At 53.4% G+C, this 276,829-nt stretch overlaps 11 protein-coding genes across 20 annotated transcripts in view; 8 read left to right on the forward strand and 3 right to left on the reverse strand.

The window, feature by feature from the left end:
* The first annotated feature begins 3,259 nt into the window (after positions 1 to 3,259).
* On the forward strand, positions 3,260 to 7,301 carry Ccl22 (C-C motif chemokine ligand 22). Its single transcript, XM_076839377.1, has 3 exons — positions 3,260 to 3,341; positions 4,180 to 4,303; positions 6,963 to 7,301. Exons 1-3 carry the CDS (start codon positions 3,269 to 3,271, stop codon positions 7,045 to 7,047), a joined length of 282 nt encoding a protein of 93 aa, XP_076695492.1. The 5' UTR covers positions 3,260 to 3,268; the 3' UTR covers positions 7,048 to 7,301.
* Positions 7,302 to 14,801: 7,500 nt separating this feature from the next.
* Positions 14,802 to 25,470, forward strand: Cx3cl1 (C-X3-C motif chemokine ligand 1). Of its 2 annotated transcripts, XM_076838427.2 has the most exons (4): positions 14,802 to 15,003; positions 18,868 to 18,903; positions 20,829 to 20,949; positions 22,779 to 25,470. In XM_076838427.2, the coding sequence occupies exons 1-4, from the start codon at positions 14,934 to 14,936 to the stop codon at positions 23,767 to 23,769; spliced, it is 1,218 nt and encodes a 405-aa protein (XP_076694542.2). In that variant the 5' UTR covers positions 14,802 to 14,933; the 3' UTR covers positions 23,770 to 25,470. The 2 variants fall into 2 exon arrangements, with proteins under 2 accessions (XP_076694542.2, XP_076694543.2); XM_076838428.2 differs by lacking the exon at positions 18,868 to 18,903.
* A 20,137-nt stretch (positions 25,471 to 45,607) lies between these two features.
* On the forward strand, positions 45,608 to 46,787 carry Ccl17 (C-C motif chemokine ligand 17). The gene is made up of 3 exons (XM_076837562.2): positions 45,608 to 45,677; positions 46,183 to 46,300; positions 46,667 to 46,787. Exons 1-3 carry the CDS (start codon positions 45,608 to 45,610, stop codon positions 46,785 to 46,787), a joined length of 309 nt encoding a protein of 102 aa, XP_076693677.2.
* A 10,111-nt stretch (positions 46,788 to 56,898) lies between these two features.
* Ciapin1 (cytokine induced apoptosis inhibitor 1) lies at positions 56,899 to 72,838 on the reverse strand. 4 transcript variants are annotated; one of them, XM_076839658.2, is made up of 9 exons: positions 72,735 to 72,838; positions 66,923 to 67,105; positions 66,320 to 66,472; positions 65,341 to 65,417; positions 63,404 to 63,569; positions 61,648 to 61,721; positions 60,469 to 60,584; positions 57,969 to 58,050; positions 56,899 to 57,103 (listed from the first exon to the last, which is right to left on the reverse strand). In XM_076839658.2, the coding sequence occupies exons 2-9, from the start codon at positions 67,077 to 67,079 to the stop codon at positions 56,993 to 56,995; spliced, it is 936 nt and encodes a 311-aa protein (XP_076695773.2). In that variant the 5' UTR covers positions 67,080 to 67,105; positions 72,735 to 72,838; the 3' UTR covers positions 56,899 to 56,992. The 4 variants fall into 4 exon arrangements, with proteins under 4 accessions (XP_076695773.2, XP_076695775.2, XP_076695774.2 ...); XM_076839660.2 differs by having other exon boundaries at positions 66,923 to 67,108; positions 72,735 to 72,828; XM_076839659.2 differs by lacking the exon at positions 72,735 to 72,838 and adding an exon at positions 72,629 to 72,728.
* A 27-nt stretch (positions 72,839 to 72,865) lies between these two features.
* Coq9 (coenzyme Q9) lies at positions 72,866 to 87,647 on the forward strand. Its single transcript, XM_076839657.2, has 9 exons — positions 72,866 to 72,975; positions 74,537 to 74,705; positions 76,052 to 76,187; positions 82,886 to 83,028; positions 83,308 to 83,392; positions 84,777 to 84,881; positions 86,127 to 86,282; positions 86,603 to 86,656; positions 86,951 to 87,647. Exons 1-9 carry the CDS (start codon positions 72,900 to 72,902, stop codon positions 86,984 to 86,986), a joined length of 960 nt encoding a protein of 319 aa, XP_076695772.1. The 5' UTR covers positions 72,866 to 72,899; the 3' UTR covers positions 86,987 to 87,647.
* A 1,756-nt stretch (positions 87,648 to 89,403) lies between these two features.
* On the forward strand, positions 89,404 to 98,574 carry Polr2c (RNA polymerase II subunit C). Its single transcript, XM_076838350.2, has 9 exons — positions 89,404 to 89,552; positions 89,712 to 89,761; positions 91,921 to 91,989; positions 92,323 to 92,375; positions 95,833 to 95,961; positions 96,365 to 96,416; positions 96,634 to 96,802; positions 96,936 to 97,010; positions 97,581 to 98,574. Exons 1-9 carry the CDS (start codon positions 89,467 to 89,469, stop codon positions 97,723 to 97,725), a joined length of 828 nt encoding a protein of 275 aa, XP_076694465.1. The 5' UTR covers positions 89,404 to 89,466; the 3' UTR covers positions 97,726 to 98,574.
* A 353-nt stretch (positions 98,575 to 98,927) lies between these two features.
* Dok4 (docking protein 4) lies at positions 98,928 to 110,848 on the reverse strand. Of its 2 annotated transcripts, XM_076838349.2 has the most exons (9): positions 110,710 to 110,848; positions 105,543 to 105,801; positions 102,188 to 102,295; positions 101,910 to 102,024; positions 101,543 to 101,662; positions 101,264 to 101,453; positions 100,444 to 100,582; positions 100,100 to 100,223; positions 98,928 to 100,015 (listed from the first exon to the last, which is right to left on the reverse strand). In XM_076838349.2, exons 2-9 carry the CDS (start codon positions 105,606 to 105,608, stop codon positions 99,897 to 99,899), a joined length of 981 nt encoding a protein of 326 aa, XP_076694464.1. In that variant the 5' UTR covers positions 105,609 to 105,801; positions 110,710 to 110,848; the 3' UTR covers positions 98,928 to 99,896. The 2 variants fall into 2 exon arrangements, with proteins under 2 accessions (XP_076694464.1, XP_076694462.1); XM_076838347.2 differs by having other exon boundaries at positions 98,928 to 100,223.
* A 23,082-nt stretch (positions 110,849 to 133,930) lies between these two features.
* Ccdc102a (coiled-coil domain containing 102A) lies at positions 133,931 to 151,414 on the reverse strand. Of its 2 annotated transcripts, none has more exons than XM_076838845.2 (9): positions 151,331 to 151,414; positions 144,250 to 144,982; positions 142,326 to 142,552; positions 141,501 to 141,609; positions 139,649 to 139,765; positions 139,145 to 139,354; positions 137,209 to 137,379; positions 136,340 to 136,443; positions 133,931 to 134,392 (listed from the first exon to the last, which is right to left on the reverse strand). In XM_076838845.2, exons 2-9 carry the CDS (start codon positions 144,838 to 144,840, stop codon positions 134,263 to 134,265), a joined length of 1,659 nt encoding a protein of 552 aa, XP_076694960.2. In that variant the 5' UTR covers positions 144,841 to 144,982; positions 151,331 to 151,414; the 3' UTR covers positions 133,931 to 134,262. The 2 variants fall into 2 exon arrangements, with proteins under 2 accessions (XP_076694960.2, XP_076694961.2); XM_076838846.2 differs by lacking the exon at positions 151,331 to 151,414 and adding an exon at positions 151,244 to 151,317.
* Positions 151,415 to 156,932: 5,518 nt separating this feature from the next.
* Adgrg5 (adhesion G protein-coupled receptor G5) lies at positions 156,933 to 184,364 on the forward strand. Its single transcript, XM_076839181.2, has 13 exons — positions 156,933 to 156,958; positions 157,037 to 157,089; positions 174,815 to 174,914; positions 175,113 to 175,188; positions 175,950 to 176,106; positions 176,653 to 176,790; positions 177,521 to 177,637; positions 178,866 to 179,018; positions 179,718 to 179,839; positions 180,014 to 180,282; positions 182,094 to 182,211; positions 183,685 to 183,962; positions 184,264 to 184,364. Exons 3-13 carry the CDS (start codon positions 174,851 to 174,853, stop codon positions 184,362 to 184,364), a joined length of 1,593 nt encoding a protein of 530 aa, XP_076695296.2. The 5' UTR covers positions 156,933 to 156,958; positions 157,037 to 157,089; positions 174,815 to 174,850.
* A 40,682-nt stretch (positions 184,365 to 225,046) lies between these two features.
* On the forward strand, positions 225,047 to 255,891 carry Adgrg1 (adhesion G protein-coupled receptor G1). 3 transcript variants are annotated; one of them, XM_076837432.1, is made up of 14 exons: positions 225,047 to 225,448; positions 244,027 to 244,112; positions 244,851 to 245,273; positions 246,130 to 246,262; positions 246,733 to 246,880; positions 247,321 to 247,452; positions 247,713 to 247,829; positions 247,964 to 248,009; positions 248,313 to 248,416; positions 249,479 to 249,594; positions 250,512 to 250,780; positions 251,682 to 251,790; positions 252,550 to 252,818; positions 254,482 to 255,891. In XM_076837432.1, the coding sequence occupies exons 2-14, from the start codon at positions 244,058 to 244,060 to the stop codon at positions 254,610 to 254,612; spliced, it is 2,052 nt and encodes a 683-aa protein (XP_076693547.1). In that variant the 5' UTR covers positions 225,047 to 225,448; positions 244,027 to 244,057; the 3' UTR covers positions 254,613 to 255,891. The 3 variants fall into 3 exon arrangements, with proteins under 3 accessions (XP_076693547.1, XP_076693549.1, XP_076693548.1); XM_076837433.2 differs by lacking the exon at positions 225,047 to 225,448 and adding an exon at positions 237,214 to 237,619; XM_076837434.1 differs by lacking the exon at positions 247,321 to 247,452.
* Positions 255,892 to 258,793: 2,902 nt separating this feature from the next.
* The window catches only part of Adgrg3 (adhesion G protein-coupled receptor G3), a 21,805-nt gene continuing 3,769 nt past the window's right edge, over positions 258,794 to 276,829 (forward strand). Inside the window, exons 1-9 of one of the 2 annotated variants that reach the window (XM_076838977.1) lie at positions 258,794 to 258,914; positions 262,681 to 262,825; positions 271,172 to 271,310; positions 272,998 to 273,144; positions 273,749 to 273,883; positions 274,391 to 274,430; positions 274,556 to 274,656; positions 274,771 to 274,883; positions 276,657 to 276,829. The exon at positions 276,657 to 276,829 is cut by the window's right edge and continues 108 nt beyond it. In XM_076838977.1, the coding sequence (XP_076695092.1) occupies positions 258,857 to 258,914; positions 262,681 to 262,825; positions 271,172 to 271,310; positions 272,998 to 273,144; positions 273,749 to 273,883; positions 274,391 to 274,430; positions 274,556 to 274,656; positions 274,771 to 274,883; positions 276,657 to 276,829 (1,051 nt within the window). In that variant the 5' untranslated portion in view covers positions 258,794 to 258,856. Of the gene's footprint in view, positions 258,915 to 262,671; positions 262,826 to 271,171; positions 271,311 to 272,997; positions 273,145 to 273,748; positions 273,884 to 274,390; positions 274,431 to 274,555; positions 274,657 to 274,770; positions 274,884 to 276,656 lie in introns of both variants that reach the window. The other variant, XM_076838976.1, reaches the window with a different exon arrangement.

The following is a 276,829-nucleotide window of genomic DNA, read 5'->3' on the forward strand; positions in this document are numbered from 1 at the left end:
GACATCATGACCTTCACCTCCAGATACTTCCTTCAAGGCCTATCTCCTAAGAATGGGACCTTTCTCCTGCAGCCCACGAAGTCTTCATGTACCCAGGGAGATCAACAACAAACCCTACTGTCACCCCACACCCAGTCTATATTCAGGTTTCCTCGGATGTTCTCTAAAGGTCTCTTATAGGTGTTTTTCAAAACTAGAAGTCCTGCCGGGTCCAGTGGTGCACACCTATAATTCCAGTGGACAGGGAGGCTGAGGCAGGAGGATCTCAGTTCAAAGCCACAGCAACGTAGCAAGGCCGTAAGCCACTTGGTGAGACCTTGTCTCTAAATAAAATACGAAAAAGGCTGGGCATGTGGCTCAGTGGTTCAGTGCCCCTGGGTTCAATCCCTGGTACCAAAAAACAAAAAAGCAAAAAACAAAGAACCTAGAATTCAACCCAAGTCCACATATTGCATTTGGCTGCTATGTCCCTTACGTCCCTAGAGACTGACACTAAATGTCCTGGCCACTTAACATTGTTTTTTAAATGGCATTATCTTCTTGCTGGCCCTGGGAAGTGGCCCTGCAGAGGTCTGAAGGCCCCTCTGTCTGATTGCTTCCTTATTGGGTCATTTATCTTCTTCTACTTCCTGTATTTCTTTTTGAAACTGGAAGTTAGTCCTGAGAGCATATACATATATTTTTTTAACTGAACATTATTAGTCCCAGTGGCTTGTCTGGATTTGGAGGGACACTTTATAGGTAAAACACACATAACATATGCTCACCATCGCAACTGTGCAACACAGAGACATGAAATATGCTCTCACAGTTGGCAGCCATCACCACAATCTGTCTCCAGAACTGAGACTCCGTCCCATCAGACACTAACTCCCAGTGCCCCTCCCCGATCCCACCACAGCCCCTGGCAACCACCCTCCCACCTTCTGGATTTATGGATGTGACCACTCTAGGGACTTGACCTCGTGGAATCAGACATTGTCCCTTTATGCCTAGGCTGGTGTAGTGCCCTTGGCCAAGAGCCCCCCAAGGCAGTGCTGTGCCCATCGTGTTGAGTCCTTTCAGGAGGCTCATGGCCCATCTGCCTGACCTGCCTCTCAGCCTCTCCCTCTGGCCACCCTGCTGGGCCAGCACTCTCCCCAGCCCATACCCCCACACCCACCCCGTCCCGGCCACCACAGGGCCTTTGCACTTGTGTTTTCTCCCTGGAAGGCTCCACCCTGTTTTCTGGGTCTTGGCTGGAACCTGGAACGTCACTCCATCCTGAGGCCTTCCCTGTCCACAGCTGCTGCCCGCAGCTGCTCCCCCTGGTCTGCCTGTTCTCCCCTTTCCTGTTGTCTTGGTGGCATTTATTACAGGGACATGCCCTGGTCTGGTATTATTTGCCTGTTGTCTGTCTCAGAGGCAAACGCCACATACGCAGGGAACTCTGCTTTCAATTCTTGGCAGCACACCGGGCACATAGTAGGTGCTTGTGTTAGTTCCTCCTCTCTGCTTTAACAAATCACCACAAACCACACGAGTGTATAACGGTGCGGCTCAGGAAGCTGACGTCTTAACTCTGTCTCATTGGACTACTCAAGGCCTGGCCAGGGCCATGCTTCCTGGTGGCTCTGGGTACCCTCAGATTCCTCACCCTCTCCAGCTCCTCCAGGTCCTGTTTGCCTGGCTCCACAGTCCTGCACCGTTTGGTCCCTGCCCTGTCACCCTGTGTCCTCTTCTGACTCTGGCCACTGCCCTCTCTTGGGATGACCCTGGGATTACCTGGTCACTTGAATGACCCAGGACATCTCCCCATTTTAAGATCTTCACTTAACCATACCTGCAAAGTCCTTTTCAGCACGTAAGGTGACACATTCACAGATCGAGGGTTTAGGATGTGGCTCTTTTTAGGGAGCCATTGCTCCACCCAGGGTTCAATGACCACTTGTGAAATGAAGGAACGGTCGAGTCGGGGATGGGTCCCCGGCCCACGGGATCCTGAGTCTTGAGGTGCAGGCCTGGCTCAGGCGCTGTGAGGCTGGGTCATTTCGGACAAGTCCTCTCTTGCTCCGAGCCCCAGTTTCTGAGCTCCACCTGAGCCCGGCCCTTGGAGGGGACAGGGGACAGGAAGAAAGGGGACACCAGCTCTTGGAGCACTTGGGGTTTGGCTTCTGAGGAACCTGAGAAAGACAGAACCTGGCCCAGCGGGCTGGGGTCACTGGGACAGTGGAACACCCTGAGGGGGCGGCTCACCAAGGAGGTGACATCTTCATCCGCTCCTGACGCATGACTTGGAGTCTGGGCGGTGGAGGAGTGGAAAGTGGAATCGCCTGGGGCAGGCTGCAGACCTCTTTGAGGAACTGTGAGGAGCATGGTGTGACCCGCAGGGCGGGAGGCCACGGGGGCAGGTCAGGAAAGGAGGCCTGGGCGGTCAGGCTAGGGGCCTGGCCCCCTCAAGTCCACGGGGAGCACAGCAGGGTTTGAAGCAGGGAGAGAGGTGTCAAGCTGCGTCTGGGTCACGCACTATGGCTGCTGCCGTGTGGGGAAGAGATGGAGGGGACGGTGTCCAAGACTGAGGTGGAGGTGACCTCGGTGGCGCAGGGGCTGTGGGGACGGGGATCGGGGGAGCTTGAGGAAGTAGAACCAGTGGTCATGGTGTCCGATGAGGAGGAGGGTGAGAAGGAGAACCAGCAAGGTGGGGGTGTGGAGATTCCTTAAAGACTCCTGAGTGGCCCACAGGCTCTAGGTGGCCCAGGTGGGGACTTAGTGTGAAGCCCCAGAAGGCTAGGAAGGGGACAGAGAGACCACCCCCAGGGGCTCATGGGCCACTCCCTTCCAAGAGAGGTGGGTGACGCGGGTCAAGCCCGAGATGGGCCTCAGCTCCGGGAGAAGGCTTATCACGTCACCCGCTGAGGGACACAGGTCGGGGAGGCACCTCCCCACCCCCTCCTGGGGGACCAGCCCCCCAGACCTGCAGGGACAAGGCCCCTCGGCAAGCAGACCCCGGGAAGGAGGGGCCCTGGTGGCCTGGCTCAAGGGGGATTTTGTAAATCTCTGGAGGCCCAAAGTTGGACGGGGTGGGGGTCCCCCCGAGTGGTTCCCCGCCACAGAATCTCCTGGGGAGGAAGTGAGGACTTCTCCTTTCCAGATCTGAATGTCACAGGCTCTGGGCTCACGGGTGACTAAGAGGTGTCTGAGCCTGGTGGGTGGAGGGATGGTTTAAATACCAGGCCCTCCTGTCCCCTGGTGACGGCAGACGCCTGAGCCGGCACTCACAGCACCGAGCATGGCCAGCCTGCAGGCCCCGCTCCTGGGGGCCCTCATCCTCCTCTCTGTGGCTCTTCAGGCAACGGATGCAGGTGAGACTGGGGAGCAGGAGGGTTCCCCACAGAGGCCAGCCCAGGCCCCGCTCCTGGAGAGGGCACCGCGCTGAGGGCAGAAGAGCCCAGCCCGCTGTTGGCCCTCTGGCTTTGGGTTGGTCGTCGGGCTCTCCTGGGCCTCGGTTTACACAGCTGTTAAATGGGTGATCCAAAGGCTTGGCCTCTAGAGCTGTCTCCGCGAGGTTGGGGGGTTGGGGTGGACAAGACCCAGGGATCCCCCGTCCCTGGAACACAGGGCCCCTGGGGTGTGGAGGCAGAGCCCCCGAGGGCCTGACCTGAGTAGGAAAAGGCAGAGCGGGGACAGCTGGGAAAGTGGGTCCTGTTCCCACACCCCAGTTTCTCTGGCACCTGCCCTCAAAATGGGGGTCCGGGCTTCCTTCACCACACATGGACTCCCTGCTCTGGGTCAGGTAGAGTCAGACAGCCACCACGTCACTGCTCACAGTGCTGAGCGTCCCCAGAGCTTCCCCAGCACAGAAGGCCCAACCCACTTGTCAGCCAAAGCTGCTGCTCACCCCGAGTAGCAAGTCCCAGGTTCCTTCTGGCTCGGAGTGGCTGAGACCCACCGGGAAGCTGGGGCTCTTGTTTCCGCTCAGCAGCTCTCATCCCACCCCCTGAGCTACCCCCTCCAGAGTGTAGGTACGGGCCCCTCATGGCTTCTCAGAGGCTAGGGTTTTTGAAGGCCTAGAATCTTCTGGACACCATCCTTCCACATGAGCGCAGAATCTCTTCCCTGGAGGGGCCTGGGCCAGGGGCTGGGGCCCAGGGTGACTTCTCTGTGCTCCACCTTGCTCACCCCTGGGCACCCCTCTCCCAGGCCCCTATGGCGCCAACGTGGAAGACAGCATCTGCTGCCGGGACTACATCCGCCTCCCGCTGCCCCAGCGTCTGGTGAAGAGTTTCTACTGGACCTCAGACTCCTGCCGCAGGCCGGGTGTCGTGTGAGTAGGGAGCCGGGCCACAGGGCCTTGGAGGGGATAGCCCTGGGGGCCCAGACGTAAGTGGGTGGGCGGACTCAGGGCTGGAGGAATGCAGCCGGGCCTCTGGATGCCAGTTGGAAGAGTTGGCTGGAAGAGATGGCTCACCCCAGGTTGGCATGTTCCAAAAACAAAAATAATGTGATCATTCGACAGATATTATAGAACATTGTGCTATGCATGCCAGGGTCTGAGGATGCACGGGGTGCCGCCCGGGCATGGCCATGGCAGTGTGGGCAGTAGGCAGCTACCGGCTGATAGCTCTAGAGAACAGTCCTGGGCACAGGTGGCCGATGGCTTGGAGCCGCTCCCATCAGAAGCGTCCCGGTCTCCCCAGGCCTCTGGGAGCTATTCGAGATCAGAACAACAACAGTAAGAGCTAGCCCTTGTGAAGAGCTTCCCATACCCGGCCTTCCTGAGCTGGCCCATGTCAACTCCCTCGGTCCTCACAGCGTTCATTCCAGAGGCTTCCATTGTTCCCATTTTCCGGATGGAGAGGCAGGCTCCTAGAGGGAAGGTCCAGCTCCAGTGTGCTAGGACCCCGGGGCCTTGTGCTGCCTTTCTCCTGAGAGTCCTGTTCTCTGCTCTTGGCTGCCTTTCCCTGGGCCCCCACCTGCCTGGGAGACCCCTGTTTCAGTGGTAGACCCCCTGACGGCTTCCCGCTCCCCAGGTCTGTGGCCTCCACATCACACACACGGTCGAGCTGGGCTAGGGGCTCAGGACTCCTTTGGGCTCCATCACCAGCCCCCTCCCATCTTTCTCCTCCCCACTGCTGATTGCAGCTCTTAGAGGGGTCGCAGGTGGGGACAATGAAGGCCGGAGCAGGAAGCCTTCCCAGGGCTTCACATTCCCCTTCCGAGCCTCGGTTGCCTTCAGTACAGGGGAAGGAATGACCTGTGTCGATCGAACACATATGGACTCGTGTATCCTGGAACCCACCCGGGGCCGCAGGCACTCCCTCCCTTTCCGGGGGTGAAGAGATGGCACAAAGGAGCTAAGTGGCCCCTTGAGCATCACAGGGCACAGTGACAGCCTGTGGGAGGTGTAAAGCTCATTGCCTGGCATATAGTAGGTGCTCAGTAAAAGATGGCACACAGGTGATCCTTGGGCTCTGAGCCAGCTGGGGCTCTAGAGAGAATGTGGCTTGACAAATGGGGAGATGGAGGCTCAGGGAGGAGCCGGGTCTTGCTCACGGACCACAGTGGCAGGGCAGGCCGCCCATGGGGCCCAGGTGGGCATTGTTGCCTTCTTTAGTCTTGCTCTATGCAGTCGTCTGTGCAGCGGGGCAGGCCAGGGGGTGAGGGGACCAAGAGCTCCTGGGCCCGGAGGACAGGGTCTTGAGAGGCAGGAAGGGAATCCTGGGCAGGGGCATGGCTCCCACCACCAGCCAGCCATGAGCCCACCCCTGCGGATACCTGCTCGAGGGCCAGGGCCACGTGTTTGCTGCAGTGGGCAGGCAAGAGCCGAGGTCACACTTACTGTGTGATCCTGGGCCAGAGCCTCTCCTCCCCCAGCCTCTGGCCTCTCAGAGGGCCAGGGGAGTCCCAGCTTCACCATCATGGTGCAGGCAGTTGCTTTACCTCCGTAGACCTCAGTTTTTTGTTCCTTTCTTTTTCTTCTTCTTCTTCTTTTTTTTTTTTAATGGTACAGAGGATTGAACCCAAGGGTGCTTAACCACTGAGCCACATCCCCAGCCTTTTTAATTTTCTATTTTGAGGCAGGGTCTCACTAAGTTTCTTAGGGCCTTGCTAAGGAGCTAAGGCTGGCCTCAAACCTGTGATCCTCCTGCCTCAGCCTCCCAAGTCACTGGGATTATAGGCATGTGTCACTATGTCCAGTGACTTCAGTTTCTTCAGTTTCTGTAAAATGGGTTGAATAATAGGGCCTCAATGGGTTATTGTGAAAATTAAGAAAATCCGTGTAGGTGGGGGCACCTTGGCACACAGCTGTAAATCCCCCAGTGGCTCAGGAGGCTGAAACAGGAGGATCGTGAGTTCAAAGCCAGACTCAGCAACAGTGAGGCACTAAGCCACTCAGTGAGACCCTGTCTCTAATTAAAATACAAAATAGGGCTGGGGATGTGGCTTAGTGGCGGAGTGCCCCTGAGTTCAATCCCTGGTACCCCGCCCCTTGCCAAAAACAAAGAAAATCACTGTAAAAAGTTCATGCCAGCTCCTGGCATAACTATATAGCACCTACTATGTGCTGCATGCAGCATTTCAGTGTGTCATTTTTTTGAGTACTTGAGTTTGCATTAACTCATCAAATTTTCATCAACTTTACACTATGATTATCATCCCCATCTTACACCTGTGGAAACTGAGGCTCAGAGAAGTTAAGTGACTTGCTAACAAGTGGCCAGGCTAGAGCTGAACTCAGGGAGGCTGGCTCCAAAGTCCACCACCCAACCCTCTGGGGCTCTGGGGGGTGAAGCATGGCCTGACCAGGCAGTCAAGGCTGGGGACTGAGGAGCGGAGGATCCCGAAAGCCCTTCCTGCTCCCCTCCTCTTCTGCTTGAGAAATGTGGTTTGCATACAGTAGGTGGGCCATAAATGCTAAGGTCCTGGGGTATGTGCTGGATGCTAATGCTGCCACGCGTCTCCCTGGCATCTCCTCCCTCCAGCTTGCAAACCATCAGGGACCGGGAGATCTGTGCCAACCCCAAACTGCCCTGGGTGAAGAGGGTCATTCAGAAGCTACAAGAGTGAGAAGGTCCCGGATGACCACGGCCTTGGCTTTCCGAAGGCTCCGCGAGCCCTCCCTCTCCACCATCATGGCAGCTGCCAAACAGAAGCCTGTGCCAGCGACTCCGCATTCCCCGAGCTCCGTCCGGGCAGCTGTCCCCTCAGCCAGGCCAGCTTGTCACCTCTCCTCCCCTGGGGCAGTCTCTGCCCTGGCTCCTCGTGGCTTCCGAGCTCCTGGGCTGCTCCCAGCCTCCAGGTCTGCTGGTCCCCTCCAGCCTCATCCCCTCCCCTCCTGCACACTGAGCTGCAGCCTCCCGCCTCCCGTCCCAGCCCCTCATTTGTACCCCTGGGCAAGTCCCTCTGAGGCCTTGCTTGCCTCTGCAGGCCACGATGGAGTTTCATTCTGTGACTTTCCTGGTCCCCAACAGACTCAACCTCAGTCTGCTCGGGATCTGGGGCTGCCTGCTGTCCGGCCCTCTTGGTTAGGCCACGGTCCCCATCTGTGTTACTCTGTCTGCTGGCCTCTAGGCTCTGGGCCTGAATCCAAGAGTAGCAAGGGCCACGGGCTGAATCAACAAGAATAATGTCCCCCATCTTTCACCAAAAGGATGTAATCCTTCAACACAGACTCAGGTCACTAGAAAGGGGACAGCTGTGTCAAATGTGAATTCCCAAATTTGCCCAAATTCATCCCCCCCGGCCCACCTACTGTATGGGTCTTTTTTAAAAAAAATTCTTAGTTTTAATTTTAATTTTTTTTTTCTTCTTTTTTTGGCTCTGGGGATTGAACTAGGCAAGCGCTCTGCCGCTGAGGTGCCTGCCCAGCGCGGCTTGGGCTTCTTGCTCTTTTTCTTCCCTCAGACTTGGCGGCCCTCTGACATCCAGCACTCAGGCCCGAGCTCCACCCCACGCCACCTCCCGCCTCCTTCCCTAAATAGCTGATAACCCAATTCATGCTGTGGTGTCAACGGCTGCCTGACTTGGTATTATAAGCTCCAGTTATTTATATGTGAAAAGAATGTCACTACTTAAGAGGAAATGAAAGAATAGGGGGACTCCAGGAATTAGGTGGGAGGGGACAAGGTCCTGGCCTGCGAGGCGGCTGGCGTGGTGGGGCAGCTGTGGGGGGTTTACAGTGACGTGAAGCAGTCCGTCTGCAGGTGGTTGGGGCCAGGCTAAGAACCGGGACTCGGGACTTACCTGTGCCTCCCTGGGGACAGCAGTGTCCCCGGTGGTGGGAGTCCCTTCGGAGGGACTCAGTGGGGGATTGGAACTCTGTGACCCCTGAGGAGATGGGTGCCCCACTCCAGGCCTCACCTGAGGAGGGAGGAGGAGAAGAGCCGCCTCAGGGGGCTGTGGAGGGCTCAGGGTCAGCGTGCAGGGAGGGACGGATTGCCAGCCGCGTTGCTGCGTCTCTCAGGGCCTCTGTCCTTCCGGGAGCCCCGGTCATCCGCCTGCCACAGGCCCTGCTCACCTGCCTGCTGCCTGTGAGCAGAGCCCTCACCTGCCCTGGGGTCCTCTTCCTTGCTGCCCACCCCCCCTCCTGCTGCCCAGACTTTCTGGAAAATAAATCCTCTTAAATAGTGTTTGCTGTGGCTTTTGGTGTTTTCTGTTCCCGCAAGATGGTGCACGGAGTCCCCCTCTCTCCCCCTGGGAAGCCTTGACACTGAGATATAAGAGGACTTGCCAAGGTCCCCAGAGAGGGGAAACAGGGCTGAGGGGCAGCACTCAGGGGCCAAAAAGGAGGCCCAGACATTTCCCCAGAGCCCCACCCCCAGGCCCACACTGGGACCCGCTGTTAGGAGGATTTGAAGAGACCATTTATTAAGTCCCCAAGTCGAGAGACTGAAGCAGCATAGTCATTCAACCACCCAGCCTTAGCCTTCCTGACCGCAAGGGATGCTGGGAAACGGCCAGCTGTGTGTCCAGGAGGAGGAGGAAGTGGGTCTGGGGCTCACTGGGTGCTGGACTCCTTGGGGGTCCCTGGCTGTCCATGGACCTGGCCCTTCCCTGGAGCTCTGGATACAGCTCATCCACTCTGCTGAGACAACAAAGAAGGCCTTCTGCCCTTGGATGCCTTCATTATTTCCCGAGCATAAGCAGCGGTTCTGTGGACGTCTGACCACAAGTGTCCTCTGTCCCCACATCTGCCTCTCACAATGCAATTTCCAGGGCAGCAGCCCCAGACACCCAGAGCACTTGCCAGAAAGAAGCATCTGGAAGGGCACATATTGTGGATTCTGACAAATATAGGAACTCTCCCTAGCTGGGCAGCTGGAGCAAGGTGCTGTGCCCCTCTGAGTCTCAGTCTGTCTTGTCAACAAGGGACAGAAAAGTCTATGTCAGTTCATGTGACTGTCAGAATCCGATGAGACAGGAAGGCAAGGAGAGCCCAGTAACAAAGTGGGCGGAGGACTTGAATGGACCTTTCTCCAAAGAAGATACTCAGCAACTCAGTGAGACCCTGTCTCTAAATAAAATACAAAATAGGGCTGGGGATGGGGCTCCGTGGTCGGCTGCCCCTGAGTTCAATCCCCAGGACCAAAACAAACAAACAAATACATGAAAGGTACTCAATGCCACCAATCACTGGGAAATACAAATCAAACCACAATGACATACCACTGCACACCCATCAGGATGACTACTATCAAACCAACCAACAAAAAAGTTACTGTGGAGGCTGAGGCAGGAGGGTTCCAAAGTTTGAGACCAGCCTTTCAAAATCACAAAGGGCTGGGGATGTAGCTCAGTGGTCAAGGACTTGCCTATCACACCTGAGGTCCTAGGCGAACCCCAGCACTGCAAAAAAAAAAAAAAATGAAAGACCCAGACAGGAACAAGTGTTGGGGAAGGTGTTGAGAAATTGGCACTCTTTCATGCTGGTGGTGGGAAATAGAAAATGTTGCAGCTGCAGTTCTTTAAAAAATTTAAATAGAATTATATGATCCAGCAATTGCACTTCTGGGTAGGTCTACCAAAAAAAAAAAAAAAAAAAAAAAGAAAGAAAGAGAGAGCAGAGTGTCAAAGAGATATGTGAACATTCTGTTCATTTGCAGCACCCTTGGTAATAGTCCAAAAGTGTAAACAGCCGAGTGTCCATCAGCACATGAGCCAATAAACACAGGATGTATCCATCTAATGGAATACCACTGGGCCCCCAAAGGAGGGAAGTCTGATACATGTGACACCTGGATGAACCTGGAGGACATTACATTAAGTGAAATAAGCCAGTCACAAAATGACACGCGTTGTTTCTTTTGAAGGGGGTTTTTAGAGTAGTCACCATCCCAGAGGCAGAAGGTAGAACGGTGGCAACCTGGAGCAGCGGTGAGTGGGGGAGGTGAGCATGGGAGTCCGTGTTTAGTACGTTAGAGTCTCAGTTTGTAAAGGTGAAAAACGTCTGGAGGTGACATGTGGAGGCAGTAGTGCAACAGTGTGAAGCCACTCGCTGCCACCAAAGGGCACACTTACAATGGTTAGGATGGCTTGGATGCGCTCTTCCCAGCCCCTGGAGATGGTGGGCAGGGCCCCTGCCTTCTTTCTCCTTGGGCCCTGCAGGAGCACCCCGGGCTCCCCACCCTCCTCTCCACAGTCTGCTTCGGAGCTGGAGACCCCCCTCCTGTGTCACAGTCACAGCACCCGCTCTCTGGGGCACCAGATGGGGTCCCGACCACCTGCAGCCTGGCGATGTGTGTGCGCAGGGACAAATCCGCCGCCAACACCCCTGGCCCCTCCAGAAGAAGCCCCCTGCGGCAGCCTGGGGACGTCCACCTGTCCAGTTGTTACCCTGGTTACCCTCAGCTGGAAGCCTTCCCAGCCCCCCTTCTCTCAGCTCCAAGACCCTCCGCAGTCTGGGACAGCCGCGGGCCCCCCACAACTCCTTCTGGGAGCCAGTGGCGTCCGATTACTCCCAGGCCCCCAATGGGTCCACCTCGGTTAGGATTTTCTCTCTGTCAAGATCCTGCCTCTGTGCGCACCGCACTCCAGGCCCCAGCTCGTTTGCGACTCGCAGAGGAATCCTCCTCCCGCACCGGGCCCCAGCCACCCCTCAACCTCGGGGAGCCCCAGAACAGCGGCGCCACCTGCTCGCGGGCGCCCCCTGGGGGCACCACGCGGAGTGCGCCGCATTACTCCCGGTAGATTGTTGGCAGGACCATGTCTCCGGTGCCTGATCAGCCTGTAGATCTAACTTCTAGTTTACAGGAAATGCATAGGATAAAGGAACACATTAGATGACTCACGGGAAATAACGAGATGAATTAAGAATGAGAACATTTTTTTAAAAAGTGGTCTTGACTCTTCAAAAGGTCAACACCTATAATCCCAGTGGCTCTGGAGGCTGAGGCAGGAGGATGGCAAGTTCAAATGATCCTAAAGGATCCTTAGGGAAGCCCTAAGGAATTTAGTGAGAACCTGTCTCAAAATATAAAAAGGGCTGGGATGCGGCTCCGTCGTTGAGCGCCCCTTGATTCAATCCCCAGTACCAAAAGAACAACAATAACAATAACAATAAAAAAGATCATAAAAACGTGCAGGTGATCTAAAAAGAAATAATCATATGCAACACATGAATCTCAACTGGATCCTCATTCAAAAAATAAAAGCAAGAAGGGAAGGACGGAAGGAAGGAAGGGAAGATGAAGGAGGAAAGGAGAAGAAGGTATAAAATACACTTTCCAGCCCTCATGGTGGCACCTATCTGTAATCCTAGCAACTTGAGGAGGCTGGGACAGGAGGATTAAAATTCAAGGCCAGCCTTAGCAACTTAGCAAAACCTGGTCTTAAAATTTAAAAATAAATAAAGTAAATAAAACTGGGAATATAGCTCATTGGTAAAGTACCCTTGGATTCAATCACCAATCCAAAAAGAAAAGGAAAAAAAAAACTCTAAAACTATTCTAGTAGTAACTGGAGAAATTGGAATTTGAACTGGGTGTAAGATGACATCCACAAGTCATTGTTAATGTGAGGCGGAATAATAGCATCATGCCGTGTTTTTGTTCTAGGAGATTTGAGCTGACATATTTAGGGGCTCAGTATGGAGCAGTCATCCCATCCACTCTGCAGTAATTTAGCCAAAAAAATTAAATAAATAAATAAAGATGAAGCAGATATGGAAGAACCTCACCGTTGAGCCTCAGTGGTGGAAATACAAAAGTGCTTTGTACATTCCTTCCTGTGCATTGTTTGAAATTTTCCAAACCAGATGTTGATTGGATAAAGCTTAACCTCTGCTCAGTTTTGGATGGAAACGTCCCCTCTCTCTCTCCCTCCTTTCTTGTTCCCCTGCCCCAGCCCCACGGCCTTAGTGCTCCCGAGGCCTTCTTCCTCCCACTGTGCTGAGCCCTTGGGGACAAGGACTTCAGTGTTTTTATCTCTGGGTCCCCATCCCATGACAGTTCCCCACACTAACAGCAAACACTAACAGCTCCTGCAGTTTTGTGTCTCGGCACCTAAGGGATCTAAACCCACTTGGCCCTCACAGTGGGGCCGGAGGCAGGGAGGGCAGCCTCGGGGTCTTAAGCCCAAACCCCGGAACCAGCCAGCTGGGGCAAACCCAGACTCCTCCACTTCCTACTGATGATCTTTGGGAAGTGTCTTACCTTCAGCACATGCCTCAGTTTCCCTTCCACAAAATAGACTCTGAGAGCCATGTTTTTGCTTATACTTTGGGTTTGTTGGGATGATCACATAAAAACAGTTATTCTGGTGCTGGGCCTCAGACCTAGGCCTCATGCATGCTAGGCAAGCGCTGTACCACTGAGCAACACCCCAGTCTCGGGGAAAGCTCTTAAAATAGTGCCTGGCAGCCCAGTGAGGTGGCACACACCTGTCATCCCAGCGGCTGGGGAGGCTGAGACTGAAGTTCAAAGTCAGCCTCAGCAAGGGCAAGATGCTAAAGCAACTCAGGGAGACCCTGTCTCTAAATAAAATACAAAACAGGGCTGGGGATGGGGCTCAGTGGTCGAGTGCCCCTGAGTTCAATCCCCAGTACACACCCCGCCCCCAAAAAAAAGTGGCTGGCTTAGAGAACATGTGATTTGTCTGAATGGGGCAAGGTGCTGCGGCATCACACAGAAATAGCGCCCGGGCCTCAGCAGCTAATCGCAAAGCCCTCACTCTCTAACCACTCCTGTCTCCCCAGTGCTGGGGATCAAACCAAGGGCCCTGCAGGGCCTGCAAGTGCTGTATCACTGGGCTACCCCACCCCCAGCCTGGGGCCCACTCTGGGGCCAGAGGAACAAGGGCCTCTATTCCTGTCCTTTATGAGGTCGAATGCCTCCCCTTCTCTTTCCTCCCTCACTTCCTTCCACCTTCCTCACCGCCTTCTCCTTCTGCTTTCTCCTCCTTCCCCCATTCCTCCCCCTTCTCACCCTTCCTGCTCTCACATGGCAGAGCATCTCCGTTTTTATCACCTTCCCTGGGACCAGTTTCTCCAGCTATAAAATGAGGAGTTGGAAGGAGCGAAGGTGAAGTTCCTGGATCTCTTATCTGCAAGGCCTGGGGCAGGTTCTCTGGGCCCCAGTGGACATTTGACCTCTACCAAGGGGGCTCCCCCAATTAAGGAGTGTCCAGCCTCTCGGCCTCACACCCCAGAGTGTCCACCTGTGCCTGGGTGGAGGTGACTGAAGACAGAGCGAGTCTCCCTGGCCATGGAGCGAGCCGTGGTCACTCTGCCCAGCCCAACCTGGACCAGCCTGGGACACTGGCTCCTAGACAAACTGGCTTTCCCTGTGGCTGTCTGCCCAGAGAACCAGCTCCACACAATCCCCTGCGGCCTGAGGCTGGGCCAGGCTCCTACTGCCCTGCCTCCAGGGAAGGCTGCGCTGGGGTGGGCCTCAATCCCCTGCCTGCTGGTCCTGCCAGTTTCATGGAGAGACACCTACAAGTCCAGAGCCAGGAAGTCCAGCCCCCAGGGGACTAACCAGACTTACTCCAAGACCAGGACTAGAAGTCCCAAAGGAGGCAGAACCTCTCCAGGGCTCTGCTGCCGAGTCAAGGAGTCACCGGGCAGGGTTGACAGTGCATTTCCACAGACTGGCAGGCGACAGAGCAGGAGATGGGCCTGGATACAAAGCAAGAAAGGAGGCTGAGGAGCAGGAGGCAGGGAGGCCAGAGTCCTCTTCTCTGGCTCAGGCTGCCCCTGCACCTCTCGCCCCCTCTTCTCCCTGGCAGCCGGGGGTGCGGGGGTGGGTTCTCCACCCTGATGTTTTGTAGACCTGGATGTTTCTGCTGCTTCTCTGGACCTCAGCCTCCTCATCTGGCCATTTGAAGCGGGACTGGGTCATTCATTCAGCAAACACTGCATGGAGCACCTACTGTTTGCCTGACCCTGTGCTGAGCTCAGGAGACGACTGATGAGCCAGGTTCTCAGAGCTCAGAGTTTGGGGCTTGGGTTTGGAGGTTGGGGGCCCATCACCGTGTGGGAGGGATACCTCCCAGGCCAAAAGGGAGCAGGGGACACCCAGATGGGCTGCGTGACTCTCTGTCCTGCGATCCTTTCACTGATTGTCCAGTTAGGAAGGAGGACAAGGACCTGGGCTACCTCCCAGGGGAGGTGGCCTGTGCGCAGGGGAGGAGACACGCCCTTTGAGCCCGGCAGGCCGGGTCCAGTCGCTCGGTGCCAGGACAGGAGGACAGGCGGACAGGAGGACAGGAGGACAGCAGCAGCCAGGACCCTGCCGCCGCCCCTGGCCGCCTGTTCCCTGGCAACCTCGGAGGAATCCAGCCCCGGCTCCTTCCTCTCCCCTCCCACCGCCGCCTGCGGGGGCTGGGGGCGGAGGCAGCCGAGCCCCATTATAAAAAGCGACAGAGCTCCAGCGGCGAAGGGACAGCACTGAGCTCCTCCGACGCGTGGACGCAGCCGCCTGCCGTGGCCAGGGCCCAGATCCTCGCCAGCCTCCGCCATGGCTCCAACGCCTCTCGCCTGGCTGCTGAGCCTGGCCACACTCTGCCATCTGACCATCCTAGTGGCCGGTGAGTGGGGCCTGGCCTCGCCAGCGGGCCGGGGAGCCAGCCCCTGTTTGGCGCCAGGACTTGACCCCAGGACCCTTGGCCCCTGCCTGGGGAGGCCCAGGGGATGCGCGGGAGGGGGCTGGGCACCTCCCTGGCCGGGATGCAGGGCCTGCTCCTCCTTGGGGACAGATTTTCACCCTCCAGCGACTGTCCCTGCCTGGCCCTGTGAGCAATGTGGCTACCTCCAGCGGTGCGGGTGGCACAAGGGTTCCAGGTGTGGCTATGCCAGGAGGGTGGGGGCCGGGAGAAGCCAGAGGGGGCCCCTGTGGTGCAGGTGGGGGGCCCTGGCTGACAGTGGACTGGGTTTTCCCACTTAGGTTTAAAGTGTAACCTGCAGTCTGGTCCCAGACCAGGGTACAGGTAGGGCTGGCTCCTGCCCCAATGTCAAGGGCCCCAGGAGTAAGGGAACCAGGGCCAGTGAAGGTCAAGGTCACTGCTGCTCATGGATGGGCTGGTTGCTCTAGTGGTCTGTAGCAGGGTGGACACCCTCCAGATGGCCTCCTCCTCCAAGCACAGCTTGGATTATGCTGTCACCTCCAGTCCCTTGCTTTCTGGAGCCCAGGACCTGGTAGGACCAAGTGTAGCCCTCCTACCTGATGTGGGTAAGACAGAGGCCCAGAGAGGTTTGAAAACTGGCCCTTGGTGGACTGGAGAGGCCAAGACTATGGGACTTGATGCAGGAGCTCTGCGCTCACCACCTCTCTGGGCCACCTGTCCCCAGGTTGGCCTCCCAGCCTTCTGGCAGGTTAATGCTCAGAGAAGGGGAGAGTCTGCCTTAGGAAGAATGAGAGGGAACGCGAGAGTGAGAACCTGTGGCCTGGGTCCAGAATATCTCCATGGAGCAAACCTCACAGTGGGACAGGGGACAGGCGGGTGCGTGGGCAGGTAGGTGGGGGTGGTGGCAGCCTACAGCTGCGGCTTCCTGCTATCTGAGCTGGGCCTGGAAGCCTGAGGTGTTTGAGGACATTGAGCACTGGAAGGTGAGGAGTCAGGAAGAAGTTCCTTGGCTATCACTTTGCTGTGTGTCCTGTCTTCTTGTCTTGTCTTCTCTGGTCTTATCCACTGCACCTTTAAAAATAGCTATTGCCTCCTTGGTAACGAGGCTGCAGTATCTATGAGGATATTTTGGAGAGGGAAGAGGATTACTTTTACTCAACTGATGTAGGTAATTCAATGCTAGGATAGAAAGAGAACCCAGGGGCTCCTGAGGCTTAAAGACCAGCCGATTCCTGCCCTGATCTTGGTCACTGACGTCGCTGGGCATCCCTTCAGCCTTTCTGAGCCTCTCCTATAAGACGGGGCATTCAACCCAGCCCACCCTGGAGGTCCCCCAGCAGGGGACTCAGGATTCATGGTTGCTGCCTGGCTGGTGCAGGGCAGCTGCGTCAGTTCCCAAATGTGGGTCTGCAGGGCTGTCAGGCGGGGAGCTTCTGCGCTTTATATAACAAACCTGCAGATGCAAGTCGGAGCAGAGGATTTTTCTCACCAAGCACTGACGCATTCACTCCCACTCAAGTCCCGACAAGAAAGAGGAGAAAAAAATCTGTTTTAAGCAGCTATAGTCCTGCCCCCCTGCTTAGCGGTTGGGGGTAGAGGGGGTGGGCAGGGGAGGGTAAATTCAGAGTGTCAGATCCAGGTCCCTGTCAAACTTAAATAAAAATTCCTCTAGTTCTCTGCTGGTTCAGGTTTTTCTATGCCACGTACGAAGCACTTCCTTTGGCATTTCTACCTTTTATTGCACAAATGTGGATTGGATGCGGGTTAGGTGACAAGCACAGTTCTAGATGCTGGGACCACCTCAGTGAATGAAAGGGTCAAAAGTCCCAGCCCCAGGGTGCTGCAATGTAAGTGGACCGGACAGACGATATGCAAAATAAAAGGTTAAAAAAAATTAAAAACACTGTGATTTAAAAAAAAAAAAAAATAGGGGAGAGAAGAAGGTGCTGAAATGTTAAATAGGGAACTGCCCCTGAGCAGCAGCATTGGGAGTTTTGAGGAAGAGCCATAGGGGAGTGGGCCAGGGCAGTGGTCCTTCATCATGGTTTTGCACCTGAGATGAGGGGACATTTGGCAATTTCTGGAGACTTTTCTTTTTTTTTTTTTTCTTTTTGCTCCTGGAGATTGAACCCAGGGGAGCTCTATTGCTGAGTCACATCCCTCGACCTTTTTATGTTTTTATTTTCTGTTTTGAGACAGGGTCTCACTAAGTTGCTGAGGATGGCCTCAAACTTGATCCTCCTGCCTCTGCCTCCTAAGTCTCTGGGTGTGCACGGCTGTGCCCAACTTGGAGACACTTTTGGTTGTTCCAAAGGTCCCAGTGTTTGTGGTTCAGGGTGCTACTGAGGTTTAGTGGGCAGAGACCAGGGGTGCCGTGACATCCTAAGCTCACGGGATAGTCCTCCTCAACAAAGGATCATCTGCTCCCGAATATCAGTAGGGTCGCTGTTGAGAGACCCTGCTCTAATGGCAGAATGCTTCAGACCTTAAAAAAATTGCTCATGCTCACACCCTGCCTGTGAAGCTGTGGTTATCATGTCCATTTTACAGAGAAGGAAACTGAGGCTCTGAGAGACCCACGGAGGCCACACAGCTGAGCCAGGGCCCATGCCCTGTCTTCAGCACCTTGCCCAGGGACCCACACCGTGCCGCCTCAGAGGCCTCTTTGCAGCCTGGAGGGCTTCTTCCAGGGAGCCTCCCTGATCTCCTGCGGTTGGAAGTGGTCTCTCCTTCCTGTCAACCCCAGTATGTCTGTGGTATGTTCTGGAACATGGTGTTTCTACCAGGCGCCCATGGCAACCTAGAATACTGGGATGTCTGGGGGCTGAGTGGAAAATCAGCTCCCCACCGAGCAGCTGTGTGGCCTTGGGCAAGTGGTCTAACCTCTGGTTCTCAGCTTCTGCATCTGGAAAACGGGGATAGAATATTCCTTTGCAGGGATGTTAGGAATTAATGAGTGCAAATGTGTATGTGCTGCATATAGGGTCTGACACACAGTAGGTGCTCAACAACAACAACAACACACACACACACACACACACACACACACACAAATCCAACTGTTTTTGTTTTCTTGCGTGTGTCCATCAGCCTGGCAGCCTTCGGAGGGCGAGACTGGCCTTGTTTACCCCCTGTGCCTCCTAGCACCCAGCACAGGATCTAGGGAGGCCAAGGAACCAAACTTTGTGGTTAACTGGGTACATATGGTGATTTGGTGCTCAGTCCCAGCACCTGTGGGGAAAGAGCCTACCAGGTTCAGGAGAACAGGACCCAAGTCTTTGTATATCCTCAAAAAATTGGAGCAAGTGTTGGCTGCCTCTGGATGGGGAATGGAGGATGGAGGAATGGAGGAAGGATGCGTGAATGGCTGGGGAGGAGGATGGACCGCAGAAAGCAGGTGGGAGGGTGAGATGAAGGGAAGTTGAGCATGGACAGGTGGTAGGTGGGTGAGTGGGGGGCGGGCAGTTGGATGAATGGGGAATGAGGGGCAGGTAGATAGGTGGGTGGGGCTGAGCAGGAGATTGACAGGAGGGGGAAGATAGAGGGTGGGTGGATAGATAGAGGGTTGGGTGGGTGGGTGAGGGAGGGATGAGTGGGTGGCAGAGTGGCAGGGGGAGGGATGAGTGGATAGTAGGTGGGAACATAAAGAAGGATAGGTAGATGGAGACATCAGTTCATTCTGTGAATATTAATATTGAGTTCCCACCTTGGGCTTGATGCTGGGAAAAACTGTGACACCAAGACAGACAAGCTCCCTGCTGTCCTGATACTCACTGGACAGTTAGTAGGGGCTGGCTGGGTGACTGGTGGCATTATCTCTATTTGTAGAAACTTCAGCCCCCGGAAGTGAAAGGCCTCCCCCAGGTTAGTAACCAGCCATCCTGGTGGGACCGAATGTCCTGCCGGCCCCTGGCGGAGGGAGGGGGCTTGGGGGCAGAGTGTCTGTGTGGCTTTTCCTAGATGGAGGCCTCGGCGGCTTCCCCGTCCTGGATGTGGGGGCTCCCCTCCCACCTGCGGCCCTGCTTGTCTTGTGTCACTCAGGGACACGGTTTTTCTGGGGCTTCCCCAGGCGACACCTGCCACACCAGTTCAGGGGCTACTGCCTGCTCCCCTCAAGAGACCCTAAGAGGCTGCCGCTGAGTCATACTGAGGTCCCACTGGGGGAAAAGGAGGGTGACAATCTGCACGGTCACTTTCACATCCTGTCTCCTTGCAGAGTAGAGCAGCCCCTCCTGTCCGTCCCAGGAAGGGGCTGTTCCTGGAAGTGCTGCCCTTTGGTGACCCAGCCCAGAGCTGCAGGCTCTGCCTACCCTCCCGCAGGTGGCCTGGGCCAAGGCTAAGGGGAGTGATGGGGCGAGGAGGCAGCAGATTCTAGGAAGAGAGAGAGAGAGTGTGTGTGTGTGTGTATGTGTGTGTGTGTGTGTGTGTGGTGTGTGCATGTGCACGTCCACTGTGTGTAAGTGTGTGAGCAGGCCGTGTTTTGGTGGAACCGAGGGACCAGCCCTGAAGAGCTAGCTCAGATCAGGCCTGTCTCTCCACTCCACTGCCCTGGGAGGTTCTAGATGTTTGCAAAACTCTCCGGGGTCTTTGCTGCTGCTGGACATAACCTTGACCCAGATCTGAGACTCAAGCTCTTCCCCATTTTCACACCCATTTTCCCTGAGCTTCTACCAAACACACAAAATTCTGCTGGAGATTTTAGAAGAGTGGGAAAGGCAGAATGCAGTGCAGACAACTTCAATGTTTCTATCAGATGACTGGGTTTAGTTACCCCACCGCTCCTGGGGTTCCACTCTGGTTCCTCTTGCCACCCACCATCTGCACCCCTGCCCTCCCCATCTGCACCCCTGCCATGCCTGCCCTTCCAGCTCCTTCTCTCCCCCTTCCTCCTCTTGCTCCTGGGACTCCAGATGCCTCTTTTCTTCTCTAAAATTCATTCTGCAAACAAAGGGGCACCTCTTCAGCAGACTCCACCTTCTTAGAAGGCACCTGAAATCTGCATGTTTATAAAGTATATTATCTGGCGGGCGCGGTGGTGCACGCCTGTAATCCCAGCAGCTCAGGAGGCTGAGGAGGAAGATCCGAGTTCAAAGCCAGCCTCAGCAAGGGTGAGGCACCAGGCAACCCAGTGAGACAAGACCTTGTCTCTAAATAAAATACAAGATAGAGCTGGGGATGTGGCTCAGTGGTCCAGTGCCCCTGATTTCAACCCCCCTCTCAAAAAAATTACAAAGTTCTTTTTATCTGGCAAATAGCAAGTTTTTATTTTGGGTGTTTTTTCTTTTTTCTTTTCTTTTCTTTTTTTTTTTTTTTTTGAGCAGGGAGCTGTTAATACCAGGGATCGAACTCAGGGGCACTCAACACCTGAGCCATATCCCTAGTCCTAGTTTGTATATTATTTGTATATTATTTAGGGTCTCACTGAGTTGCTTAGCAGCTCTCTTTTGCTGAGGCTGGCTTTGAACTTGTGATCCTCCTGCCTCAGCCTTCCAGCTGCTGGGATTACAGGCATGCACGACCGCGCCTGGCTAGATAAAAAGAGCTTTGTAAACAAGAATTTACTTCCCCTAGCCCTTACCACAGCCTTAGCAGGTGGGCGCTACAGTTGTCCCTATGTGTCATGAAACTCAGGCCTAGTGACATCAGGAGGCAGGGGCTGAGTCCAGTGCCTTAGAAGCCAGCTCTGGGACGGGGTTCTGGCTTAGGCGGTGTGGCAGAGGCGGGCTGGCCTGGGGATGGGCAGCCAGAGGCCATGAGTAGTCCTGCTGACCCAGGCCTTGTTGACACAGGACAGCACCACGGTGTGACGAAATGCAACATCACGTGCAACACGATGACCCGACCAATCCCCGTGACTTTACTCATCGGCTATTGGAAGAACCCGGAGTCCTGCGGCAGGCGCGCTGTCGTGTAGGTACTCCCCTCACAACCCTCCCGCGTGGGTCCCGGGCCTCTGGGTGTCCCCATCCGCACCTGCGCACCTCACCCTGGGCTCCCACCAAAGGCCTCGGCAAATGCTCCCCTTGCTCCTGGGCTGCAGGCCACCTCAAGGACCTTAACATCTGGGCCACCTGACCAAGGTGGGGAATGGCTTCCTGAATGGCCCAGGGTGGCCAAGGGGCAGGGCTGTGGCTTGTGGCCTGCGGCAGCCACCCAGGGCTCATTCCTCCTGGGCTGCAGAGTGTAGTCCACAGCCCTCAACCTGCTGGGTCTTGAGGGAAGGAACGCGCGGCATCCTGACAGTGCACACTAGGCCCCAACGGACTGGGCGCAAGTCCTGCCCTCGCCTGGGACTGGCCTGGTGGCCTGGTCACACTGCTTAACCCCAACCCTTGGCTTCCTCATCAGTAAGATGAAGATGAAAGAGACAATGTAATTCATGGCTTGGCAGGATGCCTGGACCCCACAAGGATCATTATGGCCATTTGGTGGATGAGGGAACAGGGCCCTGCAGGACTTGGGAAGGGGTCAAGCTGAGCCGTTCTCTCCCTGGCCATCCTGGTCACTTACTGCCCCCCCCACAGTGCCCCTGTAGGTAACTGCCTAGCTGCTCAGCTCTGAGACCCTTCCACAGGGTTCTCTTTTGGGTCCTCAAGCAGCCTCAACCAGACTGCAGGCCAGGGACAGGAAATGGCCAGTAGCCATCTGTTGTCCAGGCTCTGCTCAAGGAAGTTCAGAGCTTCCTGCCCTCGGCCCTGCAGCTCCTGCGAGGCTCAAGGTGTGGCACATGCTCCTACCTGACCTCTCTGCCCGCTGGTCAAAGATCGCTTCTGCCAGATGCCCCCAAATAATTATTCCTGTTTTCTAGGTAAAGGGGAATTGGGGGGAGGGGAGCATGGTGAGGATCACCCCGGCTTCCTGGACTTCTCTGGCTTCTCAGAACACCAGGGCCAGGCTCATCTGAGCCTCAGTTTCCTCATCTGGAAAATGGGGATGATCCTGGCATCTGGGTTGCCAGCCAGGTAGGAAGGACACAGACCATGGCACAGAGCAAGAGCCCCAGGCTGCTCCACGCTTTAGACTCGGGGGTGGTCCAGCTGCACACAGTTTCAGAGGAAACTGCAGAGCTGGAAGACACTCAGGACCCCCACGGGCTCCCAGAAGGCCTTCAGCCTGAGCACACATGAGGAGCGGGAGGGGTCTGGTGGGTAGTGGCGGCCATGAAATGGGGGGAGAGGAGCAACAGGGCTTTGAGGCATGGGGTCTTGTCCAGAGTGAGAGTCCCCACCACGGAGCTTCCTTATCACACACCTGACTTCAAAAAATAGCGGTGACATTCCCTCCCAACCAGGGAGAGCCCCTGCCTCCAGAGTGACGGCAGGATCATTAGTGGGGGTTACATTTTCAGTTTTTCCTGACTTCCTACTCCGGGTACTTCTTTTACATAACTTTGGTTTTTGCTTTTTTAAAAAAGTTTTACCTTTTATTTTTTTAAAAACAATATAAGAAGTAGGGCCACCAACCTGGCCCCTTTTGCCTAGGACTTCCCTGGTTTAGAAAGAGAATGTCTTCCAACAGGATTTTTCTGGGGTCTGGGTCAGCCCCGCTCCTGCTGCTGGGCATTTCTGTCTCCAGGCTCCGGTGAGGTTTGGTGGGCCAGGGGCGTGAGCCCGGGGCCCTCGGGCTGGGGAGCCAGGATGGAGTCTGAGGGCCTGCTGGGCCCGGGCAGCGCCCACTCCCACCTCCCCGGCTCTCTTGGTCTCTGGGCATCACCGGGTCCCTGTCTTCCTCCCTTGTAGCTTGGAGACCAAAAGGCACAAGTATTTCTGTGCCGACCCAAAGGAGAAATGGGTCCAAGAAGCAATGAAGCATCTAAACCGCTCAGCTCAGACTCAAAGTGGCGGCACGTTTGAGAAGCAAATTGGCTCAGAGCCCACGATCACCCCAGCCACCACCGAGGGACAGTCCCGTCCTGCATTCTCTGAGCCTGAAGCCACAGGGGAAGGCAATAGTTTGGAGATGACGACTTCTTCTCAGGAGGCCCAGAGGTCCATGGGGACTTCCCCAAAGCTGCCAGTGGGGACGACGGACTCCTCAGGGTACAGGTCAACCCCGACGTCAAAGGCTCCGGAGGAAAGGCCTCCCGCTGGGCCAGGGAGCACTGAGCCGATCGGGACAGCTGTGGCCTCCACCACTGTTGCCCAGCAGAGCCAAACTGGGCCAGGCCTCCGGGTCATAAAGGCCCACTCTGAGGCCCACTCCACCCAGGTCCTCTCCACGGAGCCCCCCTCCACCCAGACCCCCGACATGTCATACCCAGCCCTCGAGGAGACCACCCTGTCTAAAGGCCAGCCCGCATCGGGCAAGGGACAGACCCCTAGTCCAGAGACCTCTCCAGGGCCTGAGGAGACGAGTCCTGTTTCAACACCCAGGGAGGCGTCCCCGGACTCGGGGCCTGGAAAGATGGCCCACGCTCCTGTGGTCCCTGTCTCTTCCGAAGGGACCCCTAGTCAGGAGCCAGTGGCTTCAGGCAGCTGGGCCCCCAAAACTAAGGAGCCCATCCATACCCAGAGTTTGAGGAGTAATACGCCTGGCCCCCAGGAAGCCACCCGAAGGCAGGCAGTGGGGCTGCTGGCCTTCCTCGGCCTCCTCTTCTGCCTGGGGGTGGCCATGTTCGCCTACCAAAGCCTCCAGGGCTGCCCCCGCAAGATGGCGGGAGAGATGGTGGAAGGCCTTCGCTATGTCCCCCGGAGTTGTGGCAGTAACTCCTATGTCCTGGTGCCAGTGTGAGCTGGCCACCTGCCCGTGTCCCGTTGTTTGATTCAGACAGCTGCCTGGGGACCCCCATCCTCCTTCCCACCCTCACCCCAGGGCCTGGCCTGAGCTGGGATGATGGAGCCTGGGAGGCGGGATCTCCTGGTGCAATCTGCTCGGCGCCCCCAGGTGTGGCCCCGGGAGGCCACCCTTGACCACTGTCAACCTACGAGGGACAGAAGGAGCGGCCTCCAACTCACCCAAACCCGAGAACCCTCCTCTGCTGCTGGCTGGTTAGAGGTTCCCTTGGACACAGTCCCAGCCCCCAGTGAACAATTATTTATTGAACGCCCAGCCCCCTCTGACCCTCCCTGTGAGGGCTGCCCTCCTCCCATCTCAAGATGAGTGACAGGCCAGGCCCTCGGTCCCCTCCCCAGACCTCTGTGTCTCTTGGTCCTGCTGCACTTGCCAGTCACCCCGGCCAGCTGCGGTGCTATCTCTCCCTGTCCCTTGTACAGAGCCCACCCCGCAACAGGGGCCGTGTCTTTCTTGCATGAGGCTCGTGTGGTGTCCCCAGACCTGCTCTGGAAGAAGCCCCTGGCACCGTGGGGAGGGAGCTGAGGTCATTTAGTGGCATGGATGTTTTTCCTCCTGGGTCTCCTCTGTGCAGTGAAGGAACTCTGAGTTGGCGGCTGGGGTCCACTCCACCCACCCGCCCACCCAGCAAAAGGAAGGGGGCATGGGGGTCCTGCCATGGCTGTACTGCTGACCCCCAGACTTCTGCGAGACCCTCTCCCCGGCCCCTCAATGCTGCCTGAGCCTCGTCCGCAGAGCACTTAGAGGGTCTCTGCCACTCCTGACTCCCGGGGGACCTGCAAAGGGCCATTTGATAGTTCAGGTCCTGTGCTGTGGGTCCTCAAGTGGGGGCTGGCCTGGGGGACCTGTGGGAACAGAGGAAGCCCCTCCTTGTCCAGGCTCTGCGCTGACAGGAGGACCCGTGTATGTTGGGGGACACGTCAGCCCCCACCCGCCCAAGAGGGGCCAAGCAGTCTGTGGAAGGTGCCAGGGAAAGTCCGGAGCGTTCTCTGGGTGTGGCCTGAGGGTGGGTGTGCAGGGTGGCTCCCTGTGGCCCACACCCCTGGCTCCCTCCCGCCTCCCTCTCTCCTGGAGAGCCCAGCTCCCTGGGCGCTGGCTGCAGGCAGGGCCAGGAATTCCCGCGAGGACCTCAGGAGTCCTGTGTTTAGCTCTGGAAGGGACTGTGCCCTGGGGGAGAGGGTGATTGTGGCCACAAAGTCCTGGGTCCCCTTTTGGACTGCTGGAGATCCTGTCAGGCCTGGAGGTGAGCTGTCCGGCTGGACCTGCAGACCTGGGCCTCTAGGGCCCCTGTGGCAGCTTACCCCTCCCTCTGGCTGTCCCCAAGACTGACCTTTGCTCTCTACTGAGGAGCCTCTGCAGGGCTGGGCTGCACCTGGTGGCTGCTCAGAGGAAGTCAACCCAGCTGGGCCCGCTGCCCTTCCCCCGGCTGTCAGGAGCCTGGCCCAGTGGGCCTCGCCCCTCAGGTGGGGACTCAGAGGGCAGGGCAGGGCGCACTCTGCGCTGGCTTCTTGTTGGGACATCCCTCCCGTGTAAGAAGGCTGCTGGACGAGGTCCCCTCGGCAGGACATGCACAGAGACACTCTGGGAAGGATCTTGAAGGAGTTGATTGATACTTTTGCTTTTCGACCCTCATTACCAATGTCTGTGCCATTTTGTATTTTATTAATAAAACTCAAAAGTCTTGTGAATCAAATAAGGGTGATTTCTCTGGGGCAGGCCCCAGGAGGGTGGAACAGGGACGGGCCTCGCCCTGTATGGGCCCTGGGAAGCCCCATCTCCAGCCTGCCTGGAGCAGGGGACAGGAACTTTTACAACTAGCAGGAGGGAGAAGGGGTGCTGGGGATGCAGCTTAGGAGGGCTGGGCTCTGGCCGGGTCTATTCTGCCAGCTGTGTGATGCTGGGCCAGCGTCTTTACCTCTCTGGGCCTGTTTAAAAGTGGATGTGAGGGCTGGGGTTGTGACTCGGTGGTGGAGCGCTTGCCTAGCATGCATGAGGCACTGGGTTCGATCCCCAGCACCATATTTAAAAAAAAAAAAAAAAAGGATGTGAGATGTCTTCTGTCTGGTAAGACTCAGAATCCTCTATGAAGCCCTACCCCAGGCCCCCTGAGCCACCACCCCAGGGACCCTGCTATCACCGTCAGTGACCCAGTGACTCATGAAGCAAACTGGGCCACGTTTTCCCCTTTACTACCTTGGTTTGTTCCTGATTAAAACAAAGATTAATGAGGGTTAGAACATCTCAAAGGACCTAGGAGTCCATGGATGTGACCCAAGTGTGAGCCTCCTAGTGGCCCCTCAGCTGCCCCAGGTCGAGTCCAGCCTGTTGGACTGGATTCTAAGAAGCACGTTTTTCCCACGGTGACAGGTTGGGAATTGGAATTTGCTTTGCAATCAACGGCTCATCATAGCTTCATTAGTTAATTAGATATCAGGACATCCTACCATTAATGACATTTTTGATTCAATGCCTCATGGTATTTTTAAAAACCAGAGGCAACATTTAAAAATCAGAAATGCACATGGGGACAGGACTCCCTTTCCTACATCTTCTCAGTGTCATAGAAGATCTGGCCTCACAGGCCCACACTCCCCCAGGGGGGCAGTGGGCAGGGGCTGCAGGTGGGGCAGGCCAGGGTGAGACCACCCCCTCTCCTCGGGTGCTTCAGTTACCACTGACTGTCTCTTTTCTCTTGTTGTTCTTATAGGATGATTTTCTCTGAACCCAAGTCTCCATCAAAAGTAGGTAGGTCAGCCGGGTGTGGTAGCTCATGCCTGTAATCCCAGCGACTGGGGAGGCTGAGGCAGGAGGATCGCGAGTTCAAAGCCAGCCTCAGCAAAAGTGAGGAGATAAGCAACTCAGTGAGACCCTGTCTCTAAATAAAATACAAAATAGGGCCGGGGATGTGGCTCAGTGGTCAAGTACCCCCGAGTTCAATCTCCAATATCTCTCCCCTCAAAAAAGTAGGTAAGTCAAGGAAAGCCAGACCACAATAGGCACCCAATTTCTTTGCTCTGACCTCCACATCTTACTACCTACCAAGCCCCGTGGAGGCTGGGTTTGCAGTTTCTGCAGGAATCTGTATTCGCTGCCCCTCCACCAGAGGCAGAGGCCAGTTTCCGCAATGGCAGTGCTGGGACTCTCCCCTCTAGGTGACGTGAGACCCTCCAACAGGCTCAGGAAGAGGCTGAGAGGGACAGACCTGAATTTGGGCTCAGAGCAGTTCCCCAGGGACCTGGCAGTATTTGTGCCATTTTCTTTTCTGTTTCAGTTCCAGAGTTCCAGGAAGCGATTCCCAGCGCTGGTCCCGCGTCGGGATGGGGCTGTTGTTGTATAATGTCATGTGCAATAACAATCGCTGTCACTGACTGACTGGGCCAGGTGCCAGGCAGTGTGCTAAGTTATCTATGTGCCCAAGGATGTGGGACTCCCTTAAGGTCACACAGCTTTTAAGCAGCTGAGCTGGGTACGACCCAAAGTCTTTTTCCAGAATTTGAATCTTAAGCGCTGTTTCTAAAAGTGTCACCGGCTGATTCTTAAAAGTAGAACCCTGTGGAATTCAGGCTCAGGAGCCGGAGTGGGGGGACCTGGGAACTGTCCCCCGGAGCTGCAGCCCCTGTTCTGCCCAGAATCACGCCCCACAACCTGGGCTCTCAGGTCCCTTGGTCGCTGCCCTTGGCCTCCTGCCCTTTCTGTTAGTTCCTCTTTGCTCTGCTCTGTCTTCTGTACATTCCCCAAAAGGGTGAGGCCAGGCAGAAAAACAGAAATGAACCGCTGGGAATTCCCAACTTCAGGCTAAACAACAAGGTCCTGGGGGATGGGGGGAGTGTGAGTGTGTGTGTGTGTGTGTGTGTGTGTGTGTGTGTGTGCGCGCCACTCTGCTCACATGCCCAGCTGCTCCTGCCTGTGGGAGGCAGAGCTCGGGGACCACCAGAGCCCCCTTGATTTCAGCTCAGTCATGTGCTTTCCTGATTCATCATGATTCAACTGCAGAAATTTAAGACAAGATCGAGTGCCAGGCTGGATTTCCTGAGCTGCCAGCAAAGTTCAATGGCTGGAACCCAAGAGCTTCCTCCTTCTTCTTGCCAAACTGGGGGTGGTACTGCCTCTGGACCCAGGAGAATTCTGGAACATCACGTGCTTTAGAAGAGATGCCTTCTCTCTCTCCTCTTCAGGGGGTCCTGTCATCCTCAGAAGACAGAGTAGAATTATTTGCAGTGAACATCTTGTTTTCTAACAATATAGGAGCAGAATATAACATGGGGCTCTTTGGCCGTGTGACTTTGGGCAAGTAACTTAACCTCTCGGGGCCCTGGTTTTCTCCTTTGTAAAAGGGAAATAATATTTCGTGTGTAAAGACATCATGAGACAATTGTCTAATGCCTAAGAAAAATGCCGTGCCCAGTGGGGCTCTCAGTAAATAGAATCTATGATTATGCAATAGATGTTTCCAAAGGACTTGAGATATTCTATTTCCTTTTTTTCTTTTCTTCTTTTCTTCTTTTGAGATGGGGTATCACTGTGTTGCCTGGACTCTTCTTGAACTCCTAGGCCATCCTCCTACCTCAGCCTCCTGAGTGGCCGGGATTACAAGCATACACCACCTACCAGGCTTGAAACATCTTATTTCTATCTGAGTTTGTTGCTAGGTACCCAAGCAAGGGTGTAGAATCACAGGATATCAAAAAAGAAGTGCAATCCTCCTGGTTTTCAGTAAAGTCAATGAAGAAATGTTACGAAATCCTTAAGCAGATAAGAGTAACTTGTGATGTGCCCCGTCTCCCCCCAACTAATACCTACTGGTCAAGTTGATACAACTTTTCTCCTCTCAATTGCATTTGAACTTGGCAAGGTCAAAACTCATGAATCACAGCTTAAATAAAACCAGATTAACAAGAGGACTTGGAACAAAAAAGGAAGTTAATAAGTTTTCTAGTCCTTGGAGTCTGGGATGGGCAGTCTCTGGTGTATATTGGCTCACTGTCCCTGGGCAAATGACCCAGCCACTCTTCCTGACCCCCTTGAAGTTGGTGAGGCCAAGTGACCAGTTCTGGTTAGGAACCTGGGAGTGGAACCAGTGTCTGACTTCTAATTGCTGGGAGCAGATTCAAGTGAGCCACTAGCACCTTGGGCACAGCACTTGGCCGGTCTCCAGAAAATGACTGGGTCCCAGGTTAGAGGTGACTTGGACCTCTGGCCATGAAAGAGCTGATCTATGTGGACATGTAGGGTGAGGAAAAAATAGGCTTCTGTAGTTTTAAGCCAGGGAGTGTTGGAGGTTACTCGTTACTGCAGCAGAACGCAGCCTGTCCTGACAGACACCACTATCAGGAAGAAAAAGTACGCCATCCTTCGACTAAGCTGGCTTCACTTGTCAGTCACTTCATGCTGCTATTAAAAGGCTTGGGGACATTGTCATCACTGAGGCAGATGCCCTCTCCACCCTTCAGCTTGCTCCCCTTAGTTCACCCTCTTTGCCCCTGAGGTGGATGTCCACTGAGGCTCCTGGCTGGCTCTGGGTTCACCTGAAACTCTCAGTGAGGGCAACTGAAAAGAAGGGTTTGGGGTTTTTCCGAAATACATTGGTGCTCAGGGTTCTAGTGGCCTGGGTCTGCTTCATGAGATGAAGAAATAACCAGGGAGCCGGGCGTGGTGGTGCACACCTGTAATCCCAGCGACCCTGGAGACTGAGGAGGGGGGATTGCAAGTTCGAGGCCAGCCTCAGTGATTTAGTGAGACCTGATCTCAAAATAAATTTAAAAGGGCTGGGGATGTAACTTAATGGTAGAGAGTGCCCCTGGGCTCAGCCCCTGGTACTGCAATAAGTAAATAAACAGGGAAAAGAAAACTGAAACCGGCGGTGTGGGGCACCACCTCTTTGCCAGGAAACCTGGTCAGCCATTCTTTTGAGTGTCTTGGGAGCCCAGAAAACAAACCAGAGCACTGTGGGCCGTGGGCACAGGTCTTGGGCCACCGGGCACTGTTCTGGGAGCCACCAAGGGCCTTCTGTGTCTGGGCCTCCAGAGGATTTGCACTGGCCAGCCGACCCCCATCCCCTGCCCACCCCCATCACCTGCCCCTCCCTCTGCCCCCCTCCCCTTCTGCCCCTCCTCCCCTCCCCCTCCTCTCCCACCCCCCTCCCCCAGTCCTGTGGCCACACATTCTGCTGTATCGTCTTCTCTCTGCCTGGATAATTCACCCACAGGTCACTGTCCCCCTGGCTACCTCCTACCCTCTTCTGGTCTCAGCTTGGATGCCACCTTCCCTGACTTCTTGGGTTCCCAGCTACGGGGACTTGCTGTCCCTGTGCAGAGACAGTCCGCACATGGCCCGCCATGCTCGATGGCCCTGCGGTATTTCTGGAAGGTTCTTGGGGGCAGGCAGCCTCTCCTGTGTTTCTGTCTGCCCAGGGGCCACCACAGGTCCTTGAAGGAGTGAAGGGGGAGGGGCCAGAGCCACCTCCCTCCCGTGGGTCAGGGGAGAGGCAGGTCCCCGCATACTCGGGGATTTGACAGACTGCCTCCAAGGGAGGAGCCAGACCGAAGGTGGTCTCCAGTGAAGAGGGGTCCAAGGCCCTCCTGCCCGCTCTGACCCTTCAGCCACCATCACATCCCGGTCAGGACAGGCCCCCTGAGACTGGAACAAGGCCCTGCTGTTCCCAATCTCCCCACAGGAGGGCGCAGCTGAGGGGGAGTCTCGCCGAGCTGGACTAAGCTGCCTCTGCCCTGGGCTCCTGCCCACCCCTGTCCCTGGTCCACCCACTGTGCGCCTGCGCCTCGGACCTGTTTCCAGGTGCTCACACGTTGTCATGACTACCATCAGACAGAGGTGCCATCCAGATGGCCCAGGGTCCTCTTCCTGGGCTTGGTGGCCAGGGAGGGTGGGGGCAGGAGCTAGCCACCTATTGCCAGAGGCATCAATGAGAACAAGACGTTGGCCTTCTGGTGAGGGTCACTGTCCCCATCACATCACTGTGAGCCTTTGCTTCTGTTACAGTTATTCTGTTTTTTCTTTTCTTTTTTGATACCACGGGTTTTACCCAGGGGTGCTTTACCACTGCCTCATCCCCAGCCCCTGCCCCCTTTTCTAAGTTTTTGACCTGGGTTTCACTAAATTGCTTAGGCTCTCACTAAGTTGCTCAAATACGATCCTCCTGCTTCAGCCTCCCGAGTTCCTGTGAATACAGGCATGTGCCAACACACCCAGCTGGTTTTTTGTTTTGTTTTGTATGGTGCTGAGGACTGAACCCAGGACCTTGCACATGGTAAGCAAGCACTCTACCAGCAAGCTACACCTCAGCCCTGCTGTGAGCTTTTGAGTGAATTTTATCATATAACTCCTGCCATAGTTCTAAGAGAAGCTCATATTCATAAGGGTTCTATTTGCCAGATGGAAGTACAAGGGCACAAAGAGGTTAAAGAACTTACTCAAAGTCACACAGCTAGTAAATGTATAAGCAGCAGGTGCTTTGATGGCAGAGATCTCAGTATTTTTTAGTTATTTGTGGTTTAGTTAGTATATGAACTACCACACCGTGATGCAAAGAAGGAAACACACTGGTGATTATCAACACAAATGACTCACAATGCTGCAAGTTTCCAAAAGAACAGGTACAATGTGATGGTGTTAATGTAAAGCTTAAAATGTGGGCTGGGGTTGTGGCTCAGTGGTAGAGTGCTTGCCTAGCATGCGTGAGGTCCTGAGTTTGATCCCTGCCACCACATAAAAATAAATAAAATAAAGGTATTGTGTCCACCTACAACTAAAAAAATATATATTGTAAAAAATACAGCTTAAAATGTGCATAAGCCATACCGTACCAGTAGCCTCTACATCGGAGCGTTTTGCATCCACAGAATCAAACAGCTGATATTCAGAAGAAAATTGATCTGCACTGAACAGAGGTGGTTCTGTTCCCCATGAAAAATGAACATTTTTCTCATCATTATTCCCTAAACAATAAGAGTCTAACAGCTATTGACTGCATTTACCTTGTGCTTAGTGTTACATGTAATCTAAGGTGACTTCGAGGACGTGCACAGATCCTATGTAAATACTACCTCCATCATTTTATAGAAGGGACTTGAGCTTCCGCGGAGTTTGGCATTCGAGGGACCTCCTGTAACCCCTCCTCTCCAGACATCGAGAAACAAACTCACGGTGTTTAGGGACATGCACATTAATTAGTAAAGTATGCAGCAGTGTGTGGGCTGGTGGCTGCTGGTTCCCCTTCCCCTCCTAGGCCACAGAGGACTCAGGAACCCCCGGGGACAGGAGTCGTGCATCTGTTAACCTAAGGGGCACTTGGGTGGGTCTTGAACCTGGGGTTCACCCAGACCCCGGTCCCTTTGATCAGTTTTACTTCTGACTCCCACTCCCTCCTGAGAACCCCACACACACAGTGATCACCCTGCAGTGACCCTCCGGGGCCTTTGCTGGGGTGAGACCCGGGTCCCTTCTCATTCACCCGTCACCACTTCCTGGAAGCACGTCCTTAATGAGCCCCGCAGACAGGATAGGAGGAGCGAGTCACCCTGCGCCAGCTGCGGGGGTTGGGGGGGTGGCAGGAGACCAGGTCACCAGGAGCAGGGGGGAGCCCGGGGGTGGAGGGCCATCCTCCCTAGGTAACCTGTAAACTCAGTGGGTCTCCAGTAGAAACTCCATGATATTCCTGGAGCTGGATCCCATAGTTTTAGTTTCATTTAAAAATAGCAGCAGCAGCAGCAGGGGTTGAGGGTGCTGGCTGCGCCCACGAGAGGCCGCAGGGCCCCTGGCAGCTGGCCTGGGTGGGGACCGGCCATGTGGAAGGAGGGCTAGGGCCCGTTCCGGCCTGGACCCAGCGGCTCTGAGACCAGCTTCTCTCCAGAAAGGGCTCTGGGCTCTTGCTTCCTGGCTCTGGGTCCCGCTCAGAAGTGGCCCCAGCCCCACTGGGGTGAGCCGACCCAGCAGGGACCGCTCAGGAGTCCCGTCTCCAGGCCCTGATGAGGGGCGACCCCTCTCCCTGCTGGTTTCCTGGCATGTGGGGCTGGACAGGATGACCCCCAGGACCTTACAGAAGCCAGCTGCAGTGGCCTCCTGGGGTCCGTGGTCCTCCTTCCCAGGCCCAGGGCTTCTGGCGCTGACCCTGGTGCTGAACGAGTGTCTCTTGGGAGCACAGAGAGGCCCAGAGCAGCAAGAGGAAGCCCCTGCCACCACGAGGCAGGTGGCCAGGCCGGGAACAGCTGGCTTCTGGCTTCTCAAAGGCCTCTGTCATGGTGGGGGGGGGGGTCGTGTGATGGTGACCTTGGGCTGTCCCAGGGCCATCAGGAAACCAATGACCTGCCTCTGAAAGAATAGGAGCAAGTGTCCCTTGGAAAGAGAGCTGGGCCCAGCCGTGGATGAAGGGATTGATTTGTGGTGCCCGAGGGGAGCCCAGAGTCCTGGGGCCCAGGCATCAGAGGGACAAGGAGACACGTCCACTCGTGTGAGAGAGACTCGGAGAGAAGGCCCCGGGAACAGCGCCAGCCAGCCACCGTTCGTTCAGATCACATGCCAGTACTGAGGACCTGCCGTGGGCCTGGGGACGTGCTCCCCTCTGTCCCATGGGACTTAGGTCTCAGTGGCCACAGATGGGAGACAGGTGGGAGACAGGCCACAAGCCATGACCTGAGAGGCAGGCGGTGACACCCACCTGGCAGTAAGTGACATTGAAACAAAGGTCTGAACGGGGCTCGGGAGGAAGCTGAGCAGGAGCCAGGGGAGAAGGCTCTAGATGGAGAGGGCAGTGCATGCCAACATCCTGCAAGGCCAGGGAGGGGGCCAGTGTGGGGAGAGAGCGGGGGACCTGGGAAAACACCAGGGAGGGTGCAGGCTTGTCCCCTGAGTGAATGCAGGGCCACAGGGACTCTCCAAGTTCAGGAGCCACAGCAACTCTGCCTGCTGTGCTGAGGACAGACCGCAGGGCGAGTGTGGAGGCAGGGAGGCTGAGGGAGGCTTCAGGGAGGCTTCAGGGAGGCTGAGGGAGTCTGAGGGAGGCTGCAGGGAGGCTGCAGGGAGGCTGAGGGAGGCTGCAGGGTGGCGGTGCAGGAACCCAGGGAGAGGCGGTGCTTCTGGGTATATCTAGAAAGCTGTGCCAGGAGCTCCCCGGCAGATGGGAAGTGGCGGTGAGAGGAAGAGGCATCTGGAGCCACCCAGGTTTCTGGCCCCAGTAACCGGAAGGAAGAGGCTGGCTGGGGACGGGGGTGGAGAGACGTGGGGGCCAGAGATCTCACTGATGGACGTGGCGCTTGGAGAGGCCTATTTGGCACCGTGAGTGGGCAGCTGGTGACACGAGTCTGGGTTGGAGAGAAACTGGGAAGTCACTGGCATAGAGATGACATTTAACGTCAGATGCAGGACCACGTGCCAGCCACAGCTCAGAGGCCAGGAGGCCAACAGAGCCTCCCAAGGTACCCACAGGAGAAGGACAAAATGCTCATTTTGCAGCTGTGGAAACCAAGACTCACCACCTGTTGATGACAGAGCCAGGTTCAAGACCAGGCTACCCCCAGCCAGGCAGTGTCACGGGGTGTCACAGATGGGATGTGGAGAGACTTAGGCTCAGGGAGCAGGTGATGATCCGGAAAAGAAGAGGCCAGGGGAGTGAGGAGTGGCGAATTAAGTCATAGAGAGGGACACACTTGTGCTCACAGAGGCCAAATGGGGGGCAGTGAGATGAGGGTGCAGAGGAACGATGGGCCAGACCCAGGGCACCGCGTGAGATTGGCCTGAAGAGTCTCAGCTGGACGGGGAAAAGAGCAGGGAGCCATTGATGGTTCTTGAGGAGGGCATCCCATGGTCAACCCGGCCCTGATGAAAGACCCCCCAGGTCTGAGCCTGCCCACTGGGGGGCGCCAGGAGAGACCAGAGAGGAGGAGACAGGCCAGTTGTAGAGACCGGTGGGAAGGGAGGGGGCGGAGCTGCTGGGGTGAGGAGGAGGTGAGCAGGCAGAGGGTCTCTGAGGCCACGTGGGGGCTGGAGGTGAGAATGAGTCAGGGCAAAACTCCAGAGTGGGTGCTGGGTGTGGGCGGGGCTGATGTCCCTCAACAGGAGAAGGGCAGCCGATTCCCCAGGGAACTTGCTCCTGGGGCTGGTGAACCAGGAAGGGGCAGGTTTCCACCCTCCTGTCCTGGTGCAGGAGCCAGAGCTGCAGGGCTGGGAGCCTGGGCAGGGGCCAGGGGAGCGGCCATTACCAGGGTATGTCTGGCTGGCCAATGGCCAGAGCTGAGGCCAGAGATTAAGGAAGTGTCCATCCAGAGGACAAAGGTCTGGGGTAGACGATGTCTAGGAGGGAGAGGGGCTGCTTGAGGCGAGATCAAAGTCTAGCACAGAATGTTGACCTTGCTTGTCCCCTTCCCGGCTGTGCCCTGGGACTCATTTTCAAACCATTCTGGTCGGTCACCAGTGTCCTCATCTGTAAGACTGTCACAAGGACAGTACGCCACTGCTCAGGACCCGGCCCAGCTCAGGCACATTCATGAGAAGCCGAGCCCCAGGGATCCCCGGGAAGAATCAGGTCCAAGCAAAGAGGAGTGTCGAGAAGGGACAGGGTCCCAGGGATGACGAGGACATTGACAGAACCAGTTGGAGACGAGGAACTTTCCAGGTGACCTCAGTGAATTCTCCCAGCCATGGCACGAGGGAGTGTCCGTCCTGGTGCCCATTTCACAGACAGGAAACGGCATCCTGGGCATCTGCTGTAACCACTGCCCCACACGGTCCTTCGTGAGAGTGGCCACAGGGGACTGAGAGGCCCAGAGAGGGTGGCTTCCCTGAGCAGCAGGAGCAGAAGCCGTGACACTAAGGACTCACAAGTGGGCAGAGAGGAAACGGGAGGGAGAAGTGCAGGCCGCACCAGGGAGAAGTGGGAGGAGGGTGTGGGGGAGTGTGGGGTCAAGGAGAGGTCTGCACCAGAGGAGAGGAGGACCCTGGGGTCAGCGGGAGGGGAGGGACCCAGGGGGAGACAGCAGATGGGGTGTGGCTGCGACAGGAGGCCCTTCTGGGATGAGGAGGCTCTGGGAGCAAGCAGGACTGGAGCACGTCTGTGATCCCAGGAACCCCGGAGGCTGAGGCAGGAGGATCGCAAGTCCAAGGCAGCCAGCCTGGGCAACCCAGCAAGGCCTTGTCCCAAAAAATAGAAAGGGCTGGGGATGTGGCTCAGTGGTTAAGCCCCTCTGGGTTCAACCCTAGTATCAAAGGGAAAAAAAAAAAGAAAGAAAAGAGAGAGAGAGAGAGAGAGAGAGAGAGAGAGAGAGAGAGAAACACTAAATATGTGCGGGACCATCCATCTGTCCACACATCTATGCATGCATCTTCCCTCCATCACCAACCATCAGCCCCTCCCCCCATAGTCCACCCACCCCTCCACCCACCCCTCCATCCACCCACATCCACGCACACACCACCTTTCCCTCATCTGTCCGTCTGTCCGTCCACTATTCATCCACATGTCCGTCCACTCTTTTACGCCCCCATCACTCATTCACCCACCCACCCACCATCCAACCACCGGCCTCTTCCTCTTTTCCCTGAGCATACTTTATGGAGACCTTCCAGGTGCTCAGCGCTGGAGGAAGGAGTTGGAGCCCAGCGGATGGAGGTCCGTGTTTCCAGGGTCCCAGTCTCTGCGGAGACCCGGGGAAGCCAGCCGTCACCGCACAGGGGAAGTCAGTGACCTCTGGGGACACAGACGAGGGTGGAGGTTGAAGGAAGGAAGTGGGGGGTCCGGGCTGGGATCTGAAGGAGGGTGGGAGAGACAGGAAGTGGAAGGGGGAGTGGAAGAGGGCGTCAGGGAATCAGGAACCAAGTAGGGCTGGGCCCTGCCGGGGCTGGGGGCGGGGGGGCGCCTAGCACCGTGAGGCCTGGGCTCCATCCTCAGCTCCACGTAAAAATGAACAAGCAAAGGAAAGACACTGTGTTTATCTACAGCTAAGAAAAGGGGGGCGGGTGGGAGGTGAGCTGAGGGTCACAGTCCCAGGAACCTGGGCTCCATCCTGAGGGTGACGGGAGGCGCTGAGGCATTGGAGAAGGGACAGCTTTGTTCTGGAAAGGACCGTGGAGCTGGGACCTAGTGTGGCCCACAGAGGGTGGAGGGGCGCCGAGGATGGCCAGGGGAGTTGGATCCAGGGTGGCGCCCAGGCTTGCTGGTTGAACATGGGCTCAGAGTGACAGTGATAGCCAGGGCAGCAACGACCCTCGGGCTTCTGACCTGAGAGCCAGGCAGGCCCCCAGCCGGAGTCATGGGGGAGTGCTTCAGCTCTGGGAAGGGGCCATATTTTGGGGTGAGAGGTGGAAACCACATGAGAACCACGGACCCAGGCCCCCCATCCCCACCCCACAGGGCGGAGCCACGGGTGCAGGTGGCTGGATCCTCACCCGGATGCTCAGGGCCCCGGGCAGCCCCTGCCCCTGCTGGAGCCTCACTGAGGCTGGCACCACCTGGGAAAGCACGGCCCACCCTGGCGCTCCTCTCTCGGCTGTCTAGCCCCGTGAGGGTGATGACCACCTGACCCCGGCCCGTGACTGACAGCACCCCTGACTCCGCCCCCAGGCGGCCTGGCTCCCAAGCCTGGAGAGACCCAGTGTGGGAGCAGGGACCCTTCCCGCCCCTCTTGCAGGGCCAAGGACCAGAATCCTGCAGGTGCGGCCAGTCTGCCCCAAGCTGGGGGGCAGCTAGTCTCACCCCCAGGGACTCCCTGGAGGCAGCAACCGTGGGGTGGGGACAGCAGGGTGGCAGAGCTCAGCCAGAGCTAGTGGGGACTGGGTCACCGTGGCCACCTTCCCACCCAGATCCCGCTCTCCCGCTCTGCTGCTGGCAGACCTGCGCCCTGCCTTCGCCCCGTCCTCCCTCCCCCTCTCCAGAGCACCCTCTCGGCTGCCCCTCCTCACAGCCCTGCCTCGCTGCCGCCGCCTCCTCTTGGCAGCCCCCAGCGGTTGCCCCAACGGCACCTCCAGATCCTGGAGTCCTCACAGCACGGCAACGGTCTCCCAAGGCCCTGCTCCCAGCACAGACTCCAGGGCGTCCCACCTGGAAGGTCCCTTGGAGTCCATTTCATGGCCTGGGAATGGAGGAGAGATAAGTCTGGTTAATCCCTGGGAAGGAAACCACCTTAGGACTGTCCCTGGGGGCTGGGGACATAGCTCACTTGGCAGAGTGCTTGCCTGGCATGCATAAGGCCCTGGGTTCCATCCTCAGCACCAAAAAATAAAAAAGAATGTCCCTGGGCTTTCTGTGTCCTGCATAAGGCCAGAAGGCCCTGCCCAGCCGTCTCACCTCTCCTTCCTTCAGTGTTCGGCACCTTCCCTCCTACTTGCCTTTGCCAAGCGGGGCCTCCTGTGAAAAACCTGCCCTCCCCTCTGGGTAGGAATCCCACCTACCAGGCCAGCCCACCAGCACCTCCTCCAGGCAGCCCTCCAAGATCTGCTGGCCAGAGCAACTTTCCACCCTGTGCCCTGGGGCTCTTATCTCACCTACATGTCCAGGAAGGGCCAGGCTTTGTGCCCCCCCACACACACACACACATGGTGAACCCCCCGAGGGCGGAGGCTATACGGGGTCCCTGCTGTCCCTCTGTCCTGTATGCGGCCCCAGGGTGCAGCTAGTGTGTGCTGGGTGTGCTGCTCTGCTCAGCTCCCAGCCAGGCAGCCTGCACCAGCCCAGAGCTAGTCTAGAACCTTCTGCTCCAGCTCCCATGACTGTTCCCTGGAAGGCCAGGGGAATTTGGGTCCTTCTGCAGAAAAGTCCTGAGTGTGCAGGAGGACAAAGGGGACACAGAAGCCACACAGGGAGTTTCCCCTGCAGGCCTCGGACTGCTTTGCTGCTAGTCATGCCACCGTAGTCACTTGCTGTTACTGGCATAGGACAGCATTTGGTGACCTCTGCAGCAGGACAAAAGTCACTGGGCAGAGGGCATGGTGAGCAACAAGGACCCAGAGGCACGGCCACCCCTGAGGGGTAGACCAGCGGGGACAGCTTCCTTGTGCTCCTCCTGAGACGCAGGCCTCCACTCCTTCCCCAGCCTCCCTGCCTCTCCCTGCTCCACAGGATGGGAAGCCATTGGGAGCTCCTCCTGTGCCATGGATGTTGCCCCCGCCCTCCCATGGGAAGTGCACCAGGCATGTGCACCCCAAGAACACCCCCTTCCTTGCCCTCCCCCCTGTTCCTGTGCAAATGGAAGCCCCTCACTGCTGTCCCCACTCAGCACAGGACGGAGGACCCAGCCAAGACAGGCTGTAGGGTAGGCAGGACTTCCCCCGGGCTGTGGCCTGGGGAGGGGGCACAGCAGCTGATGCGACTCCAAGGGAAGCAGAGAAATGCTGGTGTCAGGCTGGCCAAGGGAAGGCTCCCGTCCTTTCTGGACCTATTGTCTATCTGCCTCTGTGGGTGATTAAATGGAGACCCAAGCGGGCCTGTGAGCTGCCAGGGGTCACACTGCAAGGCTGTGGCAGGGGACGCTGCCCCAGGAGGTTCTGCCATGGGCAGGTACATCCCCTCCCCAGGAACTGCCCCAGGCCCAGCCTCCTGGCGTGCTCTGTGGGGTGCTGAGGAGGCCTGGCCTTGGTTGCCCTGGTGGACAGGGGACCGACTGGCATGCAGTAATGCTGTGGCCGAGGCTGTGCCCCAAGAGCTCTGCCTGGGGGTCCTGGAAATGCCAGGGCCTGCACTGGCTGGATCCTGACCAGGGTCCGGGGCAGACTCAGGGGGGCAGCTTTGTTTTGGGAGAGTATCGTCTCAGCACCCTGCATTCCACCCCATCCGAGGGCATCCCCGATCCCCAAAGCACACGTGTGGCCTGAATGGTAACCAAAGCCCAGCCGGACCCAGGCCTTCTGTGCTCAGCGGGAGGACAGCCTGGGGGAGGACAAAGCCGCTCCGGGCCTTTGGGTCTCAGGCCTCTCTCAGAGTCAGATGGAGCGTGGCTTCCGGCAGGGTGGCACCAGGGCCCTGTGCGTGCAGCCTGAGACCTCTCCTGGCCCTGAAGCTCTTCCACGGCCAGGGGAGGAGCCCCGCCCACTTGGCCTCTGCACTGGGCATGAAGGAATTGCCAACTTGCCTGGATTAAGAGATGCTAAGGTGAAGAGGCTTCTGGGTACGTCAGGGAGGGCATTTCTAGGAACGTCTCTGTGCATTGGGGAAAAGGCAGTGATCAGACCTGATTAGGGACTATTAGGCTCAGGCTCTGAATGGCTGTTAATTCTGGGAGACCCAGAATATGATGGTGGTCCTCCAGTAAAGGTAGGGGTCTTGGGGTTTGGGTGATCAATGGAGATTGGTCAAGGTCTGACTCACAGTAGAACCAGTGGGTCCCAAATTCATCCTGTGGTTACTTCCCCCATTCGGGATAGATACCCTTAGCACTTGGCAAACCCTCACCTAGGTTCCCTAAACCGAGTGAGGGCTATTATGGTGGAAAAGACAAATGGAAGCTTCTGGAGTTGCCAATACCTGGGAAAATAGTGAATCAAAAGCAGAAAGCAATACCACATCCCTGGCGGGGTTGCAGATTAGTGCCTCCATCCAGGGCAGGGGTGTGATCCCACCACATCCCCATTCAGCTCTCCTATTTGGTCTGTGCAGGAGACAGCCGGGAGGAATGGCGTGTCTCCAATCGCTGCTGCTGTACAAGATGTGGTTTCTTTGCTTGAGCAGATGAATCCATCTCCTCGTACCTGGTATGCAGCTGCGGATCTGGCGAGTGCTTTTTTTCTCCACCCCTGTGCCTAAGGAAGGTCAGAAGCAATTTGCTTTCAGGTGTCAAGGCCAGAATATACCTGCACGGTCCTTCCTCAGGGGTATGTCAGCTCTCCAGCCCTGGTCACAGCTTAGTTCATAGAGATCTCTTTTTTTGTGTGTGTGTGTGTGGGGGGGTACCAGGGATTGAACTCAGGGGCACTCCAACACTGAGCCCCATCCCCAACCCTATTTTCTATTTTATTTAGAGACAGGGACTCACTGAGTTGCTTAATGCCTCACTTTTGCTGAAGCTGGCTCTGAACTCGGGATCCTCCTGTCTCAGCCTCCTGAGCTGCTGGGATTACAGGTGTGCACAACCACGCCTGGTAGTTCACAGAGATCTTGATCACCATTCTCTTCCATGAGGTATCATGTGGGTCCTTTATGTGGATGACGTATATGGGTTAGACCTACTTAGCAAAAGGTAGCCACCACTCTGGACTTGCCAGTGAAGCATTTGTGTATTGGAGGATGGGAAACAAATCCCACTAGAATTCAAGGGTCTTCAACCTCAGTAAGATTTCTAGGAGGCCTGCAGTGTGCGACCTCCCTCCTAAGGCAGAGTTGCAGCATCTGGCCCCTCCTGCAGTCACGAGGAAGCAGGGTCCCTGGTGGGCCTATTTGGACTTTGGAGGCAGCATGGTCCTCGCTTGGGTGGGTCACTTTGGCCCCTCTACTGGGCGATTCCAAAAGCTGCTTGTTTCCAGTGTGGCCAGAGCAGGAGGGGGTTCTGTGACAGGCCCAGGCTGCCATGGAGACTGCTCTGCCCCTTGGGCCGTATAAGCTGCAGACCCAGTTGTGCTGGAGGTGTCGTGGCAGACAGGGACGCTGTCTGGAGCCTTTTGCAAGCCCCCGTAGGTGAATCACAGAGGAGACCACTGGGATTTGGGAGCAAGGTCCTGCCATCATCTGCAGACAACTACTCTCCCTTTGAGAAACAGCCCTTGACCTGAGACTGGGCCTTAGAGGAAACGAGCACTTGACCTTGGGCCACCAGGTTACTATGTGACCTGAGCTGCCCATCATGAACCAGGTGTTATTGGACCCACCAAGCCATGGAGTTGGACACGCAGGGCAGCAGTCCATCACCCAGTGGAAGGGGTACGGTCTTAGCTTTCTTACTCCTGTGACAAGAACAATTTTAGAGGAGGAAAGGTTCATTTAGGGGCTCACAGTTTCAGAGGTCTCAGTCCATAGACAGTCGGCTCCATCCCCCGGGGCTTAGGGTGAGACAGGACACCAAGGCTGAAGAGTGTGTGTGTGGGGGGAGCAGCTCATGTGATGATCAGAGAGCAGAAAGAGAGACTCCACTCTCCAGATCCAAAATAGATACCCCAGAGCCACCCCCAATGCCACCTCCTCCAGCCACCGCCCACCTCCTCCAGTCACCACTCAGTTATCCCATCAGGGGACTGAGTCACTGACGGGGCTAAGGCTCAAAACCCAATCATCTCACCTCTGAATGTTCTTGCCTTGTTTCACACACGAGCTTTAGGACGACACCTCACATCCAAACCATGTATGTGACAGGTACATACAGGATCAGGCCCCGGTGGGTCCCAAAGGCATGAACAGGCTGCACCAAGTGGCCCAGTGCCCATGGCTCCTACTCCTGCTACAATGCCTGTGTCCCCCAGCATGCGCCTGTGGCCTCCTGGGGTGTCCCTTATGATCAGTTGACAAAGAAGAGAAGGCTAGGTCTGGTTCACAGACAGGCACCCCCTGGAAGTGGACAGCTGCAGCACTACTGCCCCTTTCTGGGACGACCCTGTAGAACAGTCGTGGAGGGAAATCTTCACAATGGGCAGTTTTGCACAGTGAACCTGGTTGTACATTTTGCTTGGAAGGAAAAAGGATCAGATGTCAACTGTGTGCTGATTCAGGGCTGCAGTTTGGATACTGGCCAGGGACCTGGAAAGGTCATGATTGGAAAGTGGATGACATTTGGGGAAGAGGTATGTGCTGAGAACTTTATGAACGGACAAAGGATGTGAAGATATTTGTGTCCCATGTGAATACTCACCATAAGGTGACCTCAGCAGAGAAGGACTTTAATAATCAAGTGGTTAGGATGGCGGGTCTGTGGACAGCAGTCAACCTCTTCCCCGGCCACCCCTGACATGGCCCAATGGGCTCATGAACAAAGGGGTCACGGTGGCAGGGATGGTGGTTATGCCTGGGCTCAGCAGCATGGGCTTCCGCTCACCCAGGCTGACCTGGCTACAGCCCCTGCTGAGTGCCCACTTGCCTGCAGCCGAGGCTGACCCTCAGTCCCTGATGTGGCATCATTCTCTGGGGAGGTCAGCCAGCAACCCGGTGGCAGGTTGACTGTGTTGGACCACTTCTATCATAGAAGGGGCAGTGGTCTGTCCTTACTGGGACGGACGCTCGTTCTGGGTATAAATTTGCCTTCCCTATACGTAGTGCTTCCGCCCAAGCCACCATCCAGGGACTTCCAGAACGCCTCATCCACTGTCCTGGTATCCCGCCCAGCGTTGCTCCTGACCAAGGAACTCACTTCTCAGCCCAAGAAGTGAGGCAATGGCTCCTGCTCAGGGGATACACTGGTCTTCCCATGTCCCCATCATCCTGAAGCAGCTGATTTGGTAGAATGGCCTTCTTTTTTAATCTTTTTTTTTTTTTTTTTTTTTTTAATTGTTGATGTTTATTTATTTGTACGCAGTGCTGAGAATCGAACCCAGTGCCTCACGCATAGCTAGGCAATTGCTCTATCACTGAGCCACAACTCCAGCCCCCTGGACTGGCCTTTGAAGATGAAGTTACAGCGCCAGCCAGGTGGAGTGTCCTGCAGGGCTGCAGAGAGGTTCTCCCGAAGGCTGTGTATACTCTGCATCAGCGTCTGCTACAGAGTCCCGTCTCTCCCGTGGCTAGGATCACGGGTCCAGAAATCAAGGGGTGGCGATGGGAATGGGACCACTTCCCTCTATCCCTAGGGACCCACTAGCATCTGCTTACTGTCCCCGCAACAGTGTGCTCTGCTGGCCTGAAGCCTCAGTTCCAGAAGGAGGAATGCTTCTCCCAGGAGGCACCACAGGACTTCATTAAACCGAGAGTCAGACTCCCCCTGGCCACTTTGGGCTCCTCGTGCCTCAGAGTCAACAGGCTAAGAAAAGAGTTGTGGTGCTAGCGGGGGTGCAGGGGACTGATCCAGATGACCAAGGGGAGATGGACTACTACCACAGCAGAGGCCAGGAGGGGTGCTCCTGGAGTACAGGAGATCCCTGGCGTCCCCTGCTATTATCATGTCCTTTACCAAGGTCGGTGGGAAACCACAGCCACCCTCTGCAGGCAGGATGACTGACCAGGGAACCTCCAGGAACGAAGGCATGGGTCACACCTCCAGGTAAAGAAGCCAGACCTGCTGAGGTGCTTGCTGAAGGCCCAGGAAATACAGAGTGGGTGGTAGAAGATAGTGATAAATACCAACTACGGCCACGCCACCCGTCACAGAAGCAAGGGCCGTAAAGGTCATGCGTATTTCTTTCCCACTCTGTTAATAATGTTTGTGCACGTGTACACACGCATTCAGTAGACGTGTGACCGTCCCCTTTTATTCCTTCATCATGTAATGTAATATTGGTTGACTTAACTTCAGTACTCAAAATGATAGTACATCTACATTAGAGTATTTAAGTTGTGGGGTGTCAGAAAAGCATGCATTAGTCAAGAAAAAAAAATTTTCCCCTCCTGTTCTGGGGAAGGAACTAATGTATTTTTAGTTGTATGAAGAAAAGTTATGTCATTTTGGGTGGAATTATGGCCTTGCTGTTGTGTTTATTTGGAGATTAGATGTGATGTAAAGATGTGTGGGTGTCAAGTTGACAAGGGTTGGACTTGTGATGGTTAATCTTTGTCAACTTGATTGGATGAAGAGATAACTAAGACCAGTGGTTTGGGGAGGCTGAGGCAGGAGAATCATGAGTTTGAAGTCAACCTCAGCAACTTAGTGAGGCCTTAAGCAAACTAGAGAAACCCCATCTCTAAATAAAATATAAAAAAGGGCTGGGGATGTAATTCAGTGGTCAAATGTCCCTGGGTTCAATCCCTGGTACCAAAGAGAGACAGAGAGAAAGAGAGAAAGAGAGAGAGAGAGAGAGAGAGAGAGAGAAAGAGAGAGAGAGGCCTAAGTTTAGGAAGCTTCTAGACGTGTTGGTGAGTGTGTTTCTAGGAATGATTGGCATGTGGGACATCAAACTGAGGGACAGACCCTCCCTAAGTGTGGGCAGCACCGACCAACAGGTTGGGACCTTGAAGGAACAAATGTTAGAAGAACTAGGAAGCAGGAGCAGATGGAAGCTCTGTTCTTCTTGAGCAGGTGCTTGGTGGCTGCTGTGGTCACCTGAGGACTGCAGTCTCCAGCTCGCTCACCTTCCGAAGCAGACTCTGACCAGCGACCCCCCAGAGAGTTTCCAGGCCTTCGGTCCTGGACTCGGGCTGCATCCTTGGTCCCCCTGGTTCTGAGGCTCCAGGTCCTTCGACTGAGCAGCTGCTGCTCCCTCCAGCTCTCTAGCCTGTGGGCGGCCATTGTGGACTGTCCAGCTGCTGCCCATGTAAGCTCTTTTTATTCTCTTCTGAGTGTGCATATATACATACAGATGTATTTCTATGTCGATGGATCCTGTGGCTGTTCCTCTAGAAAGCCCATCTACCACCACCCGTGCAGACGGGGCAGGAGCAAGCCCAGCCTCTTGGCTCTGCTGATAGAGGAACCAAGAAATGTCCTCTTTGAAAGGAGAAGTGTGTCACTGCTGTGGCCCCCGGACACATGTACCCCACCTCTGTCCCATTTGAATGTCCATTCTCTGGAAAGCCACAAACATTCCAAGACTGGACTTCTACTGAATCATCTCCAATTCTTTGAATTACCCTGGTCTAGGAAGGGTGTGGAGGCAGGCGGCAGGAGGCGGGGCAAGACCCCCAAAGAGGTTAAATAGGTCACTTGCATGCTTGGCTCTCACCCAATCTCCCCTGAACAGGCACCAGACCTTCTCCTGGGCTCCTGGCACCATGTCGCCCCTGAAGACCCTGCTGCTGGCCGCCCTCCTCCTTGGGGCTTCTCTGCAGAGCATTCGTGCAGGTGAGAGCAGGGCACAGGTGGCCTGGGAAGGGGCAGGCATCTCAGCTGCAGTGGCCAGGAGGACTGGGCCAGGCTGTGCGTTACAGTGCAGAGAGGATCGTCCTCTAAGCTGTCTGCTTTATTAGTGGGTTTCATGTACAATGAGGGAAACAGCACAGAGACAGCAGAATTGTTTCCAAGAACACGAGAGGATATAAAATATTTTTATAATAATGATATCTTGCAAACTATAAAATATTCAGTTGGGAAAGCTGAAATAAAGGTCGCTAGGTAGAGACACACACAGGTGCACACAGAGATACACACAGATAAAGAGACACACACACATACCAGATCCCCCATGGCACACGAGAACTCACAGGTGCACACACATTAGGGACAAGGTGCCCCCGGACACACGAACATGGACCCAATCCAGACAGAGGCACGGGGACACGTGTACAGTCACCATGTGCAGACCCCCTGCCAGACCCTGGGGTCACCCTGGCTCCTGCTGTCTCCCTAGCTCGAGCCACCAATGTGGGCCGGGAGTGCTGCATGGAGTTCTTCAAGGGGGCCATTCCCATCAGAAAGCTGGTGACCTGGTACAGAACCTCAGCCGAGTGTCCCAAGGATGCCATTGTGTAAGTCCCCTCTGCCCACTGCTGCCCCTTGGACTGTGCATGGCGCTCCGGGGATGGCCAGGGAGCAGGGAGGAGAGGGCGGACCTTCCTCCCCTGGACCAGCAGCCTGCCCCAGGGGCAGGGGCACAGCCTGCCTGAGGGGCCAGTCAGTGCCCATGCCGGCCTTCCCTGTCCTGATCCTGAGCTGGTGGGGACAGCTGAGCCCCAGGCCCTTCCTCTGCTTCCCAGGCTCTAGGGGGTCTGGGCCCAGGTGGTCTGAGGGGTGGGCGCCAGGTCCTGCAGCCCTGGCTCCCCGGGAGGGCTGTGACCGAGGTGGGGTCCTGAGAGTGTGGACACCACTGAGCCTGAGGCTCCCCCTCCCTGCAGGCTTGTCACCACCCAGGGCAAGTCCATCTGTTCGGACCCCAAGGACAGGCACGTGAAGAAGGCAGTTAGACTCTTGCAGAGACTTGTGAAGTCACCTGGCCCCATCACCCAGAAGCCCTGATTTCCTCCGGACCATTTGGAGACTTCCAGTGTGGGAGTTCCCCACCCCAACCCGGAGCCCCGGGCCGTGGAGGCCTCACAAGGACAAAGGGGAGGAGCCAGCGGACCCTGGCCCCTTTGCTGGACTGAAGCCGCGGGCCTGAAAGCCCTGAATAAAGTCTCCTCCCCAGCCTGGGTCAGTGTCCTCGGTCCCCACCGCACAGCCCACACTTCCACTCCTGCCTTCACCGGGCGAGGGTCCTCAGAGGACCTCGGGCCCCGGCCTGTCCAGGTCACAAAGGGAAACGGAGGCGACGGGGGCGTGGCCGCTGCGGACCGAGCAGAGGCGAGGGGAGGACCTGGGAGGGCGGGGCGCGGGTGGCCGGGAGGACGGCCCCAGCCCCAGGCTGTCCCTCTTGTCTGCTGTCTGTGCCGGCAGGTGGGGGTCCTGGGCAGGCTCGGGGGGATTCTTTCCCATCTTCTGTGCCCCCGAGTCTCCCAGTCGCCCCCTCTAGCGGGCCGCTGTCTGGCCACACGCGGCGCTGAGCTGGGGCTTCTCCTTCCACCTGGGGTTCTTCTGCAAGTGCCGGGATCTCCCTGGCGCCAGGGGACGGGGAGGCCAGTTCCGGCAGCTCTGGCCTCGTCGCCCCCACGGCTCAGCCCCCGGCGCCCACTGCACCGCGGGCCCTGGGAGATCCCCACGGCCAGCGCCCTGCCTGCCCTCCCCGCTCAAACTGCAGCCCCAGCCCCTCCTCCTCCACTTCACTACCCTGCTCTCCAGTCCCCAGGCAGGCTGGCCCAGGGACCCACAGTTCCTCCCGACTCCAGCGGACCTCCCCCCCACTCAGCGCAGCCCAGCCCGAGTAGAGCCACTGCCCCAACCTCACGCCCGCTGGATCCCCTTCAGCTCCCAGGGGCTGCTGTGGCGCCGCCCCCTGGTGCAGGGTTGCTCTCCCAGTGATGCCCCTGTGTGCCTGTCAGTCTCAATTCCTGCATGACAGCAGGAGCAGGAGCCACTCTGGGAACCCACGTGTATTCTTAAGGATGAGATGGGCGCAGGAGCCTCTGGTCACCCCACCCCCAGGCCCCTCTGCCCAGGCCCAGCTCAAGGCTGGGACACCGTGGGTAGAAAGGTAAAGAGCTAGGGTCTCTGCATTCCAGTTCTACCACTCACCCAGCCAGCTTCTCTGTCAGGGACCTCGTGCGGGGACAGAAGCATTGAGTATTCCTCTCCCTAGGACAGGAGATGTTTGGCCCAGCTGCTATTGTTTTGTTTTTTTCCGTGTGTGTGTGTGTGTGTGTGTGTGTGTGTGTGTGTGTGTGTGTTGCTCCCTGCTGCCCCCTTGTGGCCACGGAATGGGGGAATAATCTAAAAAAGAGGGGAGGCAAGGAGGATCCCCTAAGTCAGCATGGAGGGCAAGACTGAGGCCTGGACCCCTGCAAGCCAGAGCCAGGATCTCAGCATTGCAAACTTTTCTCAAAAGAACCAAGGTTCTCAAACCCCCAAGGTGAACTCAGAGAGCTGCTGGAGGCTGTGGAGGGGGGGACCCTTGAAAGTGAGCGAGCAAGGCGTTGCTTCAAGGCCACTGGGCAGGGAAGAGGTGGTGGAGCCAGGACAGGCAGCAAAGTGCAGGGTTCCAATCCCAAGTGCTCAGTAGCAGTCTAGGGCATAAGGTGGGTGGGGTAAGATGCTACCTTGTTCCTCTGAGGCATTTTGAGGAACTGGGACTTGGTGACTCCCGTGGTTGGTGAGCAGAAGGGAGGGACTGGCAGGGACTCAGGAACAGTGAGGAAGGCACCGTCCCTCTCCTTCTGAAATCCAGCTCCCCTTCAGAGCTCAGTGCAGATGCCACCTTCTCCAGGAAGCCCTCCCTGGTCTCCTTGGTTGCCTCTGCCCCTCCCACTCTTCCAGCCCCCTTGTTTGATCTGTCTGATCTTGGCCACATGCTGCCCATCACCTTAGCAGCTTGGGAATTGGGTTCACCCAATAAGCTCAGGGCAGCAGGTATTTGGGTCAGTACGTGACTCGTTTGTAAGTGGGAGGGGTACTCTGTGCACAGTGGACGTTTGATTTATACATTTTCATCAACAGCACCTGGGTGAATTCCTCCAAGGGCACTAGTGGGGAAAGAGAAATTTCTCCCAGAGCCCTAACTACTTGGTTTGAAAGGTCCCACTGAGTAAGCGGTGGAAATTAAAATGCGTTGTTCCCTAGGCTCCCCACAGAGGGCGCTCCAGCCCCACAATAAAGTTGGGAGGTTAATGTCTGTGTGAGGTCCAGGCTCCTGCCTCAGGGCTGTCCCCAGGGGGACTTCTGATTGCAGCAGCACCAGGCCTGGGTGCCAGAGGTCAGTAGTTGGCCAGCTTTTCTCCCGAGGGAGCAGAAGAAAGGAAACCACCAAATGCACCGCCTGGGGTTAGCTGGATGCAGAGGAAGAGGGGGATAAGGTTTCCTGGTCTTATTGGGCCACTGACTTCAGAAGAGCCTAGAGCAGAGCCCAGAGCCCTGGGCAGGGGTGTGTTTTCTTAGAATCATTTGCCTACTTGGCATTAGTTCATCTGAGGTCACATGAATGGCTAAGGTGGTTCATACTGCCAGCTTTCATGGGTGTCCAAAATTATAGCCGGGCGCAGTTCCAGCTACTGCGGGGGCTGAAGCAGGATGATCACTTGAGCCCCGAGGTTCAAGGCCAGTCTGGCCAACATAGCAAGGGTATGCCTCAAAGAAAAAAAAATCATAAACCAACCAATCTTGACTCCAGACCCCCAATATGTCCTTTATCAAAGTTTCTTATCTCTAAGTCCCCCAGGCTAGGGATAGCCCATGGCCCAGGGCCCTCTGGATCCACTCACGCCCCCAGTCCTAAGCTCCTTCCAGCCCTGCCTTGCCTTCCCCCTGGAGACCCCACACAGGCAGCGGCCCAGACCTTCCTCTGGCTCCTGTGGCCTCCTGGCCAGACTCAGTGTGTCCCCGTGTGGCCCTGCGTGGTGAAGCATGCCCTCTTCTCTTGGAAAATGTACGTAATCAATTCTTCCCATGTTGGCCTTGTATTGACACCCAATTCCCTCATAGATCAACGTCCCACAGACTCATTTTAACCCAAGGGGTCAGGGCCCTGTTTCCAGTCCTTACCCTGCTCTGACTGGCCCAGGCACCTTCCCACATTGGCCTCCCTGCCTGGGACAATGAACTTGGACCTTCCTGGCCTGTTTAAGGTTGTGCCATCAAAGGGAATCAGTGCCCAGTAGGCTGCTCTTCTGCCTCTCACGTTACACTTAGGGGACCATGGCCTTGGGAACCCTGCAGTCCCCCCGCCACACCCTCCTCCAAAGCCACAGCAGTGGTAGCAGGATGGAACACTCAGCCAAACAAAGGGGCATGGGCCCTGAGAAGCCGCGAGGTGGCTGTGAGTGGGCACGGGGTTTACTCTTGGAGAGATGAAAACGTGGGGAAATAGAAGTATTGTCTGCACAACATTGTGAACGTGCTGAATGCCACTGAATTGTTCTTTTTAAATGGTTAGTTTTATGTGAATTTCAACTTTAAAAAAGGACACATTCGATAGAAGCTCTTACAGGTAGAGGTGTAAAAGAGGCTTGGATGTGACACCCGTTGGCTTCTGCATTCAGAGCTCTTCTGGGGGAGCAGACAACGGAAGGCCGCGGATGGAGGAGCCCCAGCTACACACTAGTGTCTTAAGAGAGATCTGGATCCAAACAGCAAATCCAGTGGCGTTTGTATCTGCATTTCTCTGGCATTGAAACTTTTCATCATTTAAAAGAAAAAATAAGTTTAAGGAATCCTAGAGGGAAAAAAGAGGAGGGGGTAGGCAGGAGGGGAAGGAAGAAGAGAAGAGGGGCTTCTGGGTCTCAGGAGCCCAGCAGAAGCCCAGTGAGGTTTCAGGCCATCACAGTCCTGCAGAGGTCAAGGCTGGTGCCGGGTAGTGGGTGGCCACAGGCATTGGGCACTGTGAGCACGGAAGGCTGTACCTGAGGTCACTAAGGGCTGAGAGGGGCTTCTGTCCCTGGAGGCAGCAGGACTCCAGGAGAGCTGTGCCCCATCCCACTGCAGCCCGTCTTCCTCGGCCACTGTGACCAAACAGCCAAGGATGCAAACAAAGTCTTTGGGGACAAAGAGGTTAGACAACAGGTACAAACCAGAAAATTATAGACTCATAAAAAACTTTTGTTCCACTCATTTATTGATAGTATCCCACCCTCTGAGTGAGGAGGGGATTTGAGAATTAATGAAGACTCTAGGGACACACACAGACCTCGGTTGCACAGGTCTCAGCCACTATAAATGACATGGAATAAAACTTTTTTTTTTAAGAGAGAGAGAATTTTTTAATATTTTTATATTTATTTTTTGGCAGACACAACATCTTTGTTTGAATGTGGTGCTGAGGATCGAACCTGGGCCACACGCATGCCAGGCGAGCGTGCTACCGCTTGAGCCACATCCCCAGCCCAGGAATAAAACTATTATGTTCAGCAGGGGACAAACACACTGTGCCACTTTTTCCTGCAAGCTATACAGCAACTCCTATTTCTGAAAAATTTTCTCAAATGGTCTTTAAATAATTACTCTGATACATTATTATTATTATTTTTTGTCTTCAGTGTCTAGTCATTTTCTCAACTGATCATTTTCCCTCTTTATTTACATTTCATTTTGGCTAATGTTCTTTCTTTTTTTTTTTTTTTTCTATTTCTTCAGTTCTTATTTTTCGTGATTTCCAAATCTTTTTTATATTTATTTTTTAATTGACACATAAAAATCCTGTGTGCTGATGGGGTATCATGGGGTGCGCTCCTACGTGTAATTTAGGTGTATTTTCTCTTCCTGTCTTCCTGTCTCTTCTCAGCACTGCCCGTTCTTCCCTGGTGATGTTTCCAACATAGGCCTCATGTTTGGGACTCATGTTTTTTCACTTCTTGACTCAGATCTGCTGGTTCATCCTCATCACACATCCTTCTGTCTTGCCATTTCCTTGAGCTCTTGTGTCTCTCCACCAAGTTTTATGTCTTTGTATAATGTCTACAAAACTTGGTCTTGCTGGGTGTGGTGGTGCACACCTGAAATCCCAGAAGCCCAGGAGGCTGAAGCAGGAGGATCTCAAGTTCAGAGCCAGCCTCAGCAATTTAGGGATGCCTGAGCAACTCTGTGAGATCTTGTCTCTAAATAAAATATAAAATGGGTTGGGGATGGGTTGGGGTTGTGGCTCAGTGGTAGAGTGCTTGCCTAGCACGTGTAAGGAACTGGGTTCAATCCTAAGCACCAAATAAAGGTATTGTGTCCATCTACAACTAAAAAAGAATTAAAAAAAAAAAAAAGGGCTCAGTGGTTAAGCACCCCTGGGTTCAATCTCTGGTACCAAAAAATGTATATATATTTCTTTTAAAGTTTTTTTTTTTTTTTTGGTCATAGTATTCATCTGCTTTTGTGTGGTGACGTTCTCTCTTGGTTTTCCTTTTATTTATTTATTTTGGTTTGGCGGTGCTGGGGATGGAACCTGGGCCTGGCACATGCTCAGCAAGTGCTCTACTATCTAAGGCTGAGTGACACCCCAGCCCCTCCCTTGGGGACTGTTGTCATTATTACCATGATCATGTGGTATCTTTACATGGATTCTGTGCTGGCTCCACTTTTTAAATACTCAATGGGATTATAACTGCACCAAATAGTCCCTGTAGGTTCATGTTGGGAGGCACGGGTCTTTGTTTTAGCTCATGGACATTTTCCTTAAAACTGAGTTGTATATTTTCCTATTTTTTTAAAATTAAGTTTTCTATAAATATAACATACAATGAAAAACCAGCCTCTACCTCAGAGCAAAGACTGTCCAAGGAAGGGACATGACCCTTGACCTTGGAAAGACCCACAGAGCACTCCTAGACACATTTCCACCCTGCTAAGTGGTTTATCTACAAATAACAGGAGAGATCTGTTATTTGGTGTCCCTGACTCAGTCAGGCTAGGTGGGGACCCATAGCAACCCCCTAGCAGTCACCAATCAGCATGAGACAGGGAAATACCTGGGATGCCAGATGAACCTCCCAGTAGTTTATGGTGTTGGGAAACCATGTAGTTCAGCACAAACACCCCTCTAGGCTTAAACCAATCAGTTCAAATGAATCCCCCTCTTGTAGTAACCAATCACCCCTACCCAACTTGTTCCCACCAGTGAATGTGCTAATCACGTTTTAGAGTTGTTATTTGATTTTCCCATGGTGTGTGATGATTTGCTAAGAGATGATATGATGTATGTGGGGGTCCCTGCCTTCTCCAAAGAATGTATAAAACTGCTGCAAACCCTGGGCTTGGGGCCTCTCAGCGTCACCAGTTGCCGTGTGCATGCAGAGGGAGGACCGAGCTAGCTCGAAATAAACACCTCTTTGCTGTTTACATCGATCTTGGTCTCTGGTGGTCTTTTGGGGGTCCCGAATTCGAGCATAACACATAATGTATGTGTAAGGCCAGCGCGGTGGCACATGCCTGCAATTCTAGCTAGTTGGGAGGCCTAGGAGGGAGGATCACATGTTCAAATTCAGCCTCAGTGACTCAGTGAGACCCTGTCTCAATATAAAAATTAAAAAAGGCTGGGGATGTAGCTCAGTGGCAGAGCACTGTTGGGTTTAATCCCCAGTACCACAAAAAACAAATAAGCAAACAGAACCCATAATCTGTGTGTAAGACATACAAGCCAATAACTAACATGGTCTACCACCCAGTTGAACAGAAGCGTCAAGGGCTGGGGTGCAGCTCAGGGGCAGGGCAAGTGCTTAGCACGTGTGAAGCCCTGGGCTCCCTCCCCAGCCCCAAACAAAACGAAGACCTTCCTGCTACTCGAAGGCCCATCTCCCTCCAGAACCAACTGAACCTTGTGTTTGCCTGTCTCCTTGAGCTTCCATTTTGTACTTGTGTGTGTTGTGCACGACTTATGAGTACGCCTGTGTCCCTGATGACCACTGCCGTGCCTTCAATGTTTTGACCTTCTCAATTTCATATACATGATAACGCAGTCCACACATATTTCTGTGCCCTGCTCTTGCTGCTCCATGTTCTGGGGCTTGCACACAGGTGTGCACAGCTGGAGCCCACCACCGCTAGAGTGTCCCATGTGGCCACAAAACCAAGCCATTTTCTTGTTAATATCTGCTTGGGGGACTGGGGTTGTGGCTCAACGGTAGAGTGCTTGCCTAGCACGTGCGAGGCCCTGGGTTCGATCCTCAGCACCACATAAAAATGAAAAGATAAAATAAAGGTATTGTGTACAATTAAAAAATAAATATAAAAAATATATCCACTTGGATTGTCCAGGTTCTTCTTATGAATATTGCTGCTGTGGATAGTTTTAGCTTATCTTCTGGTGCATGTGTGAAAGAATTTTTCTAGGGTGGCGGTTCTCAGCCCTGGATACACTTTATTTTTTAGTTGTAGTCGGACACAATACCTTTATTTTATTTATATATGGTGCTGAGAATCGAACCCAGGGCCTCGAATGTGCTAGGCGAGCGCTCTACCGCTGAACCACAACCCCAGCCCCCTGGAGGCACTTTAGAATCCCTGGGAAAGCTTTGCAAAAACACTGCTGCCTGTCGGCCCTGCTCCTAGAATCTAATGTGATTGATCTTTGGAAGGGAAACCCAGGCACAGGTGGTTTTGAAAACTACTCAGGTGGTTCCAATATGCAGCCAGCGACAAATGCCCAAGTGATCCCAACCAGCAGTGTGTTCCCACCTGGCCACAACCTCACCCCTCCCCGTTCCCAACAGAGGTGGGCAGCTGTAAGGCTGTCCCACTGTCCCCCAGGAGCTCCCCCTCTCCTCCAGCCCAACAGCCAAGGTGCTTCCAGCAGTGGGGATTCTCCCCTCTGCCCTGCTGGACGCCACCTACAACCAGGCGTAATCCTGCAACCCAAGGGCGCCTCACTGGAGCAGGTCTGCGATTCCCCTTTTCTTCCTCCACACTTCGAAGCCCTTTGGACCCCTGGCTGCCCCTCACCCTAAGGAAGACACAGCTCGCTCACCCTCGATGCCCATCCCACCTGCTGCTTTTGAATATTTCAGAAGGGGGACAGACAGAATTCTAAATGCACACCAGCAGATTCTGAGCCAGAGACTTTAAAGGGTCATCACCAGGTGATTGGTGGCAGCAGGTTACCCTTCTGGTCTGTTTCCTCAAATGCAAACGGATTAATTTGGTGATCATCTGAGACCACTTTTTGCCTTTAATATTGTGGGCTTGAAAAAGGTCAAAACCTGCCCTCAAAATTGTGGTCTTCCAAAGTCAGAGTCCCCTTCTCTGTCCCCTCACAGGGTAGAGCTGCAGCCAGGCTTCGAGGCCCAGATGTGCACTGTTCAAAGGCAAGGCCTCTCTGGTCACTCTTGGTCCCGGCTGAGCTGGCTCCCTGCTGGGCCCTGTGGACACGGGTCTCCCTGACAGATTTGCTCAACCCATCCTAAGTAGCTCTTTGGCTTAGGATCTTGTCCTCAACCGGGAGGTTGAGATGTCTGTCCGTTGTCTTGGCAACTGCAGCAAAAGCGACTAATGATGGCTCTGTAGCTTGATCAACACATCAATGTTAGTTTCTTGATGCTGTGTAAATAAATCATGACACGTAGCTGCTTAACACACCTGTTTATTATCTTCTTCTCATCCAACTTCTCCAGCATCAAACAAGCATCCGTTTTACTTTGCAGGGCTAGGGAGGAAACCAGGGCCTCGAGCATTGCAGGCAGGTGCTCTGCCACTGAGCTACCTCCCAGCCCTGTTCTCAGTCTGTCTGAGGTCCAGGCACAGAAGGCTGCTATCAGGGCATCGCAGGCTGTGCTCTCACCTGGAACTCCAGTTCCTCCAAAGGACCGAGTCCCCATTTTCATGAGGACTGTGTGCTCGGGACTTGTCTGCACCAGGAGTTTCTTGCCCCATGGGCCTCTCACACTGCCGTGCTGATCCCTACAAGGCGGGTAGGAAAGCTCTTCCTTCTCTAAGTTCTTTTAAAGGATCAACTGTGGGCAGGCTCATTCAGGATAATCTTCCTTTTCATTAAAATCATCAGGATTTTCAGTATCTCTGGAAAATCCTTTTACTTTTGCCACAGAACCTCACCTAATCCCAGAAGGGAGATTCTAGTGCATTCACAGGTCTTGCTCAAACTCAAGGTCACACAGGGCAGGGGCCAATGGTTGTCTCCAAACTCTGTCTCCCACAAAGGATTTGGAATCCAGCTAGAATTTAGTCACAGCCATAACTCCAGCAGTGTGGACCAGGGTCAGCAAAAGCAAGCTGAGAGAATCAACACTTTTGAAATCCACACAATCTCTTCAAATATTTGGCAAGATGGATTCCCAGATCTCTGTGGGTGGGTCATGAGGAGAATAAAGGGGTCTCTTGCTCAGAGACTTCAGTTGGTTTAGAGTGCTCTCCTACTTCTCTCCAAATTCTTACTAACCTCGACTCTTCCACAGTAGAGGAGAGAGGCTATACTATAGTACAGCACTGGCCCTATTTGTGGGGAGACACTAAGTTCCTCCAGAAAGACAGTTTCATGGTCCCTACTGACTGGATGTCTGTGACAGATATCACACACACGTACAGAGCCTCTCTTTACAATGGATACACAGAAGTATGCAAGTTTAATACCTATAGAGGAACAGAAATGACACGGGACACAGATGCAACACTAAAGTGAGGGGGCGGGAAGGGGTAGAGAGACATGGGATGGGATCACAGTAACCTGTGAGTGACTCCTTTGGTGTTGAGACATGAGACAGTTGACTCATCACTAAAAACTGCATATCAAGTAAACCACCAACTTGGGAAGACAGGTATGTGGCAGGGTAACTGAGCTTAGGACAGGGGCAGGCCTGGAGCTCGTCCCATAGCACAGACATTCAAGGATGTCTGGGCTCGAGAGTGTCTGGTCAGTGCTTCTGTAACACCAGGAGGGGCCTCTTCTGGGCATGCTCCCTTCTCCTAACACTAGATGAGGAAAGAGGCCCCCCCTGCAGGAAGCCAGGCCACCAAGCCTGGGTCTTTGCATACAAACAGCAGCACTATACACCACTGCACCCACAGCCAGCTTCCCTGTCTACAAGCACCCTCCCTGAAAAGAGATTTCCAACGGAGAGCCAGAGAGTCCAAGGAGGTGGGAGGAGCCACAGTGGTGGGATCTGAGGGACAAGAGGTGGTGGAGGAGCAGATGTGTCCCATGGGTCCTCCTAGGCATCGTGAAGATTGCCATCGCTCAGCAGCACCTGCTCGCCAGGTTTGAAGGCTGGCATCCCAAGGTAGGGGCAGTTGGCGCAGCGGAAAGCATCGCCCAGGTAGCACTGTCAGAAGAGAACAGGCAATCACGCAGGGGAACCCAAGAGCCAGCTCACCCCAGAGATGCGGGCCAGGAGGAGGGACTGGGTACATCTGCAGGTCCAGCTGGGACCCAAATACTAGTAATTTTTAAGATCTCTAGTTGCATGAAAAATAATAGCTAAGTTAAGTACACTTTCACAGGTCATGGCTATAGTTTTTTGTTTTTTTTTTGTACTAGGATTGAACACAGGGGTGCTCAACCACTGAGCCACATCCCCAGCCATTTTTATTTTTTATTTTGAGAGAGGATCTTGCTAAATTGTTTAGGGACTCTCTAAGTTGCTGAGGTTGGCTCTGAATTTATGATTCTCCTACCTCAGCCTCCTGAGTCGCTGGGATTACAGGTGTGCGCCACCAGGTCCAGTCACATGTCTATGTTCTAAGTAGTTCAAGTCACAGCCAAGCTCAGCCCTAGGGCTGAACAACATCAAGTCCCACTCTGAGTGGACTTGTAGAAAGAAAGGGGCCAAGCCGGGCCTGGAGGTGTACACCTATAACCCCAGTGACTTGGGAAGCTGAGGCAGAAAAATAAAAAATTAGAGGTCAGCCCCAGCAACTTAGTAAGACCTTATCTCAAATTTAAATAAATAAGAAAATAGGACTAAGGATGCCAAGTAAGAAGTGACCAGAGTCCTCCCCATGTGTGAGCATGTAGGGAGACAGCCTCTTCCCACAACCACTTAACACGCATGTCTTTCCATGCTGGCCCAGTACTAGAGCACTTGACAGGTGATCCTTTAGAGGTGGAGCCAGTCTGTGCTTAGTTTAGGGTGATGCCTGATACAACTGGGGGTTTTGCAAATGCTGAGTACCGATCCCGATATTTACGTTTCCACAGGCTGACTTGGGCTGGGCATTCTTCTGTTCCTGTAACTTCTCTTTTTCTAGTTCTTCTGCAAGGCCACAGGTGCTAGGGGAAAACAGTTGCTGATGAATGAGATATGCCACCACCCAGGAAGTCCAAATCCACAACAGTACCAAAATGTGCTCAAAGACTTTTCTCATTACCAGGGTTTCGACTCAAATGCCTGCAAGGTCAGGCAGACAGCAGCCACAGGCAGGGGGCTGCTGGGAGAGAGGTGGTGGGAAGCAGGAAGTGGGGAGCACCTGCTGCAGAGGGCACCACTGCTCAGCCTGCCCATCACGGTGCAAAGCAGATTCAGTGTTACTGCAATTTCCAAACCCAAGAACAAGAGGGAAAAAGTCTGGAGTTCTACTTCACTCTTAAGTGACAGCAACTTGCACACTTAAAGCAAAACATCACTGACAATTGAAAAAGCCTGCAGCCAACAGTCCAAGAGTTTCACCACCGTTCTATTCATTTGTAAAATACCAACACCAAGGCTTGCAGGTTCAGAAGATGCACTGAAGCAGGTACCCCAGTTTCACTTTCCTTCCGACCCCACCAAACTTCAGCAAAGACTAGAAAACTGGAAAGGAGACAAGTGTGATGCAGTTGGAAACCAAAGCAGAGAGGAAGAGGGCACTGCTGTGGCAGATCTGGCACTGCTCATCAGAGCCGGGGGTGGTGCCAAGAAGATCCTCCTGAGAGGGTTAAAAGGGGAAAGGTTCAAAGATAGGGTTTGACTGTTCCCCCAAAGGCCTGCCTGGCTTCCCTTCATAAAATTCACCTACAGGGGCTGGGGCTGGGGCTGGGGCTCAGTGGTAGAGCACTTGCCTGGCACGTGTGCGGTACTGGGTTCAATCCTCAGCACCACAAAGAAATAAATAAATAAAGATACTGTACTAACTACAATATATACAAAATCCACCTACAGGCTCAGAGCAGCCAGCTAGCTTTTGCCCACCATTTTTTAAAAAATATTTTTTTAGTTGTAAATGGACACAATATCTTTATTTATTTATCTTTTTACGTGGTGCTGATGTTCAAACCCAGTGCCCCATGCATGCGAGGCAAGTGCTCAACCACTGAGCCACAAACCCAGCCCCCTTGCCTGTCACTCTTAACCATGAAAAACCCAGGGATATTTTATCAGAATCATCTGAAGAAAGAAAACAACAAAACTAAATAAGAAAATAATTTTCAGCCCACATTTCTGTACCCAAATTACCAATCATCCAAGAGTAGGAAAAAGACATTTTCATACATACAAAGTCATAAGCAAAACTTACCTTCTAAGTAGGATTTCAAAAAAGTACTACAGAAGAATTCACTCCACTGACACGCGCACATGCGCGCACACACACACACACAAAACAAAATCAAAAAAGATGAAAGACGGGAGCAGGAGGGACTCCTCAGGACAGTGAAGTGGGAGGCCAGGATGTCAGCTCTCTGACAGTCACATGAAGACAGACACGCCAAAGGCTGCCATCCCCATGCTCCCTGCTACCATCACAGCGTTATGTGAATCTGAGGCCAGGCAGGCCAGCCGGGTTTCTGTCCCTGGCTTACTTCAAACATGCGCTGGTAACATTTAACTCCCTCCCGCCCCGCCACACACACACTCTGAGGCCCAGAACCACTGAGGACGCTCACCTCTGCTTTGACCCACTCCCGAAAGTAGAGCTTGGGCTGCAGCAAGCTTGCAGCAGCCTCCCCACCCCCATTATTAACTGCACCTCCTGAACCCTGCCCAATGCTCACCACACTGTGGCCTCAGTTCCCTTCAGTTCTCTCAGGACTCTTCCTCACTTCCAGAGGGGCTCTTCAAGATTTTTAAAGAGGCTGACACCAAATAATCCACGACCCAAGACCCTGTTCAGTTGACCTTCCCGGGAGGCCTCCATGTCATCTCAATAATGACCTGTCCTTTACAGTCAGAGTGGGCTTTCTACTCAGTTCTTTACAACAATATCACATGGAGATTCACACATAGGTGGTCAACTATCAAAAACCCCACATGCGGGGGCTGGGGTTATGGCTCAGTGGCAGAGGACTTGCCTAGCATGTGTGAGGCACTGGGTTCGATCCTTAGCACCACATAAAAATGAAACAAATAAAGGCACACCATCCATCTACAACTACAAAACAACAACAAAACCAAAAACCAGATGGGTAAATATGATCAAAGTGTTATATGCACATATGCCACAATGAAATCCACTGTTCTATACAATTAATTATGCCCTAATTAAAAAGCAGAAATGATTAACACAAACTCAGGAGAATAGTAACCTCTTGTGGGAAAGAAGATGCAGCTGAGGTAACAGTAAACATTTCTCTTCCTTAAACTGGGTGATCAATACATGGCTGTTCATTATTCTTTAAAAAGCACCTATTTAACACATGCCTTATACAATATGCATTTCACAGTAAGCATGTTTTAAACAGTATGACACTGTGACAACTTATTCCAGCACTTACCAGTTCTTACAAGCCTTCCTCTTTTTTCTTTCCCCACAAGAAGCAGCCCGTAGGGAAGCAGGATCTGGTTTTTTCAAATCTTCTGGATCCAGTAGCTCATCTGAGTCAATGAGATCCTGGAATGTTCAAAGCAATTAGTGACACTGACATGGTCTCTCTAATAAAAAGCTGAAGTGATCACAGGCTGTGAGAGCAAATGTGCACTGTTCACCCTGTCCTCGGGTTGGTCGTCATGCTCAACCAGACACACACTCAAGAGGCCAACTGTTCACAAAAATGCACTAGGATGTAAGGGAATTGGGAACTAATTACATGAGAAATTCCTGCAACACTACCAGCAATGCGTAGAGAATACGTGCACTTGAAGGAAGGGTGGGAGCAGGCAGGGCAGAGAGAAGGGTTACACTTAGTCTAGTGTAGGAAGAGCCACAGGAAAAAGGGAGTGAAATATTTTCCACATAAGTCCAAAGTCAAATGATTACACATGTATTGTGTAACTCTTTGTAAACAAGCACACAGTGGGTCTGCAAGTTCTATGAAGGCGTGAACTAGGACCCATGCTATCCATTACTTTAACTTTAATCATGGAAGCACAGAAATAAAGAACTTTATTATAGACAGAGCTGATCAACGTTTGCAAGGACTGTTTTTGGTGTTATTTTTTTGGTACTGGGGCCTGAACCCAGGAGTGCTCTACCACTGAGCTATATCCCTTGTCCTTTTGATTTTGAGATATGGTCTCAAGTTGTTGAGGCTGGTCTTGCAGCCTCCTGCCTCAGCCTCCTGAGTAGCTGGGATTATAGGCATGCAGCAGCAAAGTCAGCTTAAGGTATTGCTTTTAAGACAGTGAACATACAATGACTTGTCCAAAAGGGCCAATAAAAACATTTTAGCTCACAAACTCTTTTTTTGGTTTACACATGTTCACATAAGTGTATGATGTATCACATAAATGAGAATAAGAAAATCTGTGGGGAAAAGAGAGAGTAAAAAATAATTTAAAATGCCACCAACAGGGAGTGCCCTGAAATCAAAGACTCCAGTGACAGGCACAACCACAATGCTGGATTTTAAATACGTTCATACCTACAGGTCCAGAATGGTCTCTCCAAACTATAATTGTTTACACCAAAGTGGTGCCTGGAAGGAGGAGGCCAAGTGACCATAGTGCCAACTCACCATGCTTTCGTCCTCCATGTCATTGGCTGAGAGGGTCCAGAGCTTGGCAGTGGCAGGGTCCACAGCAGGTTTCACTGAATCCAACCAATAAAAGAAAAAGAGTTCCATAAACAGCAACAAACTACTCGTAGATGTAAGCACTTCCTTTTTTGGGTGAGGAAGGGGAGGCAGGGGACCAGGGATTGAACTCAGGGGCACTTGACCACTGAGCCACATCCCCAGCCCTATTTTGTATTTTATTTAGAGACAGGGTCTCACTGAGTAGCTGAGACTGGCCTTCAACTTGTGCTCCACCTGCCTCAGGCTCCTGAGTAACTGGGATTACAGGCATGTGCCTCTGTACCTGGCCACTCAAGTGCTTGCTATGGACTCTGTAGAGAACTACTGGACTCTTCTGAGAAGAGCGGAGTTTGGGTCCAGCTTGACCACTTATACAAGAGGCATGACCTTGGAAGCCATTTGTTTAGCACGTCCTTTGTTCCAGACACTACAACAACCCTTATATACATCAACTCAATTTTGCTCACAACCTTATGAGGTTTTTGTCATCCCAATTTTATACCTGTGAAAACAGATTTAGACTTAGGCCTGCTATATGAGGTCACAAATACAAATACATTGCTTCTCCTTTTTATCTTGGTTCCCACCCCTATAACATGGAGCTAAATGAGTTTCCTCTACCTATTTTGAGAATTAAATGAGAAATCTGTCAGACTTCATAAATAGCAAAACCTAACCTCACCTAAACCTGCTATTTAAGAAAATATGCACTAGAGCTATTGGTGGCAAGGTATCACAGTTGGCAGACACCCCTCACACCTCCTGATTCTCTGTCTAGGTCAGAAGAAGGCAAGAAAGGGCTGAGAGGGCTAAGGCCTGGGACTGAGTAGGGGGAAAATCTCAGAAAGGCTTTTAGGGCAAGCACACTCCCCAGGGATTGATGTTACAACGAGGTGCTCAGACTTTCCATCGTCTAATTGTGCCCACCCATTAGAACTATGAATCCAAAAGTCAGATTCCAAAGGATTTCCTAAGATTTAGACTAGACAGTCAAAAGTGTGCTACACGGATGTGCCAGTAAATACAGATCAAATTTTGTATTTCTCATAGCTGGGACAGAAACTCAGACATTGAAAATAATGACAGGGCTGGGTATGGTGACACATGCCAGCAACTTGGGAAGCTGAGGCAGGAAGATTACAAATTTAAGGCCAGCCTCAGCAATTTGGCAAAACACTCAGCAACTTAGAGACTCTTTCAAAATAAAAAAAGGCCTGAGATTGTAGCTCAGTGGTGAAGCACCCCTGGGTTCAATCCCCAGCACCAAAAAAAAAAAAAAAAAAAAGTTATTATAGGACCCTCAAAGTTAGAAAAGCTGACTTAACAGGCATACAAAAAAAGCTGTGGGAACAGAAACTGGGTATCATATCTCTATTGCTATTGCCATGAGGAGAAATAGCATACCCATATTTCTGGTTCCTAAAAAGACTTCACTGACTAGCTATGTGACTCCAACCTCCGGAATGAGGAAGCCTCAATGTCCTCTGTGCAGAAGGGGCTGAGCTAGACAATATTTATGTATTATATCAGGTCTGTATCCTGATACACCCAGAATAGAAATATTTGAGCATTCTGTGCTCTGGAAATGACAGAAATTAAAGGAATAATCTTCTAAAAATATTTAGATCGCTCACCCAATTTCTAACATGTTTCCCTGGCCCAGTCACACAGAAGAATGTCCCCAGGCCAGACTTACCCAAAGGAGACTTTTTGGTGGTAGAAAGTTTAAGCTGACTGGAAGAACCCACTTCAAAGTTTGGCTTTTTGCCTGTGATCTGAACAGAGAGCAGGCTCTCACTGCTGCAGCCCAGATGTTCCTGGATAGACTGCTTCTCCTCAGGGCTCAAGGACTCCCGCTGCAGCTGGAATTCAAGATATCAAAGGGATTAGTCCACACACTTTCTATCAAACGTTTTACTATGTTCATCCACACAGGGTTAAACACTCGTCCTGTGTATTAAGTATATAATAGCAGAAGGGAACATCAATCTTTTTTTTTTTTTTTTTTTGGTACTGAGAACTGAATCCAGAGGCTTTTAACCACTGAGCTACATTCCCAGACCTTTTTACTTATTTTTTATTTTGAGACTTGGTCTAAGTTGCTTAGGGCCTCAATAAGCTGATGAGGCTTACCTAGAACTTGTGATCCTCCTGCCTCAGCCTCTTGAGTGGTGGGGATTACAGGCATGGCCACTATGCCTAGCCTAACGTCCCTTTTCATGACACATTCAGGTTCACTGATCAGAACCCTAAACTATAGTTTTGTTGGCATGTTTGCTTTGAGAGTCTACCTTTGGAAAGTTTTAAAGTACTTATGAAAATTAGGTTCAAGGCATTATGCTAGTCTTTGTGTTTAATAATTATGATTACAAAGATGAATTAGACACGGTCCTGCTAAATAACAGAGAAGCCTATTCACGTGAAGATAGTAGAAATTTATATACTAAAAGAGAAAGGGGAGGGCTGGGGCTATAGCTCAGTGGTAGAGCGCCTGCCTCACACATGTGAGGCACTGGGTTCGATCCTCAGCAACACATAAAAATAAATAAATAAAGATATTGTGTCCATCTACAACTAAAAAAAAAAATATTAAAAAAAAAAAAAAAAAGAAGTAAAGAGGAAAGGAATCCTTTCTATATTCCTTGAGAAGTAGAGTAGATAGTAAAGGTAGGAAAAAACGGGCCAGGGTGCCAGCTCTAGGTCCACTAATTTTTGAATGGTTAAATTATAGTCCATCTGTGGCATGGAGTACTGTTACATCACTCACAAAAATAAGGGAAAATATACTAAGGTGAATAAGTGTCAAACATATTTAAAGATGGGAAAAATATAGTGACTAAACTACACTGACATACATCATTTACATAAAAAAGAAGTTTATGCATATGATAGTAAGTACAAAAGAGAAATTCTGAACAGATGCACAAAAATGCTTCCTCTGAGGAGGGAAGGAGTGTGAGCAATGTCTGGTATTTCACTTTCAAATTCCATATTTTTCAGTATAAACTGAATCTTTATGAACATTCATTATTTTAAAATCAAACACGGAAAATCTTAAAAGGAAAAATAAGCAAGAATGGCATAAACAATCTAAGACCTATAAGAAATCAGCTATAAGCTAGCACAGGATAACATTTACCTCTCCCACACCCAAGACAATGTTGGCATCAGAGAGGAGTGTGGAAATATAAACACCCCTGCTGCACAGGAACAGCTCTGCTGAGTGGTCTCAAACGTGATATTCCCTCAACTCTTACCAGCCTGACAGAGTGGTGGCAGGCTGTCTAGAAGACAGCGTTTCACCCAGGCCTAGGATTTGTGTCCACTGACAGATGGATCCGAAGCAGCAGGGCACCTTCTCTCCTCACCACACTGCTACCACCACCAAATAGTTCCTGGGTGACCAGAACAAGTGGTCCCCATGGGTCCTGCTGAGTCTCTTCAAAGAGCTCTGCTGCCTGCGGTTTCTCCTTTAGGCAGCACATATCTCCACCCATGGAAAGGCTGAACTCGTTTCCTCGTTCTCTGCAATACTGACCCCTCCCCTCCCCCTGATTATTCTAACAAGCAGGCTCAATGTGGCCACCCAAGGTTTAAATTCATAGCAAATAAGGTTGTCTACACAATGCATACCTCTTTTACTTCCACAAGACCAGAGAGAGTGAGAACTGAACACAGTTTAGATGCTGTCTTCACTTTGCTATCTTTATCTGCAAAGAGGAAATCCCCAGTTAATAGGTCAGAGCAGGAAAAATACTAGAGACTCTCCCTATGCAAGTCAGCAGGCCCAGCCCCAGAGTCCAAGGTGTACAGAGTGCAGTAACAGCATTTTAATTTGAAAATTCCTGTGGTTTTCAAAGTGCTCTTACCTATGCTCTTATGATTGTGTCTTATTACCTGTTTCTTGGAACACCTCCCTTCAGGGGATGTTGGACAATGAATGTTATAAACTGTAAAGTGCAGAGAAATAGAAGTATTCTCTCTGTAAAGTTCTGTCAGAAACACTATATTTAGTCATCCAGCAAAGAATGTCTGCTAGTTCCATAAAAGTAATGGATTCTTTTATACATTTCAAAATCCTTTCAATTCTATTATTTCATTTGAGTAAGTAAATCCTCACATTTTGATTGAAAGACCAGGGGAAAATGCTAAAAACTCAGCTACATAATTAAAGGTCTCTGACAGCTACGCCCCTGAGCAAAAAGGAGGTTTTTATTTCTTGGACACTGCCATTAATTTCACATGACTCAAATCTACCTCACCACTCTCAGACTTCCAGTTGTTATTCTAATAACTTTGTATTTTGAAATAACAACAATTATAATAAAATATACTTTTCCACACTACAGACATACCAAAGTTTGACCTTTCACCTGCTGAATGACCCATCCATTTGTAGGTGGTAGATAAGTTTCCTTCTGTTTTATTACCAACTGGGTCAGCCAAAGTTTGGAATTTCTTTGATCTATTTCCTCAGTTTTTATCAATAATTTATCCTTAACGAGTGCAACAGGAATACTGATCTCCAAAATGGCATCTTCTATTCAGAAAGACTTAGCAAGCTTGCCCACCAACCCGCACACTCTAGTTTTTCAAGTGAAGATTTCCTTACCTACAGCTGTCTCTACTGGTTCTTTCAGGAAAAGACATCCCCCAGGCCTAAGGATCCGGGCCATCTCAGCCAAAACCTCGGCACTGTGCAGAGTCACGCTTCCTGGGACTACACCTGACAAGATAACGTCAAAGCTGGATTCCTTGTGGGCAGCTGAAAAGAAGGAAGATAGTCAGTCATCACCTGAGACCCTGAAGCAGCCTCCCAACCCCTCCCAAGCCCCCACAGAAGCTCCGCCTCCTGCCCAGGCCAGTGAAACCCCACCCGTCTAGTGAGCACAATTAAACCACCATCACTAGCAAAGCAGGCATGAGGCTCTGCCTGCTCTCCTCCAGACACAGTACTTTCATATTCTTTCATGTGCTCAGAAAGTAAAAAGTTAAAAAAAAAAAAAAGTGGAACAGCTACTAAGGAAAAAGAACACATAAAAATCAACTATACTCCTAAGGCTACTACATATCTCAAGTGAAAAACAACAAGGTGATTGGCCACTACTTTCATGTACTACCCCATACAAAAAACTTGGATGTCACAGTACTGCAGACATGCAGCACTCCTGTGGAAACTCCCGGAAGCCCTAAAGTCAGCAGGCTACATACTTACACTGCAACAGCTGGCTCATGTTCTCCACCGACACTTGGCCTTTGTCACCAGTTAATACTTGAAGTTTATCCACCAGATCTTTCAGAGCCTCCACAGGGGATGACTTATCCCAGACCACTGCCACAGCCTGGCCAGCTGAGATCCCAAAATTGGCCATTCTTCCAGTGTTGACAGACCTAAAAGCTACTGGCCAAGAGAGAATCAGGACTGAGCAGAGACAGCAGTGCAATTTAACCCAAACGCCATTAGAATGGCAGCCTACTCCCAACCCACCCAGGAACACTGATATCATCAGAAAGCTTATTGTAGATTCTGGAGTTGAATAAATGAACCCATGGCCTCAAGGCTTCCTAATCCCTATATTCTCCAACAAGGCAGGAGGTGGGAACCCTGATGTGGCAGAGTCAAGAAAAGGGGATTAGATTCGAGTAAGAAGTTGGCAGCAGGAAGATTATTTCTTTTTTGAGATAACTCAGCAAGAAGAGACTATAAAACACAAAGGGCATTAATTAGGCAGAAGTGTGACTCAGCAAGGAAGGCAAATAAATGGAGATATAACTCAACTCAAGCTATTTTAGAAATAGCTTACTATTTCTAAAAAAGAGAATACACTAAATTTTACAAATTAAATATTGATATTTTCCTTTTCATCAAAGTATAAAAATTCAATTCATTCATATCTATAAAATCAATGGTATCAACTATGTCTTTAACATTTAATATAGCCAGACTATTCAAAACACTACATATATTATCTCAGCTGACCTCAGAACAGCCTTAAACTGATACTGTTGCCGAAAGCTCAGTCCTTGTCCCTGATGCCAATTCAATAACGAGGACATGGTTTTGAGAAAAAGGAAAAAGAATGTTTATTGCTTTGCTAGCAAAGGAGAAACACAGGGACTCCTGTCCTAGAAGCTGTGATTCTGCCCATCAGCAGGAACAGGGGGCTTTTAAAGAGGTGACTCAAAGGCTACATGCCAGTGTTCTCTGTCTGGAGTGTAATTCACTTGTTAATTTGGGAGACAGTCATTTCTGAGGTCTTCTGGTACCATCCCCAAAGTCTGGATTTCTTCATTTCTATGGTGAGTGTGTGCTCAAGGACAGATAACTGCCTGGGATGGGGGGAGAAAAATAATCCTATTTCCCCTGAGATTAGGGAGGAGCAGGGGAAAAGGAAGAGAAAGTAACACATCCATTTTTAAAAATAAGCTGCAGTGGCAGAGCAGCAGGGTTATATTCAAAGCATAAACTGGATCACTGTTACAATACTGCTATCATTTTAGAGAGAGGGAACTGAGGCAGGTGTCTATGTACAATTCACACAACCAGTAAGCATTAAAGTAAGGGCTGGAATTTCCTGTACTTTATGGAAATTTCTCTCCAAGGGTCAACTTTCTCCATTTGATATGCAGATAAGTATATACAGTGTTTACAGTGAAAATAGGTCAAGGGCTGAGTTGCTGCTTAGCTCCTCCTTACTTAAACATTAATGCCACTAAATTTGACTTAAAATAGCTCAAATAAATGAAACAGAATAGGTGGTAGAAGGTCAAGCATGGATTAATCTTATGTGGAACACTTCTGGCTTCTGCAGAAGTGGTTGACTCAGAGACAATTATGTCACCACGGACATTCTGGGGCTGAATTTAAGCCCTGTCCACTACACTATTCCTTCTTTAAAAATGTGTGCTTCAGGGGGCTGGAGTTGTAGCTTGGTGGTAGAGCACTTGCCTAGCATGTGTGAGGCCCTGGGTTCAATTCTCAGCACCACATATAAATAAATGAATAAAATAAAGGTCCATCAACATCTAAAAAATATATTTAAAAAATAAATAAATAAATAAAAGTGTGTACTTCAAATGATAGCCTCCTAGCCAAGCACAATGGCACATGCCTATAATCTCAGTAACTCTGGAGGCTGAGCACACAAGTTCAAGGCCAGCCTGTGTGATGTAGTGAGAATTTAAAATAAGAAATAAAAAAGGACCAGAAATGATAAAACACCCCTGGGTTCAATCCCCAGTACCAAGAAAAAAAAGAAAAAGGCATAAAAAACCCAACAGTGTCTACAAATCATGTTAACCAGAGTTCCTCCCTAAACACTATAGAGCTTTGATGTTATTACTCATTTCAGAAATGAGTTATTAAAGGTTTTAATTTCTAGAGCAAAATCAACACTACTTAGCCTTTTGGATTCAGGCCCTTCATAATCTGGCTCCACCATTCCAAAAGTTTTCGTTTTCTCTCTATTGTGCCTTTTATGGTGTTTTCATGTGAACACCAACCCTTTGTTATCCTGATCTGATTATAAACCCCAGTCAGTAAAAGGATCCCAAGTGTCAGACAGGCAGGATTCCTTAGTCATTTAATTTCAGCTTTTAAATCCCTAAAAAGAATACCAGAGAGAACTAAAACGTTAAAGCTTTTAATTGTCACATGATGTTGAAGAAGAGTTCTTGCAAAATCTTTATGGTAACTTAGGATCAGCTTCACACTTAAGAACCAGCCAGGGGCTGGGCATGGTGGCACACGCCTGTAATCCCAGCCACTTGGGAGGCAAGGGCTGGGAATGTGGCTCAGTGGTTAAGTACTCCTAGATTCAATTCTCAGTAACAACAACAACAACAACAAAAGAACCAGTAAGGGAGAGTGGTTGGGAGTGGTTGGGAATGAAGCTCAGTAATAGAGCATTTGCCTAGCATGTGCAAGGTCCAGATTTTGATTACTGGCAAAAACCAAAACAAGACAAAAAAAAAGAACCAGTCTGAGAAGACAAGAATACAAATTGCTGGGCAGTTAAGTTATAAGAAATATGGGCTGGGGATGTAGCTCAGTTGGTAGAGTGCTTGCTTTGCACGCACACAAGGTCCTGAGTTGGATCCCCAGCACCATAAAGAAAAAAAAAAAAAGAAAGAAAGAACCTGGGGTTCTATCTACACTGGGTCTTATCAGGCACATGGCCATGGGTAAGTTATTAGCCTTCCTGAGTTTATCTCTCATCAATAAAGAACAGTAACTTCTATTTTGCAAGGCTGCTATGGGAAATAAGGAAACAATATGTAAAGTTCTCACCAGGGTCTGGTATACAGAGTTCAATAAAATAATGTTTTAAGCTGGGCACTGCATGCCTGTAATCACAGTGGATCAAGAGGCTGAGGGAGAAGGATCGCAAGTTCAAAGCCAGCCTCAAAAACTTAGCGAGGCTGGGGATGTGGCTCAAGCGGTAGCGCGCTCGCCTGGCATGCGTGCGGCCCGGGTTCGATCCTCAGCACCACATACAAACAAAGATGTTGTGTCTGCCGAGAACTAAAAAAATAAATATTAAAAATTTCTCTCTCTCTCTCTTTCTTTAAAAAAAAAAAAAAAACAACTTAGCGAGGCCCTAAGCAATTCAGCAAGACTCTGTCTCTAAATAAAATATTAAAAAAGGGCTGGGAATGTGGCTAAGTGGTACCTGGGTCCAATCCCTGGTACCAAAAAAAAAAGAAAAAAGTTCTAAGTACCTTAGGCTCCCACTCCTGTGGCTAGTTCATTTGCCTTTGCTTTAGATAGTCCTATAAAACCTTTTTCTTCCTCCTTGGCCATGCTTGCTAGGACTCCTCAGGGAACTATGTGAAGCTTATTTTTCATGGTTAGTATGAGAGTTACACTTCATGATATCTTAGTACCCTTGTGGGACTGTCAGTAAGTTAGAAAAATGTAAATATCTTGCTTTCCATATCTCCCAAAACAGTCTTACAGCAAAAGGGGGATCATAAAAAACATTTACTAAATATTAACAAATAGGCATAGATCCTACTTTCAGTTGGTGTTTTCTGCATAAAATAGGAGACTGTGTTCTTTTATATATATCTAAAAACCAGAAGTGTGATACTTTTCCTCATAAGCTTTGTGTTACTGTTGTGAATTTATCTTTATATATGTAAAAAAAAAAAAAAAAAAAAAGATAAGGAAAAAAAATTCAGTCAACATACTTAGGAGCTGACTCAGGGCCCATTTCATAACTAAAGAAGTGGAATAGAAGTCATTGTCACATCATTGACCTTGCTTATTAGATACCTTTCCAAATGACTGCTGACACATACATCCAGGGCTTTACTAAAACAGCAGGAAATAAAAGCAAACGTCTGAGAACAAACTTGCTTATTTTTACACTATCCAAATCTTGAGGCGTTTGTACCCTCTTAAGAAGGATTACATGCCTGTAATCTCAGAGGCTAGAGAGGAGAAATCTCAAGCTCAAAACCAGCCTCAACAACTTGGTGAAGCCCTGAGGAATTCAGCGAGACCTGATCTCAAAAATAAAATATTAAAAAAGGGCTGGGGATGTGGCTCAGTGCTTAAATGCCCCTGGATTCAATCCCTAGCATGCATAAATAAATAAATAAAGCCAAAAAAAAAAAAAGGAAATAAAGAAAACAAAGCCCAGCAGAGCACAGGCCTACAGTCCCATCCACCTGGAGACTGAGGTAAATAGGATCACTTGCGTCTATTAGTTCTAGACCAGTCTGGGCAACATAGTGGGACCCACAGAGCAAAATATAAACAAAAAGAAACAAAGCCTCAGAGAGAGATCAGTATTCCTTTACCTAAATTTAGAGACATGGATCTAAAATTTGTAGAATTTTGGCCCAAGGGTCTCATCCCCTTCCCCCCATCACCCATGCAGGGGAGAGCAAGATATTTTGGGAAAAAAAAAAAAAAAAAACTAGTTGCTGAGTGTGTACATACAACTTTTTAAATTTGGGGGGTACTTTGGATTGAACCCAGTGGCCCTTTGCCACTGAGCTACAACCCGAATCCTTTAATTTTTGATAGAGGGCCTTGCTAAATTGCTGAGGCTGGTATGGAACTTGAGATTTCCTGCATCAACCTCCCCAGTCGCTGGGGTTACAGGCCTGTGCCAAGGGCCGTGCAAAACACAATTTAAGCAGATTTAAAAAAAAAAAAGATGGGTCTAATCTGCAAACACAAAATTTACATAATTGCATGCTCCTATAATTATCCCTAATCAAAAATCATTTACTTCTTCCTATTAGCCTACCCTTATGATTCCCCACTGAGGTGCACTGCATTTACATTTTTTAATGACAACACTGTGACCACCTCGAGCCATCAGGCCATTGCCTGGCCAGTTAGTAATTCCAGAAGCAACACAATCAACTGCTCCCAAACTTGCAGATCCTACAAGCCACCCTTGGCACTTGGTAAAGCAAGACTGCCGCCTAGACACCATAACAACTCTCGAGGACCAAGACTGGGGTGTTCTTTTAACAAGCATCCTAGAAGATTCGTCCTATCTGGCAAGTTTGAGGAAGATTCAATATCTTGGGAGGTTCAGACAAATCACAGGTTCAAATTTCATCTGTTGGCTTATGGAGCCCCAAGCTTTCGTGCTCCGCTGCCTGGCACCTTCAGAGACGCAAACTTCGGAGAACTGGGACCCAAGGTCACAACAGTTGGCTAAGAGGTAGAACCGGGTCTCAGACTCCGTCTCCCCGCCCGAGCTCAGGTCCTTCCCACCTCAGCGATCAGTGCCCGGGGGCGGCTGAGCGACAAACGAGACAACCCAGGAAGGACAGGGAGCCACAGCGTCAGGAGCCCACGCAAGTAGGTCCAGACCGGGCTCGGCCCCCTGCTTCCCAAGGCATAAGCCCGCCGCCGCCGGGGTTCTCCACGGGGCGGCCTTGGCTACATTCCTACCTAGGCACGAGGCTGGAAATAGGAAATGGGAGGATGTGGGTCATGGAGGTGGCGGGAGAGGCCGTTGGAGAATGTCGGGCGTTCAGGTTGCTCCGAGTGCGCTTACCTACAGCTAGGGTTGGCTTCAGGGCTCTCCGCGCTCGCCGGCTCCGGGTCTCGTGCTTCTCGCGAGAGGGGGAGGCTCCGCGGTGTCAAAAGGGCAGAGCGGCTGCGCAGCCGATCTGGCGTTTCCCTTTACGTCAAGTCGTCGGCGTGCGTGCCCGCTTCCAAGATGGCGGCGGCGGCAGCAGCGTCGGGTGTGCTGGGCAAGGCAGGCTGGAGGTTCCTACAGCTGCGGTGCCTGCCGGGTGAGGGAGCGGCCGAGCCCGGGAGCGGGGAAGAACTGGGATGGGGAGCGAGGCCGGCTTGGCCTGGGTGGGGGACGGAAGAGGCCGTCGTGGCGGCCCGCGAGCAAGGTGAGATGAAGGACATCGGCGCGGAGTCGCCGGCTTTTCGAGCTTGAACGGTCCGTTTGGCCGCTTCGGTCTCCAGTTTGCAGCTGTTAGGGGGCGAGCCCCGGGGCAGGGACTGTCACTCCCATTTCACGGAGTTGGCGGAGCCTCTGAGGGTTGAGTGTGTCCAGATCAGAGTCCAGATCCGCTCGTCTGTTGCAGAACTGTCAGCCGCGGACCCATTCCCAAGTCCATTGCCTTTGGTCCCAAGACAGGATCACTTGAGGGATAGTTGGACCGAGAGCGTCCAGTCTGTTGCTTTCTAAAAGTCAGTCATTTCCCCAGCACTTCGCTAATTCTGTGACATTCTCTTTACCACCTTTGCTGCTGTGTGCACAGTATTTTATTTCTACATCTGAGTATCCTAAAAATAGACCTTTACTTTATATCACTGTCATAAATGGAAAACTGATATCATTTGCCACAAATAGAACATAGTATGCATTGACCCATTAACATAAATATATAGCTAATGAAATATTCTTTGGCATTTCACCTAAAATTTTCTCATGAGCTGCAGTAATTCCCGACATATTTTGGGATCTTCCTCTTTTTCAAAGTTTTATGGATATTTCTGTTTATCCACTAAGATAGTTTATATATATATAAATGAGTGAGGGAGAGATACTGATTCTGTTTCTTTTGAATTCATTGTTCCCTGAATTCTATAGATTTTTTTAATGAGTGCTTTTTTGTCATTTTTATACAAAGTTCTAGTAATATGTTTAGTAAAAGTAATGCCTATGACCTACCCTTAAGATATTTATCCAAAAGAATTGAAAGTAGTATGTACAAAAAGGTTTGTACAAGTATATGCATGATCATTTAATCATAACAGTCAAAATTTGAATCATCCCAGGTATCCATCAACAAAACAATAGTGATGGGGGGGGGGGGTTGGTCTCTATTTCCCAGGCTGGCCTCAAACTGGTAATCCTCCTGCCCCAGCCTCCTTAGTGGCTAGAATTATGGACTTGTGCCATGCACCAGTGGCTTGATAGAATTTGCTAATGTAATAATACTAGGCAATAACAACCAAAAGATCTGTCAAAGATAAACAAAGCCAGACACTAATTAAAGGATTTGGGACAGATTTTAATCAATAACAACTTTGTAGAAAGGAAACTTTTGGAATCTGTGCAGTGAGGTGAAATAGTTTGCCATTACCACACAGCTGACAAATCAGATACAGGCCCAAAAGCCAGGTAGGATTTTCCTCCTGGCTCACTGTTTTTGCCAACACATCATGTCGCAAGGTTCCATTTTACCCAAGATTTTTGCGTGTGATCCAACACTTGGATAAGTGGTTGTCAAGGTGTCTCTGCCCTATATTTCCTCAACCCCATTCTTTTAGCACCTCTAGGTTTCAAAGGGTCTTCTGTGATGCAAGATCTTGACAGCCTAGTTTCTGTTTCAGTGTCCCGCTGCCGAACACTCCTGGTGCCACGTGCCTTCCATGCTTCAGCTTTGGGGTTCAGGTCTTCCGAGGAGCAGAAGCAGCAGCCTCCCCCATCTTTTTCTCAGCAGCATTCTGAGCCACCAGGGGCACAAAAACCCGATGTAGAGTCTCCTCGCATACCTCCCAGGTAGGCACCAGAACCCACCTGTCTGTGGCTGCCTTGCCTGCTTGGTTCTGTCTGTCCCTTCCTGGCTCAGGCTCCTGTCCATCCCCCTCCTCACCTTCTGTCAGCTGTCTTTGAAAAGAACCTATTGTTTTTATAAAGATGGTACCCGTGCAGTCTAAAACATCTGAACAGTACAGAGAAGTTGCAAAAATTACCTGAAACCCCACACAGAGATAACCCTGCTGACATTTTTGCCTTCAGGTATTTCTCTAAGCATGTTTCATAAATCTGTGTATATAATAAATGATTGATTACATTCTATATGCTATTCAGAATCTGTTTTTTCACTCCGCAGTAACTTTTTTTTTTTTGGTACTGGGGATTGAATCCCGAGGCACTTAAACACTGAGTCACATCTCCAGCCCTTTTTTAATATTTTATTTAGAGACCGGGTTTTTCTGAGTTGCTTAGGACCTCACTAAATTGCTGAGGCTGGCTTTGAACTCAACAATCCTCTTGCCTCAGCTTCCCAAGGTGCTGGGATTACAGGTGTGCGCCACCATGCCCAGCTCAACAGTACACTTTTAATAACCCCTCACGGTTTGTTTTAGTGATTGTATAACATTCCTGGAAGGAATGGTACAAAATCTATTTAATCTGTCCTAAATTGATGACTATTTAGGTTTCCTTCGGTTATATGAAAGATAATGTAATAAACTGTGTCAACTTTCCTTAAAGATGGGAGCACTGAGTCAAAAGAGATTTACATTTAAAGTCTTCTTATATATGTGGGGCCAAATTACCTTTCAAAAAGATAATAATGATTTACCTTTCCACTAGATTTGATTTTTCTTCCTAATCCTACCACTGAAAATCGAATGTTCCTCGATGTGAAGTTAGAGTGTTCTTCTTCATCTTTTTCTGGTTTCCTAATGAAAATCTTTTTCATTTCAATTCAACAAATATTTTTTGAGAATCTACCATGTGTCAGCCCTATGAATGATACACTATTGTCCCTACCTTTATGGGGGCATGGAGTTACAGTCTGCTGCAAATATTGGGAATGAAACTCTGAGCTCAGCGTGCTGAGGGCTGGAAACAGGGAAGCCCAGGGTGCTGTGGGAACGTTGCCTTCATGTCACGAGACCTCAGCTCACTTGGTCCCTTTTCTTTGGTTGTGTGGCAGGGGAAGGATGATGGGATTTTTACTGTGCTGGCAGTGCAACACTCATGCCAACAGAAGTGAATGTCCTGCCAGCTTGTGCTTAGAGGAGACCCAGAGCCTGTGGCTTCTGGTCAGGCCCATTTTGCACTCCAGGCGATAGAGAGTGAGATAAAGTGTGCTGGGCACTGTTCCCGCGTTTCAGGTACACCGACCAGAGCGGGGAGGAGGAGGAGGACCACGAGAGTGAGGAGCAGCTGCAGGACCGCATCCTGACGGCAGCCCTGGAGTTTGTGCCTGCCCATGGGTGGACCGCAGAAGCTATTGCCGAAGGAGCCCAGGTGTGTATAGGTGAGGGCAGGGCAGCCTGACCCATATCAGCCAGGAGGAGTCCCTCGAGGCGACAGAGGGCTTCATGCCCTCTACAGCCCAACTTGGAGCCTCTCACAGGTAAAGACTGTCTAGGTTTTTGGGTTTGTTTCCCAACAGGGTGGATACGGCTTTATTTTTAATTATAAAAAGAGTAGCAGGCTGGGCACATGCCTATAATCCCAAGTCTGAAGCCTGAGGCAGGAGGACTGCAAGTTTGATGTTAGCCTCAGCAATTTACCAAGGCTATAAGCAATGTAGGGAGACCCTGTCTCAAAATAAAAAATAAAAAGGGCTGGGGATTTTGTAGCTCAGTGGTAAAGCAACCCCTGGGTTCAATACCCAGGGATTGAACCAAAAAGGAAAAAAAAAAGAAATCATCCACCCAGAATTCAATCACAAAAATAATACGTGGCATTATGGTCTAAGGTAGCTGGCTAAGCAGGCATTATCTGTGATCAAAATTACCACATTTCACTGATTCTAAGATGCCATTGTTTGTAAGAAGCACCATTTTTAATGTATGAATAAAAAATAAAAATGCTGTTATTAAACTGACACAAAGTTATAATTTAGATCTGGAATGTCCCCCAAAGGCTTATGTGTTGAAGGCAGATCTGGGGCTTTTGGGGAGTGATTGGATCATGAAGGCTGGTTTCACCAATGAATTCATAATTAACAGGCTGTTGGGAGGTAATGGAGACTGGTGGAGGTGGGGCCTAATCGGAGGAAGGGGTCACTGATGGAATATGTTGTCCCTATGCCTTCCTCACTCTCTGCTTCCTGGCTGCCCAGAGGTGAGCAGCTTTCCTCTGCCATGCCCTTGGGCCATGATATTTCTGCCTTACTACAGGCCTAAAAGCCATGGAGCCAGCCAGTCATGCACGGAAACCTCTGAAACTAGGAGCCCAAATAAACCTGTCCTCCTTTAAGTTGTTATTCTCAGGTATTTTGTCACAGTAACAGGAAGCTGACTAACACATCATCAATTCTGTGATTCACACTGATTTTTTTTTATTAATAGAAAATATATGTGCATCTTAGAATTAATAAGATATGGTGTCAACCCCCAGGAGGGAACCACTGTGAAAACCAGATTTCTTTCAGTAGGTCTAACAGCATTTACTCATGCATTGAAATAGACTACCTCTAGTAGTCTATTTTTAGTTTAGGCCATGTGTGCAGAATCATCTGGCAAAGCCTGATACTATCCTATGCAGGGCCTCTTGGATGATGGGCAGGTTTGCTGCTTTACTTAGATCTGTTGTTTCTTGTCTTTCACTCTCTCAGAAGAGAACATTTGGTAATAGAAATCATGTAAGTAGAATTTGTAAACTCAGATTCCACCATATGCTCATTATGAGGCACTGAGTTGGATCCTCAAAACCACATAAAAATAAATTAACGAAATAAAGATATTGTTCCATGTATAACTAAAAAATATTTTAAAAATTACATGTAATGTTGAGATTCATTGCTGCATATCCATACATGCACATGATACAGTGATATAATTTGGCTAATGTCACTCCTTAGGATTTCCCCTTTTCCTTCCCCTCCTCTCCCTCTCTGGCCCTTTTCCTCTACTCTATTGGTCTCCCTTTGATTTTCAAGAAACACCCCCACACATACCTTTCTTTTCCTTTTTCCTAACTTCCTCATATGAGAGGAAATGTACAACCCTTGGCTTTCTCTTAACATAATATTCCCAACTTATATCCATTTTCTGCAAATGACATAATTTCATTCTTCCTTATGGCTGAATAAAACTCCATTGTGTGTGTGTGTGTGTGTGTGTGTGTGTGTGTATCACACTTTCTTTATCAATTCATCCATTGAGGGACACCTAGGCTGGTTCCATAGTTTGGCTGTTGTGAATTATGCTGCTGTAAACATGGGCATGCATGTATCACTATAGTGTGTTGACTTTAATTCTTCAGGATAAAGACCCGGGAGTGGTATAGCTGGGTCACATGCTGGTTTCTTGTGTGGTCTTTTAAGGAGCCTCCATACTGATTTCTAGATTGTACATTGTACTAATGTACAATCCCACCAGTGTAAAAGGATTCCTTTTTCTCTATATCCTCACCATTTATTATTGCTTGTATTCTTGATGACTGCCATTTTTACTGGAGATGAAGTCTCAGTGTAGTTTTGATTTGCATTTCCCTAATTGCTAATGATGTTAAACATTTTTTCATGTATTTTTGGCTATCTATAGTACTTCGTTTGAGAAGTGTCTAAGTTTATGTGCCAATTTATTAATTGGGTTATTTGTTTTGTTTTTATTATTTTTTTGATGTTGTTTTTTGAATTTTTAAAAATATTTTCAAAGTTGTCAATGGACTTTATTTTATTTATTTATATGTGGTGCTGAGAATCAAACCCAGTGCCTTACACATGCTAGGCAAGTGCTCTACCACCGAGCCCCAGCCCTAGCCCCTGGTTTTTGAATTCTTTATATATTCTGGATATTAATGCTCTGTCTGAAGAGTCACTAGCAGAGATTTTCTCCCATTCTGTAGATTCTTTCTTCACATTCTTGTTTCCTTTGCTGTGCAAAAGCTTTTTAATTTGATGCCATCGTATTTATTGATTCTTACTTTTAGGAGTCCTATTGAGAAAGCTATTGCCTGTGCCTATATTTTGGAGCTTTGAACCCGTGTTTTCTTCTGGGAGTTGCACAGTGTCTGGACTAATTCCTAGGTCTTTGATCCATTTTGAGTTGGCTTTTGTGTAGGGTGATTGATAAGGATCTAGTCTTATTCTTCTATGTATGGATAATCAGTTTCCCCAGCACCATTTGTTTAAAAAGCTGTCTTTCCTCCAACATGTTTTTGGCACCTTAATCAAGGATCAGATGACTGTAGGTGTGTGGGTTTATCTCTGTGTCTTTTATTCTGTCTCATTGGTCTGTGTGTCTGTTTTATGCCAATACCAAACAATTTTTGTTACAATAGCTCTGTAGTATAATTTGAAATCAAGTATGGCAATTTTGGTTTTGGATTTTTTTTCCCTAGTTCTATGAAGCATGTCATTAGTTCATTGTGAAAACTTTGAAAGGTACAAACAGATATAAAAAAAATTTTTTTTTTTTTTTAAAATAAAGCACCTGTGATCACACCAGAGAGCCTCTTTTCAGTATTTCAATGCCTGTTCTTTTTTGTTGTTGTGTTGTACTGGGGGTTGAACTCAGGGGCACTCAACCCCTGAGTCACATCCCCAGCCCTATTATTTTGTATTTTTATTTAGAGACAGGGTCTCACTGAGTTGCTTAGTGCCTTGCTGTTGCTGAGGCTGGCTTTGAACTCAAGATCCTCCTGCCTCAGCCTCAAGAGCCACTGGGATCATAGGCATGTGCCACTGTGCCCAGCTCAATGCCTATTCTTTCAATTTAAAAAAAAGAACTTTATTAATCATTATTTATTGAGCAAGTAGTGTGCATTAGGCACTCTATTAGGGACATGACAGTGGTCACAGTGGACAAAGTTTCTGTCTGTGGAGCTTCCAAGTTTGTGACATTAAGCAAATAGACACAGAGTAGACTTATGAAATATGACAAGTGCTGCCAAGAAGAGGTGCTATTGGGACCGCAGTTGAAGACTCTGAAAGGCTTTTTTGTTTATGAACAAGTAGACTTTCTCTGGTTTTGGAGGGGGATGGGGATGGATAAGTCCAGATAGGGAACTGCATGTGCAACGTGAGGAGAAGAACACTGCCGTAGAAGGGCCAGAGGAAACCAGCGTGGAGCGAAGGAGGGGCCTGGAGGAGTAGGACTGAGGAAGGCCCATGGGGGCCAGGTCAGGCGAGGCTTCAAGGTCGCATTAAGGAGCTTTTACTCTAAGAACAGCTCAAGATGTGAGGTCACATTGGCAATTCAGAACATCGCTGGGTAGAAATGGATTGGAGGCAGAGAGAATCAGTCCTTGGAGTCTGCAGCCAGTCATCCACAAGAGATGAAGTGACCCAGTTTAGAGCACTGGCAGTGAAGGGGAGACCAGTGGGTGGGTGTGGTGGTAGACTGGACATGGGAGGGAGCGACAGGATGGTGGTACCAGTGCTGTCATGCGTGGGTGCACGATGGTGTGGCTTCTGAGAGGAGAACCACTGGCAGGGGGCCAGGTTTGGGGAAGGACCATACAGTCTTGATCTTGTGCTAAGTGTGACAGGTCTTTTGTCTTTTGAGTTTGCTTCAGGCATGGCCAGCATGTGTATGTCATGATTAAATTGTGCAAGTGAATGAGATTACCCAAGGCAAGGGAGTAATGTGATGAGAGAGAGGACCATAGACCTTCAAGGAAATCTGACATGACAGAGGAGAGTGGGACAGAGCGAGCCGCTTAAGTACTGGTTAGAGTGCCCTGGCTGTGGGAGGCAGAGCAGGAGAGGGTAGACTGAGCAACAAAACTTTGGTTGCTTCAGTGGCAACTGTCACTGGGTGAAGACCTGGGTCAGAAACCAGCCGGGATGGTAGCAAGCATTTGGCCGGGCAGGGGGGTGGAGTGGAAGTTTGAGCCTGACTGGACCCCGCAGGAAGAGCACAGAAACAGGTAAGGGGGAAGGGAGAAGATGGGCAAAATCCAAAGCAGCAGACACCTCCAAGGCAAGGACTTGAGCTCTGGAAAACAGAAGGACTGAACATGTTAGTGCAGAGCTGGAAAAAACAGCTGCAGGCTTGGTTTCTAAAAGAATACTAAGGGGGTTCCCTGAGGATGGCCCCTGTTTTCTCTGTGAAGTAGGCGTAGCTGCATCTTAAACCTGAGGTGAGGAAAGGGTGGGAGGAGGCAGAGGTTTGAGGGTAGAGAAGGTTTAAAATAAAGTGATGGAATAAAGTAAAAGAAAGAAATGTAACAGGTCGTGTGGAAACAGCAGATTATAGTGAATATTCTAGGTAACTCTTCTGTGCATCTTCTTTTTTAGTGGCCGCAGAGTACCTACTGAATTTACTCGACTTCGGTTGTCAAACATTTGGGTATTTCCGATTTTTTAGTATTGTAAACTTATTTATACAACACAGTACATTTCTGATTAGTTTCCTTAGGACAAATTTCAGGTGGAGTTGCTTTTTCAGGGAATATATTGCTCAGAATTCAGTTAGGAAACCATAACTTGCCAGTTATTAGAATTTAATAGAAAGAGTTGTTAACTGGTATCAGTAACCAGGTAATGGAAAGGATAGAAAGAAGGGTCTCATGGAGGTGGCAGCCGCAGGAAGCAACTTCATCTGGCCGAGGAAACAAAAGGAAGAGTTGGAATTATTGAAATGAGGAGCTTGAAGGAGAGTTCCCACGTGGAAGGAATCTCGGGCCTCTGAGGAGGTGCTGCTTAGCTGGCACAGGTGTCTCTGTGCTTGGAGGGAGGGTCCTTGGGGGCTGCCACCTGAGTTGGGAGGGCAGGACGAGGATGTGGCTTGATGAAGCTTGTTCTGCACATGCTGGGAAACTGTACACCAGGCTCGGCCGTTGTGTTGCTGCTCCTGGAGGGAACTACTGCTTCCAGGCTGAAGGGCTTCCCTGGGGTGCTGCTCCTGGGAACCTCAAGCAACAGGAAGCAGACAAGAAATGTGTTTGCAGAGTGCCAGACCCACTGCAGGAGCCAGCAGGGATGTCACACGTGGCCCACGTTCACACCCTGTTGGAGACAGAGCAGCCTTGTGTGTCAGAGCTTCATGCTCTATGAAGAGTGGGTGACAGTAGTGCCCAGCTGATAGAGCTGCTGTGCAGGGGCAGAGACCACGTAATGTGCTCAGGGTGTCCCTGGCAGGTGGTGTGCATGAAGTCACCATCAGCATTGAGGCTGCTGTCAGACTGTCCTCTATGGAGTCTGTGCACTCCTCCAAAAGAGAGTGCTAACCCCTCCCAACAGTAGGAATTCATATTTAATATATTTGTGTTCTTTTCCTGCCATCTGTCCCTGCTGCTGTCAGTGTTCTGCTTTCAGTAGATGCTCAATTATTGCTGTAGATCAGGAATAACAAAATTTCTGTGGTTTTGTTAACTCCATGACAACTCATTATGAAAAAATTTGTTTTAAACCATTGACCGCTCCAATTTTCAGCAGATGCAGGGAATCAAAAGAGGAGTCAGGAAGGGAGGGATGAGTGCCCTTCCCAGACCCCCTGGTGGTATTAGGGCTCCAGGTTCAATGGCCAGACCAGAGCTGACTCTGACTCTGACTGACTTATGACCGACTTATAACTCTGACTGACTTAAGCTGGAGAGGATGTTTTGGCTCATTTTAATGCAGAATAGTCTGAAAGTAGCCCTAGCCAGTGTTCTTTTTGCTTTCCTCTCTGAGCTGCCTTCCCAGCAGGGGCCACCCATGCAAGAGTAAAGGTGGTGCAGCAGGTCAGCAGGAAGAGTACCTTCCCTCAGTACTAGGGAGAGTGCTACAGTGGGCCCGGGACCTGCATGTAGTGCTGTGCCCATCCCTATGCTGGTCAGTGAACTCTGGTCATCCAACATGTGCTTGGCACACACACCAAGGGGCTTGGTGGACAGAGGAGAGACGGGTGGTGGTGAGTTTCACCAAAATCACAGGAACCTGGGGTGAGGAATGTGGAGTCTCACTAAAGTCAAGGCCTTGCTTCTGGAAGAGGCATTAGAGATGCACAGGCGATGAGTGTCTGCCACACCTGCCCACCTCTCTGTGTTCTCTCTCCCCTCTGTAGTCTCTGGGTCTGTCCAGTGCAGCAGCCAGCATGTTTGGGAACGATGGCAGTGAGCTGATATTGCACTTTGTCACCCAATGCAACGCTCGGCTCGCCCACATACTAGAAGAGGAGCAGAAGCTGGTGCAGCTGGGCCAAGCAGAGTAAGTCCTTTGACTTTGTTGTTCAGAGTGGCAGCTAAAGATGGGGACTTGGGCCCTACCACCTGTCCCTGGAAGCCAGCCCAAGCAGAGCCAAAAGAGGGTAGCACCAACGGCCCTCTGCTTGGAGGGAACTGAAACCCAGCAGCGTGTCTCTGACAGCTTTAGCCAGGCCAGCATCAGGAGCTGGTGGGACCCTCCTCCCCAGGGCTGAATAAGCAGTGTAGTGCCAAGTTCCGGCCTCTGACCTGGAGACACACTGTTTTCTTTTCCCTCTTCCAGGAAGAGGAAGACAGACCAGTTCCTGAGGGACGCAGTGGAAACCAGACTGAGAATGCTGATCCCGTACATTGAGCACTGGCCCCGGGTACAGAGTCCACATCCAGGCCCCAGAGCACAATAATACTTAACATTCTCAGTGCCTTTCACTCAGAGGACTTGCATATTATTGAGAAGTTAGCTCACTAATCTCCATAAAGCCAGGAACGCTTACTACACTCAGTAAAGCTAGGTTCAAGCTTGGGAGTGCCCACAAGAGCGACTCTGAGCCGTTTCTCTCTCAGTCTTGGACATGTGAGTGGCCTAGATCACATCCTGGGGGCGGGGGGCCCAGCAGCTGAGTGAGCCACCAGGTCTTTGTGAGGAAGACCCCATGGAAGAGGTTAGGATAGTCAGGGATTTTTCAGCCATCTTCACTTTAATAATAGCCCTGTTGTGCTTAACATCTCAAGGACTGGAGCTTCTTGTCCAATTGCCAATGCTTGGGAAAGGGCTTTTGTCCCCTTTTCTGAAGTTTCCTTTTTCCTCTGTTTCAAAGCATGTCACAGTGTGAGCCATTCTCTGAGTTAAGAAAATGCAGTCAAAGTACCTTAGAAATGAGAGGGATTTAAACGTCCAGTATCCTCAGTCCAGCTGGAAGACTATTGAACGCGTAATTTCCGTCAGCCTTGTGAGCACCTATGGTGCTCCACCTCAAGCTGGGTGTGAAGGGGTCACAGCCTGGGGTCATCCCACCCCCTGCAGGTGAAGCTGTGGAAGTGCGTGGGCCTGTCCTCAGCTGCCTTCCAGATTGAGCACAGCTTTTCCTCCAGGGCTGCTTAGCTAAGAGAAAACTTCCCAGCCCATCCGGGACCTCTGTCATCAGACCACAGCCAGTGGGTTTTTAGAGTTGATAAAGAGGCAAGACCTTGTCCAGTTAGGCCAGGAGGAGCTGAAGTCTGCTAATGGCCAGGTCCCTGGTTTGTGCCATCACTGGTATAAGTTGAAGGGTTTTTGCTTTCAGGAGACCAAAGTCAGCTTGAGTTAAGCAGAAGAGCCGGGGAGGATTCCTGGTGATGCTGCCATGGGGCACTGAGGGCCGGATGTTGCTGGGCACTGGGGTCAGCCCGGCATGTCCTGGAAACCACCCCAAACTCTCCTGCTTTTTACCCTCGCTCCCCTCTTCTGCTGTAACTCTTTGTGACAGAATGAGGTCCCCTCTCCCATCCTTGCTCTCAGGACTCAGAGAGACCAGTCTAAACCCTTTGGCTGTTTGCATTCCCAATTACAAATATTAGGGATGGAGAATCTATTTTTGTCCAAGTTAGGACAAAAACATGCCCCAGGCTCCCAGCTTTAGTTAGGTTTGGTAACTGCCAGGAGTTCCCACTGCTGGATGGAGAGGGCAGATCTCAGAGAACCAGAGCTGGGCCGACCCCCTGTATATTCCGTAGCCGCCTGTGCAGTACCTATTCCTGTTACTCTCTCCTCAGGCCCTCAGCATCCTCCTGCTCCCTCACAACATCCCTCCCAGCCTGAGCCTGCTGACCAGCATGGTGGATGACATGTGGCATTATGCTGGGGACCAGTCTACTGACGTGAGTTTTCTGCAGGCCCACAGGACACTAGGAGAGGGTTGGGGAAAGCACTTCTTAAAAGTTGGTGAAATTTCTTTGATCACAAGTCTCCTCAGGGGGCCTGCAAGAGTCATTCCCATCTGAGGCATGAAGAGGATCCCTCAATAAGCCAGAGTGGGGTGTAGGTCATCTTCATTCAGGGACCAGCAGTCTAGTCACAAGCCAGTGCTTATTCCTTCCCAGGCACGGTGGTGGTGCAAGACCTCAGGAGGCCTTGGGATTGGGAGGCCCTTTATTAGTCATGCTCCCTCCCTCTCCTGAGATGTAGACTCTGCAGCAGAGTTCCTCAGCATCTGTCCTTGCTGAGACTGATTTTGTAAAAAGGAGGTGCCATGTAGACACCATTGCTTTAAAGAGAAACTCTCCCTGCTGCCCATCTTGACCTACTTTGCTAAGAGATCAATAATTCCTTTTAAAGAGGTACCAGGGAAGAATCTGACTTGTTAATGCTACTGTATTTCTGGTGGGAAATTAAAAAATCAAAGTACACCTTCATAAAATAAATTAAAATGTGATGGTACTTTGTGGAATCCAGAATGAGGAGGCCCACAGATCCTCCCACCACACTTATAACGAAGTGCTTTAATCAACATCTTCATGTGGGAATATACCACCAACAGAGAGGGTAGGAACATGAAATTAGAAAGCAAAGAAATTAAAGGAATAAAACACCAAGCAGCTGAGCTGGTCCTCTGGAGAGTGGTTTGCCAGGACCAACACAAGTCACCAGAGACCCGAATGCGCATCTTTCCCAGGTGTTGTAACCTGTCCCTGATCTTCCCCAGCCCTCACTGGACTGACAAACACACTAGGGTTTGATCATAACTGTCGGGTTGCAGAGCCTCCCCAGGACTCTAAGATGCCCTAGGACTTAGTCTTTTCCCCAGCAGTTCTAAATGGACTGGATGTAGTCAGATCACCTGAGATGTTTATTAGACATCCTGGCTCCTACCCCTTAATTCAGATTCACTGACTCAAAACTCTTAAGAGGTTGGGGCCAGGAGCTCACATTTTTAATCCCCCAGACAATTCTGATGTGCAGCCACATTGGGGACACTATTGTTGTCCAGAGGACCATGTGTATCTGTGAGGGAAAGAAGTCAGGAGAGAGTGCGGGAGTCAGCGAGGCCTTGGATAGGAATACCTTGACCGCCACAGCCCACAAAAGCAGTAGTGACTCTCTTTCCTGGGGGGGTTTCTCCGCAGTTTAACTGGTACACCCGCCGGGCCGTGCTGGCTGGCATCTACAACACAACAGAGCTGGTGATGATGCAGGACTCGTCCCCAGACTTCGAGGACACTTGGCGCTTCCTGGAAAACCGGATTAATGATGCAATGAACATGGGCCACACTGCCAAGCAGGTAATTGGGGACTAGCCGTTTAGGAACCTCTTCAAAGGGTGCATTCATTCTCCTTGGGCCACAGCTGGTCACCTGGCTGTTCTGCTCCTGCTCCCTCTGTGCCTCAGCTGACAGTCCCCAGGGCCTTCCCAGGGAGCCTGGCTGAGCAGCTCTCTTATACTAGCCCACCCTGAGGAGCTGTGCTTTGCCCATTTGTAACTGTGTTGTCCATAGACTCTTCCTCCAGTGCACAGTGCAGGGGGTCACAGGCTTCCTGATCAGTCCCATCTGTCCCACCTTTGAGTTCATGTTGGGGCTTAAGGGCCACTGACTCCTTCCAGGTGAAGTCCACTGGAGAGGCGCTGGTGCAGGGCCTCATGGGTGCAGCAGTGACGGTGAGTACAGCCCAGCGTATCCCATCGACCCCTCTGATACTTACGTGTCGCCCCACATGGCTTTGTAGTCTTAAGACTAAGAAGACTGGCAGCCCTAGTCTTGATCCCAAATGCCCCTTTTTACTTTTTACTGGCATCAAGAAACATCACTCCCCCCCCCACCCCACTCCCTGTGTGTGGCAAGAGCCCGTTTCAGAGCCAGGCCTGCCACCTGGAAAACGCCAGTCTTCCCCTCTGGAGTTCTGGAGGAGGGGAGGGAAGGACCTCACCACTCTGTTTCCATCCCTGTATCAGCTCAAGAACTTGACAGGTCTAAACCAGCGCCGGTGAAAGGAAGGGGTGAACCCTGAGTGCCTGGAAGAAAAGGAGCAGGTAGATTTAAAGGGTTTTAACAAGTAAGAAGTGCAACCCATGGGACAGGGTGTTACCAAGAACACGGGAGGACTCGAGTCACTACAGCAGCTACCTGGAAACCAGGGCACTTGGCGATACAGTTGTGACGTGGGATGTGGCCACGCTTCAGTTCCTGATCCCAGGCCTGGCCTCCTGATGCCTTTCTGCATTACAGCTGCGTGACTGGAAAACAAGACTCACCCAAGCTTTCAAGCCACAGAAACTCCACATGTCCCTGTCATGGTCTCCCAGTCACCTTGGTCCTGTCCTAGCCTTCCTAGGAAAGCTCTGTGGTGCTCCAAAGTCAGAGCCGAAGTCTAGAGCTACCACCAGGTGGCAGCTCAGCCCCAGTGTGACACAGGCACCAGTGACCCAGGTGTTCCTTTGCTGTCCTGAGAGAGGCTCCTGTGGGTCCATTCAGAAAGCTGCCTCACCTGAGACAGTGCCTGCTGGGTGATGGCTCTCAGCCTGGCCAGAAGTGTGATACAGTGTGTCACATTACACCAGGGGTGGCCAGTGGTGTCACCTTACACCAGCATGCATTGCAGCATTATTAGTGTATTTAGAATCTGTAAAAATATTAAATATGTTTGAAGCATTTTGCTGTTTTGAACTTTCCATGTAGACCACAATCAATATCCAAAACCCCTGCGGGAGACAGCAGTGTGGGGAAAAGGTTTGAGCCAAGCGGCCAGGAGACTTGAGTTTTTGTTGTGGTGCTGTTACCCACTGGATAACTAGGACCACTCCATGTCTCTGGGCCCAGGTCTTCCATCAGATAAATGAGGGTAACAGATGTCCCCCTAAACCACTTGCTGTCTTGGCTGCTCTTGTCTCACCACTTCAGTGATCATCTATAGCTCTCAGCCCAGTGCTCACCGGGCTCCTTTGCATCTCTGGTTGACTCTTGTCTCCTGCTTTGCTCTCTCCTGCCTGTGTCAGCCGAATATTGATGAGGATTTCAGGAGCTAATCAGATCTCAGATCTCTTCTCCTGGGCCTACCACTGTTTTTTTTTTTTTTTTTTTTTTCCTATACTTCTGATTCTTTGTGCCTTGTGACATCCTGTGAAGTTCCTGCAGAAGCTACCCCACATCGCATTTTCCCCTTTATCCTTCAGGGCATCCACCTCATCTTAGCAGATGGCTATAATTCATAATTCCCTGAGATGGCATGAGCTGTGGAGTAAGAGCCCCCTTGGTGCCCTTCCTCTAGGCTCAGGAAAAGGTGTTACTCTTTGCCATAGCAAACTTCTCTTTATTTTCTGATTGCTTTTCTGCTCCCTAGATGAAGCTCCTGCTGGGTTCTATTTAAGGGCCTCTCTTCTCTATGAGCAGCTGCCACTTTTAAGACCCGCTTAAACTCATCTCTAGTCTGTTTAGGGGCTTTGGTAATGGAGCACACACTCTGTGGAGCCCACCACCAGGCACTGGGGATGCAGAGATGAAGAGCTCTCACCCACTGTAACTACACAGAGGTGTAGATGATAAGCCCAGCATGGGGGTGCACACCTGTTATCTCAGTAGCTGGGGCAGGAGGATTGAAGTTCAAAGCCAGGCTTGGCAATTTAGTAAGACCCTATCACAAAAAATAAATAGGACTGGAAATGTTACTCAAAGAGTTCCCCTGCATTCAGTTCCCAGGACCACAAAGAAAAAAAAAAAAAACTAGATGCATCGTATCTTCCTGCTGTTTTCTGAAGTGCACGATCCCAACTTAAACGGCCAACAGGAAAGGGTATATGCCTCTCTTTCAAGCACACTTAGCTCAAGTATACACACATTGTGTTTCCATAGGTGTACCAAGCTTACTTTATTCATTTTAAAGCTTCATAATATTCTATGTGTGTCTATTTAACCAAGTCCCTCAAAAATTACTGTCTAGTGAATATTTTTGCCATTACAATACTGCCATGAACAACCCTGTACATATTTTTACAACTGCAAATTTTTCTGCAGTATGAATTCTTAGAAGTTTATTTTTTAAAAAAGTTGGTACTGGAGATTGAACCCAGGGTACCATTGAGCAACATATATCCCTAGCCGTTTTTATTTTTTATTTTGAGGTAGGTTCTCACCAAGTAGCTGAGGCTGGCCTCAAATTTTCAATCCTCCTGATTCAGCCTCCCAAGCCTCTGGGATTACAGGTGCTCGCCACCACCTCCAGCTAGTTCATTGTTGAGTCAAAAACATACTCAAGTTTTGCCACAATACCTTCCAGGATGGTTGAACCTGATGTATTTAGGAACAGATGGGGTTCAAAAACGCGGACCTGGGGCGGTTTCGGCCTCCGAGCAGGAGGTGGCGCTGCGTGCGAGCCTCGGCGAAAGGGGCAGAGGCCGCGCTGACCGACTTCCGGTGGCGGAGTTGGCGCAGGCGCGGCGCAGCTGTCGTGGGGGCCGGCTGGACGCGGGGCGCAATGCCGTACGCCAACCAGCCCACGGTGCGGATCACGGAGCTCACCGACGAGAACGTCAAGTTCATCATTGAGAACACGGACCTGGCGTAAGGCCGCGGAGGGGCGAGGCTGGCGGCTCTGGAGCGGGGGGAGGGAGGGACCTTCCTGAGCCGCCCGCTGCCAGGGCTTGCGCTTGGGAGCCTGCGCGCGGGGCCGGCCTGTCGCGGCAGCGGCACCCTCACGCCGCTCGGGGTTTTCTCCTTTAGAGTGGCCAATTCCATTCGGAGGGTCTTCATCGCCGAGGTGCCCATAATAGGTAAGCGACCCCCCTGGTTTCCAGAACCTCCATTCCCGCCCCCATTCCCTCCGCCCACCTGGGGCTCCCGCCTCCGGTCCTCGGGTGGGGCTGGCGTTGGGGGTGCTGAGAAGACGGCAGGGCTGGAGACTTGATCAGGCTTGTGCCCTTGATCCCGTGGTCACTGCTGGCCTTCCTGGCTCCCACGGGCCAGTTAGGTCCACCCTTACCAGGTGGGTGAGGAGCGTGCGCCGGCTTGGGTTCCAGTACTGTTTTCACTAACCGACTGTGCAAACCAGAGAAGGTAAGAGGGCAAGTTATTCCTCTTCCGCATGCTGCAGGTAGTCCTCATCTGCAACGTTCAGACACTGGTGCGCCTTACCGGCTTCTAGCAAGGATCAAGTGAGGTCATCTTTGCCATCACTGAGCGGGTAGATGCCTTTTCTAATGCTCTGTTCTTCCAGCTGCATATATAGAGCATGTAAGTGCCAGGCATGGTGCCAAGCACTGGAGGTGCAGAGCTGTGTGGAACAGCATTTCAGCCTTCTTGGAGCTCACAGTGAAGTTGCAGGGGGGAAAAATGAATCCTTACACAACAGTAGTGTAAGGTAGACTGTGATCAGGACAGGAGAAGCATAGCCACAGTGAAGCTGGCACTTAGTAGAGGGAAAACTTGTCTCTGGTTGGGGTCCAGCTACTCTGCTGCGAGTGTTTTATGCATTGACCATGCGTATGTAAAATTCTACAAGTAGATTTTAAGTGTCAGCTCAAAGAAAATGGGCCCAAAAAAGGAAATATGAGTCATAGCTGCTGCTTCAAGTGTTCAGGCTTGTAAGGAAATAAACAGATCAAATGATTATAGAACAAGAAAATTTTTAGTTCATCCACATCACCACTCCCAGTCAAGTTATCAGCTCAGCCTGGAGTGCTGGTCCTCCCCCTGCCTAATCCCTGCAGCCCCTGGGTGTGTTTCATCCTGAGTAAGGAGAGTTGTATTTCATGATGTACTTCTGGATCTAAATGCTGCTTTTCCCACAAATTTGGTTTTACGAACGACATTGAGCACCCACACTAGAAATGCAAAGGGTCTCAAGACCCTGCCTTGGGCATTTTCAAAGGTTGAAGTAGAGACAAGACATACACATGTCACAAGGTAACATGTGAGAGGTGACTTAAGGGAGCTCTGGTGGCTTGTGAAAGCAGTTCAAAGGGAGCAATTGATCATAGCTGTAATAGGAAGAGCAGAGAAGTCTTGGTTTTTAGACCAGGATTTTAATGTGTATGGAAGTGGGGGGCAGTAGAGGTAAAGACATTTCAGGGAATGGGGATGGGAGAGTAAAGAAGCAGAAAAGCTTGGGTCATGGTCCCTGCTTGGGTTGAGGAAGTGTAGCAGGACAGGCCCTCTTCTGACCTCTGTTACTAGTGTCCGTGCCCTAGTAACAGTTGGGCTGCAGTGCTGTTTTACTTCTTGACTTAATCATGTGCAGATGTATATGTGAGGACAGTTGTGTTTAAGTCAAGCTTGTTTGAGAGTACAGTCCTTCCTCATCCACCTCATTGTTGATAGGACTGTGCCTTACCCACTGAAGAAATTCAGTAAACATCTATCCATTGAGAGATAGTGAAGTTCTAAATTGGGTGATCTGGTCATTGTATCATAAAATGACATATGACCATAAGTCTGTTATTTCTGTGAAATTTCCCACATTTTAAGAAAATATTTTCAGTTGTAGATGGACACAATGCCTTTATTTTTATGTGGTGCTGAGTATCGAACCCAGTGCCTCACATGTGTGAGGCAAGTGCTTTACCACTGATACACAACCCCAGTCTATTTTCCATAATTTTTAAGTGCCCCAATAGTTTTTGGATTTGGTGTTGGCACAGGTTGGCTTCTCACAGAAATATTCAGCCAATGATATGTTCCCATTCCTTTTATATTCTTTAGGTGAGTGTCAACCCCCTGCATTATCACCTGGGCAGGGAGGTGGAGTATGGGGTGTGTAGTTCTTGTTAAAATGCAGATTCCTAGGTTCTGGGTGCTGTGGAATCAACCTCTGGCAGCCTGGCTTAGGAGTCTGCAATTTAGAAGCATCAGGTGATTTCTGAATCTTGAGCACACTGTTTGAATCTCTGGTGAAGTTGGTGACTTAACTAGTCTTTTTTTTTTTTTTTTTTAGCTATTGACTGGGTTCAGATTGATGCCAATTCTTCAGTCCTTCATGATGAGTTCATTGCTCACAGGCTTGGTGAGTGCTGGTGTTGGGAGGGTGAGGGGAGAGTACTATGCCTGGTGTCATAGGAGGAGCCCCTCAAGGGGAATTTAGGTTCTTGGGTTGGCGTTCCTGTTGGGTGTTTTTTTGTTTGTTTGTTTTCCCCAGAACTGGGGATTGAATTAGGGGGCTCTGTACCACTGAGCATACATTGCCCAGCCCTTTTCGAGACAGTGTCTTGCTAAGTTGCCCAGCTGGTCTAGAACTTGTGATCCTCCTCCCTCAGGCTCCTGAGTAGCTGGGCTATAGGAGTGTGCTACCATGTCCAGCTGTTGAGTCTTGTTTACAGTGCTTTTCTGTGTCTTACAGGACTAATTCCCCTCACTAGTGATGACATTGTGGACAAGCTGCAGTACTCCCGGGTAAGTGTGTAATGGGTTGACTGTGGAGTAGGGGAGAAGCTTCAGCTCTCGGAGGGATCTTTTCTGACCTCTTGCTTTTAGGTTGATATTTTAGAAAGACATGTGGAAATGTCATCTAAAGCTTGAAGTATGTCTAGGTTCTTGGTTCTGATGAAACTCAGATTGATGAGAGGTACCCAGGGCATGAGGTATCTTGTTAGCCACACAAGAGGGCGCATCCATCAGAATGTCCATTTATGCTTAACAGTGGGTTCCTTCCTTCCTTCTTTCCTTCCAAAGTGTGTCTTCCCAGGGTGGAGGCCTGGCAGCCTAAAGGGAGGCAGCAGAAAGTTGTGGTGAAGATAAGGAGTACAGAGGGAGTGGGAGCTGCCCAGAAGAGTAGCACCCGAGGCATTCACATAACTGGTGCCTGCCAGATCCATGTCTCCTCCTGTAGGTGATGCTGTTAACATGGCAGGGTAGGATCCCTGGCTCCAGGGTCAGGTTTGTTCTTTGATGATGTTATAAGGAAAAAGTGGGAGATTAGGTTTCCTCCATGTTTTTATGGGGCTGCATTAGATAACAGTCTGAGTATGCTTTCTTAGTGGCTTTGGTGATCCTTGAATCAGCTCATTCTCTGTTTCCAAGGGCAGGTGTTTGTGTTTTTGTTTTTGTTGTGGGTTTTTTTTTGGGGGGGGGGGTTCTTGTTTGTTTTTGTTGTAGTTAATTTGATACATCTTGTAACATGGTTTTTTTTAAGAGAGAGAGAGAGAGAATTTCAATGTTTATTTTTTAGTTTTCGGCAGACACAACATCTTTATTTGTATGTGGTGCTGAGGATCGAACCCGGGCCACACGCATGCCAGGCGAGCGCGCTACCGCTTGAGCCACGTCCCCAGCCCTGTAACATAGTTTTTAAAAAATATTTATTTTTTAGTTGTAGTTGGGCACAATATCTTTATTTTATTTATTTATTTTTATGTGGTGCTGAGGATCGAACTCAGGGCCTCACACGTGTTAGGTGAGCGATCTACCGCTGAGCCACAACCCCAGCCCCTAACATAATTTTTTTTTTTAAAGGAATATTGAAGCACACAGGAAAATATGAAGCTAATAACAAAGTGCACTTAACAACTTGCTTGTGTGTGTGTGTGTGTGTGTGAGAGAGAGAGAGAGAGAGAGAGACAGACAAACTGGACACAACTGAACACTGACCCCAGTGGCTCCTACGTGCTAGGCAAGGACTACCCCTAGCCAAGAATTTTGTTGTTGTTTTGTTGGAACTGGAAATTGATCCCAGGGGCACTTGACCACTGAGCCACATCCCCAGACTTTTTTATTTTTTATTTTGAGACAGGGTCTCACTAAGTTGCTTAGGCTCTCACTAAATTGCTGAGGCTGACCTCAAACTTGTGATCCTTCTACCTCAGCCTACCAAGTCGCTGGGATTACAGGGGTGCATCACCATGGCCTGGCAAGGCTTGTTTTTAAGAAATAAAACATGGATGTTGGTGGAGATAGTTGTACCATAATTACAAATAATTTGGCAATGTCTTGCATAAAGATATGCATGTCCTATGGCCTAGAAATTCCTTCCATTAAATTTTCTTCCAGTATTATATTTATTGAACAAAGATGGTATGGGTTTTTTTCAGCTCATCTTTTTCTAAAAATCTACAGAAAATTTGGGGAAAAAAATATTAAACATTCTTTTATCTTTTCTCTGTAGTTATCAGTTGTTAATAGTTTGCTACATTCACTTATTTTCATATCTGGTGTTATTTTTGATGAACTATTGGAAAGTAAGTTACAGACATCTGATCCATATCACCTAAATACTTTTCAGACACTTCTTTCTTTCTTTTTTTTTTTTTTGGTGGTGCTGGGGATTGAACCCAGGGCCTTGTACATGTGAGGCAAGCACTCTACCAACTGAGCTATGTCCCCAGCCCCTTCAGAAACTTTTTCTAAGAATGGTATTTTCTTATATAATTACCCCATTATTATGCCCAAGAAAATTAGCATTAGTTATATAATATTTATATATATAAAGTATATATTCATATTTTTCTAGCTATCCCCAAAATATTCTTTACTATTTGTATGTATATGTGGGTTGTGACATTGTCAAGATTTACTTGGGGGCTGGCATTGTGGCTCAGTGGTAGAGTGCTCACCTAGCATGTGTGAGGCACTGGGTTCGATCCTCAGCACCACATAAAAATAAAATAAAGATATTGTGTCTACCCAAAACTAAAAAATAAATATATATATATATAAAAGATTTACTTGGTTGGTAGAGCTTTTTAGTCTTTGCATTTGGTTATCTTAGCTCTATGGTCTTTTTTCCATCTCGAACAAACTCCTTTTTGGTATACTTTTATTTTTCAGGTTGAGTTCCTTTTCATATTTTATCTTCCTGAATATATTTTGATTCTTCCCTTTCACATCTTTAAGAGGGATCCAGTCCAAAGGTCTGAGTTGCCTTCCTGCCCCATCTGTATACAACTACAGAGTACCTAGATGAGAGCCCTAATTATTTCTTCTTCCTCATCATCTTGCAACATCAAAGTGTATTGGGTTTTTCTCACTGATGTGAGGGAGAGAATGGTTTTTGTGATTGTGTTCTCCTGAGTCTCTTCTTGCCCAGAGTTAAATTACTGCAGGAAGTCCCTAACATAGGAATGGGTGGTTTCAAGAGTGACTTATTTAAAGAATGGCAAAATATTGCTGAGCACAGTGGCACATGCCTGAAATCCCAGTGGCTCAGGAGGCTGAGGCAGGAGGATTGGGAGTTCAGAACCAGCCTCAGCAAAAGTAAGGTGCTAAGCAACCCAGTGAGCCCCTGTCTCTAAATAAAATACAAAATAGGGCCGAGGATGTGGCTCAGTAGTCGAGTGCCCCTGAGCTCAATTCCTGGGACCAAAAAAAAAAGTGTCAAAATATTGACATGTACAGGAACTGAGTGATAGTTACATGACATCAGTTTATTTTACTCACCTCTCTTTTTTGTGTATGCATGAAATGTCATGAGGTTCTTTAAAAATAGGTCAGTAGCTAAAACTTGAAAAGAGCTTTTTTCTTTTCTTCTTTGGCTTGTTATATTTTAAATGGTTTCATTCCCAAGCTGGTCTTCCTAGTCCATGGCAAGCTGAACCACTGCGCATGGAGCATCCTTTCCCTAACAGCCTTAGTCCTCTGAGGAAGGTACTCAGGCCAGAGGGCGGTTAGCAGTTTGTGTCCTAGTGGTGCCTGGCAGCGTGGGTGTGGAGGAAGCTGGTGTCAGTGTGCATGGATTGGCTGGAAAGTTGAGCAGCGGAGTGGAGTAGCAGATTGTCACAGCCCAGAAAGCCTGGAGACTGGTCAACCCATTATTTTTAGATGAAGAAATTTAAAGGCAGTGGATATTAGAAGCAGGGAGTCTGGTGGGGTTCACCGGCTCACCACACACGTATTCCTCCTTCTCTTACTACCTCAGGACTGCACGTGTGAGGAATTCTGCCCTGAGTGCTCTGTGGAGTTCACCCTGGACGTGAGGTGCAATGAAGACCAGACGCGGCACGTCACATCCCGAGACCTCATCTCCAACAGCCCCCGGGTCATTCCGGTCAGTACCTGAGCACATTTTCCCTCCCCAGGGTTTTGTTCTTGTGGTGGCTCCACGTGGGCCAGGTTGGAGTGGATCCTAGCGAGTCATTGACCTTCCTGTGCCCTGTCTTCTTTAACCTGATGCCTGGAAGTGCTGATTCTGGATTCTTAGGCAGAACAGGAATGGTGCCTTGTGCCCTGTCACCTGAGGAACCTGTAAAGGCCATGGGATTATTTTGACTAAACGGTATCACAGGAGCATAAAGTGGAGTGGAATCCCTGGGGGCACCTCTGCCACCACTTTCTCAGGTGTCATTTCCCTGCTTGACAGATTGTAGGCTGGAGGTGCTGGGAGATGGCTGCCAGAGGGGCACCTGGTGGGGGAGAGGCTAATAGATGCTTCTGTTTGGGCTCCAATGCAGGTGACATCCCGGAACCGAGATAATGACCCCAACGACTACGTGGAGCAGGATGGTAAGGGGCTGGAGGAGTGTGCAAGCATTTTCCTGAGCTGTCACCACATGGGCCAGAGGGGCAGGCCAGACGCAGCCTCTTGTGCCACCAGGTCTCCTTGTGACTTGGTTCAGTTTGTGTGTGTGTGTGTGTGTGTGTGTGTGTGTTGTCTTCTGATCACACTCCAGGCCAAATTTACCTCTCCTGGTCCTTGACTGACTCACATGTCTCCTTGCAGACATCCTCATCGTCAAGCTGAGAAAGGGCCAGGAGCTGAGGCTTCGAGCCTATGCCAAAAAGGGCTTTGGCAAGGAACATGCCAAGTGGAACCCCACTGCAGGGGTGGCTTTTGAATATGATCCCGACAATGCCCTGAGGCATACAGTGTACCCCAAGCCTGAGGAATGGTATGTTCCTTTCAGAAGTGAAGGTGGGCATTTAGGGCTAGAGCGGGGATGGACACAACTGCTAGTGAGCCAGAGAGGCTGTGAACGTCAAAGAGCAAAAGCAGCTGCCTTATTGACCTGTGTTTGACCTCAGGCCAAAGAGTGAATACTCAGAGCTGGATGAGGATGAGTCACAGGCTCCCTATGACCCCAATGGCAAGCCAGAAAGGTAAGACCCTGGTCCTTTCCAGGATGTGGGTACAGGCTGAGTTAGGCAGTCCTGCTCCCTCACATCATAGTTCCCATAGCTGAGGGAGGCCCCAGCTGCCCAATAGCCTGTGATATGTGCACATCCCAAGCCCTTTTTGGTAACCATGAGAAAGAGGAACTCTCCGCTGACCCAAGCTGTTCCTATTCTGCCTTGAGCTTCCAAAGAAAAGGCTGTGCAGGTCCAAGTTCCAGGCAGAAACTGGCCACAGTGCTACAGTGCAGAATATATGGGGCTGTAGCACAGATTCACTGCTTATTTGATTTTCCACTTTTTCTGCAGTGTAGAACATACATGGTTGTTTTGGGAGTCTCACAATGCATCTTGAAGTAACGTTAGCCTCCTTGAGGACCTGCAAAGAGTTTGGACCACTCTGCATAAGAGGTTTTAGATGAAGGGAGGTCAGCCAGTGCTAAAGTCAAGTTCCTTATGGGAACAAAGTCGAGACTCAGAGGAAGGGTAGTCCCTGGCCGAGATGGGGCGGGCTGGCCAGCCTGCATCCAGGGCTCTCACTGGATTCTTGCTTTTTAGGTTTTACTACAACGTGGAGTCCTGTGGTTCTCTGCGCCCTGAAACCATTGTTCTCTCAGCTCTCTCTGGATTAAAGAAGAAGCTGAGTGATTTACAGACTCAGTTAAGCCACGAGATCCAAAGTGATGTGCTGACCATAAACTAGCTTCAGCTCACCTACTTCAGCAAAAGTGGGGATTCCAGATAGTAATTGGGTTTCAGGTCTTTGACACCTTCTGGTTTGGGGTCTCTGGACTGCTATTCAAGCCTCCTGACAGGCTATCAGTGCCAGCCAGAGGAGGGCTGCAGATTACCAGGGATGCCACTGGAATTTAGGGTAGGACAGTTTTTACTAGACAGTTAGCATGCCTGGCCCTATTTGTTAAGGCCCAGTGGTATTCCCCAGCACCCAGAACATCCCTCCCATCCCATTTCCTAGCACCCCAGTAGGGGGCATACTGCTTCCCTCTGATAACCACTGAGCTGGACTCCTCCTGGTCATTGCAGCTCCTTAATACCCTTGCCATCCAACAAGAAGGGATTTTCACAGCTGGAGCTTAGGTTTTCGGTGTTAGGATTGAGTGCTAGAACCTTCATTTAGGCAGGTGATAAATGCTCCTGACCCTTTCCCCAGAGCCAGGCTACTGGCACCTCAAATTTCTGGGTGTTCCTAATTTGGAAAGTAATCCTTTAGGATAGACTCTGGCTGTCCCCTTCCTCCACAAATATACATGTTGTTTGAACGCCTTCCCCGCCAACAGCCTGATCCTTTTGCTTGGTGTGGGGGGGCCGCAGAAGCAAAGGCCCCTTCCACCTGTGTCATTTCTCCTTAATGAAGGTTCTGGCCCTGGCCCCTTAGCGCTGTCTTCAGGTAGGAGCCTACCCAAAGCAGTTAATGAGGCAGCCTGGAGAAAACCAGAGTTCAGTCTAGAAAGGAAGGGGTATTTATTGATTAACAGTAGTTGTCTTTTTTAAAACTTTTTATTTTTGGCAATAAAGAGCACAACATAATCTCCTTCATGCGTCATCGTGCCACTAGCTGAGCCAGCCAGCTTTACCACCAGACCCAGTCCTGTGGACCCCAGTTCCCGCTGCAGACTAGCTTACTCTGGGTGGTCATTCCCTGGGTCACATCAGAGCTGAGCTGGCTGTGCCACCTCCCTGTCTCTAGGGCTCCTTTGGGAGGGGTCCTCTTGCTTTAGCATTCTCCTGCCACAAACGTAATAGTGGTTATTTACAAGAAGGTCTGTTCCCACAAATCCGAACCCTAAAGTATTAAAAAACAATAAACAAAAACCACGCAACCAAAGGTTTGATGTGTTAGAAAGATAGCCCTTCTGCAACGGTAGTCAATAAATACCAGCACTAGAAAATCAATTGCTTTAATTGCATTTCAGCAGGGAGCCTCAGCACCATGTGGGGAAGAGAAATGGGGAGGTGGTGGTTTGAGTGCTCTGGCATAGGGTGGCCAAACCCATGGCAGAGGGTCTCCCTCTCCTGGGGCACTGTACCCCAGTCAATGAGAGGGCAGCAGGGGTGCTCCCCACAGCAGTCCTGCCGCAGCCGTCTAGCCTGGCCTGGCCTGGCCCTGGGGCAGAAACGGGCCCCAGCCATCCTCCACCTGGCTGAGGTAATAAGCACCCCTACCCTGAGGACCTCTTCTCATCCTGCTAAGCAGGAAGGAGCCTGTGCAGAAATTACATTTTAAAACCAGATTTTTCACCTGAGGCATCAACCAGATGTCACCTCTGCTTAAAACTCCAAGTGCAAGGCTGCTAAGTGGCATTCTGGAAGTTCGGATCCTTCCTGTGCCACTACAGGCCCAAAGGAACAGAGAAGCCACCTGCTGTCTTGGCCACTAGGCTGCTTGGGAGAAGTCAGCAAGCAATGCCAGCCTTGAGTTCTGATTGTCCCCCTCCTCTGGCCCTGGCAATTCAAGCAGGTCCTGGCAGCAGGAGGGCTGTACCACAAAGGACAGGCAAACAGCTGCCCTCATAATCTTTATAACAGCCTTGACCATGGCCTGGTCATGGGATTAAAAATGTATGTGTTGGCGGGAAGGGACAGGGGAAAAATCTTAATATAGAATATGTCATAAGCCATAAATATTAAAATCATCAACAGGATATAGTCCATGGTGGCTCCGGCCCCTCACATGCTCAGGCGGTGTGGCCAGCGCTTTGCCTTGGTCCAGCCTCACCCTCGGGGGCAGGGAGGGAACAGCTTGCTCCCTTTCTCCAGGTCTTGGCCAACAGCCTCTTGAGGCCATCCACTAGGCTGTAGTCTGTTCTGCAACAGGCAGCCCCCAACAGTCATTGGTGCCTGCCAGCCCTGCTGTCACTGGGAAGGGGTCTTTGCCTCGCTGCTGTCCCCCTGGTTGGGCTTTGGCTTTAGCAGGATGAATCTGTCGAGAAGGTCCGTTTCTGAGCTGGCCTGGGCTGCCCCGTACCCCTCACCTGTGGGTATAGAAACTGGCTCAGAACTCAGATCCAGGTCACAAGATATGCCCTCCATGGGGGTGGGACACGGAAGCAACTCACCGGCATAGCTGGAGGCTTCGGCTATGTTCTGGGAGCCAGTGATGTGGTGCCAGTAGGCACTGCGGGGCAGCATGGTAGTGGGTGTGCAGGGATACGAGTAGTGTTCAGTGCCCTTGTTCAGCAGCTGAGGGGCAGAGGGGTCCCTTCCGTCAGCTCTGCAGGAGTGGCTTGCTCTACTCCTGAGTAGCCATCCCAAGACCCTGCCTGTTGACTGTGCACACCCGGCTAGAGACTTGGCTGGCAGACCCCAGGCACTCAGGCCTGCCCACCCCTGCCCACCCCTGCCGGCAGCCTCCCCCGCTCCCAGCCTCCCCTGCACCCTGGGCTGATACCCACTGCCTCACCCTCACATTCTTCTCCATCTCCAGCAGGACCCGCTTGTGTTGCTCGGCGATGGCCAGGGTGGCACTGTGGACCCGCTGGTATATCTGCTCCCCCTCCTGTGTCTGAAAGGTGTAGAGCCCTTCCCCAGCGTCACACATCCTAAGGACACAGGTGGCAAGGTGGTGGAGACCCTGGGCTTTCTCAGGCTCTCCTACACGCCAGCAGTGGCTGCACCGGGCCCTCTGGGAAGCAGGGGGCTCTGCTCCCAGAGCCTGGCCACATAGCACACATGTGCCATTTTCTGTGTGCCAGTGGGAGGTCTAAATGCTTCACAGAATTAACCCATTCCGTTTCCCCACCACCACTCTCTGGTCTCCCCTCTCATTTTGTGTTTCCTTAAATGGTTTTTACAGATGAGGAAACTGAAGCATATAGAAGCTGAATAACAACCAAGATGATACATAGGATCATACAGAATGTTTTGGGTTCCAGTCTGGGGCTACTCCATCCTCACTATAATTTTATGAAGTTAGGTGCTTTTATTATCCCAGGAGACAGATGAGGAAGCCAGGACCCAAGTGCATGATCACAAGTGCGTGCCGGTGCCAGCACTGGATCTGAGCCCAGGCAGTTAGATCTCTGGTACAGTCTCGCCTGCCCTGCCTGCCCTGGGTGAGTTGCTTCTCTGAGCCTCAACTTCTTCATCTGCATAATGGGAAACCACATTCCCCATTGGATTGTTATGCTGATAAGTAAACGAAGCTCCTAGCACAGTGCCTGATGCAGAAGAGGTCTATCATGATGATGGTGGTGCAGGGTGGGGAGGCAAGAGGGTCCTACCGGCCAGCCTCGAAGGTAAAGCGTGTGGCATCCCGGCCATAGCGGCGCAACGAGCAGAGGGGCCACGAGACGAGCTTCACGCGGGGGTTGTGTGTGTCCCAGAGGTAGATGTTTTCGTGGGTGATCTGCAGCTTGCACTCGCCGTACACATCGAGGTTGGGGCAGGGCAACAGGAAGACGTTGAAGCGATCTGCAGCAGGAGAGGCAAGTGGCCTGGAGCTGCCAGGGGAGGTGCCTTCTGCCGCCCGCCCGCCCCCACCCCCCAGGGCCAGGGCTCACCTGTCTGCTCGCACTGCACCCCTGGGGCCAGGAGGTCAGGCTCTCCCAGACTGATGTCATTGAGCCGTGACCCCAGACACTCCACAGACAGTGTCTTGTACCATTCTTCTGCCTCCAGCTCTAGAGAAAATTGCACCTCTTCATGCTGCCAGCTCAGGGTCCCCAGCAGCCCACCCCATCCGCCTTGACCCTCAATTACCCCACCTTGCAAGGCAAGGAGGGCAAGGCCATGCCCCCTGTCTGCCTGCCTGTCCCTCAGACACCCCACACTGCCACACCCCCTCTCCTCCTCTTGGCCGAACCACTGACCACGACCAGTCCAGGGAGCCTAGAGGAGCCTAGAGGAGCCTGCGGCCTGGGACCTCACCTGAGTCGCAGGTGAAGGTGCGCGCGGAGTCGTCGGTGAATATGATGGCCACTGCCTGCCTCTTGGTCTCCTTGGGGAGCCGTGTGACACACTTCACATTGCTGATCTCTGTCACCTAGGATGGCATCCATAGGGACTTACCAGGCTGGAGCACCTCCCTCTGCTTCCCCACAGCACTCCCCCACCCCTGCCCCCACCACCTGGAGGATGTCCTTGGACCTCCCAACAGTAGGTCATCTCTGCTCACAGGAGCGGGGAGCTAGGCCCTGGCCCCTCACCTTGGGGCAGCCTCTGAGGCACACAGACTTCTCATCCGGATACTTCTCCAGCCGCTGGGGCCCCTTGCTGGAGGATTTCCGGAACACCAGCCAGCACCTCCGGTAGATCTGTGGGGAAGACCACAGGGATCAGGCCTCCCGGTCCCTCCACCAGCCAGTGCAGCTGCAGTTCCCCTCCCTGCTGCAGGGGGCAGTGCCACACCACCCTGCCTGCAGCCTCAGCCTGGAGAAAACCTGGACTGGTGTGACACCTCCCTGGGGAGAGGCTCCCTCCCCAAATCACAAAAACAGCCATTCTCTCCTGGCTCTGGAAGGCTGTTCCACCATTTACTATGAACACAGCTCTGAGCCGATGTGGGGGCCAGCATTTCCGAGTGGTTCCTGTTTCTACATTTTGTATTAGCGCTTCCCAGTTTCAGAGTCACTCCCGAGACAGTTCTATTACCCCCATTTTACAGGTGGGGAAAGTGAGGCACAACAAAGTCACATCTAGTAAATGGTGGTGCTGGTTGAAAGCAGGCTGTGGAGACCCAGAGCCTTCCATCGTAGCCACTGCACAGGCCATTGCTGCCAGGGCTCCAGCCACATGGTCTCCAAAGACAGGGAGACCCTGGTCAAATTGCCCTGGTCCTGTTCCGGGAGCCAGGCCAGGCTCTTGGTATTGGTGCCACCATTCTTGTCCGCAAAAGTTTTCCCTCACCCTCTTCTCATCCTGATACCAACCCTGGAATATAAGGAATCAGGGTTGCGTCTCTGCTCCCTCGGGGAACCAGAGGTCCCAGGAGGTGAAGGTGCAGAGCTAATCCAGTGGTGCCCCCCATCATGCTGCCTTCCCCACACGGCTTCCTCCCTGTCCCACCACTGCCAACGCCCTGTGTCCCACTCCCCCTAAATCCTCCAGAGCTTTAGAAACTCCTCCCAAGGGGTAGGAGAGGGGCTGACCATTCTCCAGGGTTAAAGGGACAAACTGACCTACCGGACACCTTAAGGGGTGACCACAGCCACCTACATGAGCTACTGAATGGACTCATCTTCCAGGGGCCCCTCCCCCATGGGATGGAGCTCTGCCTGGGACGCCTGCTCCTTCCAACAGGTCCAGAAGCCTGACAGGCCTGTTCCCCGGGCATCCCCGATGCCGCTCTCACCGGCAAACAGAAAGGACCCACAGGGTGCCCCAGTGCAAAGCAGGGGAGGCAGCGGGGGGCCTGGGCCACAAACCCAAGGCCCTGCCCCTTCCCTAGCCATAATCTGTCATGGGTGCAACAGGGACTTGGCAGGCAGGGTCACAGTGGGCCTAGGTAGTCCCCAGAAAGTGCCTAGAGCCCGGTCATTTCTGGCTCCTGCCCAGGACACTTGAAGGCATGAGTGCCCCTGCACGCTGACCCTGGCTCAGCCCCCGGCCCATCCACCTAGCACAGCACCCTGAGCACCTAGCTGCAGGGCTCCTTTAGGGTAGAAATTGTTTTATTCTAAGTATCCTCACTCAAATCCTGGTGCCTCCTTCCCAGAGCTGCTGAACGAGTGGACGACCACAGAAGGGACAGTGGCTGGACAGCGAGTGCATGCTGCTGGCCCTGATACACCCTACCAGGCTGGGTCCCACGCAGCCTGCAGCACCAGGGGCAGCAGCCTGAGGCCTGAGCACCCTGGTTGCCTGGTTACAGGATACACACTCACACCGCCCCAGGGAGCCTGACTCGAGAGCTCCTTCCCACTTCTCCCAGGCCTTTGATCAGCGCTTCAGAAGCACTCTGCACAGCTCTGCCGGGGAGGGAGGCCCGGCAGGTAGTGGGGTGGGCTCCCAGCCCCTCCAGCGTCTCCGCCTCACCTCTGCAGGCTGACACCGGGGGAGTGAGGCTCGGGTCTGCAGAGGGAAGCTGAATTCATGGAAAGGAGTGACCCAAACACCTGGCCACACCCCACTTCCCAGCCCCTCTCCCTGGCAGTGCCTACCTGTCCACTTGGGTTCCCAGGGCCCCTTCTGGAACAGGTCAGATACTGACCCCAAGTGGCCACCCTAAGGCCAGCACCTTCTGGGCAAGCTCTGCCCTAGACAGGCTTCAGCCCAGCTGGCCCCTGGGGACTGCGAGGTCCAGGCCACAGGAATGAGGAGTGGGTTTAAAGCTGGGTTCCACCTCCCTGGCCTCCCCACCCAGGCCTCAGCCTCTTTGTTCTGTGCTTGAAGTCAGTGACTGAATCCCTGTCTAGGGAGAGCACAGGGGTCCACGATGCCAGGGCTGTCCCCACCAGGCTGCGCTCGGAGTTGGGCTACAAATTCAAATCATGCCACCAGCTCTGCCCTGCAGGACCAAGGGCCCACCTGATGGCAGTGAGGACACTGGCCCAGCACGTAACACAGCCCTGAAAGGCCCACGAGAGGAAGAAGGGCTGCTACACCCCTCCCCAAGGCCATCTCTTCCCACCTGGTACCCAGGCTGGAAAGCGGGTGCCACATCCTTGGGCCCCTCCTCATCCTCGGCCCCACTCAGGCTGAACTGGGAGCCCTGGAGCTTCCTGGAGCCCTGGAGCTTCCTTCCCGAGTCCAGGCAATGGGGACGGGAAGGAGGAAAGGACCCGAGTCCTGAGGAGAACAGACTCAGTGACTGGGGTCACCAGGGCTTTCCTTCCTGCTGGGGAGGGGCAGCTGCCAGCCCCTTCACTGGAGGTGGGGAAGGGGAGCAAAGGCAGCTCTTGGACTCACCCAGATCATTCAGTGGGTCCCTGGGGGCCCTGCTCATGCCTTCTAGGGGATCTTCCCCAGCCGGGTCTCAAGGCTCCGGGGAACTGGTGCACATCCTCGAAGCCTCACCTTCCGCCCCTCCAAGCCCACCACCAACTCCTACCATAAGTTCTCAAGTACAGGCCAGGTAAGTGCCAGCTCTGCCCCTCGCTCTCCTGGCCCTGTTCCCCCAAAGCACTCTTCTTTCCAAACACTTCATTACCATCAGAAACACCCCGAAATGTACACATTCACAGGAGAAAAGCAGCGGGAGGCAAGGGAAGGGGTGCTCTAAGGAAAAGAGGCCCCCAGAGGTGGGAGGTGGGGGGCGAGGGGCAGGAGGAGCAGGGCCGAGGCAGCGGATCCGGCTCAGCCCTCCCTCCCGGCTCTGCTGCTGCGGCCCAACTTCAACAATAGCGGGAGCCGCCTGCCCACCGGCCACCACCGCTGCCCAGCGGCTGGGATGCCAGCCAACCGCGCCGGGGCGGGGGCTGCCGCGGGCCGAACTGGGTGGCACATGCCAGGCAGCCCGCGGAGAGAAGTCTCAAGACCACAAATGCACGATGCCCAGGCGGGCAGGCGGCGCACACGCACGCCATGCCTCCCGCCCGTCCCTGGCAGGGCCCGCGGGCTCACCCCCAGCTTTCGGCTCTTCATCTTCACATAGCCCTGCTTGACGATGTCGTTGAAATTGGTCGCCATGGCTGTCCCGCCGTCTCCGGGGTGCTAGGCCGGCCAAGGCAGGGGAGGGACGCCCAGGTGGCCTGGGTCTGGACTCCTCCAATCACCTGGGTCACCTGTTCAGAGGAGCCGGCGTGGCGTCCGTCTGTCGTCGGGCCGCTCCTCACCTCGCCCGCGTCAGCATTGTTCTAGCAGCTCCTGTGCCCGGCGCCTGCTGCAAACGCAGATGACAGCGAGATCAGAGACAGTGACATCTCTCTCCCCTCGCTGTCTCGCTCGCTCTCTTTTTTCCTTCCTCTTCCCACACTCCTCCCTCCCTCCCTCCCTCCGCCCTTCTTCCTTCCCTTCCCTCCCCACCCCAGGGCGACAGAACCATTCAGGAAAACCGAGGTGGAGGCAGCCCGAGAAAATGGTCCAGCCCAGTCCCTCCCTCGCGCGGGGCTGGCGGTTAACCCCTTCCTGGGCGGGCCGGCTCCTGCTCCCACCGAGGAGGAGGGCGGAGGAAGGGTGGCCACGAGCTCCCCCCAACCCGGGCTGGGACCAGGAGCTGGGTCCCTCCGTCCCCACAGCTCTCCAGCCACTGGCCCTCTCCCTGTTACAACTTTGAGGCAGACTTGGGGCAACTTGCCAGAACAAACCCCTTCCCCTGGCAGCTGAGCCCCAGGGACAGCGCGCCGGCTAGGGGGGGTAGTCCCAGGACAGGGCCCAGGGTCTGACGGCTGAGCAAAGCCCACACCCCGCTCCCTGGGGTTAAAGACAAGGGGCCTCGCAGACTCAACCCCTGCCCCACCCGTCCTCTACCTGACTCTCTCCAGCTGGGAGGAAAGCTGGGGAGCACCACCCAGGCCCCTCAGGTCGGCTCCAGGCCCCTGGACTTAGCGCTCCTCTGGGTCCTGCTTCCTGGGTAGGAGGGCAGAGTTCAGTGGGGCGGGCCCCCAGATAAGCCTGAGGAATGTGCCTGCCGGCTGGAGGTGGCCGCTGTGGGAGTAGATGTCTCACCCTGACCCTGAAACTGGGAAAACTGGGCCAATCTGTGAGGGTGGGGACTGGGTCTCAACAGGCCACTGGGTCTGGTGGGGCCAAACAGCGCCTCCATGTTCTGAGCATGGGCAGGAGTTAATTACAGGGAGACTAGCCTAGGTGCAGGGCAGAAGATAGAGTCTAGCAGATGCAGAAGCCAGTGTAGGCACCAAGCCGAGCTCAATATGGAACTGGAAACAAGGGTACCAGCAGGGTCACTTCAAATCAGGCAGATCAGTAGGTAACACAGACTCAGGGGGATCTTAGCAATGACTGTCTAACAGCCTCATTTTACAAATGGGAAAGAAACTTATCCAGAGAGGGTGAGCCATAGGACTAAGGTCACACAGTAAACCCAAGGAGTAGCCAGAAATGAATGAGAAGTTCCAGGATGGGAGATGGAGGCCAGCCTGGGGACAGATTACTGTCCTCTGGACAACTCTGGCTGCCTGCTACCACCTAAGCCTTCTGGGCCATGGAGCCTCAGGGACAGGGCTTGGCCAACCACGCGGCTTCCCATGTCTCCAGCATCACTAGGTGGAGGTGCAGTAGCATTTGGGGGATCAGCTTGGCCTCTGCCTGGATGGGGCCCTGAGGCAAGCATGCTGCTGGACCTGCGGCCACCAGGCCTTAATCAGTCTCCTGGAGGCCAATCTGTTGAGTCCCTAACAGGGAACAGATGGGACACCACAGTGAGCACACACAAACCAGGGGAGGGCCAGAGGGGTAACTATCCCCAGTTCCATGTGCCACTCTCAGCGACCCTCCTGTTCATTCAATTTGTCTGTCCCTCCCAAACCCAAGCCTTCCACTTTGCTCTTGGAAGGTCCGGTCCCCACTGGCCATGCCCAACCTGGGCTCTGGCAGTCAGAGAGAGGTTAGTTTTCCCAGCTCTGTCCCCACTGCCTGCCTCCTGGGCTGCCTTGTCACCAGAGCAAGCGCTGGCTCCATGGAGCTCCCAAGAGGACTAGCAGGCTGGACACCGCTGTGGTCCGGCGCCGAAGGCCCCTTCCCAAACACATCTATGAGAAACCACCTGGCCCCTGGGTAAATCCAAGGTGGCCAGCAGCCGGCACAGCCAGCAGTGCGAATCCAGCCAGCTGTGCAGTCTGGACAAGCCACTTAACTTCCCTGTGCCTCAGTTTCCCCATTGGTTAAAAAAGCACAAGCTACCTTGTTGAATGAGGCAAGGAATCCGGAAGACCCAATGCTCACTGCGGACCCAGAAAAACTGCCTTGGAAAACTCCCAGGGCTGCTGGTTCTGGTTTGCTTTTTCCTGAAAGCAGCTGCCCAGTCAGGGCTGGGCAGCCCCTGCAGCCAGCCTTCCACCTCCTGTCAGGCCTGTTCCCTCTGGTGCCATCAGCCATCTTCCCAGTGGCAGCAGGGAGGGACAGTGGCCCCACGCTCTCCGAGTGCTCCCGCTGTGTCTGGCACAGCCCTACACATGGCCCTGGACCCTAAGCTCTAGAATCAGCCCGCAGGGATAAACCAGGAAGCCTGGGGGCAACGTCCTGGCATCTGACTCCGGCCCCCAGTCACAGCAGCTCCTGGCCATACTCAGTCCCTAATGAGTTTGCAAAAGCAAGCCCCCACCTGTGACCCAAAATGGTATGGTACAGGGATGGGGAATGGCCAACAGGTGGACTCACAAATTTGACAGGCAATAAGGTCAAGGGGGGACCCAGACCCACCCCATTCCCTAGAGGGCCTGAACCATGGTGAGCAGGAAAGCGCCCCCACACTGACCCTGTAAAGCCCAGAGAGCATCCCAAGGCAGAGGGATGCAGAGAGCCTCTGCCCTGCCCAACCGTGGAGCCGCTGAGCCTCCAGCAAACTCCCAAGTCTGCAGCAGGGGACTGCCCACTACTGCAAGAGGATGTGAGGTCCTGGGCACTGGACCGGAGGCCTGGAAGCTCTGATCACCTAGAAGAGCTAAGTGAGTGTCCAGCAGCCCCCCTCACAGCCCCCGCTCCAGCAGCCCTGTCCCAGCCTCACATCAACCTGGCGGCTCCACCGGAGACAGTGCCTGGGCCAGGCCCCCACAGCTTTTCAGAAAGAGCCAGGTATGGTCCCTCTGCTCCCTGGGCAGGCAGGTCCCTGCCCACCTGCCCCATGGGGCAGCCACTCTGAGCACTCCCTCCCTGGATTCTGCCTGGAGGCTTTGGCTCCAGAACAAACGCTACTCGCTGAAGCTGGCAACCAATGACAGAGCAGGAGCAGATGCCCGCCTGGCTGGGCCTCTCCACCCGCCAGACAGATGGGATCTTATCAGAGCTTCAGGGACAGCCCTACCTGGACACCACCTCGCTGTCTGCCTGCCTCCACCCCACAGCAAAGATCCTATCAGAGGGCGGATTCTCTCCAGCACCAGGGACACTTCCCATTACCTGCTCGCCTGGCTCCTCATCCCCAGTGCTATTGTTATCAGGGCCCCGGGTACAGAGCCACCACCAAAACACTGCAGGTCCCATCCTAGGTGACATGGACACCAAATACCTAACTGGGCAAAGGGACATGTGAACAGCCATAGTATCCAGACCCTGAGCCCAGGAAAGTGGTGCTATGTCACTGCCATCTATCCTCTTCCAGTGTCCTACCACCCCTCAGCACACCAAACTCCTCCCCACACAGGCCCACTATACCTGCTGTTCCCTGCCTGTGACACTGTTCCCTCACAAGTTCTCAAGGTTCACTCCACTGCTTCATTCAGACTTCAGCTCAAAGGTCACCTCCTCCAGGAGGCCTTTCCTGACCACCCTGGCCAGAGGAGCCCTGCTAGTTAGCTCTCTCACGGCATCCAGTGTCACTGTGGGATTTCCTTGTTCCTTCATCTGTCTACTCCTCAGCCACAGAAAGACATCTAGGTTGGCAGCTCCCTGATGGACAGGCCTCTTCTGTCTAGTCAGAGCTCCAGCCCGGCTCCGAGGGCACTGCTGAGTGCTGAGAGAGAGGTGCTCAATATTTGGGGACTGAACAAACATTTCTCTCTAGGTTTTTCTTCCTCATCCTTCCACCACCACACATCTGGCTGCCAGCTCAGTTCCAAAAGCATGAGTGCCCTGAGGCCCAGTGCTGACCATCATGGGCAGCAGAGTTGTTAGAGGAGAGCCAGCAGGACTCAGGACCCAGTTTGGTTCAAAGCTGCCTCAGGGGACAGCGCTGCTGACGCTGTGTCCAGGTTTCACTGGGTGGCCCCACCTTGGCTGGGGTTGTTAGGTGAGGTCATGCCCAGCCTGCTGCCTTTCCGGGGAGTAACCAGCACCCAGGCATAGAAAGCAGCACTGGGTCAGAGGGCTTACAGCTTCTGGGACCCACCCCAGATGGGGGGCAGGAACCACCCGTCCTGGACCCAATTCCCCTGAAAGGGGTCACCTGAAGCCTAGTCCCTAACTGCTATTAGTGGAGTGTTCCAGAGTAGACTCTGGACCCTGCTCAGCACTATCAGACCCCATCCAGCCTGAGCCCTCCATTCAGTGCCCTGGCAACTGTCCTGCCCTGAACTATGAGGACACCGCATATAGACTGAGGTGCTCAACCTCAGCTCGTGCCCCTTTGCCATGACAGAAAGCATTTAACCGGAACCAAGGCCCGCGGGGAGAAGGCCCAGGATGTCAGGGGAGAAAGGGTCAAGGGCAGCAGGCAGTTGGCCATGAGTGTAAGCAACCGTAGGCACCCATCTTCAGGTGGGGGTGGGCAGCGGGGTCAGTGCGGGTAGAGCCACAGTCTCTTGGAATCTGGAGAAGTTGAGCAAGCAGGAGGCCATGGGGGGGCTGGGAGATGGGGTGGGGTGCCGGGAAGGGGGCTGGGAGGGCGCCAGGGGCCTGAGTTTCTCTGAAGAGGCGTGAGTGGGTGCAGGTGAGGTCAGATCCTGAGCTGGGCTTCCCGGAGCGGAGAGCTGGGGGTGGGGCAGTTCAGGGGTAGTTTTAGGGCCCACGAACTGGCCTGGGGCGCGCGTCTGAGACCCTCCCCCTCACGGAGTTGGAAGGCTCGGTGGGTTGGAGAGTCCGCAGGTTCCGGAGGGGCCGGGGAATGAGAGCTGCCGGGGGTCTCGCGGGTTCGGCGCGGCCTAGGTCCCCTCCCCGCCCCGCGCCCCCCATTTACCTGGGCGCCGAGGCCCGGGCCAGGGGCGCTGGCTCGGCGGGGCCACGGGACAGGCTCATGCCCGCGTCACGGCGCGGCCGGCGGGGGCGGCAGGCGGCGGCGCCGGGCTCCAGGCGGGGACCGCGAGGGAGGCGCGGCCGCAGACTCCGCTCGGCTGGGACTGGGCTGCGCGGCTCCTCCGCCGGGGCCCGCAGCGCCGCCCCGCCCCAAGCCCCGCCCCCGGCCCGCCCCCGCCGTATTCCTCCGAGTCGCGGGGCCTGCGCTTGCGCGGGGGCGCCCCAACCCTTCAGGGCGCCCTCGGAGCCCGGCTTTGCGCCACCAGGGAGCCCAGCTCACGTCGCCCTTCGGTCCCTGAAAGCTGAATTCCACATGAGCTCCCTGCCCCCCAAATCCCACCCTCCCCAACTTCTTCAGAAATCGCAGACGCGCCGCCCTTGCTCCCCTGTCTCCTCCCGGGGCCCTCCATAGCCCGGCCGCCTCCTTGTCCCAGTGACCTCCTCCACCCCTCCACTCGCCACCCCTGTCCTGCCTGGACCCCAAATCTCAGGCCTCAGCTGTGCCAGGTAGGGATAGGGACCTCTCCCCTCTCCGGGGTTTAAGTCTGTACCCAAACCAGCGGGTCTGGGAAGGTGGTCTCTGGACCAGAAGTTTCAACATGAAACTTGTAGAAATGCAAATTGCCCACCAGACTCCAGACCTAGGAAAAGAGTTTTGGGGGTGTTTCGGCCAGAAATCGATTTACCAGACCCAGAGGTGACTCTGTTGGAGGCTAACATTTGAGAAACCCTGCTTCAGACCATAAATACAAAACGAAGCAAGGCCACCTCTGAACCACGGAAACCTGAGAAATGAAGACACCTCCAATCTAACCAGTGCTCGGGATTCTCAGGGGGACAGGCTTAGTATCCCGAGGACAAGAACCCTAACACTTACCCATGGGGTCCATCCCTCTGCCTCTGAGACACCTGGGCTTGAGCCTTTCCCAGGAAACTTCCATGGGAGTCACTTCCTTCCCCCAGTATATGTCCCTGGATGGTCCCTGGTGCCTGTGACCAGTTAGGGAGCCCCTGGTTCTTTTCAGGAGCTCCAGCGGAGTCTTTCACCAGTTCCAGACTGACTGGTAAGGAAGTGGCCTCTGCAGTCCCTGCAGCCAAACTGACCTGAGCCTGACCTCCTGACCTGCTGGCCTGCTGAGCTCCCCGTGCATCTTCCAAACTTGACCCCACCTGCTTTGCTTCAAACTACAGCCCATAAAGCCCCCAGCACTCGATCCATCACTGCAAACTGCTTTCACCCCCAGCCACCTCTGAAGAGTGAAAATGAGTTTTCAAAGTAAAAAGGCTTCATTTCTAGAATGGAGTTCTCAAACCTCTCCACTTCAGCCCCAATCCATTCTGTCTGTCCTGTTGTCACCTAAATTTTTTTTTTCACCTAAATTTTAAAAATTAAACTTCTTATTTTGAAATATCTTTAGATTCACACACAGTTGTCAAATATAATACAGAGAGGTTCTGAGTTGTCTTTACTCAGTTCCCCCTAAAGGTAACCTCTTGCAAAACCACGGCACAATATAGTCAGGATAGGGAATATTGCATCCCAGGAAGACCCCCTCTTTTTCTCTCTCTCTCTCTTTTTTTTTTTTTTTTGTACTGGGGATTGAACACATGGGTGCTCAACCACTGAGCCACATCCCCAGCCCCTTTTTTATATTTTATTAGAGACGGGGTCTTGCTGAGTTGCTTAGGGCCTTGCTAAATTGCTGAGGCTGGCTTTGAACTCGCAATCCTGCTGCCTCAGCCTCCTGAGCCCCTGGGATTACAAAATGGGTATTTCCAGCTCTCACGTTGCTTTTTTATGCACACTCACTTCTCTTTCACTTCCACGCCTCTGTAACCCCAGCAACCACTAATTTGTTCTCCATTTCTATTCCTTGTTATTTTAAGGGCTGGGGTTGTGGCTCAGTGGTAGAGCACTCGCCTATCATGTGTGAGGCACTGGGTTCAATCAGCACCACATAAAAATAAAATAAAGATATTGTGTCCACCTAAAACTGAAAAACAAATTTTAAAAAAAGAATGTTTACAGTTGGAATCATTAATGTTATCTTTAGGGATTGGCTTTTTTTTTTTTTTTTTTCACTTAGTAATCTTTGGCTATTCATTCAAGTGTTTTTGCATAGAACAATAGTTTGTTCTTTTTATTGTTGTATAGTATTCCCTGATATGGAGGTACCACAGTTTATTCATGGAGCCGTTTAACATTATCTCCAGTTTTTGACTACAGTGAATACAACTGTTATGAACACTGCTTAGGTTAGTATGGGAACATGTATCTTCATCTCTCTGGAATAAATGCCTACATTTATAGTATAGTAAGTATGTCGCACATTTTTTGTTTGTTTGTTTTTGTTTTTTAACCTGCTACATTGTTTTCTAGAGTGTCTGTATCATTTTATATCACCAACAGCAGTGTAGGCATGACCCATTTTCTTCACTCCCCTTCAGCCTTTGGTGTAATTGCTACTTTTCTGTTTTTAAGCCATTCTGCTCATCGTGTAGGGATGTATCCCTGTGAGGTTTTTTTTGTTTTTGTTTTTGTTTGTTTGTTTGTTTGTTTGTTTTGTAGTTGTGGATGGACAGCCTTTATTTTGTTTATTTTTATATAGTGCTGAGGATTGAACCCAGTTCCTCACACACTTGAAGCAAGCACTCTGCCACTGAGCTACAGTCCCAGTCCTCACTGTGTGTGTGTGTGTGTGTGTGTGTGTGTTTTTAACTTGTATTTCCCTAATGGCTATGATATCGAACATCTTTTCATTGGGTGATTTGCAGTGTGTTTTCCTCAATGAAATGTTTCTTTATACTTTTTGTGAAAATTCCAGTTTGATCATTTGCTTTTCTTGCTGTTGAATTTTGAGAGTTCTTTATATATTGTAGATACTAATCCTTTTTTGGTTATGTGATTTGCAAATATTTCCTCCCGATCCATTGTTTGTGTACTTAACAGGGTCTTTCAAAAGCAAAAGCTTTAAGTTTTGGTGAAGTCCAAATGATCAGTTTTTTCCTTTCATGGATCATGCTTTGCGTGCTAAATCCACTATCTCTGGGGATTTTTTCTATGTTTTATTCTGAAAGTTATTTAACATTATGCTGTACATTTAAATCTGTGGAGTTTTACGTATTTATTTTTGTTTTGGTTTGTTTTTTTTTTTTGGGGGGGGGTGTTTCTCATAAATGTCCAATTGTTCTAGTACTATTTGTGGAAAAGGCTCTTTTTCTTCCATTTAATTGCTTTTCCAACTTTGTCAGAAGTCATCAGGCCCAAGCTGGGTGTGGTGGTGCATGCCTGTGATTCCAGTGACTCAGAAAGCTGAAGCAGCGGATCACAAGTTCAAAGCCAGCCTGAGCAACTTAGTGAGGCCCTGTCTCTAAATAAAAAATGAAAAGGGCTGAGGATGTGGCTCAGTGGCTAAGGGAACTGGGGTTCAATCCCTGATACAAACAACAATAACAAAACAAAACAAAACACAGCAGGACCTATTTAGGGGTTCTCTCTTCCGTTCCATTAATGTGTAGGGTCCTCTGCTAAAAATACACAGTGCTGATTATTAAAGCTATATGGTAAGTCATGAAATCAGATACACTGACTCTTCCCACTTTGTTAATTTTCAAAATTGCTTTAGCTCTTCTAATTCCTTTGGCTTTTCATATAAACTTCAGAATAGTCTTATTTATCTGTACAGAATATCTTTCTGGGATTCTGGTAGAAATTGCATTAAACCCGTTCGTCAGAACTGACCTTTCACTATGCTGTCTTGCAATCCAAGAACACACTAAGTCTCTCCCTCAATTTATATTGTCTTTGATTTTGTTCATCAGCAATTATGGGAGTTTTCAGAATGCAAGTCCTATTCACACTTGGTTAGATTTATATCTCAGTATTTTATTTAATGATTTTTGGCAATCTTAAACGGTACTCTATCTTTAATTTTGCTGCTTACGAGTTTTTGCTGTATAGAAGTAATTTCTTGTATATTTATCTTATATTTTGCAACATCTCCGAACTTCATTCTAGGAGTTTGGGGTTGGGGGGGGTGGAGCCTTCAAGATTTTCTACATGGAAAAATCATGGCGTCTGCACCCAGAGAAGTTTTATTTCTTCCTTTCCTGTCAGTATCTTTTATTGCCTATGGCTCTGGCTAGAACTTTCCAGCTCCTGTGTGCATAAGAGCGGTAGGAGAAGCTGACATCCTTGCAGTCAGGGTCCATCTGGGCTGACACGATGAGATCCCACAGATTGGGAGATTTATGAAGAACAGAAATGACTTCTCACAGATCTGGAGGTTGGGAAGTCCAAGATCACCACCCCCCCATATTCAGTTGTCTGCTGTGGGTTGTGCCCTCTCCTTCCAAGATGGCATCTTGTGCTGGGTCTCATGGCAGAGGAGACAGAGGCCGGAGAGGACCCAGTATACACAGGAAGCCTCTGCTCCAGGGCCTCAACTCATTCCCCAGGAAGGAGTCTCACAGCCTCCTCCCTTCCTAAAGGCACTACCTCTCACACTGCCACACTGGGCATTAAGTTCCAACGCTTGAGTTTTGAAGGGGACACAGTCAAGTCACAGTACTTACTGTGTTCCTGGTCTTAGGGGGAAAGCATTCCACTGCTCATCACTAAAAATAAGTGGTAGCTGTAGATTTTTAGAAGATGTGCTTTGCCAAATGGAGGAGGTTCTCTATTGGTTTGGAAGTTTCTCTCATAAATGGAAGTCCATGTCGTTAATGCCTTTTCTGTGTTGACTTGGTCATGCGGTTGTTGTCCTCCCCCCCTTCCTCCCCTCCCCCTCTTTTTTCTCCTCTCCTCTCCTTCTTTCCCCTTCCTCTCACCCTCCCACTCCCCCGCCTCCTTTGTCCTGTACTGGGGACTGAACCCAGAACCTCACCAGTGCTAGGCAAGCATTCTACTACCGAGCTACATCCCAGCTCTTTTCTTTTACTTTCCATATTTTTAGGGGGGGGCATATTGGAGATTGAACGCGGGGGCACTCGACCACTGAGCCACGTCCCCAGCCCTATTTTTGTTTTTTATTTAGAGACAGGGTCTCCCTGAGTTGCTTAGCGCCTCATTTGTGCTGAGGCTCCCGAGCCACTGGGATTATAGGTGTGTGTCACCGCACCCAGCTACTTTCCATATTTTTTATTAGTGCATTATAGTTGTGCCTAAAGGTGGGATTCATTGCTCCCTATTTGTCCACACACAATATATATCTACATAATTGGGTCGGCGGCATTCCTTGGTATTTCCCCTTCCCCTCTCCTCCTCCTGCCCCCTTGTCCCTTTCCTCTGATCTACCTTCAATTTTTGTGAGATCCCCACCCACCCACCTTGCTTTTGCTTTTTCCTCTCTAGCTTCTACATATGAGAGAAAACATACAACCTTGCCCCTCTGGGTTTGGTTTATTTTGCTTAACAGAATGTTTTCAAGTTCCATCCATTTTCCTGAAACTGCCATAATTTCATTTTCTTCATCCCACCCCCTGTCATTTTGAAACAGGATCTAAGCTGCCCAGGCTGGCCTCCAATTTGCAATCCTCCTGCCTCAGCCTCCTGGATAGCTGAGATTACAGGCGTGTGCCACCTGGCCCCACACCCAGCTTTTAACTTCAACTATTGAACTAGCTTGAAATAAACCTCCCTGAAATAAACCTCACTAGTCATGATGTTTAATTCTAATACAATATTTCTGAATTTATTCAGGATTTTCTGCATCTGTATCATGAGGGTTGTCAGGCAGTGAATTTTTCTTTTTCATTGTCTCTACCTGGTTTGGATATTTATCTTATATTTTGCAATCAAAAGATGGATTGAACAGTGCTCTCTTTCTCTCGCCTCTTTTTTCTGGAACAGATTGCGCAGAATTGGGGTTCGTTCTTCGAATGTTTGGTAGAATTCTCCAACAAAATATTTTGAGTCTGGAGATTTCTTTTTTGCATGTTTTAAAATTTTAAATTCAATTTCTTTAATAATTATTGGTCCACTCAAATGATCTGTCTCATGATGGAACTGTCCTAGCTCATGTATTGGGGAAAGTGGTCTTTTTGTGGATCTTTATTCTATTCATTTGTTTATACGTGGTGCTGAGGATCGAACCCAGCACTCACACGTGCCAGGCAAGCGCTCTGCCACGGAGCCCCAGCCCCAGCTGGATGTGCTGTGTTCTCTTATTATCCCCGTCTTAGATCTGCGTGGTCTGTGGTGACCTTCCCTGTTTCACTCCTGATACAGGCAATTTGTGTCCTCTCACCTTCTCTCTGTTCTCTGTCAGTCTTGCTGGAGGTTTGTCAATTTTATTGATTTTTTTCAAAGAACCAACTCTTTATTTCATTGATTTTCTCCATTTAAAAATAATTCATTGGCTTCTGCTCTTATCTTTGTTATTTCCTTCCTCTGCTGGCTTAGGGTTTATATTGCTCTTCTTTTTCTTGGCTCTAAAGGTGGGATCTTAGACTATGGATTTGAGGGTTTTTCTTTTTTGTAACATATGCACTTAGTGCAGTAAAATTCCCTTTCAGCACTGCATTCGGTGGATTCCACAAAATTTGATGTTTAACTTTTTTTTTTTTTCTTTTTCTTTTTCTCTCTCTCTTTTTTTTTTTTTTTTTTGTAATGGGGATGGAATCCACGGGTGCTCTACCACTGACTTCCATCTCTTTTTGTTTGTTTATTTATTTATTTTAATTTTGGACCAGGTCTTGCTAAATTACTGAGGCGGGCCTCAAGCTTTCAATCCTCCTGCCTTAGCCTCCCCAGCTGCTGGGATGACAGGCATGCGCCACCACACCTGAATTACCTTAATTTTTATTAGGTTAATGGTATCTTAAGATTTCCTTTGGTTCTCTCCTTTTTAATTCATTTAGAAGTGTACTGCTTAATTTCCAAGTATTTGGAGATTTTCCTGTTATATCTATATTGCCAATTTATAATTTGATTCCATTGTGCACAAAGAGAATACTCTATAAGATTTTGATTCTTTTAAATTTTTTGAAGTTTGCTTTATGGCCCAGGATATGGTATCTCTTGGTATATGTTCATGGGCAAATTTAGTGTATGTTCTGCTGTTTTAGGGTGGAATGTTCTATAAATATCAATTTGACCTTGTTGGCTGATTATTCCTTTTTGATTTTTTTTTTTAACCTAATTGTCCTATCAATAGTTGAGAGAGGAATGCTGATATCTCCAACTTTAAGTGTGGCTTGGTCCATTTCTCTTTCCAATACCATCAATTTTTATTTCACATATTTTATAGTTCTGTTGTTTGGTGCATATGCATCTTAGATTTTTTTTTAGATTAATCTTTTTTTAAATTATTTTTTACTAACCCTTTCTGTCTCTGGAAATTTTCTTTGCTCTGAAGCCTACTTCAGCTGATTTATTAATACCATCATTCCTGTTTTCCTTTGACTAGTGTTTACATGGTATCTCTTTTTCCATTCTTTAGTTTTCAACCTGCCTACGTGATTATATTTAAAATCTTGGAGAGGGGTATATAATTGCTTCATATTTTTAAATTAAATCTGCCACTCTACTATTTAGTTGGAGCATTTAGACTCTGCATTTAATGTAATTATTGGTAGTCTGGGACTTGACTTTGACATTTTATGTCTTTGTTTTCTGTTTGTTCTTTTTTTAATTTTATTTCTGTATTTTTCTTTTCCTGCCGACCTGGGAGATGTTGTTTTTTGTTTGTTTTTCTTTTTCTTTTCTTTCTTTTTTTTTTTTTTTTTTTTTTTTTTTTTTAGAATTCCATCTATTTTGATGCACCTATTTTGAGTGGTTTCGTGGTTGCTCTAGGTATTACATTATGACCATATAACATATTGTTGTCCACTGATGTGATCATTTTACCAGTTTGAGTGACATATAAAAATATTACCTACTGTTAGGTTCCTTTACTCTACCCAGTTTATACTATAATTGTGTTAAAATTTTCTCTATATATATTTACAACCACATCAGATGCTGTAACAATTTTCGTGTCAACTTTACAACACAACCTAAAAAACTCCAGGTAAGGAGGAAAGCCTGTGGTATGGACCGTGGTGCTTCCCACGTTCTTTCATGTTCCTGAGGATCCAAGTTTCCATCTTTCATTGTTAGTGTTTAGAGAATTTCCTGTAGTCATTTTTAAAAATTTATTTATTTTTTAGTTATAGGTGGACACAATATCTTTATTTTATTTTTATGTGGTTCTGAGGATTGAACCCAGTGCCTCACACATGCTAGGCAAGCACGCTACCTCTGAGTCACAACCCAGCCCCATAGACATTTTTTAAGGAAGGTAAATTGTCTTAATTTACCTTTCTCTTAAAATGTCTAGATCTGGTTTTCATTTCTGAAGAGCAGTGTCAGGGGGTTGAGGATTCCATGTTGACGGTTCTTTTGAAAAATAGTGTTCCATTTCCTTCCAGGCAGCATGGTTTCTGGTGAGAAATGTGCTGTCATTGGAACTGTGTTTCTCTCATCAGAAAAGTTTTTTTTATATTGTTATTTTTTTTCAAGGTTGCTTTCAACATATTTATCTTTATTTTCAGAAGTTTGATTATGATGTGTCTTAGAGGCTGTCTCTTTGGATGGTCCTCTTGGATGTTCTCTCCGATTCTTGAATTCATTGATGATCTTTACCATATTTATTTATTTATTTATTTATTTATTTAAAATATTTATTATCTTTTAGTTCTCGGCAGACACAACATCTTTGTTTGTATGTGGTGCTGGGGATCGAACCCGGGCAGCAAGCATGCCAGGCGAGCGCGCTACCGCTTGAGCCACATCCCCAGCCCTCTTTACCATATTTAGAAAAATCTCAGCAATTAATTCTTTGAGCACTCCCCCACCCTATCCCAATTCTTTTTTTTTGGGGGGGGTACTAGGGATTGAACTAAGGAGCACTTTGTCACTGAGCCACATCCCCAGACCTATTTTGTATTTCATCTAGAGATAGGGTCTTCTGAGTCACTGAGAGGCTTAGCCCCTCACTTTTGCTGAGGCTGGCTTTGAACTTGCAATTCTCCTGTCTCAGCCTCTCAAGCCACTGGGATTATAGGCACTTGCAACCACGCCCAGCTCCTCTCTCTCTCTCTCTCTCTCTCTCTCTCTCTCTCTCTCTCTCTCTCTCTTTCTCTCTACCAGGGATTGAATTCAGGGATGCTTACCATATCGCCAGCCTGTTTATTTTTAATCTTGAGACAGGGTCTTGTTAAGTTGCTCAGGGCCTCACTAAGTTGCTAATGCTGGCTTTGAACTTGAGATCCTCCTGCCTAGCCTCCCAAGTGCCTGGGATGACAGGCCTGTGCCATAGCCCTTGGCATCTTTCTTGCCTTTTTCAGGGACTCTAATGATACAAATATTTGATTTTTGTTATCCCATAAATCTCTGAGGTTCTGCTAATTTTGATTTTATTTTTTCATCCTATTTTCTCTCTTGCTCAGACTGGGCAATTCCTAGTGTTCTCTCTTTCAGCTCACTAATTGTTTCGTTTGTCCCCTCCCTACATTTTCCTACTGGAGATTTAATCCAGAAGTACTCTACCACTGAGGTCCATCCCCAGTTCTTTCTATTTTTAAATTTTGAGACAGGGTCTCACAAGTTGCCAAGGCTGGCCTTGAACTTGTGATCCTCCCACCTCAGGCTTTCGAGTCATTGGGATTCTAGGTGTGTGCCACTGAGCCCCTGTTTCCTTTATTCTGCTGTTTGAACCCATTCACTAAGTTTTTAAGTTCAATAATTGTGTTTTTTAGTTCTAAAATTTCCATTTGGGTGTTTTTGTATCTTCTGTTTCTTTGCTGAGACTATCCATTTTTCATTTGTTTCAAAGACATTCATAACTACCAACTGAAGCATTCTATGATGGCCATTTTAAATTCTTTGTCAGATAATATCTCTATCGCCTCGGTGTAGGAAATTATTGATAATCTATTTTAATTCAGTTTGAGATGTTTCTGACACTTGGTATGAGTGCTTTTTAAACCTTAAGACATTTTTGTATCATGTTATATGACCCTGGATCTTATTTAAGCCTCCTGTTCCCCTGCTCCCTTTGAGATGCTCCAGCAGTGCAAGGGGTGTAGCACTGGTGGAGACAGTAGTTGAAGGTAGAAGTTCAAGTTCAAGTTCTCCCCTTTGCCTCTGAGGACACCTTGGAGGAGGCTATTGCCTCTTCCCTTTGGGCAGGAGTAGTATTTCTAGCTCCTCATGTTGTTCACCACTGAGGTGACTGTGGGGCTAGCTTTGTTACCCCTTAGCTGCCATGACCTGCACGGCCATTAATTCAGAAACTGGTGAGGGGAGGTTCTATGGGGGATTGAGAAAAAACAAATGAACACATAGAGAGAAAGCTGGGTCCAGGTGGGAAACTGTTCCCTGATGGAGGAACAATGACCCAGAGCTAGCTCAGCACATTTATTATATAGGTTTTATCATCCAAAGCTTTGTTTGTGGGAAAGTTTCTGCACAGCAGGTAGACTGAAGGACACAGCACTGGTGAGACATCAGTGTGGATCTTGTTATGCTCAGAATTCTCTATCCCTGGAGCTAGTTCTGAGCTCTAGGTGCAGACACATGTACCTTGGTGCATTTGCACAGAGCCTTTTCAGGCTGGGCATCACCATAGCAACTGGGCAATCTTGATCTGCACTTTGCACAGGAAGTTCCCAGCACAAACACAGCCATGAGGCCAACAGAGATCATGATCCAAGCCACCGCTCTCCACACCAGGCTGTCTGAAAGTCTTGACTCTCCACTAGGTATCTTCTGACACCACCCCAGAGACAAAGGAGCAGAACATCTCAGGACTGCCAAGTCAGGTGGCTCTGCTGTCATTCAGAAGGAGAGCCTCATTATAAGCTGGTTGGAATGTGTGGCAGGGGTTATGACAGACTGGCCAGCATGGAAATCTAGGGTTCCCCGCTTAGCTTTGGCTGGTATGGGTACAGGTGGGACCACAGGGTTTTTTTTTTCCATATATATATATATATATATATATATATATATATATATTTTTTTTTTTTTTTTTTTTTTTTTTGTCAGAGTAGAGTAGTATTGTCTACAAATTTTCTCTGTTGCCAGCATGCCCCTTTCCTGATCTTTTGGCTAGAGATAGAGGCTTTGTTTGTTGTTTGTTATTTTTTGTGTGCATTGGCATTTCCAGATTGTGAGCTTTCTCACCTCCAGGTATGCAATAGATAAGGTGAAACAGAAACCCAGGAAGCTTACCACCGTGTGTTGCTCAGGTCCCATGTCCCCTAGCCAGCCAACCTTCTTCTCTCCAGTTCTCAGGGTCTTCTTGAATGAGTTTCACATGTAACCTCCAGCATTATTAGTGGCACTTCGTGGGAAGAAGAGGATAATACAGGCCTTCTGTCTTTTCCAAAAGCAGAACAGCCCATTCCCTTTATAAAAAAAAATCCATAAACACTATTTTTGCTCTGCCCTTGAATTAAGCAATTAATATCCATTAAACCACAGGTGTTATGGTGGTGGTTGTTGTTGAAGTATAATTGACCTGTAATAAACCTCGCATATTTAAAATATGCAATTTGATGGGTACACACCCACGAAACCACCAGCACCATCCAGAGAGTGAGCACATCCCTCCTCCCAGAGCTGCTCCCCCTCCTCATGTTCTCTGTCATCACTCCCTGTCCCTCCCTGCCAACCTCCAGACAGCCATTTGCTGTCTGCCTCTATATTTGAATTTGCATTTTTAAATGATCTTACAGAGGTAGCCATGCATCACTTAACAATGGAGATATGCTCTGAGAAATGCATCCTTCAGAGATTTTGTTATTGTGGGAGCATCATAGAGTTTACTTACACAAAATAAGATGGCTACAATCACACCAGGCAATAGCATCTTATTTATTTGTCTTTTTTTGTTTTTGTGGTGGTGCTGGGATTGAACCCAGGGCCTCATGCATGTCAAGTAAGCGCTTTACTACAGAGCTGCATCTCCAACCCCTAGGCAATATAGTCTTCTGGGACCACCACTGTAGATGGAATATCGGTTCGCACTGCATGACTGTATATACATCATATGGGACACAAGTCAGCAATAAAAGGATCCAACTCCCAACCAATGCAACAAAATCGATGAGTCTCAAAGGGATTATGACTAGTGGAAGTGAAAGAAGCCAGAGTATATACGGTACACTCCATACACACATATGCACGCATATATACAACGCATAGACAATCTGTCACAATATTTATATTTCATCTACATCACAATATTTTATTTTTATCTCCGTCTCTATCTATCACATTTTGACCTGGAACTGTTTCATTCATGTGCTACCTAAAATGACGAATTCTAAAACTACTACTATGAAAAACCTTCCCAATTCCCATCTCCACGTCTGCATTCGGCAGTTCTCCCGTGGGTGTTCATTCAATCCTGGGTGTGGGTTGAGGTGGAGGGGAGGGGAGGCCACTGGGAATTACTGGGAAAAGACTGAAATGGAGATGAGAGGTTGCATCCCAGCCACAACCTGCCGTCCTTCTATGAAGCCATTGGCAGGCCATGTCCCCTCTCGGAAACCCGGCGCCCTGGTGTTTAAAGTCATGGGGGTGGGGCCCGGGCTGCCCCTCGATCCACAGCTGCTGGCCCTCTCTGGCTGCATCGCTGATGAAGGAGGGCAGTGCTGGGGACTCAGCTCATGAGCGGGCTCCTGGGCCCCAGTGTCAGCCCAGCATTGACACTAGGCATGGGGTCGGGTTGGTCCCCAGCTGTGCTTGCTCTGCTCCATCCTCTGGCTCAAGGTTGCTGAGCTAAAAGCCTGCTGTCCTGGGGAGCTCACACGCCACCCCAGCCTCAGAGGCCCCTCTCGAGGTCCCCAGCCCTCGCAGGCAGACGATTCATTTTATGACATTTTCATTCCCCAGCCGACACTCGCTCTCGCTCAGGAGACCAGCTTTACCTCCTGCCTGAGCATCAGCAGAGCTTGCAGCCGCTCTGGGTGCTGGCTCCTGGCCCAACTCGGCTGAGAGGATGAGCTGGAGTGGCCGAGGCTGAGCAAGCGGGCTGCGTCCTCCTGGGCAGCATCTAGATAAGGCTGAGAGGTGCCACGGTGGCCCAGGCCCAGGCCCAGAGTGGCCTGAGGGTCTTCCCTTTCAGGCCTGCCCTTCCCTCCTCCCTGCCGGCTCTCCTGCCCTCCTCTGCTGGGAGGACCCTCCAGGCCCCACGTGCTGTCTGGGGAAACTGAGGCAACGGGTAGGAGACGAGGGAGAAGGTGAAGCCAGCTTCCTGAAGCTTCTAGAAATGGCCTTAGAAGTCAGGCTCTGGAGACCAGGAGGATGCTGGGCAGAGAAGAGCAATGCTCAAGAACTCGGGATCTGGGGCTGGGATGGGGCTCAGTGGCAGAGTGCCTGCCGAGCCTGTGCCAAGCTCCAGGTTCGAGTCCTTGTACCACTGAAACCAACCAACAGCCAGGCGCAGTGGCGCACACCTTACAATCCCAGCAGCTCGGGAGGCTGAGGCAGGAGGATTGTGAGTTCAAAGCCAGCCTCAGCAAAAGCGAGGTTCTAAGCAACTCAGTGAGACCCTGTCTCTAAATAAAACACAAAATAGGGCTGGGGATGTGGCTCAGGGGTCAAGTGCCCCTGAATTCAGTCCCCAGTACCCATCATCACCAAAAAAAAAAAAGAGATGCTTAGCAAGCGCTAGAGAGGCGCTAACCCCACTTGGCCACCCGACCAGGACATGCTCCTTGACAACAGCCAGGGGACAGGGAGACTGGCTTTCTGGAGTTCCACCTGGTGTGGGTTGAGACCGTTTTGTGGAGACCGACACCATTTTGTCCACCAATGTGGTGTGACATTGGGGACACTGTACTAGCTCACTGAACATCCCAGCAGCAATCCTCATTTCACAGGCAGAGAAACCGAGGACCCCGGAAATACAAGAGTCGCACCAGGAGTTGACCTGGTGACCATGGAGACCGTCAGGTCTCGGCCTCACCTGGAGGTTCAGGGGACCCGGTCCCTGTCACCCTCCACCCCCACCCCACAGAGCCTCCAGCAAGGTCCCCGCTGGCCCACTTGGGAAGAGGGACGACTTGGTGGAGCCGGACCTGGGGGATGAGATGTGGAGCCAGATGAGTCCCAGGATCCCAGGCGACATGGAGGCAGTCTTCAGACTGGTGAATTCTTTCCAAATGACGATGGTGAGAGGCTGGCGAGAGCTGGCCCCCAGCCGCACAGGGGCACTGACATCCGGGTCCCTTGACCAGTTAAGATGAGGCCCTGTCCTATCTCCCTCCTCCAGCTCGACAGTGACACAAACCAGTCTCTCCAGGAAACGTCACATCAAGGGGGACCTACGGGGGACCTACCGGAGGAGAAGCCGGTGGAGAGGAAGGAGATGGCCCCCCGACTCCCCTGCTTCCTCCCACGGAGGCCAGGCAGGGCAGACGTCAGCTGGGCTCAGGAGGGAGGCCTAGGAGGACATGCCGGTCCCACCTCCGAGCACAGGACTCTCTCTGGGCGCTTCCCCCCATGCTGCCCCCTGAGCGCACTGTGAGCCGCTGACAGCAGGTCCCACACGCTGTGCCCACCTGTGGGGAAGGGAGCCGAGAGCCTGGGCCCGCCCCTCCCCTCCCCTCACTGATTCATGGGTTCATTCAAAGATTCCGAGCACTTACTCTGTGCCAGGCGCTGGACACTGGGGACACAGTGGTCTATAAGAACAACACCTGCCCTTGAAGAGTTCATGGCCTAGTGAAGTGGCAGGCATTGATCCTGACACTCCACGGTTGCAGGCATAACTGTGAGATGGGCTGAGAGGAAGGGAAAGAGCTACATGGTGCTGGAGGAGGTATAAGGAGACCTAATGCGTCTGGGAGGACTGACTGAGGCAGTGACTCAAGGTGAGAGCAAAACAGCAGCGAGTTAAGCAGGCAGAGAGGGGAGGGAGGGTGGCCTGGGTTGAAGGGACTGCATGGGCAAAGGTCCTGTGGCAGAAGACAGTCTGGTCTGTAGAAACAGGGGAGGTCCACCTGGCAGAGCACAGAGGGAAGAGGGAAGCGTGGTGCTTGGCCAGACTGGCTGTGCGGGGTCTCAGAGGCCAATTCAGGGTTCAGTCCCCATCTTAAGAGTAACGGATGGCTAGTCACAGTGCTAACTTGCATTTTGAAAAACATACTTTTGGCTGCCCTTAGAGAATAGAGGGAAAGTCCTGCCTAGGATTGGAGAAGCGAGACAGGAAGCCAGGGCAGGCCTTGCAGGAGAGGGGAGAGGGTAGGAAGAGGGTTAGAGGCCAATCTCAAGGATTTTCAGACAAGTGTCCCTGAGTCCTTGGTGACGGATCCCCAGGAGTCAGGCGAGTTCAGGAGAAGAAGGAAGAATGCAATGACCCCAGACTAACCTGGCAGTGCCCTCCCTGGGCTTTGACAAGGTGTGTGTGGTGTGCCCCTGGAGAAGGCCCCTGTCACTCATTCACCAGCCCTGATGGCTGGGCCCCAGCTGTCTGTATTTTTGCTTTTGTAAACAATGCCACAATGAGCATTTGTGAGCTGAGTATGGCACCCACACTTACAGATTACAGGTGCTCAGAGTCGCCCCCGGGGTAGATTCCCATAACTGCGCCCATTGTCTCGGCAGCATTTTGCCGTGGATGGAGGGAGCCTTTCCCATGGATGGAGGGAGCCTTTCCAATGCCTAAGGTCAACGCTGCTCTACCTTTAATATCTGGTACCTGGGGAATAAAAAGCCCAAACCTGTTGAGCAAGGCTCTATGAAGCCCCCAGGTCACTCCGGTGCTCTCCTCCTCCGTGTCTGTCTCCTCCGTGGGCTCCAGTTCTCCCCCAGACGACAGATGGCTCTATAGGGGTGAAACGCTATTTGCTCAGCCAAGAGATGAGCCTTGTGACCATGTGGATTTGGGGACACTCTTGCCGTGCCTCCACAGGGCCTGGGACTTAAGGACACCTGGGAAGTCATTCCCCTCCAGTTTGTTCATTCTTCGGAGGGAAGAGATGGAAGCCGGGAGGGCTGCTGAGCTGGGAGGACTGGGGAAGGTGAGGAGGGGACACTGTGGGAGGAGGCCAGCCCTCTGGGGGACAAGGCCACGGCTTAAAGGCTGGGGCACTGCCTTGGGGATCCAGCCTGTGGTCATTTCCTGAAGCAGGCAGCCCTGTCCCTTGGCAGCAAGACCAGCTACCTGATTTGTGGGGCCCAGTTTAAAATGAAGGTGTGGGACCCCCCTTTACAAATCGCTAACAATTTCAAGGCAGCAGCCACAGAGCGTTAGACCAAGTGCTGGTTCTTCAAAGGACAGAGAGCCCCTGTGACCTCGTAGCCACTGGCCTGTCCTGGAAGCTGGTCCTGCCTGGAAAGGGTCTCCACCCTCCTCATGGAGCAGCAGAGAGGAAGTGGGGGAAGAAAGGGCCAAGGACCAGCCAAGCCCAGCCCTGGCCCACTGCCGCACAGCCAGGGACCCCCAGGGCAGGTGCGCCCAGAGCACCTGGGGGCCATTAACTTCGTGAACCTGACTCATGGGTGGCCTCGGGTAGCAGGACTGAGTCCTCTGAGGAATCAGGAGAAGGCGTGGAGACTAGCCGCGTGCACAATGGCGGCACTTCCTGCGCCCTCTCAGGCACCAGGGTCTGTGCTTGGCCTTCAGAGCCACCCCTCTAGACTGGAGCCTGTGCCCCCCCAGGACAGCTGAGGAAATGGAGGCCCAGAGAGGGGAAGGGTAGAGCCCGAGCAGCCCGCCTGCCACTCACTTGCTCTTCTTGTCCACGTCTCACCCCATCCTGCAAGGGACCAATGGCGGTGGGGACCTAGGGGCGGAGCCTGGGGTCCCAGTTCCCACAGCCATCACCCTCCGCTCCCGCTCCTCCTGCCTGCACGAGGTGGGGTCTGGGCAGGGGTGTGCAGGAGCCAGTGTGTTCTGGACAAGCAGGGGCTCCCCCTTCCGCAGGGCAGCCGGCCCCGACCTGGACCTGCCAGCCTCCAGAGCCAGGGCCAAGGCCAGGGCCACGTCTCAGCTCCTGGCCGGCCCCTGGCTGCTGGTCCCTGGCGCCTGGATTAGTGTTTTCGAATCAGCCACGCAGCAGCCCTTCCACTCCATCCGGGTTTGCTCTTCCATAAAAAAATTAATGGTCCCTGCAAATAAATAAGCACAACAACGGAGGAAGGCTTTTTAGACAATCAATTAAAAGCCTGGGAGAGGGATTATCTCATTGAAATATCAATTTTTAATAGCGCTGCATCTGAGTTTCCTCTCAAAAAACTTTGTGCAGTGCGCTCGCCTCTGGCTCTTGCTGTGACTCCGCTCCCTGCTGAGCCTCTGGGCAGGCCTCTGGGCACCCGCCTGGAGCAGGAGCCGCGGTGGGGCCGGGAGGCTCACTCTCCATTCACCCAGGGCTTGGCGAGCTGGCTGTGCGCCAGGCAGAGGGGCTGGGTACCCAGGTGAGCGCGGGAGCAGGAAGCGGGCACTGGTCAGGTGGGGAGACCAGGAAGGTGAAGTCATCTGGAAAAGTAAATGTCAAGAGGCAGAACTGGGGGCTCACGGGGACCTGGGAGCATCTGGGTGGACACAAGAGCCGGGGAAGCGTTTGCCACTTCCTTGCCCTTGGGGAGTGGCCTTTAAAAGGAGACCAGAAGGTATGAAGCTGACCCAGGCAGAAGGAACAGCACACCCGGTGGCCCTGTGGCCGGAAGGGACCAGGGTGATGATGGAGGAGTGGAGGGAAGGCCGGGGTGGGGACACAGTGAGTGAAGGGACAGTGGGACACGGTTGGAAGGGCCACCAATCCAGACCTCCACCGTCCTGGAGGCCAGGGAACGGTGTGTGGTTCCTTCAATGAATCCCGTGAGCCTCTGGGAGTGGCCCTAGTTCGAGTCCTGCTTCTTAGCTGCTGCGGGGAGGCCCAGGGAGGCTGCTGAAGGCCTCGCCTTGGCTTTCTCGCCTGCGAGAGGGGTAACGCGACCACCCTGGGCTGCGGCAGTAGCCCAAGAAACCACAGAGGCCGATTCCCAGGCTGCACCTCTTTTCTCTGGGCCCCACCCCTCTTGGCTTGGCAGCATCTTCAGCTCCCCCCCTTGGGGACGGGATCAGATAAGCTCTATCTGATGCAATATTCCCACAGCCAAGTTCCCAAGGAGATGGGTCCACACCTGACTCCAATTTAACAGGGAAGGGAGGGGGCGGGAGGGGAGGGGTGGCGGGGAGCAGACAAAGCTGCCTGCTCTCTGAGGTGACAGCCCTTCCTGCAGTGAAGAGCCCCCAGGCCTCAGGGGGAGGTTCCTGGGATTGGCTGGGGCAGGGGAATGGCTGGGTGGGGCCAAGTCTGCAGCCACAGATGGGGGACAGTGGATCCCTGGGCGGCTGAACAAATGCACTTTCCCCACCTGGATAATATGGGGTGGCAGGGACACAGGTCAGGACAGGTGCCTTTGGACAAGGGTGGACGAGCAATTGCACCTCTGGGGTCTGGACCCCTCCTTCTAATCCCCACAGGACACCCCCAGATTACAACCGTGGAGACTGAGGCTGGAGGCCGAGCTTCTTGCTTAGTTAGCGGAGAGGAGAACCCACATGGGGTTGGGGTGCCCTCTCTAGAGTTTTTGTAAATTTATTTCTTGGGTGCTGGCACACACTGGGCAAATGGTCCATCACGGATCTAGATCCTCCTGAGTTATTTTAATAAAGGGGCAACAGATGAAGATCCTATTGGAGGGGCTGGGGTCGCGGAGCGCTTGCCCAGCATGTGTGAGGCTCTGCGGTCAATCCTCAGCACCACAGACAGATAAATAAAATAAAGGTCCAGTGACAATAAAACATATTTTTAAAAAAATCCTATTGGGAGTATCTGGGGTTCCCAGGATGCAGTTGCTAGGCACCCTGGGAGAAGCCATGTGGCTCTCTGGACCTCAGTGTTTGCAACTGGGTAACGAGGATGGGTGAGACCCGGGACGAGGAAGGGCTTGCGGAGTGATCTGGGGGCAGAGGGCTTGGGGACGTCCCTCCAGCTCCTTGGTGCCTCTTTGGCTCTGTCCCCCACTTCCCTGTCCCTCCTTCCCCTTCTCCCTGGCACCTACCCAGAACCTGCTGGGACCAGGCTGAGACCTGGGCTGAAGGCTGTAGCCCCAAATGCCAGCTCTTTGAGTTGACGGGATTTGAACCCGACTCCTGTCACTTGCTGATGGATCCTGTCCCTCTCTGGACCTCAGTTTCCTCACCTTGCTGTCGTCCATCCCCTGGGCAGCGGTGAAGATTGCTATTCTGTGGCAGAATGGAGAAGCTTGAGCCCAGCTGACACTGTCCCTCCCCTCCTGGGGAGATTCCGGTTCCTGCAGGCAGGACCCCTATCCCTGTCCTCAAGAGTGGGGCCGTCCAGGCAGGTCCCTAAATCCCTGTGAAGGCATCTGGCGATGAGCAGTTGCAGAGACGGTGCTGGGGAAGCTGGGGTGAGGGGCACACCCAGGGCCCGTCTGGACTGTGTCTCAGAGCGACAGGCACCGAGAGCCCTGGAGAAAGTGCTCCAGGGTGAGCCCACGTCTGGGGGCACTTGTGGGGCCGTGGAAAGCGGCTGGTCTTCTGATGGGAGAGGGGGAGGCCAGGGCTCCTGGAGGAGGAGGATGGGAGCGGAGGCTGGAAGTGGGAAGGGAAGGAGGCCGAGGGTTCTGAGCACGGAACCTCCCCAGCTCGGCTGGAGGGGGCAGGGGAAGCCGTCCAGGGAGCCCCTGCTCCATTGGGAGGCGCCCGCCTGGGGCCCAGGAGGCAGCTGGCGTCTAGCAACCCTGCAATTAGGGAAGGAGGCAGAGGAGCCCTGGGGGCGGGGCAGGCGGAGGGCTGCAGCTGGCTCTTGGGTCCTGCCTCTGGCTCCAGCCCCCAACCTGCCACCCAGAGGCTCCGCCTGGAGGGGCTGGAGGTCTCCCAGGCAGACAAGCTCCTGGGGTCTTGCAGGGGAGTGCACAATGATAGGAAGGGCCAGAAAGGTAACATGAACAGCAAAGTCACGCTGGATGTAGGTTTGGTTGACCAGTCCGTTGTGGTTCCCATTTTACAGATAAGGAAATGAAAACCCAGAGAGGGAGGCAGCCTAGAAGAAGGCACACAGCTACCAGAGAGCAGCCTGGGTCAGAAGCCTCATTCGTCTGGAGGGTTGTGGTTTGAATGCCTGGCTCTGGACCATGGAGGGGCTGCCTGGCAGTCAGGTTGGGCAAAATGACCTTGGCTGGAGTGCAAGGGCAGACTGCAGGGGAGGAGGCCGGTCAGGCCGGGTCTGGCCCCACTGGTTCTGCAGCCAGTCTGGGCACTCCAGGCCTGGAGGAGAGGCCCTGGCACCACTGCCCGGGGCTGCTGCATTCAGTGCCCCCCTGGCGGCCACCCTGTAGGAGAAAAGCAGCTGTCCAGCCCCAGCCAGGGGCTGGGTTCCGGCTTCCGCCTTCTACCATCTCCACCACCCATCTTCCCTCCACCATCCATCACCATTTCCCTCCTCCTTCTTCCCTCCCTCTCTGCTAACACTCGAAGATCCCCACTAAACCCAGGGCACTGTGCTGGCTATTAGAATTCTCTATCCTCAGGGGCAGCTGCTGGGTCAGGAGTAGCAGGCAGCAACCCACTAGTACTCTAGGAATGAGTGGGACTGGGCCTGGCTGAGGCTGCAGTGGAGTGGGTGGGGTGCAGGGGCCATTTGCAGCCTTGTCCCGGAGGGTGGCATGGGTGGACTCTGGACACAGACTGCCTGACCTGGGATCCCAGTCTCATGGGATTATTCATCAGCTGGGTGACCTTGGGATAGTTACTTGCTCTCTCTGAGCATAAATTGGGCTGGTGATGATAATAGCTGCCTCCTGAGGCTGTTGGGAGAGATCAGCAAGACACACAGCATGTGAGGCACCCAGTGTGGCTCTTGGCAGTCACCTCTGTGCTGTCGGGAGCCTGGGGCAGTGCTGAGCCGTGCATGATGTGCACGTGTCCTGACTGTAACTGGCGCTGACCTGGCTCTGTGTGTTTCCTCTCAGTCACTCCAGGGCTCCCCCCTGTTCCAAGGGAAACTGGATTAGGCCAGAGGGGGCACTACACTCAAGTTCCTGCAAAGTTGGGGCAGAGATCTAGGGGAGATGGGTGCAGGTAAGGTCGGATAAGGGTGGGGACTGCCTGCAGCATTCCAAGGAGACGCATGTCTCTGCCCAACAGTTCTGGCCATGGGAGAGCATGAGCCCAGAGTGGCCAGAGGTGCTGATGCCTCAGGAGAGAGAAACCCACACTTTTATGTGAAAACTTCCCATTACTAATATTAGCCATGCATTAAAGGTTTTTTTTAAAGCATCATCTGAGCCAAAGCTAATGCTTCTTCTGGCAGGCGCCGGGCCCCGCCCACTGGGAGGCTTGCTGTAGGGAGGGGAGCGCAGGGGGCTGGAGCAGGGACCCAGGGGACCCCGGCTGAGCTGCCCCTCCGCAGTGGGGTGGGAGGCGGCCCTTTCCTGCCATTCTGGGTGCTGCCTGGGAGGAGATGGGCTGTAGGGGGCCCAGCTCAACCCGATCTCGCCCAGGTGCCGGGCAGTCTGGGAGCCCGGAAGGGGCCTGCTCTGTGTCTGGGGTGGCCTGGCAGGTGGAGGTGGCTCCCAGGGCTGCTACCAGCAAGGGTCTAGCTCCTAGTTCCTGGGGTCAAAGGGCAGCACTTTGAGCCATCCTCGGGCCAGCTTCCTGTTTGGCAGGAAATGGTCCCTTCCCTGCTGGTGGCGGCTTCAGGGTGGGGGCTGGAGGGGCGGGAAGTCATCCCCCTGGGGACCTGGGACCTCTGCCTCCGCAGCAGTGAACCCCACTGGCTGGCACCGTTAGCCAGGCTTAGCTCCCGGCTGGGCTCCTGGGCCCCAGCACTTGGCCTCAGGGAGACCTCACCTCTAGGCCACATTTAATGCACTCCTCCCCTGGTGGGGAGCCCTCCCTCAGCCTTACCAGACTCCTGGTGCCCGGCTCAGCCCGCCTCTCCTGCACCCCCTGGAAACAGGGCCTCACCCCTTCTGCTAGGGCCTCGCCAACAATGCCACCTCCCGCAGGAAGCAAGCCCTGGGCTCAGAGTCCACCCAAGGCTCTCCAACCCGGAGGCAGGTCCCCGAGTCCCACCTCGACTAGAAAGGTTCCCACTACGGTGACACCAACGACCACTCCCATCAGGATTGCGATGATTTGCTGGCTATGGGAGATTTCAAATTAAACATCAAAAATACAATAAGGGCTGGGCTGGGGCTCAGCGGCAGAGCATTTGCCTTGCACGTGTGAGGCCCTGGGTTGGATCCTCAGCACCACATAAAGGTAAATGAATAAAAATTATTATAATTTTGTGGCCATAAAAATATTATAATTAAAAAAAATAATAAAATAAAATTACCTGTAATGTTACTATTCCTAGAGCAGAGCTAGGGTACAGACACGGCTCCCTATTACTACTGTGTCTATGTTTAATGTGCCTAAGACACAGTACTGACTGTGCCACACCTCCCTCTGGGTGAACGGCCACTGATCACCTGCACTTCATCCCTGTGCCCAGCTGGCCACTCCCTCCTGTCCAGGGCAGACCCCCAAGTGCTTTGATAATAACTAACCTTTATGGAGCTCTGGAGAAACTCATCAAATTCTCTTGACGACTGTCACTGTGTGAGACTGCTTGGGGAAACTAAGGCTCAGAGAGGACAAGTAACTTTCCTGAGACTGCACAGCCAGTAAGGACCAGAGTAGAAATTTGAACCATCAGGTAGCAGAAGTGCAGCCTCCACTTTTCCACATGGCTGTGCACAGCATCTCCTCCTTCCTTCCTTCCTCCCTTCCTTCTCACATTCATTCATTTTTTAAATTTTTATTTATTTTTGGGGGGGGGAGTACTCGGGGTTGAACTCAAGGGCACTAGAGCACTGAGCCACACCCCAGCCCTAGTTTGAATTTTATTTAGAGACAGGGTCTCACTGAGTTGCTTAGCGCTGAGGCTGGCTTTGAACTTACGATCCTCCTGCCTCAGCCTCCCGAGCCGCTGCTGGGATTGCAGGCGTGCGACACGGCGGTGGGCTCATTCATTTATCATGTCACTCGATGCTCCTGAGCTCTGGTTCAGTGTCAGGTGCAGGCTGACACTGACCCCCATGTCCCCTCCTGGGTCAGCCACACTTTTAGGACTCTGCCCCAAGAATTTGAACTCCATTTATTACAAAAGACTGGGTTCGTCGCATCGTATTATGAACAGCTCCTGCCAGACCACCAAGGCAGCCCAGTGGGGACCCCAGCAACCTTCCCTGGACAGGCTCCACCCTGCGTAAATCCTGGATGCTGGGGTCACCTGGACTGGGCCCACGCAGTCCTGGACGTGCATGTGACATACATGAGGCAGGCGTCCCTTCCCCAGGCGTCCTGCGAGGCCATGGAGGGAGGGATGGTCGTGGTGGGAGCCGCGTCTGTACCCACGGCAGGCACAGGCAGCTGTGCCCCTTCATGAGGCTGGTCAGCCTGGGGGTCTGTGGCTTCCGGCCAGTCCTGCCCAGCCCTGGGAGGTTCTAGGCCACCTGGATCTGCAGGTCCTCGTCCTCATCTAGGTCACTGGCTCCATCCCCGGCCTCCTCGGTGCCAAAGCGGGTGCTGCGGATCTTCCCGAAGAGGGGGGCGTTCTGCTGCTGCCTGCGGAGCCTGCGGCGGGCAGAGGGCGGCGGGTCAGCAGGAGTCCGCCACCTCCTGATAACCCTGGCTGCATTTGGGCTGACAGCGGCTGCCAGCACCTCGTGTGTGTGACCTCTGCTCTGCCCCTGGTGGGGACTCAGGGAGGATCTACTCTCAGCCCCCCTAAATATAGACAAGGAAACTGGGCCCAAAGACACTGAGTGAGCGTCCCCAGTCACAGGGACAGGCGGCCATGGGGCTGGGCTCTGGGGAGGGGGCTTGGAGAGGTAAGGACCTGGTCCTTACCCAGGCCAGCCTCCAAGAGCAGAAGGAGCCAGGTTTGGAGGTGGGGGAGGGAGGGGGGTCTGAGCCCCTCACCTTCCCAAGGTCAGCGGGAAGGTGCTCAGCCCTAGGTCCTCCTGTCAAAATTCCTGAAGCCAAAAAAGTGGAGGCCAACTTGGCCTCTAAGGAGAGCCAAGGGAGGAAACGCCCCACCCCGCCCGGCGGCTTCCTGGAAGGCATGAATTATTAACAGGCGGGGAGGGGCCGGCGCTCCATTACTGCGCAGTGATTTGTGAGCTGTCCCCGAACATTAAAGTATAAAGAGTGGGCAGCTAAAACGAGGCAGCGGTGCTGGGTGGCCCTGCCCGGCCCCAGGGAGGCGCCCGCCTGTTGTGAGAGTTTATGGCCCCGTAAGAATGTGGCTGAGACTGCGGGGAAGCCCTGGACTAGGTGGCCTTTGGAGGGGTGTGCGTGGCATGGGACAGGCACAATCTGCCCAGGTTGGGCTTGACCCTTGGCGGGCCCTTGGGCAACACCAAGGGCATCGTCATTTCAGGAAGCTGGGGAAACTGAGGCTCAGTCAGCCACAGCACAGTGCTGTCCAGAGCCTGGACTTTCAGCCATGAGACCTGAGCGCACGGCCTCACATAATACATGCTCAATAAATATGGGCTGCTGATGACGGGGTGACCCTGCAGGGCCGCCTATGGCCATCTGCGTGGCTGTGCAAGGGCTTTCTCTCTTGGGCCTTAGTTTCCTCCTCTGCCAGCCCCCTCGAAAAAAAAAACCCCTCCCCTCCTTTCTCTCTCAGAAGGAACAGTCTGCTCTGGCACAGTCTCTGACCGGCAGCCGGGGTAGTCATGGTGGTAGTAACAGCAGCAGTTAGATCAGCACTGATTGCGCCAGGCGCTTTCATAAGCATGAATCAGCCCACTGAATTCTCCCAATGGCCACGAGGTGAGAACTATTCTCACCCCCATTTTACAGTTGGGGAAACTGAGCCAGAGACGTTAAGTGACCTAAGATCACCCAAAGCCTCAGCACAGAGCATGGACCTTCCACCACCCAGGCAGCCTGGGCTGCAAGTAAGAGAAGGCAGGTGACGGCCTGGCCAGTGCTGGGCACAGGGAGGGATGTGGGTCAGTCCTGTGGCCCTGGCTTCCCAGCTGTGGGAATGGGGAGGGCAGGCCCTGAACTTCTCCACCATCTCCTGGCCTTAGGGGAAGTGCAGGGAGGAGGTGTGACTCTCAGAGGGCTTGTGAGGGGAGCAGAGTGTGCCTACAGGTCAGAGACCCTCTGTCTCACTGGAGGGGCCGGTGGTCCTGCTGGCAGCTGACAGGGCCTCTGTATTCCCTGGCCTCCAAACCCTCAGATCCCTGCTGGCCTGGAGTCACCCCAGCCCTGGGGGCTCCTTGTTCTGTCCACGATGCCAGCCTGCTGGCCCTCCCAGGGCTCTGCTCCTCAGGCCTGACCCCTCTGGCCAGGCTTCCTGCCCTTGCTCCCGCCCACAGCCTGCAGATCCAGGCCTCCAGCTGCTGTGGCTTCCTGCACCCCCCTTGGCTTCCTGGCCCTGGCCCTTCCGGTCTGGAAGGGACAGGATTTGGGCCCCAGGACCCTTCCTTCCCCGTCCCTGCTCTGGCTCTGGAGGGGCTTCGGGCCTGGCAAGTTTCCCTGGGCCACACCCCTGTGGCCTACCTGGACTGCAGGTGCTCCAGCTGCACCTGAAGGTTCTCGCTCTGCTCCGTCTGCTCGTCCAGGGACCGCTGCAGTTTGCGCGCCTGGTTGTGGGCCTCGTCCAGCTGCGGGGTGAGCAGGGACAAGAGCACAGGGGTCACTGTGGGTGAGGACAGCCAGGCCAGACACTCCTCCCCTCCACTGTGGGGCCGTGTTTGCTCCTAAGGCCCGGCCCGAAGTGCTCTCGGTCACTTGTGTGCCCTCCCAAATCCACTCATCCTCCAGTGTCCCCAGCCACTGGTCCAGCCACCTGTCCCCTCAGCCTGCATCTGCCCGTGGAATGCCCACGCCCCTCACCATCGCAGATCTAACCAGTGCACTCCACCAGCCTAGTCCTGTGCCCACCTCCCCAACACCCCCACCCCCACGAGCCCTCCCTCCTTCCCTCTGTCCACTCATTCTTCTGCCCATGGATGTGGTCAGCTGTCCAGCTATCTGACCACAGTCTACGCGTCCAGGTGCTGTCTGTCTGTACACCTGGCACCCTCCCATCCTTCTTCCAGCGTCAGATAGCTGCTGTCTGAGCCCCTCTGCCCACCCTCCCTTCTCCTCCTCCCATCCACCTGTTCGTTCCCCCAGGGCACCCTCCTGGCCCTCCATTCAGCTTCCCACGTGCCTCCCGCCCCTGGCCCATCCACCACTCACCTGCCATTACCTGGGCCTTTCTCGCCCCACCCTCCTGGCCCCGCCCCGCCTGTCCATGCATCCACCTGTCACTCCCCTACCCACCACCGGAGGAGCCTGGCCAGCCCCCAGGGCCCCGGCGCACAGCAGGCCCAGAAGTCCCACTCCTCCTGGGGACCCACAGCTGCCCGGGCCGCGGTACTCGCCTCGTCCTCGGCCTGGGCCAGCTCCTTCTTGAGCTCCTCCACCCGCAGCCGCAGCTTCTTCACCTCCGCCTCGTGCTGCTCCACCCGCCGGTTGGCGTGCGCCAGCTCCGACACCTTCTCCTGAAACTGCTTCTTCAGCTTGCCATGCACGTGCTTCAGGTCGGCCAGCTCCTGGGGGTGGGGGCGGGGACAGGGAGGACCCAGTGTCACTGGGCGCTGGGCCAAGGAGTCCTGGGGTCAGCAGCTCTAGAGGAGTGGGGCGTCTCCTCTTCCTGCAGCCGACGCAGGGCATTATGGTCTCAAGAGCAGTGGAGGTGCCATGGCCTGGAGGCTCGGGAAATGAGGCCAGGAAGGAGAAGGCCGGGCTGTGGAGGACCCGGCTCCCCTTCAGATGAGGAACTGAGATGCCCGGGGATGCCCAGCAGATGCTGGAGCCACAGGGCAGGATTTCTCAGGAGGGACCCAGCATTTACAAACCTGGGTCTGAGGGTGACTGAAGCTGGGGAGAGGGCATCTGGAGGAAGAGGTCACAGGTGGGAGTGGCCAGAAGAGGAGGACCAGCCAGCAAAGGTGCCCAGCCCTCAGCGCTGAATCTGTTTTCCCTTCTGCAAAGGGCATCTTCCTTTCTCTCTGCCAACCTGAGCCTGGGTCCTGTCTCCGTCATTTCTCACTTCCTTGGGCGCAGCAACGGCCTCCCCCAGCCCTCCACCCAGCACAGCGGGCATGAGGAAGGGCAGCCTGCCCACACCTGCCTCCTGCTTTATTTACTTATTTTCTGTGGTCCTGGGGATTGAACCCAGGGGTGCTCTACCACTGAGCTACATCCCCATCCCTTTTTTATTTTGAGGTAGTCTTGCCAAGTTGTTCAGGCTGGCCTCAAACTTGTGATCCTCCTGCCTCAGCCTCCAGAGTCACTGGGATTACAGGTATGAGCCACTGTGCCCAGCTCACCTCCTGCCTCATGTACCCTGGTCCCTTGCTCACCCCCTCCAGTGGTACTGCCCTAATCATTGTCATTATTCTCCAGTTCTCTCCTCCCCCCACCAAGTCAGCTTACCAGTTAACCTCTACTCTTCTTGAAGACTCAGCTCAAACCTCACTGACTGTGGGGAGCTTTTCCAGGACCCTGGGCCTAAGCTAGGTTCCTGGGTAGCCCCTCTTCCTGCCACAGCTGTGGAGCTGTGACCAGTATGAGCATATATGACAGTGAGAATGACGCCTGCATCTCCTGAGCTACCAGCTCCGGGAGGGGCGGAGAGGTCAGCCACCTGTCTGCTCACCGCTACGTCCCCAGCACCTAAGCAAGTGCTTAATACATGTATCACTGGGACTGACCCATAGTAGGTGCTCAATAAATGTGGCTGCTATACCAACTGGTCTAGCATACAGGGGGTACGCAATAAATGCAGCTATAGGTTGAGCTTCTCTCATCCAAAATACTTGGGACCAAAAGTGTTTCATATTTCAGATTTTGGAATCTTTATATGTACGCAATGAGGTATTTTGGGGATGGGACCTAAGCCTGAAGATGAATTTTATTTTATGTTTTGGTACTAGGTATTGAACTTTGGGGTGCTTTACCATTGAGCGACCTCCCTACTCTTTTAACTTTTAAATTTTGAGACAAGGTCTCCCTAAGTTACTGAGTCTGGTCTTGAACTTGGGATCCTCCTTCCTCTGCCCCCCGAGCTGCTGAGTTTACAGGTGCGCACCACCACACACAGCTTGCACATGAAATTAATTTGTGCTTCTTCTGTACCTCATGCCTCACTCACCGAGGCTGAACATAATTTTATACAATATTCTGAGGGACCTGTGTTTTGACTGGGACCCGTCAGGTCAGGGGTGGGCTTTGCTCCACGCTGGTGGGCCTTCAGATTCCAGGTTTGTGGATTAGGGGCGCTCAACCTGTACAGTGGGGGTTCTGGATGGGCACCTTGTTCTTCTCGAAGAGCGCCGCCTGGCTGGCCCGCAGGTCGCAGTCCAGGGCGCTGGCTGTTTGTCGCCGCCGCCGGGCCAGGGCCTCCTCCAGGTCGCCGACCTGAGCGCGCAGCTTTTTGTTCTCGCGCTCCAGGCCCAGCTTCTCCGTCTCCAGCCGCTCCCGCCGGCCCCACTCGGCCGCATTCTCGGCCTGCAGACGCTCCATCTGCGACAGCAGGGGCGGAGTGAGCCTCTGGGGGAGGGGGCTGGAGGCCCCCACCGCCCGGAGCCGGTTTTGGCTGCAGGAAGTCAGATCCAGCTGCAGCCGCTATATTAAGCCGAGCGTCTTCCACGTGCGCAGGATGTGGGGAGCTTCTGGTCTTTGTGAGGGGATCCCTGCAGACTGGGGGATCCTGGGGGCGTGGCTGACCCCCACCCATCCACCAGAGCCGGCCTGGTAGGCTCTTCCTGGTGACTGCTGATGGCGGGGCCCCTGGGTCCCAGGCCCCGGCCCCCTCACCTCGCCCCGCAGCTCAGCCATCTTCCGGTCCATGCTGGAGCGCGCGCCCAGCTCGTCCTCCAGGTCCTCGGACATGCGGCCCAGCTCGTCCTGGTGCGCCTCCTTCAGGATGCTGAGCTGCAAGGACACCGCCCAGCCTGTTTACAAGAAAACCGGGATCCATCCCTAACAGGCCTGGGGAGGTGCTCAGCAGAGAGCCTTGGCCGTGCCCGTGGGGACAGGTGTCCAGACAGGCCCTGACTCTTACCACTCTGCCATTTCCACTGTCGCCCCCTTCCTGCCCCTTACCACGGAGCCCCCCAGGGTTCACCGTGGCCGCCTCGCCATTCTCCAGGACAGGGCCCCAGCTGGAGCTTTGAAGAGGGCCAAATTCCAAAGGATGCCCCCGCAACACCAAAACCCGCTTTGATGGCTCCCAGGGGGTACTTGGGACAAATCCAACTCCTATGATCTCAGGTGTCCTGCACAATGGGAGTCTCGTCCACTTTCCTCAGCCTCATTTCCCACCGCTTTCCCCTGATAACTCAAACTCACCAAGTTCCTTTCCTGCCTATCACGTGGCCTCTGCATGTGTGCCTGGAACATTCTGAGGTATTTTGCAGGATTGGCTCTTTTTATCCCCAGGCCATAGCCTAAGGCCCCCACCCTGAGGAGACCTCTCCTGGCCACCCGGCCTAGTGGCCCACTGGAATTGCAAGTTGAGGGGACAGGCAGCACGTCCATCTTCTGCCTGTGTCCCTGCGTGGCCTAGGTACAGCAACCCTCAGCATGCACTGATCTAAACACGGCTCTGCAAGCAGGTGCATCAGAATCGCTGGGGGTGCTTCTAAAATACTATCATTCCCTGCTGGCCACCAGTGGGACCCAGGACACTGCTGCTCCACGTGAGCTTGACAATGAGACTTAATCACGCCTAGCGAAAGGCCCCCGATGCAAGACAGAGAATTTCTGCTAACTGTGTATTTGTGTTTCATTCACGTTTCTTCAAATGATTACTCTTCACAAGTTGAGGAGATTAATGAGGTAGGGTTCGGGACTCAAGCCCCTAAGATGATGGATGATTCAGGAAGGAAGGGAGGGGTCTGCTTCTTGGACTTTTAGGAGCTTCCCTAAAAGGTTCTAAGGGACGACCAGACTCCTCCAGGGCACAGCCTCAGGTTGTGCAGTGTCCCAGGTCCTCCTACCTCTGGGAATCCAGTGGATCCAGCCTGGCTTTCCCTGGCTGGCTGTGCCCCCTGGTGGCCACTGAGGTCTGCACAGGAGGCAGAAGTGGCAGCCCAGCCTTTCCTGAGACCCCTAATTGCAGTGGTCACTCCCCTCTACGGAGCCTCAGTTTCCTCCTCTGTAATATGGGGATGTGAGGACCAGTTCCCTCGACTGCCACGAGATCCAGCACACACCAGGCACCCGAGGAACATCACACTCCATTCCTTCACCCTTCGTCCTGTGAGATCTGGACCACTTTGTGGCCTCACCTCTCACTACTCTCCAGCAACACTGGCCTTCTCTGTGTCCTTCAATCTCTAGGCTTGTTCTGGCCACAGGACGTTTGCATTTGCTGTGAACAGCTGCTCCCATCCCTTCTGAAGGATGGCTTCTTCTAACCCCTTTAGGTCTGGCCTCAAATGTCACCTTAGAGAGGCCCTTCCTGGCCTGCCACTCCTGTGTCTCATGACATTATGTGTCTGGTTATTGCCGCCTCCCTGCCCCTGGCTTCCACAGGGGACCTCCTGAAGGTACCCTGATACCCAGAACCACTGAGGAATGAATTCTATTCTGTCTCCCATCCCAACTCCCAAGATTCAACAGCGTGTTTCTGCCACCTCAGGAAGACCCGCAGTCCCCAACTCACCTGCTTGAGCATCTCCTGCTTGGTCTTGCTCAGCTCCTCATACTTAATCTTCCACTGGCTCAGCTCCCCCTCCAGCTTCTCAATGTTCCTGCTCAGGGCCATCTTATCCCTGGGAAAGGAACAAGAAGGGGCAGGCAGACACCTGTATTTCTATTTCAATTAGGACATTGCAGGGTGGTGGGCAGCGCTGGGGATTGAACTCAGGGCCTTGTGCATGTGAGGCAAGTGCTCTGCCACTGAGCTACCTCCATTACCATTAGGTGGATTTTCATTTGTTTGGTATTTTTGGCTTTAACAGCAGCAATTTATTGTCTCTCAGATTTCGAGTCTGGAAGTCCAAGGTCACGTGCTGGCAGGGGTGGTCCTATCTCGGGTGAGAAGGTACCCGCTCCTAGCTTTTGGTGGTGTTCTGATCACTTTTGCTACTCCTTGGCCAAAGAAGCAACGACCTCTGCAGAAGCATCACCACAGGCTTCACCCTTACAAAGGCGTTTAGTTCTTTTACCCACCGTGGAGCTGGCGGCCAAACCCAGGGCCTTGTGCAGGCTACACAACTCTCTATCACTCTCTCCCCCACCAGAACACACGCTCCACAAAGGCAGGGACTTGTCTTACTTATGGCCGTGTGGTCAGGACTGAGCACAGCGCCCGTCCAGAGCAGATGTGAGATGTATTATTAGGATGAATAAAGAAAAACCTGCTGTGGGTCCTCCAAAACCGGAGGCTCCTGCCTGAACAGCACCTGTACCTTAGCAGCTCTCAGGTGCCGTCACACTGACTTTCCTTCTGGCCCAGCCCCCAGTCCCTGCCTGCCCCCCGACTCACTCTCGCTCCTTGAGCAGCACCTTCTGGGACTCGTCCAGCCGCAGGCGCAGGGCGGTCAGCTTGGAGGTGTCCTCCTCGGTGCTGGCGGTGTCCTCCCAGGGTAGCCGGCTGCGCTCCTGGCGGCTGGAGCTGCCCCGAGGGCCCCCAGACCCCAGGCTGCGAGCCTCCCAGCAGCCCTCGGGCTCCTCTGGTCTGTTCTTCAGGAGGGTCTCCACCAGCTCCAGGTCCTGTGGGGACCAAGGTGGGGGCTACAGCAGTGGCCATGAACCCCGGCCCTGGAGGCCTTTCTCCTGGCCTCTCTAGACCCTGGTCTGGGATCAGCGTGGAAGTCACGCAGTGTCTCTGGGCCCTGGTTTCCTCTCCTGCAGCCTGCCTTGAGTCTCTGGGAAGAGGGACACCCTTCACCTCCTGGAACTGCAGACAGACACCAGGGTTTCCTGTATCCTGGGAGACTCTCCAGGAAAGGTGCCGCGTTTCCCGGTCACTGGACACACACAAACGTACAATGGCACTGGTCAGAACCAATGCCGAGGCTCAGGTTCCTCCCGGGGCTTAGGAAGATCCCCTCAGGAGTCCCAGCTCTCCAGTCCTATTTTTTAGGGGCAGACGCTGAGGCACGCGGAGGACAGTGGCTCCGGGGAGTCCCCAAGGGGTGATCTCTTACTCCTCCTGGATCTCAGATTATCGTGAGTGGGGTGCCCTGGATGTCACCTGGTCCAAATCCCCTTTTCACAAATTGGGAAACAGGGAGGGAAGGGACTTATTCTGGATCACAGGACATGGAAGTGGCTGTCAAGAGGGTAAGCTCAGACTGCAGACCCAGGGCTCTGCCCCCGGTCCCCACAGCCTCCTGACTATGATCATAACCAGAATGAGTATTAGGCAGGAGCAGCATTGTGAGGCCCTGAAAGGAACCGGAACCTCTCCAAACACCAGGCCGACTTGGGGAGAGGGGCCTCCGTCACCAGGAGGTGGCAGTCCCCACTCTAGCCCACAGAGAGGGGGCTGGGCCCAGACGAGGGGCTGCCAAGATGCTCGTCTCGAAAGGGGCTGTCTGGGTCTGGAAGTGGGGAGCAGAACCAGGACCCTGCCTCAGGTGGCCTTTTGGAAAAGGCCTGCTGGCCCAGCGGCTCTGACCATTCATGCCCCAGCCATACTGACTGTCAGCATCTGGAGCCAGATGGCCTGGGTTCAAACCCACTCTAATCACCACCTTGGACATTGGTTCTGACCCTCCCTGTGCCCTGGGTCCTTAGAAGGACTGCGGGGATAGACTAGGTAATGCGCCCGCAGTGCTTAGCAGGCGGAGGCACTGGGCCAGGGGGCGGCTGTTGCCATTCCCCAAACCCCCCAGGCCCTCTCAGCCTCTGACCTTTGCAGTTTCAGTGCCGTCTGGTACTTTCCATGGCTGATTCCTGCTGATCTTCCCAATGTCAGCTAAAATGTGGCCTCTTCCAGGAACTTGTCTCTGAACCTGCCACTGCCCCCACCCAGCCTGGCTCAGGGACCTCTTCCAGTGGCTCCTAGTGCCCTGACAGCCCCACCCTCAGCCTAGACTGGTCCATGTTATCACCCTCCCCTCTCTATTCAAGTTTGACAAATGAGTAGATTCAGCTCTGGTACTAATGATTTTGTGGAATCCCTCTCCTGCTGCTCAAAGGAGAGGGTTCTCTGGTTCTGTTGACTTCTCAGGTGTGGGACCAGAGGGACCCACAGAATCTGGGATTCTCTCCCCTGAGGATCAACGGAAGGAGGTGATCCAGAGCCCAACCTGCAGACCACCCCAACCATCCAGGTGGCCTGGCCCTTACCAGCTCCTTTTGGAGCCCTGCAGCCCTGACTTCTGGCTAGGTCCATTAGCCTCACTCACTTCCAGACCCAGGCAAAAGGTTGGCACCTCCTCCCAAACCGAACCTCCGCGCACCTGGCTGCCCTGGGGCCTCTCCGACCCGACGTCCCGCACTGGCTCATGCTCCCGCTCCGGATCCGGCTCTGGGCCTTCATGTGTCTTGTCTGCGGCGCCTCGGGAGCCCCGCAGCAGCGCCAGCTCGCGGCCCCGCGCCTCGCACTCTCCCTGCGCTTCCTGGCGCTCGCGACGCGCACCCGCCAGCTCCTTGGTGAGCGCGTCCAGGCGCTGGCGCAGCTGGCGCACCTCCTCGCGCGCGCGGTTGCGCTCGGCGCGGACCTTGCTCCACTTCTCGCGCCAGTTGGCCGTGCAGTCCGACCACCAGCGCATGGTCTTCTCCATCTGCGCCGCTCGTGCGCGCGCTTCCTCTAGCTCCCGCAAGCGCAGCTCCTCGCGGCTCTCCCAGTCCCCGTCGGCCAGCAGCGTGGACGGCGGTGGCAAGGGCAGCGCGGGCGGCGGCCCCGGCGAGGGCGTGCCGCTGGGCGGCGTGGGGGGCAGCGAGTCGATCGGCCCCATGCGCTCGGGCGACGGACTCCCCAGGATGGTCAGCAGGCTGCCCTTGGAGAGCTGCGGGGACTCGGCCAGTCGGGGACTTGGCCCGTGGCTCATGGCGCGGCCAGGGGGGGTGCTGAGCTCGAACTTGTGGCAGGGTTCAGAAGCGGCGCGGGGGACGCCTGGCGTTACCACTGTGCATGATGGTCACGGAGACCCACTGCTTGCCAGGCCATCAGGTAGAGATGCCTCTTCGTACCTGAGGGAGAAGGCAACCTTCATTAGGCTGTGACCATCGTAGGTCCATAAGATGGGCCACAGCGGCCCGACTGGCGCGGGAACAGCCCTGGCAGAGGCGGGAGGAGGGAGGCGTGTTCCAGGACAACCAGTGACAGAGGCAGGCCTGGCGAGCAAGGGCCTGCAGATGCACCCCGAGTCCCTTCCTGCAGCAGCTCAGCTGATTTGAAACCTGCATTTGCTGTCCTTGACCTCCATGGGGACATCTCACACTGAATGGCTTGTAAGATGGCCCACCTTCACACACCCTCAGAAGCCCTCTGGCCACCCCTCAGGCCAGGCCCATCAGCCCTGCCCCATCTCCACACTTACCAGTCATCTGGACCATTTACCTGAGTCTACTTCCTCACTTCATCCCAGGCTGCCAGTCTGCTAAGGACAGGGGCTGTGTCCTGGCCACTGTTGTAGTTCAAGCACCATAGCAATGACCATTTGTATAGTGCTGATGGCATCGGGTACTATGCCCAGGGCTATCTGTGAATTACCTGGTGTGTTCCTCTCAGACGTGAGGTGAAAGTCATGGCCATTAACCATGTCTATGAATTCAGATCCAAACACCAGTGCAGAGTTGTTGAATAAAGGCACTGGCTGGCGACAGTGATGGAAACAACCTTAGACCAGGGGGTTCTGGAGTGGCTTCTCCACTGGAGCTGCCCTGTCTGACCTCCTCATGGTGGCAAACACCTCAGTATCTCACCCAGCCTCCCGCTTTGCCCAGCACTGGCTCTGCAATTCATGGACACGACACCCTTTTTTTTTTTTTTTGGTACCAGTAACTGAACCCAGGGACACTTAACCACTGAGCAACATCCCAGCCCTTTTTTATATTTTATTTAGAGACAGGGTCTCTCTGAGTTGCTTAGGGCCTTGCTAAGTTGCAGAGGCTGGCTTTGAACTCACGATCCTCCTGCCTCAGCCTCCTGAACCTCTGGGATTATAGGTGTGCGCCACTGCCTGCTAATATCCTCCTTTTAGATAAATGGATGCCTGTCCTTCTGTGTCCCTAACATGCCTTACTACATCAGACTTTCAGGCTAGTCATACCTGCTCCTAAGACCTGCCCTTTGTGGTGGGACTCCACATCAAACTGTGTGGACTCTGGGCCTCCAGCTCCTTCCAGTCTCCAGCCCTCGCTGTTGGCGGTGTATCTACTGTGAATGGGAAGCTGACAGCGCTGTGCCCCGCCCCCCCAGCCTGAGAGGACATGGGAGGTCTCCTTCCTTGGGTCCAAGGCCCGTCCCCGCCCACCCCACCCTGCTGATGCTGTCCTCTCTCGGGGCCTTCGCCCTGCTGCAGTCCATCCTGGCACTCCCCACTCCCTGCACTCTCTTCTCCCTTTTAAGGCCACACAGAGTGGCCCACACTTGCTGTCCTCCCTCCATCCATTCCCTGGCTTCTCATGGGCCACCCCACTGTGTCACCATGTCCTCTCTAGCTCCTGGCACACCAGCGCTCCTCTTGCTTGCATGCCTCTCCCAGGACGCTGTCCTCCCTCCCCTCTGGCTGCTCCTCTCAGCCCAGCTGGTCAGTTCCCAGGGTGCCCCTCAGTGCTGCTGCCACCCAGCACCCTGGGACTTCTCCCGCGGCCCCTGCCTGGCCATCTCCCTCACACTTCGACTCCTTCAAATCCACTGCCCACAGCAATAGCTGGAGTGGCTGTTTAAGGACCCAAGCCTGGCGCTCATGCCCCCTCGCTCATTACCAAAAGCCAGAACCCCTCTCCCGCTTCAATCCCAGGCTCACTCCAGCCCCCCCCCCCCCCCCCAGCTCCAGCAGGTCTTCAGTGGCAAAGGAGCCGCGGCCCATGAGCCCCTGCGTGTCATCTGCACCGCCCTGTCTTCTAACCGGGCTCACGCTCCATGGTCCTGATCTCTCTCTTGCAAAACCCAACAGCCCCTTCCTGTTCCTTCCCCAGGCAAATGCTGGCCTCGCTGCTGCTCTGCCTGCTCCTGCCTTCGCCCGCACAGCCAGGCGTCCCAGGTCTTGCACCACCACTTTAAATCCCTGGCTTTTGTGTCCTGGCTCCTCAGGGACCCTAGTCCTCTAGTCCTCTGTTTGTTTACTGTTTCACCAGACAGGTACTCTAGGCCCAGCTCTGCCACCAACCTCTGGGTCTTTCTAGGCCTCGGTTCCCCTCCCTGTACAATGGGAGAGGAGTAAGGAAGCAAAGTCCTACTCCCCCCACGGCTGGCAGTACTGGGGCTTTCACCTGGGCCTTGCACACGCTAGGCAAGTCCTCTTCCACTGAGCCCTGGCCCTTTATTTTTAAAACTTTGAGAAAGGATCTCACTAAGTTGCCCAGGTTGATCTTGAACTTGTGATCCTCCTGCCTCAGCCTCCTGAGTAGCTGGGATTACAGGCAGTGCCACCACGCCTGGCTGGAGCTCGGCACTTCTTCATGAGGTTGCTTCAGATTTATCTGGACAGTTGAAATGCAGCTGCCTGGCCCTAGTGCCCAGACAATGATGCTCAAGAGGTGTGAGCCTGGGAATTTTAGGAGTCCCAAGTTTGGGACATTTTAGTATTTTATTGGTGCTACCTTCTCACCACCCAGTTTCATACACACAAACACTTGTCCTGAGCCAACCCCACCTGTGCAGCCACACAGAGCCAGGCCCCAGTTCAAGAGGGATCCCTAGCAGGCCAAGTGCCCTTGTGATCAGGGCCTTTGCCTGTACGATGGGGTAGCTGACCTTGAGACCCACTGGTGCCCAGACATCTGTGCTCACACAGATACCTCTGCAGACTCACATGCAATCCCATGCACATAAGCACACCAGCAAGACACGAGACCGACCCACGTGCACACACAACTACACAACTACATGGTCCATGGAGAAACTCACCTGTAGACTCAGACTCACCTGCAGACATACATCATGTCAACCTACCCACAGGACACACAAAGATGTCCTCATCCCTAGAAGCGGACACACAAACTCACATGCACACACAGACACGCACGTGCCTCCTCTCCCCATCTTCCTGGCCCAGCTCCACATGGAGAAGTTCTTGGAAAAGAAAAACAATGTGTGCCTCTGCGGAGAGGGGGAGGGGTGGCGGAAACCCAGTGGCAGCCCCACAGCCCTCCCGCTGGTGCGGGCCCAGCCTGTCTGCTGGGCCCTTCCTGTAGCCCCTAAGGTAGCCATGTGGCAGGGAGGGGCACTGCCACATCCTCTGCCTCTGAAGTTGCCAGGCCTGGCGTGGGGCTTGGCCAGGACCCGGGTGCTGATTCCTTCCAGGAATCCCAAGCCCGTGGCGTAAGGGCAGGGCAGGCGCCACCCAGACCCCTAATGGCTTCCAGGCACCCACACAAGAGGTGGGGGTGGGGGCTCCAGTCAGTCCTTGTTCCCCTTCCCAGCTGCCTGGCAGGATTCCTCCTGGGGGCTGAAGCAGCGGGAGCAGGGAGACTGGGGGACAAGCCTCCTTCCTTTCCCTACAGGGCCTGGAGGGGTGTGCGCATGCGTGGGGATGGGTGGGGGCAGAGGTCCTCAGGCTGGTTTATGGAGAAGCCCACCCCACTAGCACAGCAGAAATCCTGCACGTGTGCGTAGACCCAAGGGCAGCCAGACCTGCCTAGAAATGCCACCCCCTCCATAGCAGCCTTGGGGACTCCCAGAGGGGGCAGATGCAGCTGAGGCACAGGGAACAGCTGTAGTATAGGTAGGCTCCAGCGGTGACCCCCTCCCCACCACCTCACCTTCCCCTTCCCACCACAAGGCTCAGTGCATGGGGAGCTCCTATGTGTGGGTTGCCTGAGGATCCCCTCAGGGTGTCAACACCCCCAAGGAGCAGGTCAGGGTGGGCCCAGTCATCACAGGCCCTCCCCGCTCCTGCCTCCCTGGGTTTCTGTTCAGGCTACCCTGAGCATTCCGAGTGCCCCTCCCGCTCTCCAAAACCCCCACCCAGCCTTCCAGATCAGTTGCCACCACCACCAGGAAAGGCCTTGATGTCCCCATTCCCATCCCCCACCTGGGGGGGCACAGCCCAGTAACCTCCCACAGTCAGACCTGGCCAGCTGCCCTCTCATTTTACAGCACGGGTTTCACCCACCCAGAAGGGACACTTGGGCAACCTAGAGCTTCTAGGACGGGCTCTGCATATAGCAGCTGCTTAAAGGTGTCTGATGGGATGGAGAGCAGGAAGGTGAACCATGATCTTGTATTCCATTAGTGGGCAGTGGATCTGGTTGGGAATCCCACTGTTGTGTTCACTGCCTGTCCCACAACAAAAGCAAGAAGGTTTGAATCAGCAGCCCTGCCCCCAGAAAAAGACCAGGATCCTCTTGTTCACAGATCTGTCTAGAATGTCTCTTCCCTCCTTTCTCCATCAGCAAACTCCTGCAGAGCATTCAAAACCCAGCATCTACTCCCTTAGAAAGCCTCCCTTAATCTCTGTGTGCAGAGTGTAATGTCCCCAAGCACCAGGTGCCTCCCTGGGTTTCAGCCATGGCCACACTGTGAAGACCATGAGAGCATGTGGTCTTGCAGAGCCCAGTTTACAGCAGACACGGTATGAACGCTACCTGGGCTGATGGACTGAAGAGGGACCATGCTACTGTTAGGATCCCCTTGTGACCAGGGACAGTGTGGAAGGGTTGAGCCATCTTGAAAATCAGAAGTCGGTTTTCAGCCAGGCTCTAAGACAGGTAGGTGTCTGAACCTGTTTGTGACCAAGGTCAGAATCAGAGGTGATCTCCAGGCCACTCAGGGTCTGGCCTCTTGCCCAAGGAAGCGTGACAACTTTGTGTTTTGTCCTTAATATGTGTGGGTATGTATGTATGGGTATGTATCCACTGAGTTGTGAGCAATGCTAAGACCTGGACTGTGGCCAGCTGATGGGATGGGGGGCCCAGAAGCACTGACTGCTCCTCCCAAGCTCAAACCCCCTGTGTCCTCCCAGAAACTTTCAGGTAGGGCTGTGGGGCAAGCCCAGGGCCACAGGCCTGGCTGCGGGCAGGGAGCAGAGCCCAGCAGGAAACCACAGAGAACAGCCTGATTGGATAAGTGTAGGGCCCACGGCTGGTCAGGCCGCAGGCTGTGGGCACCTGTCCCTCTGACCTGCTGCCTACACTCCAGCCACTGGACCTCCAGAGGAGAACTGGGAGGCCAGAAAGCTGGTCTCCAGGCTGGAACTGAGCCCAGCAGTGGGCACCCTGGCTGTTCCCAACTGCCCCCCATCTCAGACTGAAGAGCCACAGTGATATCCTAGATGACAGAATGGAACTCCTTTCTTTACAGATGGGGCAACCGATGTCCGGAAGGACAGCTATGTGTCCCCACACATCGTGTACCAGTAGCAAAGCGAGGACAGGGAGTTGGGTACTGGGATTGGTTTGCCTTCTCTCCTGGTCATGACCACCTTAAGGGGACATTGCCTCTGAGAGCACCTATAAAATGGAGTCCTCGGGTACCAGTGGACAAGTCCCTGGCCTCTCAGGGCCTCAGTTTACCTACCTACAGGGTAGGGAAAGACATTAATAAGATTCCTAAAAAGATCTAACTAAGAGGCGGGCAGGACGCTTGCTAAACGGAACCAGTCCAACCCCCACCATCGCTGTGGAGAGTGGGATGGACAGGGTTACTATCCCCACTTAAGGCAGGCAAACCGCAGCCCCGAGTGAAGAACGGGCTAGTCGCGATCAACGCTGGTACCCCGGGAAAGGTGGGGCGACCGAGACCCCCTCCCTTCCCTTCGCAGTAAGCCGTGGCTCCACCTGCCCCAACTCCTTCCAGAAGTTAGTTTCCAGCTTCCCCAGTCGCCTTGGTCCTCACTTCGCCGCCCCCTTTGCTATCGCCCGGGTCCTGTGCGCCCCCCAGCGCCCCCTAGCGGCGGCCCGCGGGTCTCCGGCCGGCGCGGGGCGGCCCCACCCATCCCACCGAAGGGCTCCCATTGGCCACCGCCGCGAGTCTGGGCGGGGCTCCGCGCCCCGATTGGCCAGTGCCGCCTGTCCATCCCGCATTCGCCATGGTGACCACGTTGGGTCCCCCGGGAGAGTTCCACATTCCGCCCCCGCCCGCCGCCCCCTCCCGCCGGCCGGGCCCCCGCCCGCGACATTCCGAGGGCGGCCCCCTCCCCCACTGTCCCTCCTCGCCGGAGGCCCGGAGCCCAGGGAGGTGGGGGAGTCCCCCGGGGGAGGCGGCCAGAAAGTTCTGCTCTGAGTTTGGGGGCTGCTGCGGGCGCCCCCATGCTCCCCTCTCCTCTAGTCCGCCCCCAACTTAACTCCTTCCTTCTCACGGGAGGCTCGCAGCCTGAGCGTGTTCCCGCGCCGCGGTGGCTTCCCGCGTCCCACCCCACGGTCCCCGCTCACCTCGGGCCGGGCCGGCCGTGGCTCCGGACGTGGGCCCGCTGCGGCTGGGTGGAGCGGGCACGGGGCTGGCTGCGGCCGTCGCCGGGAGGGCCGAGGGAGGGCCGCCGAGTCTCCTCCTCCCTCCCGGGGGGAGGCGGAGGGGGGGCGGCGGGGACCCCGGCGGGAGCGCCCGCCGTGGCCTGGCTACGACCCCGGCCCGCGGAGTCACTGGGTCGGGGGACTTCAGCCTGACTGCAGGCCAGGGGCGAGGGGAGCGGGGCGCGGGCCGCGGCGGCGGGCGGAGAGCAGCAGGACCCCGACGAGGCCCCACCCTCGCGTGGGGGCTGACGCTTGCGGGGACCCGAAAGCAGATGGGGGGCCACGGGGCTTCGCTTTCCCGAAGTCTCAGGTTGCCTGAGCGCCAGCGACTTACTAGGTGTCCGGGGCAGAAGTGAGCACCGCGGTCCCCAGCTCACAGGTGGAGGAGCGTTCTTTCTAGTGCCAGCGATGTAACCCAGGGGACGTGGGCCTAGGAGTCTGAGCGCTCCCTGGGGCTCAGTTTCCCCTTCTGTACAACAAAAGCGTTGACCAAATCAACCTTACGCCTATTAGGAGTAGTGGGGACCTGGCCCCACTTGCGGAGACTTCTTTAAGATGTTCTGTGGTGCTTGGGGGCGAAGGGACACGTGCACAACCCTTTAGGGCTTCCTCTGTCTTGGCAGTAGGGTGTCTGCTGTTTTGACCGGCAACGGGTGTTGAGAGGATGCCTCCTGGTCACATCCCGTACCCTGGAAGTCCGCTTGAAGGTGCATGTATTTTTAAAAAGAGGACCCAAAACTTACACAGATGAAGGGAACCCCGCTGGGGTGGGTTATTCCCTCGAAAAAGTGAAAATGACGATGTTTGTTTTACCCCATCACTAAAAATATTGATTGTAATCTCAACCACGCACAAGCTAGAGTGAAGAATGAAATCGAATGCTAATATTTGAAGGCCTTTTTTCCCCCTAACAAAGTTGAGTGTAAGCATCCTTCCCTTCTAACACTTTTTTTTTTTTTTTTTTTTTAGCTAGAGGATGCTTTTTTTGCAAAAATTTGAGGGCTTCCTCAAACCTGAGGATCACTCTGAATCCTTTGAAGGCCCCACCTTTCTTTTGGGAAGGTCCCAGTCACTTCCTTTACATTTGTTCTGTGTCTCTGCGGTCATCCACTGCTGGGTTCTCAGTATTGCTCCCATCTGCTTCATGAAATCCCACACTTTTTTGCAAGATTTACAGTTTCACTTGTGGATTCATTTGCTGTGTATGTGTTCTGCATGGCGGCCTGCTGACAGCAGCTGATAACCAACTGGAAACAGGTTTTGTGGTAATACAAGTTTGGAGTTTGGTTAACATGCCGATTACTAATCTGCACAACATGTGGCACTGTGCTGGCTTTGCTTCCTGTGCAATTTGGACCTGTGAGATCTTGACATTGAGAACTCAGGACAAGGACACCCTGTTTTTAAAAAGTGTGGTACTGGGGATTAACCCAGAAGCACTCTACTACCGAGCTACACTCCCATGCCTTTTAATTTATTTTTTATTTTGAGACAGGGTCTCACTAAATTGACTACGTTGGCCTTGAACTCAGCCTCCCGAGTTGCCTGGATTACGGGTGTGTGCTACCATGACAGGTTTTAGGGCACACAACCCACAACCTTTTTTTTTTTTTTTGGTACCAGAGATTAAACCTGGGGACACTTAGCCACTGAGCCAAATCCCATCCATTTTTATTTCTTTTTAAAAAATGTCTTCTTTTCCTTTTTTTTTTTTTTTTCCCCCGGTACTGGGGATTCAACTCAGGGGCACTTAGCCACTGAACCACATCCCCAGCCCTATTTTGAATTTTATTTAGAGGCAGGGTCTGATTGAGTTGCTTAGTGCCTCACTGTTGCTGAGGCTGACTTTGAACTTGTGATCCTACTGTCTCAGCCTCCCAAGCTGCTGAGATTACAGGCATGCACTACTATACCTGGCTTAGTTTTTAAAATTTTGAGACAGAGTTTCACTAAGTTCCTTAGAACCTCACTAAGTTGCTGAGGCTAGATTTGAACCAGTGCCTCAGCCTCCAGAGTTGTAGGGATTACAGGTGTGCACCACTGCACAGCAGGGCATGCAGCCTTTATATTGGGGAAATGAAGCCTCAGAGAGGCTCTTGACTGGGATTTATACAGGGTCTCACAGCCAGTAAGTGACAGCCTTGAGCCAAGTGCCAGGAGTTCTTTCCCAGAGTCTTTGGAGGTGGGGATAGACCAGAGAAGGTGGCGAGGCCGAGTTGGTATACATAAACTCTGCCTATAACTTCATCACGATCGGGCCCTCTGTGCAAGAGACCATAAGGGAGATCCCTGATGGGACATTAGAGCAAGTGAGTCACACCGTGAACAAGTCAACAGGGTGAGGTAAGGGGGACTGGGAGGAGGGGGACCCACTTACTCAGAGAACCCAGATGAGTGCTGGGCAGCTCACAGAGTTACCTAGTTTCATCCACACTGTACACTGGGTGTTACCACCGCCCATTCCATCACGAGGAAAGGGAACCAGAAGCCAAGGAGTTGGCCCCAGCTCTTACCAGGGCGCCTCAGAGCCCGGATCTGACTCTAGTTTTACCACTGCCACCCCTGCTCCTAACATTGCCCCTCCAGGCACTTCCCCAAATGCAATACTGGCTTCTCCCAGGGGCTCTGGCAGAGTATCTGTCCCCAACTCAGGACGGCAGGGCTTCTGTCTGAGGCAGTAGACCCCATGCTCAGCAGTCCTCTCCTACACCCAGGCCCCTACTTTCAGCCACCAACACAAAGCACTTGGGCCCTTATTTACTTGGTGTTTTTCTTTAAGTCATTTCACTTTGGGGGCGGGGGTGTACAAGTACATTTTAAAGGACTATTTCATATAACTAGGGTAAACAGAACTCTGTACTAGTTGCCATAAGCAGAAACAAATCAGAAATCAACAGCATGCAAAGCCAACAACGTCATTCAAAGCTAGCTAGACATTTTCTCTTTGTTAGAAAGGGACGTCGTTGGCACATCCTTGTTCAGAGCAGCAGCAGCCAAAAGGTGGAAACAGCCCAGGTGGCCCTCTGCAGACGCGTCCGTCGGAATATCCGTACAGTGGAATATTAACAGAGTCGGCCTTCTGGTGTGCTCACCATGGGTGAAACTTGAGGCCATTGTGCCTGGTGACATAGCCAGTCACAAAAGGACCAATACTGTACGATTCCACTGGAGGGAGGTACCTAGAATAAACAAATTCATAGACAGGAAGTAGAATGGTGGTCTCCATGGGGTTGGGTGAATGGGGAGTGGGGACAGAGTTTCAGTTTGGGAAGATGGAAAGTTCTGGTGACAGCCACACATCATTGTGACTGCACTTCATGCCACTGAACTCTATGCTTGAACACGGCTAATGTGGTGAACTTCACGTTATATACATTTTATCACAATAAAGATGTAAAATCAGGTACCTTATTTTTGAGATCTAATAAAAGACAGAAGAGCGTGGGGGGGCATAAATGAGTGTTAGAAAGAGGCTACAGACAGCTAGGTGCAGTGGTGCACACCTGTAATCCCAGATGCTCGGGAGGCTGAGGCAAGAGGATTGCTAGTTCAAAGCCAGCCAAAGCAACTTAGTGTGGACCTAAGCAACTCAGTGAGACCCTGTTTCTAAATTTTATATATATATATATATATATATATATATATATATATATATATATATATACATATATACACACACACACACACACACACACACACATATACATACATATACAAAAAATGAATGCCACTTAGTTCAATCCCCCGTACTAAAAAAAAAAAAAAAGAAAGAAAGAAAGAGGCTACTACACAGAGGCCCCTGACTGAGAAAGTCTTGGGAAGTCGAGGACTTGTTCATGGTGTGACTCAGTTGCTCCAATGTCTCACTAGGGACCTCCCTCTCAGCCTTTTGCAGATCACCAGGCTGAGCACCCTCCACAGGGAGACTTCATTAGGGATGGCATGTGACCCTCCATCTGGCCTGGGGGCTGGGCAGGGCACTGGCATGCCTCCCTGTGCTTGGCTTCCAGACGGTTTTGTGGGGCAGCAGAGGCAGAGAAGCCTTCTGGGAGGAGGCGGGACTTGAGCTGAAGCCCTTGGGTGGAGAGGAGTCTATCCAGGACTGGGTGTGCATGTGTGTCATCTCCCTGGGATGGAGCAGGGAGATGGGCACCGCCAGAACTGGGTGGGAGCAAGTTGGATGGGTTAGACTGAGAAGGCAATAGGGAGCTACTGCTGGCTTTTGAGCAGGAGAGTGTCTGGGAGTGAGTGCCAGCTGGGGGGTGCAGGGCCAGGTAACTGGCACTCCCGGCCGAGGCGGGGCACAGTGAGGCTGTGCGCAGCCTAGGACACCCATGGGCTGGCAGGGGGCAGGCCTCTTCCTGGCCCCTGAGAGTAGCTGTTCAGGCTCCCACGTAGTGTGAGAAAGCAGGACACTGGTGATTTAATCCTAGAGGTGCCAGGAGACTTCAGACGGGAAGAGCCTAGAGGTCAAGTTCTAGGTTATGGTCAGAGAAAACCAAAGTACAGTGCCTGGGGGTGTAGCTTAGTGGTAGAGAGCTTATGCTGGGTTACCTCCTCGGTACCACAATACAACAAAGTACCAAGAAAGGCCAGGGCTGAGCAAGTCACCCAGCAGGGGTGTGGCCACGGAGTCAGGACGCGGTACACTGGGGTCCTTGCAGTCTTTGCACTGAAGCTGGGGCTGGGGACATGGCTGCCTTCTGAGGAGTGGCTCCTCTCTCCTTCCCTGCAGAGCCACCGGGCCACCATAGAGCCTTCTGTGCTAGGGATCATGCTAGAGGGCTAAAGAGGGTGGGACAAAGAGGAGGGAGGCCGCGGCGCCTTTCTGGTCTCTCTCTGCTGCATCTCCATCTTCCTCTGGGCATGGACCAGCACGTTCTGTAGCTATGATTTCCCCAGGGAGTCTGGGTGGGGACCAGGCAAGAGTCAGCACCCTATCTCCCCCTAACTCTGCTGCCTGGGAGGCCCTTCCCTGAGGGTTCTGCTACTGGGTAACTTAGGGCCAGGTCGCCTTCTCTTTGGGCCTCAGGTTCCCCCTGTGTGTGAATCATAGTGGCCTGTGAAGCACATCCGGTGACTTTGCCAGGCTTGTGGTTGATAAGCCCTGCACGAACCCCCACCCACGGGGGTACCGTCATCATCTTCAGAGAAGAAACTGAGGTTTGGAGAGTTGGGGTTCTTTGCCCCAACTCACCCAGCCCGAACAGTGGTACTTGCACCCAGGCAACCAGAGCCAGCCCTGGCCTGAGGTCCCTGCCATCGCCAGTGGCCTGGATTCTCAGGTCAGGCAGGGCTCCCTCTGCCTTTTCTGCAGGTGGAGAAACTGAGGCCCAGGGAAGTAGTATGGCTCCCCCAAGGGCGCAGAGCCGAGGTGCTCTGCACAGCCCGGTGACCCAGACCTCATGCACCCCTGCGGAGGGGCAGCTGCCCCGGAAGTGCTGCGGGCCCCGGGGAGGGCTTGGCGAGGCCATGGGCCAGGAGGAAGCAGAGGCTGTTACGGGGAAAGAAGAAGTGAGGGGAGCGCTGTGCGGTGTGGGGCCTGGAGAGGTGGGAGAAGGGAGAGGCGAGGGGCGTGGGGTGCACAGAGAGGCCGCAGCAGCCTCCCGACTTCCCCTTCTTCTGCAGAAGCGGCAGGACGGCAGCGAGGCAGGGCCAAGAGGCCAGGCAGCAGCTTCCAGGTTCGTGTGTTCTCGGGGGACTCTCCTCCCTCACCAGCGGCGCCCTGTCCTTACCCGCTGCTGGATGTGCCCTTGCTTAGGTGGGACTTGGGGACCTCCTAGGAGCATCTGGGACTCATCCTCTTTCCCTTTTTGGGACACAACTCCAAGTCCGGGGGAAAGTAGAGATCTGTTTTTAGAAGAAACCATTTAAAATGAGAGATTAAACACTGGGTCCAAGTCCTCGTTGCCTCATGTGGCTTGGGGAAGTTCCCGGACTTAGCATTACTGAACCTCGGTTTCCTCATCTGTGAAACGGGTTGGCCTGGTTACCTGAAGTGATGGGGATGAGGGACTGTCTGGTCCCCAGCATGGGACGGGCACTCCAGGATTGAAAAGATTCCTCTCCAGGCACCCTGGATTGGAGTCTGGGGACATGGTGTCTCAGAGACATGGCCCTGGGATTGGCTGGGTCACAGACCCCCTGCTGGGTTCTGCTTGTGGCCTTCCTTGGCTCATCTGTGAAAGGGGCTGATAAGAGCATCGCACAGGGCAGTTTTACAGAGACCACAGTTTTGCTTCTCTTCTGGGTGGGTGGGGGGCCTAAACGGGGGCTCCAGGCAGTGTTTTGCAGAGGTGGCTGTTTGGTGGGACCCTGGGCAAGAGCTTGACTGGTTCTGCAGGCCCTGGTGCTGGGGGGAGAGGCTGGGCTTGGGGACCAGGACCAGGTCTGGGGAGGAAGGCAGGGCTTCCCAAGCCTGGACCTGGGTTAGGTCCTGGTTCTCAGGAGTGCAGATCATAGAAATGGTTGGTTGAGTCAGTCTCTCTCTCTCTCTCTCTCTCTCTCTCTCTGGGAAATAAGTCTCCTTGATGGTGTCATTTTACAGATGAAAAAACCTGAAGCCCAGGGAGCCAAGATTCCTCTGCCCAGGTTCCCTCGGCTGGGCACTGAGTACAGGAGCTGGTTGTCAAGTTCACGTCTTGGGAAGGCTCTGTCCTGTGTCACATGCGTCTCATTTTTCTGTTGGCCCGAATAGCTTTGCACTTGTCCAGACAGCAACTCAGTTGCCCAGCCATCTTGGGGAGGCTGCAGCGTGCAGCGGGTAGAGCGGGGACTTGGGATTGGGAGTGGAGTCCCAGCTTGGCCACTGGCCTGCTGCAGAACCCCAGGCCAACGCCTCTCTCCCGGGGTTCAGCTTCCTCGCAGCCTGTTGGAACCGTCTTGGAAGTCAGGGAGAGGGATTTCTACTTCTCCAAGGGCTCCAAGCAGTAAATTTCAGGGGAGGAAACTGGATGGCCCAGGGTGTGGGTGATGTGCGTGGGGCCCCTCTGAAGGGATAGGAAGGGCACCTGGAGGTCACATGCAGAAGTGAAGATGGTGGTTTGCCCCTAGGAAAGGGGGCAGAAGCCACGGCTTCTATTTGGGGAGCTTGGGGAAGGTGTCACTTCTGCTTTGGCCTTGATTTCTCCAGTTGTATGGAAGGGCCTTGGTACCTGGCCTTAGAGGATCCAGACTCTGGAGGTCAGATCCACTTGCCTGCTGGTCCTCAGTTTTCCAGGGGTCGGCCAGGGGTCTTCTATACTATTAGGTCCTCTTCTACTGAGGCCTCTGTTTTCATACCTGAAATATTTCCCATTTGTGCATTCAGTTGTTCCCCCAACCCATGTCTTTGTGTCTTTTCTCTGAGGTTCTGAGAGGGCAAGTGAATCACACAAGGTAACACAGCCAAACAAAGCCAAAGAGCCAAATAAGTGAGAACCCAGCACTCTGACTCCAAAGTCTCCATTTCTCTTTTAAAATGAACACATACTGATAAATAGTATTAAGAAAAATGGGTGACCATTTGGGGAAAAAGTAAACTCAAATCTATTTCTCGAATTATCTCCTAAGACCAAGGAGACAGGCTGAAGATTCCAATGTGAAAATGAAACTATAAAATTACTAGAAGAATTGCAAGAATATTCCTTTATAACATTGAAATAGGGATGGGTTTTCTAGCTAGGACTCAAAATCCAGAAGCCCGAAGAGAAAGTACAGAACTTGTAATAGACAAGGAGCTGATTTTCCTATTACAAAAGAGTTTCTAGAAATTAAAAGGAAACATATAACCCAATAATCAAAGGAACAAATGAGGAACTTGCTCTGTGGGAACCCACTTCAGCCCAGCTGGATTGTTTATAAGAGTAAAGGCTAGAACTGGCACAAATGGCTACAAATAGGGACTATTAAATCAATTCTAGCTTATTTCTACAATGTTACAGTATGTGATTGAAAAAGTGGAGTCTCTCTAGACACTGTTATACAAATCTCTCCCAGATGTATTTTCAAGCTTAGAAAGCAAAGTGTGGGGCTGGGGATGTGGCTCAGGGGTGCAGCGCCCCTGGGTTCAATCCCAGTACCAAAAAAAAAAAAAAAAAAAAAAAAAAGAAAAAGAAAAAGAAAGAAAAGTGAAACTGGCTGGCTACAGTAGGATCCCAAGTTCAAAGCCAGCCTCAGCAACAGAGAGGCGCTAAGCAACTCAGTGAGACCCTGTCTCTTAAATAAAATGCAAAATAGGGCTGGGGATGTGGCTTAGGGATTGAGTACCCCTGAATTCAATCCCTGGTACCTGCCCTCCCCCCACACACAAAAAAGCAAATGCAGGACAATACATAGGGTGGGCTACTTTTTGTATAAAGTGGGGGAAATTCTGTTTGCTTATATCTGTATGGAGAAACTCTGGAAGAGACACGGAATTCTAAAAGCAGTGGTGCCTGTGGGTAGCTGGAAATTGAGAGGGGGCGTCTTCAGGGTGGAGGACTGCTTTGCATTTCAGATTTTTGTATTTGTTTATCAAATATAAAATATTCGAAAGATGTGAATTTCTAAACTATTTGGAGTAAATGCAATGTGAGAAATGTATAATTACAATTTTGGGGGAGAACATGAGGAACTGTAGACAAGGAAAACAAAGGGGAGATTATGATCTCCCCTCTCAGAAGCGACTCCTGCCTGTTCTTGGATGTTTATCCTGCTTTTGCACATGTAAGAAATAGGATTTTGGGGAACTGGGGTTATGGCTCAGTGGTAGAGCACTTGCCTGGCACATGTGAGGCACTGGGTTCAAATCTCAGCATCACATATAAGCAAATAAATAAGTAAAGATCCCTCAATACCTAATAAAATATAAAAATATTTTTAAAAAGAAATAGGATATTTTGGCCAGGATGGGATTACATTGTTTTGCAACATGCTTTTTTGATTTTTAGAAGCAATATGTTACTATATTATTTTTTCTATGCTAACAAATAGTCATTTGGAGGATTGAAAAGAATCCTAAGTATTAAACTGTTTTTTTTTTCTTCCTGTTGTGAAGGTTATAAGCAAACACTCATAGCAAATTTATTTGTAATAGCCCCAAATTGGGAACAATCCCAGCGTCCCTTGAATGGATGCCTGGTTAAAACAAACTATGGTACATCCACACGAGATACAGCTCAGCAATATATTTTTTAAAAATACATTTGAAAAAAGCTATTGATATGCACAACTTGGATGGATCTCCAGGGGAATTATCCTGAGCAACAGAAAAAAAAAGCCAATACAACATCAAAACCAGGAAAGTAACTTTGGTACAATTTGCAGACTTTGTTCAGAGTCTACTAGTTTTATAGGCACTCATTTACGCATGTGTGTGATGTGGGTGCCTATTTAATTCCATGCAATTTTATCACATGTGTAAATTCCCATAGCAGCCACCACAACGAAGACACAAAACTGTTCTGTCACCACAAGGATCCTTGTGCTACCCCTTCATAGACATGCCCGACCTCACCCGGGGCAACCACTAATCCTTTCTCCATCTCTATAATTTTCATTTCAAGCATGCTATGCAAGTCAAATCATATAGTGCGCTCCATCTTGAGATTGGTTTTTTTCTTTCTTTCCTTTTTTTTTTTTGTCTGGAGAATTCCCTTGAGATCCATCCAAGTTGTATGTACCAATAATTGTTTGTTTGTTTTTTTTTTTTTCAAATTTATTATTATGAGTATTTTGGTACTGGGATTGAACTCAGAGGCACTCGACCACTGAGCCACATCCCCAGCCCTATTTTGTGTTTTATTTAGAGACAGGGCTTCACTGAGTTGCTTAGGGCCTTTGCTTTTGCTGAGACTGGCTTTGAATTCATGATCCTCTAGTCTCAGCCTCCTGAGCTGCCGGGTTACCAGCCTGTGCCACCGTGCCTGGAAAATTTATTATTTTTTATATTGTTGAGTTGTATTTCATGACGTGGATATACCACTTTCCATCCATTGAAGGGCATTGGGGGTCGTTTCCAGTTTGGGGCTGTTATGAATTAAGCTGCTATGAATGTTCATATACTGGTTTTCTTGTGAGCATGGGTTTTTACTTCTCTGGGATAAAAGCCCAAGAATACATTGCTAGGTTACGTGGTAGGCACACATTAGGTTTTACAGGAAACTGACAAACTGTTCCAGAGTAGTGAAGCTCTGACTTACTGAACTGTTCCTCCCTTGATGGAAGATACATTGTTTTCAAGTCTTTCTTGTTGTAAACAGTGGTATTCTAGGTATCCTTTTTTTAAAAATTTACAAAATGTGTTATATTTTCCACTTCTACTTTTAACATATCCCAGGCACTTTAGAACATCTATAATGTCTAGCTATTTTTTAAAAAAATATTTATTTATTTATGTATCTTTAGTTTTAGGTGGATACATTAGTTTGCTTTTATGTGGTGCTGAGGATGGAACCCAGTGCCTCATGCATGCTAGGCAAGTGCTCAACCATTGAACTACAGCTATTTTAAGGAAAGTACTTAGCATTTTCAACTACATATATATTAATGAAGAATACAATGTACTCACAAAACAATGGTGATCATTGTAGGAGAATGTCTTTTACATAAAACCTATCTGGCACAAGAGCTCCTTCTTCTCACCATCAAAGTCTTCTTCACGTCCTCTAACCCACTGGATAAGATTCCTAGAGGCGGTCTAACAAATCCATTTCAAAGTCTCGCCCCAAAGACACTTCTGATTTTTTAAAACAAATGGGCATTTACAAGATGTTATTTTCTAACTCAACCATCCGAGGGCAACCTTTTTGCATTTAGAATTTCCAGATGTGGTAAAACTTTTGAAAGGTTGGGGAGCAAGTTGAGAGCAGCTTTTTCATATTCTATGTGAAGGCCTTCGACAAACAATAGTAAATCTTCCCAACGAGTGGTGGGCATGGTGGACATTTCCAATCCGGTCAAACACAGCATGTTCCTCTACCTTTTCTCCCTTTGTTAGAAGGAAAACCAACTGCCCAAGAGCCGCCAACCTTTCCAGAGTCTCAGGAGTGGAAGTGCCAGATTCACAGGTCAAGGTCAAGGTCAAAGTCAAAGTGGGTCTTTGAGTCAAGGTGCAGTCTCCTGGGAACAGGTGCTGGTGCTGGCGTGCAGGTTGCTGGCCAGGCTCACGTAGTCCCCGTGAGCTGGCTAACATGTGGCTGGGCTAGCCGCCATCCACAGGCTTCTCAAATTCTAGCCTTTATGCTCCAAGATACCACTTTTTTTGGAAGGTCACACCGACTCTTTGGAGCAAAGTTCAAGTACAAAGCCTTTCTTTCCTCCAGTCCTTACCCATCACGTCCCTGTGGAAGCACCTGACATTTAAATCTGAATAATTCTAAAAATGTTTCTCTTAAACCTATTTGATTCTTCCATCCACAGCTGTATTTCCTGAAAAAAAAAATGATGCAGTATTTGTCACCACTTCCTCACAAACCAATCACTGGTTTATCCAATCTGCCATCTAGCATTTAGCCTGTGAGTGTAGCCAGTTTGCATTTATTGTAATGGTTGATGTATGTGGACTCGGTTTTTCCCATCTTCCCTTGTCCTTTCAAATACTTTATGTAAATTGCTTTTTGTTTGATTTTTGCTTTGGTTTGGTTTTTGCTTACTTCTACTTCTCTACTACATTTCAGCACCAGGGGCAGACGGTGTTTTTATTATTAGAAAAGAGGGAAAAATAAACGAGGGAAATGGAACTATACTAATGCTGTTGAAACAATGTAAAACTAAATTCTAGCAGCCCCAGTTACACACCAGCATAACGTTAATTGCAAGTCTTTCTTGTCTATTCATCATAGCAAAATTAGCAAACCTCTAATTTTCTTACTAACGTTTCACAGTATATTCTACTTCCTCTTTTTGCATAAAAGTTATACTATTTAAATATATATATATATATATATATATATATATATATATATATATATATATATATCTTTATTCATTTTTATATGGTGCCGAGGATTGAACCCAGTGCCCCACATGTGTGAGGCAAGTGCTCTACCACTGAGCCCTAACCCCAGTCCATATATACTATCTGTTTTTATTACTTTAGTGTTGCCCTTGAAACTTCACCGAAAATATTTAGCATACTAAAATCTAACATTATTTAATATATTAAATCCATTCATCTTTTTTTGAGGAGTGGGTACCAGGGATTGAACTCAGGGACACTCCACCACTGAGCCACACCCCCAGCCCTAGTTGTACTTTATTTGGAGACAGGGTCTCCCTGAGTTGCCTACCACCTCACTTTTGCTGAGGCTGGCTTTGAACTTGTGATCCTCCTGCCTCAGGCTCCCCAGCCACCCTGCCCCAGCTAATGCATCCATCTCTTTTGGGGGTGGCGGTGCTGTGGGATTGAACCCAGGTTCTTGTGCATGTGAGGCAAGCACTCTACCAACTGAGCTATACCTCCAGCCCTAACCCATCCATCTTTGAACAAGACAGAGCCTTAGAATAGTTTACTTCCAATCCCTCCCTCCCAAATCCAAGCTCTGATTGTCCAGCCTAAGCATTTTTGTGGGTATTTATTCCTGGCTCGCACTATTATTTCCATAGGGCACAGTCATAAAAATGAATTTCCTGAGTCAAAGGTTATCCAGAATATGACTTTCCTATATGTCACCCAACAGTCCCCTCTATGATGAGACTCTCAAGTCTCAGGTGGGGATTGGAGGATGGGCCTGTCCCTACAGCCTCTCTCTGGGTGTGACCTTTGCAAGTCCAGGGGTAGAAAATGAACGCTCCCGTCCTTAACTACCTCCCTGGGCCACTGCCATCAGCAGGCGTTTTGAATTTGGGGACTCTCCCTCCTGGGAGCCCTGGGAATTTTCTTCCTCAAGAGAGAAGGAAGGTTAGCTCTCCTGCCCTCTCCTGCCCTCTCCTCCCCTCTCCATTTTGTCTTCTCCGACCTCTCAATGTGTTTTTGGTTTGATTTTCTAATATCAGGTTATAGAGGTATACTTCATATACAATAAGATGCTCCCCTTCTTTTTTCGGGGGTACTGGAGAGTTGACCCAGATGTGCTCTACCCCTGAGCCACATTCCTAGCCTTCTTTTATTTTTATTTTGAGTCAGGGTCTGGCTAAGTTGCTGGGGCTGACCTGAAACTTGCAATCCCCCTGCCTCAGCCTTCTAAGGCTGTGCCACTGTATGTGGCTTCAAATTTGCCTTATTGGAGAGTAGTCTAATGAGCTTTGGTAAATGTATGCAGGCGTGTATACACATATATTACAATCAAGATATAGGACATTTCTATTGTCTTGAAAAGTTGCTTTGTGCCATTTTGTAGTTAATATCTTTTCCTTGCCCCCTTGACAACTACTGATCTGGTCTCTGATCCTAATGCTTTTACTTTTCTAAATGGTCTTGTAAATGGAATCATAGAATCTTTTGTGTCTGGCTTCATTCACTTAGCCTTGTGATTTGGAGAGTCACCAAAGCATTGATGATTTCAGCCATTCATAACTGTTCCTTGCTGAATAATATTCCACTGTAAAGATATACCACAATTGGTTTTCACCAGTTGATGGAAATTGTATTGTTTCCAGATTTTGGTTATTATGAATAAAGCCGTTATGCCTGTGGAAGTCTTCAAGTAAAAAGATTTTTTCATTTTTCTTGGGTAAATACCTAGAAGTAGAATTGTTGGTTTTAAGGTATGTGTATCTTCAGCTTTATTGGAAACTGCCAAGCTGTTTTCAAAATGGTTGTCCCATTTTGCATTCCTTTCAGAAATGGGGAGCATTCCAGATCTTCTATATCCTCCACAACACTAGACTTTCCCAGTTGTTTTAACTTTATTCATTCTAGAAGGTGTGTAGCAATATCTCATTGTGGTTTTTATTTGCATTTCCCTAATAACTATTAATATTAAACATATTTTCATGTGTGTATTTGCCATCTTTTTTAGTGTAGTGACTATTCAGCTCTTTCCCCATTTTAATTGGATTTTTCTCTTATTAGTTGCAAGAGTTCTTTATATTGTCTACATACAAGTTGTTGATGTTTTTGTTTTTTAATCAGCTATTATGTTTGGAAATATTTTCTCCCAGACTTGGCTGGTCTTCTCATTCCCTGTATGTAGTAATCTTCAAAGAACAGAACTGATGACATCTAAATTACTGTTTTTTTCTCTTATGGAGTGTGTTTTAGGTGTTGTTTCTAAGAAATCTTTTCCTAATCCAAGGTCAGGAAGAATTTCTCTCTCTCTCTTTTTTTTTCCTACAAGGTTTATAGTTTTCATTTTGTATTTCAATCTGTGGTCCATTTTGAGTTCAATTTTGTATGTTGCAAGTTGTGGATCCAAGTTCTTTTTTATTTTGGCATTGGACAGTCAAATGTTCCAGAACCACTTATTGAAGATTATATCTCTCCATTGAATTACCTTTGCATGTTTGTCAGAATTCAATTGATCAAAAAATGATAATAAGACAAATTTTAAAATAAATCAATACACAGATATATTTTTGGACTCTTCTGTTTCACTCATCTGCATGTCTGTCCTTATGCCAATAACATGTTGTCTTGATTACTATAGCTTTATGGTAGGTGTGGCATTGCCAGTGTGAGTCCTGTGGTTTTTTTTTCTTTTTCAGAATATTTTAACTATTCTAAGTCCTTTTCTTTTCTTTTGAGTAATGAGGATTGGACCCAGGGGCACTCTACTACTGAACTACACCTCCAGCCCTTTTAGTTTTATTTTTGAGACAGGCTCTTGCTAAGTTGCCCGGGCTGGTCTCCAACTTGTGATCCTCCTGCCTCATCCTCCTGAGTTGCTGGGATTACAGGTGTGCACCACTGCACCTAGTGACAGTTTTTTCCTTTCAAGTGTAAATTTTTAAAACATATTCATTTTTTAGTTGTAGTTGGACACAACAGCTTTACATATTCATTTATTGTTATGTGGTGCTCAGGATCAAACCCAGGGCCTCCCATGCGCTAGGCAGGTGCTCTATCACTGAGCCACAGCCCCAGTCCTCGAGTGTAAATTTTAGAATCATCAGTTTCTACAAAATATCCTGCAGAAATTTTGATTGGGATTGGATCTATATTCCTGAGGGACATTGCTCTTCACTTCTTTTTTATTTTCTTTTCCTGAAATGCCTATGGCTGTGGAAATATGGGCCTCTTGAAAGTTTGGAAAACTTCCCACATTATTTCTTTTTTGAAGGACTGGGCTTAAGATTGTTATTATCTCTTTCTTTGTAAGAGTTTCTGTAGAGGAGGTATTATCATTTCCTAAATGTTTGGAAGAATGTTCTGGTGAAGTCATTTGGGCTTAACATTTTCTTTATGGGAAGGTTTTTAGACTATGAATTTTAATTCATTTAATAAATAAAGGACTATTCATATTTTCTACTTCTTCTTGAGTAAGCTTTGGTAATTTGTGTCTCCTTCAAGAAATTTTTTTTTGTTTTGTATGATGAATATAATTTGTTTTTTAAATATTTATTTTTTGGTTGTAGTTGGACACCATATCTTTATTTTATTTATTTTTATGTGGTGCTGAGGATTGAACTCAGGGACTCACATGTGGTAGGCGAGGGCTCTACCGCTGAGCCACAATCCTAGCCCAATGAATATGATTTGTTAAGCCTTACATTGTTAATATTATTTCCTGACCCTTTTCAGGGCTGGAGATGGAACCCAAGGCATCCTGCTTGTTGGGCAAGTGCTCCACCCCTGAGCCACATCCCCAGCCCCTCCCTTAACTTTTTATTGTCTGTAGTTCTGCAGTGGTAGACCCTCTTTTATAGTCCATATTGGTCATTTTCCCTCCACTTGGTTTTTTTTTTTTTTTTTTGGTTAGAAATTTGTCAATTTTATTTATTTTTTCCAATAACCAACATTGAGGTTCATTGATTTGTCTTCATTTCTTTTTGATTTTCTATTTCACTGATTTATGTTCTATATAATTTTCTTTCCTTCTGCTTACTTGGTGCTTAAATTTTATACTTCACCAAGGTAGAAGCTTAGATCAGTGACTTGAAATCTTCCATCATTTCTAACATAAGCGTTTAAGGCTCTGCATTTTCTTTTCTTTTTTTTTTTTAACTTCATGCTTTTAATATTGTATGAAATTCTACAGTAACCAAGTTTACTTTCTATAAAGGTTCACTCTCATAACAGGATCTCAAAACCTCAGGTTAAAATTTAGGTAATAAAATAACAACTTTGGTTTTCAAGTGGTTTAAAATTTTTTTTAAATAATCACAGAAGCACTTACTTTAATAGCAGCATCTCACAAGAAGGGGGAAGAGCAGTAATCAGCTCAGTTAGGGACTACAAAGTAATGCCATTCAAGAAAGGACAAAGGAAGAAGAACGACAGCTATTGATCCTTAGGCCACTAATGACTTCCTCAGCCACAGAGCTGTCTCCAGAATCTCCTTATAACTGATATTTTAAGTTTCTATGTTTGCAGTAAACCTAGATCTAGTTACCACAGGCTTTATACAGACACTTTTGGGTTATAAGGTGATTCCAACAACATACTTAATGCATCTACGCTTGGTAAATATTTTTCAAATAAGTCCATCAAAATCTACATTTTCTTTTAAGCATTGCTTTAGCCACAGTTTCCCTTGTGATTTTGTTCTAACCCAGAGTTACTTAATAGCTTGTTATTAATTTCCTTGTGTTATGTTATTAATTTCTATTTTAATTCCCTCGTGGCCATAGAACTTACTTTGTATGATTTTAGTCCTGTTAAATATAGATTTATTTTATAGCCAAGTGTACAGTCTGTCTTGGTGAATGCTGTATGAATACCTGAGAAGAATGCGTACTTTGAGGCTGTTGGGTAGACCGTTCTATAAACACCAATAAGATTAAGTTGATTGACAGTGTTGCTTATGTCTTCTAGTTTTGATTTTATATCTACTTGTTCTATCAGGTACAGAGAAAGAAATATTACACCCTGCAATTATAGTTGCTGATTTGTGTGTTTCCGCTTTCAGTGGTATCAATTTTGAAGCTCTGTTATCAGGTGCATACATATTTAAGATTTTTTTTGGATGATTTTTTTATCCCTTTAGCCTTATATAATCTTTAGTTTTTAGTTTTGGGTACTGGGTGGGTTATGCCCCCAGCATAACAGGACTTAGAGAATTCATGTTGGCCATGAATTCTCTAAGTCCTGTTTTTTCAAAAATTTTGAGAGTGAGTCTCACTAAGTTGCTGAGGCTGGCCTCAAATTTGTGATTCTCCTTCCACAGTCATCTGAGTAACGGGGATTACAGGCATGTGCCATGGCTCCTGGCTCTAGTCCTGTAGAATCTTTATCCCCAACGATATTTCTATTACTTTTTTTGGATATTAATCTAACTATTCAATTTTAATTATCATCACTGTATCTGGTTCCACCATTTTACGTTGGATTTATTGGTATCTTTATATTTAATATGTCTTTCTCATAAATAGTAAACCTTGGGTTTGGCTTTCAAAATCTAGGCTGATAATCTGCCTTTTAACCAGAGCATTTGGTCCATTTATTTTTAAATTTAATATTTATATATTTATGTGTGTGTGTGTGTGTGTGTGTGTGTGTGTGTGTGTGTAACTTTTTGAATTGGCAATTGAACCCAGGGGTGGTGGAGCTGTGTCCCCAGTCCTTTGTACTTTTTGAGACATGGTCTTAAATTGCTGAGGTTGGCCTTGAGCTTGTGATGATCCTCCAGCCTTAGCCTCCTGAGTCACTGGGATTATAGGCGTGTGCCACTGCACCTGCCTTGGTCCATTTATATTTAGTGTAATTGTCTCTATGACTGGGTTTTAACCCACCATCTTGCTATTTATTTTCTCCCGTCCTGTCTATTCTTTGTTCCATTTTCTTCTTGCCCTGTCTTATTTTAGAGTGAGTATTTAAATGCCCATTTAGTTCTTTTTGCCCATTCATTGACTGGGTTAGTTGTTTTTGGTGTTAAGTTTTTCTGAGTGCTTTGTGTGTTCTGGACATTGATCCTCTGTCAGAGGAGCAGATGGCAAAGATCTTCCATTCTGTGCGCTCTCTCTTCATTCTCCAGTTTCCTTTGCTGTGCAGAAGCTTTTTAATTTGATGCCATCCAATTTGTTAACTCTTGGCATCGTGTCCTGAGCTTTAGAGATCTTGTTAAGGAAGTCACTGCCTGCACCAATATGTTTGAGAGTGGAGCCTGTGTTTTCTTCTAGAAGTTGCTAAGTTTCTGGTCTATTTCTTAGGTCTTCGATGCACTTTGAGTTGACTTTTGTGCGGGGTAAAAGATAGGCATATACATAGAAGAATGTAGAAAAATTAAATGATTTTATTTCTATGATTGTCTTATCACCTTATCTTACTGTTTTCTTTTTCTAATGCTTACTCTTGGGTTTACCATATACATATTTAACCTTCCACGACTGACCTTCAAATAACCTTGCAACACTTAACATACAACATAAACATCTGACAACAGAATAGTCCATGTTCACACTTTTGCTATTTGTGCCATTTTTCTTCCACATTATTACGATCCTCACAATATGCCTGCACTATTACAGATATAAAAATTAAGGGGTTTTATTTAACACATTTTTACCAAATCCAACACTTTTCATCTCCTTGTATAGGTCCAGATTTCCATCTGGTATAATTTACCTTCTACCCTAGGAACTTCCTTTGGTATTTCTCTCAGTTCAAGTTTGTTGGCCATGAATTCTCTAAGTCCTGGCTCATCTGAAAAAGTTCTTATTTGGCTTTCATTTTTTAAAAGATATGTTCACTGTGCATAAATTTTAAGCTGGTGGGTTTTTCTCGAAAGATATGCTGTATTTTCTTCTGGCTCGTATAGTTTTTGATCAGAAGTCTTCCCTCGTCCTTACTGTTTATCCTGGTCCACCTGGTTCTTGTTCTCCGGATGCCCTTCAAGATTTTCTTTCTTTTTGGTTTTGCGGCCACACCTCCATGATGGGACGGGGTGTGTTTTATTTAGATGCATCCTTCTGGGTTTGGCAGAGCTCCTTGGATCTATGGTTTGTTCTTTTAATAATTTAGGAAAAGTTTTAGCCATTATCTCTTCAATGTCACTCTTTTATTTCTGTTTTTTTTTTCTATTGTTTTTCTGTTTCTATTTCTGTATCTTCTCTGCCCTCTCTACTCCCAAGACTCCAATGACGTACATCTTGGAATATTGACTTTTGTCAATATTTAATTTTCACTCTTGCTCTTCATGTCTGTTACAGTTTACATGTTGAAAGTTCCCCGCAAAGTCCCTGTGTTAAGGGCTTTCTATCTAGGGTGATGCTCTGGGAGGTGATGGAAATTTGAGAGGTGGGGTCTACTCAGGGGAGACTATGGGATTTGATCCTTTCCTCCTTTCTTTTTTCTTTTTTTCTCTTCGATCTCTTACTCATGATGTAAGCAGTTTTGCTTGTCACGTCCACCTACCACGACGTGCTGCTTTGCCACAGGCCCAAAGTAATGAAGTCAATGCATCATGTCTTCTAATTTTGATTTTTTAACTTCTAAAACTGTGAGTCAAAGGTAACCTTTTTCTCTTCACAAGTTTTTATCTCAGGTATTTTGTTACAGTATTGGAAGGATGAATAACACAGTGTTTCAACCAGGGTAATCTATATTGCTCTATCTTCAGGTTTACTGAGCTTTACTTGGCTGGGTCTGGTTTGCTGATAAATCCATTGAAAGATTTCTTCATTGCTGATATGGAGTTTTCATTTCCATCACTTTTACTTGGCCATCCTTAGTAGTTTCTATTGCCTCCTACGGTTTCCCGTATGTTCTTGGAATTCATTTTTCTCACTGCATCTTTTATGTCTCAATAATGGCTTCCTTTCCTTCCTTCCTTCCTTCCTTCCTTCCTTCCTTCCTTCCTTTCTTTTCTTTTCTTTTTTCCTTCCCTCACTCCCCCTTTTCCCTCCTTCATTCATTCTTTCTTTCTTCTTTTCATGCTGCAGATTGAAACCAGGGCCTAAGCCAGCCACCACTCTACCACTGAGTTACCTCCCCAGTCCTGGGTTCCTTTTTATTTATTTATTTTTTTTAAGTGGAGTTAGGGGCTGAGTGCAGGGATATCCCACCACTGCCCTTATTTATTTGAGACAGGGTCTCTCCCAGTTGCCCAGGCTGGCCTTGGGCGATCCTCCTGTCTCAGCCTCTCCAGTAGCTGGGATTACAGCTGGGTGCCCTGCACCTGGCTAGCCCAGGCCTCTTCTTCTACTTGGTTTTGTTATGGGCCACGGAGTCCCTGACTGACCTCCAGGCACTGTGCCTAAGAGGACAGTAGTGGGTGAGTCAAACCATATCTATTCCTAGAAATGGGCATATTTTGTATCTGTGGCTTTGGTAGAGGGCATGGAGTTGATGAGTCCGCCGCTGATTCGGTTTTTTTGGTTGCCATAGTTACCGTCTACCCCACGGCGGTCACACTGTGCTGAGCACCGGGGCTTGAGTCCCCGGGGATTTTCTCCGTGTCCCTGTTTGGTGCTCAGCTTGCACAACGTGACGCCGACGGGCTCTCGGTCCGGGTTCTAGCTCCTTCCCCAGCTTAGTCTGCGGTTGCTCGTCCCCCGGTGCCAGTTCTGTGGTGGGGGCGGCGGCTTCTGGTTCTCCTGCTCCAGTTTCGGTCTTAGACATTCAGACGCGAGCCCAGGAGGGGGACTCGCCAGGGTTCCTGTTTTCCTCCAAACTCAGGGCAGGTGCGGGAGTGCGGGCGGACTTCCTGGCCCCCACCCCAGGGAGCCACCTGATGGCGGGAGGTCCTAGGTCCTGAGCGGCTGGGGGCCTGCTCCCGCCCCTTCCCGACGGTGGCTGACCTGCTCCGGCCAGTGTCCAGGGGCTCTTACCGTCGGTGCAGGGTGGGGGCGGGGCGGTTTCTGTTCTTGCCCGAGAGGGATCAGAAACCGCCTGGAGCAGGTCAGGGACCCAGGAGAGCCAGGCGTCCCCAGGGCACCCGCACCACCTTGAGCTCTGCAGACCCAGAGCTCAGGAAGGCCTCTCCCCGCACTGCTGCCCCTCCCTGAGCCCTTGGCAGGTCCTGCCTGTCCTTGTCACCATGGGGCCTCTCTCAGGCCCCGCCCCTGCCAATCAGTCTCATCAGCTCCCAGGGGAGGACTGGGGGAGGGACTGTCTGGAGGTCTGGACTCCTTTTATTTATTTATGTATGCATTTATTAAATGTATAACTACGTTTTTTTTTTGGTAGTTGTAGATGGACAGCAAGCCTTTATTTTATTTTTATGTGGTGCTAAGGATCAAACCCAGTGCCTCACACGTGCTAGGCAAGTGCTCTGCCACTGAGCTACAGCCTCAGCCTTGAGCTCCTTTGAAATCTGGATCTCTCCGGATGCTAAGCTGCCACTCTAGCCAGGAAGAATTCCTTAAGATTGAGACAGGAGGATAGCAAGGTGGAGGCCAGCCTGGGCCACTTAACCAGACTCTTGTTGTAAGGGTCCGGGGAAGCGTCGGAGAAAGAGACCACAAGAGACCAGCCTCATGCAATAAGCAGGGGGAAGTTTTATTGAACCAGCATGCTGGGGCTCCGTGCCCACTCAAGAAAGGAGAGCAGCCCAGAGCCCAGAGCAGAGGTTAAGCAGAGCTTAAGTACACTTTTTGGAGAGGGCAGGGGGCTTTGCATACATCAGAACAAATCATCATGAGGCGCGGGAAAATTGAACAACAACTCTGAGTCATGATTAGTACATTCATTGGCAGGAACAGATTGGACAGGGGTGATTGGCCACTTCTAAGCGGGATACACATTTAAACTGATTGGTTTTAGGTCCTGCGATGTCTACGTGCCAGCTTCACAGAACCCCAGGTTATTAGACAACCAGAGGAGTCAGTGAGAATATTTACTGGGCAGTTCGGGTTATTGTCCTAACAGCTACAGAGATTACAGGTTCCGGGGGTAGCAGAGGAATTTAACAATACTTGGTCTTTTACTTTTTAACCCAAGCCTTGCAGTTTAGAAACTTCACAATGTCCGGTCTTTTACACTTTAACTCAGGCTCTGCGGCTTAGAATCAGCTTAAAAATTTTACCCTTACATTGTCTCAAATTAAAAAAATATAAGACCCAGCAGCTCGGGAGGCTGAGGCAGGAGGGTTGTGAGTTCCAAGCCAGCCTCAGCAATTTTAGCGGGGATATAGAGCATCCCTGGGTTCAATCCCCAGTTCTGGAAAAAAAAAAAAATTCTTCCAGATATGGATTGTTTTCTTCTGGTCTCCTCACGGGCCACTGTGCTTTCTGTGCAGAGTGTAGAAAGGGGAAAGAGTTCCTCTCCATGGCACCTGGGCACCACCTTGAACCTGTGTTCCAAATACTCTCAGAAACCAGCTCGGTGGGTTGCCCTGGACCTCAGCCCTCGAAGGGCTCAACAATGGATCAGTAAATTGTTCGGCTTTTTTCCACGGTCACGCTGGAGTGACATTCTCTCGCGGCTGTCTACATCCAAAGTGGAAGTGGAAATCATTTTAATATGCCTTTTACACAAGGAGAAACAACTTTCCTGTTCAGTGTTGCTATGACGACTACATAAATCTTAGCCCTTGGAGGAATCCCTTCTGGAGCCTTCTTTTCCCCTGCCCCTCGGGACAGGGTGTGCCCCGATGGAACCCAGGGCCTCACATGCGCTAGGCAAGCTCTCTACCCCTGAGCCACAACCCCAGCCACCCCGCCCATCCTGTTCTTAACCATCAGCCTCTTGGCACAGTTTCTGGGGAGCAGCTTCACCTGTCCTGCGGTGGGGATTCCTGTACATCGTGTGTTCTTTCGTGGTTCGCTTCCTCATTTTGTTGGGGTGCATCCTCCAGCAGCTTTCTGAGAAAGGGCGCCTGTGTCGAAGTATCCGGTAATCCTTGTTGGGACGATCTACTTTTAAGAGTGGAGCACTAAAAACTCCATTGCTTGTCTGGGCTTGGGGACCGGGAGAGCTTTCCCATCAGTTAGATCTTGGCCATTTCACTGAGGAACACCGAAATGCTGGTAGCCTTAGGATACTCTCCTTGGAACAGTCAGTTTAAGCAGTTTCTTGGTTCCTGTGAGAAGATCCTGACCCAGGGCAGGTTAATGTCAGGGAGGGACTGACTTAATGTTGCTTGTTCCCAGTCCCCCCCTGGATGAGGTGGGGAGCTCCACGGAGTCCCCAGAGAGTCCACTTTATGGGAGGGGTGTCTTAGGCGGAGCTGTGGATGGCGGCTGTTACCCAGTGAACAAACATTCTGGAGTCACAGAGACCCGGCTTCAGGCACCTTCAAGCAAAGCGAGACCCCGCCCTCCCAGCCTCAGCCTCCTCCTCTGAACCGCAGGCGTAGTGAGGAGCTAAGAAGAGGCTGCAGGTCCCAACCCCGGGACAGGCCAGGCTCCTGGGAGAAGTCAGAGGTGGCTCTTTGACCACGTTGAAGGTGGTATGTGCACGTTTCCCAGGGCAGGAGCTACTTTTGGAGAGACCTGGCCAAGGGCATGGATGGCTGCAGGACCCTTTTCGTCTGCCTGTGCTTTCTGATTTCTCAGGGCACGATCGCAGGTAAGAAGGCTCCGCTGGCCGGGTCAGACCCCATGAGGCCCAGGGCGGTGCTGTGGAAGGCCGAGGCCTCGAACCCAGGCAGATGGAAAGGGGGCCACCTAGTCCTCCTGGGGGCAGCAGCTTGGCAGGTCCAGAGGCCGTGGGCCAGAGGGCAGCTGAGGGTGCAGGCTGAGGGGAGGACGGTCTTGCCCCCCACAGAGACAGCACAAGAACTCCTGAGCTGGATGCGGGACATGGAGCAGGCCAAGGGCCGGAAGCTGACTTCTCCTGCTCGGTGAGTGGTGTCCAGCTGAACCTCTTGGTCGACTGTGCTCCCGCCCAACTGTACCCCGAATTAGTGCCCCAGGCCTGGTCCAGTGCAGACTCTCTGCTTCCTTCTTTTCTTGTGGTGCTGAGTATTGAATCCGGGGCCTTGCACAAGCTAGGCAAGTCCTGTGTCACTGAGCAACCTCGAGACAGGGCCTCGCCAAGTTGCTGTGACTAGCCTTAAATTTGCAATCCTCCTGCCTCAGCCTCCTGAGTTGCTGGAATTATAGGCATGCCCCTCGGTGCCAGCCCAGGGTAGACTCTTAACGGCATTTGTCAGGTTGTGTTCATCGAGAAACCACTGTGTGCCTGACGCTAGGTTCTGGAAATGGAAAAGAGACATGTCCCTGCCCTCCTGGAGTGTTTTGTCTAGGACAGGAGCCCTGAACCATAGATGTCATAAAACCAAGTGGGTCTCTGCCTTTTCCATGGTCTGTGACGCAGTGACCAAGCAGCTCTGGGTGAGAGGTCAATGCTGGTGACCCACTTGGGCCAAGAGCCGCCACTAGGGGGAGCAGTCAGGGAAGGCTTCCTGGAGGAGGTGACAACAAACTGGGACCTGAAGAGGAGTCAATGGGAGAAGGAGATGGGTGGGAAGCCCAGGTCAGGGTGTGACAGGGACACTGCAGTGGTCTGGAGTGGGAGTGACAGGCTGGGGCACGGGAGACCCTGCATGCGCAGGCCACCCACAGCTCTCTTTTGCCCCTTGGCCGCGTGTCGGGCCCTCAGGCAGGTGGAGGGCCTGGAGCAGAGGCTGCTGAACGCCAGCTTCTGCGGCAACAGCCTGACCCTGGAGACACGCACCATCCAGTCTCTGGTCTTCAAGCTGGGCTGCGACTTCGCTGGCCTCGCACTGAGCAGCCGCACTCTGGAGCAGGTCTCGCAGGTCAGAGGTGGCCGGGAGAAGGGGTGGCCCGAAGTCCTGTGGGAGTTGAAGGTCCGCACTGTCCCCAGGCTCCACGGCCTGGCCCCAGCCCAGGCGCCACCCCGAGCGGCTGAAGCTGCCTCCTCTGTAAACGGGGAGAATGGGAACAGCAGGAAGGGAGGCGCCCCTGGCCCCTGAAGGACGGTGCCTTCGTCCCCCTTTGCCCTGAGTCAGATGGAGGTGTGTCCCTCGGGGGGCAGCGTTGGGAGAGGCCAGGGAACCTGGCTCCGCTAGTACCTGCGAGATCCTGGCTGGATGCCTGGTTGGTACCGGTGCTGACCCGGTTCCATGCTCAGGGACCTCAGTTGGGTGGGGTCCGGAACCCAAGCTCGAGGCTGGAGCCCCTGATGGACGCTGGGCCCTGGGGCCAGGGGAGGGGCAGTCCTAGCTTTGCCAACCGAGGCCCCGGGGAAGGCACTGCAGAGGGTGAGGCCCGGAAGGTTTGGTGGGGAGTGGGGACAGCAAAGGCACTGGGGCAGGCCCGCAGGCCCTGGACACCGGGCTCAGCCTGTCTGTGGCCCTCGGCAGACCCGGGTCCCGCACGCCATGCAGTTCCCCGCAGAGCTGACCCGAGAGGCCTGCGCTGCCCGGCCCCGGGAGCTGCGGCTCATCTGCGTCTACTTCTTCACCACCTACTTTTTCCAGGTCAGCAGGTGGTGGGTGGAGGAAGGAAGGTGCTGGCCCCTTCCCGGGGACACTGCAGGCCACTGCTGGCCTCTGAGTGGGGACCAGCCCACTTGGCCGGCCATTGGCCCTTACTGGGCCTCATTTTCCCCACAAGCTGTAGGGAGGTGCCATCACAATCTGCAAATTAAGCCTAAGAAGGCTCGCAGGTGTGCGCCCGTGTGAGAGACAGACACCGAGGCACAAGGTCCCTGCCCTCGAGAATCCTGTCTCCACACCTGGACTTTGGGGATTTGTTGGGTGCAGTGGCGCACACCTGTAATCCCAGCGGCCGTGGAGGCTGAGGCAGGAGGACCATGAGTGAAAACCAGCCTCAGCCAAAGCGAGGTGCTAAGCAACTCAGTGAGACCCTGTGTCCAAATACGAAATAGGGCTGGGGATGTGGCTCAGTGGTCAAGTGCCCCTGAGTTCAATCCCTCGAACCCCCCACCCACCTCACACAATGAGGGTGGGGGCTGGGTGTCCCCAAGGGACAGTGCCAGGGGAATCTAGACAAGGTGCCGCTCAGCCTTGGCTTTGAAATTGAGGACAGGTGTGAGGTGAGGGCTTGAGGGTGGAATGCGTTAAACAAATGGGCAGCGCGCCCCCTGGTGGTGGGTGAGAGGATCGCCCCAGGTGGTGGGAGGAGGGGCTGGGAAAGAGGGCTCTGGCCTCCCCTGGGCCCTCAGCCCTTGGTCCACTGTCCTTCCAGGATGAAAGCAACTCATCCCTGCTCAACAACTACGTCCTGGGGGCCCAGCTGGACCACAGCCACGTGGACAACCTCACAGAGCCAGTCAACATCAGCTTCTGGCACAACCAAAGCTTGGTACTGTGGGAGTACCCCCCTTTCCGCCCCACTCCTGCCCCTCTGTGGGTCTCCTGTTGAACACTGGTCTGACCAAACGCAAACCGGAGGAACCGCCGCATTCTGAAAATCCCTACTAAGGAGATGAGAAACTTTCACTCATTGCGTTCTTCAGGATTCTTTCTGTTGCTAATGATAGGAGACCACCTCAAGCCCGCTTAAGCACAAAAGGGAATTCTTGGCTCACGTCAATGACATGTCCAGGGGTGATCCACCTTCAGGCATGGCTGGATCCAGGGACTGACATAGTACTATTATGGGTCAGTCTCTCTCCATCTCTCAGCAATTGTTTCCTAACTTGGCAAGATGGGTGCTAATCAGACGGGCTTCCTTTCCCTCTTTCCAGGGGGTCTACCTTACCAGTGCCAATCAGGATCCAGGGTCCTAAAGGCTCCACTGGGTCTTGTGTCCATCCCTGAACCAGTCTCTATGCCCAGGGGCATGGAACGTGTGGATCGGCCCCACCTGGGTCACGTGGGGTGGAGGAGTGAACACCCTGGTAGTGGAATAGGGGGAAGGGCTGTGAGGTGAACAGAGCCCAGTGCCCTGTTTCCCTGTCCCTGTCCTTGCCGAAAAGCTCAGAGCCCTGTCCTCTGGCTCATGTCCCTGGGGCTTCATCAGAACTGCCCTGCACCTTCCTTCCCTGCTCCGGGCAGTTCCCTCCCCCTGGAGCGAACGCCCCACCTCCAGTGTCGTGGAAATCTGGAAATGGGGTGGAGGCTTCGGTGCCCCGCCTCCTGGCCCTTCCTCTGCGGTCTCCAAGGCACTGCCCAGTGTGGCTGGAATGGGTCTCTCCCCCTCTGGGCCTAGGTCTGGGTCATCCGTGGCCCTCACCAGGGGAGATAGGGGACCGCTGGCTATAGAGCACCTGCCATGCCAGAGGCCAGCGCTGGGCCTCAGGAGGCCCCGTGGACTTTCATTTTGCACCAGCCTCGTAACCTGGGCATGAACGACCCTATTTTGCAGACCAGCAGACTAGGCTCAGAGAAGCCTAGCGTCTTGCCCAGGTCCCTCTGAGAGTCCCTGGTGGGCGTGTGGTCGGCATCTGGGACTGTCCCATGCCCAAGCTCAGCCCGTGCCCCGTACCTGTTGGAGGGAGGCAGCGGAGCCTGCTTTGCCCCTTGACGCTCAGACCCTGAAGTCTGGCCCCTCGCTGCTCCCCCGGGACTGACCCAGCATCTCCCCTCAGGAAGGCTACACATTGACCTGTGTCTTCTGGAAGAAGGGAGCCAGCAAGCACCACTGGGGGGGCTGGAGCCCCGAGGGCTGCCGCACGGAGCAGCCCTCCCCCTCCCAGGTGCTCTGCCACTGCAACCACCTCACCTACTTTGCTGTTCTCATGGTACGTGTGCATCCAGGCTGGGCGAGGGAGTCAGAGCCACACAGGGCTCCATGCCCCTGGCAGAGGGGCAAGGCAAAAGCTGGTATAAGGGAAAGAAAATCCAACTCAAGTGGGCTTAAATCACATACACACAAAGAAACTCAGGGGCTCATGTTCCTGAAAAGGTTGGGTCATGGAGGCTTCAGGCATGGCTTGGTCCAGGAACTGAATAGCACTGAGACAGGATTCTCTCTCTGTTCTTCAACTGTGTTTGATCCGTGCTGGCTTGGCCCTCCAACAGGGTCTCCCCACTGGATAATATGACTGCCAGCAATTCCTGGCTCATGCCCTGGGAGCTTTCAGGCCAGTGGAATAAAAGCCTTTCTTACCCAATTCTGCCAACTAGTCTTGGGACTGAATCCTGTGGCTTGATGTGTATCATGTGCTCATCCCTTGAGCCAATTGCTATGGGCAGGAGGAGGAAGGCTCTGATAGGCCAGGCCTGGTAGCCCGTCCATGCAGGGGGTGGGAGAAGTGGGGCCCCTTCCCACAGGGGCACGGAGAATGGGGGAGGGGCATTTGCATGGGAGGGGGGATGGGAGTTTCTGGGGGAGAGTCGCTACATCTGCCAGGGTGGCTGGGCTTGCGGGGAAGGGACTCTCCGTCAAGGGCCGAGGAGGGCAAGTCCACGCTCCGGCTCCAGCCCCCTCCCTCCCGCAGCAACTCTCGCCGGCCCCGCTCCCCGAGGAGCTGCAGGCCCCCCTTGAGTACCTGTCCCTCGTGGGCTGCAGCATCTCCGTGGTGGCCTCGCTGCTCACCATCGTGCTGCACCTCTATGCCAGGTATGCCCCTGCCTCCGCGCCCAGCTCGTCCCCGGCTGCTCGGCCTCCTCCTGGTCCCCGCCGGGTCTCCTAGGGCGGGGCCAGGAGGCAGGGGTCACAGCGCACGCAGTGGGGTCACTGTGCAGCCAGCGGGTGGCGCTGCCTGGTGACATCCGGCCCGTGCTCCCACCCCAGGAAGCCGAGTGACGCCGTCACGCACATCCACCTGAACCTGCACGGCTCCGTGCTGCTCCTGAACGCGGCCTTCCTTCTGAGCGCCACGGCGGCCGTGGCCCCGGTGCCTGGGCCCGCGTGCTCGGCCCTGGCGGCCACGCTGCACTTCGCGCTGCTCAGCTGCCAAACCTGGATGGCCATCGAGGGCTTCAACCTCTACCTTCTCCTCGGCCACGTCTACAACGTCTACATCCGCAGATACGCGCTCAAGCTGGGCGCCCTGGGCTGGGGTGAGCTGGCCTGCCCACTTAGGGGTCAGCGGGCCCAAGTGGCCGCCGTGCCACCCCCGTGTCTCTGTCAACACACACAGTGCACCGCCATCTCATCACCATCTGCACCTCCACCTCCGCCGTCACCCCACCAACCCCTCCAACCCCTCCAAACACCATTACCACCTCCTCATCACCTCCTCCAGCTCCACCACCATCACCACCTCCATCACCACTATCACCTCTGCCTTCAACCCACCATTACTACCACCACCACATCACCTCCTCCAGCTCCACCACCACCACCTCTACGCCCATCACCACCTCCATCAGCACTCTAACCTCCATCTTCAACCCACTATTTCTACTACCACCATATCACCACCTCCAGCTTCACCTCCAACACACCATCACCACAACCATCAGCTCCAGACCCCCTCTAACCCACCATCACCATCACCATAACCACCACCACCTCTATCTCCATCACCATCATCACTTCCAACACAACCATCACCACCACCATCACCCCCACCAACTCCACTTCAACCACCATTACTACCACCACCACATCACCTCCAGCTCCACAATTACCACCTCCACTTCCACCTCCAACACCATCACCATCACCTCCACCACCACTATCAGCCCCACCAACCCCCCTCCAGCGCACCATAACTACACCACATCACCACCCCACCGCTCCACCTCCATCACCATCATCACCTCCACCACCATCTCCACCATTATCATCACCATCACCATCAGCTCTACCACCTCCACCAACACCATCACCATCACCTCCACCTCCACCACCACCCTCACCACCTCTACCTCCAACCACCATTACTACCACCACATCCCTACCTCCAGCTCCACCTCCATCACCACTATCATCACCACCATCTCCACCACCATCTCCACCGCCATTAGCTGTACCACCTCCACCTCCATCACCACCATCTCCACCACCATCTCCACCGCCATTAGCTGTACCACCTCCATCTCCAGCACCACCATCACCACCTCTACCTCTGGCCACCATTACTACCACCACATCCCTACCTCCAGCTCCACCTCCATCACCACCATCTCCACCACCATCTCCACCACCATCTCCACCGCCATTAGCTGTACCACCTCCACCTCCATCACCACCATCTCCACCACCATCTCCACCGCCATTAGCTGTACCACCTCCACCTCCAGCACCACCATCACCACCTCTACCTCTGGCCACCATTATTACTACCATCACATCACCACCTCCATCAGCTCCATCACCCACCTCCAATCCCACCATCAACCCCATTACTTCCTCCCACTACCATCATCACCTCCACCTCCACTTCCAGTTCACCATTGCCACCATCAGCTCCATACTCTCACCTCCATCCCTCCCTTGCTCCTACCACCATCACCACCTCCACCTCCATCACCACCATCCCCTGCCCCACCGTTTCCACTACCTCCCACCATCATCTCCATCGTCACCACCACCCTCCTCATCCTCACCACTGTCGCTACCATCATCGGTGCCTCCATTACCACCTTCCCCCTTTTCAATTATGTCTACTTCCTCTCTCCCATTTGCTCCCCACCCCACCTTCCCCGGGGGGTCCCCTCTACTGCCCCTCCTGTTCTGTCCTAGCGCTGTCCCTAATGAAGAGCCTCCTCCGAGAGCGAGAGCGAGAGCGAGAGCGCAGGCTCAGTGCTCAGAGGCTGGAGCTCAGCGCGGCCCTCCCCTCCCCTGCCCAGGGGGGTTCCCTGTTAGCAGGCCCAGAGATGAGGGTCAGCCCTTTGGGCCTCCTGAGCCTTTGTCCCACCCTCAGGGGTCCCTGCCCTCCTGGTGCTGCTTCTCCTCGCCGTCGAGAGCTCCGTGTATGGGCCCCGCGTGATTCCCATCTCCGGGAGCCTGGAAAATGGCACGATCATCGGGAACACGTCCATGTGAGTGCCTGGCGCTGGCAGGAGCGCCCCGTGGGCCTGGGGCTCTAGACGGGTGTCCTGCAGGTCAGGCCTGGCTGGAGGGCGAGGAGGTAGCTCAGACGGGGAGGTGGCCAGGGGGCTGCACCAGCTGTGGCCAGGAAGCCGTGGGTCAGAGGGCACTGCCCACTCAGCCCCCCAGGCCGGCAGTGGAGCCTGCCTGTTGGGCACAGCCCTGGCCTGCAGCTCCCAGTGGACTGTCCAGCACAGCCTGCCCCTGACCATCCTGCTCAGCCCCATGCTTCACTGGCCCAACTCTGTCTCCTCCTGACCTGCTCCAGGGCACGACCTTGCCAGGCCCCACAGACCCCCCTGGCTGAGAAGAGAGTGCGTGGACCTGCCGGAGGGCAGGGCAGGGATGGGGCTCAGTGTCCTTGGGGCTGGACGGCAGGCAAGGCCCCTGGGGGCCCGGGGACAGTCTGCTGCCTCCTCCTGGAACCTGTGGCATCAAGCCCTGCTGTACAGTTAGGACAGCGAGACACAGAAGCCCTGGAACCCTGTCCAGGAGACCCAGGCCGTCAGTGGCAGCCAGTGAGCCCAACCACCAGGCCGGCCTCATCCCCACTGCCCCCGGGGGCTCAGAGCTGAGTGAGGGGAGGGGGCCACTTTCTCTCTGGAGGTCGGGTTGTGTCTCCAAGGAGGTGTGGCTCACCCTCGTCAAAGATGTGCTTTACTATATACTATGTGATATGGACCGAAGAGTTGAAGTGACACATGACAGGGACGTTAGGGACCCTAGGCGAGGCACTAGCTTCCCTGTGTTTTTCCCTCCCCTCTCTCCGCCTCCGGAAGCCATAACTCTGGCTTTTGTGACCCTCTTTCACCTCTTAACCGTCATTAATACCCTCGCATTCCTCACGCGACCCTGGAACACGACCCGAATGTCCACCGACAGGATTAAGAGGGTGAAGGGGCTGTTGCTGCTAGTGCATCACCCAGCAGTGACATGAACCCCAGCGCTGTTCACAGGCAGTGGCTGCAGCAGCAGGAGCCCCTGGGGTCCCTGAGCAGGTGACTGTGACAAGGGCACAGGATCTAGGCTTGGACCAAAGGGCTTCAAGTCCCACCTCTGCCCCTGACTAGTGTGTGGGTCGGACTCCAGCAGGACTGGAGGTTCCTGAGCCGGAGCCTCAGTTTCCTCGTCCTCAGGGTGGGGAGGGATAGTGCCCGCCGTGTGGGTCATGAGAACCGCGCGGCACCGTCCACGCCAGGCAGCCGCACAGCGCTCAGGTTGGGTAAGAGGCGGCACCTCTGGCCAGGAAGGATAGGAAGGGCTCAGGACCTAGGGCCAGGGTCGGGGGAGAGAGGGAGGAGGAGAGGGGAAAGGGAGAAAAGAAGGAAACAGTCGTCTGGGCCGCAAGACAAGGGGGCATCCAGAGGCAGCTGGCCTCCCTGGGCTCGGAGCTGCGCTGACCTGGTGCTTCGCTGTCCCTGCAGGTGCTGGCTGTGCAGCCCCGTGGTGCACCAGGTCCTGGTCATGGGCTACAGCGGCGTCACCTCCCTGTTCAACCTGGCGGTGCTGGCCTGGGCGCTCTGGGCCCTGCGCAGGCTGTGGGCACAGAACAGGGCGCTGAGCAGCCGGGCCTGCAGGGACGCTGTCACCGTGCTGGGCCTCACCGTGCTGCTGGGCACCACCTGGTCCTTGGCTTTCTTCTCCTTTGGCATCTTCCTGCTGCCCCAGCTCTTCCTCTTCACCATCGTCAACTCGCTCTATGGTGGGCCTGGGGGGCAGGAGGCCTGTGGGTTGCTCGCAGCAGTCGGCAGGTCGGGGGCGAGGGGACCAGGGGCCCTGCTCCACTGCTGAGCGGGGTGCAGCCTCACCTGCACAGAAGTGCCCTCTGGGGCAGCGGGGCCGGTCCTCTGGCTCCTAGAGGCCATTCCTTCTGTCCTCCAAGAGGAGGAGGCTCTGAGAACTACTGAGCCCAGGGAGGCCCCGCTCAGCCCGGCTCGGGGTCCCTCGGCTCCTGGCGAGGCTCCTGCTCTCAGCGATGCCCACTGACCGGTCCTTTCTTGCAGGTTTCTTCCTCTTCCTGTGGTTGTTCTTCCAGAGGTGCCACTCGAAGGCGGAGGCCAAGGCAGAGATGGAGGCCTTCAGCTCCTCCCAGATGACGCAGTGACCCAGCACCGCCTGCAGCCCAAGGCCCTGGCTCCTACCAGAGAAGGTGGCAGGCCTCTGCAGGACACCGAGGCCCTGGTGCCTCCCGGGCCTTGCTACCTTCACCGCCTCCCCAGGCACAGAGGGCGGCGTGGGCCGGGGTCAGCCCAGCTGGCCAGGCCTGTTGGCAGAGCTCGGGCCTGGGAGCCAGGAGGCCACGTTCCCAGGCCTGGCTCTGAGTCTTGCCGAGTGATCCTGGGCCTATCATGGACGCTCGGTTTCCATATCTGTGACGTGGGGACAAGTGGCTGACCAGGAGCTGTGTGGAGACTGAACACCAGGGGAGAAGAATGTCAGTACGGGTGGCATTCCCTCCTGGCCTCCCGCTGCGGCCTCCCCCTGCCTTCTGGAGTGGGTCCCTACCTTCCTCCTGGGGAGGACCAGGCTTCACCTGACCCGCGACCCCTGCCAGCACCCAGAGCCCCACCACAGCCCTCACCAGCCTACGCCCAAGGAAGGCCACTTTTCCTTTCACCCCCAAAATGATGGCATCCAACTCAGAGCCCATCCTTCCCTAAGATGGGGCAGTCCAGTCCTCTCCAGAGCATCCTCCTCCCGGGCTTCCAAGACCCCCACGGTCCCTTCAGATCAGCCGCCAAGGCCACAGGCCCTCCCTGGCTTTGGAGCGGGGAAGCTTCTCCCTCCAGTTGGTTGAGCCTCTGATTAGATGTCAGGGGAAGACTGAGTTTCCCCTGGTGGGCATGAGGGTGTGGGTTCTAAATTCCAAGCTCTGGTGGCCGCGGTGGCCTTAGACCCGTCTGTCAGGAGACAACACTCTTGAAGCCGGTGCTTTTCCCGAGATAGACACCAGGCGGCGCTCTTGGCCTGTGAACCGAGGCATTGGCGCCAAGGCTGCCCCTGGAAACGCAGCCCTCACCTGTAGGCCCCATGTGCCCGCTGGAGAGATGGGTCCCTCCAGGACTGCACCTGTGGAGTGACTGCAGGAGGAGACCCCAGGGCAGCTGTGCGAGGTCACTTTGGGGGGCTTGTGCCCCAGGCAGCCCTGGCACTAGAACAGCTGGCCTGGATGGACTCTTAGGGCTCTGCCCAGGCCATCGACAGACTTCGTGACCTTGGGCCAGGGAACTGGAGCGGGTCCTTGTTCTCCCAGGGGCTCCTCTTCCCCTCTGCACATCTCTGGATGCGAACAGCTCCTCGCTCGCTGGCGAGTGGTCCAGGCCCAGGGCCGCCCCTGGCTGAGACTGTGGACAAGTCACTCAGACTGGGCCTTCCTTTCCCCTTCTGTACAACAGGGACAGAGGTGGGGACCTACTCTGGAGACTCAGCAAAAGAGTCCCTGTAAAGAGGCTGGGTCCTCAGGGAGGTACTGCTGGCTCTGGCTGGGTTGTTGGTATTACGGTGTCGGCTGAGCCGCAGGCCCAGGTCTCCCAGCCTCTCGGCCCCTCCTCAGGCACCTCCGCCCTCCCTTCCCCTCGGGGGCCTCTGCTCCAGCCTTTCTGGCTTCTGTTCTAGGAATACTCACTGCTGGTGCTGCCCCTCGGCTGCCACCCTGTCCCCCCACCTCCTCAATCCCCCAGTCCTCTGGTGGCTCATTTATCACGTCTTCTAGGACAACCCCAGTTGCCTCTCCTGCTCTGAACCCAGGCAGAGCAGCCCCCGCTCGTCAGGGTGATGGAAGTCCCCGTCAGAGCTCCCTGGGGCCCCTGGCCTGGCCACACACCCTAGCAGGTCCTCCCAGCCTCGCGGGTCCCCTGCTGATGTGGGTGCTGGGGGATCATGGGAATGTGGGCAGCTCCAGGCAGAGGTGACCCGGCCCCTGCCGTGGCTGGATGGACAGCTCTGTGAATTGGGCCCGTGGAAGGCGGCACCCACCCAGCCCGGAGCCTGGCCTCTCAGACCCCAGCGAGCCTAGACCTACCTGAGCATGTGGCCTGGTAACCCTGGTGGGGCTGGAGGTTGCAGGAAGTGGTCCCAAGCTGGTGGCCTTGAGCCGTGTCGGGGTCTAGGCTCGGGGCAGGGACCGCTTCCTGGAAATACCCCAGTGGGGTGTGGGGACCGGAGCCAAGAAGAAGGCAGTGCCACCCCGCCCTCCCCTCACTCCCAGCCCCGCCAGGTGGGAGGATGGTGGAGGCTGGAGGGAGGCCCCTGTTCAGGGCCAGGGCCTCCGAAGAGGCAGCCGGTGAAGGACAGCAGGTGGGGGCCACACGTTTCTGTGTTGCTTTGTTGCTGGTGTCTCAGGAAGACGCGTGGCGGGTGTTGAGAGTGGGGCTGCCGGGTAAGGTACAGGGACGTAATTCTGGAGACACACTGACTCTAAAATAGTCACAGTCTATCTGAAATTCAAATTTAGCTGTGTGTGTCCTATATATCTATTTTTAATTTTTGCTAAAACTGGCAACCCTAGTTGAAAAGAGCACTGCTCAGAGATCCATGGTGTGGACTCCTTATCCTTCAGATCCACCCCCTGGGCAGCCCCTCGGCCCCACAGAGAGCCCCTCAAACGCTGCCCACTCAACTCGCAGTTTCGGTGTGTCTATGGTCAGCCCAGGCCATCACCAGGAACCCCAAGGGTTCTGCATTGGGGTGCCCCCACCTGGCTGTCAGCTCTTCTTGGAACCAGCCTCTTCCCGGGCCTCCCTGCCTCCTTGTTCCCAGTTCAAACTTTCCCCAGTAGCCAGAGGGCATTTTCCACCCTGCAGCCTGACCATGTCCCTCCCCTGCTCAAAGATGTCCTGCCACACCCTCCCCATCCTCACTGCCAGACTCCTTGGGAGCTTGATGGCCCCAGGTCCTGCCTGTGCCCAGCCTGTCTTCCTCACCCCCTGGATCCTGCCACACTGACACGGCTTTTGGTCCCTGGACTGCTGCCATCTCATGGGGGCCAGCCTGGGGCCGAATGCTCTCCCTTAGCCCTCACTGGGGCACCAAGGTGACATGTCCTTAAAGTCTCAGCTCTGCACATCCCCATGCCCTCCAGACTGGACAGGGCCTCGTCCCTGACCTCCAAATCTGCAGTAGAGTTGCCTCCCGACTCCCTTCCTCTGTGACCGACGTTGTTTTCCCTGTGTGACAACTGTCCCTGTCTGTCTCGGTGTCAGACAGAGAGCACAGTGGAGACAGGTGCGGTCTCATTTGCTCTTTCAGCCGCCGCATAATTGTTATACGCTTTTATTTTGGGCGCTGCGCTGGTTGCTAGGGATGTATAAATAACCAGTCGCCACATTCTAGTGTGCGTGGGCGCCGCATCAGAGACCATTCAACACTTCCATGAAAGATCTGACAGGTGGGAACATGGGCGGTGCTCCAAGGAACACAGGAAGCCAGGTTTTGGCAGAGGGATACTGAGGAGTAAAGGAGGGGTGCTGGATTTGGGGGTGCAGGAGAGGCTCAGTGAGCTGGCCCAAGGCCGGAGTCCTTGCAGCAATCTTTCCATGTGCTGATAGTGAACTTTGGGAGAGCTGGGGGTGGGGGAAGAAGGGTCGGGGGAGCTGCTTTCAGGTGAGATCAAACTCCCGAAGGTGACGGCACGGCCCCGGGTTGGGGTGCCCTAGAAGCAAACTCAACATGGAGGGGAATTTGGTTAGGATAGGCCAGGAGGATGCCCAGAGAGTGAGATCAAGCATCGAACAACTTTCCGAATCACAAGAAGATAAGCCACCATGAGTGAGAGTCAGCAGGGACGAAAGGAGCAACAGAGTCGGACCCAGCCACAGAGCAGTGAGCAGCCACACGGGAGACGGCTGAAGAGATACAACAAGCTGCGTGTGGTGGTGCACGCCTGCAATCCCAGCTACTCAGGAGGCTGAGGCAGGAGGATCTCAAGTTGGAGGCCAACCTGGGCTACTGAGTGAGAACCTGTCTCAAAATCAAAGTGAAAAAAAAGGAAACGGGCTGGGGGTGTAGCTCAGGGACAGACTGCTGACCGGGGCACGTGTGAGGCTCTGGGTTCAACACCCAGGACTGTAGAAAGGGGCGGGAGGGTGGGAGAGGGGGGAGAGAAGAACAGATGGAATTTTAAAGATGAACAGAAAACAAGGAGAAATGAAGAGAGAGAGAGATTTGGGGGGAAATAGAATTCTAGAAATGAAAACCATGATTTCAAAACCTAAAATTCAAACAGCAATAATGGTTGAGTGCAGAATCAGTGAGCCAGAAGTCACTGATAAAAAATGCCACAAGAGAGAGAGGAAGGTGGGAAATGCCCAGAGAGGCTGAGAGCAACCGGGGACGGGATGAGGGGACTTTCTCTGTCGGAGTCTCAGAAGAAGAGAATAAAGGGAATCATCAAGAGGTAGTATTTGAAGATAAAATGGCAGCACGTTTTCTAGGAGTGTTGGAAAACAGAGCCACAGAGCCAGGAGATACACAGTCCCCCAAGCACAACACGTCGCAATCCATCCTGCGCCTGCGTTTCCTTGAAACCACGGATGCCAAAGGCGGAGGAGGGATGAAAGCCGTCTCGAGAGACGACAGGTTGTCTGCGGCGGGGACAGGCGAGCGCCAGGCGCCTTCCCAACAGCTCGAGAGAGATGCGGAGGCGGGCGTCACATGTCCAAAGGGATGAGACCCAGCAAACGCCGGCTCAGAGTGACGTCCTGCCAAAGACCCTGCCAAAGTCCTGCAGGTAAATAAAAGCGGAAAACCATCCAAAGAAACTTCAAAAAGATGCAAAAAGATCCCAGAAGGCCAGCCTGAGAGGCAGGAAGGAGTGGCAGCGCAGAAAATGATAGAAGTAGGAGAGAATCATCCGTGAACAATAAAAATTGTGATGGGACGGAAAGATCGTAAGCCCCCGGCCATCTAGGGGCTTAAGATGTGGGTGGACACTAGTCCTGTGGGTGGTAGGCAGTTTAAGTGTGTCCCCGAAGGGTCATGTGCTGGAGCTTGGTCACCGTGGGGTGAGGACGGCAGATGGGACGCTTAGGTCACCGTCTCAGTCCTCCTGGAAACTCAGCCCCAACCGTTCCCTCCCCACACTTTTCTACACATCGGACAGGGGGACAATTCTGCTTCAATTTTCATAGTTTACAAAATTCAAGAGGAGAAGGGAAGCCTATTGTATTCACCCCTAGTTTTTTTTGGGGGGGGCGGTGGGGATACCAGGGATTGAACTCAGGGGCACTCAGCCACCAAGCCCCATCCCCAGCTCTATTTTGTATTTGATTTAGAGACATGGCCTCCCTGAGTTGCTTAGTACCTTGCCGTGGCTGAGGCTGGCTTTGAACTCGTGATCCTCCTGCCTCAGCCTCCCAAGCCGCTGGGATGACAGGTGTGCGCCACTGATGCCCAGATACCCCTAGTTTTGATCATGCATTAAGGAGTCTTTTTTTCTGACACCTCTTCCGATTTGCCCCCTGGATTTTACATACACGTGGAATCGTGCGTATGATAGAACCTTTTCTTCCTGCCTTCTTTCATTTAGCTTCATGTTTCCGGCTCATCAAGGTTGTAGGTGCATCCGACTTTCACTCCTTCCTGTGGATGCGTAATATGGCTTTGTGACGGCACCAGGTTTGGTTGGTCTACTCACCTGCTGGTGGCCCTTTGAAAGGCTTCTACTCTATCATAAACGCCGCTACTATGAAGAGGAATGACCAGCCTTTTGTGGGGACCTATGGCATTAATTCTCTAAGGTACACACCTAGGAGTGGAGTCCCTGAGTCAGAGGGAACTCTCTAATTTTTTGAAGACATGTCGAACTGTTTTCCGAAACAGCAGCATCATGTTATCTGACCAGCGGCAACGTCCAGGGGTTTCGATTTCTCCACGTTCCCGTCGACACTCGTTACTGTCTCATTTTTTTTTTGTCCTCCTCGTTACTGATTCGTAACTGCCTCCGAACCTTCAGAGAGATGATCTTAGAGTATTTTTTCTTAGCTCCAGTTATTGTCAGCAGGAAGATGTTCTGGTTTGGATCTGCAGTGTCCCCAGAGGCTCACGTGTGAAGGCCTGGTGCCCAGTGCAGCAATGTTCGGAGGTGAAGCTCTGGGGAGACGTTGGATCACAGGGCTCTGATCTCACCAAGGGATCACTCCACTGATGGCTTCGTAGAGGAACCAACTATGGGCAACAATGGAAACCGTAGGAAGTGGGCCCTAGTTGGAGAAAGTAGGTCACTAGGGGTCATGTGCCCTGAAAGGATATGTCTTGTCCCCGGCCCCTTCCTCACTCTCTTTCTCTCTCTTTGCTCCCTGTTTGCCACGAAGTGATCTGCTTTCCTCCACTGTGCCCTCCACCATGATGTTCTGCCTCTCCTCAGACCCAAAGCAATGGAGCCAGCTCACCATGGACTGAAATCTCTGAAACTATGAGCCAAAATAAACCTTTCCCCCTTTAACTTGTTTTCTTCAGGCATTTTGTCACAGTGACGGAAACTGACTCACACAGTGGTTGTATACATATTTATGGAAGTTTCATTAGTAACCTCCTCAAACTGAAAAGAGTCCCAAATGCACACCAACTAGATGAACAAATTATGGTGCAATCATTCAGCCATGAAAGGTACTCGTACACAGAGCAAGATGATGGATCTCGAAAGCATTATACTAAGTGACACAGCTAGACACAAACGCTAAGGGTTCTCCGTTACCATGACATTCTGGAATAGGTGAGACCATGGGGATGGAGAACAAATGGAATTTGTTTGCCAGAAGATGGGGTTGGAGGTAGGGATTGGCTTCAAAGGGTCATGAGAGAATGTTAAGGAAACTGTTTGTTGTAGAATATTCTAGATTTACGGAAAAATTGCAGATAATACGGAGAGTTCACGTGTAGCCACATCCCATTTCCCCTTTAATCGACATCTTACATTATTTGGATTCATTTGTCATAGTAACGTGCTGAGGCTGATGTCTTATTGTCAACTGGGGTCCCTCCTTTTCCCAGTGTTCTTCACTTTGTCCCCAATGTCCTTTTTCTGTTCTTGTCAAAACTTGCAGGACACTTCATTTAAAAAGTGAATTCAGTCGTGCCTAAGTTTACTTTAATAAAAAAAAAAAAAGCTGACTTTCAAAATCTGACAGAACAGGGAGAAATGGAAAAATTCACCACTGGCAGGGGATGTTTCAAGTGCTTCTTTTAAATTTTTATTTTACTTTGTTGCGGGACTGGGGATGGGCCTCAGGGCCTTGCTCATGCTACACAAGTGCTCTACCTCAGAGCCACGCCCTGGCCTCTCAAGTGCTTCTCTTAATTATTGATGGCAAAGCTGAAAAAATGAGCCAAGATACAGAGAATTTGAGCAACACAAGTAACAAACTTGATCTAATGGACAATAATGGATCCTGTGTCCCGGGGTCACAGTCTTCTCAGCCTCTTACAGCTCATTTACAAAAATCGATTGCAAACTGGCTTAGAAAGCAAGCTTCAAAAATTTCAAATATAGAGTACATTCTTTGACCACAAAGCAATGAGGTTGAAGAATAATATCAAGCATAGTTTTTAAAATCCCCATCTTTTGGGAAATTTGTCATAGGGATCGAGAAATTGACTGTAGCACAGAAAATAGAGTCTAAAAGAAAATGAAAACATAACGTGGAATTTGATCTAAGACAATGTCAGATCAGCTGGCAAGAAACTCTATCCAATAGGCCGAACGGCTAAAATTGGTTATGTTTTTTGAAAAGTGCAGTTGGAGCACTGCCTGTAGCATAATCAAGAATCAGTTCTAAATGGATGAAAGATTTATATGTCAAAAGTACAACTTTAATACTGTTTAAAGAAATCAGGCTAGCATCTTTCAGAATAGGAAAGCAATTCTTAAATAAAAAATGCATAAACCATGATGAAGAGATTGATATAATGAAAAAAACAATAATTTCTGTTTCCCAAAAATACCTTAAAGCAAGGGACAAGCCAAGTCAAATCTGGACTGTTCACATTACATTAGTCTGCTTTCTGTTATTATAACGAAACACCTGAGGCTGGAGAGCTTACGAAGAAAACAAATTTATTTAGCTCACAATTTTGTAAGCTAAAGATCCAAACAGCATGTTTATGGCTCTGGTGAGGACCCCCTGGCTGTGTCACCTCATAACAGATGAGGTCACAAGGTAAGAGAGGAAGCCAGAGGCTAGGGCGTGCCTTTGGCTTCCTAGGCCCCACCTCTTAAAGGTCCCACTCCCTCTTAACATCCTGGGGACCACGCTTCCACCGCATGAACCTCATATCCAAACCAGAACCCACACACAGCTAAATTAGGGTTGGTGTTAAGAGCTCTATGGATCAGTAAGAAAAGAATAAACAGTTGGAGAAGAAAATGGGCAAAGCACATGAACTGGCATTTTGCAAAAGATTATAAATGATTATAGGCAAAGAGCATGAAGAGACGCTCAAGTCCACAGGTGACCAGGGGGTTCTCAGGTGCAAAACCCATGTGGCTTCTGGGGAGTCTAGTTTTAGCCACTGGAAGGAAGGGTTGTTAATTCTTTTTTTCTGTAGCTGTAGGTGGACAGCTGCCTTTATTTTATTTATTTTATGTGGTGCTGAGGATTGAACCCAGGGCCTCACGTGTGCTAGGCGAGCTCTCTGCCACCGAGCTACAGCCCCAACCCAGTGTCATTAATTCCTGCGGTGACCAACTCTCTTGACCTGAGTCTGACATTGCCCACAGGTCCCCAGGGTTTCTGGGAGATTCTGGTCAATCTAAAATAAGCTCGCGGATGAGGGGCGCCCGCCTGGGCCGCTCTCTGATATCTCCCCTCAGTCGTCTTCAAGGGACTTTATTGCTTAGTTATTTGGGGAGGAAAGTAAAACAGAACCTACAAAAACTGGCTCCTTCATGCTGGGAGCCCTTCTAATCCTGGTGCACCAGGTCCCCGCTACTCGACCCCCAGGGTGTTAAGAGGGAACCTTGCAATGGGACAAGAGCCACCTCGGAATGTCCTAGGAGCCAGCTCAGCTGCAGATCTACTGGCAACGCCCAGGAGCCTCCAACAGGAACGTAGCCAGGTAACCCTGGAGTTCACGCAGTTGAAGAGCATGAACCCCGGAAAACAGGGGGGTCCCGGCCCCTGCCCACAACAGGACAGACCAAGGACACAGAGTCCCGCGTGAAGACACCCACCTGGAGGGTTCCCACAGCTCCATGCCTTTGAACTCAGGGGCACTTGGCCACTGAGCCCCATCCCCAGCCCTATTTTGTTTTTTATTTAGAGACAGGGGCTCACTGAGTGGCTTAGCGCCTCACTAAATTGCTGAGGCTGGCTTTGAACTCGTGATCCTCCTGCCTCAGCCTCCTGAGCAGCTGGGATGACAGGTGTGCAGCACCATGCCCTGCTTGGTGCCTTTTTAAGAATGCTTAAAACCCAGGAAAAGGAAGTGGTACCTAAGCTTGTAGACTGCACCCACCGACAGAGTGAAGGAGGGACACACAGAATTTAGGTCCCCTCTGGGGTGGGCAGTGGAAGCTCAGGAATTTGATTTTACTTACCTCGAAAAGTGGTGGTGGTGGTGGGAGGTTACTCAGTTTCTTTCTTTCCTGTTCTTTCTCTTTCTTTACCTTTTTTTTTTTTTGGTGTTTGTGTGTTGCTGGACTTGAACCCAGGACCTTGCACACCTACACAAGTGCTCTACCATTGAATTACTTCCAGCTAAATTCACCTGTTAGAATCCTCACCCCTGAACTGATGGTATCAGGAGGCAGGTCCCCCTTTTTTGGGATACTGGGGGTTGCATGCTGGGCAAGTGCTCTACCCCTGAGCTACACCCCCAGGCTCAGGCACCGTTTCCCAAACTGACATGAGTCCACTGGGTTTTTGAAACATGAGGGAAGTGTGGAAGCAGGGATTTGCCTTTTCTGCATTCAAGCTGCTTCTTCTCTGAGCCCCGTTTTCTCCCTGGAAACAATAAGAGGAAATCCTTACCACGCACCGGATGGTTTCTAAATATATTAGCTCATTTTCACAACAGCCCTGTGAGATGTTAGTATCATATAAAGCACACAAGGAAATCGAAACACAGAGAGGTTCAGTGTCTCGCCCAGGGTCACACAGCTTCTTGGTGCTCTGCTTCCCTCTCACAATTGTATGGGGGAGGGGGTTTGACCAAGGAGCAGCAATTTCTGGGGTGGCCGGAGTTGTACATGTGTGCTCACCCTGTGCTCACACCCAGGTCAACCTCGGGTCTTCCCCCTGCAGGGCCTGTGAGGGAGGCGGGGGCAAGGTGGTTAAGGATGGGGGTGGTCCCCAGAAAACTCAGGTTCAAACCTTGGCTCTACCACTCACTCCTCATGGACCTTGGCAACCTCCTGGCCTCTCGTGGACCTTCATTAATGACCTGTCCACTGCCCCAGCAGTTGTCTCTGGGCGATCTGTGACAGGGCTTGGCCAAGAGTGGGCCCTTCGGGGCATGAGTGACCCCTGGCCGGAGCCCAGCACATTCTAATGGGCTGGGAGGGGCCCTGTGCAGCCCCGGGGCGTCTAGAGTGGTATTCTCACTGCGACCACCAGGGGTCAGGCTTGACCAGTTCTGCCTCTTCCCTGGTCCCAGTGCCTGTGGGTGGCCCGCAGAGGGCAGGGTGGTGGGGACACCATGTCCCCGCCATCTGACAGGGAGGGTGTTTCCAGCAGGGCATGTTTGACGCCCTGGCTTGACGCATTCTGGTAGGAGGAAGCCGGCCGGTCTGGCCACCTGTCTGATGGGTTCTGACATCTGCCCAGTCCTTGTTTGTCTGTTCAGTTACCTGTCCATCCTTTGGTCTGCCCATCCAGCCATTACGCCGTCATCTTGCGTTTGTTCACCTGCCCTTCATCCAGCCATCGTTTGATTATCTATTTTCCACTGTCTTCCGCCTATAATGCCTCCCTCCCTCCCTCCCTCCCTCCATCCCCCCTCCATCCCCCCCTCCGTCCACCCCTCCGTCCACCCCTCCGTCCACTCCTCCGTCCACCCTTCCCTCCATCCTTTCCTCCCTCCCCCTCCCTCCCTCCATCCTTTCTTTATCCGTTCATCCTGGTGTTCGCCCACCCATCTGTCCATCATGATTTTATCTGTCCATCCATCCATGCAAACACCTGTCCATCTACCCCACGTCCATCCCTCATGCAGTGAGATCCTCTGTCGAGCCGGAACTTGCTGCTCACAGGGTAACCTGAGGTGGGGGACCCAGACCCAGGGGGCTAGAGGGGCCGGGCCATAGAGCAGGGTGGCAGGGGGTACTGAAGGTCTTCGGGATTCTGTCCCCGCGGTACTCACAGAAGGTCCTCCAGCTAGCAGGGGCGTGGGGGAGGGCTAGCTGTCCTCGCTTGTCCTTGAGAGGACAGGAGATAGGGCCAGCCGCCCACCCAGGGTCCCGCTGACAACAGAAGCCAGAAGTGAGCAAGGACGTCAGGTGGCAACGGAAGTCATCAAGGCCAAAGCCTGGGGTCCCTGGGTCGTGGGGACGGGCCTGTGTGAAACTCTGGTGAGGAACCGAGAAGGGAGAATTGGTGGCAGGCGCGGTGACTTTTATTTTTAAACATTAAAAGAATTGTGTTAGAGAACACACACAGTTCAACAGAAGTGATGGAGGAAGTCCCCACGTCACCAGCACCCGGGAAGAAGGTGACCCCCCACCCTCCCGGAAGCCCCTCCCTCCTCATGCCACAGCCCCTGCCCTGGAGAGGGGACCCTCAGCCTGACTTAGAGGAAGCTGGTCCCTCTTATTTGGAGTGGCGTCTCCTGTGCCGCTCTCGGAGCCGGAGCTGGGGCTTGGCCTGTGAGGGCTCCTATGAGCGGCCCACGTCCCATGTCCCATGTCAGGTTGCAGGACTCACCTGAGCCGTCGGGGTAGCTGGAGTCCCTCTTCACCACCACGTGCTATTCCAGCTGGGAACGGCAGGGTCACAGGGCCATCCTCCTTCTGATGGACACTGGGCTGTTTGCAGGGCTGGGGATCAAACCTGGGGCCGTGAGCATGCCCGGCAAGTGCTCTGCCCAGACGGGCACCCAGTCCCGCCGCGTCGGGTCTTGTGAAGAGCGGGCACGTGGCGCCTGCCCCTCTCCCTGCTGTCCATCTTGGGGGTGGCCTTTCTGGGCCCGGGTCTGGAGCACCTTCCCCTTCACTAGACGGGGAGGGTTTTCTGAAGGGGGTGAGCAGGTTTCCAGACCCGTCCGGCCGTGGATGAGTGGCCGGCAACTGCGCAGAGCCACACTGTGTCACTCCTGCTGGGCGGATGGTGGCATCCCACGTCATTGTAAGCTGCGTTTCCAGGCGCGTCTTTGGTGGCCCACTGGACGTCCTCTTTGGTGAAGTGCCTGCTCGGATCCTTCGCCCGCTCTCTGTTGGGTTTGTGGGTGACACAGGCCGCTGGTGCCAGGGTCACTGTGGTCTCAGCCGCTGGTGGCGGGCTGATCTCCCGCTGCCAGGGAGCCAGGCTGTCCAACACCCTATGCCAGGCCCTCTCCAGCGACGTGGAGAAGTGGGCACGGGGACATGACTGCGGACGGGGACGTGACTGCGGACGGGGACGTGACTGCGGACGGGGACGTGACTGCGGACGGGGACGCGCTGCAGGCTCCTGGCCTTCATAGGAACAACCGTGGCTCTCTCAGAGCTCTTGGAGGTCCAACGGGAACCCAGCCCCACGGCCAAAGCTGTGGCCTTGACCATGCCCCAGGTCAGGGTTTCCCAGCCGCTGTCTCGGTCACCCTCCCAACCCAGACATAGATACACTGCCCACACCAAGTCCTTGCCTCTGCCTTACCTTTTATCTTGTTCTTATTGATCTGTAGGAAATATTTACATATTCTGGCTACTGCTTCTTTGTCCGTTATATTGTTGCAAATATACTCTCCCCCTCTGTGACTTGTCTTTTTCTCCTTTTCCCCGGTTTTCTTCAGATGAACAGAGGGTTTTCCATTTAATATATTCTAATTGATTAAGCTTTTGCTTTATGATTTGAACTCTTGTGTGTGTGTGTGTGTGAGTGTGTGTGTGTGTGTGTGCGTGTGTGTTTGCGGGGTACTGGGATTGAACCCAGGGGTGTTCTACTTCTGAGCCACATCCCCAGCCCTTTCTAAATTTTTATGAGACAGGGTCTTGCTAAGTTGTTGAGGCTGGCCTCCAACTTGAGATCTTCCTGCCTCAGCCTCCCGAGTTGCTGGGGTGACAGATGTGCGCCACTAGTGTTTTTCATGTTTGTTCAAGAAATTCTTCCCTGCTCTAAAATCTGTATTACTGCCTAGGAGCCTTTCACTCTTTTCTCCTTAATTGTTTTTTGTGACTAGTGTGTGCTAGGATCAAATTTAGGTTTTTCCCTGTAGGGATACCCCACTGTCCTAGCACCATTTATCGAACAGTCAACCCAATGCTCAGCAAGACCACCTCTGTCGTAACCCAGAGGGCCATGTAAGTGTGGAACCATTGGTGACTTTTCTGTCTTGTGCATTTCTGCATGTCTCACGCAGTGTCTCAGTTAAGTTTTAGACTTTTGTCTGAATTTTACATGCTCCCGATGGATCAATTTCTTGGTACTTATTATGTTTGGAAGCATTATAAATGGTAGTTATATTAATTAGCTATTGATGTGCAACAAATTACCCTAAAATTCTGTTGGCTAAAATAGCACACATTTATTATATTCCATTTTTATGATCCAGGAACCCAAGTGTGGCCTCGCTGGGTGCCCTTGGCTCAAGGTCCCTTCTGAGGTTTCCTGGCCCGGGCTGTGATCTCATCTGCAGGCGGGACTGGTGGAGGCAATCCACACGGCTGCCTCATGACGTGGCAGCTGTCTTCCCTCAAAGCAAGGGATCTGAGGGATGGCAGCTGCAGTCTTTTTTGCAACCTAATATCAGAAGTCACACTCCATGCCGGATGTGGTGGTGCAGGTCTGTCATCTTAGCCACTAAGGAGGTTGAGGCAGGAGGATCCCAAGTTTGAAGCCACCCTCAATAATTCAGTGAGAGCTTTTCTCAAAATCAAAGATAAAAAGGGCTGGGGATGTTGCTCAGTGGTAAAGTACACCTGGTGCCCCCCCTTCCCCCCAAAAAATCCATACTCTATGACTCTGTCGTACTCTATTCATTAGAAGCAGAAGTGAGTCACTAACTCCAATCTATACCTGGGGATGGGGTTACACAAAAGTGTGAACACCGGATGGCAGGGATGCTGGGAACTGTGTTACAGGCTGCCATGACAGTGGTTTTAAACTTTCTTCATTTTTTTATTGTTATGGCTAATTCATAGTATTGCATAATAATGTTTTAATATTGATTTTTGTATCCAGCAATCTTGATAAGCTTGCTTATTAATTCTAATATTTTATTTGTAGATTCTGTTGGATATGTGTGTTTGTGTGTGTGTATGTGTGTGTATGTGTGTGTTGTGTGTACATGTGTGTACTGGGGATTTCACCCCAGAGCACTTTACCACTGAGCTACATCCTCAGTCTTTTTTATTTTTTATTTCGAGACAGGGTCTCCATAAGGTGTTGAGGCTAGCCCTGAACTTGTGATCCTCCTGCCTCAGCCTCCCAGGTTGCTAGGATTATAGAGTGCCCCTTCTGCACCTGGCTGAATTTTTTATGTATTCATCATATTGTTAATGAATGGTAAGATTTATTTTATTTTTCCAAATTAAGTATGGTTTAGTTTTCTTCCTTTTTTTTTTACTCCTAAGCTAAAACAATATCTTAACAGCTGTGGCGACAGCAGGTTTCCTTATCTTGCTACCAATCTCAAAGAGAAAATTTTCGACAATCTCATCTGACAATATAATATTTGCTGTAGGGGTGTGTGTGTGTGTGTGTGTGTTTGTGTGTGTGTGTGTTTGTGTGTGTGTGTGTTTAAAATCAAATTTAGGAAGTCCCTTCTATTTCTAATTTGCCATATTTTTTTTTTAATCATAAATGTGCTAGGCATGGTGGAACACACCTCTAACTCCAGCTACTGGGAGGGTGAGACAGGAGGATTGCAAGTTCAAGGCTGGCCTCAGCAATTTAGTGAGACCCTGTCTCAAAATAAAAAATAAAAAAAGGTTGGGGATGCAGCTAGGTGGCAGAGTGTCCTTGGGTTCAATACCCAGTGCCACCAAAAAAAAAAAGAAAAAAGAAAAAGAAAAGAAAAAAAAAACATGAATAAAACATTGAATTTACCAAATATCCCTTTTGGACACATTGGGATGATTAGTAAAGTTTTATATTTTGATCTAGCACTGTCATGAATCACATTAACTTTTTCTAATGTTTTGTCTACCTAGTTTTGGTTAAACCTAACCTGATCATAACATTATCCTTTTATACATTACAGATTTAGTTTGCTAATATACTGTTTAGAGTAATTGCAAGTGTGTTCTTGAGTGAGGGTAGCCTATAATTTTTTTTTTCTTGTTTCTCATTGGGTTTTGGTGTCAAGATGATGCTCACTTTGTAAAAGGAGTCTGGGGTCTTCCTGAGAGTGTGGGCCAACCTGGAATCATTTCTTCCCAATATGTTCGGTAGAATTTTCCAGGGAAGCTCTCTGGTCTATAGTTTTTTTTTAAATTTATTTTTTAGTCGTGTACGATACCTTTATTTTGTTTATTTATTTATATGTGGTGCCGAGGATGGAACCCAGGGCCTCGCACGTGCTAGGCGAGCGCTCTACCGCTGAGCCACACCCCAGCCTTGGTCTCTAGTTTTCAATGTGGGAAGATTTGTGACTGAAGATACAAGTTCTTTAATGTACAGGATTTTGGGGGGATTTCTGCTTCTACTAAAATCAGTTTACGCAAGTGAGACTTTTCTAGGACTTCTTTTATGAAATTTAAATTTATTGGTATGAACATGTCATGATATAATCTTTTCATGTGCTACACTAGGGCGTGATAGTATTCCCCTTTTCTTATTGGACATAATTTGTGCCTTTTTTTCTTGTCCATTTCTTGCTTCTCTAGAGGCTTTCCAATTTTGTTAGCCGTTTCAAAGAGCCAAATTCAATTTTTGTTGATTTTCTTAATTATATCTTGGCTTCTACTTTTATTAACTTATACTTTTATAATTATTTTTCTTTGTATACCCTTTGAGTTTATTTTACTATCCTTTATTTTTTTCTGATTCCTCAAAGTGGATACTTAGCTCATTAATTTTAAGCCTTTGTTCTTTTCTAATACGCAGTGTATTTCCTTATAAATATTTTTTAAGAAAAATTTCCTACAGCTGAACTTGGTGGCACATACCTGTAGTTCCAGAGGCTCCAGAGGCTTAAACAGGAGGATTACAAGTTCAAAGCCAGCCTCAGCAACTTAGCGAGACCCTAAGGCCTCTAAGCAACTTAGACCCCAAGCAACTTAGTGAGACCCTGTCTCAAAATAAAAAGGGCTGGGGATGTGGCTCCGTGGTAAAGCGCCCCTATGTTCAATCTTTGGTACCAAAAATTTTAAAAATAAATAAAGAAAGAAAATATCCTACAGGTTTCTTTTCTTTCTTTCTTTTTTTTTTTTTTTTTAAGAGAGAGTGAGAGAGAGATAATTTTTTTTTTTTAATATTTATTTTTTTAGTTTTCGGCAGACACAACATCTTTGTTTTTGTATGTGGTGCTGAGGATCGAACCCGGGCCGCACCCATGCCAGGGGAGCACGCTGCCGCTTGAGCCACATCCCCAGCCCTAGACCTGTATCTTTTAAAGGAGCATGTCTTTAAATTTTCCAAATGTACGAGGATTTACTAGTTATTATTTTTTTTTTATTTCTGTCTTAATGACATTATGGCTAGAGAAACATTATGTGAATGATTTAGATTCTTTGAAGTTTATTGAGATTTGTTGTATGGCCTAGAACACGAGCCATATTTATAAATGTTCTGGGAATACTTCAAGTGCACATTGTAGCGTTATTCTTGGGCAGTGGTCTACACAAGTTCATTGGGTAGTTCATTAACTGAGTTCTTCAGATCTTTCATATCATTTCATCTCCTTTTCTAATAGAATTGAAAAAAGTGTCTTAAAATCTGTTCTGTATATTGATTTCTTTCCATGAAGACTTATTAAGTTTTGCTTTACATAACTTGAACTTATACACACAAATTCAATATTGTATGTTTTGCTACTATAGTTAACTTTTATTATTATATTTATTATTATTATATAATGCTTTTGCCTTAAAGTCTACATTGTCTTTTATGAATACAAATAGCTATATCATCTATTTTCCCTTCTTCCCTCCCCCCTCCCCTCCCTCCCTCCCTTCTTCCTTCCTTTTTATGGGGGATTGAACCCATGGGCACTTTACCACTGAGCCAGTAAAGCCCCCAACCCTTTTTATTTTTTATATTGAGACAGGGTCTCACTGAGTTGCTTGTGGCCTCACTAAGTCACTGAGGCTGACTTTGAACTTGAGATCCTCCTGCCTCAGCCTCTGGAGATGCTGGAATTATAGATATGAGTCACTGTGCCTGGCTCTTTCTTTTTACTAGTATTTTTATCTTGTAACTTTAAATCTTGCCCTGATATTTTTTAAAAATATTATTTTAGTTGTTGATGGATCTTTATTTTATTCATTTATTTGTATGCAGTGCTGAGAATTGAACCCGGGGCCTCACACATGTGAGGCAAATGCTCTACCACTGAGCCACAAACCCAGGCCTCTTGCTCTGTTCTTATGTTTTAGATCTCTCTCTCTCTCTTTGTGTAACCAGAATCTTTTTATAATTTATAATTTATACTTTGCCTTTTAACTGGAACATTTAGTTCATTTACATTTAATGTGAATATAAACATAATATATACTTAGACATTCAGAATTCATTCTGTCATCTTATTTTGTGTCATCTACTCTCCTACTTTTCTCTTCTTCCTGGCCTTCAAAAATTACTTACATGCATTTTATGATCTTATTGTATTCCTTTGCCTTGTCTGAAATACTACACGCTGCTTCTATTCCTTCACCACAACACTTTTTTCTCTAAAGTACCAGATAATAGTTTAGGTTCTGTGGGCCCAGCCAGCCCACCACACATTCTTTGAATTTTTATAACCATTTAAAGATGCTGTAACAGTCCTGAGCCGGCAGCCTTACAAAACAGGCTGCAATCTGCTCTGGCCCACGGGCTTTTTAGTCACCTTGAGTCACCTCCAGTTGATAACATGCTCACTTCACTTATCAAAGCCTAAAACTAATTTTGACTCTTCCTCTGAGTAACACAGTACTAGGACATGTTGATTCTGTGACTTCCCATCCCCAATTCATAGGTTATTAAAAAAAAAATAGAAAGAAGGACTAGGAAACAGAGAAATGGTGAACATGTACAAATGTGCACAAATATGGAGTGTACAAAACAGCAATAATTTCTACTGGAGTTTAAAATAAAATGTTTAAAATAAAAGTTTAAAATAAAATTTTATAATGTCTTTCTTCTTTCCTTTTTTTTTTTTTTTTTTTTTTTTAAACAGGGATTCAACCAAGGGGCACTTTACCAATGACCAAGTAAAGTTCCCAGCCCTTTTTATTTAATTTTATTTTGAGACGGGGTCTTGCTGAGTTCCTTAGGGCCTCTCTAAGTTGTTGAGGCTGGCTTTAAACTTGTGATCCTCCTGCCTCAGCCTCCCCAGGAGCTGGGATTCCAGATGTGTGCCTTTGCACCCAACTAGTCATTTTATTTTAAACTCCAGTAGAAATCATGGCTGTTTTGTACACTCCATGTTGGTGCGCATTTGTGCATGTTTATCATTTCTCTTTTCCTAGTCCCTCTTTCTATTTTTTTTTTATAACCTCTGTCCTTCTACGCAGACCCTTTTCCTCTGCCTCCTGTACATGCTTTAGACTTTTCTTCAGCGTGGGTCTGCTGGTGAGGAACTCAGGCTTGATCTGCCAGAAAGTGTCTTTATTTTGTCTTCATTCTTGAAAAATATTTGAGCTGACTGGAGATTCGGGGCTGGCAGTTAATCTTGTTGCAGCAAAATAACATCAAAGACTTCATTCCACGGTCCTTGGCGGCTACCTTTGCTCTTGAAGGTGACCCGGGGAGTCTGACTGCCCTTCCTGGGGAAGTCACTGTCTTTTCCCTCTGGCTGGTTGTAATATTTCCTCGTTGTTTTCGTCTTACGTTAGGTCCCCATTTCTTGTCATGTGTTCTGCTTGGGATTTCCTGGGATCGTTGCATGGGTGGACCTCTTATGCCATTTCTGGAAAATACTCAAAATGTTCAGCCATTGTCTCTTTATATATTTCCTCGGACCGACCCCTTCCTTCTTTTCTCCTTTGGAGATTCTGACTCAATAGAGGTTAGATTTTTCTTCTCTCTCGCTGCGACCTCCCGGGTTTTCTCCCCTCTTAGGACTGTCCTCCTCTGTGTCCCTTTGGGGTGCATTCCAGATACTCTCTCCTGATTCAAGGGTGGTGGTTGTTTGTGAAGAATGATTTGTGGGGTTCCCCCAAAGTCCAGATGGGTGCAACCCCCCTGAGCCTTGCCTTTGTTCTGAGGGGAGCTGGGACAGATGGAAACAGGTCAGACCCTGCCCACAGCTCGCAGCTCCTGGGCTGCCCCAGGCGGAGGCTCCTGTGGGGCTCTGTGGCCACCACTTCTCAGAAGGGCTCTTTCCCCTTCTGCCTCAGGACCCAGCAGCTGTCTGGGCCCAGGGACAGGGCCTGCTGAAGTTCTGGGTATTCCTTTCCCAGAGGGGGCCCACGCCCTGGATGGCGAGGGTCTGCTTTAAGACCCCCCTCCCTTGTCAGGAGCTGGGCCCTGACTTGGGTCCTGCTCCCCCCGAGAGCCCCCACACCCAGGGCTGTGCCAGGCCCTGACACGGAAGTGGCCTGGGTGGCTTCATCTTGGCTCAACCCTCTGGGTTCGTGTTTCCTCCCCTCAGACTCAGCCTGCTGGGTCTCCAGGGAGGCTGGCCTCCCTCTCTGGGCCCTTCAACACTGACATTCTTGACTCACAAGTTCTCGCTGTGCAGGGTGGGAAGAGGAAGTGGCCCTCACGGAAACGGAAGCCTTGACACCAGTCAAGGTGAGGCTCGGAGGGGCCACATCCCTCAAGTGACCCTTCTGTGTTGTGTCCCAGAAGGGAAAATGGCCTCTTCACCACCCTGGCCTCCATCCACATCCAGCCGACAGCTTGTCACCACCTCCATGAACCGTGGCCGGGACGATGGGACCTCGGATGCTGTGAGCAGGAGTGAGTCAGATGTGGCAGACGAGAAGCCCAGCAATGCCAGGCACCTTCCTCTCCTGGGGACGGGGGCAGGTGGGCACATCTCAGTGACCTCTCCTGTACCCGCTGGCCCCTGAGCTGCCCTGAGGCCCGCCTGCCTCCCCCTCCCTGTCTTAGGCAATGACGGCTTACAAGCTGGGGCTCAGAAGTCACCTTGGCCAGTGGGATCCCCAAGGCCCATTTTTCTGACCCAGGACAGTCACCTAACTTCTCCACGCCTCGGTTCCGAGATCTGCAGAACGTGGACACTAAAAACTCTGCTTGTTTGTATACGTGGGAGGGTCAAGCTGGTCTCCTGCACCTCCCAAGGTCATTTTCACCTTGGGCAACCCTTCATTTTGTAGATGAGAAACACACCCAGAGAGGGCGGGGAGCCATCGTGGCTGCCCAGCAGGCCGCTGGCTCCTGGCCTGGGGTTGGGACTCCAGGGTTCTGCGGCTGGTTCTGCCACCACAGAGGCTGTGGGGCGCCTGTGGCCTGGTCGGTTCTTTTCACTGGTGATCCAAGAGGAAGGGCTGGTCATCCCTCCTCCAGCCCCCAGCTCTGGTCAAGCCCCAAGTTTGAGGGCGAGTGTGAGGGTCAAACTTGCTGAAACGACTCAAGAATCTCGAGGGGCTGTGGGTCGTGCAGGGGAACCATGGTGTGACACTCTGCTCAAACCCACAGGCTTGAGAACGCGGGGCCTCAGCGGCCACCACACCCATGGCGCTTAGACAGGTGTTACCCAACATCAGGCGTGTGTAGGCCGGTTCTCATGGGGAGGGGTAGATGACACTCTGGGTGAGAATTTGTCACCCTGCTTGGGCTAGACAGCTTTCGGTAGGCTGGCCTCCCTCCCTGGGCCTCCGGGTCTTCCTTGGTCCTGCCTCCCTGGGCCGAAGCAGCACACTGGGGATCCGGCCTCAAGCCAGCCTCTGCCTCTCTCTGGGCCTCAGAGAAGGGGACAGGGCAGTGTAGATAAATCTAAGGTCCCCTCCTGCCCTGCCTGTCAGGCAAATATCTGACGGTCCCTGCTCACGTGTGGCCCTGGTCTCCGCCTGCTGCCACCCAGGAGAAAGCCAGGCTGAGTGTGGACATTGGTTCAAGGGTCAGACCCCCTGCTGCCTGGCCTCTCTGGGTGTTCCTGCCCTGTGGCTGTGGAGGGCAGTACAGCCCCGGGCAGGGCTGGCAGGATTCCTGGGGATCGTTCACCCAGGACCTGGTACAGGGTGGGATTTCCAGTCCTCCAAAGTCCCCCCTCTGCCTCTGCCAGCTTCATGGGTGGGAGTCAGTTCCCAGGCCCCTGAACGCCCGGGGCCTCCGTCCCCAGGGGAGGCCAGGCCAGGCCGGGCCTTGGTGGAGGCTGGTCTGGAGCAGGGGCTGGAGGCCCCCTCTGTGGCTGAGATTTCCTCAGATTTCTGCCTGACTCCAGGCAACCCCCCAAACCATTATTTAGTCAGGACTTCCAGCCTGCAGGCAATTAATTGTTCTCATTAGCAAAACATGAACACTTTAAGGAGCAATTAATTAATACAACTGTTGACTGTCAGAGCCACTTCTTTGAGCCGGGCTGATTTTATTAATCCCTGGGTTATTCAACAAAAGCAGATATCTGTGGGTTCACACCCTCCAGGGTCCTGGGGGAACAAAAGGCTTTGGTTTCTGGAAAGGCAGCCCAGGGCCGGGCAGTATGCTTCACAAACCCGTCTCTTTCAGTCCTTACAATGAAGTGCTATTGGGATGCCCATTTTACAGATGAAGAAACCGAGGCTGGAAAGGGTATTCTCTTCCCCAACGTCACATGAGTAAGTAGAAATGGGTCCCAGTCTGTGTAACTCCGAAGGTATTTCCTCTTGAGTGACCCTTCAAAAACTCCTTGTTTTGCTTTCATGGCTGAAAAACCCTGGAACTTATGAGCTAAGAGTCTGTTTCCTTCCCCCTCCTCCACCCATGGCCTCGCCCTCTCCTGGCCTGCCCCCCACTGCTGCACCAGCCTCCCTCTGGAAGCTGGGGATTCTGCTCCTGCTCACTTCTCTCTCCCAGGTCTGTGGCTATCCCCTGAGGGAATGTCAATGTGATTTTAGGTGGAACAGGAGATTAATTTTTTTTTTGAGGTGCTGGGGATTGAAGCCAGGAGCTTGCACACGCTAGGCAAGTGCTCCCCACCCCCAGTCAGGAGATTAAATTTGTTTTAAAATTTTTGTATCACAAATAGCACTTCTTTAATAGTGACGGGTGCCCCGGTCATTTCTTGTAGGGATATTGTGTTCTCTTCTGAAAGCAATCATTTTGAAGTCAGTATAAAAGGATCAATTGATGGAGAAGAAAAGATTAGGTACGTATTTGGCAGACTTGATGTTGAGACTTGGAACGGAACTTGTCTGCCTGAAGTGGGGGAGACCCAGGCTGGGTTGTCCCTGGGTTTGGGGAGGTGTTTGTCAGCCCCACGAGAGAAGTCCCTTCCCAGGGGGGAAGTTGGCCTCCCTCCTCAGCCAACGGACCCGAGCTGCAGCTGGGTTATTTATTTCCCTGAAAATGTTATCAATGCACCGCATACGTGTGGTTTAAAATTATAGTAGTTGCCTGGGGTGGAAGTGGGTGGGAGGCTGCAGCGGGGAACAAAGGAACTTTCTGGAAAAAGGACGTGTTCTGTATCATGATTGGGGTGTTTGTTACGACAGTGGACTCCCTTGCCAAGTTATCAACCTGTGTCTGTGAAATGTGGAAAGCTGAATTGTGGGTAAGCAAAGCTGATCTGAAAATAAAGTCAAAACCAAAGGCACCGATGTCCATCGGTAGTAGTGGGTGCTGGGCCCCGAGCTCTGCCTCACGGTGGTAAGTGCCAGCTCTCGTTCAGCTGTCATCTCAGCGGCTGTCAAAGCCGACATTGAGAGCTCTGCCAGGTGCATGTGGCAAAGAGAAATCCCGTCAGATAGGACAGGGTAGATCCATCTGTGAATGATGCTGGGCCAACTGGCTGGTTGTTCATTTAGAAGCAAATGAGAAAGTGAGATCCCTGCCTCATACCACACACACACACACACAAGCACTTCAGGCGGACTAAAGACGTAGGGACTGAATGTCACAAACACTATGCAAGTATTAAAGGAAGATATAGGAGAATTTAAAATGAATTCCAACCAAAGTGAGTCCTTTAAAGTAAGACTTGAAAACCTGAAGGGGCTATTATATTTGACTCTATACTAATGTAAACATCTTCCATGACCAAAGGCGCACCAAGATTTTCACTAAATTGTATACAGTAGACCATGGGAAAATATTTGTCTTCTACCTCTTAAAGAATTAAGGTTTTTAATAGGCAAGAGGTCCTAAAAATTTGTAGAAAAAGTATAAAAAGTCCAATGAAAAATGGGTAAAGGATACAAATATTTGTTTTGCAGGAGAAGGAATTAAAATGAATGATGTAGTGTGGAAAGAGGTTTAGTTGCACCTGTAATTAGAGAGAGGCGCATTAAAACAATGAGATCATCCCTTACCAGAGGCAAAATTTTTTAAAAAAATGCGTGGATATGGGGCAATGAGACCTTTCATGGGGTATTGGTGTGACTCTAGATTGGTACTACTTGTAAAGGTGTACCAATAAAAGGTTTAATTGCACAAATTCTGTACCTACCATCTCTCTCTCTCTCTCTCTCTCTCTCTCTCTCTCTCTGGCACTGGGGATGGAACCCAGGGATGCTCTACCTTTGAGCTACATCCCCAGCCCTTTTTGTTTTATTTTGAGAAAGGGTATCACTGCGTTACTCAGATTGGCCTCCAACTCATAATCCTCCTGCCTCGGCCTCCCAAGTCACTAGGGTTACTGGTATGTGCCACTCACTGTGGCACAATCTCTCTTTTAGGAACCTGAAAGCAATAGCTACATGTGTGTCCCAAAATATACAATCATTACTGCAAAATGTAGTACACTAAAAATGGAAACTTCCTAACTTTCCTAGATAACTTTACATTCTGTGCAATGGAATTCTTGCATCATTTTAATTTTTTTTAATTCTTTAAGTGTAGATGGACACAATACATTTATTCCATTTATTTATATTTATGTGGTGCTGAGGATCGAACCCAGCACCTCACCGGTTAGGCAAGTACTCTACCACTGAGCCACACCTCAGCCATCTTACATCATTTTAGAAGAATGGAATAGCTGGTTGCCATGGTGTATGCCTGTAATCCCAGCGACTCAGGAGGCTGAGACAGGAGGATCACAAGTTCAAAGCCAACCTCAGCAACTTAGCCAGACCCTGTCCCAAAATAAAAATTAAAAGTGAGTGGGAATGTAGCTCAGTGGTAAAGCACGCCTGGGTTTAATCCCCAGTATGGGGGGCGGGGAGAATGGAATAGAAATGGAGGTACTGACCTGGAATTATATCTTGGCAAGAGAAAGGAAAGGAAGATGCAAAAACTCTGAATAGCGTACTCATTTTATTTTTGTAAAACAATTCCATTACGTGTTACAGGGATAATAAAAATAATGTCTCACAGTTACTGTTTATTGTATATATGAGGAATATGGAATTATTATTCAACCTATTTTATAGATGAGGAAGCCAAGGCACAGAGTGCTTCTGTAGCTGTCTAAGGTGGCACAGCCAGTAAATTATAGAGCAAGGGTTTGACCCTGGCAATCTGACCCCACAACCCGAGCACTTCACCTTGCACATGGCCTTGTAGTCCCCAAATACCTCTGTTACTGGTGGTGACCTCTCAAATCCACACCGGAGAGGCCAAGTCCCTTTTAAATAAATAACTTCTACTAAACAGACTTTTAAAGACACACATTTCCTGCAAGGCCCCTTCCCGCCCCCCCTGTCTAACAGCTTCATGTGGTGGTTACTTCCAGAGCCACAGATAACAGCCGACCCTGCCATTTCTTGATTTATTAACTTGGGGCATTATCTATTGACTCCTGCAAAGCACTCAAAAAAGAAAACCAGCTTATCTTCTCCCCTTCTCTTCTCTCTTCCTGTTCTTTTTTTTTTTTTTGGTCCTGGGGATTCAATTCAGGGGCACTCCACCACTAAGCCACATCCCCAGCTGGTCTCACTGAGTTGCTTAGGGCCTCTCTGTTGCTGAGGCTGGCTTTGAACTTGTGATCCTCCTGCCTCAGCCTCCTGAGCTGCTGGGATGACAGGCGTGGGCCACCGAACGTGACCCTGTCTCTCCTTAATAACAGACTGCTGTACGGGCTGCTGTGAACCCGGGCTGGGCACTCAGCAGCACTTTTGCCAAAACTAGGCTGGTTGAGCTCAAGGTTAAAAAAAGACTTGCTCAAGGTCATTGCAAGTTGGTGAAGGAGGGAGGGCCTGTCTGTGTGGCTGCGAGGCCAGGCTGTTTCTGTGATGGACATGGGAGGGACCCTGGTGGACCCCCGGTCCATGGGGCCTCTCTCAGCTGCACAGGCTCAGCAGGGTTGGGAGTGGCCCTGGCGGAGCACCTGCTGGAGGCTGGACTGAGGCTTCCTGCTGCCCAGAGATGGGGGCAGGTGTGTTTGCTGAGCCGCAGGTGCAGCCTCCCAGGTTTGGCCAGCCAAGGGCTTTATTCTCCATCACGGCTGGGCGAGACTTTGACCCTCAAGGTCCTCTGCACAACTACCCTCCCAGATCTCTGCCCCTGCAGCCCTGCATCTCCAGGGGGGAAAGGCTGAGCAGCAGCTGAGGCTGGGGGACGACAGGCACCTCATGCCTAGTACCCTTCCGTTCCCTAGCCCAGAGTCCCCTGGTGGGGAGGACTTCATAGACAATGACCAACAATGGGCACCCTCCCAAACCAATTAAATCAGAGATGGTGGTGGGGCATCTTGGGTCTTAGAAGGTGAAGAGTCCAGAGAGGGCAGTGATCTGCCAGTGGTCACACAGCAGCCATGGGATGAGGACACAGACGTGTCCTGAGGACTTCTTCAGCCTCAAGAGAAGCATGCTGAATGGGAGGGCAGACAACAGAAGGAACGCAGCCCTGTCCACCCCACAGCAGCCCCTGAGAGGGTCTAGGTGGCACTGTCCCCAAGCCAATAGCACTTTGCTGCTGACGGTGCGTTCCTTGCAGCTGTGTGTGAGGTACGGGGTCCTGTTGGCGTTGGGACTCTCCTAGGCTGTTTTCTCATTAAGCTTCGCGCTCTTCGCTTTCCCTCCCACCTGTGAAGTGGGTTCAGGGGCAGGAGTGGGCGCTGGGGATTCTGGGTGCTGGCTCAGTGGTGCAGCCCTGGCTGAGCATGGGCAAGGCCCTGGCTCGACCCACAGCACAGCAGAAACGAACACAAATAAGGGATAAACAGAAACCCGAGAAAGATCCCTCCAAGGGCCGCGCTCCTTCCCTGCAGGGAAGTCACCACACAGCGCAAACCAGAGGACCTCTTCTCAGGGAATGGTCCAGCGGGGGGTGGTGGCTCGGGCCAGCGGGCACCCAATCCCCTTCCCTCTTTCGCTCTTCCACCCCCAGGTGGCTTGCACCCTGGGCCATGGCCACCAGCACCGTGTCCTTGTCCTGGTCAGCAGGCAGGGGGCAGGAAGGGGTGGGCGCGTCTCTTCCTTGGAAGGGTGAACCCCAAAGTTGCTGAGCCTGCTCCCCGTCACTGCTGTGCTCCAGAACTTGGCCACAGCCGTACGTGGAGGTGAGGGAAGCTAGCGGGTGGGGTTTCTGTCCTGGGGCCACCAGCCCCGCTACAACCGGAGCTTCTGTTCCTATAGAGGGGCAAGTGGACACGGCGGAGCACCTGTGGCCTTCGACAGAGTCCCATGTCGCTCTCTGGCCGGAGACAGGCTTCATTTGATTTCCAGTTTTTGACAATGAGGAGTTTCCCCAAGGATGGCACTGCTGGCTGACCTTGAAAACTCCGGATCAGGCCACACTGGACACTCCCTTAAGGGACTTTCCCGAGCCGGTGGGCCCTCCCATGCACCCTGGCCCCCCAGTCCCTTGACCTCCCCACCTCCCCTGGCCCTCGCTTGCCCCGCTCCCAGCCCCGTGGCCACTGCCGTCTGCAGCTCTGCAGACCAGGAAACTGAGGCCGGAGAAGCCGGAGCTGCCCTCGGTGGCCCAGGGAGCTGGGCAGAGTCGAGACCCCAGCTCCAGCCTCCAAACCCAGCTCCAGTGTCCTTTCTGCCAGGCTGGCCACCCGAGGACTGGCCACAGGTGCAGGGGACAGAAGGGAGGAGGCCCTTTAGTGAAGTCACCAGATGCCAGAGGCTGATGGGCCTGGGGTCACTTTGGCCACTTTCTGGGGCAAGTAACCTTAGCTCTCTGACATTTGTTCTTTTAAAATTTTTATTAATTGAAAAATTTTTTTCTTTTTCTGTTATAAGATGGGATAACCACAGACCCCCACCACCACCCTGCAAGTCACAGAAGGGTTACAGGACAGGGTGGTGCCTTCTTAAATGCTGTTCCTGGCACCTCACTGGCCTCTCCCTGTCCTAGATGGACTAATTATGGGGATGGGACCCTGGGCAGTGGAAACTCAGGGGGCCTTATCCCCACCAACTGGGGCGGGGTGCGGCTGCCTCTTCTATGTCGTGGGGCAGAGTTTCCCCGCTTTGGGGCCAAGGTACCAGGCTGCTCTACGGCAGGGACAGAATCGGTGTCAGACGTGGAGGAGGGGTCTGTGCTGGGCTGCCCTGGGGACCCAGACACCCTCTCTGACTTAGCCACACTCGCCCACCTCCTGTTTCCTCAGCTGTCGGGGCTGCTGCCTGGGCCGTAGCTGTGGCCTGGGTTTGGGTGCCCTCGGGGGCGCCCCACCACCTCTCCAGTCAGCTGTTCTGAGAATGCATCTCCGAGGTGAGGCGCTTCAGAGCTGGCAGCAGCGGCCAGACACAGCCTCCGTGTGCCCCCATGGACCCCACTGCAGTCCCCGGTGTGGTTTCTGGCTCTATTTATACACCGCGGTGGACCTAGATACCCATGGTTTTTGTTTTGTTTTGACTGCGCACACGGCATTGGAGCAGCCACAGAGGAAATAGTTCTGTAGCCGAAAAAGATAAAGAAGCACCCACAGTTCTACCTCCCGACAGCATCGCCCCAGGCTTGGAACAAGCGAGGACACTGTGCTCCTCAAGGTCGGCCTCAGTCAAACTCCACGGCCACCCCGCGGAGAAGGGACACGTCACAATGGGTAAACTGAGGCCGGGTGGTAGGTCACCTCCTCAAGGTCATGCAGCTGGTGGGTGGCAGAGTTAGCACCTGAACCCACTCCAGGGTCCTCTCTCACCCTCTTGGGACTGCCGCTCCTTGCCACCTGTCCCCAACCTCGCCACCATGAGGCTTGACCAGACGTGCAAATCTGACACCATCCCTCCCGCCGTGCCACGCGGAGCTTGTCCAAGCAGCCCCCCGGTACCAGCCCTGCCTCGGAGCAGGGACAGATCCCCGAGACCGACAGAGACACGGCCTTCATTTTCTGCCTGTTTTTACTGATTTTAGCTTCATGAGCTCTTTCTTTTTGTCGCGAGCACATACGGGGTGGGGTGACCAACTGTCCCAGTGTGTCCAAGTCTAAGGGGTTTCCTGAAATGCAGAACTTCTATTGCTAAGGCATGGACAGTCCCAGGCAAAGTGAGACAGCTGGTCACCCTAGAGGGACAGACCAGGCTGCGACTTCTTAGCTTCTTCTTGGCACTGGGCAGCTGGACTGTCCCCAGAGCAGCCTTTTTTCTCAGGGCCCTTCCTGAGAGGAGGAGACCAGGCTCTTGGGGTTCCTTGGAGAAGATGCACAGGACCCAGCGCAGCTCTCCTGGCCTGTCCACTTCTGAGCCTGAGGAAGCAGGCTGGGGACTCAGGACAGGGCTGAGGGGAAGGCAGGGGCAGTGGTGGGTTGGGGTCTGCCTGTCCTGGCTCACTGGAACGGGGGCTCAGTTTCTAGACATTTTGTGAGTTGTTTGTTATACACTATTAAGAATTAAATTACAAGTGGGCGTGGGGGCGCACACCTATAATCCCAGTGGCATGGGAGGCTGAGGCAGGAGGATCCTGAGTGCAAAGCCAGCCTCAGCAAAAGCGAGGCCCTAAGCAACTCAGTGAGACCCTGTCTCTAAATAAAACATAAAAAGGGCCGGGGATGGGGCTCAGTGGTCGAGTGCCCCTGAGGTCCATCCCTGATACCAAAAAGAGTTAAATGATATAAACCCAATTACCAAATTTTGCAACAATTGATTGTCATAGGCTGAATCTTGTCACCCTTTGTCCGAAGTCCATTTGTTGAGTCCTAAACCTGGCACCTCAGGGTGTGTCATCGTAGAAACACTAGATAAAGCCAAGCCACTGGGCATCTGTTCCCAGTTCTGTGTCTGCTGCTTGGTATCTTGAAATTGGCTCTGGTGGGAATGTGTGTACGTGGGCATCTGCAAGTGGTGTCAGTTCACCGTTTTGCTGGTCATATGGGGAGACTGGAGCAAGTGGCGGAGAAGATGTCAACAGCACGTTTAACCCAGGTACCAGGTCTGTGGTCATCGCATCACGAGTAACTCACCAAAAAATGGAACTCGAGGATCGGATTCAGCCAAGTTTTTCAGTATTTTGAATTCTGTTCCCAGTTCAGCAAAACATTGTGCACATGACTATAAACGAGGTTCCCACATAGATCCTCCCTGTTTCATCTTACCTGGTCAAAGGACCTGGAAACGTCAACAGGCACATCCGAACAACACGCAGAGAGCCTGCTGTTAGCATTCGCCAGCACACCACTGGGAAGGGCGGGGTGTGAGGTCCACTGTGCCTGGCTGTCCAAGGCTGCGGAGGCCTGGTGGGCGGGTAGGGACAGGCTGCCCGCCAGAGGAGGGAGGCCTGCTTTCCAGACGCTCTGGGAGGACTAGCGTTCTGTCTGCCCTGGGATGAGGGTGGGCAGCTCCTCTACCCTCTGTCCTGGGGTGGTTGCTTCTGCCAGGCTCTGGCTATTAGGACCCTGTGGTGAGGTGTCAGCAGCCAGGAGGCAGGAGGGCTATTCTCCAGTTCCGACCCGGGCTGGGTCCTCCAGCTGCTGTCCTTGAGAATAAATCGATCCCCTCAAGACCTGCTTAAACCCACCTGCTCTGGGAGGACAGTGCACGCGTTCCTCCTGCCTGCTGTGCTGTGCCCAGGTGCGCTCTCCCCAAGGCTGGACCCTCCCTCCCCACCAGCACCTTATTACAAAAGTCACCTCCTCCAGGAGGCCTCCCTGATTGCCTGGCTACAGTGGGTTCCCCATGTCACTCTTTCTTCGTGGCCTGAGCTGCCGTGTCCTGGTCCCCGCCTCTGCCCCACAGTCTCGGCGTTTGGTTTTCACCTGCTTCCTGTGTTTAGTACGCCTTGGTGGGTGCTGACTCCGAGGGGGCCTGGGGAGGCCCAGATAAGATGCCCTGAGGCTGGAAATGCCCCAAAGGTGGTGACTCAGTGGCCTCAATCTTGATCCCCAAAGGACTCAGTCAACTTGAGGTTCGGGCAAACCTGGAGAGCAAACCCGACACCGCTCACAGAGAGCTCCTGAGTTGCACGGAACACCAAGGATGTGGCCTGGTGCTGCTGACTCACGGAGGCCTGGGGGCCTCGCTCTTGGTTGCCCTCAGTGTCCTCATCTGTAAAATGGCAGCCGCCCTTGCTCAGAGCCCTGGGACAGTCAAATGAGCCTTCTCCTAACACGGTGCATTTCCAGGGGCTCCTGCCCCTGCCCCAAAGGTCCTCATGAGATCCACTTGAAGGCACCTCAGCAGGGGTCCTTTTATCGTCTCCGTTTCAACCTAGAAGGCTGGACTTGAACTTGACCCAAGGACGCAGAGTGGGCCGTGAACTCACCATAACTTTAACACGGGCAAGGTCATGCTGAGGGCTGCCCCCGACCCGTTTCCTTCATTTTATTGGATGTTTTGGGGGTGCTGGGATTGAACCCAGGTCCTTGTGCATGCGAGGCCAGTGCTCTACCACTGAGCTGCGTCCCCCGCCTTTTCGTTTTGAGACAGGGTCTTGCGTAGGTGGCACTTGGGATCCTCCAGGCTCAGCTCCCCGGGTCGCTGGGATGCAGGTGCTGCCTTCATTTGAGAGCACGGTGGGGCTGTGCGGCTGGCCACAGGGCTCCATCCCAGAGCCATCGGCTTGGACATCGCATCTGGCCGTGGAGACCACCTTCTTCCAGAAGTTGCCAAAAGGCAGGAGGGTTTTCCTGCTGTCCTGATGGGAGAGCAGAGGCCATCTCCATTCAACAGAGAGGCCGTGCCGAGGACAGGGGGGGGGCCGTCAACCTCTTCCCATAGGATCCTCCCAGCAGGCAGGGTGGGCTTCCACAGTGTGCAGACAGGACGGCCAAGGCCAAGGCGAAGGGGTGACTGACCAGCAGGTGCAGCTGGGGACCCCAGGCAGCCTGCTCTCCCCGCCCCACGGGACCTCTGCAGTCTACCTGGGAAGTTCGTCCTGGAACGCAGTCATTACTGGGCAAATATTAGTTCAGTGCATGAATGCAGGAACTAGGAAAACAGTGGCCCAGGTCAATTAACCCATGAATAGAAAGCCATTGTGGAGATGGCTCAGTCCTCCCCACAGAGGACCCTGTAGTGCCTCAGCTCAGCACCTCCTTGGCTTCCCTCAGGGATGGGGAGCTCACTCCCTGACCTTGGGGGCCTTGTCAGTTCTCTGAGGGATACAGAAGCTGAGCCTGGCTCCGGGGGCACACAGGATGCCAGAGCTGGGGTTTTCTGAGGCTCTCCAGGGAAGGCTTCTGATTCCCTGAGGTTCCCCATGAGTGGGGGTGAGGTGGGCAGGGGGAGGCAGGGCTTACCCCGGGTCCTGGGGCGAGTTCCAAAGGCAGACTGCGTGGGCGTGACCTCAGCCCCACTCCTTAACCCCTCTGCCCCTTGTCTGTAAACTCACAGTACAAAGTGCTTCCTGCCTCGTAAGAAGTCAGTGGTCTCATCCACAAAATGGGTTCAGCCCAGGCCTGGCTGGAGATTTGTAGCTACGGGGATCTGTTCGGTGGCTGTCAGGTGACAGTGGGAGCCTTCATTCCAGGGGATGGACTGGGGAGGTCCTAGAGACAAACCCCGACCCTCTCAAATGCTCCTCGGGCACCTGCTGTTGGCAGGGCATGCCAAACGGACTCCCTTTGCCTCCGGAGGCCAAGCAGGGCAAAGGCAGTTGTCCCCATTTAATAGATGACCTGAGGCACAGAGAGGTTAAGCAACTTCCCCAGCAAAAGAGGGCCCAAGCCTGGGGCTCCAGCCGCAACCCCTGCTTCCTGAGTGACAGTTTGGGGATTGCATGACGGCCAGGGGCCTCAAGTGCAGGGCGGTGTGGCTCTGTAGCCTGGCTGCCAGAAGCCAGGAGTCACCCGTGGGTATACAGGAAGTCACCCTGTGTCCTCATTTGGGTGGGTGGCATCTCTGGGGCCGTGGGAAACTTGGGGCCTAGGAATCAGGCCGTCCTCCTGGCCCCTCCCAGACGTCCTGAGGTCCCATCTGTGTTAGGTGGGAGGGGCACGGCTTCCTGCTGGGCTGGGGCTGCCTCCTCAGGACTCTGCCCCTTTCCTTGGGTTATTTCGCCCCGCGGTTCTTACCATAGTCTGGAGAGATGTCATATTGATTTGCTTATTAATAATTAATTTATCGTCTGTCTTTCCGCAGCTCAAAAGAGAGAGATCTTTGTGGGGTGCACGCACAGGGCCTGGCTCGCAGTAGGTCCTCCACCAGCGTGTGCTAGGAGCCTCACTGCCTCCACCCGCCCCTCCAGCCTTTCCTTCTTCACCCGCCAGTCACTGCCCCTCCGCTGGACCAGGCCGTGCACTGGCTTGGTGTGGTGATCCGGCAGGACACACAGACCAGGAAAGAAAGAATCCTGACACAGGGGAATGCGTTCCAGGTGGCTGTGGGGGGCCGATGGGGCAGGGGAAGTGAGGGAAGGTTCTGGAGGTGCACTCTGGTACCTACAGCCCCTCGGGGACCTGGCCCAGGGAGAGCCTGGTACTGACTTTGAGGAATGAATCACACGGAAGTGGAATGGCTTCCAGGCTCAGCAGCGGGTCCCCACTGTGGGGGTGGGGTGGGAATCTGAAGGTGCCTCTAGGGAAGGGGTCTGGCCATGAGAACTTTGAAAAACTGCTGCCCCAATTGCTGGCCAGAGGTGGGGCCTGGGGGTGCAGCAGAGCAGGGGGTGAATGGGCCAGGGATGGCGCCTGTCGGTTCCCTCTCCCCAGCAGCCTCTCAGGGTACCTGGGGCAGCTGCCACCAACCTCTCCCCAGGAAGAGGCTCCTGTCCCCGCCCCCACCCGACTCCGCCTTCATGTCCTGCAGAAGGCTGGACATTTTGAAAGCAGGATCCCCCCACCTGCACCCCACCCTGGCCTGGCCTCCAGGCAGCTGCTGGTTGTGGCTGGGTTTTAGACTAGGAAGGTGGGGCTGGGCCCCCATTCAGGTGGGGCCCTAGAGAAAGAACCTGGGGGGGCGTGGCCAATTGCAGACTGGCAGGCCTGGGGGCGTGGCCGACTGCAGACGGGCAGCCCCGGGGCTGCAAGCTGCTGAGATGCCCAGATAACCGATGACCCTGAGCCTGTCCAGGAGGAGCCTGCGCTTCCGTGGGTTGAGTTGTCCCAAATCCATGGAGGGCTGAGGTCATGGGTGGGGGGATTCAGTCCCCAAAGTGCCAGACCAGCCCTGCAGGGGAAGGCAGGGTGGCAGGTAGTAGTGCCCTAAGGCGGTGGGGCAGCCGGAAGTGAGGTAGCCGGCCAGGCAGGTAGAGCCCTCCTCACCTGGGCCCGAGACTTGCCTACCAGTCTGGACAAGCTCAGACTGGGTGCCTGGCTGGAGGTGGAGGAAGGAGGAGGCACAGTCAGTCGCAGAGGCTCTGTCTACACTCGGAGGTGAGAGGCTGCGCTCCGGGTGGGGGCAGGGGCTCGGGTCAGCAGGTGCAGCTGCCAGCCTGGCCCACTTGACTTTGGCGATTCCTGGGGTCCGGGCAACCCCCTGAGGGGCCTGGTCTGGTGGGGCTCTGGGATCCCCAAGGGGAGGGACTGAATGGGAGGCCTGGCCTCTCTGGGGTTAACCCTGCTGCTCGGTGTGGGCTGGGCGCGCTCACGTGGTGGTTATCCTGGCACCGGACCCTGGAGGGCCCGAGGTGTGTTCCTGCTCAGAGGAGGAGGTGAGGGCAAAAGTCTGGCCCCTGGCACATGGGCAGGGGGGATGGGAGGTCTGGACCCTCCAGGCCGTGTCTCCCCCCTCCCGGAGCCTGTTTTCTCCTGGGATCCTCTGGGGAACCGGTTAGGGAGCAGGTTGCCCTGCGACCCTTGACTTTTAACAAGGAGGAAGGAGGAGGTGGGACGGCTTCCAGGAGTAGGGAGAGAGCCCAGGCCTGGGTGCTCCTGCTGCAGGCCGCTGCTCTGCTGTGCCATCCCCTCCCCAGCAGTCCCTGCGGACTGGGCCCTGTGCTGGGAGTCCCTAATGGTGGACTGGGGGCTAGGAGGGAGGAAAAGTCAGGACAGCCGTGGGTGGCTTCCACCTGGGCCATGGGGGGCAGGGGCTGAAGCAGTAGTGCCCCGCCCCCCCGCAGCCCTGACTCGTGGACCTGTTCCCAGCTAGGCCAGGTGGGTGGCTGAGCCGAGGCCCAGCTCTGCCTCTACCAACTTGGCTCCCTGGGGTGTGTGGGCAGCAAATGGGCCCCCTACCTCCTGCTGCTAATGAGCAGCTGTCATCGCTGCTCCATTACACCTCCGGAGCCAGCTGCGTCCCGCACTTAGGGGGAGACCCTGGGGGCTCCCCGGCTGCCTGGCTGGCATTGGTTCTGGGAGGTATGGGGGTCTCCTGGAGCTCGGGGGCTGGGCGCTCCGTGGGATTTCCACAGGCAGTTTCAATTCCAGCTCTTTGTTTTACCAAGAGAAGAGGGGTAGCCCGGGCTTCCAGCTGAGGACATGGAGGCACCATGTCAACAACTTCCCGGGGTCTCCTGTAGCCAGGACCTTACCATGTGCCAATCACGAGTGTGTGTAGAGGGGCTGGGGGTGGAAGTGGGCATGGAGGGAGATCAAGGCAGAGATTCTGGACCCTGGGGACTCTGGCAGTGAGATGGCACGTTGTTCTCTTTGAGATGGAGCCTTTTTTTTTTTTTAATATTTATTTTTTAGGTGTAGATGGACGCAACACAATGCCTCTATTTTTATGTGGTGCTGAGGATGGAACCCGGGTCCCGCCCATGCTAGGCGAGCGCTCTACGGCTGGGCCACAATCCCAGCCCCTAGGATGGGCCTCTTATGGAGGAGTTTGAGTCTCTCCTGTTCCTGACCATGTTGGGGAGGGGTGTGGGAAAGGTGGGAGAGTGACAGGTCACTGTTGCACTTCTCAGAGGTCCTGGCTGTAGGCATCTGTCCCCATTTTAAAACTGAGAATACAGAAACATGTCCAGTTGGGACAATCTGAGGCCAGAGTCCATGGCTGGTGTTCGGACACCGTGGGGGCAGTGCTGGGGAATCCTGATGAGGAGCCATGTGGATCCCCCCAGTCACGGGGACTTCCACAGTCATGGCTCCCTCCCTGCAAGATGCCAGGCAGGGCTCCTCCTGGGAGCCATGCCCAGAGTAGGGGCTGCACTTTGGGTCCCAGGGGCAGAGTAGGAAGCGCCATCCTGACCACCTCCCCTCAGTGCACTGAGCTGCAGAGGGGACCCTGACATCCAGAGGTGGGTGGGTGGCGTCTCCCTGGAGGAGCCCAGGCCTTTGCACACCCAGCCCTGCACACTATCTTTGCACATGGGAAGAGGGGCCCAGGCCGGTAGGCACATGACAGGGGTGAGGAGAGGGCTTGTTTGGGATCACCTGCTTTGGCCCTGGGCTTAGGGATTTTTGAAGGCTGAGAGGCAGGGGCATGACCAGAATGACCTTCCAGGCCTGTTCTAGCTGGATCCAACCTCCTGCCAAGTGCTGTTAGGGGGCTGAGGGTCAGACATTCCGTCATGCCTAGGAGGAGCAGGTCATGGCCCTGTCTACCTTCTGTCTCGGGCAGCTGGGCACCCAAGCACCCAGGCGTGCCACCTCCTGGGGTCAGTGGGGGTGGGGGCAGCCCTCAGAGGCCCAGCCAGGCTGAACTCAGTCTACGCAACTGTGTTCTGGAATGGCCCCTCACAGCAGGGCTTGACCGTGGGGGAGAAAGTGTGTCCCTCTGCTTCTGTGTGCACCAGGCTCAAGGTTAATTCTTATTGGCAGGTGGTCAAGGCGCCCCTGGGACCAGGAAGAGGTACTGGGGGGCGAGGGAAGCAGACCTTGAAGTCAGATCCTGGCTCCAGTCCTCCAAGACCTTGGGCTGGCTTCTCTCCCTCTCTGCGCCTTTGTTTCCCCGGGCAAATGGGGCCGGGCCTCCTCAGCAGGTTAGCGGGAGAGAGTGCAAGTCCCTTTCCCGGCCCAGGACAGGAGTGCAATGGGGGTCCCTGGGCTCCCTGGAACTTGTAGGGGCAGGGGTGGAGACAGGACTGTGTGTGCTGTGACCAGGTGTGGACAAGGGCCCTCTGGCTTTGGGGAAGTGCCTCTTGCCTGAGTTCCTGTGTTTTGAAACCCCATGCAGGTAAATGTGGGCGGGGCAGCTGGCCAGCTGCACTCTGATTAGCCAGTGTGCTGGAGTGGCCCTGGAGCTCCAAATAAGGTCTCCTCAGAAGACAGTTTGGACCCGGGCAGTCCCCCTGGTTGCCATGCTTTCATTCCATCACTTGAGCTGGCATGGACTCCTTGCACCCCAAGCCTGGGCTTGAATCCCCACTAACCTGGGCACAGGGTGGCTCTTGCTCTCCACAGCTGGATGTCCCAGGCGCCCTGCTCCACCACCCTCTGCTGGGGAGTGGGGGATGGGCCATGGGTGGGGTAGGTAGGCCCAGGGCACACAGGGTGCTTTGTGAGGGTGGCTGAGTCACATGGGCATTGCCATCGCTGCTGGTCCCTGGGGCGGGCATGACGGCGATGGCGTTATCACAGGGCTGCGGCGGCCCCCACGCTCTTGGTCTGGAGGCTTTCCCACGGGAACGGACGAGCAGGGAGGTGGCTAGAGCCAGTCTGGGTCCCAGGCTGATCGCTGCGTGGTGCAGGGAGGTCCTCTCTCAGAGTCCCTTGCTGTTCCGTAGCTCTGGTCATCACTGTTTTGTGGCGGAGGTACCGGATGCTCTGCCAATGGTGGAGGGCAGGTCTGTGACACTTGTGCTGACTAGGGTGCTAATGACATGGGCCAATGTGTCTCCCTGCTGGGTTCCAGGCAGGGAGCTCAAGGATCCCCGAGGTCATTCAGCTTTCGAGAGGAGAAGCCTGGACTTGGCTCCTCTTGTCTGATAAAACCCACTCCCGAGCAAGTGGTGCTGCCCAGGACCCTCTGCAGGGGTGGGCAAGGTGGCTCCTGCCTCTTACAACCCCGCCACGTCCTCCTCCTCACCCAGCCTCTGCTCGGGCCTTAGTCACAGTCGGTGGCCAGGGTCACCCTACCTCTTATTCTATCCTGGGGTCCACCTCCCCGCCCTCCCTGGGAGCCCGTCTCTGTCACCTCTGCAGGCTGCTCTGAACAGTGGCTCCCTGGTGGGCCTCATCAAGGTGCCCATTCTGCGCAGGCCCAGGCGTGCCCTTTACCCGTGTGGACTCGTGTCGGGGGTCATGAGGTGGTGCAGCTTTTGTCCTCTCTTGTCAAATGAGGGCTGGGTGGGGACAGAGACGCTTGCCCAGGTCCCCCAGCTGGCAGAGCGGAGCGGAAGCCAGCTCCCTCACTGCCCCTCTCCTCCGTCTCTAAGAGGAAGGGACCCCTTCGGCTTTCTGGGCCTCCTGCCCGACCCCTGACCTCTGTCCCCAGACAGTAATGCCCATGCCCTTCCCTGGGCCTGCGGAACCCCTAGTTTGTCACTGCTGAGCCCCAGCAAGGCGTTTCCAGCAGGGGGTACACATGACACCCCACATGCCGCAGGTCACGCTCATTCCAGGTGCCCACGGGCAGCTCCTCCCCTGCCTGCTCCCTTCCCGCACCCCTACGCTTCAGGGAAGCGTCTGACATTTTCTCCCCTCTCCCTCAGGCCCACTGTCCTGGGTGGGCTGCTTCTGGTCTCCTGGACCCGAGTCCCCCTCCTACCCTTCCCTTTGGCTCCATCTTCAAGGCCCCGCTGGGCCTGGGCCCCGCCCGCAACCAAGGCTGGTACTGGCCCCTAGAGTCGAGGTTAGGGCTTCTCATGCTTCACCACCTGGGCATCTGACTCAGCAGACCTGGGGCACCCTGAGACCCTAACAAGCTCTCCGGCTCTGCTCTGGGTCTGTGCACCACACTTTGAGTCCCGATCAGACACCTTCTATGGCTCCCCAGTGCCCAAACTCCATGCTTTCCAAGTCTTCCAGAATCTGCCCCCCGCTGCCACAACAGAGCCCCCTTCCTTCCCCCGCGGCTCCTCTTCCACCTCTTGACTCCTGTTGATCTGATCGCTCTACCTGGGATGCCCTTCCTGCTGCTCTGTTTTTCAAAGTCCTCTCTTTGCCTCCTTTAAGAGCCTGCAGGGGCTCCGGGGCCAGTCCCCTGCTTCAGATCCCGGATCTCTGTCACTGAAGGCGTGGGCAAGCCACCTGCCCTGTCTATGCCTTGGGCTGCTTTCTATAAACTGGGGCTAGCAACTGTCATGAAGGGCAAAGAGATGGCGAATATAAATTGTGTGGCCAGGACCTGCACCTGCTAGGTGGTTGGGTGAAGCCACACAGCTAGAGGCCCAGATATGTACCCGCCGTGTGGCCTTGGCTGAGTTGCTGCCTGTTTCTGGCCCTCTCATTCCACATACTAGTGATGCCCCGTCACAGGGTTGCAGTGATGATGTAGGAGTGACCCAAATACTTTGGCATGGGAGGTTCCTACTCATCCTGTTACCAGAACCAATAATAGAATCATGTAATCATTTATTTGGATTCTCCACTTTGACTTGCAGAACCTTCTAGGGATCTTCTGGAGCTAATAACTGGCTCCTAGGTACCATAGATGACAGCTGGGCTCATGACCCTGGCCAAGCTCCAAGATGGGCCAGAGCCCAGAGCCTGGCACAGTGCCCAGCACATAGTAGGTCTGAGAAGCTGGATGATAGGAGGGGCAGGCAGAGACCTGGGCCTCTCCCATGTGGCCAGTGGCAGCTGTCCCAGGCTCTGGGGCCCATGGGCACTGAGAGGGGAGCCTTCAGCTCTCCCTCTGAGCCTGCTGGCCAGTGCTCTCTGTGGGCAGGTGGGACGCAGCTGCGTTGCTGGCCTAGAGCCTCCGCCACCTGCTGCCTGGGCCCTGAACAACTAACCGCAGGGAGACTGAGGCTCAGAGGTGGCCACTTGCCCAGAGACCTGGCATGTCAGGGACATGTCCTTCTCTGAGCAACTCATTCCTGTCCTCTTGTTTGCTGTGCCCCCACCCCACTGTGGACTGGCCCCGCCTGCCCTGGTAATCAGGCCATGCCCGTGGAGGCCCTGGGTGGGAATAGCAGGCCTGACCAGGGCCAAGTGCCCACTACGGCATCGGGCAGGCATCTCCCACAGCCTGGCCAGCAGGGCTCTGACTTTGAGGAGCATAGAATGGTCTTCTGGAAGGTCTGGCCCGTGGCTCCCTGCACCCCACCAGGCAGCTGGTTTGGAGCTGCCTGAAAGGCTTTCACTGTGTCACATGTGGGTGCAGGGGGATTTCCCAGGACCCCTCTCTAGGACGCAGAGAGACCCCTACCAGAGAGAAGGACCTCGAGTTTCCCCGGGGGGTCGAGGCCCCATGCTAAGGCCCAGGGAGGCTGGCTTACGAGTGGCTAGGAGGACTGTCTGGGGAGCCGGGCTGCTGGCTCCCACCCAACCCCGCCACTCCCCAGCTGCGTGCCCTTGGACAGTTAGCTCTCCTCTGCTTCATCACCATCCTGGGGGATATTTGTTGACAGCTCATAGAGCATCAGGTGGGTACCCTGAAGACAGCAGGAGGAAGGTTCTAGAAGACAGTAGGGCTCTGTAAAGGGAGTATTTATTTTTCTTCTTCTTATTGGCCCTGTGTGGCTGCCCTTGCCCTGTAGGTGAAACCCTCACGCACTGGTGACTTGGAAGCCTTCATCCACACTGTACTGATGGAGGTGGACGGGGCACGTGGTCATCTGAAGCCACCCCCAGGGTTCTAGAGGGGCTCAGGACCCCAGAGCAGGAGGGAGTGGCCAACAGAGACGGTGGCCAGAGGGGCAGGGCGCTGGTCACTTCTAGATTCCTCTTTCCGACCATTTGGAGGCACTGGGATAGACTCTTCCCGGCGCCTCCGTCTCCCCTCTGCTGGGCAGACAGACTGAAGAGGCCATTCCTAAAGGCCCCAGGGTCTCAGGATCTCAGAGCCCCGGAGCTGTGGGTCCCTGGGAGCCTGACGTGTGCTCCTCTGCTGAGAAGACGGACAGAGGCCCGGAGAGGCCGTGAGGTCAGCGGCCAGCGGTGTGTGGCCCTGTGCCAGGTGCCTGAGTCCTGCCTTCCTCCTGGCCTGCCTTCCGCTCTGCCGGTCAGCGCCGGCCCCCGCCTGCTGCCAAGGAGGCTGGACTCGTCTTCAGGAAGGGGCAGTGGTCACCAGGGCCCGGGGGTGGGGGCAGCATCCGAGTGGCCTGTTGCCACGGCAACCCTCTCCCTGCGGGAAGTTGGGGAGAATGGGATGATAGGTGCAGGGTGGGGAGGCAGAGGTACCCTGGCCCGCGTCCCCCCTGAAGCCTGGCATCCACTCCTGGGTGCTGGGGGAGGCGGAGGCCCCCTGCCAGGTGCTGAGTCATGGGCATCCCCCAGGGCCCCTGCCTCCCTCCCTCAGCCTCTCCTCCTGCCTCCTCTGAGACACCCGTGACTCACACAGTCATCTCGGGAGGAGGAGCCCGGGAGGCTGGAGGGGGTGTCCCCGGCCCCTCCCCTGGCTCCACCGGCTGCTGCCACCGGAGAGGGGCCGGCGCCTCCCATGCTCACTCCCCAGCCCGCGGCTTGGCAGGCGGCAGGACTCGGGCACCAGGTGGAACCTCTGGGGTAGATCCTGAGAGGGGGCCCTCTAAAGGACCCTCCACCTGGCACCAGGTACCAACCAAGGGCTCCGGCAGGTGGGAGGCAGGGGAGGGCGGTGTGCTGGGGCTGGTGAGGGGCGGGGCAGGGGCAGGGACAGGACTGGGGGGTCTTGGTCTAGCCCAGAGGAGCCTGGCTGTGCGCGACCCCCAGTGTGGGGGTGGGTGGGCATGAAAAGGCGCAGCCTGAGGGGGGGAGGGCACCCAGGAGGAGTGGAACACTCGGAGCCACTGGCCCTCTGGGAGCGGGGGAACAGCAAGTGGGCTCTCCAGGGTCCAGCAGGCCATCTGCCCTCTGTGCCTGGAGGGCACTGCTCCCATTGCACAGACGGGAGAACCGAGGCTCTGAGAGGGCAGGTGGCTGGCTCAAGGTCACACAGCAAGTGCAGGGATGGGGAGCCAGGAGCCAGGTGCCAGGAGGAGAGGGTGCTTTAGGGGCCAGTCATGGAGATCCTCGGGGTACTAACCCTCTAGCTGTCCTGGGGTCTGGGCCCCGAGTAAGCCAGCTTTTTGTCACTCAAATGGGCAGGCATGGCCCCGGCAGTGGGCTTGGGTGTGAGTCCTGGGAACCAGGCAGCCGGGTGGGGAAGCCGTGGAGGCTGGAGAGTTCCTTACCGCCAGCCACCAGCCCAGCGCCCAGCTGCTGGGGACCGATGGGACCTTCCTCCCTGTGCCCCATGGGCAGGACACTGAAGGCTCCTGTCCTCTCTCCAACCAGCCGCCCTTGTGTGGTGCTGTGTTGGGGTCCCCCAGGGCCCTCTCTTGACTGAAGGGGTGCGACTGAGTGTAGCAGGTCCCTGTCACCCCCTGCCCCACCTGGAGCGGCCGTGACCTGAGGTTGGTGGGGTGGGTGGGAATAGCCTTAACACTCCCTTCAGAAGCCATGGAAGTTGTTTACGTGAACATTTATTGAGTGCCTTCTGTGTGCACTGGACTATCCTGGGGACAGGGGGGTAGATGAGGCAAAGAAGGTCTCTTGGAGCTCCTGGGCAGCCCAGCCCTGCTCCTCCGCAGGTCCCCGAGGGCAGAGGGTTGGTTCCTGGGGTCCTAGACTGGGAGGAGCAGCGGTGCTGGTCAGTGGGAGCCGCATGCTGCAGGGGTCTCCCGAGCCCAGGCCAGCAGTCCTGTGGGTGACTGTCCCTTCCCTGCCTGACCTGACCTCCTGTGCAGCAGGGACCCCAGGGGCTTGGGATGTTGCTTCACCACCAGGGACACCTTGCCTGCTGGTCCCCTGGGCCTTGGTGGCCCTAGCTACTAAGGGGGTGTGTGGGGTGACCCGAGGTGTCCTGCCCATGGGCCCAGGGTGTGCCTTAGAGCAGGGACAGGAGTCGGGCTCCAGGTTGGTCCGTGTGGGGAACCTGTGCCTTGGTGCTCTGGGCAGTGATGCTCTGGGCGGTGGGCAGCCAGGCTGGCGCGACACCCCCCAGCAGGGTCACAGACAGACAGTGAGGGGGTGAGAGGAGGAGGGAGGCGAGCATGGCCCGAGGGGAGGCCTCTGCCGGGAGCACGGGGCTCTGGGAAGGCTGGCTGGGCTCAGGTGCCGGGAGGGAGAGGGCTGCGGTGGCTGTGGCTGGGTGGGGGCCTTCCTGGCAGAGGGACTGGCGTGGGGCAAGGTTTGGGGAATGAAGGGAGCCGAGGGTGTGGGGAGGGAGAGGGCACTGGAGATGGGGCAGGGGCCACTTGAAGGGATTCGCTGCCCGGGTGGCAGGTCCTGATCTGCTCTGCAGGGGACGGAGGCGGGCGGGCTGGGCAGGGTGGCCGGCAGCTGGGTCGGGGGGACTGAGGCTGCCATCCAGTGGGATGGGTGACAGGCTTGCGCAGTGGTCTTGGCCTGGCTGTCAGCGTGAGGCTCATGCTGGGGACCGCTTCCTAGCTGAGGGAAAGGGGTGCAGGTGCCCGTCCAGCACTGGCGCAGGGCAGGTAAGAGAGGTGGGCAAGCTGTGGCAGGGTCCACGTATCAAGGGATGGCCCTCTTAGCAGGACCCGGCATGACCGGAGCGGGGAACGGGCAGGGGAAGGAGCCACGGCGGGTGTCACTGCATCCTGGGTGACACCCATAGCCCTGTCACTGACACCCATAGCCATGTCACTGCATCCTGGGTGACACCCATAGCCCTGTCACGGGCACAGCACCCAGCACCCAGCACCATGGGTGCCCGTGTCAGGGCTATGGGATGGCTTCCAGGTAGCAGGGTGCGGGGCAGGGTCTTGGGAGGCAGGGAGAAAGCAGTGGGTGGGGAGGGGGCCGGAGGATGGGATAATGTGGCCCCACAGTCCACGCCCCACGCTGCCTCCTCTTCCCCAACCAGAGCCCTAGGCCGGCTCCCATCCCCCATCCCCATCCTTGGGGTGGCCCTGTGGACCCCGCCTTCTGACTCACAGCAGATGGGGGCATCATGTGAGCAAACCAGCGGCCGAGGGGGAGCAGACTCCAGGGACCTGGCAGATGGCAAGTGGGGGGTGGGGCAGGGCTGGCACAAAGGCGCCTCTCAACAGCGAGGGCGGGCGCTGGCCTCAGCCTCCGGGCCCTGCTCCCCCTGAGGTCAGCTGAGAGCTTGGTGCTGCTCCAGCTCATGCCCCACTGGAGCTCTTGGGGACCCTTGGGGAGCCCTGCCCATTCTGGAGCCAGGCCTGGGCTGCCAGAGCCAGGGGCCAAGGGCGAGGGAGGTGCTTGGAACAGGGTCCCTTCTCTGCTGGCCTGTCCTGGCATGGTCTGGGCCCAGACACCTTCCCAGACTCTATGCCCCTAACTCTCCAGGGTTCCCCGGTGCGCAGCCTGGGTGGGAAAGTCCCCATGTTTCTGTGGCAGCCCCTGCCTGGTGCTGGGCTCCGTACGTGGCACCTGTGCCCATTTTTGAGAGGAGGATATTGGGGCAAGGAGGCTTACCCCGTGAGGGTCCTTGGGGTTGGAGTCTGAATTCTTAGCTGCTGTGCTCTTCTGTCCCTTTCCTCAGCCAGGCCAGGCACTGTGCTAGGGCCAGACGGTGTGTCCCTGTCTTGAATCCCGTTCCTGCCCCTGCTACACCCCTATTTCTTTTGGGCCTGGGGACCTAGAAAGAGAGCAAAGCCCGGGAGGATCTTGGCTTTGTTCTCTGGGTGTGTGGACGTGGCGGACGCCTCAGTTTCCTCACCTGTAAACTGTAGCTAAGAGCATCCTCTTCAGGGCTGCTGTGGTCACTAGGGGCGTTAAGACAGGAAAGTGTTCAGAAGAGTCCCTGGCCTGCAGAAATGATGGACTTTACCATTCTTCCATTGGACAGATGGGTAAACTGAGGCAAGAGGTAACTTCTAGCAACTCAGAAGTGCTTCTTCCCGAACCCCTTACCTCTGAGGGAGTCGGACACGGGCAGGACTCACCCCCTGTCCCTAGTAGCCTGATCTCTGCTGTGGGACGGAGGCTGGCGTGGTGCGCTGGGCACCGGGCTCCGTGGCTGGCGCTGGCCTAGGTAGTTTGTGGGTGGACTTGGTGGCTCTGGGCAGCAGAGAGGAACCGAGGCCCGAGGAGCTGGCAGAGCTCCCAGCACAGTGCACAGGCCCTGCGGCAGCCGCGAATGGGCAGGGTGACAGGCTACTGTCCAGCCCCGCTCAGCCCCTTGAAGAGCCAGTGGTTCTGCAGGGAATGGCTCCCAGACTCGGGGCCCCTTTAACTCCACAACGAGCCCAGAGGAGCCGCAAGGCCACCTCCACAGCATCTCAGACCCCCTCTCTCCCCGGTCCTCCTCCTCCTCCTCATGGTGTCCCCCTCCTGGACTCTCAGGGCCTCCGAGGGGGAAGGGGAAGGGCGCTGGAGATGCCGGTCTGCATAAGCCTCGCTTGGAGGTTGACTTAGAACCAGGTTCGAGTCCTTGACCGGTGACTCTGAGCAAGGGGTCACTTCCTCGAAGTCACAGCTTTCCCGGCTCAGTGGCGCAGGCCTGTAACCCTGGCAACTCAGGAGGCTGAGGCAGGAGGATCCCAGGTTCAAGGCCAGCCTTAGGAACTTAGGGAGGCCCCAGACCCCGTCTCAAAATAAACAATGCAGAGGCGGGGGTGTGGTGTTAAGTGCCCCGTACCAAAAAAGAAAAAAAAAAAAAGACGGCACAACTTCTCTGGGCCTCAGTTTCCCTGCCTGAAAATGGACATAGTAGCCCCCCGCACCCCAGCAGGGTCGTTGCTGGAACTCAGGTGACATGGTGCAGAGTGTGAAATTATTAGGATATGTGGACTCGGGAGTCTGCATAAGCCTTGCTTGGAGGTTGACTTAGAAAACAGGTTCGAGTCCTTGACCGGTGACTGTGAGCAAGGGGTCACTTCCTTGAAGCCTCATCATGAAGGCCGTTCAGTGCAGAGGAAGATCACGGCATCTCTATATCTAAGTGAGACCCTGTGGGCATGAACGGGGACAGCCCCACATTACAGAGGTTATGCCATTTGGACCCCCACCTCAGCTCAGACCCTTGCTTCTCCAGCTTCCAGCTCAGTGGCCCCCTGGGCGGTTAGGGACGTGACTGGTTCTGTCCCAGCTCCACCAGCTGTGTGAACCTAGACAGGTGTATTGACCTCTCTGTGTTTCACTTTTCTGAGCTTTAAAATTACAATGGTGATTGTCTTGAGGGGGTTAAGGCAGCCCCTGGATTTCACGTGTTCAGTATTGTGCCTGGCACACAGTGGAGGCTGTTGTCATTGTCACTGCAGCCTTCTTGCACGGAGTCCTTCTTGTAGGGAGCAGCAGAGATTTTATCCCAGTCCGACAGCTCCATCCTCTCCCCAGGTCGCTGGGGAAGGTGCCGATCCCCAGAGAGCCCACTCCTGGGCACACTCCCATCCCAGGAGTCTTGCTGTGCTGGTCAGGGGCGTGGTCCAGCCCGGGGCTCGCTTCTGCTCCCAGGCCCTGAGATCCGGTTACTGGACCTGGATCCACTGATGGCCCTTGAAAGCCAGTTCCCTGGAGATGAGCGTCGGCGCGGAGAGACCGTGTGTGTCAAGACTGCTCCTTGGAGCACGGAGGGGCTGTCATCCGGGATGCTGCCTCCTGGGGAGGGACCCAGGCACATGCAGGGGCTCTCATGGGGACAGAGAGGAGACGTGGGCAGGCAGGCTGCGCGCTGAGCAGGGTTTGGTGGCTGGGCTCCTCTGTGTTTTTTCCTGGTGGGAACGCTGCAGTCGACCCTAACTGCCTGGGGCGAGTTCCCTCCTGCAGACAGACCTGTGATTTTCTGCAGGTCAGACCTCACAGCAATTTACCTGCTTTGTGCCGGGGCATGCTCGGGCTGCAGAGCCCGGGGTGGGGGGGTTCTGCTGGTATCTGGAGGTCCGGGTGTTCCGGGTTCTTTCAGGAGGAAGGAAGGTGGCTCTGCCGCTGTCATTCAGGTGAGAATTCAGAATGCTGGCAAAGGGAGGGGACAGCGCCTGGCCAAGGACAACTCTTAAAGGAGCACAGTGGGACAGGCTGACCTGCTTGGCCACCGTCCTGCGCCCGGGGAGAGGCCTGGATCGTGTTGGGCTGGCCTCCTGGGGCTGAGCAGCGTTCTGAGGTCACTTCTCTGCTGGACTGGCTTCCCCTGACTCCTGGGGCCACATTACGTCCACCTTCCTGCATCCTCGGAGGAGTCTGCACCTCTGGGTGTGGCTCTATGGCTGGCACCTGGGTGTCTGACCTCGTGGCAGGGGACAGCTGCTCAGACCCATCTTGAGACCAATGCAGGGGTGGACACAGAGGCTGGCTGGGCAGCTGAGTCACCATCGGCCCTGTGCCTCGGCTGACTGCCCCTCTGCTATGTCACTGTCTGGGCATGGGCCAGGCAGCTCGGTGGAGGGGACTCACCCCCAGTCCCCAGCCTGGTGCCTCCACGTGACTGCCCACAAAGACCCTTATTCAACCTCAGGTGCTCCTAAGATTTGAGTCTTTATTCAGGTTTCACAGCCGATGAGCAGGTCCCAGGGACCCTGGGCCATCAGAGGCTGCAGGGACCAGCACCCAGGTCTCTTCTGCTGGGCCTGGACTCATTCCCTTGGTACCACTGAACGTGGTGCGCCCCCGACAGGAGCTCAAGGCTCTGGGGACGTTGTAGAGGGACGTGGGAGTCATGAGGCTCCTTCCATCCAAGGCCAGGAGGGGCTCCCGTTCCCGTGGCCTCCCTGGTACCTCAGTGCTCAGCAGCCCCTGGGAGGTTCTGGTGGCGCAGGTGATGTTTGTGGGCAGGTGGTGTCTCCATTGAGAAATCTCTCCACGGCCCTGCCGGTCACCAAACAGGAACTGGCCCATTAGTGCCACCCAATTCCATCTCTAGGAGGCTCCTGTTAGCGCCTGAGTAACCCAGGATTCCCGCAGAGGGCCAGGGTGAGGCCGGCGGGCCTGGCGGGCTGGAAGGTGCATAGCCACCAGCTTAGTCACCAGAGTCCCTGGCTTCTTGTCTCCACCTGGCCGGAGCTGGTGGCTGTTCCTGACCCCGGTGCTCCCCGCACACACACACCTGCATGGGACCCCTTGGCAGTGGGCAGGGCTGGTTGAGCCTCGTGCAGGTTTAACCCAGAGCTGTTCCTCCTGGGCCCGGCTCTGCCCGCCACACCTCCAGGGGCTCTGCTTCCGTGTGCCCTCCTGGGGGCCCGTGGCAGGTCCCCAGTGCCTCAGCTGCCTGGGCCTTGGTCCCTGAGCAGGGTAGTGGGAGTGGGACCCATTCCCAGGCCTGGCGGGAGGGCGACCAGTGCGTGTCCATGGAGACCCTCCAGTGGGTGTCAACGCAGACAGGCATCTGTCTCTGTCCTGTCGTCCCCTGGGCTTGGGGAACTAGAGTCAGGAGGACAGTAGTGTCTTCAAAGAGCCCAGCAGTTCCTGGGCTGAGGGGCCTGGGGACCATGGTGCGGCCTCCCTGGGTCTCCGCATCCACCTCTGTAAGGTGGCCGTGCCAAGGGGGTGCCAGGTGGGGTGACGGCAGAGGAGTGCACGGGGTTGGGTTCGCGTCCAGCGTTGCCGGCTCCGTGTCCCCAGGCGGGGAGCTCCCCTGGCTCAGACTGTTTTCCTTGGTGCAGAAGGGACAAGAGCACGTCCTGCAGGGCGGCCTGGGGACTTCGCGGTCAGGGGCATGTCACGGGGCTGTGCTGGCATGTGTTTCCCTGCCGTGCCGGGCTCCCACTGGCTTCTCTGTGGGCTGGTCCTTGGAAGCATCCTGCCGGAGGTCCCTAGGCCCCCCGTACCCCATCACCGACTCCTTGCCCCACCCGGTGGCCTGCAAGAGCCCTGGGGGAGGCTTAGCATTTGCGCCAGTGGCTTGGTGACCTGCCCTCGTTGGTGAGTTTCCTTCCTGGGCATCGTTGGCTTGGGCCCTAGGAGTGGGCCTTCGAGGGCTGTAGGGAGAAACCCGGAGGCTTGGTGCTCACAGGAGCAGGTGGGACCCGGACGTTGTCTGCTCCAGAAACCTTGAGCCAGCGTGTGGTCCCAGTGGTTGGGGAAGCGCCTGGCGGGGCTTCCGTGCTGCGGGACTTCTCAGGGCCTTCAGTGCCCAGCTGGCAGGGGGGAGAGTGAGCCTGGACTCAGATCCCTTCCCAGAGTCAGGCCTGCACCTTCTCTGGGGCCTCTCTCTGGCCAAGCACCTGGCAGAGGTGTGTGTGTCCTGACCAAGGCAGAGGCAGGGAGCGGGGATAGTTCAGTGGCCCCTGCAAGGAATGGACTTCTTCAAAATTCTCTACAGTATTGGGGGGGGGGGAACCCACGCAAGCGCTGTACCACTGAGCTACACCCCAGAGTCTCAAAATACAGTTTTGAGTCTGAGTTGCTGAGGCTGGCCTCCAACTTGTGATCCTCCTGCCTCAGCCTCCCGAGTCACTGGGATGACAGGCATACACCATCCAACCCGGTCCCAAGTGGCGCTTTTGAACTTGGATCTAGAGTATAAGGAATCATGTTCTACTGGGAAGATGGAGGCTGCCCGGCCTGGCGTCAAGCCCCGGCTCTGTCGTGTTTGTTAATTCACTCAGCTAGCAGTCACGGACGGGGCAGCTGCTGTGGGACTGGAGGCAGCAGTGGGGGCAAGACAGGCAAGACTGAGAGGCGGGGAACTAGGGAGCACATCACAGGGCCACTTCAGTCAGGGCTGGGTGCTCTAAAGGTACTGAAGGAGGTGACAAGCAAGACCCTGATGGAAATAGAAGATCAGTTTGGTTTGGTGGTCATGGAAGGTATTTGAGTTAAGGCTGAGATGGGGTCAGTCACAGAAAGGGTCCTAGAAAGAATGTGCTGTGTTGCCAGGGAGGGGGGAGGGGGTGAAGCACATGTAAAGGTCCTGGGGTATGTCAGAGGAGTCCCAAACAGCCAGAGCTAGCCAATGCAAGGAAGGGAGAGGTGGCCCTTGGAAGGTGAGAGGACCGCAGTGGGGCCCCTGTCTATATCATCTCACATCAAATGAGGCACACGGTTCTGCTCCCCACCTCCACTCCAATCAGGAGCTAAGTGAGGAAGTAGCTCTTCGCCTCTCTGGCTCTGGGCTGCAATGAGCTGCAGGACTTCCCTGGTGATAAGTGTGTGTGTGGGGGTGTTCAGGGACAGTGGTGGGCCTGGGGATGCTGTGCCCTGTCTCTCTGCAGTGAGTGCCAAGTGTGTATAGAAGGCCAGGGTGCCCTCCCCCCGGGTGCCTGAGTCACAGCCCCTGCCAGCCTCTTTGAGGCACGGACGGGTCCTTTGATCCAACAGAGGCCGCCTTCTCAGCCCGGCAGGCCCTGGAACCTTCCGGGCGGGCGGCTAAGGTCCCCCGAGACAGCAGCTCCTTTCTTTCCCTCTTCCTCCTGCCTGAAAATAGTGCCCGGCTCTGGCGGCAGGGAGACAATGGCAGCCTCCGGACCGGCCGCCTCCTGGCTCGGGTCCACACAGGGCAGTTTCGGAGGCGGCCTAGCCCGGGGCCGGGCCCCTGCTGCCTTTCCCATGGCCTGCGCCAGCCCCGCCGCCCCCTGGGGTCTCTTCCCCCAGGGGCTCCCACTTGTGCTGTGGGAAAATACCTGCAGCTACGGGGCTGGGACCCGGGATCCTCGGCCGGCTGTCCCCTGACCTGCTGCTGGTCTGTCTGTGTCCTGCCCCGTTCTCCATCCCCTCCCCCCGGGTACTGGGAGTCTTTTCCCTTTGACTCAGAGGATGGAAAGGACTTCTTAGAAGCCCAAGGGATACGCGCTCTTGGGAGGAAGTGAGCTCCCTGGCGTTAGAGGTGATCAAATAAAGTTTGAATGTGCGCTCGATGCAGAAGGAGGGGGTCGGTCCAGCACCCGGTGGATCCTTGTGCTTGACGTCCTCCCGTCCCGCGGGAGATCTCTGTCTGAATTCCGTACCCCTGGGACTCAGTTTCTCCACCTGTAAGATGCATTCCACGGGGCTCTCCTTGCAAAGCCGTGGAGGCGGGTCTCCATAAAGCCCTGGGCAGGGATGGGCACCAGTAGCCTTTTCAGAAACTTCCACCTCTGCTCTGCTCCCTCCCAGACTGGAAAAGAGGGTCCAGATCACTCCTGACCTCCAGGGAGACCTGGAAAGCCCGGAGGGGCCCCTGGCTCCAGGGGAACTCAGAAGGAGGGTTCTTGGTGTGTCATGGCAACCCAGGACGGCTTCCTGGAGGAGGTGGACCCTCGGAAGTGTTCAGGGTAGTGTGGAGCATGACAGTCAAAGGTGGAGGTTAGGGACTATCCAGCCTGACTGGAGGCCAGGGCCACAGGCTGGTCACCCCTCTCCAGCTTCTAATTTGGTCACCGGGTGGGGGGGCAGCCTTTCTTGGGTTAGCCCCCCATTGGGTTCTAGAGAGATTTGACTTTCAAGTCAGTGTTTGTTGAGCTGGTGGTGCACAGCTGTAGTCCCCGCTACTTGGGAGGCTGAGATGGGGCTCTCTGTGGTCCCCTCTGGACAGCAGGTGTGCCCCCCGCCCCGTCCCCGTGCGCCCCATATCTTGCTGCCCTTCCTCCTGCCAGCTCCCTCCTGGCCAGACAGCCCGGGCACGGAGGGACTCGGGAACAGTCGGGGAGCCCGCGCGGCAAGGCAGGAGAGGAGCCAAGCGTGACGTCGTCCCCGCAGCTGCCAATGGTTGCCAGGGGAACGGTTGCCAGGGGCTGCTGTCACCTGCGCCCCTTCTCCCTGACTGGCGCGCGGGCGGCTGGGGCTTCTCAGCCCCATCTTCCCTGGCCGCCCCCTTTGTTTGCCGCTGGCTCGGGTGAAGGGGCCGCCGCCGGGGTGGCTCAGCTTGGTGGCTCAGCTTCCCGCTGCCTCTTGAACTTGGAGAAACTGTCCCCGGCTCTGACAGTCCGCTCCTGCAGGCCAGGCAAGCCTCCCTGGAACGGGTCCTTGTGCATCTTAGTGCACTTTGTCCTCAGCAGGAACCAGGTAGGGCTGGCTCCTCTCTCCTCCCTCCCTCCCCTTCTGCTTCCCCTCCCCCTTCCCCCTTCTTTCTTCTCCCCCTCCAGTCCCCCCAGCCCCTTCATTGACCATGTGCTAATAGGTGGGGGTGGTGTTGCTGCGGGGGCTGGGGTGGTGCTGGGGACGCTCCCTAGGGCTAGGGCGCAGCCCCCAAGGTACTCTCAGAAAATATGGTCAATTAGAGCAGCCGAGATCTGGAGGAAGTGGTCGTTGGGCGCCCCACCCCTCCCCTCCACAAACCAGGGGCCTGGGCGGCCAAGATAAGCCTCTGGGAAGCGGCAGGGGGTGTCCAGGGCTGAGAGGTCTGCAAGTGTCACCGGAGACAGGAGCCCTCCAGCAGGGCTGGGATCCACGGTCACCTGGGCAAGCTCCCACAGCCCCTGACCTGGGACAGTGTGGGGGACACTGTCTAGCACGTTTGACGGTGACTTCCAGAGGAGCCCTGCCTAACAGGTAAGTTCTAGGGGAAGCGGACTCCAAATTCAGAACGCGGTTCTGGAGCCGGCCTGGGTTCCCTTCCCACTTGGCGGCTCCCCAGCCGCGCCACCTGCACAGGTCGTTTCCCTTCTGTGCCATTTGTTGGGTGAGCATCCTGACGTTGGCAGCAGAGGCTAGGAGGACTGGATGTGTTCCCGCGTGGAAAGAGCTTCAAATCCCATCTTTGTTTGCCGTTCTTTAAAAAAATCGGTTAGTGTTCTTTAAAAAAAAAAAAAAACAGGATCCCCATTTTATGCACTTTTATTTATATTTTGATTTTAATTTTTTATGAGTGCGTTGGAGGTCTACATCATTGCGGGGTTCATTTTGACATCGTCACAAATGCTTATAACGTAGCATTTGTTATCACTCCGGTCCTAGTATTTCCTCTTCCCCTTCCTCATCCCTCCCCGACCCCCGTCCCCTTCCCTATGGCTCCTCCTTCTATCTACTTTTTGCTTTTTAAATCGGTGCATTCTGCTTCCATGTGGTGTTGGAATGCACAGACGGTGGTCGTCCATGCACCTACATGCTTTGGTCGAATGTATTCCTCAATTCTTCCGCCTTCTCTCCCCTTCCCTTCCCCTTGGTCTGTCTAGCGTTTCCTGTGTTTTGCTTTTGTTTTTTGTTTTGTTTTGGTACCGGGGATTGAACCCAGGGTGCTTTACCTCTGAGCCACATCCCCAGCCCTGTTGATTGTTTATTTTAAGACAAGGTCTCACTAAGTTGCCGAGGCTAGCCTTGAACTTGCAATCCTCCTGCCTCAGCCTCCCCTGTTGCTGGGATTATGGGAATGTGCCCATGCCTGGCCCGTCTAGTGTGTCTAAAGAGCCTCTCTGGCAGTGACGGTGTAACTGGAGGTGGTGAGCGCCCTGTGGGGTGCAAGGGGCATCTGGAGGGTCCCCAGGCTGTGCTGTAGCTGCACAGAGTCCTGCAGTGTCTCTAATGGTCTTCCTGGAGGGGCCTCAGGCACACCTGGGCCCTGGCTTTGGCCTTAGAAGGGAGGGTAGCTTTGTCCTGTCTGCCCTTGAACCAGAAATCTGGGACCTGGAGGAGGAAGCGGGGAGAAAGGGAGGGTTGGTGGCTGCCCTTGGGAACTCTGAGGATCCTTCGCTCCAAAGATGGGCATTTTGCCTGGCTGGCGGGGGGAGTGGAGCTGCAGCTCTCAGAAGCCAGCGGGGAGGTAACTGGGCTGACCTTGTGGGCCTGGCTTTGGGCAGCGATGACGGGGAAGGGGAACTTCGGCCAGATGGAGGAGCCGGGCTGCGAGTTGAGCGGGCAGAGAGTCTGGCCAGAGTCTGGTCAGGGTGGGGGAGGTGGCCCAGCACCCTCTCTGCTGCCAGCTTGGAGGTAAGCGGGACTCACTTGAGGGGTCCTGAAGCCTGCTCAATGGTGAGAGGGTCTTGGGCCACCGAGATGGCAGGCAGGGGACAAGGGTCATGGTCACCTACTTGATAGCGAGGAAACCGCAGCCAGAGGGGGACAGGCTGGTCCAAAGACACAGGCCAGGTGGCCACAGAGCTAGTCTGGACCTAGTGCCTCTAACTCCTGCCTCCTGTGCGTCCAGGACGCTGGCCACAGCTGCTCCGTGGATGGGGCCAGGTCTTGGAGACTTGGCCACCAGCCTCTGCCTGGCTTTGGGTTGCTCCAGGAGCATGCAGCTGACGGGGACTGCCACCAGCAGGTGAAACCCCCGTGCCGAGCCCTGTCCCTCGGCGGGCTCCTTCAGGGGCCCCTGGCTGGTCTTTCCCCAGGTCTTCCCCTCCTTGGGTTCTAAGTCTTCTTCCATCAACTTCAAAATTCAAGAGGCCTCGAGTCTTGGCTCCTCAGAGCTCCTGCGTCCCCACCGTCCCCACCCCCTCCGACGTTCTGCTGAGTGCTTCAGCCCCCTGAGGTGAGGCCAGGGACCCAGCTGGCCATGGCACCCTGTAATGGAATGGCTCACTGGGGACAGGCCTGGCAGTGGGAGGTAAGAGGGGCCTGGACGTCCCCCGGCTCACGGGGGACCTCTCGCCTGGAAGTGTCAGGGCTGGCGACGAGCAGCCCTAGGGAGCCCGGCCGCCCACTGGCTCCTGCAGGTCAGCTCGGAGAGCTAATGGCCCCTGGGCAGCTCAGAGGGACTGAGGGAGGGGCTGGCCGTTGGGGACGGTGTCGGAAGGCTTCTATCTGTGTGCCGTCAGGACTCCCGGAGCTTGTTCTTCGGGTTAATGACAGCTGAAGAGGTGCCCCTGTCCCACGGGCCGGGGACACTGGGCCATGGTGGCTGAATGCCGTGGTGGAATCGCGGCCCGCTCCTGCTGCCGTGTGGCCGTGGCTGCGACTTCCCCTCTTTGGACTTGGGTTTCCTTGTCTGGGGATGGAGATGCCGATAGCGCGGTTTCAGTTACTGAGAGGTCCTCTGGCCGCGGTGGAGGCTGAGCCACGGGGTGCGGGGCCTGCAGCCCAGTGAGCCCCTGCCCAGGGGGCTGCCGTCCCCCTCTCCTCCTGGGGGACTCCAGGGTCCTTTCGCCACAGCGGACCCACCCTGGTAGGCCCTCCTGCTCTCTGCCGTCCCGCTGGCCACCATGCGGCCTCAGAGGATGTGGAGGGCTGAGGCCCTGGGCACGGGGACCCTCACGGGCGTGCCACAAGCTGCATCACAGGGAGGGGACCAGGGCATGCGAAGGCTTGGAGGGGAGCCCCGCAGGCCGGGGCCTCTCTCAGGCCTCAGTGCAGGTGAAGGGGCTGCTGGGTGGCAGCCTGGGACAGCGGCTCTCCAGGAGTCCCTTCCCTGGCGGGTCCTCTCTTCGTGGGTGGCAGGGCCCAGGGCCCTTCTGGGCATGCAGAGGGAGTTGAGGCCCAGGGGCTTGGCTGGGCCACAGGTGCCTCCTGGGTTGGCTGCTGCAGGGGTGTGGCCTCTGCCTGGGCTTGTGGGGGCCTCGGGCAGCCCCAGCCTTCCAGGTGTTTCGTCTCTGTCCCTTGGTGCCCTTCTTGGTTAAGGGCTGGGACTCTGGGGCTCAGGAGCTTGGGCTTCACACCCACTGGTGAAATAGGTCACGGTGTCGGGGAGAGGGGTTCAGCGCTGCGAGCAGTGCTAGTAGGTGCCTCTAGGTGCCCCAGGTGGGCGGCCCAGGGCGTGGCCTGGGTCCCACCTGGCTGTAACGGCATCTCCTGGGGCTGGTGGCTGTGTGGTGTTCCCAAGGCGGTTTCCTCTCATAACAGAACTTGGAAACCGCTGGAAGGAGGGTCCTCTGAGCACGCCCCTCCCACCCACCTGCAGGAAGCACCTGCAGGAACCCCCACCCTGCCGCCCCCCTGTCCCTCTGCGGAGCTAACTCGCCCCCACCCCAGGCCTCTCCTTGCCTCCTGCATATCTGCAGTGCACACTCGGGCACGCCACAGTGTGTGTCACGCCCTGAAGTGCCATCCTCGCCTGCCCCTGCCCTGGGCCACATCCCTCCTGTCCCATCCTCCCTGGGCTCCAGCCAGCCCTGGGCTGGGGGGCAGCTGAGGACCGGGGCTGGAGTGGCTCACAGCTGGGCTGGGCCTCTTCTGCCCTCCCCACCATGAAGGTCCCTGGGAGGGGCCCCAGGGAGTGAAGGCCAGCTCAACCCGGAGAGTGACCAGGACTCCTCCTTCCTGTCTTCTTGGCCCCTGTCCCACACCCTGTTCCCCCCCCCCACTATCCTGGGGGAGGCCAGTCAAGTGCCCAGCACCTGGCTAAATGGTACCCTGCACGATGGCAGGTCCTTGTCATGGGTGGGGAAGCGGCACCTTGGGAGCCGCCTTGACCTTCAGCCACCGGTGCTGAAGTCCCCTCTGCCCTCTGACACAGTCACCGTCCCATGGTTCCCAAGCCCGTGGCAAGTCAGTGGGCTGCGTTCTAGAGGCCGGCTCTGGAGCCCACCCTGGACGGCAGGGGCCTGAGGGTCTGCGCTCCAGCCCGTTCCTGGGCCTGGCCCACAGCTTGGGCAGCTCTGGGGGAGCCCTGAGTGGGTGGGCGCCGAGTGCGGTGAGTGTGGCCTGGGCCCACCAGGGGACGTGCGGCTTCCTGGGACGGCCTCTCAGAGACGGGCAAAGGCACCCAGGGAGGGTGGGCTTCCAGGCAGGGGATGCCTGAGCCCAGGCCTGGGGTGACCCGTGACCGCGGGGGGCCCACGGGCAGGAGCAGGGTCGGGCCCAGGAGGGAGTCTCCCAGCCTGGAGGTGTCAGAGGCGCCCCAGGGAAGGGTTAACCAGGTCCTGTCCCCTCCACTGCCACGAGGAAATGCGTTTTCCAGGAGCTCCGGCAGAGCCAGGGTGACGCGTGGCTCCGCACAGGATGGCCGGGGAAGTGAGTCAGGGCCCGGGGGAGAAAGTGAGCCCAGGCCTCTGCCCGCCGTGCACGCGTGGCCTTCTCCCCAGCAGCTGGCCGTGGAATGGGCGACTGGCTTTGGCAGGCCCTGGCTTCGTCCGCCCGGCTAGGCCCTCGGAGACCCTGCGATGGGTCCCCACTGTGTCACCGGGTCGGGCGGATCAGCTCGTTCTGTTCTTATTCATGTTTACGGAAGGCCCGAGGTCAAGGGCAGCTGCTCCGGAAGAGGAGCTGGGGGGCCGGGGCTCCCCTGGGGCTCGGCCACGGCACCCTCTCCAGACTGGACGCTTCTACGTTGCCTGTGATCCACCAGCTCCCCCCGCCCTCCCCTCGTCTTTGGGGAGACCCCCAAATCCCAGGGGCCACGCACCTCTGGGACCTCTACCAGTGCTGGCCCGTCCTTCCCTGGCCTGTTTCCAGGCTGTGAGATGGTCAGCCAGGAGGCCCTGCCGCCGGGTGGACGCCACGATGTCCCAGCATTGTGATCACTGGGGTGTGCTGCTGTGGCCCCTTCTCAGCTCTGGCCAGGGCTGTGGGGGGGGCCAGGGCCTGCTGCAGGCTGGGGCTTCGCACTGAGACTCCTAAAGGTGGGGTCTGGCCAGCTCCGCCCCCCTCACCTCCAGAGCCCAGGTGGGCAGGCCCCTGTGGCCCACTGCGAGCCCCTGGTTCTGGTATTTGGTCTCCAGGGCCCAGGCCCCCTCGTTCCTGGCTGAGCCAGGTGGTGGACACCCAGGGTGGTGACTGGGCACTGGAAAGCCCTGCTGGGGACACTGGGGGCTCCATCGTGGACACTGCCCGTGCCCTTTGGGTGGACTGGCTGGGTGGCAGCCACCTGTGGGTGGGACTGGTAGGGGACAAAGGGGATGCTAAGTGGACAGCACCCTCGCTGTGCCCCATCTGGAATCTTCGTCTGGAGCCCAGCGGTCTTGCCTCGGGGTTCTGCAGACGTGGGTCCAGGGCTGTGAGCAGGGAATTTTCTGGGTGGGGTTTCCGCGTTGCCGTTGTACTTCCGGAAAGCAGGCTTTGTGCTCCGAGTTTCCCCTTGAGGTGACCTGGAGCTGAGCTGGCCACTGGTGGAGGTGGGGTCAGGGCAGGGGAGCGGGAGGGAGGTCCAGGGCTGGGTCACGAGCCGCTCAGAAAGTATACAGAGCTGTTTCTCCGACGCCTGTGGCAACGGCATGTCCTAGGCTCTTTGCCACAATGACCCTTGAGGTAGGCTTCATTTTTATTCCTCAATACAGGTGAGGAAAATGAGCCCAGAGACAGTGAGTAACCAGTCCAAGCACACACAGCCATAAGTGCAGGGCTGAGATTGGAACTCAGGTAGCCTGGCTCCAGAGTCCATTCCACTCGGGGTGGGTTGAAGGAGTCCAGGGGCCCCTCCTTGTCAAATCTGAAGTGTTGATGGGGGCAGAGCTGTCCTCTTAGGAGTGGCTACTCAAATAACCAGAGTGGAATGGAATGAGCCACAAAGTGTCAGGGGCGACCCTCCCTGTGTGTGTTTGAATCCTTCAGTGACAGGGACCTCACTCCTGGCCTGCCTCTGTTGCTCTCAAAGGCCAATTCAGGCGGGCTGATGCAAATGGTCCTGCCCTCTCCTGGGGTCCAGTCTCCAGACAATCGTGACTCACGTTGAAGGTCAGTGGGCCCGAGAGATACACGTGAATTCTAGTCAGCTCCACCCTAGCTTGCTGTGTGACCTCAGGAAATCACTGGCTCTCTCTGGGCCTCAGATACAACCATCATCAAATGGAGAATTTAGAGCCGATTCTCAAAGTGATCTGTGAACTTCAAGTTCATGGTGGATGAACGTCGCAGGGGATGCTGGGAGGAGGCTGCCTAGAAGAAGTGACATTTGGCCTGAGGTTAGAGGGGGGTGGTAGGGGGTGGCAGACAGAAGGAAGGAGGTGGTCTGGGAGGGATCTGGCCGGTCCCCGGATGCTGGGTTTCCTTCCGCTGGTCTGAGGAACCTGAAGGCTTACAGAGGACAGAGCCAAGCCCTAAAATCACAGCCCAGGAAACAGCAGCCCTTCCCTAAAATACTCTCATGTCCTTTTTCTCAAATGGCCATGTGATGCCACCAGGGCAAGGTGACAAACCCGTCTGCAATGTGACTGCAGCCATGAGGCCCCGAAGTCGGGCTGGTCCCTCGGGCTGGTCCCTCGGGCTGGGACACAGGGGACCTTACATCAGGGCCACAGTGGTGCAGGGAGTGCTGGTCCGGGAGGACATGAGATCCTTCTAGGTCCCCTCGTGCTGCAGTGCTGCCCCCAAACCTCAGGCCCAAACTGCCTCTTCCGGGAAGCCCTCCTGATTTCTTCCAAACTCAGCCTCCTCGCCTGCCTCTGGTGGCCCGGCCTCTCTGTGGCAGATGACTGCATGTGTTGCTGGGGTCAGACGTGGCTCCCCACAGGACGAGGACGGCTGTCGGCAGGCAGTGTGGTCGCTGGGCCAGCTGGTGGTCAGAAGGCCAAGCCACCGGCATTTGTCTGTATGGGCACCAGTCACTATGGTCCTGACCAGGCAAGAAAAGCCCCCAGCCTGGAGCATTCCTGGGCAAGTCACTTAAGTCCCAACTGTTCACCCAACAGCAGTGCCGTCCCAGAACCGCGGGAGGATTCGTGCAGGGGCAGGGGTGGGCGTGGGGGCTGGTAGGTAGCAGCTGTGGGTGGTCAGAGGTGCCCATTCAGCCCTGGGGCAGGAAGGGGCAGAGCTGGGTCTGGTTTCTGGCGAAGACTCGCTGGTCCCTCTGCTCACCAGCGGCCCAGGGCCGGCCGCGGCTCCCCCTGCTGGTCATGGTGGGAGACGCCCTTCCCCTGAGCCCCTGTAGGGGGCGCCGTGGAGGCGCTGATCCTTCCATGTGGGCGCAGCGTTCACCTCTCCAGGTAACCTCTGCACCTGGCCTCGTCCTCAGAGATGGACCAGGGGCTCCCTGGGCGAGCGAGAAGAGGCTGACCACCCTTCCCTGCCCAGGGGAAGCTGAGAGAGGGCTCTGGTCAGCGGTGGGAACCGCAGGACGCTGGGACTGACCAAAGGAGAAGGGCTTCCCGGGGGAGGCGTCCTCTGCGCTAGGTCCAGGGGCCGCCGTGCGGTCGCTATGGGGAGAGCTCCGAGAGCCCCGTTTTCCAAGGTCCCCTCCAGGCCTGGCAGGGGCAAGGCGCAGACGGCTGCAGGTGGAACACCCCCACGATTACCCCGCGGCTCCTGGGCCCGAGGGTCTGTCCTCAGCCACTGCGTGTGCCTCACCGGGCTCCCAGCGAGTGGGCGGGCAGGGCCCTGGAGGCTCAGCCTCTGGCCACAGCCGCCTCAGCCTCTGGCCACTGCCCCCTCAGGCTGCTTCCTCCCGCCTGCCCACCGGGCCCTCTGCAGGGCAGCCCCAGCAGCCATGGTCCCGGCTCCCAGCCAACACTCAGGGTCTCTTGCAGGTGGTGACTTCCCGGGTGACTTCCGGGGAGGATGATGGCTGCCCGGGTGCCGCTGTTCCTCCTGAGTCTGCTCTTCCTGGCTAAAGGTAGGCCTTCCCAGGGGGCCCTGGGGCTATCATGTCCCCTTGCAAGGCAGGAGCCAGCGCATGCCAGCCCCTTTGGGCAGTATGGGTCTGGGGGTCCACTTGACTTGTGAATGGTAATTTGGAGAAAAGAAATGGTCACCTCCTTCTTCTGGCACATGCAACCCCACAAGCACACAGCTCCTTGGGATGGGGACCATGAACTGGGTTTTAGCTCTGCTCACCTTGGCAGCAAATATTGTTGGACAGTACACAGCCTGCGCAACAGGACATAGTAACCGGGCCTCATGAGATACTTTATTGCCCTTAGAATTCTTTTTTTGCCTTTGGAATTATTATTTAGATTCAGTTTTCTTTTTGTATTTTGAGGCCAGATTTTTTTTTTTTTTTTAATGTGGTATTAGGGTTGGATTTAGGAAGGCCTTACCGCTGAGCCTCATCCCATCCCTTTATATCCTTTCATTTGGAGACAGGGTCTCACTTAGTGGCCCATGGTGGCCTTGAACTTGTGATCCTCCGGCCTCTGCCTCCCGAGTACCTGGGATTGCAGGCGTGCACCACTGCACCTAGCTGAAGCCAGGGACCCACACATTTTTGTAGACCCTTTGCTCTCCAGGCCCTTGGAACACGTGGGTGTCGCCGGCTCTGGACTCACATGTTCTCAGCCCAGATCCTGTCCCCTCCCATGTCCCCCGGCTAGTCTCTGCCATGGGGTCCCCACTGCAGCCTCTGCCTTTCCAGGTGCCCATGGTGGTGGCCCCCGGGAAGACTTCCGCTTCTGTGGCCAGCGGAACCAGACGCAGCGGAGCAGGCTCCGGTACCTGCAGACCCCGGAGCTGCACATCTCCATCAGGAACTCCGAGGACGCCCTCACCATCCACGCCCCCTTTCCCCAGGTCCCCGAGGCTTCCCGGGCCTTCCCCGAGCCCAGGGGCCTCTACCACTTCTGCCTCTACTGGACCCGCCACACGGGCAGATTCCACCTTCGCTATGGCAAGAACGACTTCCTGCTGAGTGACCAGGCCTCAGACCTCCTCTGCTTCCAGCACCAAAAGGAAGGTCGGGGCCAGGGGCCCCTGCTGCTCGCCACCTCCGTCAGCTCCTGGTGGAGCCCCCAGAACACCAGCCTGCCGGGTGCCACCGGCTTCACCTTCTCCTTCCACAGTAAGACAGCCTCAGGCCACAGGCACTGGGGAGCCATAGAGGGCGCCTGAGGAGGGGAGGAGCGAGACTCAGTGTGAGCTTCAGGCAGGGGTGAGGGCGGTGTGGCAGGTGCCATGTGGCTGCTGCCTCCCAAGGGCGTGGAAAGCGGGTGGCAGAGGGCGCTAGGCTTCCGGGGGTCTGGGAAGCTGCTCTTCCTCTCAGGCAGCTGCTGTTGGGGGTAGGGGTACCCAGGACAGGGGACACGGCGCCTCGATGTGTCAGCAGGTCGAGGCCAGAGAAGGTCCCCGGATGGTCTGGTGGCCTGGCCCAGTGCCCTGTAGCGCGGCAGGCAGGGCTGGGGAGGCCCCCAGGTGGGACCCCCGCCTGGCCTCTCTCCACGTGTCCTGAGAAGCAGGCGCCTGGGCTTGTGGGGCCGCAGAGGGTTTTACAAAACACGAGCCGAAGTTTTCCTACCGGCCCCAAACCAGGCTTTCTGGGTTATAAATGGAAAAGCTCAGACCCCCAGGGCCTGCCTGCCTCGTGGCACAGGGCACAGGCCAGTGTCTCCATCTGCCCACCCCAGTGGTCCCGACTGGTCCTACAACCCTCAGGCGCAGGCTGCCCAGAGTAGGGGGCCTGGAGTCAGGGAGGCTGGTGGGGCCCGGAGGCAGGTGGGGCAGGGTCCCCAGAACCACCTCACCGGCCCCACATCCCTCCCTCCTGCTGCTGGAGGGTCCTAGAAGACGGCCCGTGGCTGGCCTCATCCTTGGGTGGCCTGGGGGCCCACTCACTTCCTTTCGGAGAGTCTCCTGAGGATGAGGGTCAGGGACGGGCACCTCAGCCCCAGCCTCAGAGGCTCCGTCCATTCCTCCCCCAGAGCCCACCGAGAAGGCCTTGCCCAACGCCTCCTGGGACATGTGTGACCTGAAGAGGGACCTGGGGATGCTCAGCCGGCTCCTGAGGGAGCCCCTGAAGTCCCCGAGGAGGCCCTCGTCCACCCTCGCCAGCCAGTGAGTGTGGTCTGGGCGCAAGGCGGGCAGAGGCGGGCAGAGGCGGGCAGAGGCGGGCAGAGGTGGGCAGAGGCGGGCAGAGGTGGGCAGAGGTGGGCAGAGGCGGGCAGAGGTGGGCAGACCGGAGCTGGCAGAGGCCGGGAGGCTCCTGGGCTGGACTCTTCTCTGGAGCTGACGTGTGGCCCCAGGCCAAGCCCCAAGGCCAGTGAAGACAAATGTCACAGCCAGCCCAGGGCAGGGACCCAGGCCACCCCCCACCAGGAAGGCACAGCCTTGGCCTGCGGTGGAGCCACAGGCCGAGGCTCCGACTGTCCCCCCCCTCCAGGCTGGTCCCCCCCACACCTGTGGTCTGCCTGTCCTCCTGTCCCCTCCCTCCTCGTCCCTGCCCCTGCCCCAGTCCCCCCTTTGTGTCTGCATCTCCCTGCCACCGGGTCCCTCCGTGCATCACCCACACCCCTCCTCCCGGCCAGGCAGCTGCAGAGCCTGGAGTCCAAGCTGGCCGCCGTGAGCTTCCCCGGGGACTCCGTGTCCTTCGAGGAGGACCTGGTCAACGCCACCGTGTGGAAGCTGCAGCCCAGCGCCAGCCTCCAGGACCTGCGCATCCACTCCCGGCAGGAGGTGAGGCCAGGGTCAGCGGCCTCTCCAGCAGGTCCAGGCCCAGGGCGACCCTGGGGTCAGTGGCTGTCACAGTGCTGAGTCACAGTGGCAAGGGCGGGGTCTGCCCGAGGGTCTGCTCTCCACCCTGTGTCCCAAGGCCCCTGTGAGGGCGTTGTGTTAGTGGGTCACTCCCTCCCTCCCTTGCGGCCACCACTCCAGGATGCTACAGGCTGGGCTGGTGTCTGAGGGCCCAGACAACAAACCCGTGTGGACCTCCCAGGCCCCGCGCCCCTGGGTCTGACCACGGGCTCCCCAGCCATAGCCGGCTGGAAGGACTGTGGTGGGTCCACCCTGACCCTCCGGAGGAGGCTGCTCAGAGCACAGTGTGGGGGAGGGGCTTGGGTGTGCCGCAGGCAGGTCCGGGTCCACGGTGGGCTGAGCCCTGGGGACTGTGTCCGCAGGAGGAGCAGAGCCAGGTCCGGGAGTACTCGGTGCTGCTGCCCCGGGTACTCCTCCAGCAGGGTAAAGGCCGGAGAGGGGAGGCCGAGAAGAGACTCTTGCTGGTGGACTTCAGCAGCCAGGCCCTGTTCCAGGTACCCTGCGTCCCCCCGAGGATGGGCTTCTGTCTGACAGAGTGCTGGGAAGAGCATGCTATGGGCCCACCTCCAGGAGCCAGAGCTTCTCCCTGTCAAGTCCAAAATTAGACGCAGCACAGCCTGCGAGAGGCTCAAGTGCGGTTGTTCTCACTACGGTGTGAATGACTACCCGTGAGGCGCTCAGGGCTGGGACAGATGCCAGGGGACGTCCAGCCTCTCTTCTCAGCCCTGATCTCTTCTCCCACCCCGTCTATCAGGATAAAAATGCCAGCCAGGTTCTGGGTGAGAAGGTCCTGGGCATCGTGGTGCAGGACACCAAAGTCGCCAACCTCCCGGAGCCCGTGGTGCTCACCTTCCAGCACCAGCCGCAGCCGGTGAGCGTGCGCGAACCCGCGGCAGCGAGCGTCCCTGTGGCACGACCCCCTCGCCTTCCCGCTGGGGTGGGCGCGGCCTGACCCCCCTGCCGGGCCGCAATGGGACCCGCTCTCCTCCTTTCTTGTCCCCACAGAAGAACGTGACCCTACAGTGTGTATTCTGGGTGGAAGACCCCACGAGTGAGTGTGGAGGGGTGTCTGGGGGCGGGGCCGGGGCGAGGGGGCGGGGCGGGGCGGGGGCGGGGCCAGGGCGAGGGGCGGGGTGGGGCCGGGCCGGGGGCGGGGCCGGAGCGAGGGGCGGGGTGGGGCGGGGGCGGGGTCAGGGCACCTCCTGAAGGGTCTGCTCCCGAGAGGTAGGGGTGGGTCCGCGGAATGGAGCAAAGTCCTGGAATCAGGGTGCAGTCAGCCTCTGGGCGAGGGGGTGGGGTCACTGGGGTCCTGGGGGACTGGCACTGATGGAGCCTTATGCTGTCCCCCCCTCAGCGAGCAGCCCCGGGAGCTGGAGCAACGCGGGGTGCGAGACCATCAGCAGCGAAACGCACACATCCTGCCTCTGCGACCACCTCACCTATTTCGCAGTGCTGATGGTGGGCGCCCCTCCCCTGACCCCTAACACGGGCTGAGTTCTTGTCCCCTGCCCGGCACTTGTCGCTTATTAGTCTGTTTAGTCCTCATTACTACACTCCAAGGCAGTTCTTGTCATCGTCCCATTTTATAGATAAGGAAACTGGAATTCAGAGAGGCTAAGCAACCTATCCAAGATCACAAAGCTGATTCTGTTTTTAAAAAGAGCTGGTCTGTAAAGCCCGCGCTCTTCAGTCCTAAACATTGGTCCGTGATGAAAGTGTAGATTCTCACTGCTAACCTACAGGGCTGGGGCCAGGAGTGTGTTTCTGAGTCCCTGTCTGGAGGCTGAGGCCCAGCATGGAGGCCCCCGAGGCCGGCTTCAGTACTTCCAAGATCTCAAAGAATTTGTGTCTCAAGTTCTTGCTCCTGGAATCCCCTGGGCGTGGGAAGCTCACTCCCTTGCAGCAAACCAGTCCTCACATGGAATGTTATAGAAACATTATGGAAAAATTACAGAGTATACACCCCTTGACTTAGGATGCAGACATGTCTCCATAAACCAACTGGTAGTTGAAAATGTCCCGAGCCGGGTGCAGTGGCTCACGCCTGTAATTCCAGCAACTCCGGAGGCTGAGGCAGGAGGATCGTAAGGTCAAGGCGAGCTTCAGCAATTTAGTGAGGCACTAAGCAACTCAGGGGGACCCTGTCTCTAAATAAAATATAAAAAAGTCTGGGGATGTGGCTCAGGGGTTGAGTGTCCCTGAGTTCAATCCCCGGTGCCAAAAAGAAAAGAACAAACGCATTGAGTCTGCCGGGCCACAGAACAGCTTAGGCACAGCGCGGCAGAGGCTGGCGGCTGTCGTGTGAGGCCGTGCCCAGCATCCCCGGAAGGGTCCCTAGCTTGTCCCCTGCTGGTGCAGGTCATTTTCACACCATGATAAAGTGGGACAATCCCAGGTTGAACTCTGTGAGTCGGGACCCACCTGTAGTTCACGCGGGGCCAGCACCAGGTTCACGCGGGGCCAGCACAGGGTTCCCTCCATGCGCACTGGGCGCTGAGCCCCACCCGGTCCCCTGACCAGATCTCCGCGGAGGTGGGCGCTGAGCACCAGAACTACCTGACGCTCCTGTCCTACGTGGGCTGCGTGGTCTCCGCCCTGGCCTGCCTCTTCACCATCGCCGCCTACCTCTGCTCCAGGTGAGGGCCCCCCAGCCGGGGAGACTGGCCCACCCGCCCGGTCCCCACGTGTGTGTGGCTGGGGGAGGGGGGCTGACCCCCGGGGCCACATTTCATCCCCGCCCTGGGTGTTTGGATAACAGCGTTACACAGTGTAGTTAATTGCCACCATTTAAAAATGGGAGAGTCTGTACAGGTGTGTGCGGGGAGCACACGTGTGCACGAATGACCGTGTCGCACAGGCCACAGCACGTCTGTGACCACGTTGTGCACCTGGGGGGCCGAGCAGGTGATGGTGACAAGGAGGGACAGCTGATGGGCCTGGGGAAGGCCGGGTGGGCTGGGGGCAGAGCACCTGGCTGAGCACCAATGCGCCCAACAGCTCAGGGACAGGGCTGGTAGGAGGTGACAGTTTCACTAGTGCCAGGCTTTGCACCAGTGTGACCCTGACCCCGACCTGCGAGACCCATCTCCGGCTTCACAGATGTACAACTGGGAGTCCCAGGAGGAAGGGATGGGTCCAGGGTGGGCCCTGAGTTGGGGACAGTGCAGGGCCACACACCCAGGCTGGGGACGCTGGGGCTCGTGTGCTGCACTTCTGGAGCCACTTGGAACCCTGCAGCAGGGTAGGCACACACTGATCTGCAGACAGACAGACGCACCCCGGCACTCAGAGGCACAGCGAGGACAGAGGGCAGACACGGAGCACAGTGGCCTGGATTCCCCAGTGTCCTCTTCCACTTGGGGAATGACCGGCTCATTGTCACAGCCGCTCTGTTCTCCTCACTGCCTGCCAAGACTGCTGCTAAACACGCACACCGTGTCTGGCACACAGTAGGTAGGCGCCAGGCACACAGTAGGTGCACAGGGACAGGGAATGGCCTGGAGCGCATGCCTGAGCGGAGGAGGTGCTCACTGTGGTGGCCCCGACTCCGCAGGAAGAAGCCCCGGGACTACACGGTCAAGGTGCACATGAACTTGCTGCTGGCTGTCTTCCTGTTGGACGTGAGCTTCCTGCTCAGTGAGCCCGTGGCGCTGACGGGCTCCGAGGCCGGCTGCCGGGCCAGCGCCATCTTCCTGCACTTCTCCCTCCTCGCCTGCCTCTCCTGGATGGGCCTCGAGGGCTACAACCTCTACCGCCTGGTGGTCGAGGTCTTCGGCACCTACGTCCCTGGCTACATGCTCAAGATGAGTGTCGTGGGCTGGGGTAAGTGGGGGGGCATTGGCCCCAGAACCCTTGCTCCCACTGTCTTTGGGCAGAACACAGGTAGCTGATTCAGCTTCTCCACTTTTCTCCCTGACTTTCCTTACTGCTTCATCCCCCTGCCCCTCCGCAGGGGTCCTTCACCTGGTCTAGAACAAGGTCCCCTTTAGGAAGATAAAGTGGTGAGTCCTGTCCCCAAGAAACACTTCCCAATTCTCCACACCACTCAACTCCAATCAAAAGGGAATTTGCAGCAAGGGCCACCAGTATGGATGGACAGGTTGCACACTGCTCAAGGGCAGCCAGCCAGGAGATGAGTGGACTGAAGCCAGGTCCTGTGCCACTCACCTAATTCACTCAGGCCACAGTGGCCTTGCCTATGGATCCCCCTGAACCTCTGTGGCTTTGGAATTTTGTTCTTGACCAGAGCTCATTTCACCCATGGCTCAGACCAGTCATGTCAGATTCAGAGCCCAGGGACTTACGCCATTGCATGGTCCCTAACCCCACCTTGCTGCTCCTCCTGGGTCCTTATGGGCCACCTCTTCATTCACTGTCTCCAGTAACATGAAGTCCCTTGAGGTGGTTCTGTGTTGAGATCCAGGTGTGCAGAGGTCGCGGAATGGACAGGTCAAGGCCAGTGCAGATATTGCTGGGCCAGAGTTCTTGCTGCCCCTCGGAACCACCGGCCCCCACCCCACTACTGTCCTGCATTCTTCCCCCTCCCCTGCACCATTAGACCTTGGCACACAGCTGTGGTCCCTCCTCCCAGGGACCTCAGATGGGGCTGGGCAGGCTCTGGGAGCAAAGGCTTGAGGAGGGGGTCTTACCCCTAGACCCGCTGGAGGGCAGGGGAGGTGGCCTCAGCAGGTGGAGATGCAGCCCCAGGCCTTGCTGCCCTCAGGCTTCCCCGTCTTCCTGGTGACGTTGGTGGCACTGGTGGACGTGAACAACTACGGCCCTATCATCCTGGCTGTGCACAGGACCCCAGTGAGCGTCATCTACCCTTCCATGTGAGTGGCCGGGTGGCGGGGCAGGAAGGTGGACCCTGGCTGCAGGGACAGAGAGCAGCCTGGGTGCCTTCCATGCTGGCCAGGAGACCTGGGTTCCCGTGACTGGCGGGATGGCTCAGTGGTGGCCAGAGCACTGGGCTAAGGATCATGGAGGGAGATAAAAATCGAGATCTGCTATTGATTTACCAGGTGACCATCCGACGGTCCCTGCCCTTCTGTGAGCCTCAGCCGCCTCATCCGTGGAGGGGCTGGGCAGATGGGCCCCCACTGGCTGCTGGGCAGGGTTGATGTGCCTTCCCACACAGACAGAGGTCCAGAGAGGGACCGGCCCACACGGAGTCAGTGCCCTGCTCAAAGGCTCCCAGCTGGAGATGAGTGGGGCTGATCCCATCCCCCTCCACTCACCTGGTGGCCTTGCCCAAGGGCTGCCTGACCCTAGATTGGAAGCGAGAGCTCCTGAGATCCAGGCCGGGAAGGAAGTATCCCCTGGCTCCGTGTTTTTGACATAATCAGCCCTTTACATCATGGCCTGTGGCTCCCACCTGCCCCTTTTACCATCCATATCAGGACTGGCTTAATATTTTTCTTTAAATCGTCTAACTTGGCAACTTCAGTGTGTTTAAAAAAATCACACCAACGCTGTAAATAGAAAATAAGCAGCACGTGCCATAACAGTGAGTAAACGTGGAAACAAATCTGGTGACGAGCGCGGTGGCTGGTCCAGCTGGCTGGGCACTGAGCCCTGTGCCCTTGCCACAGGTGCTGGATCCGGGACTCCCTGGTCAGCTACGTCACCAACCTCGGCCTCTTCAGCCTGGTGTTTCTGTTCAACATGGCCATGCTGGGCACCATGGTGGTGCAGATCCTGCGGCTGCGCCCACATAATCAAAAGTGGCCCCACGTGCTGACGCTGCTGGGCCTCAGCCTGGTCCTCGGCCTGCCCTGGGCCTTGGTCTTCTTCTCCTTTGCCTCTGGCACCTTCCAGCTCGTCATCCTCTACCTCTTCAGCATCGTCACCTCCTTCCAAGGTAGGTCTGGGGAGGGTCTGGTCTCCCCCAAGGCGGCTTGTCCACACCGGGAGTGTAGGTGAGGGAAGGGAGGCCCCAGGGCAAGCTAAAGGCTCTCCTTCTCTGGGCCTCAGTCTTCCCATCCGGGCCACAGTGGACCAGGCTGTATTGGCGCCTCACATGCGCAGGCCCTGTGCTGAACCACGGCCACTGTGGTGAGCCCGCTGGAGGAGGGCCTTGCTCACATGGGGCTCGGTGTTGGTGGGGAGGCTGAGCATGAGCCAGAGAACAGGCAGCCCCCCACCACCTCAGAGAGTAGAGAGTCAGGCAATGTCATGGACAGCCGTCAGGCTGGGGCAGGGATGCTTTAGGAAGGGTGGCCTGGGAGGACATTTGAGGACAACAGAGGTCCAGCCATGGAGAGATCTAGAGTGTGCAGCACAGACCAGCAACAGCACGTCCCAGGGGTCTCCGAGTGTGTGTGTGTGTGTGTGTGTGTGTGTGTGCGCGCGCGCGCGCAGAATGCAGCCCATCCAGCGCTGGTGGTCACATCTGCATTTAACAAGATGCCCAGGGGATTCGCGTGTACATAGAGGTTGAGGAGCCCTTGCCTGGGGAGGAGAGCTCTGGGCCGAGGGAGAGGCAGGAACAAAGGTTCTGAGGTTGGAAGGAGGCTGTGCATTTGGAACAGCGAGGGGGCGTGGCTGAAGGTGGCTAGTGAGGGCGTGGCTAGTGAGGGCGTGGCTAGTGAGGGCGTGGCTAGTGAGGGTGTGGCTAGTGAGGGCATGGCTGAAAGTGGCTGGTGAGGGCGTGGCTAGTGAGGGCGTGGCTGAAGGTGGCTAGTGAGGGCGTGGCTAGTGAGGGTGTGGCTAGTGAGGGCGTGGCTGAAGGTGGCTGGTGAGGGCGTGGCTAGTGAGGGCGTGGCTGAAGGTGGCTAGTGAGGGCGTGGCTAGTGAGGGCGTGGCTAGTGAGGGCGTGGCTAGTGAGGGTGTGGCTAGTGAGGGCATGGCTGAAGGTGGCTGGTGAGGGCGTGGCTGGTGAGGGCGTGGCTGGTGAGGGCGTGGCTAGTGAGGGCGTGGCTGAAGGTGGCTAGTGAGGGCGTGGCTAGTGAGGGCGTGGCTAGTGAGGGTGTGGCTAGTGAGGGCATGGCTGAAGGTGGCTAGTGAGGGCGTGGCTAGTGAGGGCGTGGCTAGTGAGGGTGTGGCCAGTGAGGGCATGGCTGAAGGTGGCTGGTGAGGGCGTGGCTAGTGAGGGTGTGGCTAGTGAGGGCGTGGCTGAAGGTGGCTAGTGAGGGCGTGGCTAGTGAGGGCATGGCTGAAGGTGGCTGGTGAGGGCATGGCTGAAGGTGGCTGGTGAGGGCGTGGCTAGTGAGGGTGTGGCTGAAGGTGGCTGGTGAGAGCGTGGCTGGTGGGGGCGTGGCTAGTGGGGCATGGCTAGCGGGGTGTGGCGCCTCCCCCACCCTCCTTCTCCCCTCCCCACACCATCCAGACTCGTAAGTTTTGAGTCTTCATTTTCTGGCCTGTGAAATTGAAGGGGACTCCAGAGAATTCTGAGTCAAAGGGCAGATCTGAGTCGAGGTGACCCTGGGAGGGGCTCAAGGGGCGGGTGGGGCTGCCCTAGCAGCCGAGCCCTGTCCTCTAGCCAAGCCCTGTCTTTGAGCCATGCCCTGCTTCCCTGCCCGCAGGCTTCCTCATCTTCCTCTGGTACTGGTCCATGCGGCTGCAGGCTCGCAGTGGCCCCTCCCCTCTGAAGAGCAGCTCGGACAGCGCCCGGCTGCCCATCAGCTCGGGCAGCACCTCGTCCAGCCGCATCTAGGCCTCCAGCCCCGCTGCCCGGCATGAGGACGCAGAGATGAGGCCTCTGCTCGTGCTGCCCACAGCCCCCAGGCTGAGAACCACCTCTGACAGCCAGTGGCCGGCCAGAGAAGGCCGAGGACCCTGGAGGATGGACTGTCACCACGGCAACCAGACATCCATCTGGCCTTGGGGACTACTCAGCTCCCAGGTCCAGCCTCCAAAGGGCTCACCATACTGCCACAGAGGCTGTGGGACTGTCCCCACAGCTGTCTGAACTGGGGCTGAAGCCTTGTCTTTCCTGCCCACCCCAGGGCCCAGCCTTCATTGTTGGGTGGGACCTGCAGGCCCCAGGCTCAGGCCTTGGGTCATGGAGGCCACAGGCATCCTAAGCCTGTGCCCCTGCCCAGGACAAAAACATGGCAGTAGCAGCTCGGTCCCTGGTGATCACCATGGCGGCACCCTGAAGCTCCTGTCCTTTTAACCTGAGGGTGGGGGCCAGTGAGTTGAGGCAGAGTGTTGAGCCGAAGTCCTGGAGGAGAGGCCTCCTTTCCAGAGTGAGCTGCAGGGCACCCCCCTGAGCCCAGTCCTGCCTCAGCACCAGCCTCCCAGTCGCTCTGCCCATCTGCCAACGTGTTTCTAATCCTCCACCCACTGCCTGGCCGGGCCATCCAGCCAGCAGGTCCTCTCTCTGAGCTGCCTCCACCCTTGCTCACACTCCAGAGGGGCCAGCCCTGCCCTTCTATGGCAAGAACTATGGAACACAGGAGCCTCGTCTAATTTCCATCCCAGCACTCCGAAGGCTGGACTGTCCTGCTCTGGGGACACTGGCCTGAGCCTGATGCCTCCTAAGGAGTCACCTTAAATCCCTGCAAATGGCCGGGACACACCGTCATGGTGAATTCTGTCCAATAAACACACGCTGGTCCATTGCCAGCCTGGGCTGGATGGTAGGGACACAGATGACTGGATCTGGCCACGCCCTCTGCACAGGCTTGGCCTGGTAGGTGAAGCCTCTGCTGACAGCTGAGGAGCCGCTGGAGCCCAGGTGCAGATCAGGGGCCAGAGCTGCAGCTGAGGATCCAGGAGGACTCCCTGCAGGAGGCAATGTCCCTTCTACATCTCGCTCTTGAGGGTGGGGGAGGGGGTTGTTCTTTGGTGTTCTTTTCGAGGATGTTCTTTGTAAGTAGCAATTTGTGTCTTTTGATATTAAAAGAAGTATGTCTGTCGTAGAGAATTTGGAAACTGCAGAAGACTGTCAAGAAGAGAATAAAAATCCGCTGTTCGTATTGTCTAACAAACCAGTGTGGGGTCTTGGAGTATTCCCTTTGCAGCTTTTTCTTGTGCTTGTATTAAAAGTGTCACTGATAGAGACACCATGGGGTCAATCAGGGAACAGGAAAGGGAAGAGAGGAGTGTGGGGGAAAAGTCAGCAGCTGGAACACCAGCCCGTGGTAACATTGGCCAGGGAGGGCGGGAGGACAAATGGCAGGTCGAGGTGGGGGTTAGGGGGTCCGTGGAGACCTGGAGGAGCTGAGGGGCTGTGGGTGACTGACCCCAGCTGGTCAGTGCGTGCAGGGACAAGGGCCCCTGTGGCCAGATGACTGCCTTTGAAGAGAAATCCAGATTGCGTTGTTAAGTCTGTTGATTTTTAAATTTTGGTAAATCCAAAAATTCACTGCCAGAGAGGTGACACGTGAGAGCTGACTTCGCAGGTCAGGAGGTGGCCAGTGTCGGAGGCCAGTCTGAAGCAGTGGGCTGCGGGAATGGGAGGGGTGGGTCACGCACCCCACTCTGCCTTTAAATTGGGTTCTGCCAGGTCTCCCCTCCCATCCTATGACCCCGGTTAGGAGGTCTCATAGGCTCCTGTCCTCCTTCAGGTCACCTTGGTCACCACTATTCGTGGTCGGGTATGCAGTTCCACTGTGGTGGGGGTCAGAGCCCCACCCCTGGTCCCCAACCCAGCCTTCTCCCTCCTCTTGTGGCTAATGCAAGGGGGAGCTTGGCAGGGGAGAGAGGCCCGGGGCTCTGCGGTGGGGCAGGATGGCACCAGGCCACCGTGGTGGCTGTGGTAGATAGGCAGGGCATGGATATGGGATCTTTGGGGACCTGTGGGGACTTTGTATGTAGGAGCCCTTGCACTTCCCAGCTCCAGTCCTTCTGGTGGCCTCTGCCCCCACCTTCGACCAGATGGGGGGTTCTCCCCCTCCCGAGGACACCCTCACCCCACCCAGCGGCCTGCCTGGCCGCCCAGTGGAGCAGAGCCAGCTCCTGTCCTGCAGGCCTCTCTCCAGGGCGAGAGGGTCTCTGAGCCTCATCACTGGTCTAGGCTGGGGGCGGGGGGGAGGCACCTCCTCCTCACCCCACCCCCAGGCAGAGCACAGCTCCCCTGAGACCCTCCTCTTTCTTGAACATAGTTCTGTGGCTGGCTCAGGGGAGGGCGGGGTCTTGGGTCCGGTCCCATCTTCTGATAGGCTCCGTGATGCTCCCAGGGCCCTGAGGATTCTTCCTGGGCCGTGGAAGGGGACCACCAGGGGATCACCCTCCCCCAGGACATGACCAGGTGGGTGTCCCTGTGGCATGGGAACTGGATCGGGTGGCCGAGGGGTGAATACTGGCCAGGTCTGACTATAGGGCTTGAGGCCCTGCCCTCCTAGAGCCTTTGGGACAAGCTGGGGACAGGAGTAGCCACGGTTGTATTGGCCCTGAGATTTGGGTGACCCAGGGCTCTGTGAGTGGTTCCAGTGGTCCCCTGGCCCCCACAGGGTCTTTCCCAGAAGAGCTATAGTCCTGGGGGCTCCTCTGGTCCTGCCTGACCTCCTACCACCCTCCCAGCACCCCTGGTCCCTCTCCCACTGGGCTGGCTGCCCTGTGTCCCCGGCTGCAGACCTCTGGGCCCTTCACAAGCTGGCCCTTGTTGGTCCCCTGAGGGCCTGGGCTCAGGGTGGGGCTCTGCAGCGGCCAGCACATCAGCAGAGGCCTCCCCTCGCCCCTGCCTGTGTGGCGGGGGGAGGCTGGTAGGCCCGGCGGGTCCCAGCTTTCCTGCTGAGGAAGTTCTGGGGCCCAGGAACTCTGGGTTCTGAGCTGCTGCTCTGCCCTGGATTCCCACCTGCTTCCCACAGCCCATGAGTGACCCTGAATTCTGTGCCCACCCCTCCCCAGGCCCAGAGGACCCAGCAGAGACCTGTTCGGACGCCCTGTGGAAGGGAAGGCCTGGTAGCTCCCCAAGGTACGACAGGGCTAGCCTCTGCCCCAGGGGTCTGGGGGTTGCTGGTGACAACACACGGGGGCCCTTTGCCTTTTGAATTCCGAGTGGCGTGGGAACACACCAAAGGCCTGGCCTCACCTGTGGCTTCCTCAAGGCCACAGAGTTGGAGCCCCGGTGGTGTGTGTTTGCTGCCCCCACTTCCCGCTTGGGCCAGCAGCAACCAGTCTAGGGAGGATGACGATTAATTCACAGAACTGATTACCATCGAGTGACAGTGTGATAATGCCGCTCCCCCACCAGCAAGTCCCCATTGCCTCAGTCATGAGTTCCTCCCAAGCCCCGTGAGTGGCAGATAGCCCAGGCAGGGTCACCTGGCCAGGAAGTGGCTAGGACAGACGTCAGCCCAGGCCTGACCACCCTGCCAGGGCCCGTGCTCTTGCCCCACGCCGTCCTGCCTCCCTGTCCTTCCTGTTATCCTGAGCAGGTCTGCAGGGCCACTCCTCTCTCCTCCAGGCCCCCAGCAACTGTGGGCTTGAGTCCGGCTTCGTTCAAAGTGGGGTGGGGGAGCCCAGCATCTCGACCTCATCCCTAGAGCCAGGCCGGGTGCCTGGCTTGTCTCAGCAAATCCCGACCCCACCTAGGAGGCCACCTACTGCCACCAGCGCTTTGCGGAGGAGAGGAGGTCCCCATTTGCAAGAGGAGGTGTCTGAGTGGAGCCCTGACCCTGGGCCGGCGCTCACCATTCCCAGGGTCTGCTCTGGTACAGAGTCCCCTGTTGCCACCGACCCTAGCCCCACTGGCAGGCCCTGGGAGCAGCCCCTGGGCGGGGCTCAGTCTGGGTCCCTCTGCAGGGGGTCTCAGGGCCTGGGACACTGGGAACACTGCCTAGTTCCCCATAGTCACGTTTCACAACTGATGGCGATGGCGCCACTGAGCAGGAAGGGTGAGAAAGAGGCCGTCACCGGAAGCGACAGTGGGGTGGGCAGTGGGGAGGCAGACCAGAGGGACAGAGCTGGGGACCAAAGGACCAGACAGCTGCAGGGCTCTGCCAGCCATCGATGGCGACACCTTGGGGCGTGGGGACCCTGCTCCTCTTGCTCCTGGCCTCAGGTGAGTGTTGGCGCCTCAGCCCCTCCTGCCAAGCCTGGGAGACCCTGTGTTGCAAGAGGCCCAGGGCAGGGAGGGGAGACCCAGGGACTGGGCAGGCAGGAAGGGAAGGGGGAGGTCGGAGCATGTCCCCGGCGGAGCCCACCCCACTGCCTTGGGCCTCCTCCAGGCTTGTCCCTCTGGGTGGGTCCGGTGGTCCTGTGGTCATCCTGTGGTCGCAGGCTCCCTTTGTTCTCCACAGAGCCCTGCAGGTGGGGAAGATGGAGAATGACCCCATCCCAGTTGGGCTTCCTCCCAGGCCTGCTCTGGGACAAGCTGTTCAGCTGTTCTCTGGACTCTGGGGAGGGGGTTGGGGGACACTCTGAATGCGGCCATCCACCAACTCCTCATGGGCTCACTTTCCCTGTGTCCCAAGTGCCCCCAAGGTCCTCAGCGACCTGAGCTGGACCCAGAGGCCTCCTGCCCCTACACGCAGACGTGGGCTGAGGAGGTCTCCAGGGGCCTCTGGAGGCGGGGGCCCTGCCTTGCCTCCTCTCTCCCAGGAAGCCCTCCTCCAGCCCCCCGCCCCGGCCTGCTCTGTGTGCCCCTCTTGGCTGCTGGTGTGGTTCAGGCAGAGGGGCCAGGAGGTGCCCCGACCTCAGAGCCTGGGGTCAGGGAGACAGACGTGCTGACCACTCACTGCAGCTGGAGCACGCAGGGGCCCAGGCTCTGACCAGCCTCTCTGGGCTACAAAGCCCCCTCTTCTCTTCAAATGTTGGGAGACCCAGCAGCGTGCAAATTTCTGTCTCTGCCTCAAAACACAGTGCCCAGTGGCGCTGCCCCTCTGGTGGCCGGGGAGGGCCTGGCACAGTGCGGGCAGTTAGGCTAACTTAGTGGGAGATGGCTATCACTGGGCCCCACGAGTGTCCTAGGACCTGGGTCTTCGCCAAGCCATACTTTGCTGTTGGGCCTTCAAGGCTCCTCTGGCGTGTCCCTGATGGTGGTGTGGGGTCTCTGGGCTTGGGGGAAAGGGCAGCCATTTGAACGACATCAGGAGCTCGGCAGGTTCAAGTCTAGAGGTGAGACTCTGTCCTTCGGTGATGTTTTTGGGGCAGTCTCCATTTGCGACTCACTCATCCACTCATTGATTCACTCACTCATTCATTCATTTGAGAAGCACCAACGGTGTCCTGCATAGATCCCGTGTTTGTGCCACTTGGTCCCTACTCCCACGGGGCTCACGGTCTAGCAGACAGACAGGGGTGCTTCACCTGGGGACCAGCATGTGGAGGTTGAGGGTGAAGGCTGAGCAGGGGTCAGACGCCTGCTCCGGGGTAATGGAGGGATCATAAAGGGCACATTTCCAAGGTGAGGGAGGAGGACGGGGGACAAACACCGGTAGTGGCTCTTCTGAAGTAAGCTCTCAGTACCCGAGTCTAAAGGCTAAGGGAGGAAGGTGTCCCCAAAGAAAAGTGAGGCTGGTGAGCGGGAGGGAGGGGCTGGAGGCATGGGAGGAGGCCTGGAGGCCCACCCTGGCCTCCCCTCTCACCTCTGCCCCCTCCCTGGGCCACACAGAGCAGCCTGGGGCAGTGTGGGTGGACCAGGCCGGGCGTCTGGAGGGGTGGGGGGCGTCTCTCCACACTGAGGCCTTTTGGGGGATCTGCTTGTCTGGGCTAAGTGCTTCTGACATGGTAAAAATAAATAATCACAAAAAGCTATTTAACAATGTTCTTTGAGCTGGGTTCTCACCAAGAGCTTCCGTGGGGATCTCCTGAAATGCACAGCCCCAGAGGGCAGCCGTGTCCCCCCACACTCTGGGCCTCTCTGCTCCTGCACATTTGTATGCCTGGGGCAGATGGCAGGGCTGGGCAGGGCTGGGACAGCAGAGGAAGGGCGGCTCCCTCCCAAGTCAGCTTCCACTCTCCCTCTTTCCCTTTCTCCCTCCTCCTCCCCACCCACCCCTTTACTCCAGGGCAGAAAAGGATCCCACCCTGGGCGGCTCTTGGAGCACCTGCCTTTCCCTTCCAACAAGGCATCCTAAAAATCCTCACAGGCTAACACAAGTGGGCAGTTCCTTCATAAGCTAATGAAGACAGCATCGTCACATATAGATCTGATTATTATACAATCAATGTAAGATGTTACTTTTTAACTTTGTTCACTCCTTTCTGTATGACAATTACCACGGACTTCTCTTCCCCCATATTTTTTGTGACGCATAATAATGACACACAGTGGTGGGATACGTTGTTTCATGTTCCTACATGCATGGCCATATGTTCATACAAGGTGGCCAATATCATTCCCCACACACTTTTTGTCTTAAAAATAAAAAAACAGAGGCTGGGGTTGTGGCTCAGTGGCAGAGCGCTTGCCTAGCACAATCCTCATCACCAACATAAAAGTAAATACATAAAATAGAGGTATTCTGTCCATCTACTACTAAAATAATAATAATAATAATAATAATAATAATAATAATAATACCAACTAGTTTAAGTTGAAAGTACTCCTGCATGTGATTTTTTTAGTTTTTTTTTTTTTTTAAAGAAAGAGTGAGAGAGAGAGGGAGAGAGAGAGAGAACCCTTCAACATTTATCCTTTCCTTAGTACTTGGCGGACACAACATCCCTGTCTGTACGCGGCGCTGAGGATCGAACCCGGGCCGCACGCATGCCAGGCAAGCACGCCACCGCCTGAGCCAATCCCCAGCCCCATTTTTTTAGTTTTTTAATTGTAATACCAGAGAAGGGTGTTTAAAAAGATCCCTGCCCACCTCACCAGACCTGGCTCTGGAAACTGCTCCGGGTGGGCTGGTCTGAAAGATGAAGATGCCCAGAGCCCAGACCCCCTTCCTGCCCTAGTGTGTGAAGCAAATGGCAAAGCAGTCCTTAGAAAGATACCAGCAAATACACAGACAGGTGTTCCAACTCCTTCCTGAAACTAGAATGGGACTTTCAAGTTCACCTTTCGGATGGGCAAGAATGAAGTTGGGTAAAAGTTGGTTTTATGAACATGTGACCAGATAGCCACTTTTGCCCACTTTTGGTGGGAATACTTATAGGTGCAGCTTTTATTGAAGGAAAATTCAATAGTATTTAACAATATTTGCTTATTTATTCATTGGAGATTGAACCCAGGTGCTTGCACCTGCTAAGAATGTATTCTACATCTGACTTGTTTTTTGTTTGTTTTGTTTTGTTTTTGCCATGCTGGGGTTCTTTCTACCACCGAGTTACACACCCAGCCCCCACATATTTAGCAATGCTTAAAAGCACATACATTCTGATCTAGCACTTCCGAATGTAGGAATGTTTTTTTATGAATTCTCAGCACAAGCTGACAAAGATGCACACTTGAGAATTGTCATGGCAACATCGTTCCAACTTGTAAAAATAGAAAAGAAAAGCCCTAAACCAAAAACCTAAATACCATCAATAGGGGACTAGGTGAAAAATTGTCTTGCTATCCATATGATGGAATAGTATGCAACTATATAAAGAATGAGATGAAAAGCTCTTCAAGATATATCACCAAGTGATCCTATTAGTGTAAATTCGTGTAAGTGATCTGTCCATCTGCCTGTCTCTCTATCTTTCCCGCATCTACCCTGACCAGCCCTGTGAGGTGGCAGGGTGCCTCCTTTCACCTTGGAAAGGGAGGGTCAGGGTGGGCGGAGTTCAGCCAGATGCCCAGTCCTGTGGAGGAGGAGGCTGGGCTCCAGTCCCCATCACAGACTCCGATGCCCCGCCCACCCAGCCTTTCCCTCTCCGCATCCCTCCCTTAGGCGAGGGAGCAGTCCCTGAAGAGCCGCGCAACTTCTGCCTGGGGCTGGACATCCAGGACCAGTACGACCCCTTTTACTTGAACCGCACCGGGGAGTGCTTTGCCAGGTGCCTGCAGCTGGGGAACGTCTCCTGCAATCCTGAAAAGCTGGAGAGGTGAGGCCTGGGGGCGGGGCTGCTCTGTGGGGGAGGGGAAGTACTAGGAAGGATGGGACAAAGGTGCGGCTCCACCTTCCCCTCCACCTGGTTAGGTAACACCCGCATCCCCCTGTCGCAGCCCCCACCCCTGGCGATTCCTCTCTGCCTCTGCTAGGTCGGGGTCCTCGTGACCTAAGGGATGCAGAAATGAATGGGCCTCGTCTCTGTCCTTGACAGTTGTAGAGGGACGGACATGAACATGAACCCCACTGATGGTGACTCCAGTGTGGGATCAGACCGAAGGGTGGACAGGTGCCCGGTAGTCCAAAGGAGGAAAGTCTGCCCGCCTTCGTAGAAAGGGCAAGTGTGGCAGGGTTTTGAAGAGTCCGTAGCCGTTTTATGGTTGAACCCAGGCAGTGGCCGGTGATCAGACTTTCAGAGTATGGGGGAAAGACTACAGGATTTTGAGCTGCCAAGCATAAAGTTCTAGGGATGGAGGCGACGATGACAAGAGGGACAGGCAGGGGAAGAGGAATGGAAATAAAAGCACGGACCAAGGAAGAAGGGGTTGTGTAAGCCGGTCCGGCCTGGGGAAGCAGGCAGGTGCCAACTGTCAAGCCCCCAAAGAGTGTAGACGACTTTGCACTTTAGAAACCGTGACTAGGGCTGGGGGGTGGCTCAGTGGTAGAGCCTTACCTCGCCTGTGCGAGGCCTGGGGTGGACACCAGCAAAGGCTGAACCCACACGGAAGCCACCAGGCAAGCTGTGCAGGACAGGTGGCCCCGGGAGACGAGCAAGGTGAGATCAGCAGAAAGGAGCGAGAGTGAGCTGGGAGAGTGGAGAGGGAGGGCTTCAGGACGCACCTGCAAGAGCCCTCTCCCCAAATACCCCTGCCTCTCTCCACCCATCGCCCCTCCGAATACCCCCAGAAGGGCCTGGCATCCAGCTGGGGCTCAACAATTACTCGTTGAAGGAACGAATGAGAACTTGGCGCTCTCGGGCTCGCTGTTGGGACAGCAGCCTGATGGAACAGCATTCCTTTGGTGGCCTGAAAAACGGTCCCATCCCCACCGCAGCTGCTTCTGTATCTTGGGAAGGACGTGAGGGAGGGGGCCTCTGTGACCCAGGCTGGGCTGAGACCACCAGAGCTCAAAAGTGGCATTGGCCTGTAGACGGGTTAGCTCTCAGTTTCCCCAACTGTCAAATGGGTCTGAAATAACACCTCCCCCTTAGAAGGGTTGTGAGAGCTGAATATATGACCCAAACATGTCAGCTGTCCCCCTGTCCCCGTCAGCCCTGTCATTTCATTGCTGGTCCAAAGCCTTGGCTGCGGGGCTCTCCTGCCTACTTCAGGGGGCTATCGTGGAGCTTAGAGAATTAGCTAATGCGGGTAAGAACTATGGGTGAAGGGTAAGAACTCAGCGGATGTTAGTGTTATTTATGTTAATGATTTTTCTCATCATAAAATACGTCTTCATCACAAAATATTTGGAAAATAGGTACAGAAAGGAACATGAAAAAAATTCCCTTAATCTTACCATCCAGGGACAGCTATCATTTTAACTTGGTATATTTCTTTTTAGCTTCTTATGTCACACACGACTCAGGATTTATTTATCCGGTCTTCCTTGTGGATGGCCAATATGAAGAGCGTTGCTATGAGCATTCCTGATGGTGTATGTTGTTGAATGCATGTGTTTCTGTAAGGTATTTTCCTAGGCAGGGTGGGTCAGAGGATAGACGTATGACCCACTCACTAAATTTAGTTGAAACTGCAAAGCAGTTGTCCAAATGGTTGAGCCAAATTTCACTCCTACCAGCAGCTTATGATAGTTCCAGATGCTTTGCAGCCTTGCCATACTTGATATGGTCTGCTTTCTCACTTGAGCCACTATGGCAGGTTCGGAGTGCAGCTCATAATAATCGACAGCTCCTTGATGATGTTCAAGGTCACGTGCTCACTTGGCATCTTGATATCCTCTTGGCGGAGCGCCCCTTTTAAGCCTCTTGCTCATTGTTCTGTGAAGTTGTGTGAACTATTCTTTGTGATTTTGGGGGATTCGTCACATGTTCTTGATACTTGACTTTACAAATACCCGCATGGGAATCATAGTCTTCCTCCTGTGGGTTACCTCTTTCTCTCGGTGCTGTCTCCACTAAGCCCAGAAGTTCTTCATTTTGTTATAGGGCGGGTTGTCAAATTTTATCCGTCTTGTTTACAAAATTCTCACCCATCTCGAGGCCAGGAAGAGGCCCTCCTATTCTTCTAAAAGCTTTATGGAATATCTTTCCCATTTATGTCTATAGTCCCCTAAAGGAAAATAACAGACTGAGAAAGCTCTGCTCGGCTTCATAGAGGGTTTTGTTTTCGCCGGCAGCACTCAGACGGTGCAGCTTCAGAACCATGAAAATTATCTCAAGAACATATTATCTGTGTATTTAAGGCTCTTTGGGAGCCTGGGTCGTTTTCTGTTTTGTTTTTGTTTGAATACTGGGGATTTAACCCAAGGGCACTAAACCACCGAGCCACATCCCAAGCCCTTTTTTATATTTTATTTTGAGACAGGGTCTTGCTAAGTTGCTTAGAGCCTTGCTGAGGCTGGCTTTGAACTTGCGATCTTGGTGCCTCAGCCTCTCAAGCCACTGGGAGTAAACATTTTTTGGAACGTGTTCTTTCTCTTGGGCCAATACCTAAGAAGCCGGTGCTCTGTCACAGATGGGCATGTGGCTTGTTTTAGTAAGCACTGCCATAGTTTCCTGTGGTGGGTGTATCAACTCACACTCCTTCCAGTCACGTGTGAGAGTTCCAGCTACGCACATCCTTGCGATGCTTGGTATTATCCATCTTCTAAATTCTAGTCCCTGCCGAGTATATACTTGTGTATCATTTGCTTCTATTAATTTTGATGGATTAATTGGGATATATATCCCACACCATCTACACAGGTCAATGATCGTTAGTGCATTTGCACAGAGTGTGGACTCGTCACCACAGTTGCTTAGAACACCCCCCCCCCGCTGTCCACCCAGGAACCCTTGTATCTCTTTGCCATAAAGTCCAGCTCACGGTCAACCACTGATCTATTTCCTGTCTGATATTTGCCTTTCTGGGCATTTTATCTCAAGAGATCCATACAACAGGTGGTCTTTTGGGGTTTAGCTACTTTCTCTTAGCATGCATTGAGTTCCAATCATATTTCTAGCATATGCTAATGTACATATCATATAGCTCTATAACATGAGTGTATTCATTCACCAATTGATGGGCATTAGGATAACCAGTTCTGGGTTATTTTGAATAATGTTGCCATGAACGTTGGAACTCAAGTCTTTGTGGATATGTTTTCCCTTGCGGGGTGGGGTAGACACTAAGGAATGAGATTGCTGGGCTATGCGGTTAAACATGTTTTGCGTCATTAAAGACTGCCAAGCTGTTTCTCAAAGTGGCTGCCGCCTTTGCATTCGCTTCAAGAACATAAGAAAGCTCTGATTGCAATACACACTTGAATTCCCCCCAGTGTATTCAGGGGTAGCCATTCCAGTGCACATGCTGTGATGTTGTGCTGTGGTTTTAATTTGCATTCATAAATGAGGAATGAAGCTGAGCTTCTTTTCATGAGCTTATTAGTCCTTTGTAGATTCTCTCTGGTGAAAGGAATATTTAAATTTTCCCCCTTTTTATTGATTCGCCTTCTTACTATTAACAATCTCATTATTATTAATAAGTCCTTTATCAGATGTATGATTCGCAAATATTTTTCTACCAGTGTGGGTCTTATTCATTTTCTTAATGCTGTCTGTTGCAGATCAAAAGCGTTTTTTGATGAAACCCAATTTAAATTTGCATATGTGTGTTTAATATCATATCAAAGAAATATTCACCTAGCCCAAGGTTACACAGATTTTTCTCCTGAGTTTTCCTCTACAAGGGTCTGATTTTAGCTCTTATAATTGGGTTATCCATTTAGAATTAATTTTGGGGCACAATGTGAGACAAATGCCTAACTTTATGTTGTGATCATTATTACTGTAATTACCATTTTTGCATTTGGATAGCCAGTTCTTTCATCAAAGAACTGGATGAAAGACAAAGGGTAGTCTGTCCTTTGTCCATTGAATTGCTTTTGAGAGGCATTTCATGGAAGGCTAAATAGAAGGTTCTGGTACATCTTCCAATTGAGTTAGTAAACCACATCCCTGGAAGAACTGGAGGGGTTACTGCCACCATCCAAGACCTGAAAGAAGCAGGGATGGTGACATCGCCCTGCTCAACTCCCCATTGGTCAGGTGGCCTTCAAGAAGGACCAAGGGACAAGGATGAACTTCCTCAGGGGGTCAGCCACCTGCTGCTGCCCGTGAGTGTGCCAGCTCCAGCACATGAACCCAGCCCCTGGCAATGGGCATACAGCAAACACATGCCTAATGCTTTTTCTCCATACCAATCTTCAGTAAACAGTTTACTTTAATCTTGCAGCGCCAACAGTATACACCGCAGTGATTACCTGGGCTCTCCCAGTTCTGCTCTCTGTCGAGAGTTCACAGAGACCTTCTCCATCTTGACGTTCTGCAAGCTCCTCTCCGCTCTCCCCCTGGTGTATCTGATGAGTAGATCTGATGAGGGGCGTTTGCGGGTTGGGTTCTTCCCCACACTGGGCCTGTTTTACCAAAATAAGTAGAGTGAAGGCCAAAGCCTCGTCTTTTACCTTGAGGGGATCTGTTCACATTCACTGAGTCAATGGGACCCTGACTTCATTCCTAGGTATCTGCCTAAAAGGAAGGAAAACATATGTCCACAGAGACTGGAATTCAGATGTTCATGGGGACATTATTCATAAGAACCACTGTGACAATCCTTTTTTTTTTTAATTATATTTATTTTTTTTGGTTTTCGGTGGACGCAACATCTTTGTTTGTATGTGGTGCTGAGGATCGAACCCAGCACCGCGCGCATGCCAGGCGAGCGCGCTACCGCTTGAGCCACATCCCCAGCCCCACCCATGACAATCCTTAATGTGCCTCAGGAAGACATCCAGGATAGGAGAGAAAGCCCACAGGAATGCGGGGCCTATGCCTCAGAGAAGTTTCTGGACATTTGGAGGTCTGGAGAATGTGAGGAGAGAACTTCAAAGTAAAAGACATTTTTGAATCTCATAGCACTTATTTAGAAAAAACAGGCACAATGTGAAAAAAATACATCTGAAGTAAACCAGGGGAAATCCAAGTAGCTGTATTCATATCAAAGAAGGTGATACTTCAATGAGTGCCAATTTTAATGATTAATAATTTAATTTTATGATTAATAATTTAAACCGGTTGGGTATGGTGGGTACGCCAGTAATCCCAGAGGCTTATAAAGCTAAGGCAGGAGCATCAGGAATTCAAAGCCAGCCTCAGCTACTTATCGAGGCCCTAAGCAACTTAGTGAGACCCTGTCTCTAGATAAAACATAAAAAGGGCTGGGGATGTGGCTCAGTGGGGAAACACCCCTGGATTCAATCCCCCAGTATGAAAATAATTATAATAATAACAATATTTAATCATACATCTATGCTTTAAACTTTTAAATATGTATCCCATTTCACAACTAAAATAATATTTTAAAGTGGGTTGATGTTGTGATTTAGGGTCTTTAAAATGGAGAGCACTCTTCAATAATTAGGAGGGACATGAGATAGAAATAAATATTTTATACTTATGGATCCTGGAGAGTTTGTGTCACATCTAGAGGCCATGCATGTGTGTGCATGTGCACACACACACACACACTCTCTCTCTCTCTTCAGGAAGTGCAGCCAGGGAGAGAGAGAGAGAGAGAGAGAGAGGCAGAGAGAGATCTATGTGTCAAAGATTTCACTGGGGTCCAAGGCATTATTCAAGCATTTCTGCAGGGGAGTTATTGGTGGGGTTAAAGGAAGTAGGCGTGGATTCTAGTGGGTCATGCAGGACTGGGACGTGGTCATTGTGCACGTCTGCATGGTTCATCTGGGGGATGTGGTCACTGGCGCCAGTCAAGTGTGATGTTTCTGGCTGTCCCGGAGGGAAGTGGTCACTGAAAGACAGTTGTACAAGGCGGATAACTGGATTGAGCACATGGACGGACTGGAGGAGCTGGAGAGCAGGAAACTGTGTCAAGGCGAGGACTGCTTCTGCTAAGAGAAAGTCCGGTGGATATTCAAAATGGATGTTTAGGCTGGGCACAGGGGACACACTTGTAATATCACGGCTCAGGGGGCTGAGGCAGGAGGATCTCAAGTCCAAAGCCAGCCTCAGCAAATTAGCCAGGCTCTAAGCAACTTAGCCAGACCCTCTCTCAAAATGAAAACTGAAAAGGGCTGGGGATGTGGCTCAGTGGTTAGGTGCCCCTGGTTTTAAAAAAAAAAAAAAAAGATATGTTGAGGCCACATAAAATTATAAGAATTCCTACACCTGAGAATCAGATCAGAAAATTGTCCTTAGGAGTGAATTGGGTTGTTTTGCAAAGCAAAGGAATTATGTTTAAGTGCATGAATTTAATATGTGTGTGTGTGGTGTGTGTGTATGAATATATATAAACATATTTATGTATAAATATAAACACATATATTCACACATGTATATGTATATGTATATATATGCATATATAATTGAATACATGTGAATATATATATAGTGAATTGAATATATATGTATATGATTCAGTGTTTTGTTTGGCAACAAAATTGCAATTCTACAATTTTTTATTTTATTTGATTGCAATAAAAGTCACAATACTTCTTTTTTTTATTAGTTGCTCATGACCATACAATGATCTTGACATATCATACATTTAAATACAATACTTCTTTGTCTAGATATTTTAAAGGTAAATGAAAGCTAGGATCAATTGGTGTAGCTCAATCAATGAGTTTGGACCATCTACCTGGCTGGCTGCTTTTCTCATGCCTTTTCCACCAAAGCATGGTTTGCTATTTCTATTGCACAACATATTTTCTGTAGTCTCTGGGTTTTTTGTTTTGTTTTGTTTTTGCCCTTGATAACAGAGACTGTTCAAGAATGATGGCAAAATAAAAGGCTCCCTTTTTTTCTCCTTTCCAGAAACTTTCATCTGGTCATATCTCAACTCCTCCCCCTTATGTCTTATAACTACCTCAGCCTTCCCCTGCTCAGAATTTCTAGAACAGGCTGGCAGGAGCTCTGGGGACTCCATGCCTAGGAAAAGGATCCTGGTGCACAGTGAGATTTCAGCACCACGGAGAGCGCCACTGGGTGGCCCTGGCAAAATAAATGCCAGTTAACTCCTGTTTTAATGGTTCCAACACCAGCTCTGTTCCCAGTCCGTTCCCATGCAGCTCAGTTCTCAAAAAACAAATTTCTCTCTGTTGAGTTAGTACTCAAGCAGTGTGCTTATGTGCCCGGGGGAGATTTCTCCAAATAAGTATAGAAGGTCTATAAGCACCCGTGAAAAGATGCTCAACATCTACTGGTCATTAGAGAAGTGAAAATCAAAACTATGAGACACCATGAGCCTTTTATTTAGACCATGAGAATGGCAAAAATTAAAAATAAAATGAAACAAAAATGAAAGATTTTAAGTGTTGGCAAGGATGTGGGAAACTGGGACCCTCATATGTTGCTAGGCTACAAAATGGCGCAAACTGTTGTGGAAAATGGTTTGACAACTTCTCGAGAAGTTAGATGTAGAATTACCACGTCCCCTAGCAATTCTATTCTCATGTAAGTATTGAAAACAAATATTTAGGCAAAGTTTGCACACGGATTTTTGTAATTTTGCATACTGGCCAAAAAGTGGGAAAGATCCAAAGGTCCATCAATGAGTAACCAAAATATGGTACATCCATACAACAAAAGGATATCTATTCATAAAAGGGAATAAAATAATGATGATTCTACATGCATTAACCTTGATAACACCACACGAAGAAGCCAGATGCCAAAGACCACCTCCTGTATGGTTCTGTTTGCCTGAACAATTCAGAATTGGCAGACTTATAGAGGCCTGAAGGCAAATTTAACAGTTGCCAGGGGCTGAGGAGGGAGAGTGACTGCTTAATGGACATGGGACTTCCTTTTGAGATAATAAAATGTTCCGGGACTAGATAGTGGGGACAGTCCCACAACGTTTTGAATGTACTTATTTCCACTGAATCGTGCACTTTAAGATGGCAAATTCTGTTATTTGTATTTTATCACAGAAAAGATAAAAAAAGAGAGAGACCCCTAGCTGGAATCCCTCAGGACTGACCTGGTTATTCCCTAGCCACCCGTCTTCCCCGCAGTGACCCCAGCATCTTTGGTGTTCTGGGTCAGATGAGTGGGTGACTCAGCCTGCAGGCTCCTACTTCCCCCAACCCTGGCCCTTTGCAGATACTGGCTACACTACGAGTTCTACCTGGTGGAGAAGAATTTGGAGGACAAGGTGGATATGCCTTTTGTGAAGGCTTTGGTCCAGAACTTCAGCACCGACACCTCGGAAGATCTGCTTTTCTCTCTGAAACCCTCTCAGGTGAAGAGCTCTCCCGAGCCCCTTGGCTGGCCTTGTCCCTGTTGTCCTTGGGCATACAGTTAAAGATTCTGAGAGAGCCATGTCCAGTGCCATGTGCCCATGAGAGCCTCACCCTCCCGGGTTCCATTCAGTAGAACTTTCCCGCCTTGTGACTGGGTGCTAGTGAGTTAACTAGTGAGTTCCTGGATGAGCGGACCTGGTACTAGACAGTCTAGGGCAGTGGGAGGAGACCTCTGGGAGATCACTGAATTGAGAGTCCAGAGAACAGTGTCCGGTCCTGGCCTTCCCACCACTGCCCTGGATGTCCCCAGAAGTCCCTCTCCCTCTCTGGGCCCCAGAATCCTCATCTGAAAGATGAGTTCTCAAGCTCCTCCAAGTCTCAAATCCCCGTGAGCTCTGCTGCCCAGGGAACACATTTAAAACCAGGGAGGATACACTTGGCAGCAGAAGGGCTAAATGGGCAGGAGTGTGTGTCTGCGTCCACATTGGTTCAGATTCGAATTCCAACTCAGGGGGCTGGGGCTGGGGCTCAGCGGTAGAGCGCTTGCCTAGTACATGTGAGGTGCTGGGTTCGATTCTCAGCACCACATGAAAATAAATAAATAAATAAAGTAAAGGGCCATCAACAAATAAAAAAATATATATATTTAAAAAAATTCCAGCTCTGCCCCTTACCAGCCATTAAGATTACGAGGAAATGACTTTACTGAGCCTCAGTTTCCCTATCGGTAAAATGATGAAGGAGCTGCCACTCTCTGTGCGATTGGAGGAGCGAGCCCACCCTGGTAAAGTTGGGGCTCCCAGGCCAGCAGCCTGCCGAGGAGACAGATTTGATGGTGAAGAACCAGGCAGCTGGGCAGGCTGGTTATCCCTGAGGGAATTTTAGCTCTTTCTGGAGAAAGGGGAAGACAGAGAGGGTCTTTCTCCACCCTTGATTGCGTCACTCCCCTCTGCCTGGCATGGTCCCTTCAACAATGTCTGGACTGAGAACGAGAAAATGGGGGCCTTTCATTCCAACTCTTAGCTCCTCTATTCCAATCCACCTGGGATGCTGCTGAGGCAGGGACCAGCGGGGAGCAGGCTGCAGCCCCCCGGGACCAGGGAGATCAGAGAATGAACACAGTGGGCTTTGTGATCACCACTGGGGTGTATTCTAATGTTCTGAGCATCCTTCGTCTTTAAACAATTTGAGGTTGGGCAGGAAGGATTTCATTCAGTGAATGTGTGTGTCCTGCACCTCTGCCCTCGTCTCCTTGCTGACCTTCCTTCCTGGTGCCCTGATTCTTTCCACTTATTCCTGAGTCCGAAGACAGACACGGTCACCATGGAGCCATGTGGAAGCACTGTTAGGTCCCGGCCCACGGGCTCTCAACTGCTGGCCTTCCCCCTCCTTGCAAACTGAGGCCACCCAGGGGTCTTCTCTCAGGAGCTACCTTCAGCCTGGCAGGTGGCCACGGTGGCAGGTGGTTGTTTTCTATAGTGGGGGACACTGGGGCTGCACAGGTGTCATTGACTGTTCGGGGCCCATGGCCTGTGAGGAGCAGAACCCGGCCTAAGCCCAGTGTCCTGCCCCTCGGGGGTGGTGGTCTGTAAGTGCTGCCCCTCTGCCCAGCGTGCCTCAGTCTCCCTTCCAACTGGAGCAATGGCAGACCTGCATGGGGGCTGGAGTACTGGCCTGTGATTGCAGATTCCGAGGCAGGTGATGATGGGCGAGGACAAGCCCCCTGACAGAGTCCGACTTCCCAGGAGCTTTTTCGCCTCCCTGCCGGGCAGCAGGTCTGCAGTCCGGTTGGCCATATCTGTTCTGGACATCGGTGCTGGGGACCTCTTCAAGGTGAGGATTCAGGTTCAATGCTGAGTTCTCCATGGTCCCATGCACCAGCCTGGGCCTGGCTGGAGACCTTGGGGTTGGGGGGAGGGAGGTGCCCTGTGAGTGTCTCCAGAGTAGCCAGGTCATCCAGAGCCATTTCTAGGGGGCCCGGACTGCAGCCTCCACCGCCCCATAATCAGCAACCCTTGGCTTGCATACGCGACCCCAGCGTGCTCACGTGCTCTTGCACAAACACGCATGTCCTTTTCTATTTCTGTACATCCACAATTGCACCACTCAGATGTGACCATAGTCAATGAACAGATGAGCTCCCACTCTTGCAAATGGGAACCCAGTGTGTGTACCCAGAGGCGCGTGGCCACTTGTATACAGATGTGGGGTCTCCTGGGTGTGGGTGCTCAGCCACCTGAAGACACCCACTGCGCCTGGTTTCTCGGCTGATCTTAGCCCTGTGACCCCCTGGGTAACAGGACAGAGGAGCTCGGGCCCACAGCAGAGGGCTCTCGGGTACAGGGCTTTGTGACAGCTGGTCCTGGAGGCTCCTGGATCTCCAGCCAGGGGGGGTTGGGGCGGTCCCTGCTGCAGCCTGACCTCGCCACCCTCCCAGGGCCCCCAGCTTCGCCTGGAAGATGGCAGCAGTGTGTTGAACAACCACATGGTGGGCTTGAGCGTGGGTCGCACCCCTGTCACCAGGCTGCCAGAGCCTCTGGAGATCACCTTCTCCCACCAGCGTCAGCCCCCGGTGAGTCCCTGCCTGGGGCCTGGAGTCACTCTCAGGCAGTGAGGCGGGTGGCCACACACAGGCACCGGGGCTCTGTGCAGACACACATGGGACCTTGTGCCCACTGTCCTTCCCATCTGCCCAAGAGAAGCCATTAGGGGCATACACACAATTGTGCCAGAGACACCTCACAGATACACCCTCTGTGCTCACAGTGGGGCATGTGAGGACCAGGCCAGCCGCCTGCGTGCCCACGGCTTCCCACACCCCCCCACACCCGCCCACACCGTGCTCCCTAAAGGCGCAGGTGCAGATGCACAGACCTTCCGCCCACAGCCCCAGGCCATCTTTGTGTCCCTCCCATGAAGGTCCAGGCACACCCAAGGTGCAGGCCACTTTCCTATGCAACCCACGGGGGTGGCTTTCCCCGATGCACCCCAGGTTAGGCCTGGGGACGGTGTCCTCTCTCCTTCCTCCACCCCGCCCTAGACTCTTTCCTCTCTCCTGACTTCCACCCTCTGGCTTCAGAACGCCACCCTCACCTGCGTGTTCTGGGATGTGAATAAAGGTAAGGCCTGGAGGACCCTCTCTGGGGTGAGAGAGAGGGAGACTGGGGGCTCCCACGGGGTGAGGCAAGTCCCACCCGCAGGGGCCTCCCTTCCCTTCCCCTGGTCCCCCTCTCCTCCCCTCCAGGGCCTGCTGGGGACTGGGACTCCAAGGGCTGCTCCACCGAGCTCGGAGCGGAGGGGACTGTCTGCCGCTGTGACCACCTGACCTTCTTCGCCTTGCTGTTGGTAAAGCCCACTCCACTGTGACCCCCGTCTCCTGCCCCAGGGCGGGGCTTCCTGACAGGGCCAGGGCTTTGGGGGAGCGTGGACCTGCTCTGATGTCGTCCTTGTCATCCGCAGAGGCCCGTCTTGGACCGGGCCACCGTGCAGGTGCTCACTCACATCTCCCAGGCCGGCTGTGGAGTCTCCATGATTTTCCTGGCCTTCACCATTGTCCTCTATCTTGCCCTGAGGTGGGTGGCCCCAGCCCAGCCCACACCTCCGGGGGGCAGGGTAGAGCCCTCACTGCCCCTCAGTCTCCTTGCCCACGAAGCAGGGTGGAGGTTGAAGTGTGTCGAGTGGCAGCGACTCAGATTGGCTTAACAGACCATGATAAGGCAGACGAGGTTCACATGTGGGGGCTTCAGGCAGGGTTAGATCCAGAGGCTCAAAAGAGGTCCCCAGGTCTTGGTCTTTTGTAAAAATGTATTTTATTTTGAAACAATTATAGACTAACTGGAAATTGCAAAAATAGCACAGAGTCCAGAGTTCCTCCCCACAACGTCCCCCAATGGTGACGTCTTATGAAACTATAGAGTATCCGAGCCAGGAAGGTGACGGTGGGTCACAGATCTCCTCTCACTTTAATCATCTTAAACACACATGGGCACGCGGGCAGGAGTGGGGACGGAATAGGCAGGACCTATTCTCAGATGAAACAGCGTGGCTCCCTGTTCAAACATTACTCAGCTGCCACGACAGGGTCAGGAGAGCAGTAACCAAGCCGGGGGCCTGTGTGACTCCAGGGCCCTGCCGAGGTCACCTGCCCATGGAACTGGCCGCTCACGCCGTCTACCCTGTGCCTACACCAGAGCCGTCTCACTGGTCCACTGTGGTCAGGGGCTGGAGGGGGCTCGCTGGCCAGGCCGGGCTACACACCTGCTCCTGAGTTGGAGCGGACAGGACCAGCCACCAGCTCCCTCACACGCCATGGATGAGTGCGCAGAAGGGAAGGGTGTTCTTAGAGACATGCCCCCTCATGCCCCCTCCAGGCAGCCCCAGCCTCCCATCCCTCAGGCAAGAGTCCTTTTTTTGGGGGGTGGGTACTGGGGGTTAAACTCAGGGGCACTCAGTCACTGAGCCACATCCCAGCCCTACTTTGTATGTTATTTAGAGACAGGGGTCTCGCGGAGTTGCTTAGGGCCTCGCTTTTGCTGAGGCTGGTTTGGAACTTGCGATCCTCCTGCCTCAGCCTCCGGAGCCCCTGGGATTACAGGTGTGGGCCATGGCTCCCAGTGGCAAGAGTCTTTTTGGATCTAATTTGCTAGGAATTCAGAGGGAGGTCTCCATGGGGGGGGGGGGGGAGGCGAGCCCTGCAAAGAAGCACTGAGCAGGGAGGCTGAGGCCAGGAAAGTCCCTGTCCCTGTAGGAGCCTCTCTTCCTACTACCTCCATTCACCCACCTGCCCATCTACTCACCCAACAAGGAACCCTGGGCCCCTTTTGGCCCTGTGCCAGGACTAAGTCTATGGTGCAGGGAGGGAGAGGAGAACGTTTCGCTGTGTTGCAGGAAACGTCCGATCAGCCTGGGCTCAGGTCAGGAGAGTGTGGAGACAGCTCCCCAGAAGGAAATGTCCCCGGGGAGCTTGGGAGGAGAACAAGAGTCGGGGAACCACAGAGGGTGCAGCTGAGGAGCTGGGAAGGGCTTTGAGAACAGACCTGGGCACGGCCGAGTCTGGGAGGCGCTGGAAAGCAAATTGCGCTCAGGGGACTGCAAGTTATGCAGCTGGTTGAAGCCCAGAGTCCAGGGATGAGGCTGGCAGACTCCAGAACCCAGGGTGCCCTGTGGGCCACAGCAGGGCTCCTGGACTTGAACCTGAGGGTACTCACCTCTGGCTGTTGGCAGAGATGGACACTGGACATCAAGCGGGAGCTGACCACCAGGCTGAGAGCCCCAGGCTGTCGGGGAGGAACCTCGATGGTGGGGTGGACAGGCCTGGGGCCTCTCACTGGTCCTTCTGGCCCCAGGTTCTCCCTGCAGAGATTCAAGTCAGAAGATGCCCCCAAGATCCACGTGGCCCTGAGCAGTAGTTTGTTCCTTCTGAATCTGGCCTTCCTGGTCAGCGTGGGCAGCGGCTCGGCGGGGTCCCGGGCTGCATGCTGGATCCGGGGAGCCATCTTCCACTACTTCCTGCTCTGCA

This window comes from Callospermophilus lateralis, chromosome 18, assembly GCF_048772815.1.
Source record: "Callospermophilus lateralis isolate mCalLat2 chromosome 18, mCalLat2.hap1, whole genome shotgun sequence".
NCBI classification, from domain to species: domain Eukaryota; kingdom Metazoa; phylum Chordata; class Mammalia; order Rodentia; family Sciuridae; genus Callospermophilus; species Callospermophilus lateralis.

Coding starts and splice junctions, on each gene's coding strand:
- Ccl22 (XM_076839377.1), top strand. CDS start 3,269: ATGGCCAGCCTGCAGGCCCCGCTCCTGGGGGCCCTCATCCTCCTCTCT. Junction 3,342..4,179: donor TCTTCAGGCAACGGATGCAG/GTGAGACTGGGG, acceptor CCCCTCTCCCAG/GCCCCTATGGCGCCAACGTG. Junction 4,304..6,962: donor TGCCGCAGGCCGGGTGTCGT/GTGAGTAGGGAG, acceptor TCCTCCCTCCAG/CTTGCAAACCATCAGGGACC.
- Cx3cl1 (XM_076838427.2), top strand. CDS start 14,934: ATGGCTCCAACGCCTCTCGCCTGGCTGCTGAGCCTGGCCACACTCTGC. Junction 18,904..20,828: donor AAGTGAAAGGCCTCCCCCAG/GTTAGTAACCAG, acceptor TTGTTGACACAG/GACAGCACCACGGTGTGACG. Junction 20,950..22,778: donor TGCGGCAGGCGCGCTGTCGT/GTAGGTACTCCC, acceptor CCTCCCTTGTAG/CTTGGAGACCAAAAGGCACA.
- Ccl17 (XM_076837562.2), top strand. CDS start 45,608: ATGTCGCCCCTGAAGACCCTGCTGCTGGCCGCCCTCCTCCTTGGGGCT. Junction 45,678..46,182: donor TCTGCAGAGCATTCGTGCAG/GTGAGAGCAGGG, acceptor CTGTCTCCCTAG/CTCGAGCCACCAATGTGGGC. Junction 46,301..46,666: donor TGTCCCAAGGATGCCATTGT/GTAAGTCCCCTC, acceptor CCCTCCCTGCAG/GCTTGTCACCACCCAGGGCA.
- Ciapin1 (XM_076839658.2), bottom strand. CDS start 67,079: ATGGCCAATTTTGGGATCTCAGCTGGCCAGGCTGTGGCAGTGGTCTGG. Junction 61,722..63,403: donor CACCAAAAAGTCTCCTTTGG/GTAAGTCTGGCC, acceptor GGTTGGATTCAG/TGAAACCTGCTGTGGACCCT. Junction 57,104..57,968: donor CCAAGTCAGCCTGTGGAAAC/GTAAATATCGGG, acceptor CTCTTCTGACAG/TGCTACCTGGGCGATGCTTT.
- Coq9 (XM_076839657.2), top strand. CDS start 72,900: ATGGCGGCGGCGGCAGCAGCGTCGGGTGTGCTGGGCAAGGCAGGCTGG. Junction 76,188..82,885: donor CTATTGCCGAAGGAGCCCAG/GTGTGTATAGGT, acceptor TCCCCTCTGTAG/TCTCTGGGTCTGTCCAGTGC. Junction 83,029..83,307: donor GTGCAGCTGGGCCAAGCAGA/GTAAGTCCTTTG, acceptor TCCCTCTTCCAG/GAAGAGGAAGACAGACCAGT.
- Polr2c (XM_076838350.2), top strand. CDS start 89,467: ATGCCGTACGCCAACCAGCCCACGGTGCGGATCACGGAGCTCACCGAC. Junction 92,376..95,832: donor ACAAGCTGCAGTACTCCCGG/GTAAGTGTGTAA, acceptor TTACTACCTCAG/GACTGCACGTGTGAGGAATT. Junction 95,962..96,364: donor ACAGCCCCCGGGTCATTCCG/GTCAGTACCTGA, acceptor GCTCCAATGCAG/GTGACATCCCGGAACCGAGA.
- Dok4 (XM_076838347.2), bottom strand. CDS start 105,608: ATGGCGACCAATTTCAACGACATCGTCAAGCAGGGCTATGTGAAGATG. Junction 102,296..105,542: donor TGAAGAGCCGAAAGCTGGGG/GTGAGCCCGCGG, acceptor TCTTCCCCACAG/ATCTACCGGAGGTGCTGGCT. Junction 101,663..101,909: donor CACCTTCACCTGCGACTCAG/GTGAGGTCCCAG, acceptor AATTTTCTCTAG/AGCTGGAGGCAGAAGAATGG.
- Ccdc102a (XM_076838845.2), bottom strand. CDS start 144,840: ATGAGCCACGGGCCAAGTCCCCGACTGGCCGAGTCCCCGCAGCTCTCC. Junction 141,610..142,325: donor GTGCTGCTCAAGGAGCGAGA/GTGAGTCGGGGG, acceptor TTCCTTTCCCAG/GGATAAGATGGCCCTGAGCA. Junction 139,355..139,648: donor TGGCTGAGCTGCGGGGCGAG/GTGAGGGGGCCG, acceptor CTGCTGTCGCAG/ATGGAGCGTCTGCAGGCCGA.
- Adgrg5 (XM_076839181.2), top strand. CDS start 174,851: ATGGATGGCTGCAGGACCCTTTTCGTCTGCCTGTGCTTTCTGATTTCT. Junction 175,189..175,949: donor AAGCTGACTTCTCCTGCTCG/GTGAGTGGTGTC, acceptor TCGGGCCCTCAG/GCAGGTGGAGGGCCTGGAGC. Junction 176,791..177,520: donor TCACCACCTACTTTTTCCAG/GTCAGCAGGTGG, acceptor CTGTCCTTCCAG/GATGAAAGCAACTCATCCCT.
- Adgrg1 (XM_076837432.1), top strand. CDS start 244,058: ATGATGGCTGCCCGGGTGCCGCTGTTCCTCCTGAGTCTGCTCTTCCTG. Junction 246,263..246,732: donor TCGTCCACCCTCGCCAGCCA/GTGAGTGTGGTC, acceptor CCTCCCGGCCAG/GCAGCTGCAGAGCCTGGAGT. Junction 247,453..247,712: donor GCAGCCAGGCCCTGTTCCAG/GTACCCTGCGTC, acceptor CCCGTCTATCAG/GATAAAAATGCCAGCCAGGT.